The 279566-nt window shown below is 44.2% G+C and overlaps 8 protein-coding genes across 24 annotated transcripts in view; 4 read left to right on the forward strand and 4 right to left on the reverse strand.

Moving 5' to 3' along the window:
* Window positions 1–5939, reverse strand: part of LOC121840708 (CDGSH iron-sulfur domain-containing protein 1-like) — a 6625-nt gene extending 686 nt beyond the window's left edge. The window contains exons 1-3 of the mRNA XM_042305599.1: window positions 5722–5939; window positions 2271–2473; window positions 1–1320 (exon numbers count right to left, since the gene is read on the reverse strand). The exon at window positions 1–1320 is cut by the window's left edge and continues 686 nt beyond it. Of these exons, the coding sequence (XP_042161533.1) occupies window positions 1231–1320; window positions 2271–2473; window positions 5722–5752 (324 nt within the window). The 5' untranslated portion in view covers window positions 5753–5939 and the 3' untranslated portion in view covers window positions 1–1230. The remainder of the gene's footprint in view (window positions 1321–2270; window positions 2474–5721) is intronic.
* A 6159-nt stretch (window positions 5940–12098) lies between these two features.
* LOC112223348 (pantothenate kinase 1) lies at window positions 12099–36774 on the reverse strand. 8 transcript variants are annotated; one of them, XM_042305600.1, is made up of 8 exons: window positions 36048–36621; window positions 28806–29158; window positions 28177–28430; window positions 22241–22417; window positions 17350–17400; window positions 16172–16295; window positions 14033–14158; window positions 12099–13836 (listed from the first exon to the last, which is right to left on the reverse strand). In XM_042305600.1, the coding sequence occupies exons 1-8, from the start codon at window positions 36304–36306 to the stop codon at window positions 13777–13779; spliced, it is 1404 nt and encodes a 467-aa protein (XP_042161534.1). In that variant the 5' UTR covers window positions 36307–36621; the 3' UTR covers window positions 12099–13776. The 8 variants fall into 8 exon arrangements, 7 of the variants coding, with proteins under 7 accessions (XP_042161534.1, XP_024242107.1, XP_042161535.1 ...); XM_042305603.1 differs by lacking the exon at window positions 36048–36621 and adding an exon at window positions 34459–34681 and having other exon boundaries at window positions 12101–13836; XM_042305601.1 differs by lacking the exon at window positions 17350–17400 and having other exon boundaries at window positions 12100–13836; window positions 36048–36610.
* A 2773-nt stretch (window positions 36775–39547) lies between these two features.
* Window positions 39548–42998, reverse strand: zgc:65997 (uncharacterized protein LOC794398 homolog). Of its 2 annotated transcripts, XM_024386338.2 has the most exons (4): window positions 42771–42998; window positions 41843–42204; window positions 41249–41426; window positions 39548–39980 (listed from the first exon to the last, which is right to left on the reverse strand). In XM_024386338.2, exons 2-4 carry the CDS (start codon window positions 42164–42166, stop codon window positions 39694–39696), a joined length of 789 nt encoding a protein of 262 aa, XP_024242106.1. In that variant the 5' UTR covers window positions 42167–42204; window positions 42771–42998; the 3' UTR covers window positions 39548–39693. The 2 variants fall into 2 exon arrangements, with proteins under 2 accessions (XP_024242106.1, XP_024242105.1); XM_024386337.2 differs by having other exon boundaries at window positions 41843–42998.
* Window positions 42999–56155: 13157 nt separating this feature from the next.
* Window positions 56156–60065, forward strand: LOC112223216 (5-hydroxytryptamine receptor 7-like). The gene is made up of 2 exons (XM_042305250.1): window positions 56156–56469; window positions 58678–60065. The coding sequence occupies exons 1-2, from the start codon at window positions 56156–56158 to the stop codon at window positions 59483–59485; spliced, it is 1122 nt and encodes a 373-aa protein (XP_042161184.1). The 3' UTR covers window positions 59486–60065.
* A 46693-nt stretch (window positions 60066–106758) lies between these two features.
* On the reverse strand, window positions 106759–141999 carry LOC112238042 (kinesin-like protein KIF20B). Of its 8 annotated transcripts, none has more exons than XM_042305607.1 (33): window positions 141924–141999; window positions 141325–141514; window positions 139608–139715; window positions 139365–139503; window positions 138877–139061; window positions 138726–138768; window positions 137604–137813; window positions 137304–137415; window positions 137093–137164; window positions 136840–136986; window positions 136174–136588; window positions 135738–135877; window positions 135239–135362; window positions 134747–134948; window positions 133887–133948; window positions 133599–133718; window positions 133191–133344; window positions 131863–132532; window positions 131389–131527; window positions 130088–130210; window positions 129951–129999; window positions 126682–126807; window positions 124913–125043; window positions 124419–124574; window positions 123911–124087; window positions 120775–120927; window positions 120452–120559; window positions 118003–118200; window positions 113032–113085; window positions 111744–111818; window positions 111053–111170; window positions 109671–109810; window positions 106759–108528 (listed from the first exon to the last, which is right to left on the reverse strand). In XM_042305607.1, exons 2-33 carry the CDS (start codon window positions 141511–141513, stop codon window positions 108418–108420), a joined length of 4950 nt encoding a protein of 1649 aa, XP_042161541.1. In that variant the 5' UTR covers window position 141514; window positions 141924–141999; the 3' UTR covers window positions 106759–108417. The 8 variants fall into 8 exon arrangements, with proteins under 8 accessions (XP_042161541.1, XP_042161540.1, XP_024262410.2 ...); XM_042305606.1 differs by having other exon boundaries at window positions 111747–111818; window positions 113032–113088; XM_024406642.2 differs by having other exon boundaries at window positions 113032–113088.
* Window positions 142000–148639: 6640 nt separating this feature from the next.
* sft2d1 (SFT2 domain containing 1) lies at window positions 148640–189263 on the forward strand. Of its 2 annotated transcripts, XM_042305613.1 has the most exons (8): window positions 148640–148844; window positions 150591–150677; window positions 156991–157073; window positions 166008–166089; window positions 168340–168375; window positions 168695–168753; window positions 178564–178593; window positions 188234–189262. In XM_042305613.1, the coding sequence occupies exons 1-8, from the start codon at window positions 148779–148781 to the stop codon at window positions 188271–188273; spliced, it is 483 nt and encodes a 160-aa protein (XP_042161547.1). In that variant the 5' UTR covers window positions 148640–148778; the 3' UTR covers window positions 188274–189262. The 2 variants fall into 2 exon arrangements, with proteins under 2 accessions (XP_042161547.1, XP_042161548.1); XM_042305614.1 differs by lacking the exon at window positions 168340–168375 and having other exon boundaries at window positions 188234–189263.
* Window positions 189264–193544: 4281 nt separating this feature from the next.
* prr18 (proline rich 18) lies at window positions 193545–195114 on the forward strand. The gene has a single exon (XM_024406644.2). It carries the CDS (start codon window positions 193764–193766, stop codon window positions 194511–194513), a length of 750 nt encoding a protein of 249 aa, XP_024262412.1. The 5' UTR covers window positions 193545–193763; the 3' UTR covers window positions 194514–195114.
* A 2599-nt stretch (window positions 195115–197713) lies between these two features.
* On the forward strand, window positions 197714–243592 carry si:ch211-130h14.4. Its single transcript, XM_042305615.1, has 14 exons — window positions 197714–197733; window positions 198113–198220; window positions 212610–212747; window positions 213028–213183; window positions 227752–227832; window positions 229938–230088; window positions 231493–231611; window positions 234123–234362; window positions 235453–235524; window positions 237732–237835; window positions 241289–241358; window positions 242513–242694; window positions 242796–242868; window positions 243022–243592. The coding sequence occupies exons 2-14, from the start codon at window positions 198134–198136 to the stop codon at window positions 243076–243078; spliced, it is 1530 nt and encodes a 509-aa protein (XP_042161549.1). The 5' UTR covers window positions 197714–197733; window positions 198113–198133; the 3' UTR covers window positions 243079–243592.
* Window positions 243593–279566: the final 35974 nt, after the last annotated feature.

A 279566-nucleotide genomic window follows, 5' to 3' on the forward strand; every position in this document is an offset into this window, starting at 1 on the left:
CTTCAGTAGAACCAGACGTTTTTCCTGACCATGGAAAGACTCTGGGTCCTAGTCGTGGTTTTATGGACTATAACTGTGTAAAGTACCTAGTCATGGTTTTATGGACTATAACTGTGTAAAGTACCTAGTTATGGTTTTCAATAAAAAGGTCCAGAGATATCCCTGATCAGGTCCCGTGGTCAGGAAAAACTCCCCGAGTATCAACCATAGAGAATGATAGAGGACTCTGGTATCCCAAAAGCCTGTTTTAGCATGGGCAGCGCCATTGAGGACTTTCACCATTTTGAAGTAGTCGACTTCCTATGGGTTAAGGAAGGATCACATGATTCCATCCAAGTCATGAGGAAGAGTCAGCCAATGACTTATACTCAGGAGTAAACACTTCATCACTGCAGATGGCAGTACAATCACCAACCTGGGTTTAAACAACCCACTGCAGATGGTAGTACAATCACCAACCTGGGTTTAAACAACCCACTCCAGATGGCAGTACAATCACCAACCTGGGTTTAAACAACCCACTGCAGATGGGAGTACAATACAACCCACTGCAGATGGCAGTACAATCACCAACCTGGGTTTAAACAACCCACTGCAGATGGGGGAATACATCCTTTCAGTTTGTTTATCAACTCATAGAAGTAGTAGAAGAAGAGAATGAACTACTTCAAAATGGAGATGGCCTCAATGGCGCTGCCCGTGTGTTCACATACTCCATAATGGAACGGATACAACGTTGTGTTGTCTTTACATCTCTGTGGTATCAAAACAAACAACAAAACAACTGGGAAGGCAGACATTGATCAAACATACAAGCAAGTCTTTTGCATTCTGAAAATCACTTAAACGTACAGAGACCAAAGCTCAATTAAATAAATACAACCAGCCTTGCACTTTATTTTACAGTACTTCCACAGCCCCTGTTTCCTCGATAATCACACTGAAATTATCTACCATCATTCTAGATATTATTACAACTAATTTCAACAATATTTTATAACGGTTTGGTCCTGTGATAAGTGTTGCTTCGATCAATCAATAAATTACAACCAAAAAAAATGATTATTTGCTTATTAACACAGAGTGTTACCGTTCAATTTTGGAGTAAATACCAAGTGTACACGTGTCGAGTCAAACCTCTACCATCCTTTCTGTGGTGAAGAGCACTTGTTGGCGTCCGTATGTTAGCAGCGGCAGTCAAGGGAATCAAATGGATGGATGGATGATTGTTCAGGCCTCCTTTCTCTTCATGATGAGGGGACCGACGTTATCCCCCGTCTCCTCGTTATGTTTAGCATGAGCGCCATCGCAGTAGGGAAACTAGGGCCAGAAAAGTTGTTAGAATACAGTAAATACATCTTAAAATTCCAAGTAATAACATTGCCTTAATAGCCTCCAGTCTGTTTTAGTTGGCTGATTCCTCACAACCACATCTTTCCATGCCGTGTCTATGTATTTCTATGTGATTGAGACATGTCTCATGTATAGGAGCAAAGTCTCAATACTTCTCTCTGATTCATTTCCATCAAACGGAAATCATACAAAGAGTATCGGATCGACGGCGAGTATCAGATCGACGGCGAGTATCAGATCGACGGCGAGTATCAGAGTATCAGATCGACAGCGAGTATCAGAGTATCAGATCGACAGCGAGTATCAGATCGACAGTTAGTATCAGATCAACAGCGAGTATCAGATTGACAGCGAGTATCAGATTGACAGCGAGTATCAGATTGACAGCGAGTATCAGATTGACAGCGAGTATCAGATCGACAGCGAGTATCAGAGTATCAGATCAACAGCGAGTATCAGATTGACAGCGAGTATCAGATTGACAGTAAGTATCAGATTGACAGTGAGTATCAGATCGACAGCGAGTATCAGATCGACAGCGAGTATCAGATCGACAGCGAGTATCAGATCGACAGCGAGTATCAGATCGACAGCAGTATCAGATTGACAGAGTATCAGATTGACAGCGAGTATCAGATTGACAGCGCAGTATCAGATCGTCCCCGAGTATCAGAGTATCAGATCAACAGCATGTATCAGATTGACAGGAGTATCAGATTGACAGTAAGTATCAGATTGACAGTGAGTATCAGACCCCGACCCCAGAGAGTATCAGAGGAGGACAGCGCAGTATCAGATCGACAGCAGTATCAGATGCCAGCAAGTATCAGATCGAAAAACAGTATCAGACAGGCTGCTTTGCGTGATGTTTCAGATCGACAGCGAGTATCAGAGTATCAGATCGACAGCGAGCCTACCTTCTTGGACCTCCAACACCTGCAGTATACCGCCTTGTCCCCGAGATCTTCAATGTCAAAAGCATGCACCACTTTGGGGTCATCTTTCTGCAGGTCCAGGTTGACCTTGGGCTTGACCCCTGACCCCTTGGAGAGGTACTGGAAGAGGAGGATGCCCGCAGCTGTAGCTCCTGCAGTCACGCCGATGGCTGCCACCAATTCAGCTGTAAAACAAAAAACAGACACTTAAGACAGGCTGCTTTGCGTGATGTTTTGGTGTCTCTACCTTCGTGCCCTTTGTGCTGTTGTCTGTGACCAATAATGTTTGTACCCTGTTTTGTTCTGCTGCCATGTTGTGTTACTACCGTGTTGTTGTCATGTGTTGCTACCATGCTGTGTTGTCATGTGTTTCTACCATGCTGTGTTGTCATGTGTTGCTACCATGCTGTGTTGTCATGTGTTGCTACCATGCTGTGTTGTCATGTGTTGCTGCCATGCTGTGTTGTTGTCTTAGGTCTCTATTTTTGTAGTGTTGTGTTGTCTCTCTTGTCGTGATGTGTGTTTTGTCCTACATTTTTATTTTTGATCCCAGCCCCCGTCCCGCAGGAGGCCTTCTGGTTGGCCGTCATTGTAAATAATAACTTGTTCTTAACCGACTTGCCTAGTTAAATAAATGTTAAAAAAATAAAAAATACTTAAGACTATGATCCAGTATCTAGTTCAGGTAGGGCTCCAACCACACTTCAATAAGAACAATACATTCTAATGTATTGCATTGCCTCTAAAGAATCCATACCTTGCCGTTGTCACATTTTGTTGCTTTAACGTCGATACATTTAATGGAATGGAATGGTGGCTGCTTGCCGGAAGATACCCACCCTTCCGGTACACTTGTTTACACTGAAATGCATGGGAGGTCAGAACGCAATCATTAGGACCCGGTGGACCCGGTGGAGCCGGTGCAAGACAGGGTGTCGAAGAACACCTCAATGCAGGGATGGGACATGCCATTGTACTCCACGTTGTATCTTTATTCACACTGATACATTGATACATTTCCTGGAAAACTGCCCTTTTCATCCTCATGCTAGTTACCAGTTGCCACCGCAGCCATTTTGGAATGTCAGGGTCAGCCAATCAGCTCCTTTGTTCATCGTGCCATTCCATAATGGTTGCTGTGGCTACTGGTATTTATATGTTATTACCCATTTTTCTTCCCAATTTCGTGACATTTAATTGGTAGTTACAGTCTTGTCCGTAAGGGGGTTGCAGCAATGGGACTCGGGAGAGGCGAATGTCGAGAGACATACGTCCTCCGAAACACGACCCTGCCTAGCCGCACTGCTTTCTGACACACTGCTCGCTTAACTCGGAAGCCAGCTGCTAGAGCTCGATGGGACAAGGACCTCCCGGGCCGGTCAAACCCTCCCCTAACCCGGACAACGCTGGGCCAATTGTGCGCCGCCTCATGGGTCTCCCGGTCACGGCCGGCTGCGACACAGGCTGGGATCAAACCCGGGTCTGTAGTGACGCCTCAAGCACAGCGATGCAGTGTCTTAGACCGCTGCGCCACTCGGGGGGCAGGCTCCTGGTATTATTGACAGTAGTATTTCAATCTGAAGGAGGTATGGTTTGAAGTGACTGAAATGCACCTGAAAGGTATTGGGAAGTTCAGAAGATGATGTGGTAAGATCTTCTGTGTAGAAGATATATTTCCCCCCAGTCTGATTTATTGCCTGGTCTTGTCCACTCAGTTCTAATGGGTTGTCGGCATAGTAGAGTGTGTAGTATGTGTTCCTGAGAGTCTTACCTTTCAGTAAAGGGGTCATAATATTTTGTAGCATAAACCATTCAAGAGAGACACATTTGTTGGAAGAAAACCGCTCTGTTTATTACAACCGCATATATAAGCTACAGGATACCGGCATAAACCCGGTTCTATGAACCGTGCACACATTTTCTCTCGCGGCCGAATTTCAAATCAAGTCACGACCCCTAGCTTGGGAAACGCTGCCTTACAGAGAAATACTTTTCTCAGCCTCATATGAACCCTTTTTCTATAACGTTATGGAGCGAAATTAAGAAGGAATGTCGACGTGACCTGTAGCAACATTAAATGCTAAATGTTGCAGGAGAAAAAGATCATTCGCCACATCATTTTCCATCAATGGGTGTCGATTTAACTGTCATCCTTTTTGCGCATAACTATAAATACATCCGACAGGAGAGTTTTAGTGATGAGTTTGTGTCTCTCAGGACAGAGGATCTCGAGCTCAGGAAAAACTGAGGTCGCCTACAATAGTATTGGCAAGATGTTAACTAAACTGAAAAATGTATCAAATTGACAGACTAATTTATTCAACCTGAATAGCAAGGCGATTTCAAGGTAAGAAGTGCTTGTATTGCCTAATAGCCTATAAATTAATGCTGGAATAGGCTACTGATGATGGGGTCTTAATTTCAATCACTGAATGAATCAAATATGAAATCATATTAACTGAATAAACTTGTCAACAACAACCAGTGTTTGGCTTTTTACTTTAGCCTAACCTGACTGACTTGTTTCTGTCAATCTAATGCAACCATTCAAACAGCTGTTCGGCAAATTGCAATAGAGGCGAGCTGTGACCATGATCAAAATTGATCATTTCCTATTTAATTAACTAAACTTGGGCATTAATAATCGCATAATAACAGAAGGCTACAACAGCAATAAGCAATAAACTGAAGTTATAGGCTATTTATTCCATCCTTTGCCAGCTCCAGGTAGGATACACAAGTGCCAAAAATTGATTTGCAATGAATGACTCTGGTGATTTCGCCATTCCAAAATATTTATTTGACCAAATGCAGGCTATAGTAGCCTAGAATGGCATCGAAATGAATGTGATGGCCAGATGCAAATGTATCAATGCCCCTATTTTAATGTCCGTTTCATTGTGAACTTTTCCCCATAATAGAAGCACAAGACGGAGTTTCATAACTTCCACTTCAAATATCCAATCGCGCAGCTCTCGATAATTAACAACAGAGCAAAACCCTTAATAACTCGCTTGATACGGTTTCCCATAAAAACAAAGTCGAAATAAAATAATAATTGAGTTAAAACCACCTCTTCCGGGCGAGTTCACCTAAAGTCAATTTAATGAACAGTTTTCCCCGATCGTTTTGTTGCAGTTATTTCTTGACACGCATCATAATAATTTATTTGATGGGAAAAAGGGTTTTGTGAACTCTTTAGTAACTGCCTGGATGACAGGAGGCAACAAGTCAAGGTCGCAGTCTTACGAAATGACAGACATGCAAACTATTATGCCATCGTACTAAACTTTTACAGATTACATTAACCAATGTCATAAACTAGCTCATTTTTTCTCCGGAAAACAGTTTTCGTAGCTAAGTACGTAAAGTTAGCTAGCTATAGCTGTCAAACTAGCTTAAACTTGTTTGCTAGTTAGCATGGTATATTTACCTTTTGACAGGGAAACGTTGTTGGAACTCATGGTTTGTAAACTATACGATTGATCCAAGGTAGTTTTGTGGAGAAGGTGTAGCAAACTATCCGTATGGCTCAAATCCTGCGTAGTAACTGGCACATATTTTAGATTAATTAGAAAATGTGAACACGCAGCTAACCATATTAGCGTTATGGCAGCAGCATTAGTGTCCCAGCAGCAACATTAAGATTACCGGATTTCCGATTTTGCCTTCAAAATAAAAGTCTGTGGTAAAACGCTATGTGTATATGAGACGAAATCAATCATTTTTACAGCTTTGCATAGTGCATGTCACAAAATTATCACTACATCAGGGGAAGTCTAAGTTAAAGAAAATTGCTACTTTATAAAAAATAGATATTATAAGGTGGAGCACATTGAGAAATGGTGCTTAAAGTAAATTAGTGTAAAGAAAATATAGATATTCTACAAACCCTATTGATCTAGTGCTAGAGCAAGCACCTGGATAATCATCAAGACTCTTGGAAGAAGGTTCTATGGAAAGATGATTCAAAAGTATAACTTTTTGGACGACATGCGTCCCATTAATGGCAAAAACCAAACACTGCATTCCAGAGTAAGAACCTCATACCAACGGTGAAGCATGGTGGTGGTAGTGTGATGGGTTAGGGGATGCTTTGTGTCTCAGGACCTGGACAACTTGCCTTAATAGAAGGAACCATGAATTCTGCTCTGTATCAGAGTTCTACAGGAGAATGTCAGGCCATCCGTCAGGGAGCTGAAGCTGAAGTGCAGCTGGGTCATGCAGCAAGACAATGATCCAAAACACACAATTAAGTCTACATGAAAATGGCTAAAAAGCAACAAATGTGAAGGTTTGGAATGGCCTAGTCAAAATCCAGACCTAATCCCAATTAAGATGTTGTGGCAGAATTCGAAACGAGTAGTTAATTATATGTTTCCTACAATCACACACAAAATAATGTTATCGTATTCACAGGAGGCACGACACACCTATTTGTGTACACCGAGTCACAATCCATATTTTCAGTTTGCATTTGGTAAACTGGGACACCATTATTATAGTCCTAATTGTATTCCAATGGCAATTCAATACACTTTTGTGTGATTAGGAAACATCTGAGGATTTCAGAAGTGCATCATGTGTTGGGCTAGTATGTGTGTTGGGCTAGTATGTGTATTGGGCCAGTATGTGTATTGGGCCAGTATGTGTGTTGGGCCACCATGTGTTGGGCTAGTATGTGTGTTGGGCCACCATGTGTTGGGCTAGTATGTGTGTTGGGCCATCATGTGTTGGGCTAGTATGTGTGTTGGGCCCAGTATGTGTTGGGCTAGTATGTGTTGGGCTAGTATGTGTGTTGGGCCATCATGTGTTGGGCTAGTGTGTGTATTGGGCCAGTATGTGTGTTGGGCCATCATGTGTTGGGCTAGTGTGTGTGTTGGGCCAGTATGTGTTGGGCTAGTATGTGTGTTGGGCCATCATGTGTTGGGCTAGTGTGTGTATTGGGCCAGTATGTGTGTTGCCACCATGTGCCATCATGTGTTGGGCTAGTGTGTGTGTTGGGCCAGTATGTGTGTTGGGCCACCATGTGTGTGTATGTGTGTTGGGCTAGTATGTGTGTTGGGCCATCATGTGTTGGGCTAGTGTGTGTATTGGGCCAGTATGTGTGTTGGGCCATCATGTGTTGGGCTAGTGTGTGTGTTGGGCCAGTATGTGTTGGGCTAGTATGTGTGTTGGGCCACCATGTGGGCTAGTATGTGTGTTGGGCCATGTGTTCATGTGTTGGGCCAGTATGTGTGTTGGGCCAGTATGTATTGGGCCAGTATGTGTGTTGGGCCAGTATGTATTGGGCCAGTATGTGTGTTGGGCCACCATGTATGTGTGTTGGGCCATCATGTGTTGGGCCAGTATGTGTATTGGTCCAGTATGTGTGTTGGGCCAGTATGTATTGGGCCAGTATGTGTGTTGGGCCAGTATGTGTGTTGGGCCAGTATGTATTGGTCCAGTATGCGTGTTGGGCCATCATGTTTTGGGCTAGTATGTTGGATAGATGTCACTCAGAAGACAGAAATGCACTAGTAACTGTACTACAAGAACCAAGAGCCCTGCGTAAACTATTCAGAAATAAACCCACCAGGATTAAGCTGTCCCAGTTTGTGATGTCCGACTCTTTCTGAGTTCACTTGTACAAAACCGTGAAACTAGATTTCCCCAAAAATAAACATACTTCTCGAACACTACAAAACAAAAATGTGGAAATACTGAAGCAAGAAACTATATATTTTTTGATACTCTGAGAAATGTGATTATGCTTATAGGTTGCAAACAACACCTATTATCTCCACAAATGTTTTCCCATCTGAACAAACCCCCCTCTCCCTGTCAGCATCAGGAATCACAAAAAATGTGTGTTGGGCCATCATGTGTTGGGCCACAGCCATCAAGAATCACAAAATCATGTGTTGGGCCCCATGTGTCTGGGCCATCTGACAGCATCAGGAATCATCATGTGTTGGGCCATCATGTGTTGGGCCATCATGTGTTGGGCCCCATCCCTGACAGCCATCAGGAATCATCAAAAAAACTCTCCCTGACAGCATCAAGAATCACAAAACCCCCTCTCCCATGTGTTGATCATGTGTTGGGCCATCAAGAATCACAAACCCCCATGTCTGGGCCCTGTTGGGCCATCAAGAATCACGACCATGTGTTGGGCCATCATGTGTTGGGCCATCATGTGTTCCCCAGTATGTGTGTTGGGCCACCTCCCTGACAGCATCAGGAATCCAAAACCCCCTCTCCCTGACGGCATCAAGAATCACGACCCCTGGGCCCCCCCTCCCTGACAGCATCAGGAATCCAAAACCCCCCAGTATCCCTGACGGCATCAAGAATCATGTGTTGACCCCTCCCCCTCCCTGACAGCATCAAGAATCCAGTATGTGTGTTGGGCCCCCCTCTCCCTGACAGCATCATCATGAATCACAATGTGTGTTGGGCCCCATGTCTCCCTGACGGCATCAAGAATCACGGCCCCATCATGTGTTGGGCCAGTATGTGTGTTGGGCCACCCCCACCCTGACAGCATCAGGAATCCAAAACCCCAGTCTGTGTGTTGGGCCATCATGTGTTCAGTAGAATCACGGCCCCTGGGCCACCCCCTGGGCCACCATGTGTTGACAGCATCAGGAATCATGTGTTGGGCCAATGTGTGTTGGGCCCCCCAGTATGTCTCCATCATGTGACGGCATCAAGAATGTGTGTTGGGCCATCGGGCCCCACCCCCATCCTGGGCCCTATGTGTACAGAATCACAAAAAAAGAATCACAAAAAAAAACTCCCCCTGACAGCATCAATAATCACCAATTGACACATCTCTATAGCTGTACAATTTTATTCCTTTCAGAAACAAAATGTCAATTTCAGTATGCACACAGAATATTTTGTGTTCCTTTTCTTGTAATTTTTCTGAAGCAAGAGAGTTAAGCACTAAGCCTGCATTTACACAGGCAGCCAATTCTGATCATTTTCCACTAAATTGGTCTTTTGACCAATCAGATCAGCTCTTTTGCCAATAATTGGGCAAAAGATCAGAATTGGGCTGCCTGTATAAACGCAGCCTTAAACACCGTAAATAACCATCAGGTTAGACATTTCATTAGCAGAGATTGCTGGTGGATATATTTATAGGTCTCCGTGTACATTCAGATCGATGATAGAAGGTCCGGTCCATCCTCTAAAACCTTCCAGAATAAAAGTATTGATTTATGTCAAATTCAGCAGGACTCGAGCGGAAGAATCTCACTCAAGATAAAAACCGGATTCTCAGAGCAGATGTCGCATAATTCTTGACCATACAAAAACAGCTTTGAACAACCACTTACTCATTTTGGGTTATTGGCAGAGTTTGCAGCATTGCTAGGACATTATACCGAAGAGATCAACACCGAAGCTACTGCATAGCATGTTCTCTGTTATCAGAGATTTAGACTCCTGTTCATTAACACTGTAATGAGAGGGTAAGGGAAAACTAAGACTTCTGCTTTAATGCCAATCACTCAAATAGCGCTTTAGTATGGGCTTAAAGTGGGTACATGAAGTAATTGCTGTCCTTGTGCTGTGGCAAGCAATATCTCTGTACACAATACTGTACAAACAGAGGTCTTACGTAACACAGTTTTGATGGCTCAAATTCATGATACGCAAACACAGTGTGTAAACACTGAGGAAGAGGAGCTTCGTATTGAGCCAGACTTTACATACTAAAACTCTGACTTGAAGGGTCGTCACAATGCTTCAATGCTAGACTTGTAGGTGGTCTGTGACGAATACATGGATATAACATATGGACCACTGCAAAAGGAAAAATTACTTTAGATTTAAACTAGACTCAACAATTTCACTGGCCAGGAAATTAGAGCTTTGGAAGCAAAGAGAAACGTCATTTCCTAATACTGCCTTCTCACAGCACAGGGACTTCAGTTATTAACATCTTTCCAGGACATCGTTTAGAGCACGTGTCAAACTCATTCCACGGCGGGCCGAGCGTCTGCGGGGTTTTCCCCTCCTCCCTCGTACTTGATTGATGAATTAAGGTCACTAATTAGTAATGAATTCCCCTCACCTGGGTTGGCTAGGTCTTAGTTTAAAAAGGAAAAACCAGAAGACACTAGGCCCTCCGTGGAATGAGTTTGACACCCTTGGTTTAGAGACTTGAGGAGTTTCATCATTTCATCTTATCAGTAGTTGTGATACACACATGTAAAATTGGGAAATGCTTTTCAAATGTATTTTTTAAAGTTATTGGGGGTAATAAATAACGAAATGGTAATCCAAGGTTTAGCCATTGATCCAGACTAGTACCAGGGGCTAATTAATGTAAGGTCTAATCCAATCATAAGAACACACATGCAAAGTTTGGGAACAGGGCGTAGTTGGAATAACTCTCAGAGCAGACTGGCTATAGAACAACAAATACATACAAGCACAAAAATCAATTTTTAAAAAAAGAATCGTCAAAAAAAAAAAATTGGATTGTGATTTTTTTGGTGAAAAATAAAAATAAAAAAAGAGGTCAGAATACCCATGCTGATGAATGAAATGTACTGACCTGGCTGAACGCCATGTGGCAGCTGGCTGCAGTGGTGCTCTGATTTTACAATAGGCCTAACTGGAGCCTTCACAAACAGCCACACTGATGCGTAAGCACTTTATATGAAAACACCAACAACAACAAAAAATGAAGAAAATGTATGGCACACACATGTACACTGAACAAAGATATAAAACGCAAACACATTTTTACCATTTTACTGAGCTACAGTTCATAAGGAAAATCAGTCAATTGAAATAAAATCATTAGGCCCTAATCTATGGATTTCGCAATGACTGGGAATACAGATTTGAATCTGTTGGTCTTTAAAAGAAAAAAAAAGTAGGGGCATGGATCAGAAAACCTGGTGTGATCATCGAATGTTGTGGAAAGTTGTTGGATATTGCCGGGAACTGGAACACGATGTCATACACGTCGATCCAGGGCATCCCAAACATGATCAATGGGTGACATGTCTGGTGAGTATGCAGGCCATGGAAGAACTGGGACATTTTCAGCTTCCAGGAATTGTGTACAGATCCTTGCGACATTGGACAGTGCATTATGCTGAAACATGACGTGATGGCGGCGGATGAATGGCACGACAATGAGCTTCAGGATCTCGTCACTGTGTCTCTGTGCATTCAAATTTTCATTGATAAAAATGAAAATGTATTCGTTGTCTGTAGCTTATGCCTGCCCATACCATAACCCCACTGACACTATGGGGCACTCCGTTCACAACGTTGACATCAGCAAACTCATTGCCCACACTACGTCATACATGTGGTCTTGGGTTGAGAGGCCAAATTCTCTACAACGACGTAGGAGGCAGCTTATGGTAGAGAAATTAACATTCAATTATCTGGACACAGCTCTGGTGGACAGTCTTACAGTCAGCATACCAATTGCAAGCTCCCTCAAAACTTGAGACATCTGTGGCATTGTGTTGTGCGACAAAACTGCACATTTTAGAGAGGCGGTTTGTCCCCAGCACAAGGTGCACCTGTGTAATGATCATGGTGTTTGATCAGCTTCTTGATATGCCACATCTGTCAGGTGGATGGATTATCTTGGCAAAAGGAGAAATGCTCACTAACAGGGATGTAAACAAATTTGTTCACAAAATTTGAGAGATATAATCCTTTTGTGCGTACGGAAAATTTCTAGGATCTTTTATTTCAGCTCATGAAATAAATGAAATTAGCTCAACACTACTTATTATTATATATATATATTTTTTATTTAACCTTAATTTAACTAGGCAAGTCAGTTAAGGACAAATTCTTACATACAATGACGGCCTACACTGGCCAAACCCGGAAAACACTGGGCCAATTGTGATTCAGCCTGGATGTTGCGTTTATATATCTTTGTTCAGTTTATTTCCACTAAAAACAACACAAAGGCAACACATAGGGTTGAGTTGAGAAGGGGATGGCACAGAGTAGCCAGTAAGTGAACTGCTACCCGGTTTAACAACAGAGTGGCACCTGACAGGATGAAGCCACTAACCAACATGGAGCGAAAAGGAACGAAAGAACAGAACATTGTGTGATGTCATAATGCCAAAGGTTGAGACATTGGATGCAACAGTATTATTCTAACAAAGCAATTTAGAAGAAGTTGATGGATGAAATACATTGATATGTTTCTTTTGAATACTTGGCGCTCAGTTAATTTTTATTTAACCTTTATTTAACTTGGCAAGTCAGTTAAGAACAAATTCTTATTTACAATTGACGGTCTACGCCGGCCAAACCCGGACAACACTGTTAATCCTGCCGTTTGAAATACCTAGACCAACTCATAATACATGTCTTGTGGTGGTCCTTCAATCTTTTAGTTACAAGCACATTCACATTGAATAGTTTTCACTGATGACTAGAACAAGAAAATGAATAGCAGCTATGAGAATTACTTTGGGGGTCAAATGAGAGACTTCCCGTCCAAACTGCAGGTAATGGACCCTTTGCACTGGGTGAGGAACTCCCACAGACACAGGAAGACAAATCTCTTAAATCCCTATATAGACTAACTGCTGGCAGTAGTTATGTACCTTTCTTACAACTGCAATAGATACAAACACCAAAAAGTCCTTACTAGGCAATTCAAACACAAGGCAATTCTACAGACTGTCTGTAGAGTGGGTGTCATCATGGGCCAGGTATAGGCATGGGCCAGGTATAGGAGAGGATGAGGCACTTTCTTAGTGAGGAAAGGCAGACTCATAATTCATCTCTGTAGTGCAGCATCTTTGAAAAACCACCAACGTACCAAGATCATGGCACATCTTTCAAAAGTGACTGATCACAGAACTAGCAGATCACAGAACTCCATCACTAAAAAGAGAGTTTGAGGAGGTTGCTGAACCAATGTTTTTTTTATTTAAACATCCCCATCGCTGTTAACCATGCTCTGATAATAAAGCTATGATGATGGGTGTGCCACAGGTGAACGGAGAGTGGACCCTTGGTGTGACACACTGAATTAAAGGGCCAGTCCATAACGATGAAACAGCATCTTGGTCCCTTCATTTGATACGAATGAAACTACCCCCCCACCCTGACATTTTTTTTGTGTTTTTTTTTTACATTGCTGGACAGAACATAAGCAAATTTTCCTCTATACCTCAGACATAACTGGACTGTCAACAAGTCCAATCTCAGCAGGTTTTGGCTTTAGTGCACCCTAGAACTACTACACAAATAGGTATTTACACACAGTGCCAAAAACGAACACCGTTTCTGTGATCCTTAGCATTTACCTGCCACCCAGGGTTCATGACATGGGACATTACATTAGTTATATTAAAACCTCTATTTGAGGGGATTTTAAGGGGAGGGAGTGAAAGGATATTTACAGTTCAATTATTAAATGGCTGTTCCCAGTTTCTTGTGGTGGCTTCCGTGAAAACCTTTCAGCAGCTTCTGTACTGACGACATGGGCATGTCTTCATGGCTCCTCAGACGACTTTAACAGCTCCAGTAATGCCCCAACCGCTCCAAAATATCCCTACAGAAAACATACGTGGTAAATATAGTATTATTACTAATACTCAAAATACAGTACGAGTACTAATACAATGCTCATTAATGGAATAAAGGAAATTGATTATGGAATCTGGGCGCTATTGGAGTAGAGTTGACAACTTTGTTTACATCCAGTCTGACAGAATGTCTTAAGTCCAACTCAAATCAAACCGTTGTACCTCGTGTTCTAGGAACAGGGCCTTCAGTTGTCCCTTGGACCAGAAGTCCATGGCGTAGGCCAGCAGCTTAGTAGACACGGTGTTGATCCGTAAGAAATTCCCAACAAACACAACTCTCTCGATTTTCTGAAAGTGGAAAAGATCATGGTAGTAAAATAGTTCACGTATCCAATTAAAAATGTGTTTTCCACTAAGAAGCCCATTTATAAAAACCAATAATCCTGCAAAAACACAGATTAACAGTTCGGAATCATAACAACAGGAACGGCCAACATTTTAACATGTTTTCTTAGAGATGATTCAAGTTATTTTGACAAACTGATATTACAAAACACACAGAGAAGTACATACACATGGCAACATGGCAAGGAAAATACTCATTATGACCACAAGGTGGAGCTAAAAGACAGGAGTCTGTTGTATGTCATCGGCCCTGTACTCAAATGTGAATCAATTTACAAAAAAAAAAAACGCCAGAGCTGAGAAGTCAGTTGGACCTTGAAATGCTACATACATTATATCTACGGCTGTGTCCCTGTTGAACTAAGCTGCCATGTACTGATTGTCCTGTCTGTACTATCAATGACGCTAAAAACAAGTTCCTATCAACCATTGTTGTTTGGCAATGAAGTATTCTATTCTGTAGTTCATGCTTTGGGGAAAGGTCTATGGGGCCAGTTGGTGGCGTTTGCTGAAGATCTGTGCTCTTTGATAGCTCTGTACAATGCTGCTTGATCAACATGCCACAGGGCAACAGTGAAGAAGCTGAGGGCATACAGAAAACCACCCAAATGTGTGTGTATATATATATATATATATGTGTGTTTTAAGTTGCTCTGGGTTAAGAGCGTCTGCTAATTGACTAAACATGGAAATTCAAATAAAGCCCCTTAGACAACTACTTCTCGTGAAAACATACACTACATGACCAAAAGTATGTAGACACCTGCTCGTCCAACATCTCATTCCAGAATCATGGGCATTAATATGTTGTTGGTCCCCCCCCTCCCTTTGCTGCTATAACAGCCTCCACTCTTCTGGGAAGGCTTTCCACTAGATGTTGGAACATTGCTGCGGGGACTTGCTTCTATTCAGCCACAAGAACATTAGTGAGGTTGGGCAGTGATGTTGGGGCGATTAGGCCTGGCTCGCAGTCGCTGTTCCAATTCATCCCAAAGGTTTCTTGACAAACTATTTCTGTATGGACCTCGCTTTGTTCATGGGGGCACTGTCATGCTGAAACAGGAAAGGGCCTTCCACAAACTGTTGCCACAAAGTTGGAAACAGAATCATCTGGAATGTCATTGTATGATGTAGCGTTAAGATTTCCCTTCACTGGAACTAAGGGGCCCGAACCATGAAAAGCAGACCCAGACCATTATTCCTCCTCCACCAAACTTTACAGTCGGCCTATGCCTTAGGACAGGTAGCATTCTCCTTGCATCCGCCAAAGCCAGATTTGTTCGTCTGACTGCCAGATGAAGCATGATTCATCACTCCAGAGAACCTGTTTCCACTCCTCCAGAGACCAATGGTGGCGAGCTTTATACCACAGCAGCCAACGCTTGGTATTGCACATGGTGATCTTAGGCTTGTGTGCGGCTGCTCAGCCATGGAAACCCATTTTATGAAGCTCCCGACGAACAGTTATCGTACTGACGTTGCTTCCAGAGGCAGTTTGGAACTCGGTAGGGAGTGTTGCAACCGAGGACAGACGATTTTCACATGCTTCAGCACTCAGCGGTCCCGTTCTGTGAGCTTGTGTGGCCTACCACTTCAGGGCTGAGCCTTTGTTGCTCCTAGCCATTTCCACTTCATCAATAACATCACTTACAGTTGACTGGGGCAGCTCTAGCAGGGCAGAAATTTGACAAACTGACTTGTTGGAAAGGTGGCATCCTATGGCAGTGCCAGGTTGAAAGTCACTGAGCTCCTTAGTAAGGTCATTCTACTGATAAAGTTTGTCTATGGAGATTGCATGGCAGTGTGGCCAATTTTATACACCTGTCAACAACAGGTGTGGCTGAAATAGCCATATCCACTAATTTGAAGGGGTGTCCACATACTTTTGTATATTTAGTGTAAATGAATGTTAATATGTAATTATGCAAACTGTATGGAGAATGTGTGCGTGGTTACCTCGTTGACGGCACACATGCGTGCGATGGAGCCTATGTTATTGGTGATGGTAACCAGCATAGCCCGGGCCAGGTCCTCTTTGCTAATGGAGTCTCGTTTCTCTTTGCTCATCATGTGGCCAAAGCTGCATGTTAAAGATCCAGAACAGAAAAACAACAGAAGAATCAAAAAAGGAGACTCTTATTAAAACAAAAAAAATTAAAAAAGGGGTGCTTACATGAAAAATCAACAAATATTTATTTAATTTAAACAATACCAATTAGGGTTTCACAAGTGGAGGATTCCCAGAATCAAGAGGGAATAAGCAGCAAATCTAGAATCCTCTGACCAGGATTTCTGGAAAAGCATTTATTGGAAGTTCCAGGAATTTTGCAACCCTTACAAACAAATCAGATTGTTGTGTTAAAAATTGAAGGGAATTGAACAAAATGGACCATAAGGCCGAGAGGCGAGTGATAAAGATCACTTCTGGGACAAGGACACTGTTGTGTTACTGCACCTACAGGTAACTGCCTAAATAAAAGGAAACACCAATGTAAAGTGTCTTAATAGGGTGTTGGGCCACCATGAGCCAGAACTTCTTCCAAGCACCTTGGCATAGATTCTACAAGTGTCTGAAACTCTATTGGAGGGATGCAACACCATTCTTCCACCAGAAATGCCATAGTTTGGTGTTTTATTGACGGTGGAGGATGGTTGTCTCAGACGCCGCTCCAGAAGGGTTGAGATGTGGCGACCGAGACTGGCCGTGGCATATGGTTTACATCGTTTTTTTTCATGCTCAACAAACCATTCAGTGACCACTGTGGATTGTCATCCTATGAGGGCATGACCATGGTAGCCAAAAATAATGGGCAGCCCAGCATTTTTACACGTGACCCTAAGCATGATGGGATGTAAATTGTTTAACTCGGGAATCACACCTGTGTAGAAGCACCTGCTTTCCCCGATCCCTCATTTACTCAAGTGCGTCCATTATTTTGACAGTTACCTGTATGCGCCTTATATCTGTGTACCTGCTTTTACAGTTCATTAACTACCATAATAAACCCACTTAATACTGGGTAACCATTGGTAATTAATTACACAGAGTTTTGTCACATACTGAATTATTACCAAGAATTAAGAATTAATCCAGGATTAGTTGCAGAATTACTATTGCGTTTGAGTAGCAGCACCTTTCTTCCTCAGAGCTCTTCGGTGCTTCATTAGAAAATACCCCTGCATTTCTAAGAAACAAGAATTTAAATACCCAAATAAGTATATATATATATTTCTAAAAAAAAAAATCTCAGTATGACATATTTTCAGAATGAGCTCTTGAAAATTATATTACAAAGTGTGTTTCACGTGCCATCCTCTTACGAATAAAAGCCTACATAATTCCACATAAATATGAAGGCGTGGCCGGCCGGTTTATCATGGTAGATATACGGCCTAACGTTCATCATAATGATGATATAATGGTAAATCAGAGTTAGGGGTCAATTACACATAAATCCCATTTAAATTCAGAAAGTAAACCAAATTCCAATACCACATTGAAGAGAAGTGGAATTTCAGTGTATTACCGGAATTTAAAATGGAATTAACCCCAACATATATTATCATAGTAGATATAAATGGTATACACACACACACACTCAGGGGCTAGTACCGGGTCAGACCCCCTTTGCCTCCAGAAGAGACAATTCTTCAGGGAATAGAAACATTCCACAAATGGTATCAACGGACCTAACGTAACTGAATGACTTCATGCCTGCTTTGTGTGTGTGTATATGTGTGTATATATATATATATATACATACATACATACACACACACACACACACACAGTTCAAAAAGAATAAAGGGAACACTTAAACAACACAATGTAACTCCAAGTCAATCACACTTCTGTGAAATCAAACTGTCCACTTAGGAAGCAACACTGATTGACAATAAATGTCACATGCTGTTGTGCAAATGGAATAGACAACAGGTGGAAATTATAGGCAATTAGCAAGACACCCCCAATAAAGGAGTGGTTCTGGAGGTGGGGACCACAGACCACTTCTCAGTTCCTATGCTTCCTGGCTGATGTTTTGGTCACTTTTGAATGCTGGCGGTGCTTTCACTCTAGTGGTAGCATGAGACGGAGTCTACAACCCACACAAGTGGCTCAGGTAGAATGACCTCCAGCAGGCCACAAATGTGCATGTGTCTGCTCAAACAGTCAGAAACAGACTCCATGAGGGTGGTATGAGGGCCCGACATCCACAGGTGGGGGTTGTGCTTACAGCCCAACACCATGCAGGATGTTTGGCATTTGCCAGAGAACACCAAGATTGGCAAATTCGCCACTGGCGCCCTGTGCTCTTCACAGATGAAAGCAGGTTCACACTGAGCACATGTGACAGTCTGGAGACGCCGTGGAGAACGTTCTGCTGCCTGCAACATCCTCCAGCATGACCGGTTTGGCGGTGGGTCAGTCATGGTGTGGGGTGGCATTTCTTTGGGGGGCCGCACAGCCCTCCATGTGCTCGCCAGAGGTAGCCTGACTGCCATCAGGTACCGAGATGAGATCCTCAGACCCCTTGTGAGACCATATGCTGGTGCGGTTGGCCCTGGGTTCCTCCTAATGCAAGACAATGCTAGATCTCATGTGGCTGGAGTGTGTAAGCAGTTTCTGCAAGAGGAAGGCATTGATGCTATGGACTGGCCCGCCCATTCCCCAGACCTGAATCCAATTGAGCACATCTGAGACATCATGTCTCGCTCCATCCACCAACGCCACGTTGCACCACAGACTGTCCAGGAGTTGGCGGATGCTTTAGTCCAGGTCTGGGAGGAGATCCCTCAGGAGACCGTCCACCACCTCATCAGGAGCATGCCCTGGCGTTGTAGGGTCATACAGGCACATGGAGGCCACACACACTACTGAGCCTCATTTTGACTTGTTTTAAGGACATTACATCAAAGTTGGATCAGCCTGTAGTGTGGTTTTCCACTTTAATTTTGAGTGTGACTCCAAATCCAGACCTCCTTGGGTTGATAAATTTGATTTCCATTGATAATTTGTGTGATTTTGTTGTCAGCACATTCAACTACGTAAAGAAAAAACTATTTAAAAAGAATATTTCATTCATTCAGATCTAGGATGTGTTATTTTAGTGTTCCCTTTATTTGAGCAGTGTATAAATAAATAAATAAATATATATATATATATCACTCAGTGAGCAGTTTATTATATACACACCACCCCGTTCATGGAAATGGGTCACTCCTACAGACAGTGAGTCATGTGGCTTGCTATATAAAGCAGGCAGACAGGCATCGAGGCATTCAGTTACTGTTACACTGAATGTTAGAATGGGGAAAACGAGTGACCTAAGCAACTTTGAGCGTGGTATGATCGTCATGTGACGCTTTCAGTATCTCAGAAACGGACGGCATCCTGGGATTTTCACGCACGACGTGTCTAGGGTTTCCTGAGAATGATGCGACAAAAACAAAAAACATCCAATCAGCGGCGTCCTGTGAGCAAAAACAGCCCGTTGATGAGAAGAATGGCAAGAATCATGCAAGCTAACAGGCGGGCCACAAACAAACAGGAAAATAACGGCGCAGTACAACAGTGGTGTGGAAAAAAAAACGGCATTTTGGAACGCACAACTTGTCAGTCCTTGTCACAGATGGGCTATTGCAGCAGATGACCACACCGGCTTCCACTCCTATCAGCTAAAAAAAAAGAAGAAGAGGCTCCAGTGGGCATGTGATCACCAACACTGGACAATTGAGGAGAGGAAAAACAAGTCGCCTGGTCCACCGAATCCCGGTTCCTGTTGCGTCATGCTGATGACAGTCAGGATTTGGCGTAAGCAGCGTGAGTCCATGGACCCAGCAGCGCGAGTCCATGGTAGTGTTGGTGTAATGGTGTGGGGAATGTTTTCCTGGCACAAGTTAGGTCCCTTGATATCAATTGAGCAACGTTTGAACGACATAGAGTTTCTGAACATTGTTTCTGACCAGCTGTAGCCTTTCATGGCTACAGGAGGGTACAACCCGGTACTAGATGGGTGTACCTAAAACTGGCCACCAAGTGTATATTAAGTGGTAGATATAGCTCATCATTCACGGAGTGTAAAAAACATTAGTAACACCATCCTAATATGGAGTTGCACCTTTCCCTTTTGCCCTCAGAACAGCCTCAATTTGTCAGGGCATTGGACTCTATGTTCCAAAGGGATTCTGGCCATTGTGGACTCCAATGCTTCCCACAGTTGTGTCAAGTTGGCTGGATGTCCTTTGGGTGGTGGACCATTCTTGATACACAGGAAACTGATGAACATGAAAAACCCAGCAGCGTTACAGCTCTTGACACGGACCAGTGCGACTGGCACCTACTACCATACCACTACCATACCGCTACCATACATACCACCTACTACCATACCACTACCACTACCATACCGCTACCATACATACCACCTACTACCATACCACTACCATACATACCACTACCATACATACCACTACCATACATACCACCTACTACCATACCGCTACCATACATACCACCTACTACCATACATACCACTACCATACATACCACCTACTACCATACATACCACCTACTACCATACCACTACCACTACCATACCACCATACATACCACCACTACCATACATACCACTACCATACATACCACCTACTACCATACATACCACCTACTACCATACCATACCACTACCACCATACATACCACCTACTACCATACATACCACTACCATACATACCACCTACTACCATACATACCACCTACTACCATACCACTACCACTACCATACATACCACCTACTACCATACCACTACCACTACCATACCGCTACCATACATACCACCACTACCATACATACCACCTACTACCATACCATACCACTACCATACATACCACCTACTACCATACCACTACCATACATACCACCTACTACCATACATACCACCTACTACCATACATACCACTACCACTACCATACATACCACTACCACTACCATACATACCACTACCACTACCATACATACCACTACCACTACCATACATACCACTACCACTACCATACATACCACTACCACCATACATACCATACCACCATACATACCACCTACTACCATACCACTACCACTACCATACATACCACCTACTACCATACCACTACCATACATACCACCTACTACCATACATACCACCTACTACCACCATACCACTACCACTACCATACATACCACTACCACTACCATACATACCACTACCACTACACACATACCACTACCATACATACCACTACCACTACCATACATACCACCTACTACCATACATACCCACATACCACCTACTACCATACATACCACCGCTACCAAACCACTACCATACATACCACCTACTACCAAACCACTACCATACATACCACCTACTACCATACATACCACCTACTACCATACATACCACCACTACCATACATACCACCTATATGTTTTACATTACTACCATACATACCACCACTACCATACATACCACCGCTACCGTACCATACCACTACCATACATACCACCGCTACCATACCATACCACTACCATACATACCACCGGTACCATACCATACCACTACCATACATACCACCGCTACCATACCACTACCATACATACCACCGCTACCATACCATACCACTACCATACATACCACCGCTACCATACATACCACTACCATACATACCACCGCTACCATACATACCACTACCATACATACCACCTATATGTTTTACCTTGCCCATTAACCTCTGAATGGCACACATACATGTCTCAATGGGCTGAGAACGTAACAATCCTTCCTTAACCAGTCTCCTCCCCTTCATCTACACTGATGTAAAGTGGATTTAACAAGTACACATCAATAAGGGATCATAGCGTTCACCTGGATTCACCTAGTCTGTTATGGAAAGAGCAGGTGTTCTTAATGTTTTGCACACTCAGTGTATTATTATCATGGTATATCCAGTATAATGTCCCAGTACTGAGTGGTCCTTTGCTCACCTGGAGGCCACAGCAGATCCTTGGAGGCTGAAACGCTCATAGTCTCCTCCGTAGATATCCTTCACCAGCTTGTCCACATTGCTGCTGTCCCCTCTGCTAGCCATATCCAGCGCCTCTTCAAACGTCTCACACCCAGTCAGCAAGCAGCACAGGCCCAGGAACGTACCCCCACCAAGACTGAGAGGAGGACACAGAGGAAGGGATCAGGCCCAGGAACGTACCCCCACCAAGACTGAGAGGAGGACATAGAGAAGGGATCAGGCCCAGGAACGAACCCCCACCAAGACAGAGAAGGGATCAGGCCCAGGAACGTACCCCCACCAAGACTGAGAGGAGGACACAGAGGAAGGGATCAGGCCCAGGAAGGTACCCCCACCAAGACAGAGAGGAAGACAGAGAGGAGGAATCAGGCCCAGGAACTTACCCCCACCAAGACAGAGAGGAGGAATCAGGCCCGGGAACGTACCCCCACCAAGACAGAGAGGAGGAATCAGGCCCGGGAACGAACCCCCACCAAGACAGAGAGGAGGAATCAGGCCCAGGAACGAACCCCCACCAAGACAGAGAGGAGGAATCAGGCCCGGGAACGAACCCCCACCAAGACAGAGAGGAGGAATCAGGCCCAGGAACGAACCCCACCAAGACTGAGAGGAGGACACAGAAGGGATCAGGCCCAGGAATGTACCCCCACCAAGACAGAGAGGAGGAATCAGGCCCAGGAACGTACCCCCACCAAGACAGAGAGGAGGACACAGAGAATGGGATTGTTGAAACAGAGTTAAGGCGGAGAGATGCAGCTTCAAGGAAACTGAATGGACCATAGAGATCGTATTAAATGAAGTTTTCAGATTTCTTACTCTATGGAAAAGAGTCTCCAGCAAAAGCCTAAGGACCAGGAAGTATCTTATTTTTCCACTCAAGGTTGAAACCTAAGCTGAGACATGCACATTATACTTGAATGCATTGACATCAATGGGAAATGTGTGACATTTTGTAGTTACACCCAGGTCCCATAGGAACTGTAAGCTGACCCCAAGAACAGTCACAAGGCCACGGGGAACAGTCACAAGGCCACGGGGAACAGTCACAAGGCCACGGGGAACAGTCACAAGGCCCCGGGGAACAGTCACAAGGCCCCGGGAACAGTCACAAGGCCCCGGGAACAGTCACAAGGCCCCGGGAACAGTCACAAGGCCCCGGGAACAGTCACAAGGCCACGGGGAACAGTCACAAGGCCACGGGGAACAGTCACAAGGCCACGGGGAACAGTCACAAGGCCACGGGGAACGGTCACAAGGCCACAGGGAACGGTCACAAGGCCACCAGGAACGGTCACAAGGCCACCAGGAACGGTCACAATGACCTGGGTCGGCTCTCCTTGGTTACCCAAACACTTTTACCAATACAGCCAAGTTATCCTTCTTTGAAAGAGCTACAGTGCATTCAGAAAAGATTTTCCACATTTTGTTGTGTTACAGCCGGAATTTAAAATAGATTAAATTGAGAATGTGTCATCACTTGCCTACACACACACAATACCCCATAATGTCCAAGTGGAAGTCTTTACAAATGAAAAGCTGAAATGTCTTGAGTCAATAAGTGTCCAACCCCTAAGGTTACAGAAAGCCTTAATAAGTTCAGGAGTAAAAATCTACTTAACAAGTCACATAATAAGTTGCATGGACACTGTGTGCATGAATAGTGTTTAACATGATTTCTGAATGACTACCTCATCTCTGTACCCCACAATTATCTGTAAGGTCCCTCAGTCGAGCAGGGAATTTCAAACAGATTCAACCACAAAGACCAGGGAGGTTTTCCAATGTCTAGCAAAGAAAGGCACCTATTGGTAGATGGGTAAAACATCAAATCAAAAAAAAGACATTGAATATTCATTTGAGTATGGTGAAGTTATTCATTACACGTTGGATGGTGTATCAAGACTAGAGATGCAACGGTACACAGTATGTTGTCGAACTGTCGGTACGCCCCCTACGGTTCAATACGCATACGTGAACCACGGAATTTACGATATGCCTGTCATTTTCCTATAATTTCCTAAACTTGCTTATTGCGCTGCAGACTACACGCACGTTGTATATTCAGATCCACAGAACCAGACGCGCAGCTTGTGAACAGGCAACTTGCTTGGAGCCCCAGACCGTTAAGAGTCTCCTGAGTTCTGACAAACTTTACTCCACAGCAATGTCTCAAAATGTGGTAACCACAGTGACAGCAACCCCTTCCCCCTTAAAACAACCAATGGACGATTTGCAATGACATCTCACGAGGAAACCTCCCTAAAGGGGCCCCATGAATAAACTAAAAACAAATATTTTCTCAGCTCCAACGCGACAATGGCGAGCACTAGTGAGACAGAGAGAAGCGCATTTGAAGAGTCACCAGCGTCTTTCAAATCCACTGTGTGGGAACATTTTGGGTCTAAATAAGACGACGTAAGCAAACAAAGTACAGTCTGCAAGCGTTGCTTTGCCACTGTCGGCTACTCGAGTGGAAACACTTTTAACATATCATTTACGTGGCCAACACCCGGCCGTATCCCTTGCAGATGGAGCAAGGCGAGATCACTCGTTAGCGAAAACACAACAATCTCTCCCTGCTGCCGTCCAACAATTTACGACAAATTCAGAAAAACATAAAGAAATAATCGAAAGCAGTGGCAGTAAACATAGCAGATTTGCAGCCCTGTTCGGTGGTTACTGACTCAGGATTTCGTCACCTGATGAAAAAAAAAATTTGAACCGGGTTACAATGTCCCCTCCCGCACACATTTCAGCAGCAAAGTAATTCCCAAACTCTATGAAATATCATAGAGAGACATTGAAAAGGAATTGACACAGTCACCCTTTCTAGCTCTCTCCACTGATAGTTGGACCTCCAGGCTACCTCTGTGCGACGGTTGACTATGTTCTGGAAGCTACCTCTGTGCGACGGTTGACTATGTTCTGGAAGCTACCTCTGTGCGACGGTTGACTATGTTCTGGAAGCTACCTCTGTGCGACGGTTGACTATGTTCTGAAGCTACCTCTGTGCGACGGTTGACTATGTTCTGGAAGCTACCTCTGTGCGACGGTTGACTATGTTCTGGAAGCTACCTCTGTGCGACGGTTGACTATGTTCTGGAAGCTACCTCTGTGCGACGGTTGACTATGTTCTGGAAGCTACCTCTGTGCGACGGTTGACTATGTTCTGGAAGCTACCTCTGTGCGACGGTTGACTATGTTCTGGAAGCTACCTCTGTGCGACGGTTGACTATGTTCTGGAAGCTACCTCTGTGCGACGGTTGACTATGTTCTGGAAGCTACCTCTGTGCGACGGTTGACTATGTTCTGGAAGCTACCTCTGTGCGACGGTTGACTATGTTCTGGAAGCTACCTCTGTGCGACGGTTGACTATGTTCTGGAAGCTACCTCTGTGCGACGGTTGACTATGTTCTGGAAGCTACCTCTGTGCGACGGTTGACTATGTTCTGGAAGCTACCTCTGTGCGACGGTTGACTATGTTCTGGAAGCTACCTCTGTGCGACGGTTGACTATGTTCTGGAAGCTACCTCTGTGCGACGGTTGACTATGTTCTGGAAGCTACCTCTGTGCGACGGTTGACTATGTTCTGGAAGCTACCTCTGTGCGACGGTTGACTATGTTCTGGAAGCTACCTCTGTGCGACGGTTGACTATGTTCTGGGTCGGGAGATGAAGAGCGATGTGTTGCAAACTCGTCCCCTGTATGAGAGTCATACAAGCGCAAACTTTTCTTAAATATAAAGATACCGAAACCGTACTGTGGCCCACAAACCATGATACATACCGAACCGTGTGCCCACTGTACCGTTGCATCCCTAATCAATACACCCAGTCACTATAAAGATACAGGTATCCTTTCTAACTCAGTTAACGGAGAGGAAGGAAACCGCTCAGGGATTTCACCATGAGGCCAATGGTGCCTTAAAAAAAAGAAAGTTAGAGTTTAATGGCTGTAATAGGAGAAAACTGAGGATGGATCAACAACATTGTAGTTACTCCAGAATATTAACCTAAATGAAAGAGTGAAAAGGAAACCTGTACAGAAAACAAATATTTAAAAAAAGTGCATCCTGTTTGCAACAAGGCACTAAAGTAATACTGCAAGAAAATGTGTAAAAGCAACTAACTTTTTGTCCTGAATACAAAGTGTTATGTTTGGGGCAAAAGCATCATGTTATGGGTATGCTTATAATCGTTAAGGACTAGGGGAGTTTTTCAAGATAAAAAAAAAATGAACAGAATGGAGCTAAGCACAGGCTAAATCCTAGAGGAAAACCTGGTTCAGTCTGCTTTTCACCAGACACTGGAAGAAGAATTCACCTTTCAACAAGAAAATAACCTAAAACAGAGTTACAGTTTAGACTTCAATTACTTCGATCTATGGCAAGACCTGGAAATGGTTGTCTAACATTGATCAACAACCAATTTGAAAGAGCTTGAAGAATTTTGAAAAGACAAAAAATGGGCAATGTTGCACAACCCAGGTGTGCAAAGCTCTTAGAAACTTACCCAGAAAGACACACAGCTGAAATCACAGTCAAAAGGTGCTTCTACAAAGTATTGACTCAGGAGAGGGTAAAATAATTCATATTTAAATGAGATATTTCTGTATTTCATTGTTAAAACATGTTTTCACTTACTCATTATGGGGTATTGTGTGTAGATGGGTGAGATTTACAAACATATATTGAATTCATTTTGAATACAAAATGTCTGTAACAAAATGTGGAATAAGTCCAGGCGTCTGAATATTTTCATAAGGCATTTTAACTGAAAGCTAAAAATCCTTTGGAAAGACTTAAAGATTGCTGTTCACCATCGCTCACCACCGCTCCCCACCGCTCCCCACCGCTCCCCACCGTTCACCACCGCTCACCACCGCTCACCACCGCTCACCACCGCTCACCACCGCTCCCCACCGCTCCCCACCGCTCCCCACCGCTCACCACCGCTCCCCACCGCTCCCCACCGCATTTAACAGAAATTGTGCAAATCTGCAAAGACGAATGGGACAAAACCCCAAATCCAGATGTGCACAAAGCTGATGCAGACACAACCAAAACGACTCAAAGTATTGACTCAGAGGTGTTGAATAATCTGTATTTCATTTTCAATAAATTTGCCTAAAATGTATTTTTTTAAATAAATAAAAAAATACTAAAATAAAATAAAAATCGCAAAACTTGTTTTCACTGTTATTATGGGGTATTTGTGTGTAGATGGGTAAGGCTGTGACACAACAAAATGTGGAATAAGTCAAGGGGTATGAATACTTTCTGTAGGCACTGTAAATACCAGCATGAGCTCTGTTTCACCCCAGTGCTGTGTTCTATTTAGAGAGGTTCCAAGGTTGAACTGGTGTAAATATAGACGGTCCTTGTGCAACGAGCAGACAGACACTACCTACTGTCTAGGGAATACGGTGCACATACAGCACTTCCTATTCTGTCGTAGACGTTGTTCAACCTGCCTTGCTAATAACAATAAAGCGGACTAACTATTATTGATTGTGAGTCACAATGCAACTACAAAAAAAAATACAAAAAAAACAGCTTAAAGGGAATGACAAACAGCAGTTGTAAATGATTGCTTTTCCTCTGTAATCTCTGTTGACATGACAACGTAGGACGAGTCTCTCTTCTTATGAAGAAGACTACAGTTCCTTTCTGTGCAATGACACCCGCCAATGCTATGAAACTATTTATTTGGGTCATTCACCTGGGAAAACCCAGTTCACTGCTGATGAAAAAAAACTGATTTTGAATTGGCACTGGTGAACAGTACTGTCCTTATAATAGCCTAAACATTTCACATTTTAAACACTACCATAAAATGTTGACCTTCAAGGCTTTTAAAAATGTCAAATATAATCAGTTTTTGCTCTGTTCTTTACCTGGTACCGGTGACCCGTTTGTAGTCGTCTTTGGAGTACACAGCCAGGATGCTAACCCCAGATCCAATGTTGACAAGCAGCATAGGGAACGGGTCGGCCAGACTGCACGGTGTCTTCACGCTGTTCTGGGTGTCTGATGGGTTCTCAAAGTAGTAACACTGAGGGTGGCCATTGAAGCTCACGGAGTCCACATAGAGCAGGCCGTGAATCAGACAGTCAAGCTCATCCAGCTTCAACAGCTCTAAATCAGCCATCTGTAGAGGGGGTGGGAATATGGTAGGGAGAGTGACAGAAAGTGGCGTGAGGCAAATCATGCAGAGTAAAATCTCAGCATGTGCATAAAAGCAAACAGCAGTCAGGGTTAATGACTGGTTATATAACAATGCAGGTGTGGGGCCACAGAGAAGCACAGTGAAGTTTATGACAGCACACCATGTTTTCGCAACTCTGGTACAGTAAAAGCACAGGGCTCAAAAAAGTCCAGATCCCACTGTTTTAAAAAATGTAAAAAAACTAACGTATTGACGCTCTCCTTGACTACTTACCGGTCTCCGGGTCACGGAGGAGAGAGAGAACAGAGAATTCGAGGACGGTCTTTTGCCCAAAAGGAGATTCTCCCGATCACTCACCGTTCTGAAGTCATTCTCAAACTTGTAGGCCCCTCCGCCCGTGGCGCAGAGCGTGGTGTGAAGGCTGGAGAAGTTCTTGTCGCTGCCCATCTGGATGAAGCGATGCATGGCCTGCGTGGGGAAGCGGATGAAATGCAGGTTGCCCGTCCGGCCACACATGGTCAGGTTCTTCAGTTCCAGGTGAACGTCTCGGACACCCGTCTTCCCGTACGCCGTGTTGGAGGTCAAGTAGCGGCGGATGCTCTTCAGGTTTTCCACCTCTTCCTGTTCCTCCTCCGCCGTGATGTCCTTAGGCTCGAAGTAGACCAGCTTCACCAGAGTACCGCCGATGTCCATCCCGAACCAGGGGAAGGCTGTCAACGCAAAGCGTGAGATACATAATCAAATCGAAGGTGTTATTACCACGTTGTTTCCCCTGTCGTTTCAGCAAACTGAAGTGCTGTCAAGAGTCAAAGCACCAACCCAGTCCTCAGCCAGTAACCCGTCAGCTGACATTTAAATGCAGGCTAAAATACCACGCAATAATAGGACAACTGTTGTCATAGGAACACACTTGGGATTTCCCTTTCCAATGTCACTCTCACAAGGAAGCTGTGACCCTGCCTATTGCACAGGTCAGACGGCCATGTGACTGATATGAACTAGTTCTGCGTAAGAGAGAGAGAGAAGATTTCCTTGTTCCTGGTAAGTCCAGTCATGGTGGTGGAATGGGTCCAATATCGGTCTTCTAGGTTAGCCTTAGATCTATCATCAATATTATTAGCTTTACTGTGACAAAGGCCCTAGGGTATAGATAGGCCCAGGTTTGCGCCAATTGTCCATGTACTTAGTTGGAAAGCAAGACAGCGACAGTATTTTTGAAAAGTGTGCCTCTACATTGTGTCCCATCATCTGATTTGAGATATTTGAGTGGCTGGTGGTGCCATTTTAAGTCGTTTTTATTTGTACATCTGTTCGCTTACGCATGCAGGCCAGGCAGATAGGTGGAGTAAATGTTTTAATTTGATTTACTCCACCTGCAGCTTACCCAGCCACTGTAGGTTCCACAGCTACAGAGCTCAAGTTTCCATGGAAACCTGATTTCAAGATGAATATTTTCTATTTTGCCTGAAGTGGTGGTGTTTTTCTTTTGGGGGGATTACAGGGTCTAACATTCATTGAGATGCATCATAGAATGAGGCCTCTTTGCTGATCAGATCTCATATCTAGGTTTAGGAGAGTCACTGCCTGACAAGAAGCAAAGTCCACGTTGAGATTATGACTCCCAGAGTTTATTAGTGTGCAAGACTTCTATAAAGTGATTATATAACAATCTGCCAGAACTGGTTATACCATACCTGATAGGATTCCATGAAAACAGACTGGGAAGTGAACCCTCAACTGATAGTGACACCAAGGTCTACTGCTACAACCTTTCCTTAGCTTGAAGGACCTAACCCTAACAACTGACTGAATGAGACCAGGGCCTACCGTTCCAAGCTTTCCTTAGCTTGAAGGATTACTAGATGAGAGGCAAACCAGCCTTCCGAGTAGAGGAATCAATCTTTATGAGGGAGCAGGGCTAGGGGCATGTGGGGTAGTAGAATCATTCTTAGTCAGGGCTAGGGGCAGTTGGGGTAGTAGAATCATTATTTATGAGGGAGCAGGGCTAGGGGCAGGTGAGGTAGTAGAATCATTCTTTATGAGGGCTAGGGGCAGGTGGGGTAGTAGAATCATTCTTTAGGAGGGCTAGGGGCAGTAGAATCATTCTTTAGGAGGGAGCAGGGCTAGGGGCAGGTGGGGTAGTAGAATCATTCTTTAGGAGGGCTAGGGGCAGGTGGGGTAGTAGAATCATTCTTTAGGAGGGAGCAGGTCTAGGGGCAGGTGGGGTAGTAGAATCATTCTTTAGGAGGGAGCAGGGCTAGGGGCAGGTGGGGTAGTAGAATCATTCTTTAGGAGGGAGCAGGTCTAGGGGCAGGTGGGGTAGTAGAATCATTCTTTAGGAGGGAGCAGGGCTAGGGGCAGGTGAGGTAGTAGAATCATTCTTTAGGAGGGAGCAGGTCTAGGGGCAGGTGAGGTAGTAGAATCATTCTTTAGGAGGGAGCAGGGCTAGGGGCAGGTGGGGTAGTTGAATCATTATTTTTCAGGGAGCACATGAAAGTCACCCCACCAGTGAGACTCCTGCCCTGTCCAGCTGTAGGAGTTTTGTGTGAGTGTGAGTGACTGAGTGAGAATAGATTTGGAATTTGGTTTACTTTTTTAATTGACTGGAATTGAAATGGTATGGAGTTCAACCCTTGTGTAGTCTACCACACTCCAACCTTCCTCTTGATTTCCATTATAAACCAAGAGACCAGAACCCAACCTTCATTGGATCGTATTGTTGTGTTGATTGTATTGTTGTGTAGATTGTATATTGTTGTGTTGATTGCTAATGCCTTCTTGGACAGGTCTCAAAACAGTGCCTCTCAATGGGCTTTTCCTGGTGAATAAAAGGTTAAATTTAAAAAAAATGATAAGTAAAATTGACCTACACATAGCAGTGAAACCTGTGTCAGTGTCCACAAAACATGTTAATCATCTGTGAACTGCAACTCGTGGTAGAAAATGTACCTGACCGATGGTACCTGGTCTCTAATCTGGGATCTCTCTTTATGAGAGCCGTTCTGTGCAAACAAAGATAACCCCACTTTCAAAATAGGCTGTCGTCCCCCCCCCCTCACTTCCTTCACTGACTGTGTCAGATACACGCTCCTGGGTGAAGTTTCCCCTAGGTACAGATCTAGGATCAGCTTCCCCAAACCCAATCCTAACCTTACCTATTAGTGTGGAAAATGCTAAACTGATCCGTGTCAACTTCACACTACTCCCTGGATGCTCTATAGAAAGGCTTTATATTGGTTAGCCTACACTGTGGTTATAGCCAAACTTTTTTTCCCGATACGAGTAGAATTTTGAATTTTCTGCAGTGGCTGCCAAATAACCTGCTGTGGTGTTATGATTCATTGATACTAAAAAGTTACAGAATATTTTAGTAGCTTATTGTTCAATTCATTGCCAGCTGAGATGTAGGAAAATTGAAAGAGTGTTTTCTTTCACCAATTGATGCAATACTTCATGCAATATCCCTGGGTACATAACCTATAGCTAAAATAATCAAAGGTAAATGTTAGACGTGAGGTTATCCAAATCACAGCTCAGCAAGAATGTTGAGGGCATTGCCAAGCTGAATGTGCAATATTAATCTTGTGCAATAGGCTACACCACTTCGGATCAATCAGGGCTGATTTGAAATCTCTATAATTACACTGATATTGATCACACCATTCAGGTACATTTTGTGTTACGGATATATGCTCATCTATAGCCTCAGTTTGTATTTAAATTGCATTGCAACATCAGCATGTGAACAATTTCAGGGTCAGACCCATCAAATGGCACCAAAGATCACCATTGAGATTTGAAACACCAGATGAATTATTAACCAACATATAGGCTTCTGTTGTGAACATTAGGCTCTTTCCATCAGAATACTGATACCATAATACACTGGAAAAGACCCAAGACATTAACTGCTGGTGTGGATGGGAGCTTCCACTTGAAATCCACTTTTGAGGTACCACTAAAATAGTGGTTCCCAAACTGTGGTGCACGCCCATTAATAAACTCAGTCTGGTTTTCAATTTACACTTGAAAGTTGTAATGGTAGAATCCTCTTGCCAATCATTGCATACCTTAGAGTATGTATAACTTACCAAAAATCAACTAGCCAATGTCAGCTAATGTTTTTTAGACCATAGATTTTGTTGTAATGTTTGAACCACTCAAATATCACATAATACACATTAGACATGGCAAAATGTATAGAATTATAACAACATTAGCTTTAAAACTGCTAAATGTTCTCTGCACCTTATGACAAAATGTGTAGAATTGCAGAAAATAAGCTTGAAAACCTGCTAAATTTTTTATCCACCAACAAGACAGGTGGTAATATTTTGTGTCATGAACAGTGCTTGTGCCCATAGAAATAGACATGGGACGCAGGATGTTTTCTAATGCTAGAAGGCTTGGGAAGTTTGAGAACCCCTCCTCTAAAACAGAGGGGGGACGTGCAACCAACCTGGACTCAGGGGTAAACATAACATAGTAAATGTAAATCCGAGATACTCTAATTAGTATGATATGTATTAATATGCTACGAATTTGCAAAATGCATGATATGTTACAAATTCTAATTTGATGTTAGCTAGGAGGCTAACATTAGCTAGGCTAGGGGTTAAGGTTAGAGTTAGGCTAAAGTGTTAAGGTTTGGGGAAGGGTTAGCTAACATGCTAAGTATTTGCAAAGTAGCTCAAAAGTAGTTGCAAAGTTACTAATCAGCTAAAATCCTAAATTTTCCCATGATGAGACGCAAACATGCAACCTTTGGGTTGCTAGACGTTCGCGTTATACTCCTGACTAACCCAATTGTGTGCAACTGCAGCCCGCAATTCAGGGCGTTCCTGCATGTGGGTATCAAGCACCTGCAGGAATGCTCTCGTGCATCCCATTGGTTCCTTCAAGAACACCCCTCCACCCCTTCGAGCATCCCATTGGTTCCTGAATGAATGCCCCACCCCCCCGAGCACCCCATTGTCCCCCCCTTCCCAATACCACAGCAGACGGGAGGCAAGGGTGACAGTGTGCTAGCTAGCTTGATAGTTAGCGACACAGTGTGATAGCTAGCTTGATCATTAGCGACACTGTGTGCTAGCTAGCGACACAATGCTTTCCCTCACTTGATAGTTAGCGACACGGTGTACTAGCTAGCTTGATAGTTAGCGACACTATGTCACCCCCGCCCGCTGTGTACCAGTGTCCTCCTTTGAACTAGCTGGCTAAGCTAACACACTGTGTCATTCGCTCCCGCCTGCCAAACGCCTGCCATCACCGTTAAGAGAATTGCGGGAAAACATTACCCGACAGTCGGGTGTGAAGGACACGGTCTACCAGTGTAGGGCTAGCTACCGTTGTCACCCCCGCACATTCTACTGTGGATTTAATTGACAGCTGGCATTCAACATGATTGTGCATTAATGACCCCTACTTTACTGGAGCACCCACACCTCCCACCTGTCCTAACTTAAAAATGGATCAATTAAAGTATAATGAGGGGTTGCTGCAAATGCAGGAATGCCTCGAATTGGGCGCCGCAATTGCACCCTTCTCGACCAACCACCCTACTTTCATTTTTTCCTTAATTAACCTTTTGTCTTATGTAAAGGTAACATATCATACTCATTTGAGTATCCCGGATTTAAATGTACTATGTTACGTCTAGTCTATGAGACCAGGGTGGCGCGACAACTCGGGCACAGCAGACAATTCTCTCTCTCAGGTCTAACACAATTAGAGATGGAGCAGAGGAATGCCGACTAGCATGCTAAGCCAGTGGACCGCTGAACTTGCCCTAGGTCTTTTCTAGAAAGAAACTCAGCTCAACAACACCGAAGAAACTGTTTCACAATGTCACAGAGATTGTTGTTCAATAATGGCAGTTCAGAAGTGCCCTATTTGTGACAACAAGTGTAATCTACGCTGACAAATGAACACTTTACCCGATTCCCGTCAAATGTTCTAGTTTCGTGAGTCTGACATTCCACTGTCATGTAAACAATAGCAAACAACTTACCTGGCTTCTTCACATTTCTCAGCTTCATAGTGATACACTCAGGTGCATGCAAAAACACTTATTAATACCCGAAAGAAATACAAGCATGGAAAGTTAAGATCAGTGTTTACAATTATTTAAGATTCCCCAGTTAATACAGCAAAGACAACGCAACTTTTTTTTGCACTGTGACTTCGACTAAAAGTTCGAACTTCTTTAACAGCATCCTAGAAACCAGGGAAAGGGAATTTTGTACATTTGGGGGCGGTGTCCTGGCTCTTTAACCCAGCCTTGCCGAGACAGAGGGCGGCCGCTAATTGGCCGAAGTACGCCAAGCCTTCTTATCAGGAGCGATTTCAGCACAACTTCTGACTGAGAAGACACCAATCACGGTGCACCCATTGCAAAAACAAAAGGAGTCACATAGTTTCTAAAACAACGTAGCTGGAACTAACAATAGCTAATATCCAGGACATTATCCTTAAGATTATGAGAAAAAAGCTTAATAGAATGGTTTGCTGACAGACAAAAGCAGTCATGATAGGTCGCAGTCCCTTGAATCAGAATCGCCTTTATTCGCCAAGCACATGTACAATGAGTTACACAGAAGTGCCTACCCGGAATTTGACTTGGTTAATTTGCGCTGCTATAACAGTCCCTCTCCTCGCCCCTACCTGGGCTCGAACCAGCCACCCACGAAACATCGTTACCCATCGCTCCACAAAAGTCGCGGCCCTTGCAGAATAAGGGGAACAACTACCTCAAGGTCTCAGAGCGAGTGACCTCTAACTAGCTAGTCATTTCACATCGGTTACACTGCCAGCAATGTAGGCTATAGCTGATGATGGAAACCGTTTGATTCCATCAACCACCTAGCGATAGACAAAATATAGGCCTACAGGTATATACTGTACAATTCACCGTGGCTGCCTTGCAAACCCATATGATTATGCAAGATGTCACTATCTTCCATGCATAACTATGGCCAGCTGATTTATGCAACTTCTCTACATTTAACTACCTGCAGCGTGCATGTAACCGGGTGGGTATAATTTGTGGAACGTCCCATCAGGAATCTCTTCCAAAAACTGTATAAGTATCAAGGTTGCCAACAAGCAACGGATACAAGGTTGTAAAGTTCTTCATTCCACACGTTTATTCCGAAAAATGTCTATCTTCACTCTGGTGTCCTAACATTAAGAATAAGCTACGTGGTGAGTTGGTGCCTATTCGTCAGCTAGGTGAATTGATCAGGCTACTTTACATACATTGTTGGATGCTCCACCACTTACACCCACCCCATGTAACCTGGTGGTTTTCAAACATCTCCCCGGGATACCCAGGAGTTTCACAATGTTATAGCCCTGAACTAGCTCACCTATTTAAGTGCTTGCTTGAGTAGTTGACAAGTTGCATCAGGTGTGAATGTGATAGTAGTGGAAGAGTTCAAATAGATGGAATGGAATAGCTTGAGGGGAGGGTCACCGAGGAAAATGTTTGAAAACCCCTGATGTAGCCTAATGTAACATATTGTGTCATTTGATGAGTAAACCCATACATTACTAAATGCAAAATCTACACCTGCAAAACCCACTGACGGCGGAACTTACGTGGCCTGTTCCTCTTCAGTGATTCAACTCTTCTTCGTAACCTGCATCTTTTCGCAGGGGAGGACCCATTGGCTTCGACGTCATCGGTATGCAGATAACGGAAGTGTTCAACGTTGCTAGTACCGCCACTACAGTTTCCACTTGAATTGAATGTATTGCATCCACCGTTGCTAGCCTGAGAATGAAACCCTCTTTGCAGTCCATTGGCATAACACGATCCCGACCCTTTTTTGTCGATAATTGATTTGCCTTTATCCATTGTTGCAGCTAACTAGCTACATATGATATAAGATGGTACCAAGCTAAAGGAAACGAGCTGCTATCACTATAGCTGACATTAACTCATGCAATATAATGCAAACCCTGCGCGCACGCTCAATACAAACAAATGTGTTTCATATGAAATTGCTCTTAAATGGTAGAAAATATTTATCCGCTCTTGGTACCGATAACTTTTATTCTGTTGATTTAAAAAAGTGTGAAGACCTATCCGCTAAAACACGGTTTGGTCGAGGTCACTGTCGGTCACTATCGCACTTTTACAGTCCGCCGCCGGAGTCGAACTGCCAGGTTGTTGGCTAGTTACGTCACACACAATGGCTCCTTCGAACCCGTTTACCCTCTCCAGGGGACACAGGCAATGCGCTCCTCTTCTATAGAGAAAATACAACCAAGCATTTAGGTTTACATGCCTAAAAAGTAGAATAGTCGCCTAGGCAATGGATAATCTCATTATTGTTAGATTATTAAATGTGATTCCCTCTGGAGGCAACGTTCAGCCGTGGCTCTGCCATATTTATAGGTATGCATTAAGCAATGGTCATGCGTGCTGTTAGTAACCTAGACAGTAATGTTGACATGATTTATAACACACAAACACAGCCAAGCGGAGGGCATGACCGGCTGTGATGAACATTTTCCTATATGTGTCAAAACTGACTCAGATGGAGAAGCTGTTTACTTCTCGCTATGTCATGTCGTTTTTTCCCCCAAATCTTGCTTTTCACATGTGATTATGAAGCTTTGTTTACACCGGTGCATCTCTGTGGGTCAGAGGTAAATGGTGAGTTATTGATACTTTGTAACCTATATAGTGACGAAACTGTCAGAGTGTATCTTTGGGTGTGGCCATCATTACCTTCTGTTTTGATCTGGCACAAACTATCCTAGGACAAACTGATGGGATTGCTCCTCACATTTATTTTTTAAGTGGTTCTTATCTAGGCACACACTAACATTTGGTCTGGTGAGGTTGATATGATTTTCAGAATATCTATTTATAAGAAATTATATTATTTTACCGTAGGTCTACTGTGAACAGACAGTACAGTCAAATATTCCGAGTGGAAATGGTTGCGTAATAGCCTTGCAGACCAACCAGTTGTTCATATACTTGCGTCATGATTAGAACTAGGCTACTGAGGACAGGCTACTCAGGTTCACAAGTCCTAAAGCTCTCTATACCCTAGTTTCAGTAGTTTGTGAGACTGATTAATTACTGTGTAGTTAAAATCTGTATTTTAAAGTAGTGTTCATTTACTATTTCAATCAGTTGTTTGTTTATTTAGCAGACTATAAATGTTTTGTAGGCCTACTGCCTACAAATGAAGCTTTTAGCGACAATTGTGTAGACTACTAAAACAAAATAACCACACCAAACAAGGGCCAGGTTTTAATCCAATCACAGATTATGGGCATTGAGGTTTTTAAAGGCAATTTCCGATTGAGTCGACATATAGCCTTGGCTACTACAGCGTTTACTCTGAAATGTGGGAACATTGACTTCAAAACCCATAACAATTATTTGATGAAAAATTACTTTACTGCTATTAGCCCATACAAACACATTGAATAACAGATTCACTGTATGGAACAACAGATAGTCCCCCCTCAAAAAAATCAAAAGGAAGTTTGTTCTGGTGTCTGTCCAATATCTGAGAGATATAAGAAAGATCAGGATTTTTTATTTTTTTAAATAATTTTTATTACATGTATTTAACCCCTTATACAGTCTCCAAATATACTTCCGTTTATTATTACAACTGGTGGGGGGCGGGACTTTCAGAGAGTCTTGTGAGGCCTGTGGACATTCTAGAGTCTCACCTTTCCACAGAGGGGACAAATTAGTGTGTAGCCCAAACTGTTGGGACACTACAGACAGAGGTTGGCAGATTGGCGACTTCAGAAGAGTCTCCCGACACTTGTGGAGGTCGTAGATCAAAACGGAGAACATCATCGTGTTCTTGACAGTCTCGTCTTTCCATAGCAAGGTCATATTAATGTTAAACGATGGACCTTTTTCGTGAGAAGACCGATTTTCGGGATGCCTACTGGTCTGACAAACACTGCTCTAACTCTGTCTTTCACTGCAGATAGGGATCATCTCTAGCTTAAACTGACTGATTTTTTTATGGGGATTTTTTATTATGCTAATTTAATTTTCACGGGGGCGTGGACATCGAGTCCACTTTTTCTTTATTTTTCTAAGCTATAATGACCCTCGACCTATATGCACACCAGTGTGTGATAATCGGATTTCTCTGTCTGCACTATGTAACAAGTGCCTGAAAGGATATTATTTGTGTCTGCTGAAATCTAAAAGTTTGTTTTTACTCTAATCAAACGCTTTCACCCTAGGAGAGATTTTATCCTTGTCTTGTCCATGTCCGTAATCTTTGAGGGATTTACACTACCGTTCAAAAGTTTGGGGTCACTTACAAACGTACGTACTTCCAGCTACAATAATCATTTAGAACATTAACAAGGTCTACACTTTATTTCTGATCAATTTGATGTTATTGTAATGGACACAAAAAATGTGCTTTTCTGTTAAAAACAAAGACATTTCTTAGTGACCCCAAACTTTTGAACGGTAGTGTACATGTCCACCAGTATGTGCTGTTTCTGTCGTATTTGCATCACAATTGTCTTGTGAATGAGACTCGTTAAGCATGTAGCCTATGAGGATTGGAGTATCAAATAGGCTTTGGTGTGTAGAGTAGGCTTTCACCTGGTAAACTGAATTGTGACTGGGTGTTGGGAGAATCTGGAATATTAATACCATCTAGTGGCCAGAAGCATGAAGTGTAGTAGAGATACCTTAGAACAACTGACCTGCTCTTTTATATTTGGAACAAGTAGGATATGTTGTCTTTGATGTTTAATTTACCCTCAGAACCAGCAGCTCCTGAACAAACTCACAGAACTAAAGAAAGAAGCTATTCCAAAGTGTCACCTTTTCAATAAGATTTGACAGTTACTCTTTAACATTTCTCTTTTATTGCTTTCGTTGTTTCAAAAAAAAAAAGAGCCCCAAACTATTCATGCTCTATTTGAAGGAAGGTGTCTGTTTTAACTGTCACTCTTTTACCAACAATCTTACACAGATAATTCAATTTTAATATAAGTAAGACAAGAGCACTAAAGTATCTATTTTCTCATGCCAGCTTCTAGGACACAATATACCACCATCATTCATCGAAAGCCCCATACGCAGAAACTCATTATTTTGGGTACAGTTTATTATTTTGATTTTTACAATTAACCTTTATTTAACAGTTGGTACAGTCGGTCAGAATATAAGATAAACCTGTGTTGACTGAGGTTGGTAAGCTTTGTCGAGGAATATGTGTAGTGTTGTTATTTTTCACCAGGGCAGTTCTGAACCATTCCAGTTGTAGGCTTTCCCTGTTTTGTCAATATTCAGGCTATCTATAATGCTCATGAGGCAGTGCACGGAGTGGCCCGTGCTGAAGAGCTTGTCCTTGGGCACATTCTTGTGATAGGGACGAGACAAATCCGTATTCACTGTGCCGGGATGCATGGACACGCACACCACTCTGGGCCTGCTCCTCCCCAGTTCAATGGACAGGTTACGCGTGGCCATGTTGAGTGCTGCTTTGGACATCCTATAGCTGTACCACCCGCCAAGACCTAGATAGACAGACAGACTTAATTCTGAAATGGTTCAACTTACAAGTTGAATGGCCCATATGCAGGTCACATAATGCCCCTCGCTTTTAAATGTATAGACTGCTTGATGTGTGAATGTGTAACCACAAACTTAAGTTGATAAAACTGTCAAATTATATTAGCCTATATCAATGCACTCTATTTGAAATAGTCCAATTTGAAAGTCAAATAGACGCCCTTAGACACTTGATCATTCATAAGGATGATTCATAAGGAAAAGGAGGACCGAGCACGCCCCCATTCTCATCGACGGGGCTGTAGTGGAGCAGGTTGAGAGCTTCAAGTTCCAAGACAGCACACAAAGACAGTCATGAAGAGAGCAAGACAAAACCTATTCCCCCTCAGGAGACTGAAAAGATTTGGCATGGGGCCTCAGATCCTCAAAAGGTTTTACAGCTGACCATAGAGAGCATCCTGACGGGTTGCATAACTGCCTGGTATGGGAACTGCTCGGCCTCTGACCGCAAGGCACTACAGAGCGTAGTGCGTACGGCCCAGTAAATCACCGGGTCCAAGCTTCCTGCCATCCAGGACCTCTATACCAGGCGGTGTCAGAGGAAGGCCCTAAAAATGGTCAAAGACTCCAGCCACCCTAGACATAGACTGTTGTCTCTGCTACCGCACGGCAAGCAGTACCAGAGCGCCAAGTCTAGGTCCAAGAGGTTTCTAAACAGCTTTTACCCCCAAGCCATAAGACTCCTGAACAGCTAATCAAATGGCTACCCAGACTATTTGCATTGCCCCCCTCTACACTGCTGCTACTGTCTGTTTATTACCTATGCATAGTCACTTTAATAACTCTACCTACATGTACATAATTACCTGAACACCAGTGCCCCCCGCACATTGACACATTGCCTCGGTTCCGGTACCTCCTGTATATAGCCCCACTATTGTTATTTACTGCTGCTCTTTAATTAATTTGTTATTCTTATGTCTTACTTCTTTAGGGATTTTCTTTAAAAGTGCATTGTTGGTTAAGGGCTTGTAAGTAAGCATTTCACTGTAAGGTTGTTATTAATTGATCGAATTGTTAAAATATTAAACAAATCAAAAATCAAATGTAATTTGTCACAACAGGTAGACAGACCTGTTGTATTCGGGGGCATGTGACAAATAACATTTGATTTTCGATTTTGTATTTGTTTAATATTTTAACAATTCGATCAATTAAGATGATTCTATGATTGATGGGATTGACTTCCAAAAATGATACATATGATGCATACCATTATCACCAATGGATCCGACTTTTGCCGTGATGTTGACAATGATCCCGCTATGTTGTTTGGCTTTCTCTGGCGGCTGCTGGCCAAATGCACCACTACCCTTCTGCAATAGCGGAGCGAAGTACTTGGCCATCACCAATGGTCCCACAGTGTTTGTTGTCAACGTTGAGATTATTCCCTAAAAAACACAACAATGAATGAGTCTGACATTTGAAAAACCACTAGTTTTAGTATACAGTTTGAGGGATGGGGCTAGGGAAAATATGTATCACCTCTCAAATCCATAGACAGTATTCTCAATATAAGGACGGCCAGTCCATGACATCCACATGATAGTTATAACCATGTTGTGAAGAATGTTATTGTTTACAATCAATAAGTAAATATAGTACTGGTTCTGGGGGGCTATTAAAGTTTAAACATTTTCATCAAGAAAATAACTGTCATTGATTTCAAATTCTCACAAATGTATTTACCAATATAGCCCAGCTATTTACCAATCATAGATTTAGCTTTAACTGTTCAACAAGCCGATTGCCTTACTTTTCACTAGTTCCTCAATGATCGTCGTATGACTCGATTTAGCTAGCTTACCTGTGCAGAAACATCCTTCAGGCTGGTCTCACCTTTGCCAGAGGGATGAAGCATCGCTGAGGAGTTGATCATCAGGTCAACTTTGCCGAATACCTTTTTAACATGTTCAGCCGCGCGTTGGATGTCATCTTCTCTGTTTACGTCCAATTTCAGAACTGTCATTTTCCCCGGATGTTGCGCAACTAAGCTCATCAACTCTGCGGCATTGTCCGGATTTCTGCATGTCGCGATCAATGCTCCTGGGGCTTTGTTTATTAAGATATTTCTGCAAAATTCGAGTCCCAGACCCCTACTCGCACCCTGTACCAGTGCTACGGCAGCCATGACAAGACGTGAATGCGATGAAGCCACAGCAACGCCCTCTGTGGGTCGTAGAGAAATAAACTTACACAACCCAAAGTTATTTTGTTTTGTAACAAATACTCAGTCTAGCTAGACTGAGCGCCTTTCTGTTAGCGCTGTCATGTCAACTCTCTGTCATTCATTTGAATAGCAAACATATCACTGGTGAATTAATGAGATCTAGGCCCTGTGTGACCTTAACATTCTATACCCTTCTAATATCACGAAACCGTATTCCATATAGTCAATGTTAACACAACCATTCAATTAAAAATCCACCCAAAACCACTAAATCCCTTTAATTTACAGTGTTCAATAACAATAATATGTGAGAACAATATTTTTTTTTGTGAACAAATGTTTCATTTAGGAGTTAGAATAAAGGTTGGTATCAACATGGAAAATCATTGTGGAAATCTGTTACAGGTCAAGTCGACTACAACATCCACAATGCAATGGGCTGGCTGGCTAGCAGACGTAGCTACACACATTAATACCAACGACAATATCAGCATGTAACGTAGCTCGTTAGATTTAAACTGTCCTAAACAAACTGCACTATTCATTTAGACGTATACAATCTCACCATGTTCAACCTGCAGATTGAGGTTGACGTTCGCAACGGCAGATATACTTTTGAGGAGATAGAAAACGTTGTCTATTTTACGTCAATGGGCCGCACGGTGCATTCTGGGCGATCCTGGGACAACTCTCCTTGAAGGAGTGAACGGGAGTCTATTGGGCGCAAGCTCAAAAACCCCAACATAAGCACACGTTTCGTCAACAAGAAGTACAAATATAATTAACTTGCTAACTGTGGTATCGTATAGCTTAGAAATCGTGAGAAAACGTATTTGCGAGAAGAATAGGCACGTTTCTCGACATATACACTGACTTTGAGAAGGGATTGGGTGACGACTAGTTTAGCAACCGCGTGACGCAACATGACAACGTCAACCCAATTGGTCAACAGTCTGCTGGGTAGCGCGTTACAATTCCAAATATCCATTGGATTCTTATCTAATTTCTATAATATCTCTGGCATCTGCACCATGCAATGCGCACTGGACTAAAGAGGCAGCCAAATATCCTCCTTTCTGTGTTTGCGATGCGCGCAAATTAGTGGAAGAACAAGGTGAGGTTCTTATAGAACCCCAGCAAAAAAAGTCTCTATTTACATGTTGCTTATGAGTGCATTTAACACTACTTTTGGAATACAATTGGATTTTAAGGCGCGTATGAATGTCCTGTTTAATATAATGTTTCGTCATCATACACTTAAACGTAGATTTCCGCCAAAATGTAGATTTCCGCCTAAATCAAATGAAATGCTATTGGTCACATACACACATTTAGCAGATGTTCAAATCAAATCAAATCAAATCAAATTTTATTTGTCACATACACATGGTTAGCAGATGTTAATGCGAGTGTAGCGAAATGCTTGTGCTTCTAGTTCCGACAATGCAGTAATAACGAGCAAGTAATCTAACTAACAATTCCAAAAAAAAACTACTGTCATACACAGTGTAAGGGGATAAAGAATATGTACATAAGGATATATGAATGAGTGATGGTACAGAGCAGCATAGGCAAGATACAGTAGATGATATCGAGTACAGTATATACATATGAGATAAGTATGTAAACCAAGTGGCATAGTTAAAGTGGCTAGTGATACATGTATTACATAAGGATGCAGTCGATGATATAGAGTACAGTATCAACGTATGCATATGAGATGAACAATGTAGGGTAAGTAACATTATATAAGGTAGCATTGTTTAAAGTGGCTAGTGATATATTTACATCATTTCCCATCGATTCCCATGATTAAAGTGGCTGGAGTAGAGTCAGTGTCATTGACAGTGTTTAACAGTCTGATGGCCTTGAGATAGAAGCTGTTTTTCAGTCTCTCGGTCCCAGCTTTGATGCACCTGTACTTCGCCTTCTGGATGGCAGCGGGGTGAACAGGCAGTGGCTCGGGTGGTTGATGTCCTTGATGATCTTTATGGCCTTCCTGTAGCATCGGGTGGTGTAGGTGTCCTGGAGGGCAGGTAGTTTGCCCCCGGTGATGCGTTGTGCAGACCTCACTACCCTCTGGAGAGCCTTACGGTTGAGGGCGGTGCAGTTGCCATACCAGGCGGTGATACAGCCCGCCAGGATGCTCTCGATTGTGCATCTGTAGAAGTTTGTGAGTGCTTTTGGTGACAAGCCGAATTTCTTCAGCCTCCTGAGGTTGAAGAGGCGCTGCTGCGCCTTCCTCACAATGCTGTCTGTGTGAGTGGACCAATTCAGTTTGTCTGTGATGTGTATGCCGAGGAACTTAAAACTTGCTACCCTCTCCACTACTGTTCCATCGATGTGGATGGGGGTGTTCCCTCTGCTGTTTCCTGAAGTCCACAATCATCTCCTTAGTTTTGTTGACGTTGAGTGTGAGGTTATTTTCCTGACACCACACTCCGAGGGCCCTCACCTCCTCCCTGTAGGCCGTCTCGTCGTTGTTGGTAATCAAGCCTACCACTGTTGTGTCGTCCGCAAACTTGATGATTGAGTTGGAGGCGTGCATGGCCACGCAGTCGTGGGTGAACAGGGAGTACAGGAGAGGGCTCAGAACGCACCCTTGTGGGGCCCCAGTGTTGAGGATCAGCGGGGAGGAGATGTTGTTGCCTACCCTCACCACCTGGGGGCGGCCCGTCAGGAAGTCCAGTACCCAGTTGCACAGGGCGGGGTCGAGACCCAGGGTCTCGAGCTTGATGACGAGCTTGGAGGGTACTATGGTGTTGAATGCCGAGCTGTAGTCGATGAACAGCATTCTCACATAGGTATTCCTCTTGTCCAGATGGGTTAGGGCAGTGTGCAGTGTGGTTGAGATTGCATCGTCTGTGGACCTATTTGGGCGGTAAGCAAATTGGAGTGGGTCAAGGGTGTCAGGTAGGGTGGAGGTGATATGGTCCTTGACTAGTCTCTCAAAGCACTTCATGATGACGGATGTGAACTGGGCGGTAGTCGTTTCTCAGTTACCTTAGCTTTCTTGGGAACAGGAACAATGGTGGCCCTCTTGAAGCGTGTAGGAACAGCAGACTGGTATAGGGATTGATTGAATATGTCCGTAAACACACCGGCCAGCTGGTCTGCGCATGCTCTGAGGGCGCGGCTGGGGATGCCGTCTGGGCCTGCAGCCTTGCGAGGTTAACACGTTTAAATGTCTTACTCACTTCGGCTGCAGTGAAGGAGAGACCGCATGTTTCCGTTGCAGGCCGTGTCAGTGGCACTGTATTGTCCTCAAAGCGGGCAAAAAAGTTATTTAGTCTGCCTGGGAGCAAGACATCCTGGTCCGTGACTGGGCTGGGTTTCTTCCTGTAGTCCGTGATTGACTGTAGACCCTGCCACATACCTCTTGTGTCTGAGCCGTTGAATTGAGATTCTACTTTGTCTCTGTACTGGCGCTTAGCTTGTTTGATAGCCTTGCGGAGGGAATAGCTGCACTGTTTGTATTCAGTCATGTCACCAGACACCTTGCCCTGATTAAAAGCAGTGGTTCGTGCCTTCAGTTTCACACGAATGCTGCCATCAATCCACGGTTTCTGGTTAGGGAATGTTTTAATCGTTGCTATGGGAACGACATCTTCAACGCACGTTCTAATGAACTCGCTCACCGTATCAGCGTATTCGTCAATGTTGTTGTCACCTGTACGAAACATCTCCCAGTCCACGTGATGGAAGCAGTCTTGGAGTGTGGAGTCAGCTTGGTCGGACCAGCGTTGGACAGACCTCAGCGTGGGAGCTTCTTGTTTTAGTTTCTGTCTGTAGGCAGGGATCAACAAAATGGAGTCGTGGTCAGCTTTTCCGAAAGGGGGCGGGGCAGGGCCTTATATGCGTCGCGGAAGTTAGAGTAACAATGATCCAGGGTCTTTCCACCCCTGGTTGCGCAATCGATATGCTGATAAAATTTAGGGAGTCTTGTTTTCTTGTTTTTCGACTTATTGCGAGTGTATCGAAATGCTTGTGAAACTAGATCAAACAGTGCAGTAATATCTAACAATTAATAACAATACACACACATCTAAAAGTAAAACAATGTAATTAAGAAATATATAAATATTAGGATGAGCAATGTCGGAGTGGCATTGACTGACTAAAATACAGTAGAATATAATACAGTATGTAAATATTATTAAAGTGACTAGTGTTCCATTATTAATGTGACCAGTGATTCCATGTCTAATGTATATAGGGCAGCAGCCTCTAAGGTGCAGGGTTGAGTAACCAGGTGGAACTGGCTAGTGATGGCTATTTAACAGTCTGATGGCCTTGAGAAATAAGTTGTTTTTCAGTCTCTCGGTTCCAGCTTTGAAGCACCTGTACTGACCTCGCCTTCTGCATGATTAGACTGGTTAGACTGTAAACTCTCCTTCCAGACTCACATTAAGCATCTCCAATCCAAAATGAAATCTAGAATTGGCTTCCTATATTGCAACAAAGCATCCTTCACTCATGCTGTCAAACATACCCAAACATGCTGTCAAACTGACCATCCTACCGATCCTCGACTTCGGTGATGTCATCTATAAAATAGCCTCCAACACTCTACTCAACAAACTGGATGCAGTCTATCACAGTGCCATCCGTTTTGTCACCAAAGCCCCATACACTACCCACCATTGCGACCTGTACGCTCTCGTTGGTTGGCCCTCGCTTCATACTCGTCGCCAAACCCACTGGCTCCAGGTCATCTATAAGTCTTTGTTAGGTAAAGCCCCACTTAACTCAGCTCACTGGTCACCATAGCAGCACCCACTTGTAGCACGCGCTCCAGCAGGCAAAAATCTCTGAAGCTGGAGACGCATCTCCCTCACTAGCTTTAAGCACCAGCTGTCAGAGCAGCTCACAGATCACTGCACCTGTACATAGCCAGGCCAACTACTGTTGTGTTGTCGGCAAACTTGATGATTGAGTTGGAGGCGTGTGTGGCCACTCGGTCATGGGTGAACAGGGAGTACCGGAGGGGGCTGAGCACGCACCCTTGTGGGACCCCTGTGTTGAGGATTAGTGAAGTGGAGGTGATGGTTCCTACCTTCACCACCTGGGGGGGGGGGCGGCCCGTCAGGAATTCCAGGACCCAGTTTCACAGGGTGGGGTTCAGATCAAGGGCCCAAAGCTTAATGATGAGCTTGGAGGGTACTATGGTGTTGAAGGCTGAGCTATAGTCAATGAACAGCATTCTTACATAGGTATTCCTCTTGTCCAGATGGGATAGGGTAGTGTGCAGTTCATAGGCGATTGCATCGCAGACTGGGATAGGGAGAGATTTAATATGTTGGTAAACACTCCAGCCAGCTGGTCTGTGCATGCTCTGAGGACATGGCTAGGGGCAGCAGCGTAGCTGGACTAGTGTTGGACTAGCAACCAAAAGGTTACAAGTTCAAATCCCCGAGCTGACAACGTACAAATCTGTTGTTCTGCTGTCTGGGCTGGCAGCCTTGTGAGGGTTAATGGCTTACGTCAGCCACGGAAAACAAGAGCCCACAGTCCTTGGGAGAGCACCGCGTCAATGGCACTGTGTTGTCCTTAAAGTGGGCAAAGAAGGTGTTTCCCTTTGGAATTCATGATTGTCTGTAGACCCTGCCACATACCAGTCAAAAGTTTGGACACACCTATTCATTCCAGTTTGTTTTTAAAAAAAAATGATTTTCTACATTGTAGAATAATAGTGATGACATCAAAACTATGAAATAACACATATGGAATCATGTGGTAACCAAAAAAGTGTTAAACAAATCAAAATGTGTTTTATTTTTGAGATTATTCAACAGTTTTGCACACTCTTGGCATTCCCTCAACCAGCTCATGATGTAGTCACCTGGAATGCATTTCAATTAACAGGTGTGCCTTGTTAAAAGTTAATTTGTGAAATTGCTTTCATTCTTAATGCATTTGAGCTAATCAGTTGTGTTGTGACAAAGTAGGGGTGATATACAGAAGATAGCCCTGTTTGGTAAAAGACCAAGTCCATATTATGGCAAGAACAGCTCAAATAAGCAAAGAGAAATGACAGTCCATCATTACTTTAAGACATGAAGGTCAGTCAATACAGAACATTTCAAAAACTCTGAACGTTTTTTCAAGAGCAGTCACAACAACCATCAAACGCTATGATGAAACTGGCTCTCATGAAGACCGCCACAGGAAAGGAAGACCCAGAGTTACCTCTGCTGCAGTTCTTTAGAGTTAACTGCACCTCAGATTGCAGCCCAAATAACTGCTTCACAGAGTTCAAGTAACAAACACATCTCAACATCAACTGTTCAGAGGAGACTGCGTGAATCTGGCCTTCATGGTCAAATTGCTGCAAAGAAACCACTACTAAAGGACACCAATAATAAGAAGAGACTTGCTTGGGCCAAGAAACACGAGCAATGGACATTAAACGGGTTGGAAATCTGTCATTTTGGTTTGATGATTCCAAATTTGAGATTTTTGGTTCCAACTGCCGTGTCGTTGTGAGATGCATAGTAGGTGAATGGATGATCTCCGCATGTGTGGTTCCCACCGTGAAGCATGGAGGAGGAGTTGTGATGGTGTGGGGGTGCTTTGCTGGTGACACTGTCTTTGATTTATTTAGAATTCAAGGCACACTTAACCAGCATGGCTACCACAGCGATACACCATCCTATCTGGTTTGCGCTTAGTGGGACTTTCATTTGTTTTTCAACAGGACAATGACCCAACACATCTCCAGGCTGTGTAAGGACTATTTGACAAAGAAGGAGAATGATGGAGTGCTGCATCCGATGATATGGCCTCCACAATCATCCGACCTCAACCCAATTTGGATGGTTTGGGATGAGTTGGACTGCAGAGTCCAAGGAAAAGCAGCCAACAAGTGCACAGCATATGTGGGAACTCCTTCAAGACTGTTGGAAAAGCATTCCAGGTGAAGCCGGTTGAGATAATACCAAACTGTCATCAAGGCAAAGGGTGGCTACTATGAAGAATCTAAAATATAAAATATATTTTGATTTGTTAACACTTTTTTGGTTACTACATGACTCCATATGTGTTATTTCATAGTTCTGATGTATTCACTATTATTGTACAATGTAGAAGATAGTACAAATAAAGGAAACCCTTTGTTGGTGAGTACAAACTTTAGACTGGTACTGTACTGTATAATCTTAGCAACTGTTCAAGCAAGAATCAAAATATCATTCTAAGTGTCTGAGAACCCCAAAAAAGGAATTTTGTTAAGAAGTAATAAAAACTTAATCTAGATTATGTTGAATGGGCGCAGATGACGATGGCTTTCTTACTGCCGCCGAGAGTATAGGAAAAATGTGCTAGACCCTCCGTTAAATGACACATTTCTCAAGGTAGGAATATCGCAAAAAATATCAATGGCTCATTCAAGAGAAGACATTCTCCCGCGTTATGACATCTGCCAGTATTAGAATCTGACATGTATGATAGAAGTTTTAACGATTTAAAAGTAATATTCTTATTAACTTCCAATGTAGTGAGAGAGACTTTATCACAGTGCTACGTCATACCGGCCGGATCTCTGCCTGCTTGAACGCCAATAACTCAGATACACATGAAAACATGAAATGACCCAGGGAATCGATATAACATAACTCAGATACACATGAAAACATGAAATGACCCAGGGAATCGATATAACATAACTCAGATACACATGAAAACATGAAATGACCCAGGGAATCGATATAACATAACTCAGATACACATGAAAACATGAAATGACCCAGGGAATCGATATAACATAACTCAGATACACATGAAAACATGAAATGACCCAGGGAATCGATATAACATAACTCAGATACACATGAAAACATGAAATGACCCAGGGAATCGATATAACATAACTCAGATACACATGAAAACATGAAATGACCCAGGGAATCGATATAACATAACTCAGATACACATGAAAACAGGAAATGACCCAGGGAATCGATATAACATAACTCAGAGATGCACAGAAACAACATAACATTCCAAATTGGGTGAACTTTTCCTTTAAACTACGGTTCTTTGGCCTAATTAAAAGCGAATTATATTTTTTTAAATGTAAAACACGTTATAATGTTTTACAGTAAAATAACATTCAATGTATATCCTATTATTGTGTGGGGATTTTTTTCCCCCCGATTTAAAACTTCTGTGTCAACAGATTTGTTTGTGTAGCCCTACTGTTCAAACTGGTGAAACTTGATACCATAGCAAGGTTCTATGTAACACTGTGAGGGTCCTACGTAACAATGTTACAATTCATATAGCGTCACTTGGCTTCTTATTTGGGAAGATGCTCTGCTCTGCTGACCCAGCCAACACAGGAGTGATTATAGTGTATTAAAATCGAAGATGATGGTTGGTTTGAGTAGTTATTAGTGTCTTCAAAATTACCCTCAAGTTAAAGATTTTTAGAGTTGATCACAGCTTTGCCACGAGGACAAATACTGATATCCAATTAGACCACATGATGGCGCTATGTAATATACTGTCCTCAACCAAAACTGTTCTGCTGAATGGTCCATGGTCACTGCCTATATCTGGTGATAATCTCCTAAATCAGTGTTTCAAACATTCAACGTCCAGCTGTACCCCCTCTAGCACCAGGGTCAACCCCTCTAGCACCAGGGTCAGCTGTACCCCCTCTAGCACCAGGGTCAGCTGTACCCCCTCTAGCACCAGGGTCAGCTGTACCCCCTCTAGCACCAGGGTCAGCTGTACCCCCTCTAGCACCAGGGTCAGCTGTACCCCCTCTAGCACCAGGGTCAGCTGTACCCCTCTAGCACCAGGGTCAGCTGTACCCCTCTAGCACCAGGGTCAGCTGTACCCCTCTAGCACCAGGGTCAGCTGTACCCCCTCTAGCACCAGGGTCAGCTGTACCCCTCTAGCACCAGGGTCAGCTGTACCCCCTCTAGCACCAGGGTCAGCTGTACCCCCTCTAGCACCAGGGTCAGCTGTACCCCTCTAGCACCAGGGTCAGCTGTACCCCCTCTAGCACCAGGGTCAGCTGTACCCCCTCTAGCACCAGGGTCAGCTGTACCCCCTCTAGCACCAGGGTCAGCTGTACCCCTCTAGCACCAGGGTCAGCTGTACCCCCTCGAGCACCAGGGTCAGCTGTTTAGCACCAGGGTCAGCTGTACCCCCTCTAGCACCAGGGTCAGCTGTACCCCCTCTAGCACCAGGGTCAGCTGTACCCCCTCTAGCACCAGGGTCAGCTGTACCCCCTCTAGCACCAGGGTCAGCGCACTCTCAAATGTTGTTTTTTGCCATCATGTTAAGCCTGCCACACACACACACACACTATACGATACATTTATTAAACATAAGAATGAGTGTGAGTTTTAGTCACAACGCGGCTTGTGGGAAGTGACAAAGAGCTCTTATAGGACCAGGGCACAAATAATAATAACCTGTCATTTTGCTCTTTATTTAACCATCTTACATATAAAACCTTATTTGTTCATCTAAAATAGTGAATAACTCACCACAGGTTAATGAGAAGGGTGTGCTTGAAAGGATGCACATAACTCTGCAATGTTGGGTTGTATTGGAGAGAGTCTCAGTCTTAAATCATTTTCCACACACAGTCTGTGCCTGTATTTAGTTTTCATGCTAGTGAGGGCCGAGAATCCTCTCTCACATAGGTACGTGTTTGCAAAGGGCATCAGTGTCTTAACAGCACAATTTGCCAAGGCAGGATACTCTGAGCGCAGCCCAATCCAGAAATCTGGCAGTGGCTTCTGGTTAAATTCAATTTTCACAGAACCACTTGTTGCAATTTGATGAGGCTCTCTTGTTCAGATATCGGTAAGTGGACTGGAGGCAGGCCATGAAAGGAATAACGAATCCAGTTGTTTGTGTCATCCGTTTCGGGAAAGTACCTGCGTAATTGAGCACCCAATTACGCAGGCACCATATACCACCCACCACTGCAACCTGTATGCTCTAGTCGGCTGGCCCTCGCTACATATTCGTCGCCAGACCCACTGGCTCCAGGTCATCTACAAGTCCATGCTAGGTACAGCTCCGCCTTATCTCAGTTCACTGGTCACGATGGCAACACCCACCTGTAGCACGCGCTCCAGCAGGTGTATCTCACTGATCATCCCTAAAGCCAACACCTCATTTGGCCGCCTTTCGTTCCAGTTCTCTGCTGCCTGTGACTGGAACGAATTGCAAAAATCGCTGAAGTTGGAGACTTTTATCTCCCTCACCAACTTCAAACATCTGCTATCTGAGCAGCTAACCATTCGCTGCAGCTGTACATAGTCTATCGGTAAATAGCCCACCCAATTTACCTACCTCATCCCCATACTGTTTATATTTATTTAGGTAGAGATACACCAGTATCTCTACCTGTACATGACCATCTGATCATTTATCACTCCAATGTTAATCTGCTAAATTGTAATTATTCGCCTACCTCCTCATGCCTTTTGCACACAATGAATATAGACTCTCTTTTTCTACTGTGTTATTGACTTGTTAATTGTTTACTCCATGTGTAACTCTGTGTTGTCTGTTCACACTGCTATGCTTTATCTTGGCCAGGTCGCAGTTGCAAATGAGAACTTGTTCTCAACTAGCCTACCTGGTTAAATAAAGGTGAAATAAATAAATAAATACAAATAAAAACTCAGGTGCTTCGCTTTCAACATCGTCCGTAAGCTTGAGTTCATTTGCACACAACAAAAAAATCATACAATAATGGAAAGACCTGTGTGTTGTCCTTGTTAATACAGACAGTGAAGAGCTCCAACTTATTAATCATAGCCTCAATTTTGTCCCACACATGTAATATAGTTACGGAGAGTCCCTGTGTAACAGTACTCTTCTTGCGTTGTGTACAATCAATCATCGACACGAACTCCAACTTGTAGCACCAGTCATGGAGATTTATTCTGATAGGAACGGCACAACAGCACGTCATGCAATGCACGTCTCACCATCCAACTCTGCACTCACACACTGTACAAAATATACCAACCCCCCCACCAGACACAGTAAGTTGCTAGCTAGTATTAGCTGGAATTCTCCACAACAAAATGCACAACAAATATTCACCAAAAAACGCTGCATCTTATGTGTGATGTTCGAATAACATTTACAAACAATTTGATATAAATTGTACATTCAAATCATCACTTGGGAGTATAAAAATCACTTTTGACGTACAGTGCTTTGTAACCAACAATTTATCGCTGGTTTGGTGCTTGTTCACTGGGACGATTCTAACTGGAACATCCTCCCTCGTAAGCAAGCTACGCAAACCAGCCAATTAGATGCCATGTTGAGGAGGGGAAGGCAAGACAAAACTAAAACCAAACACCCATTGGCTTAACAATAAAGTGGCAAGGGGAATCACCAATATAACCCTGTTACACCTGTAATCCTAGATTCAAGTCATTCAGACGAGAAAAACATCACCCAGATAGGCCAGTTGTGTGAGAAACTTGTCATCATGCAAGTGTTGAGACAAATGAAAATTATGGTCAGTAAAGAAAACTTTAAACTCGTCTCTCAATTCAAAATAATGTGTCAATACTTTGCCCCTTGATAACCAGCGGACTTCTGTATGTTGTAAATGCGTTACATGGTTACACGAGAGTTCAGGGGCCTTGCTTTAAAAAAGTTAACCATTTTCACTGTAGTGTCCAAAACGTTTTTCAAACTGTCAAACCTGCTGCTCTTGTCAGCAGGAGCCTCTCAGTGGATGCTGCAGTGTACCCAAGTGGCGTCAGGAGCAACTGCTTGCACGTGCGTTAACCCTCCACTGTGTCTCCCTGTCATGGCTTCTCCGCCACCAGTACAGATACCAACATGAGCAGCAGCTACGTCTGACTACATACGGACCTTTAGTGGAATTCCCGCGAGAGAGTAACGGTTAATGTGATTGGATGTTAATTATTTGACTAGGTTACCTGCATTTGACATTGTGTCATTCTTTCGCTGAACACTAGATGGTTTAGTTGTATTGTTGGCAGTGAAACGAGGCTACTCAGGCGAGAGAGAAAAAAACTCACCCAAATGTATAGCCCTGTTGTAAATTATAAATGGAATGTTTGAAAATGCGAAGAAGGAATAAAAATTTTTTTTTTTTAAATGTATTATAATTATTATTTTTTAATGTGAATCACATTTTCATTTGGCGTACCCCCATTTGGTGTACCCCCGACGGCATTGCGCATATCCCTGTTTGGGAATACCTGCCCCAAAATGGATAGTTTTGCACTTCTCAAGGTGGAGAGGATAATTGAAAAGTGACTCCAAAAAGCCTCTTCGTATAATCTTGGGTATTGTAAGACATCGGCCGATTCGGCTTTAGTCTTATGAATAATACAGGACAGGTCAAATAAACACACTTCAGTACATCATAACCCATGACATACTTGGCTGTGACCAGGTGTCGATCAGATTACAGTACTATATTTGCACATTTTACACGAATATGATTTATTTTGCTGTTCCAGTACCCAACCTCGCAGCCTGGGAACAGCGGATTGACAGTATGATTTAAAACAACATGTTTTCCCATTCATGTCAACATTCTCTAATGTGGGAACTGTTACGGAGATAGGTATTCGACTAGCCGGACTGTTCCCCGGACTCCATGTGTAGGGATTTGTACAATGCACAAACAAGGCTATTGAACCTGACATTGGTGTCTGTCTTTATTCCTTTATCCAACATATCATACTGAAAAACATGAACCTCCAACCCTCTTTGTGGTACCATGTGAAAGTTGACATTTGAATGTATTCCCATTTGAGTACATTCATCAGTTAGAATATGACACCCACCCTGTATGTCTCAATTGATGTCGGGCACGACAGAAAAACATCAGATGGTGTAAAATAGGGTTTAAGCTACATTTGCGAATATGAAAAAAATAACTGAGTTTGCGCGTTTTTTAGATAGGCCTAATTGACGTTTTAAGGTAAAAAAAAAAAAAAAAAAAAGAATACAATAAGTAAATTTATATATATATTTTTAAAGGTGGAGTTTTCAAAATAAGAGTCAACTTTGAACACATTTATCTGTTGATTGTTTTGCCATAAAAAAAGTCACCACTTCTACAATGGGCACATGTGTATGGAAGGTTTGGTTCAAATGAAAAGGGGTGCTGTCAAAAAGTGATCCGAATTCAAATGGACGTGTACATACCATGGCCTCACGGGCTCCATCCTACTTCTGACACCAACGTAGCGATTATATGCGAACAGCGACAGTGTAACGCCGGGGGTCTCGATCCAGGGTCTCCCAGAACCCAGACCTGCTAACCACGACAGCTCCAATAAATTTCTACAGTAGGCTATATATGCATTTCTTGTGGCCATGTTGCAGCCTACACATTTATTAGGCCTACTTTGAAACTCTATTACAGCCAATAAAATTAGGTATTTGGATACAGTTCCCGGTGTCTCCATGCGTAATTGTCCGTGGCCGCATTGGATTGGTTGACTATTCAGACATATTTATTTAATGTCTTGAATAAATCATTGATAGATTTGAAATTGTTTTAAATATATTTGCTAGTACTCCAATATTCTGGGTGTTTCGGATGTCATTTGTTACCCAGATATAATTGCGCTGACATGCCCCCAGGAGCTGTTATTTCTAGGTGGCGTCCAGAGGTGCGAGATGTCCGCAGAAACATTTTCTATACATTTTTCCGCCGTGCGTTTTGAGTAATGTCCATAAAATAGAGAGTGTTTCTGAATTGGTTACTATGAATGTGCGCTCTGGGCGGACGACGCAGATTAGTCATTTACATCACACATGCCCACATGCACGTCTGTGGGTAGGCATTTTTCGGAGTTGCATGTTCATGGATAAAAACCAACCAGCATGGTCGTGGATACAAATGGAACTTTCAACCACAGCAACATGAGATTTTACGCGACAGAGAGAGCGGAAGAGCCTGGCGCAACTAACATGATTTCGGAGGCGCTCGTTCCACACTTGCTGAAGATTGTGCAAGAGGCGGCGGAGGCGGTGTCCCCCACTTCGCAGTCTTCAACTCTGCTGATGGAGAATGGCACCAGGTGCGGGGAACAAATTCTGAACTACGACAAGGTGGAGAAGGTATTTATTGGAGCGATCCTCACCACGCTCACGTTGTTTACTATCTGCGGGAACTTGCTGGTGGTGATCTCGGTGTGCTTCGTCAAAAAGTTACGGCAGCCGTCCAACTATCTGATCGTGTCTCTGGCGGTTGCCGACCTTTCAATCGCGCTGGCAGTTATGCCGTTTGTTAGTATAACGGATCTTATTGGGGGGCAATGGGTTTTTGGCCGAGTCTTCTGTAATGTTTTTATTGCCATGGACGTGATGTGTTGCACTGCATCTATAATGACGCTGTGCGTAATTAGCATAGACAGGTGAGTGCCCTTCCAACTCCTATTTCCCAGTGATTGACGAACTGAAATAGGTGCCGGCGTTGTGCCGAAAATCTCCCCCATGACAGAATCCCACCCCTTCTAATTTCCTTAATTTTGTTGCCTAGAGTCAAATCCTTTGTGGCACACATCCGAGTCAAATACTTTCTATAGAACAAACCTCACGTTTAGGCAACTGAAATTAATAATTAATGCATGTGTGTTATAATAAACATAGAGGAGGGAGTAAAATGTTGGCAAGCAATAAACATTTCGGGGGGAGGGGGGGGATTCTGGCAGGGGAAGATTTTCGGCACAACACCGGTACTCATTTTGATGCCAGTACTGTTTATATTTAGGTGCAGGAGCTCCGCAATACTTTTGAGATAATATTCTATAAGAGGAACAGGATCTCAAACAGTAGAACATTCGAAGTGCCGGTACTCAGCTCCAGCTCTGGTGAAGCACTGCTATTACCTACATAGAAGGACTGTATTGTATTGTTTGTGTCTCCCTGCTGCTCCCTCTACTCTGTCTCTCCTGCTCCCCCTACTCTGTCTCTCTGCTGCTCCCTCTACTCTGTCTCCCTGCTTCTGCTCCCTCTACTCTGTCTCTCCTGCTCCCTCTACTCTGTCTCTCTGCTGCTCCCTCTACTCTGTCTCCCTGCTTCTGTCTCTCTGCCCTCTACTCTGTCTCTCTGCTGCTCCCTCTACTCTGTCTCTCTGCTGCTCCCTCTACTCTGTCCCTCTGTCTCTCCTGCTCCCTCTACTCTGTCTCCCTGCTTCTGCTCCCTCTACTCTGTCCCTGCTGCTCCCTCTACTCTGTCTCCCTGCTTCTGCTCCCTCTACTCTGTCTCTCTTCTGCTCCCTCTACTCTGTCTCTCTTCTACTCCCTCTACTCTGTCTCTCTGCTGCTCCCTCTACTCTGTCTCCCTGCTTCTGCTCCTTCTACTCTGTCTCTCTTCTGCTCCCTCTACTCTGTCTCTCTGCTGCTCCCTCTACTCTGTCTCTCTGCTGCTCCCTCTACTCTGTCTCTCTGCTGCTCTCCTCTTCTCTCCCTCTCTCTGCTGCTCCCTCTACTCTGTCTCTCTGCTGCTCCCTCTACTCTGTCTCCCTGCTGCTCCCTCTACTCTGTCTCCCTGCTTCTGCTCCCTCTACTCTGTCTCTCTTCTGCTCCCTCTACTCTGTCTCTCTGCTGCTCCCTCTACTCTGTCTCTCTCTGTCTGTCCTGCTGCTCCCTCTCTCTCTGTCTCCCTGCTTCTGCTCCCTCTACTCTGTCTCTCTGCTGCTCCCTCTACTCTGTCTCTCTGCTGCTCCCTCTACTCTGTCTCCCTGCTGCTCCCTCTACTCTGTCTCTCTGCTGCTCCCCCTCTACTCTGTCTCTCTGCTGCTCCCTCTACTCTGTCTCCCTGCTGCTCCCTCTACTCTGTCTCTCTGCTGCTCCCTCTACTCTGTCTCTCTGCTGCTCCCTCTACTCTGTCTCTCTTCTGCTCCCTCTACTCTGTCTCTCTGCTGCTCCCTCTACTCTGTCTCTGTCTCTCTGCTGCTCCCTCTACTCTGTCTCTCTGCTGCTCCCTCTACTCTGTCTCTCTGCTGCTCCCTCTCTCTCTGTCTCTCTGCTGCTCCCTCTACTCTGTCTCTCTGCTGCTCCCTCTACTCTGTCTCTCTCCTGCTCCCTCTACTCTGTCTCTCTGCTGCTCCCTCTACTCTGTCTCTCTGCTGCTCCCTCTACTCTGTCTCTCCTGCTCCCTCTACTCTGTCTCTCTGCTGCTCCCTCTACTCTGTCTCCCTGCTTCTGCTCCTATCCTGTTGTAATAATAGTAACTCAAGCTCGTAAGGAGTTCAGAATTCCATTCTCAAAAGTATAGCCCAGCTGTAGTAGGCTACATTATAATGACATTGTTCTACAGTATCTTATTATAATCGCTATAGTTAATTTGGGGTGAATAACTCCCCAGTGTTTGTTTTCTGTTCATGTAATGTATTTACCCCCTCTACTCTAGTAGTATGTTGTGTATGTATAAACAGCTTATGTTTAGCAGCTAATTAATGATATGTATTTTTTGTTGTTTGTTCTGAGGTACCTGGGCATAACCAAGCCTCTGACCTACCCTATGAGGCAGAATGGCTGTTGCATGGCCAAGATGGTGCTGTCCGTGTGGCTCCTCTCTGCCTCCATCACCCTGCCCCCCCTTTTCGGCTGGGCCCAGAACGTAAATGACAACAAGGTGTGTCTGATCAGCCAGGACTTTGGTTACACCATCTACTCCACCTCAGTGGCGTTCTACATCCCCGTATCCGTCATGCTCATTATGTACTACCGCATCTACCGCGCCGCCAAGCTCAGCGCCGCCAAGCACACCATCACGGGCTTCCCGCGGGTCGGGGAGGAGGCGGCGCGGGGGGAAGAGGAGGAAGCCATGGAGGAACAGGAGGAGGAAGAGGACAGCGTGGACTGTGTGTCGGCCGCTCTGAGGCTCCACAGGGAGGTGGAGGAGTGCACGCGATTCTCCCGGCTCGTGAGGAGCAACCGGAGGAACATGTCCATCTTCAAGCGGGAGCAGAAGGCAGCAGGCACCCTGGGGATCGTGGTAGGAGCCTTCAGTGTCTGCTGGATGCCTTTCTTCTTACTGTCCACGGCCAGACCCTTCATCTGCAGGGCGGACTGCCCTAGCTGTGTGCCCTTGTGGGTGGAGAGGACCCTGTTGTGGCTGGGCTATGCCAACTCCCTCCTCAACCCTTTCATCTACGCCTTCTTCAACAGGGACCTGAGGACCACCTACAGCAACCTGCTGCGCTGTCGTTATCGCAACATCAACCGCAAGCTGTCCGCCGTCGGGATGCAACAGGCCCTCAAACTGGTTGAAAAGACTCACTCTGTTATCTAAATGTGACAATGGTGTTATTGTTGTGGTTTTGTGGCAGCAGCTATCTAAATGGTGTTATTGTTGTGGTATTGTGGGAGTTGCCATATAAATGGTGTTATTGTTGTGGTATTGTGGGAGCTGCCACACTGAGAAAGTCTTAGGTCAATGGCATCTGCTTGCCTGGTCCTCTACTCAAGATCTTGCATGTCCAGACAGTCTAAAACAAGGCTCTGTCACAACTTCCGCCGAAGTTGGCTCCCCTGCCTGTTCGGGCGGTGCTCGGCGGTCGTCGTCACCGTCCTACTAGCCGCCACCAATCCCTTTTTCGTTTTCTGTATGTTTTGTCTTATTAGTTGCACCTGTGTCTATTTGTGTGTGTGCTAGATGGGCTTCCTTATTTTAAGTGCGTATACCCGCCCTTGTTTTGTGCGGGATTATTTTTGTGTTATTTAGGTGTGTTCGTGTTCTGGACCTGGTACCCTGTGTTGTGGGTTGGTACCCTGTGTTGTGGGTTGGTCCCTGTGTTGTGGGTTGGTACCCTGTGTTGTGGGTTGGTACCCTGTGTTGTGGGTTGGTCCCTGTGTTGTGGGTTGGTCCCTGTGTTGTGGACCTGGTACCCTGTGTTGTGGGTTGGTCCCTGTGTTGTGGGTTGGTCCCTGTGTTGTGGGTTGGTCCCTGTGTTGTGGGTTGGTCCCTGTGTTGTGGGCTGGTCCCTGTGTTGTGGGTTGGTCCCTGTGTTGTGGGTTGGTCCCTGTGTTGTGGGTTGGTCCCTGTGTTGTGGGTTGGTCCCTGTGTTGTGGGTTGGTCCCTGTGTTCTGGGCTGGTCCCTGTGTTGTGGGTTGGTCCCTGTGTTGTGGGTTGGTCCCTGTGTTGTGGGTTGGTCCCTGTGTTCTGGACCTGGTACCCTGTGTTGTGGGTTGGTCCCTGTGTTGTGGGTTGGTCCCTGTGTTGTGGGTTGGTCCCTGTGTTGTGGGTTGGTCCCTGTGTTGTGGGTTGGTCCCTGTGTTGTGGGTTGGTACCCTGTGTTGTGGGTTGGTCCCTGTGTTGTGGGTTGGTCCCTGTGTTCTGGACCTGGTACCCTGTGTTGTGGGTTGGTCCCTGTGTTGTGGGTTGGTCCCTGTGTTGTGGGTTGGTCCCTGTGTTCTGGACCTGGTACCCTGTGTTGTGGGTTGGTCCCTGTGTTGTGGGTTGGTCCCTGTGTTGTGGGTTGGTCCCTGTGTTGTGGGTTGGTCCCCCTGTGTTGTGGGTTGGTCCCTGTGTTGTGGGTTGGTCCTTGTGTTGTGGGTTGGTCCTGTGTTGTGGGTTGGTCCCTGTGTTGTGGGTTGGTACCCTGTGTTGTGGGTTGGTACCTGTGTTGTGGGTTGGTCCCTGTGTTGTGGGCATTGCTTTTTGTGCCATATTAAAGTGCACCTCTTCCTGTGGAACTCTCTGCTCTCAGCGCCTGATTCTTCCTCACACACCTAGTCCCTCGTGACAGGCTCTCCAACACTGTTCCTGGAGAGAAACCCTCCTGTAGGTTTTAACTCCAACCCTGTTCCTGGAGAGACACCCTCCTGTAGGTTTTAACTCCAACCCTGTTCCTGGAGAGAAACCCTCCTGTAGTTTTCAACTCCAACCCTGTTCCTGGAGTCACCCTACTGTAGGTTTGAACTCCCACCCTGTTCCTGGAGAGCTACCCTCCTGTAGGTTTGAACTCCAACCCTGTTCCTGGAGAGAGACCCTCCTGTAGGTTTTAACTCCCACCCTGTTCCTGGAGAGCTACCCTCCTGTAGGTTTGAACTCCAACCCTGTTCCTGGAGAGAGACCCTCCTGTAGGTTTGAACTCCAACCCTATTCCTGGAGAGATACCCTCCTGTAGGTTTTAACTCTAACCCTGTTCCTGGAGGGTAACCCTCCTGTAGGTTTTCGCTCCAACCGTAATCTAGCCACCTGATTGTAATAACTAGCTGGTTAAAAAGTTGAATCAGGTTAGTTACAACTGCGGTTGGAGTTAAAAACCTACAGTTCTCCAGGATCTTTGTTGGAGAGCCCTGGTACGGTAATGGAGAGGTCTGATTATGAAACAAATATGAAACAATCTTTCCATCTGAATGTGAGTCCATGGTCACTGGCTTTGTGTCTTTTATGACTTTATGGTTTCTTCCCCTGGGCTTTTCCCAGTTGTGCTATTTGTGATGATGTCTCACGGCAATCAATTATGGTTAGCTGTTGCATGGAACAAAACATTTTCTGTACAGAATGTCACTGCAACAATGGTGTGGCTCTGTCAACAATCAACTATGGGGTGTTGCATTTTCCTTCTTTTTTTTCACCTTTATTTAACCAGGTAGGCTAGTTGAGAACACCTTTATTTAACCAGGTAGGCTAGTTGAGAACAAGTTCTCATTTACAACTGCGACCTGGCCAAGATAAAGCAAAGCAGTGCGTCACAAACAACAACACAGAGTCACACATGGAATAAACAAACATACAATCAATAATACAGTAGATTAGTATATATACAGCATGTGCAAATGAGGTAAGATAAGGGAGGTAAGGCAATAAATAGGCCATGGTGGTGAAATAATTACAATTTAGCAATTAAACACTGGGGTGGTAGATGTGCAGAAGATGAACGTGCAAGTAGAGATACTGGGGTGCAAAGGAGCAAAATAAATAAAATAAATAACAGTATGGGGATGAGGTAGTTGGATGGGCTACTTACAGATGGGCTATGTACAGGTGCAGTGACCTGTGAGCTGCTCTGACAGCTGGTGCTTAAAGCTAGTGAGGGAGATATGAGTCTCCAGCTTCAGTGATTTTTGCAGTTCGTTCCAGTCATTGGCAGCAGAAAACTGGAAGGAGAGGCGGCCAAAGGAGGAATTGGCTTTGGGGTGACCAGTGAAATATACCTGCTGGAGCGCGTGCTACAGGTGGGTGCTGCTATGGTGACCAGAGAGCTGAGACAAGGCGGGGCTTTACTTAGCAAAGACTTATAGATGACCTGGAGCCAGTGGGTTTGAATATGACGCGAGGGCCAGCCAACGAAAGCATACAGGTCGCAGTGGTGGGTAGTATATGAGGCATTGGTGACAAAACAGATGGCACTGTGATAGACTGCATCCAATTTTCTGAGTAGAGTGTTGGAGGCTATTTTGTAAATGATGTTAAGGATCGGTAGGATGGTCAGTTCTACAAGGGTATGTTTGGCAGCATGAGTAAAGGATGCTTTGTTGCGAAATAGGAAGCCGATTCTAGATTTAATTTTGGATTGGAGATCCTTAATGTGAGTCTGGAGTTTACAGTCTAACCAGACAGTTAGGTATTTGTAGTTGTCCACATATTCTAAGTCAGAACCATCCAGAGTAGTGATGCTGGACGGGCGGGCAGGTGCAGGCAGCGATCGGTTGAAGAGCATGCATTTAGTTTGACTTGCATTTAAGAGCAGATGGAGGCCACAGAAGGAGAGTTGTATGGCATTGAAGCTCATCTGGAGGTTTGTTAACACAGTGTCCAAAGCATTTAGTTTGACTTGCATTTAAGAGCAGATGGAGATGGAGGCCACGGAAGGAGAGTTGGATGGCAGAGAAGCTCGTCTGAAGGTTTGTTCTATGGTTATGCTTGCTGTGCTATGGTTGCCCAAACATGACCCCTCAGAACGATGAATGATGGTTAGGTGTTGCTTAAAAGGGCAATCAGCAGTTGCTACATCCATTTTTGTACTTAAATTACAGATATACAACATTGATTCTTGAAAAATATTATTTAGAAATCCACAATGGGCTTAGTTCAACTGTCACACACCATGAGAACCCAAAATATAATATGTTTTTGGTCCAATTTTTGTCAACAAAGTAAATGTAAACAAACCCTATTTAGTCCCAAAACACAGTTAAAACAAATGTTGATATAATGGATGGTCAGTCCTTGCATCCATAGCTCTGTCTACAAATTTGAGAGTGGTTACATTTCTCCAAACCCATTCCCTCAGCTGTTTATTAGAACGTGGCGGGGTGAGCTTTGTTGATGTTAAAACTGCAAATTTCCCCCTTCAAGAGTTGGAAATGAACATTTTCTGAATGTCACTGCAACAATTTGGTGGCTCGGTGTTTATGCATTTGACCTTCAGTTGTCTTTTTGTCTTTTTAATTAGTTAATTAATAACTCTAATTGTCGTTTTAATTACAGTTAATTAATAACTCTAATTGTCTTTTTAATTACAGTTAATTCATAACTCTAATTGTCTTTTTAATGACAGTTAATTAATAACTCTAATTGTCTTTTTAATTACAGTTAATTAATAACTCTAAATGCAAATGTTTCATTGTGATGTGTTGGTCATAACCAATGGACAAAACAACCTACACCTGATATGCTACTTACTGGGAGTATGTATGCCCATTCAAGTGTATAAAGACCTCTTTTCAATCTCTGTTGATGTACGTTTGTTGAATGGCAGCATATAAATGTGATTGACATGTCATTATGTACTTTAAAAATATATATATTAAAAGATTAAACAGACAGAATTTGCATGGTTTTGATAATAACGGTATAAAGATTCAAAGTGTAAATATAATCTGTTGACCATTAATAGTTTTTAGAGAACGGCGATAACATTGTTTAATTTACATAGCATTATGAATCTTTTTTTTTACATAATCATTTATTAAATATTTACAGTTGTCATAATTTGTGTTTTCGTGACTAAAGTGTCAGTATTCTCTCAGTCATATGTTACATGAAAAGTACAGGAAAGCGTAGGGGTGTAGGCAGTCATACGCACTTATTAACACCACTGAATCATATGTCACAAAGGCATCTTCATGATTATGAGTCGAAGTCAAGACAGCTGAAGGAGGAAAGGGGACTGACTTCCTGTTCCTGATCTAAATCCAACATTTAAATTCAACCAGTCACTCACTCGGCAAAAGTTGGAGGAAAAAAATACATAAGAAACACTATAGGCCATAGGTTATTGGTTATAATAGAAATCAACACATTATGGGAAACCAAGTTATCCTAGTTAGCTCTATATAAAAACTGACATTATAAATTGTCTGTCCTCAAAAGTTTATTGTAACTGTAGCAGTAGGGTCTTTCCTGTTTGTAGCGTTCCTTAAGTCTCTATCAGAATTAAATACATTTCATATCTATCTCCATCCTCCCTGACCAGTCCCCACTGCTCCCAACACACACGCGCACACACACACACACACACACACACACACGTGTTGAGTGTCCAGATGTCCAGTGTCTTTGTACTGCCCTGACAGGTCACGTGACCATCGGTAAAACATGTTCCTTTAAATGAATTACTGCGACGGAATGTGACACATCCAGTGTTGGATTATCAACCAGACAGATCTAAATGAGCTATTAGCACCAGAGATCCACAAGGCTCTGGGTTATGTACAACCTGGTCTCAGAGCATTTTCACATTATTCTGTACGTAAATCCGAGACACTATTTAGTATGATATGTTACGATTCGTATGTATTAATCTGTGGATGTCCATCACCCATTTCTTATTATATGTTACGAATTACAATTCCGCAACAAAGAGTCACTAGAGCACAATGAGACAGGGAATTTCCGTCTGGCCAAACCCTCCCCTAATCCGGATGACGCTGGGCCAATTGTGTGCTGCCTCCTACGTCTCCTGGTCACAGCCGGCTGTGACACAGGCTGGGATCGAACCCGAGGCTGTAGTGACACACTGCGATGCAGTGCCTTAGACCTCTGCACCACTCAGGAGGCCCAAGAATTTGCTAAGATTTCAAAATATTACAAATTTGCATAACATATGAAATGTTAGGAATTCTAGCCAGGTGGCTAACGTTAGCTAGCTCGCTAAGGTTAGCTAGGGTAGGGGTTAGGCTTAGGGTTAAGGTTGGTGTTAAGTTTAGGAATTAGGTTAAGGTTAGGGAAGGGTTAGCTAACATGCTAAATTGTTGCAAAGTAGCTAAAAAGTATTAAGATGTTGAAAAGTTTCTAATTAGCTAAAATGTCCAAGTAGCCGAAGAGATTCGAGACTCGCAATCTGTGTATATAGGTAACTAGGACATTCGCATTATATGCCCACTCCAACCAACCATCCTCCTTTCGTTTTTGTCTTAAACTTCTTGATGCACCCATCCCGTCAGCGGGATCATTTTCCTCAACATCCGCTAAATTGCAGAGCGCCAAATTCAAATTAAATTACTAAAAATATTAAATTTTCATGAAATCACAAGTGCAATATAGCAAAACACAGCTTAGCTTGTTGTTAATCCACCTGGCGTGTCAGATTTCAAAAATGCTTTTCGGCGAAAGCTATCCAAGCGTTTATGTAAGGACATCTCTCTCAGTAGACAAAACATTACAAACAGCTAGCAGCCAAGTAGATTGGTCACGAAAGTCAGAAAAGCAATTAAATGAATTGCTTACCTTTGATGATCTTCGGGTGTTTGCACTCACGAGACTCCCAGTTACACAATAAATGTTCCTTTTGTTCCATAAAGATTATTTTTATATCCAAAAAACGCGCCAACCAAATGGAGGTAATGTTCAGAAATCCACAGGCTCGAGTGGTCACGACATCGCAGACGAAAATTCCAAATAGTATCCTATAAAATTCGTAGAAACATGTCAAATGTTTTTAATCAATCCTCAGGTTGTTTTTACAATATATAATCGATACTATTTCAACCGGGACTGTAGCTTCTTCAATAGGAGAGAGAGAGAAAATGTCTGCTCCAAGCTGTTGCGCATGCAAAACGCTGCTGGCACCCAGCCATACAATAACGCGATGTGATCTTTCTCGCTCATTTTTTCAAAATAAAAGCCTGAAACTATGTCTAAAGACTGTTCACACCATGAGGAAGCCATAGGAAAAGGAATCTGGTTGATATCCCTTTAAATAGAGCAAAGGCAGGCAATGGAACAGAGAGCTTTCAGGAAAAACAGCACTTCCGGGTTGGATTTTCCTCAGGTTTTCGCCTGCAGTATCAGTTCTGTTATACACACAGACAATATTTTGACAGTTTTGGAAACTTTAGAGTGTTTTCTATCCTAATCTGACAATTATATGCATATTCTAGATTCTGGGCCTGAGAAATAGGCAGTTTCATTTGGGTAGGTTTTTCATCCAAACATCAAAATACTGCCCCCTACACTCAAGAGGTTATTAAGTACCCATCTGTCTTATTTAATCATACCTAACGTACCATATCATACTAAATGGATTGTCTCGGATTTACGTACAGAATAGTATGAAATGCTCTGAGACCAGGTTGCAAAGCTATGTCAGACTGCTGTAGGGCTATGGATGGCAGCAGAGAGATGATGACTGGAAATGACCAATCACAGGCTGCTGAGCCTAAACAGCCTTGCAAGCGTCATGGCCTATCAATACAATCTTCTTAATTAATCTTTAAAAGTCGTCTGACGCACCTGCGTCAATCTATTTAACATAATAAATCCCCATTAAAATCCCTTTGTTTAAGCTAGCGATATAGTTTTTTCTTTGTATGGGCTGTGTCTCAATACACCACATCCTCCTATGGCGGCTTTCCTCATCTGTGGTGGAAAGTGACATAGCTACAGAGATGTTTGTCAGACCAGGAGACATCCCGAATCTCGTTCTGTTCATAAAAACGTCTGTTTGGCCTACAAACCCACACGGAAAGATGAGACTCTATGGAAAGATGAGACTCTCACGAACACAATGGTGTTCTCCGTTTTGCTATTCAAAGGACTCGTCTGAAGGTAACCGGTATTTTAAAAATTATGAAGTATGGAAGTAGTTTTGTGCCCACAAAAATAAAGGGTTAAATATGTGTCTAAAAAAATATATGTATTTCCTGAGCTTTCTTATATCGCCAAAACCTTATTCCTTATGATTTACACTACATTACCAAATGTTTATGGACAACAGGTTGTTGAACATCTCATTCCAAAATCATGGGCAGTAATATGGAGTTGGTCCCCCCTTTGCTGCTATAACAGCCTCCACTCTTCTGGGAAGGCTTTCCTATAGACGTCAAGTTCTTCCACACCGATCTCAACAAACCATTTATGTATAGACCTTGCTTTGTGCACTGTCATACTGAAACAGGAAAGGGCCTTCTGTTGCCACAAAGTTGGAAGCACAGAATCATCTAGAATGTCATTGTATGATGTAGCATTGAGATTTCCCTTCATTGGAACTGAGGGGCCCGAACCATGAAAAACAGCTCCAGACCTTTATTCATCCTCCACCGAACTTTATAGTTGGCACAATGCATTCGGGCAGGTAGCATTCTCCTGGCATCCAACAAACCCAGATTCGTCCGTCGGACTGCCAGAGCATGTTTCCACTGCTCCAGAGTCCGATGGCAGTGAGTTTTACACCACTCCAGCCGATGCCTGGCAACGTCACTCTTTTGGGGCTTGCAGAGAGCTAAAGATGGCGGTCGTTCAGAGTGACAAGGGGCGTACTTGGGTCTTCAACCCACTGCACTCGCCTCATATGGGAGGCAGCTGGGAGAGAATGATCGGAGTCACGAGGCACATCCTGGATTTCATGTTGCTGAAGTTTGGGTCCATCCAAGCTTACTCACGAAGGCTTGACCACATCCCGAAGGCTTGACCACATTCGGAAGTCTCCCTAATCCCAGAACCACCCAGCCATCCTCCTTATCTCTCTCATCCCAAACTCACCCAGCTCTCCTTATCTCTCTCATCCCAGAACCACCCAGCCATCTCTGCCATTGTGAATGCTCGTCCAGTGGTTCCTGTGTCTACGGATCCAGACTCCCCCCCACATCTTGTCACCAGCAACACTCCTCACCCAAAGGTCGCTGCCGTTCCCCCTCCACTAGGGGAATTCAACGAAAAATACCTCTTGAGCCGTCAATGGAGGCATTTACGTAGCCTTGCCGACACCTTCTGGCACCGTTGGAAGAAATAATACCTTCCTTCCCTGTAGAGTTGTCGAAAGTGGCAAAATGAGAAGCTCAACCTTCAGCCAGGAGACATTGTGGTGCTGAAAGACAGCCAAATTTAAAAAAAAAACGACTGGCCCATGGGCATCGTCACAAAGACCTTTTCCGGCAGAGATGGAAAGGTGAGAAAGGTCGAAGTCAAGACAGCAAGAGAGGGGCCACGCAAGACCTTCCTGCGTCCAGGCTCAGAGACTATCTTACTCCTCTCTCCTGGGACTGATAAGTAACATTGCAGTTCTAACCTGCATAGTCTTAATGGTGGCATCCTTACAGATACCAGGTGGGGAGTGTTCTGGCTCCTGTAGTTGGGTTTGAGTTCTATTAGGCTGTCTTGTAATTCCATTACTGGCTACTTGGGGGCCACTGTCCTGTGTTGATGTGTGTTGTTCGTTTAATGTGCTAAATCCTGTAGAATAATAGTCACATTCCAAAATGATGAAATTCACACAGTGGAGCTTCAGACGTTATCAAACTCCATCCTTCTTGCTATAATTTTGTAGAAGTATTGTCTGTAAGTCAAAATTAATCGTAACATATTTGGCATTCAATTCATGATGATATTTTTGTACAGATTATAATTTTAATGAGATTTATGAATCTTCTTGATAACTTCTTGATATGGATATCTGATCTGTGCATTTGATCTTGTCATGTATTAGGGAATTATATACATCCGATTTAATGCATAATGCTGCATATTTCTGTGTTTATGAATGTGTATGCAAATACATGTGTTATTATTGAGAATTAAACCTAGTATTCAGCTAGCATACAATAAGTCATACTCATTGCTCTTTTCTGTCTATATTTCAGTTTTACTCATTTCAGTCACTAGTACTGTACCTACGAAGTGGTGGCAATAAATCGTTCTTCAATCACAACAGTAGCTGTACCGGGTTTCTCTATCTGCTGAGCTTAAAGAAGGGGACTCTTCTGCTAGGGCAGAATAAAATTAATACAACAGATTTCAAGATACAAAAGTAGGATCCTCCCTGCATAGAGGACCAGACTGGGGGATACTGACAGACGTGTTCAAATACATTTCATGTACACTGAGTCGACAAAACATTATGAACACCAGCTCTTTCCACGACAGACTGACCAGGTGAATCCAGGTGAAAGCTATGATCCCTTATTGATGTAACTTGTTAAATCCACTTCAATCAGTGTAGATGAAGGGGAGGAGACAGGTTAAAAAATATATTTTTAAGCTTTGAGACAATTGAGACGTGGATTGTGTATGTTTGCCAATCAGAGGGTGAATGGGCAATAAAAAATATTTTAGTGCCTTTGAACGGGGTATGGTAGTAGGTGCCAGGCTCACCGGTTTGTGTCAAGAACTACAAAGTTGCTGGGTTTTTCACCCTTAACAGTTTCCCGTGTGTATCAAGAATGATCCACCACCCAAGGGAAATCCAGCCAACTTGACACAACTGTGGGAAGCATTGGAGTCAAGATGGGCCAGCATCCCTGTAGAACGCTATCAACACATTGTAGAGTCCATGTCCCAATGGATTGAGGCTGTTCTGAGGGCAGAAGGGGGGAGCAACTCAATATTATAAAGATGTTCCTAATGTTTGGTATACTCCGTGTATACATACACACGTGTCAATGTCTTTCAAAGTATTTGAAATACCTTAAATAGTATTTGAACCCAGGTCTGTTGTTTTTTCAGATTTTGATTGATTTGATTTGACAGTCTAAAAAAATACATATACAAACAGAACATGCATTTAAAAACTTGACGGGGATACGACAATAAATAAGACAACAAGACAATAAGACATAGACAATCAATAAGACAACAAGACAATAAGACATAGACAATCAATAAGACAATAAACAAGACTAAGATAATAAATAAGATAATAAATAAGACAAAGACAAAGACAATACGACAATCAATAAGACAATCAATAAGACAATAAGACAATCAATAAGACAATAAGACAATCAATAAGACAATAAGACAATCAATAAGACAATAAGACAATCAATAAGACAATAAGACAATCAATAAGTCAATCAATAAGACAATTAATAAAACAATAAGACGACCAATAAGACAATCAATAAGTCAATCAATAAGACAATAAGACAATCAATAAGACAATCAATAAGATGATCAATAAGACAAGAAGACAATAAGACAATCAATAAGACAATCAATAAGACAATAAGACAATCAATAAGACAATCAATGAGACAATCAATACGACAATCAATAAGACAATCAATAAGACAATACGACAATCAGTAAGACAATCAATAAGACAATAAGACAATCAATAAGACAATTAATAAGACAATCAATAAGACAATAAGACACTAAGGCAATCAATAAGACAATCAATAAGACAATCAATACGACAATTAATAGGACAATCAATAAGACAACAAGACAATCGATAAGACAATTAATAAGACAATCAATAAGACAATAATACAATCGATAAGACAATCAATAAGACAATAAGACAACAAGACAATCGATAAGACAATTAATAAGACAATCAATAAGACAATAATACAATCGATAAGACAATCAATAAGACAATACTACAATAAATAAGACAATCAATAAGACAATAAGACCATCAATAAGACAATCAATAAGACAATAAGACAATCAATAAGACAAAAGTTATTTCCTCCCTTTCATTCCTCAGGTTGTCTGATGGGGAGAGTGTTGTGTAGGGAAGACCTGGGGCAGTCTTCTGTACATATACTAGGTGGAAACTCTCCAACACAAATCAAAAGGGATTATTCAGTCAAATGTAATTCAATCAGGCATCCATTCAGAGGTTATGGAACATTTTAATTGAAAAACCACAGTGGATGTCATTTTTTCTGGAAAAGTTATGAAATTGTTTTCCAATTTTCTAATGGTGCTATTAGCATACAGTAAACTGCTACAATAAATAATAAATAAACCATGAATCAAACTCCATGCGAAGAGGTGAGACATTGGATTCTGTGGAACTGGCTAACAATATCAGAATGTTTTATATCCAGACAGACATTAGTTTAGAGTAGGACCATGTAAAAATGAGTGAAGCAGCACTATGTCAAGCTGTGTGGCAAACTATTAACTTAATTAGCACCATGTTGATGACTAACACAGATTTGTTTTTTATTAATGTCAAGCTTGACAACCCTTCAACACTTCAAACCAAAATGTTTAGTTTCCTTGGTGTTTGGTCAGAACATCAGAACAATGAAACATATAAACAAATCAAAATATATTTTACATTTCAGATTCTTCAATGTAGCCACCCTTGCCTTGATAACAGCTTTGCACACTTTTTGCATTCTCTCAACCAGCTTCATGAGCTAGTCACCTGGAATGCATTTCAATTAACAGGTGTGCCTTGTTAAAAGTTCATTTGTGGAATTTCTTTCCTTCTTAATGCGTTTGAGCCAATCAGTTGTGTTGTGACAAGGTAGGGGTGGTATACAGAAGATAGCCCTGTTTGGTAAAAGACCAAGTGCATATTGTGGCAGGAACAGCTCAAATAAGCAAAGAGAAACGACAGTCCATCATTACTTTAAGACATGAAGGTCAGTCAATCCGGAAAAAGTTTCTTCAAGTGCAGTCGCAAAAACCATCAAGTGCTATGATGAAACTGGCTCTCATGAGAACCGCCACAGGAAAGGAAGACCCAGAGTTACCTCTGCTGCAGAGGATAATTTCAGTAGAGTTTCCAGCCTCAGATATCAGCAATTAACTTCACCTCAGATTGCAGCCCAAATAAAAGCTTCACAGAGTTCAAGTAACAGACACATCTCAATATCAACTGTCCAGAGGAGACTGCGTAAATCAGGCCTTCATGTTCGAATTGCTGCAAAGAAACCACTACTAAAGGACACCAATAAGAAGAAGAGGCTTGCTTGGGCCAAGAAACATGAGCAATGGACATTAGACCAGTGGAAATCTGTCCTTTGGTCTGATGAGTCCAAATTTGTTTTTGGTTCCAACTGCCGTGTCTTTGTGAGACACAAAGAAGGTGAATGGATTACCTCTACATGTGTGGTTCCCACCGTGAAGCATGGAGGAGAAGGTGTGATGGTGTTGGGGTGCTTTGCTGGTGACACTGTCAGTGATTTATTTAGAATTCAAGGCATACTTAACCAGCAATGCTACCACAGCATTCTGCAGCGATACGCCATCCCATCTGGTTTGTGCTTAGTTGGACTATCATTTGGTTTTCAACAGGACAATGACCCAACATGATTCCATATGTGTTATTTCAAAGTTTTGATGTCTTCACTATTATTCTACAATGTAGAAAATAGTAAAAAAATAAAGAAAAACCCTGGAATGAATAGGTGTGTCCAAACTTTTGACTGGTACTGTATATACAGTGCCTTGCGAAAGTATTCGGCCCCCTTGAACTTTGCGACCTTTTGCCACATTTCAGGCTTCAAACATAAAGATATAAAACTGTATTTTTTTGTGAAGAATCAACAACAAGTGGGACATAATCATGAAGTGGAACAACATTTATTGGATATTTCAAACTTTTTTAAGATTTCAAAAACTGAAACATTGGGCGTGCAAAATTATTCATTACCAGATTCAGCTGAGGTCTAGTACTTAAGGAATGATTTGTACCAAATCCAATGCTCTTAGTTTTAGAGATGTTCAGGACCAGTTTATTACTGGCCACCCATTCCAAAGCAGACTGCAACTCTTTGTTAAGGGTTTCAGTGACTTCATTAGCTGTGGTTGCTGATGCGTATATGGTTGAATCATCAGCATACATGAATACACATGCTTTGTTTAATGCCAGTGGCAGGTCATTGGTAAAATAGAAAAGAGTAGAGGGCCTAGAAAGCTGCCCTGCAGTACACCACACTTTACATGTTTGACATTAGAGAAGCTTCCATTAAAGAAAAGTTATTTGAGTTCTATTAGATAGATAGCTCTGAATCTACGACATGGCAGAGGTTGAAAAACCATAACACTTTAAAAAAAATTCAACAACAGGTTATGGTCAATAATATCAAAGGCAGCACTGAAATCTAACAGTACAGCTCCCACAATCTTCTTAGTATCAATTTCTTTCAACCAGTCATTTGTGTCAGTGCAGTACATGTTGAGCACCCTTCTCTATAAGCATGATGAAAATCTGTTGTTAATTTGTTTACAGAGAAATAGCATTGTGTTTGATCAAACACAATATTTTCCAATAGTTTGCTAAGAGCTGGCAGCAAGCTTATAGGTCTGCTGTTAGAACCAGTAAAGTTCGCTTTACCACTCTTGAGTAGCGGAATGACTTTGGCTTCCCTCCAGGCCTGAGCACAAAGACTTTCCTCCAGGCTCATATTAAAGATATGACAGATAGGAGTGGCTATAGAGTCAGCTACCATCCTCGGTAGCTTTCCATCAAAGTTGTCAATGCCAGGAGGTTTGTCATTATTGATCGTTGACAATAATTGTTCCACCTCTCCCACACTAACTTACAAAATTCAAACTTGCAATGCTTTTCTTTCATTATTTGTTTTTTTATGCATGAATACGATGGCTCACTGTTGTCGTGGGCATTTCCTGCATAAGTTTGCCCACTCTGCCAATGAAATAATCATGAAAATAATTGGCAATATCAAATGGTTTTGTGATGAATAAGCCATCTGATTCGATGAAAGATGGAGTTGAATTTGTCTTTCTGCCCATAATTTCATTTAAAGTACTGCTAAGTTTTTTTTCCATAATTCTTTATATAATTGATCTTGGCTTCATAATACAGTTTCTTCTTCTTTTTGTTGAGTTTAGTCTCATAATTTCTCAATCTGCAGTCAGTCAGTCAGATGTCCAGCCAGACTTATTAGCCACTTCTTTTGCCCCATCTCTTTCAACAATACAGTTTTTCAATTCCTTATCAATCCATGGAGCCTTAACAGTTCTAACAGTCATTTTTTAACAGGTGCATGTTTATCAATAATTGGAAGAAGCAATTTAATTAATTCATCAAGTGCCGCATCTGGATGCTCCTCATTAATCACATCAGACCAACAAATATTTTTAACATCATCCACATAAGAATATAAGTGTTGGTGTGTTTGCTAAGTGATGGTGGGTTTGCTAGGTGTTGGTGGGTTTGCTAAGTGATGGTGGGTGGGTTTGCTAAGTGTTGGTGGGTTTGCTAAGTGTTGGTGGGTTTGCTAAGTGATGGTGGGTTTGCTAAGTGATGGTGGGTTTGCTAGGTGTTGGTGGGTTTGCTAAGTGATGGTGGGTGGGTTTGCTAAGTGATGGTGGGTTTGCTAAGTGATGGTGGGTTTGCTAAGTGATGGTGGGTTTGCTAAGTGATGGTGGGTTTGCTAAGTGATGGTGGGTTTGCTAAGTGATGGTGGGTGGGTTTGCTAAGTGATGGTGGGTTTGCTAAGTGATGGTGGGTTTGCTAAGTGATGGTGGGTTTGCTAAGTGATGGTGGGTTTGCTAAGTGATGGTGGGTTTGCTAAGTGTTGGTGGATTTGGTAAGTGATGATCGGTTTGCTAAGTGATGGTGGGTTTGCTAAGTGATGGTGGATTTGGTAAGTGATGATCGGTTTGCTAAGTGTTGGTGGGTTTGCTAAGTGATGCACAATAATAGGCTATTTCTCCAATATGTCAGAAGGGGGATGTGACTGCAATTGCAAAATGGTCAAAGGTAATTTACAAAGAGCTTATTTATTTGACACAATTAAGTATTAAAATGATATTTTATCGATTCTTGTGCAGAATTACATTTCCAGTCTTCACAGCAGGATGAATGCTGTGGCTGTCTGGAAGTTAATGACTTTAAAAGCCAACACCTGAAAATCTCCTTTAACATTCATGGACCTGTTCTCTTCTCAGCCTTGTCAGCACTCAAAGACAAGGGCCCCCTTTCTATTCATTAGAGGATATATACTATTCTATTCATTAGATGAGCTATATTATTCTATTCATTAGACAAAATATATTATTCTGTTCATTAGATGAGATATCCTTGCCATTGTTGACCAAGGCTTGCTTTGAGGGTTGGTTTAAGAGGTTTTATTGCCTTTGCAAAAGAGAGCGGTTACAATAGTGTCATAAAAACCATCACACTTGAAAAGTGAACCAAATTTAATTGAATTTTGAATTTTTTTATTGAATATTACAGGGCATTTTGAGCCCACGTCTGTTGCCATGGTGCAGTCCAACCCCACCTCCCCCTTCATGTCTGCACCTTAAGCCCTTCCCCTTATATCAGGAATTCCATATGAGCTTTTTACGGTTTGCCCTTAAGAAAACACCATATAAGGGCATAAATAGCTTTTTTACTGGTCTGTATGGAATAGTTATCCCCATTCACGCTCTGTAGAGCATGGCAAAGGAAGAGGAGGGAAGAGGAGGCTCAGCAATAACAAAAAATCCCTTTGCACACTTAACCTCAACTGAGTGCCCGAAAAGTCCAGCACAGCTGGAACAACAAAAACAACTCATCAAGCTATTCGTTTTATATTTTGTACAAATTGTTAACTCTGACCACTGGTTGAATAAACATTGTTTCCACGTCACATTTCAATGAAATTACGTAGAAACAAAGTGGAATAGACGTTGAATTGACGTACAGTATGTGCCCAGTGGGTAGTGATTATTATGCCCAAGGTGCAAACCACCAGTGACGTCGACATGGCAACACGTATCCAGGGAGACATACTGTACGTGTAGAGTTGGAGAGGAGGTGTCATTCTTCCACTTAAACCTACATACCACATGTCATAAAATTAAAAGTAATTATTAACATTTTGTGTGATTCAACAAGAATAATTCTGATTATGTACACCAGAGAACCAGAGGAGGGGTTTGGACTCTCTGCCTGGTACAGCAGTAAATAACAATAGTGGGTCTATATACAGGGGATACCTCTTGGAGTTAGACTTGGAGCTCCGGTACCGCTTGCCGTGCGGTAGCAGAGAGAACAGTCTATGACTAGGGTGGCTGGAGTCTTTGACCATTTTTAGGGCCTTCCTCTGACACCGCCTGGTATAGAGGTCCTGGATGGCAGGAAGCTTGGCCCTGGTGATGTACTGGGCCATACGCACTACCTTCTGTAGTGCCTTGCGGTCAGAGGCCGAGCAGTTGCCGTACCAGGCAGTGTTGCAACCCGTCAGAATGCTCTCGATGGTGCAGCTGTAGAACCTTTTGAGGATCTGAGGACCCATGCCAAATCTTTTCAGTCTCCTGAGGGAAAATAGGTTTGTCGTGCCCTCTTCACGACTATCGTGGTGTGCTTGGACCATGTTAGTTTGTTGGTGATGTGGACGCCAAGGAATTTGAAGCTCTAAAACTGCTCCACTACAGCCCCGTCGATGAGAATGGGGGCGTGCTCGGTCCTCCTTTTCCTGTAGTCCACAATCATCTCCTTTGTCTTGATCAAATTGAGGGGGCGGGGGCGTATGCCTTATGATTAACGAGACGTGGTGTGATCACAACAACATACAGGAACTCAAGTCCTTATGTTCACCTGACTTAGAATTCCTCACAATCAAATGTCAACCGCATTATCTACCAAGAGAATTCTCTTCGAATCACAGCCGTATATATTCCCCCCCAAGCAGACACGACGATGGCCCTGAACGAACTTGATTTGACTCTTTGCAAACTGGAAACCACATATCCTGAGGCTGCATTCATTGTAGCTGGGGATTTTAACAAGGCTAATCTGAAAACAAGACACCCTAAATTGTATCAGCATATCAATTGCGCAACCAGGGGTAGAAAAACCTTGGATCATTGCTATTCTAACTTCCGCAACACATATAAGGCCCTCCCCTGCCCTCCTTTCGGAAAAGCTGACCACGACTCCATTTTGTTGGTCCCTGCCTACAGACAGAAACAAAAACAAGAAGCTCCCGCGCTGAGGTCTGTTCAACGCTGGTCCGACCAATCTGATTCCACGCTTCAAGACTGCTTCCATCACGTGGACTGGGATATGTTCCGCACTGCGTCCAACAACAACATTGACGAATATGCTGATTCGGTGAGCGAGTTCATTAGAAAGTGCATCGGCGATGTCGTTCCCATAGCAACGATTAAACATTCCCCAACCAGAAACCGTGGATTGATGGCAGCATTCGCGTGAAACTGAAAGCCAAACCACTGCTTTTAACCAGGGCAAGGTGACCGGAAACATGACCGAATACAAACAGTGTAGCTATTCCCTCCGCAAGGCAATCAAACAAGCTAAGCGTCAGTACAGAGACAAAGTAGAGTCACAATTCAACGGCTCAGACACAAGAGGTATATGGCAGGGTCTACAGTCAATCACGGATTACAAAAAGAAAACCAGCCCGGTCACGGACCAGGATGTCTTGCTCCCAGGCAGACTAAATAACTGTTTTGCCCGCTTTGAGGACAATACAGTGCCACTGACACGGCCCGCAACCAAAACCTGCAGACTCTCCTTCACTGCAGCCGAAGTGAGTAAAACATTTAAACGTGTTAACCCTCGCAAGGCTGCAGGACCAGACGACATCCCCAGCCGCGTCCTCAGAGCATGCGCAGACCAGCTGGCTGGTGTGTTTACGGACATATTCAATCAATCCTTATCCCAGTCTGCTGTTCCCACATGCTTCAAGATGGCCACCATTGTCCCTGTTCCCACGAAAGCTAAGGTAACTGAGCTAAATGACTACCGCCCCATAGCACTCACTTCTGTCATCATGAAGTGCTTTGAGAGACCAGTCAAGGACCATATCACCTCCACCCGACCTGACACCCTAGACCCACTCCAATTTGCTTACCGCCCAAATAGGTCCACAGATGACGCAATCTCAACCACACTGCACACTGCCCTAACCCATCTGGAAAAGAGGAATACCTATGTAAGAATGCTGTTCATCGATTACAGCTCAGCATTTAACACCATAGTACCCTCCAAACTCGTCGTCAAGCTCGAGACCCTGGGTCTCGACCCCACCCTGTGCAACTGGGTACTGGACTTCCTGACGGGCCGCCCCCAGGTGGTGAGGGTAGGTAACAACATCTACACCCCGCTGATCCTCAACACTGGGGCCCCACAAGGGTGCGTTCTGAGCCCTCTCCTGTACTTCCTGTTCACCCACGACTGCGTGGCCATGCACGCCTCCAACTCAATCATCAAGTTTGCGGACGACACTACAGTGGTAGGCTTGATAACCAACAACGACGAGACGGCCTACAGGGAGGAGGTGAGGGCCCTCGGAGTGTGGTGTCAGGAAAATAACCTCACACTCAACGTCAACAAAAGAAAGGAGATGATTGTGCACTTCAGGAAACAGCAGAGGGAACACCCCCCTATCCACATCGATGGGACAGTAGTGGAGAGGGTAGCAAGTTTTAAGTTCCTTGGCATACACATCACAGACAAACTGAATTGGTCCACCCACACAGACAGCATGGTGAAGAAGGCGCAGCAGTGCCTCTTCAACCTCAGGAGGCTGAAGAAATTCGGCTTGTCACCAAAAGCACTCACAAACTCCTACAGATGCACAATTGAGAGCATCCTGTCGGGCTGTATCACCGCCTGGTATGGCAACTGCTCCACCCACAACCGTAAGGCTCTCCAGAGGGTAGTGAGGTCTGCACAACGCATCACCGGGGGCAACTACCTGCCCTCCAGGACACCTACACCACCCGATGTCACAGGAAGGCCATAAAGATCATCAAGGACAACAACCACCCGAGCCACTGCCTGTTCACCCCGCTATCATCCAGAAGGCGAGGTCAGTACAGGTGCATCAAAGCAGAGACCGAGAGACTGAAAAACAGCTTCTATCTCTATCTCATCAGACTGTTAAACAGCCACCACTAATATTGAGTGGCTGCTGCCAACACACTGACTCAACTCCAGCCACTTTAATAATGGGAATTGATGGAAATTGATGTAAAATACATCACTAGCCACTTTAAACAATGCTACCTAATATAATGTTTACATACCCTACATTATTCATCTCATCTGTATATGTATATACTGTACTCTATATCATCTACTGCATCTTTATGTAATACATGTATCACTAGCCACTTTAAACTATGCCACTTGGTTTACATACTCATCTCATATGTATATACTGTACTCGATACCATCTACTGTATCTTGCCTATGCCGTTCTGTACCATCACTCATTCATATATCTTTATGTACATATTCTATATCCCTTTACACTTGTGTGTATAAGGTAGTTGTTGTGAAATTGTTAGGTTAGATTGCTCGTTGGTTATTACTGCATTGTCGGAACTAGAAGCACAAGCATTTCGCTACACTCGCATTAACATCTGCTAACCATGTGTATGTGACAAATAAATTTGATTTGGAGAGGTTGTTGTCTTTGCAGCACACGGTCAGGTCTCTGACCTCCTCCCTATAGGCTCATCATTGTCGGTGATCAGGCGTACCACTGTTGTGTCATTGGCAAACTTAATGATTGTGTTGGAGTCGTGCCTGGCTGTGCAGTGATGAGTGAACAGGAGGGGGCTGAGCACACACCCCTGAGGGGCCCCTGTGTTGAGGATCAGTGTGGTGGATGTGTTGTTACCTACCCTTAGCACCTGATCTACATTATAGAGAATAATACCATAATTAGCAACTTATCTGATATAGGCCTTCATTCAATTGAGCACTTTGTTCAAATTCCCCATTGTACAAATAACTCAAAGTTTTACTGAATCTCCTCCTCTGTTTCTGCCTAAAATGTGTTTCAGGAAAAGGGAATTAATCAAAGTGCCAGTCGCTCTATTGGTATTCAGCATTCAGGTGTGATGAATGTTGTTTGTAAGGTGATCTGCAGACTGCCTGGGGACACTGATAAGACACATTGTGATTTTCCTCCCTGTAAATAGTGTTATCCCAAATAAATCACACTCAGAAACCCAGAAGGCTGAGAGCATTGTGTCTGTGTATGGGGGACGTCTCTATCATTAATCAGATTCATCAGTGGCACTTTTTCATCATATATACATCACATATAATCATATAGTGGCACTTTTTTTGGTACGACAATTTGAATTATAATGTGGTTGTTCGTAATCTTGTCTTGTCTTTCAATCATTAGATGTTTTATTTATTTTAAAGATCGAGGACTGCTTTGGAAAGAAGTGTTTTAAGGAATACTTTCCAGTAATATCCTCTGGGAATACAATGTACATCCTACTGTATTTTTACCCAAATATATTCAATTGAAAATTACACACCATAAAACAGGTCTCAGTAGGCCTGAAAACCAGTATTGAGTTTAGTTGTCATGCAAACACAATTAGAGTCGTCAATCCATAAAACAGGTCTCAGTAGGCCTGAGAACCAGTATTGAGTTTAGTTGTCATGCAAACACAATTAGAGTCGTCAACCCATAAAACAGTTATTTAGAGGTAATGTGTTTTTGTTGATTTGCTGGCAGTTTTTAGTTAAATCCATCTTTAAAACAGTAACTGCATCGTTGTGGTGGTAGAACTAGAGCCCATTTGTGGCCATCTGGCAGACCAACGCATTCATCAGACCAACGCATGGTTCATCTACTGTCTCTCTCTCTCTCTCTGGTCTTTTCAGTGAAATTAGCCCGCAATTTGTAGCTACTGACACAATAGGCCTACAGCTACACTGCGGATCTACATTATCTAGTTACAAAAGGCGTTCACTGTTGACAACCTGCCATATGGATGTCTGTGTTGGTGTGTTACCATGGAAATGTGATGCAATCAGAGCAGGATGTTGCCTCTTCAGGATGAAGGTGCCATCCTCACTTTCCCCACACTAAAAAAACAATCCCTATTGGATTAATATCATATCTGTTTGACGGTCGTGCGAATGATCTCATGTTCCGAAAATGCACAGAAAAATCAAGCCTTTTAACGGTGGATTTAATCACCAGAGCGAGGAAAACAACAATACACTGGAAATAAAAAATAGAAACGCGACATGCAACAATTTCAAAAAGTTTACCGAGTTACAGTTCACATTAGGAAATCAATCCATTCAAATAAATAAATCAGGCCCAAATCTATGGATTTCACATGACTGGGAATACAGATATACATCTGTTGGTCACTGATACGTTAATAAAAAGGGTAGGGGCGTGAATCTGAAAACCAGTCAGTATCTGGTGTTGTGGCATTGTGTTGTGTGCCAAAACTGCAAATTTTAGAGCGGCCTGTGAAATGATCACGCTGTTTAATCAGCTTCTTAACATGCCACACCTGTCATGTGAATGGATTATCTTGGCAAGGCATAAATGCTCACTAAGAGGGATATAAACACATTTGTGAGAAATTTTAGAGAAATAAGCTTTTTGTTCATATTGAAAATGTCTAGGATCTTTTATTTCAGCTCATGAAACATGGGACCAACACTTTACATGTTGCGTTTATATTTTAGTTCCGCGTATATGCCATTTAGTAGATGCTTCTTTCTAAAGTGGCTTACAGTAACGCATACATACATTGTTTATGTTTGAGTGGTCCCGGGAATCAAACCCACTACTCTAGCATTGCAAGTACCATGCTCTACTAACTGAACTACACACAGCGAGGGTACCGATCCCAGGGATCTCATTGGTTCTTACGGAAACAGTATAGACACCTCCAGACTCTTGAATATTAAAAGGACCAGGGTAAAGATGGCTACCTATAGCTCTGAAACAAAGTGAAGGAGAAAAGGGAATCTGACATCGCTCTTTCCTGTTTAAAGAAAAGCTTCACCCAATTTGGAATGTTATGTTGTTTCTGTGCATCTCTGAGTGATGTTCTATCGATTCCCTGGGTCATTTCCTGTTTTCATGTGTATCTGAGTTATGTTATATCGATTCCCTGGGTCATTTCATGTTTTCATGTGTATCTGAGTTATGTTATATCGATTCCCTGGGTCATTTCATGTTTTCATGTGTATCTGAGTGATGTTCTATCGATTCCCTGGGTCATTTCATGTTTTCATGTGTATCTGAGTTATGTTATATCGATTCCCTGGGTCATTTCCTGTTTTCATGTGTATCTGAGTTATGTTATATCGATTCCCTGGGTTTTCATTTCTGAGTTATGTTTTCGATTCCCTGGGTCATGTTTTCATGTGTATCTGAGTTCATTTCATGGCGTTCAAGCAGGCAGAGATCCGGCCGGTATAGCACTGTGATAAAGCACTGTGATAAATCAAAACATACGAATACAATGTCACGAGGTTGTCTTCTCTTGAATGATCAAATCTATTCCTACAAGAAATACTAACATATAGCAAGCTAATTTTAATTATCTCAGATACGCAATGTCACGATTACAAAGCTATACGATACTACATATAGCAAGTTAATTATCTCAGATCTCAGGAAAGATTTGTAATTATGGACTTATTGTCGGCAAAAATTTGTGCTAATGTAGGGTTCTGAGCTAGAAGGAGAGCGCTCCTTGTCCCATGAGTCGCCCAGAATGCACCGCGCGGCCCATCGCCTTAGCAACGTTTCCCATCTCCTCAGAAGTTTATTTGCCGTTGTGAATGTCAGACTCCACTCTGTGAGGCACATCGATCTGCAGGTTGAACATGGTGAGATTATAGACTCCTACATTTATTAGTGCAGTTTGTTTAGGCAATTTTACAGCTTGTCTTTGGTATTATTGTGTGTAGCTACGTTTGCTAGCTAGCTACCTAGCTTAGGGAGCCAGCAAGCCCATAGAGAGAGCATTGCATTGTGGATTTTGTAGTCGACTAGTGGTGCAACAGGTTTCCACAATGATTTTTCATGTTGATATCAACCTTATTATAACTCCCAAATGAAACATTTGTTCACAAAAAATATTGTTCTCACATAGTGATATTTAACACTAAATTAAAGGAATGAGTGGTTTTGGGTGGATTTTTCCTTTAATGCACTTGAATGTCAATCTCCTGCTGCGAGTTTGGGACTCCAAATATTTTAACCCCTTTTTAACCCATTCTGATTCAACACACACAGGACAGCCTGCCATGCAAACATAACAGTAGATCCTATGGTCTTTAGAATGGATTTTTCCCCCCTCCTTTACTAGGTCCTCTTTTGAGCTCACAGCAGAAGCTGCATCTCCACTGTGAGTAAGTTAATGAAAAAAATCAAATCAAATTGTATTTGTCACATGCACATGGTTAGCAGATGTTAATGCGAGTGTAGCGAAATGCTTGTGCTTCTAGTTCCGACAATGCAGTAATAACCAACGAGTAATCTAACCTAACAATTCCAAAACTACTACCTTATACACATAAGTGTAAAGGGATAAAGAATATGTACATAAAGATATATGAATGAGTGATGGTACAGAGCGGCATAGGCAAGATACAGTAGATGGTATCGAGTACAGTATATACATATGAGATGAGTATGTAAACAAAGTGGCATAGTTTAAAGTGGCTAGTGATACATGTATTACATAAAGATGCAGTAGATGGTATATATTTATGAGATGAATAATGTAGGGTATGTAAACATTATATTAAGTAGCATTGTTTAAAGTGGCTAGTGATACATTTATTACATGTCTGAAGTGGCTTATCTTCCTTCTATCCTCACTTCTCTGTTTGGAATCATGCTAGTGTGACACAGACACTCTCACTCTGTCTTTGGAGAACAAGAAGCTGGAGCTGACATTCAGAAGGTACAATGGCACAGCTGTGTGGGAAGACTTTGACTTGGCTCTGAGTAGGCTACGGTGCATTCGGAAAATATTCAGACCCCTTGACTTTTTCCACATTTTGTTCATTACAGCCTTTATTCTAAAATTGATTAAATAGTCCCCCCCCCACCATCTACACACAATAACCCATAATGACAAAGCAAAAACAGGTTTAGACATTACAAATAAAAAACAGAAATCACATTTACATAAGTATTCAAACTATTTACTCAGTACCTTGTTGCAGCGATTACAGCCTCGAGTCTTCTTGGATATGACACTACAAGCTTGGTACACCTGTATTTGGGGAGTTTCTCCTATTCTTCTCTGCAGATCCTCTCAAGCTCTGTCAGGTTGGATGGGAAGTGTCGCTGCACAGCTATTTTCAGGTCTCTCCAGAGATGTATGATCGGGTTCAAGTCCAGGCTCTGGCTGGGCCACTCAAGGAGATTCAGAGACTTGTCCCGAAGCCACTGCTGCGTTGTCTTGGCTGTGTGCTTATTGTCGTTGTCCTGTTGGAAGGTGAAGTCCTGAGCGCTCTGGAGCAGGTTTTCATCAAGGATCTCTCTGTACTTTGCTCCGTTCATCTTTCCCTCGATCCTGACTAGTCTCCCAGTCCCTGCCATTGAAAAACATCCCCACAGCATGATGCTGCCACCACCATGCTTCACCATAGGGATGGTGCCAGGTTTTCTCCAGAAGTGACGCTTGGCATTCAGGCCAAAGAGTCTAATCTTGGTTTCATCAGATCAGAGAATCTTGTTTCTCATTGTCTGAGAGTCCTTTAGGTGCCTTTAGGCAAACTTCAAGTAGGCTGTTATGGGCCTTTTACTGAGGAGTGGCTTCCATTTGGCCACTCTACCATAAAGGCCTGATTGGTGGAGTGCTGCAGAGAGGGTTGTCCTTCTAGAATATTCTCCCATCTCCACAGAGGAACTTTGGAGCTCTGTCAGAGCGACCATCGGGTTCTTGTTCACCTCCCTGACCAAGGCCCTTCTCCCCCGATTGCTCAGTTTAGCCAGGCAGCCAGCTCTAGGAAGAGTCTTGGTGGTTCCAAACTTCTTCCATTTAAGAATGATGGAGGCCACTGTGTTCTTGGGGACCTTCAATGTTGCAGAAATGTTTTGGTACCCCATGTCTAATCAATTGAACTTACCACAGGTGGACTCCAAACAAGTTGTAGAAACATCCCATTGGAAACGTGATGCACCTGAGCTCTATTCTGAGCCTCATAGCAAAGGGTCTGAATAGATAGTGCTGTAGCCTTTCTATCTGTTATCTCTAGCTCTACAGTGCTGTAGCCTATCTGTTATCTCTAGCTCTACAGTGCTGTAGCCTATCTATCTGTTATCTCTAGTTCTACAGTGCTGTAGCCTATCTATCTGTTATCTCTAGCTCTACAGTGCTGTAGCCTATCTGTTATCTCTAGCTCTACAGTGCTGTAGCCTATCTGTTATCTCTAGCTCTACAGTGCTGTAGCCTATCTGTTATCTCTAGCTCTACAGTGCTGTAGCCTATCTGTTATCTCTAGCTCTACAGTGCTGTAGCCTATCTGTTATCTCTAGTTCTACAGTGCTGTAGCCTATCTGTTATCTCTAGCTCTACAGTGCTGTAGCCTATCTGTTATCTCTAGCTCTACAGTGCTGTAGCCTATCTGTATGTTATGTTAAGCTCTACAGTGCTGTAGCCTATCTGTTATCTCTAGTTCTACAGTGCTGTAGCCTATCTGTTATCTCTAGTTCTACAGTGCTGTAGCCTATCTGTTATCTCTAGCTCTACAGTGCTGTAGCCTATCTGTTATCTCTAGTTCTACAGTGCTGTATGTGCCGTTATGTGGTTAGTCATACAAAATATTTAGCTGTGACTCTTATGTGGATGATGTTAAACATATTTGTTGTTCTGATGTGATTAATAAGGAGAATCCAGAAGCTGGCTTCTTCCAATTATTGATAAACATGCACCTGTTAGAGCTCCATGGATTAATGAGGAATTGAAAAGCACATCTGACAGGCTGACTTACTGCAAATGAAGAAATTATGTGACTGAACTGTATTATGAAGCCAAGATCAATGATATAAAGAATGATGGGGGGGAAAAAACCTTTGGAGTACATTAACTGAAATTATGGGCAGAAAGACAAATTCAACTCCATCTTTCATTGAATCAGATGGCTTATTCATCACAAAACCATTTGATATTGCCAATTATTTTCATGAAAACTTGAGTGGGAAATGCCAACAACGAGCAGTGAGTCATCGTATTCATGCATAAAAAAAATCTATTAATGAAAGAAAAGCATCGCAAATTAGAATTTTGTAAAGTTAGTGTGGGAGAGGTGGAAAAATTATTGTTAACGATCAATAAAGACAAACCTCCTGGCATTGACAACTTAGATGGAAAGCTACTGAGGATGGTAGCTGACTCTATAGCCACTCCTATCTGTCATATCTTTAATATGAGCCTGGAGGAAAGTCTTTGTCCTCAGGCCTGGAGGGAAGCCAAAGTCATTCTGCTACCCAATAAGTGGTAACGCAGACTTTACTGGTTGTAACAGCAGACCTATAAGCTTTAAAAAAAATGTATTTTACATTTTTATACATTTTAAGGGTTGGATCAGCTTAATATTGCAGAAAGATTGTTGCTTCCATCAATGTAATTGTCTGCATCATTTCCTATCCCCCATATATTTTTTTGGGGGGGGGTAAATATATATATTCATATACATACACATATACATATATACATACACATACCTATATAGACATACATAATTTTTAAAGAATATACCTTTATTATTCCCCCCAAACCCTCCCACCCCTCCCACAATTAGAGTAAACTAATAAACAATAACACTCAGGCTTCTATCTTCAGTTTATACATCTTATACACATTTTACAGACACAATCTATTTTACAATCTTTATATTTTGTTTGTTTTTAGTCCTTCCTCTATTTCTGATGTCCATCCAGTTTGATTTCTATTTGTGACTGTGCTATTTCGCAAGATTTCTGAACCTATATACAGTGCCTTGCGAAAGTATTCGGCCCCCTAGAACTTTGCGACCTTTTGCCACATTTCAGGCTTCAAACATAAAGATATAAAACTGTATTTTTTTTGTGAAGAATCAACAACAAGTGGGACACAATCATGAAGTGGAACGACATTTATTGGATATTTCAAACTTTTTTAACAAATCAAAAACTGAAAAATTGGGCATGCAAAATTATTCAGCCCCTTTACTTTCAGTGCAGCAAACTCTCTCCAGAAGTTCAGTGAGGATCTCTGAATGATCCAATGTTGACCTAAATGACTAATGATGATAAATACAATCCATCTGTGTGTAATCAAGTCTCCGTATAAATGCACCTGCACTGTGATAGTCTCAGAGGTCCGTTAAAAGCGCAGAGAGCATCATGAAGAACAAGGAACACACCAGGCAGGTCCGAGATAATGTTGTGAAGAAGTTTAAAGCCGGATTTGGATACAAAAAGATTTCCCAAGCTTTAAACATCCCAAGGAGCACTGTGCAAGCGATAATATTGAAATGGAAGGAGTATCAGACCACTGCAAATCTACCAAGACCTGGCCGTCCCTCTAAACTTTCAGCTCATACAAGGAGAAGACTGATCAGAGATGCAGCCAAGAAGCCCATGATCACTCAAATCAAAATCAAACCTAATTTTATTTGTCACATACACATGGTTAGCAGATGTTAATGCGAGTGTAGCGAAATGCTTGTGCTTCTAGTTCCGACAATGCAGTAATAACCAACAAGTAATCTAACTAACAATTCCAAAACTACTGTCTTATACACAGTGTAAGGGGATAAAGAATATGTACATAAGGATATATGAATGAGTGATGGTACAGAGCAGTATAGGCAAGATACAGTAGATGGTATCGAGTACAGTATATACATATGAGATGAGTATGTAAACAAAGTGGCATAGTTAAAGTGGCTAGTGATACATGTATTACATAAGGATACAGTCGATGATATAGAGTACAGTATATACGTATGCATATGAGATGAATAATGTAGGGTAAGTAACATTATATAAGGTAGCATTGTTTAAAGTGGCTAGTGATATATTTACATCATTTCCCATCAATTCCCATTATTAAAGTGGCTGGAGTTGAGTCAGTGTCTGTGTTGGCAGCAGCCACTCAATGTTAGTGGTGGCTGTTTAACAGTCAGATGGCCTTGAGATAGAAGCTGTTTTTCAGTCTCTCGGTCCCAGCTTTGATGCACCTGTACTGACCTCGCCTTCTGGATGATAGCGGGGTGAACAGGCAGTGGCTCGGGTGGTTGATGTCCTTGATGATCTTTATGGCCTTCCTGTAACATCGGGTGGTATAGGTGTCCTGGAGGGCAGGTAGTTTGCCCCCGGTGATGCGTTGTGCAGACCTCACTACCCTCTGGAGAGCCTTACGGTTGAGGGCGGAGCAGTTGCCGTACCAGGCGGTGATACAGCCCGACAGGATGCTCTCGATTGTACATCTGTAGAAGTTTGTGAGTGCTTTTGGTGACAAGCTGAATTTCTTCAGCCTCCTGAGGTTGAAGAGGCGCTGCTGCGCCTTCTTCACGATGCTGTCTGTGTGAGTGGACCAATTCAGTTTGTCTGTGATGTGTATGCCGAGGAACTTAAAACTTGCTACCCTCTCCACTACTGTTCCATCGATGTGGATAGGGGGGTGTTCCCTCGGCTGTTTCCTGAAGTCCACAATCATCTCCTTAGTTTTGTTGACGTTGAGTGTGAGGTTATTTTCCTGACACCACACTCCGAGGGCCCTCACCTCCTCCCTGTAGGCCGTCTCGTCGTTGTTGGTAATCAAGCCTACCACTGTTGTGTCGTCCGCAAACTTGATGATTGAGTTGGAGGCGTGCGTGGCCACGCAGTCGTGGGTGAACAGGGAGTACAGGAGAGGGCTCAGAATGCACCCTTGTGGGGCCCCAGTGTTGAGGATCAGCGGGGAGGAGATGTTGTTGCCTACCCTCACCACCTGGGGGCGGCCCGTCAGGAAGTCCAGTACCCAGTTGCACAGGGCGGGGTCGAGACCCAGGGTCTCGAGCTTGATGACGAGCTTGGAGGGTACTATGGTGTTGAATGCCGAGCTGTAGTCAATGAACAGCATTCTCACATAGGTATTCCTCTTGTCCAGATGGTTTAGGGCAGTGTGCAGTGTGGTTGAGATTGCATCGTCTGTGGACCTATTTGGGCGGTAAGCAAATTGGAGTGGGTCTAGGGTGTCAGGTAGGGTGGAGGTGATATGGTCCTTGACTAATCTCTCAAAGCACTTCATGATGACGGAAGTGAGTGCTACGGGGCGGTAGTCGTTTAGCTCAGTTACCTTAGCTTTCTTGGGAACAGGAACAATGGTGGCCCTCTTGAAGCATGTGGGAACAGCAGACTGGTATAGGGATTGATTGAATATGTCCGTAAACACACCGGCCAGCTGGTCTGCGCATGCTTAGAGGGCGCGGCTGGGGATGCCGTCTGGGCCTGCAGCCTTGCGAGGGTTAACACGTTTAAATGTCTTACTCACCTCGGCTGCAGTGAAGGAGAGACCGCATGTTTTCGTTGCAGGCCGTGTCAGTGGCACTGTATTGTCCTCAAAGCGGGCAAAAAAGTTATTTAGTCTGCCTGGGAGCAAGACATCCTGGTCCGTGACTGGGCTGGATTTCTTCCTGTAGTCCGTGATTGACTGTAGACCCTGCCACATGCCTCTTGTGTTTGAGCCGTTGAATTGAGATTCTACTTTGTCTCTGTACTGACGCTTAGCTTGTTTGATAGCCTTGCGGAGGGAATAGCTGCATTGTTTGTATTCGGTCATGTTACCAGACACCTTGCCCTGATTAAAAGCAGTGGTTCGCGCTTTCAGTTTCACGCGAATGCTGCCATCAATCCACGGTTTCTGGTTAGGGAATGTTTTAATAGTTGCTATGGGAACGACATCTTCAACGCACGTTCTAATGAACTCGCACACCGAATCAGCGTATTCGTCAATATTGTTATCTGACGCAATACGAAACATATCCCAGTCCACGTGATGGAAGCAGTCTTGGAGTGTGGAGTCAGCTTGGTCGGACCAGCGTTGGACAGACCTCAGCGTGGGAGCCTCTTGTTTTAGTTTCTGTCTGTAGGCAGGGATCAACAAAATGGAGTCGTGGTCAGCTTTTCCGAAAGGGGGGCGGGGCAGGGCCTTATATGCGTCGCGGAAGTTAGAGTAACAATGATCCAAGGTCTTTCCACCCCTGGTTGCGCAATCGATATGCTGATAAAATTTAGGGAGTCTTGTTTTCAGATTAGCCTTGTTAAAATCCCCAGCTACAATGAATATGCAGCCTCCGGATAAATGGTTTCCAGTTTGCAAAGAGTTAAATAAAGTTTGTTCAGAGCCATCGATGTGTCTGCTTGGGGGGGGAAGTGGGGGGGGAAGTGTCCCCAGTGCGGGTGCATAGCCCGGTGCGGTATATTCCAGCTCCGCGTATCGGCCGGGCTAGATTGTGCGTCGAGCCAAATGCCATGGAGCCGGCTCTACGCATCTGGTCCCCAGTGCGTCTCCTTGGGCCGGCTTACATGGCACCAGCCTTGCGCATGGTGTCCCTGGTTCGCCTACATAGCCCATTGCAGGCTATTCCACCTCGCCGCACTGGTAGAGCGACCGGGAGTATTCAACCAGGTAAGGTTGGGCAGGCTCGGTGCTCAAGAGCTCCAGTGCGCCTGCACGGTCCGGTCTATCCAGTACCACCTCCACACCCCAGCCCTCCGGTAGCAGCTCCCCGCACCAGGCTTCCTGTGTGTGTCCTCGGTCCAGTACCACCAGTGCCAGCACCACGCATCAGGCCTACAGTGCGCCTCGCCTCTCCAGCGCTGCCAGAGTCTCCCGCCTATCTAGCGCTGTCAGAGCTTTCCTCATCTCCAGCGCAGCCGGAGTCTCCCGCCTGTTCAGCGCAGCTAGAGCCTTCCTCCTCTACAGTGCTGCTGGAGTCTCCTGCCTGTTCAGTGCAGCCAGAGCTGCCAGTCTGCATGAAGCAGCCAGAGCTGCCAGTCTGCATGGAGCAGCCAGAGCTGTCAGTCTGCATGGAGCAGCCAGAGCTGCCAGTCTGCATGGAGCAGCCAGAGCTGTCAGTCTGCATGGAGCAGCCAGAGCTGTCAGTCTGCATGGAGCAGCCAGTCTGCAAGGAGCTGCCAGTCTGCAAGGAGCTGCCAGTCTGCAAGGAGCTGCCAGTCTGCAAGGAGCTGCCAGTCTGCAAGGAGCTGCCAGTCTGCATGGAGCTGCCAGTCTGCACGGAGCCGCCAGAGCTGCCAGCCTATATGGAGCAGCCAGAACCGCCAGTCACGCGCGGAGCAGCCAGAGCCGCCAGTCAGCATGGAGCAGCCAGATCCGTCAGTCTGCCAGGATCCGCCAGTCAGCCAGACTCTTCCAGATCTGCCAGTCAGCCAGACTCTTCCAGATCTGCCAGTCAGCCAGACTCTTCCAGATCCGCCAGTCAGCCAGACTCTTCCAGATCCGCCAGTCAGCCAGACTCTTCCAGATCCGCCAGTCAGCCAGACTCTTCCAGATCCGCCAGTCAGCCAGACTCTTCCAGATCCGCCAGTCAGCCAGACTCTTCCAGATCCGCCAGTCAGCCAGACTCTTCCAGATCCGCCAGTCAACCAGACTCTTCCAGATCCGCCAGTCAACCAGACTCTTCCAGATCCGCCAGTCAGCCAGACTCTTCCAGATCCGCCAGTCAACCAGACTCTTCCAGATCCGCCAGTCAACCGGGATCTGCCAGAACTGCCAGTCGGCCGGGATCCGCCAGTCGGCCGGGATCCGCCAGTCGGCCAGGATCCGCCAGTCGGCCAGGATCTGCCGAAACCACCAGCCAGCCAGGATCTGGTAGATCCATCAACCTGCCTGAGCTTCCTCTCACTCCTGAGCTTCCTCTCACTCCTGAGCTTCCTCTCACTCCTGAGCTTCCTCTCACTCCTGAGCTTCCTCTCACTCCTGAGCTTCCCCTCAGTCCCGAGCTGCCCCTCAGTCCCGAGCTGCCCCTCAGTCCCGAGCTGCCCCTCAGTCCCGATCTGCTCCTCAGTCCAGTGGGGTTCTGGGTGAGGACTACTAGGCCATGGTCGGCGGCGAGGGTGGACTATCCAAGGACGCGAGGAGAGGGGACTAAGACATTGATTGAGTGGGGTCCACGTCCCGCGCCGGAGCCGCCACCATGGACAGACGCCCACCCGGACCCTCCCTATTGTTGAGGTGCATTCGGAAGTCCGCACCTTAGGGGGGGGGGGGTTCTGTCACGCCCTGGTCGAAGTATTTTGTGTTTATCTTCATTTATTTGGTCAGGCCAGGGTGTGGCATGGGTTTTTGTATGTGGTGTGTATGTATTGGGATTGTAGCTTAGTGGGGTGTTCTAGTTAAGTCTATGGCTGTCTGAAGTGGTTCTCAATCAGAGGCAGGTGTTTATCGTTGTCTCTGATTGGGAACCATATTTAGGCAGCCATATTCTTTGAGTGTGTCGTGGGTGATTGTCCTTAGTGTCCTTGTTCCTGTCTCTGTGTTAGTTTACACAAATATAGGCTGTTTCGGTTTTCGTTACGTTCATTACGTTCTTTGTTTTGTAGTGTTTATAATTGATTCGTGTTTTACGTTTGTTAATTAAACATGGATCGAAATCTACACGCTGCATTTTGGTCCGACTCTCCTTCACCACAAGAGAACCGTTACACACGCCCAATTTTTCAGTTTTTGATTTGTTAAAAAAGTTTGAAATATCCAATAAATGTTGTTTCACTTCATGATTGTGTCCCACTTGTTGTTGATTCTTCACAAAAAAATACAGTTTTATATATTTATGTTTGAAGCCTGAAATGTGGCAAAAGGTCGCAAAGTTCAAGGGGGCCGAATACTTTCGCAAGGCACTGTACATTTTCCAGATCCCGTATGTTTTACATGTTTTATCTTGTTATTAGTCCCACCCTTCAGCTCCATTCAACCCCTCCCATCTATCTCTTAACACCATCCAGTCCCACCCTTCAGCTCCATTCAACCCCTCCCATCTATCTCTTAACACCATCCAGTCCCACCCTTCAGCTCCCCTCAACCCCTCCCATCTATCCCTGAACACCATCCAGTCCCACCCTTCAGCTCCCCTCAACCCCTCCCATCTATCCCTGAACACCATCCAGTCCCACCCTTCAGCTCCATTCAACCCCTCCCATCTGTCTCTTAACACCATCCAGTATTGCTATGTGCAGTATGATTTCGAGGCAAATGTTGCAATTCTTCAGCCATTCCTGGAACTGTGACCAAAAATGAGCTACATATGGACAATACCACAATAAATTATCTAATGACCCTGCTTCCTCACAGCAAAATCTGCAGAGCTGGGAAGATTGTATCTAGGATTTTTGCATCACAACACTGAAGTGTAAGAGGTCTCCAATTTTTTAAATGGACTGGATCTTTATATATACCACTTGGGTCCTGTTTCAGTTATAATGATATGAGACCTTGTTGAGTGTCTGATAATCTACCATTTATATAGGAGTGGTTACAACATGCTAATAATGGTCCTCGGAGTATATCAAAAAAAGTTTGGTATACTTCCACTTGTATGCCATCCAGCCCTGGAGTTTGGTATACCTCCACTGGTATGCCATCCAGCCCTGGAGTTTGGTATACCTCCACTGGTATGCCATCCAGGCCTGGAGTTTGGTATACTTCCACTGGTATGCCATCTAGCCCTGGAGTTTGGTATACCTCCACTGGTATGCCATCTAGCCCTGGAGTTTGGTATACCACCACTGGTATGCCATCAGGCCCTGGAGTTTGGTATACTTCCACTGGTATGCCATCTAGCCCTGGAGTTTGGTATACCCCCATTGGTATGCCATCCAGCCCTGGAGTTTGGTATACTTCCACTGGTATGCCATCCAGCCCTGGAGTTTGGTATACCTCCACTGGTATGCCATCCAGCCCTGGAGTTTGGTATACCTCCACTGGTATGCCATCTAGCCCTGGAGTTTGGTATACCTCCACTGGTATGCCATCTAGCCCTGGAGTTTGGTATACTTCCACTGGTATGCCATCCAGGCCTGGAGTTTGGTATACTTCCACTGGTATGCCATCCAGGCCTGGAGTTTGGTATACCTCCACTGGTATGCCATCAAGCCCTGGAGTTTGGTATACCACCACTGGTATGCCATCAGGCCCTGGAGTTTGGTATACTTCCACTGGTACGCCATCCAGCCCTGGAGTTTGGTATACCTCCACTGGTATGCCATCAGGCCCTGGAGTTTGGTATACCTCCACTGGTATGCCATCAGGCCCTGGAGTTTGGTATACCTCCACTGGTATGCCATCCAGCCCTGGAGTTTGGTATACCTCCACTGGTATGCCATCAGGCCCTGGAGTTTGGTATACCTCCACTGGTATGCCATCAGGCCCTGGAGTTTGGTATACCTCCACTGGTATGCCATCAGGCCCTGGAGTTTGGTATACCTCCACTGGTATGCCATCCAGCCCTGGAGTTTGGTATACCTCCACTGGTATGCCATAAGGCCCTGGAGTTTTCCCAGCCCTGGAGTTTTCCCAGCCCTGGAGTTTGGTATACGTCCACTGGTATGCCATCAGGCCCTGGAGTTTGGTATACTTCCACTGGTACGCCATCCAGCCTTGGAGTTTGGTATACTTCCACTGGTATGCCATCCAGGCCTGGAGTTTGGTATACCTCCACTGGTATGCCATCAGTATGCCATCAGGCCCTGGAGTTTGGCATACCTCCACTGGTATGCCATCAGGCCCTGGAGTTTGGTATACCTCCACTGGTATGCCATCAGGCCCTGGAGTTTGGTATACCTCCACTGGTATGCCATCCAGCCCTGGAGTTTGGTATACCTCCACTGGTATGCCATCCAGCCCTGGAGTTTGGTATACCTCCACTGGTATGCCATCCAGGCCTGGAGTTTGGTATACCTCCACTGGTATGCCATCTAGCCCTGGAGTTTGGTATACCTCCACTGGTATGCCATCTAGCCCTGGAGTTTGGTATACTTCCACTGGTATGCCATCCAGCCCTGGAGTTTGGTATACTTCCACTGGTATGCCATCCAGGCCTGGAGTTTGGTATACCTCCACTGGTATGCCATCAAGCCCTGGAGTTTGGTATACCACCACTGGTATGCCATCAGGCCCTGGAGTTTGGTATACTTCCACTGGTACGCCATCCAGCCCTGGAGTTTGGTATACCTCCACTGGTATGCCATCAGGCCCTGGAGTTTGGTATACCTCCACTGGTATGCCATCAGGCCCTGGAGTTTGGTATACCTCCACTGGTATGCCATCAGGCCCTGGAGTTTGGTATACCTCCACTGGTATGCCATCCAGCCCTGGAGTTTGGTATACCTCCACTGGTATGCCATAAGGCCCTGGAGTTTTCCCAGCCCTGGAGTTTTCCCAGCCCTGGAGTTTGGTATACGTCCACTGGTATGCCATCAGGCCCTGGAGTTTGGTATACTTCCACTGGTACGCCATCCAGCCCTGGAGTTTGGTATACCTCCACTGGTATGCCATTAGGCCCTGGAGTTTGGTATACCTCCACTGGTATGCCATCAGGCCCTGGAGTTTGGTATACCTCCACTGGTATGCCATCTAGCCCTGGAGTTTGGTATACTTCCACTGGTATGCCATCCAGCCCTGGAGTTTGGTATACTTCCACTGGTATGCCATCAAGCCCTGGAGTTTGGTATACCTCCACTGGTATGCCATCAGGCCTTGGAGTTTGGTATACCTCCACTGGTATGCCATCCAGCCCTGGAGTTTGGTATACCTCCACTGGTATGCCATCAGGCCCTGGAGTTTGGTATACCTCAACTGGTATGCCATCAGGCCCTGGAGTTTGGTATACCTCAACTGGTATGACATCCAGCCCTGGAGTTTGGTATACCTCCACTGGTATGCCATCAGGCCCTGGAGTTTGGTATACCTCCACTGGTATGCCATCAGGCCCTGGAGTTTGGTATACCTCCACTGGTATGCCATCCAGCCCTGGAGTTTGGTATACCTCCACTGGTATGCCATAAGGCCCTGGAGTTTTCCCAGCCCTGGAGTTTGGTATACGTCCACTGGTATGCCATCAGGCCCTGGAATTTGGTATACTTCCACTGGTACGCCATCCAGCCTTGGAGTTTGGTATACTTCCACTGGTATGCCATCCAGGCCTGGAGTTTGGTATACCTCCACTGGTATGCCATCCAGCCCTGGAGTTTGTATACCTCCACTGGTATGCCATCAGGCACTGGAGTTTGGTATACCTCCACTGGTATGCCATCCAGCCCTGGAGTTTGGTATACCTCCACTGGTGCCATGCCAGTTTTCCCAGCCCTGGAGTTTTTGTTTTGTATACCTCCACTGGTATGCCATAAGGCCCTGGAGTTTTCCCAGCCCTGGAGTTTTCCCAGCCCTGGAGTTTTCCCGGCCCTGGAGTTTTCCCAGCCCTGGAGTTTTCCCAGCCCTAAAGGCTTTAATTGCATCACAAAGTTTCTCCTCTGTAATTTGGCCTTCACATCTGTACAGAAGGACTCATGTGAACTTTACATGATTATTATTATTATTATTAGGAAACAAATCCTTACAATTAGCTTCAGTTAGTGGAGATGGAGGAGACTGAAACGAAAACATATTATTTTAAAGTACTTTACTTCCTCTTTCAAAATGTTCTGTGAATCATGTATCAAATGATGGAGTCACAAGTTCTAATACATTTTACATTTACATTTTCTTTGGTAGCAATTCTATATTGAAGATTGAAAAATAATTTGGTACATTTTTTCCCCATATTCCATCCAGTTCGCTTTATTTTTCTAATCTATTACACTGGATCTTTCTGGAATAAGTTCCTTCATTTCTTTTAGTTTTTCCTCTAACTGATTCTGTGCCTCTATGGTACTGTTTTTATAGCCATCTAACTGTACTGTTAGTCCTTCAATTTCCTTTGTTAATATGGACTCTTTTGATCTAAATTGCTTTTGTTTTATAGATGAGTACTGAACTGCATTGCCTCTAAAGGCACATTTAAAAGTGTCCCATACAATAAGGATCTGCTGTACCTATGTTATGTCTGAAAAAGTCTGTTATAAATTCTTCTGTCCTAGTTATAAACAATTTATCATCTAGTAGGCTTTGATTAAATTTCCAATATCCTCGCCCACGTGGAAAGTCTGTAAGAGTAATATATATGCCAATTATGTGATGATCCGACTGCATTCTGTCCCCTATCAACACTTTAAAAAAAACTTTTGCTGCCAGAGAGAATGGAATAAGAAAGTAATCAAGACGACTAGCTTGATTAAACCTCCTCCATGTATATATCACTAGGTCAGGATATTAAACCTCCTCCATGTATATCTCACTAGGTCAGGGTATTAAACCTCCATGTATATCTCACTAGGTCAGGATATTAAACCTCCTCCATGTATATATCACTAGGTCAGGATATTAAACCTCCTCCATGTATATCTCACTAGGTCAGGATATTAAACCTCCTCCATGTATATCTCACTAGGTCAGGATATTAAACCTCCATGTATATCTCACTAGGTCAGGGATATTAAACCTCCTCCATGTATATCTCACTAGGTCAGGATATTAAACCTCCTCCATGTATATCTCACTAGGTCAGGGTATTAAACCTCCTCCATGTATATCTCACTAGGTCAGGATATTAAACCTCCATGTATATCTCACTAGGTCAGGATATTAAACCTCCTCCATGTATATCTCACTAGGTCATGTATATCTCACTAGGTATTAAACCTCCTCCATGTATATCTCACTAGGTCAGGGTATTAAACCTCCTCCATGTATATCTCACTAGGTCAGGGTATTAAACCTCCTCCATGTATATCTCACTAGGTCAGGATATTAAACCTCCTCCATGTATATCTCACTAGGTCAGGATATTAAACCTCATCCATGTATATCTCACTAGGTCAGGATATTAAACCTCCTCCATGTATATCTCACTAGGTCAGGATATTAAACCCCCTCCATGTATATCTCACTAGGTCAGGATATTAAACCTCATCCATGTATATCTCACTAGGTCAGGATATTAAACCTCCTCCATGTATATCTCACTAGATCAGGATATTAAACCTCCATGTATATCTCACTAGGTCAGGGTATTAAACCTCCATGTATATCTCACTAGGTCAGGATATTAAACCTCCATGTATATCTCACTAGGTCAGGATATTAAACCTCCATGTATATCTCACTAGGTCAGGATATTAAACCTCCTCCATGTATATCTCACTAGGTCAGGATATTAAACCTCCTCCATGTATATCTCACTAGGTCAGGTATTAAACCTCCATGTATATCTCACTAGGTCAGGTATTAAACCTCCTCCATGTATATCTCACTAGGTCAGGATATTAAACCTCCTCCATGTATATCTCACTAGGTCAGGATATTAAACCTCCTCCATGTATATCTCACTAGGTCAGGATATTAAACCTCCATGTATATCTCACTAGGTCAGGGTATTAAACCTCCTCCATGTATATCTCACTAGGTCAGGATATTAAACCTCCATGTATATCTCACTAGGTCAGGATATTAAACCTCCTCCATGTATATCTCACTAGGTCAGGATATTAAACCTCCTCCATGTATATCTCACTAGGTCAGGATATTAAACCTCCTCCATGTATATCTCACTAGGTCAGGATATTAAACCTCCTCCATGTATATCTCACTAGGTCAGGGTATTAAACCTCCATGTATATCTCACTAGGTCAGGATATTAAACCTCCTCCATGTATATCTCACTAGGTCAGGGTATTAAACCTCCTCCATGTATATCTCACTAGGTCAGGGTATTAAACCTCCATGTATATCTCACTAGGTCAGGATATTAAACCTCCTCCATGTATATCTCACTAGGTCAGGATATTAAACCTCCTCCATGTATATCTCACTAGGTCAGGATATTAAACCTCCTCCATGTATATCTCACTAGGTCAGGATATTAAACCTCCATGTATATCTCACTAGGTCAGGATATTAAACCCCCTCCATGTATATCTCACTAGGTCAGGATATTAAACCTCATCCATGTATATCTCACTAGGTCAGGATATTAAACCTCCTCCATGTATATCTCACTAGGTCAGGATATTAAACCAGGATATTAAACCTCCATGTATATCTCACTAGGTCAGGTATTAAACCTCCATGTATATCTCACTAGGTCAGGATATTAAACCTCCTCCATGTATATCTCACTAGGTCAGGATATTAAACCTCCATGTATATCTCACTAGGTCAGGATATTAAACCTCCTCCATGTATATCTCACTAGGTCAGGATATTAAACCTCCTCCATGTATATCTCACTAGGTCAGGATATTAAACCTCCTCCATGTATATCTCACTAGGTCAGGGGTATTAAACCTCCTCCATGTATATCTCACTAGGTCAGGGTATTAAACCTCCATGTATATCTCACTAGGTCAGGGTATTAAACCTCCTCCATGTATATCTCACTAGGTCAGGATATTAAACCTCCATGTATATCTCACTAGGTCAGGATATTAAACCTCCTCCATGTATATCTCACTAGGTCAGGGTATTAAACCTCCATGTATATCATGTATATCTCACTAGGTCAGGTATTAAACCTCCTCCATGTATATCTCACTAGGTCAGGGTATTAAACCTCCTCCATGTATATCTCACTAGGTCAGGATATTAAACCTCCATGTATATCTCACTAGGTCAGGATATTAAACCTCCATGTATATCTCACTAGGTCAAGGTATTTAAGTCTCCATATATCCACTAATTCCAATATATCCATGACATTCATGATTTCCTTAAGTGTCTGAGGGTGATAGTTTGTAGTGTGATTTCCTTTCCGCTCCATAGAGGTATTTAAGACCGTATTAAAATCTCCCACCATAATAATAGAGTCTAGTGTTGCTTGTAGAGTTGATATATTCTTATATATACTTTCTAAGAAGCTTGGATCATCATTATTCGGACCGTATAGGTTAATAAGCCACATCTGTTTATTGTCCAATAACATATTTAAAATAATCCATCTACCTTGATGATCTGTTTGGACAATTTGCACATTTGGATCAAAATTACTGTTAATTAAAACCATCACCCCTTTTGAATATCTTTGCCCATGGGAGAAATATATTTCGACCCCCCAAAACGTCCACAAAACTCCATCTTAAATTGTTGAATGAGTTTCCTGTAAACGATAGATATTATATTCCTTCTCTTTTTAGCCAGGTAAATACTGATCGTCTTTTCTTATCTGTTAAGCCATTACAATTGTAACTGGCTATACTTAATTCACCATAATGAGACAACTTTCAATTCTATTTATCAAAATATCTGTTTGTAAACGTACAATTAAAAAGTAACATGATGATGGAGTGTCTATATAGCTGTACCATGATATTTGCATTGCTACTAAGTAAACCTCCAATTGGTCCCCACTATTCCACCCGCTAAAACCCCTCATCATCCCGAGTTGGGTTGTCATCCCAATGCCCGACAGACCACCCCCGACCCCCCCTTATCCCATAGCCCTGAAAAGACTGGGAACCATCCTTCGAAAAGAGCACACAGTGCCATTTACAGAACAGAAGTAGATCAACCGCCAAATGCATTTCCATCGCCCTCACCTCGATTTGTATTATATATAGCATCAGCTGCCAGCTCTTAGCAAACTGTTGGAAATAATTGTGTTTGGCCAAATACAATGCTATTTCTCTGTAAACAAATTAACAACAGATTTTCAGCATGCTTATAGAGAAGGGCACTCAACACGTACTGCACTGACACAAATGACTGATGATTGGTTGAAAGAAATTGATAAGAAGAAGATTGTGGGAGCTGTACTGTTAGATTTCAGTGCTGCCTTTAATATTATTGACCATAACCTGTTGTTGAATTTTTTTTTAAGTGTTATGGCTTTTCAACCTCTGCCATGTTGTAGATTCACAACTATCTATCTAATAGAACTCAGAGGGTTTTCTTTGATGGAAGCTTCTCTAATGTCAAACATGTAAAGTGTGGTGTACCACAGGGTAGCTCTCTAGGCCATCTACTCTTTTCTATTTTTACCAATGACCTGCCACTTGGATTAAACAAGGCATGTGTCCATGTATACTAATGATTCAACAATATAAGCATCAGCAACCACTGCTAATGAAGTCACAGAAACCCTTAACAAAGAGTTGCAGTCTGTTTTGGAATGGGTGGCCAGTAATAAACTGGTCCTGAACATCTCTAAAACTAAGAGCATTGGATTTGGTACAAATCATTCCCTAAATTCTAGACCTCAGCTGAATCTGGATTAAATTGATTAAATATGGGGAGAGGTCTGGCAGTAATAAAGAGATAGAGATACCCTGCTTTTTTGACACTACATTCCAAAAAGCAAGTCCCGCAGGCTCCAGTTTTGTCTTATCTTGATTATTGGCCAGTCATATGGTCTAGTGCTGCAAGGAAAGACCTAGTTAAATCCCAGCTGGCCCAGAACAGAGCGGCAAGTTTTGCTCTTCATTGTTTAAAAAAAAAAACTTTATTTAACCAGGTAAAACCCATTGAGGTTAAAACAGTCTTTTGTGAGGGCGACCTGGCAAGAAGGCAAAACGGGGAAATAGCAGCGTGTCCATTTTTTTTAACCTTTATTTAACTAGGCAAGTCAGTTAAGAACAAATTCTTATTTTCAATGATGGCTTAGGAACCGTGGGTTAACTGCCTGTTCAGGGGCAGAACGACAGATCTGTACCTTGTCAGCTGGGGGGTTTGAACTTGCAACCTTCCGGTTACTAGTCCAATGCTCTAACCATTAGGCTACCCTGCCGCCCCATAAAACATAGAATACACACAAAAGACAACATGTCACAAAGTTAAAGATAAAATTGAAGATTCAAAACTGCAGTTGTCACAAACAGTGTTGTCGATCAGAGTCTTAAAAACAGGCGAGGACACCAACTCACCTAACGTTAATATCTTTTGAAACATGTTCCTGGATGAAGGGGCATTATGGGAAAATTATTTGTTTCTCCATCTCAGTTCTAGCCTTAAGAACAGACGAGGACAGCAGCGACTGTGAACGAAGACTGTATTGAGTGACTGATCTGGTCAGTAAAGAACAGAGATACAAAGGGAGTTGTCCCATCAATGCTTTGTACACAAAAGTGCCTTGAACATTATCCTTTCTGACTAACATTGAAAAGCAAGATTTGTGCCTAAAATAGAAACACAATTTCACTTATAAATGTGCTGTTTAAAAGTCATCTTTTCATCTTACCAAATCCCAAGATAATTAATAGGGTCACCTATAACTTTCTGGCATTTTATAGATAACCGATGGAGTCTTACAGATTTTCTTTCAAACCATACATTTTGTTTTCCTTGCATTTTAAGCACAAGTTTCTGCCATGTCGTAAATTAACAACAAATTTTCAGCATGCTTATAGAGAAGGGCACTCAACATGTACTGCACTGACACAAATGACTGATGATTGGTTGAAAGAAATTGATAATAAGAAGATTGTGGGAGCTGTACTGTTAGATTTCAGTGTAGCCTTTGATATTATTGACCATAACCTGTTGTTGGAAAAAAAAACGTATTTTTCCAAATCCCAAGATAGTTATAGGAGGTGACCCTATTAATTTTCTGGCATTTTATAGATAACCGATGGGAGTCACTTGCAGATGTTTTCTTTCAAACCATACATTTTGTTTTCCTTGCATTTTAAGTTTCAATTCGAAAGGCTGCCTTTGAATAACATCAAAAGCCAAATGTAAGTCTTGAAAAGCCTTCTCAATATTAGATATGCATAAATAAATGTGTCATCAGCATACAGATGGAGATTTGCAGAGTCAATAGTCTTCCCTATATCATTTACATAGTGTAAAAATTATCAGACCTAAAATTGAGCCCTGGGGAACTCCTTTTCTAAGCCTTGTAAACTCAGATTCCATACCCTCTTGAGCTACACACTGTGTTCTGTCAGAAAGGCAGTTTTGGAACCAATCCTATGCATCAACACTTAAACCAGTCTATACAACCGCAGGGCATGGTAAACCGTGTCAAAGGCCTTCGATAAGTCAATAAAAAGCAAAACAGTGAGTTATCTAGAATATGACCTATAACCTTACTTACTGCAGTAATTGTACTATGCTTGGCTCTAAAATCGAGATAAAACTGAGTTATTATAAAAGAAAGTCTTTCAACTGGTGAGTTCACCGGGTTTTCCAAAACTTTTGCCAGTGCAGACCGTTTAGATATGGGACGTCAGTTATCCAACTGGGACGGATCGCCACCCTTATGTAAAGGCATGACGTAGGCTGCTTTTCAGACTTTTGGAATGGTATTCCTCACCAATGAAAGGTTTAATATATGAGTGAGGGACAGCAATGATCTCTGTGCCAATTCTTAGAAAATAAGGGTTTAATTCATCTGGACCAGACACTTTCTTAATATCAATAGATTTGAGTGTCTTTAAAACTTCTGAAAGCTCAATCTCTGTAATAATGCAAGATGAACCATAATCAGAGGGCTGATATAAATACTATTCATGCCAGTCTCTCTTGGCTAAGAGTTGAGGAGAGACTGACTGCATCACTTCTTTTTATAAGAAACATGAATGTGTTAAATCCCAAATTGTTTGTATAGTCAACTGACACAGTTATCCCACCAGACATGCCATCAGGGGTCTTTTCACAGTCCCCAAAACCAGAACAAATTCAATAAAGTGTATAGTATTATATAGAGACATTATTGCATAGAACACCATTCCATTGCATACCACCCTGCATACCACCCTGCATACCACTGCTGGCTTGCTTCTGAAGCTAAGCAGGGTTGGTCCTGGTCAGTTCCTGGATGGTAGACCAGATGCTGCTGGAAGTGGTGTTGGAGAGCCAGTAGGAGGCATTCTTTCCTCTGGTCTAAAAAATATCCCAATGCCCCAAGGCAGTGATTGGGGACACTACCCTGTGTAGGGTGCTGTCTTTCGGATGGGACGTTAAACGTGTGTCCTGACTCTCTGAGGTCATTAAAGATCCCATGGCACTTATTGTAAGAGTAGGGGTGTTAACCCTGGTGTCCTGGCTAAATTCCCAATCTGGCCCTCAAACCATCCTGGTCACCAAATAATCCCCAGTTTACAATTGGCTCATTAATCCCCCTCCTCTCCCCTGTAACTATTCCCCAGGTCGTTGCTACCATTGAGAACGTGTTCTCAGTCAACTTTACCTGGTAAAATAACAGAAAAATAAAAAAATAAAATCTCATATTGCTCAAATAAACAGCAAACCTGGTTTCAAAAAAACAAATAAAGCAACACCTCTCCCCTATTTGACCTAGATAGTATGCTCGTATGTACTGGTATTGATATGTAGGCTACATGTGCCTTTTAAAAAAAAAACATGTATTTCAATTGATGTAGTTCTGTCTGAGCTGTTCTTGTTTATTAATGTTCTGTATTATTTCATGTTGTGTGTTGACCACAGGAAGATCAGCTGCAGCTTTTGCAACCGCTAAGGGGGATCCTAATAAAATACCAAATGTTTCCTGATGAGGCCTTTGGATGAAGGCCCCTTCTCCCTTCGCTCCTGGTTCCCGAAGCACTCTGAAAATCTTTTAGCTGGATTCGATGGTGCTGTAATATATAATTAGCTGACTATAAGGCCCATCTCTGGGTCTGAGCTGATATCAACTGCCAAACCCAGAACTCTTGCCAAATGATTATCTTCCTCATAGCGATCTCATCTCAAAACATGATTGTGCTATGAATGAGAATCAGGCTCATTATATCACTTCCACACATTTACAGCCTAGCAGAAAGAAAAAGCACAAGAACCCCCCCATGCTAGATGAACGGCCATAACTGTGACATCCGTCCCAGAACAAAACCGTTTCAATACTGCCAGCCCGGCAGCTGCCTTGTCTTGATGCGTCTCTTAATCATTTAGCGTATTCGGAATTCAAAATATTCTATGAATAAAAATGTTTAAAAAAGAAACATCCATTATGTACCAAAACAGTGATTGCTGAGCTGATTTCAGAGTACACAAACAGATGGTCACAATACGTGGAGTGGTTTGGATGCAATACAGTGGAGGAAAAAGTACCCAATTGTCATACTTGAGCAAAAGTACTTTCATAGAAAATGACTCAGGTAAAAAAATAAAAAAATCACCCAGGTAAAATTCTACTTCAATAAAAATTTTGTTTTTTAAATCACTTTTAAAGTATCAAAAGTAAATGCAATAGCTAAAATATACTTAAGTATGAAAAGTAAAAATAATTTCAAATTCCTTATATTAAGTAAACCAGACGGAAACATTTTTCTTTGCGGATAGCCAGGGGCAAAACTCAGTGCATGTGTTTAGTGAGTCCTCCAGATCAGAGGCAGTAGAGATGACCAGGGATGTTCTCTGTTTTAGTGAGTCCTCCAGATCAGAGGCAGTAGAGATGACCAGGGATGTTCTCTGTTTAGTGAGTCCTCCAGATCAGAGGCAGTAGAGATGACCAGGCATGTTCTCTGTTTTAGTGAGTCCTCCAGATCAGAGGCAGTAGATTCTCTGTTTTAGTGAGCCCACCAGATGTAGAGATCTCAGGGATGTTCTCTGTTTAGTGAGCCCACCAGATCAGAGGCAGTAGAGATGACCAGGGATGTTCTCTGTTTAGTGAGTCCACCAGATCAGAGGCAGTAGGGATGACCAGGGATGTTCTCTGTTTTAGTGAGTCCTCCAGATCAGAGGCAGTAGGGATGACCAGGGACGTTCTCTTGATAAGTGCGTGAATTTTCCTGTCCTGCTAAGCATTCAAAATGTAATAAGTACTTTTAGGTGTCAGGGAAAATGTATGGAGTAATAAGTACATTATTTCTTTAGGAATGTAGTGAAGTAAGTTGTCAAAAATATAAATTGTAAAGTGAAGATGCCCATAACTACTTAAGTAGTACTTTAAAGTATTTTTTTACGTAAGTACTTTACACCACTGGGTATATACTTAGTTACTGTAGCTAGCCTCAGTCACTGCAATAATTCAGCAAACTAGAAAGTTAGATTTTAGTAGGCAAGGGTTTGTATGCACAACACTTAAAACAATGGATGGCTCAACCAGGTTAGTGTTTTATTAAACCACCTGGGTATATGTTAGCAGTACAGTATTACAAAGGAATAGTAGTTTTATATATTCAACAGTCTTGGTATATGTTAGCAGTACAGTATTACAAAGGAATAGTAGTGTTTAACTATTAAAACAATCCTAGTGTTTTATTCAACCACCTGGGTATATGTTAGCAGTACAGTATTACAAAGGAATAGTAGTGTTATATATTCAACAGTCTTGGTATATGTTAGCAGTACAGTATTACAAAGGAATAGTAGTTTTATATATTCAACCGTCTTGGTATATGTTAGCAGTACAGTATTACAAAGGAGACTGGGAAAGACATTTAGATTAATTTAGTAAAAATAAAAGGTTTACCGAGTTAAACCAAAAGAGCAGTTTGTGATGGTGTTCCGTCTTATCCCAGATACTACGCTGATTAGCAGATCTGATTGAATAGGGCCCTATATCTACGTTGCACCATGCCTTATCAACACATGTACAACAAAATCGAACTTGGTAGTGGTTGTCCCTAGTGAGATATTCATTTTGCTCCACAAAAAGAAAGCGTTTTTTAAAATTTTTAACATGAACATTGTTGAGATGATCACAATAAAGTACTAAATCCCAAGATACTTATAGGAGTTGAACCTATCAATTTGCTGGAATTGTATAGTTAAAATCTGCACGTGACTCAATCTGTTAACTTTCAGGGAAGGAGAAAACCATGCATTTTTGTTTTCCTTGCATTAAGTTTCAATTGGAAAAGCTGCCTTTGAATAACATCAAAAGCCTGTAAGTCTGTACTGTAAAGTCCTGAAAAGCCTTCTGAATATTAGATACGCATAAATGAATTAATTGTGTCATCAGCATACAGATGTTTTTTTTTTTCACATGAACATCTGAGATGATCACAGTAAGGTACTATACTGTGTTTTTATAAGGTACCATACTGTGTTTTTATAAGGTACTATACTGTGTTTTTATAAGGTACTACACTGTGTTTTTATAAGGTACTACACTGTGCTTTTATAAGGTACTACACTGTGTTTTTATAAGGTACTACACTGTGTTTTTATAAGGTACTACACTGTGCTTTTATAAGGTACTATACTGTTTTTATAAGGTACTACACTGTGTTTTTATAAGGTACTACACTGTGCTTTTATAAGGTACTATACTGTGTTTTTATAAGGTACTATACTGTGTTTTTACAAGGTACTACACTGTGTTTTTATAAGGTACTACACTGTTTTTATAAGGTACTACACTGTGCTTTTATAAGGTACTACACTGTGCTTTTATAAAGTACTACACTGTGCTTTTATAAAGTACTACACTGTGCTTTTATAAAGTACTACACTGTGTTTTTATAAAGTACTATACTATGTTTTTATAAAGTACTATACTGTGTTTCTATAAAGTACTATACTGTGTTTTTATAAAGTACTATACTGTGTTTTTATAAAGTACTACACTGTGTTTTTATAAAGTACTATACTGTGTTTTTATAAAGTACTATACTGTGTTTTTATAAAGTTCTATACTGTGTTTTTATAAAGTACTATACTGTGTTTTAACAAGAACATAATTGAGATGATCACAGTAAAGTACAACACTGTGTTTTTATAAAGTACTATACTGTGTTTTTATAAAGTACTATACTGTGTTTTTATAAAGTTCTATACTGTGTTTTTATAAAGTACTATACTGTGTTTTAACAAGAACATAATTGAGATGATCACAGTAAAGTACTACACTGTGCTTTTATAAAGTACTACACTGTGCTTTTATAAAGTACTATACTGTGTTTTTATAAAGTACTATACTGTGTTTTTATAAAGTACTACACTGTGCTTTTATAAAGTACTACACTGTGTTTTAACAAGAACATAATTGAGATGATGACAGTAAAGTACTACACTGTGTTTTTATAAAGTACTATACTAAATCTTCAGATTACTGCATCACCACGATGATGTTCTGGACTGAGAACTTGATTATATTCTGTTAAATCATATTATACATAGCACAGAATGAAGAGAAATAATCATAATATGTGCAAAGTTAAATATGTAGAAATACAATAGAATGAAGTGATAAATGAGGACTATATGAAAGAAAACAGGAAGCGAAGAGGAAGTGACTTCAGAAAATACACGTCTTCTGGAAAGAAAAACGCCCTTAACAATAAAGTAAACTTCAAGATGTCCTTCATTTAAAAAAAAAAAAAATCTATTCATTCATTTCCCTGTACCATTAAAAGAGCAGCGTCTTTGACTTCAGTCTGGAGTTCTCTCTTGACGATGAGATGGTCACTCTCTTTCTCGTCTGGAACTCCACTGATGATCTGAGACAGAGGTTTACAACCAAAGTTAATCAACCAAGTACCTCTTACATGACACGCACCATATCAACCTCAAATGAATGGGAATCACTATCCGCAGGGCAGGGCCGAGCAGCGTAGGAACTGAGCCTATAGGTTTCCCTTCGTGCATACTTTTTAATTTGGGTACACATCTGTGATAAACAACATACATTGTTAGGGGGGGGGTATCAACAACCCTTCTGATGAGTAAATGTAAGAAAATGAAGAGCTTCTGTCCCAATAGCTCTGTTGTCCCGGGTCTGGAGCAGGCCTACAATCTTATATATTTCCTGTTTGTAGTAATCAGATGTAGGGCTGGGCCATATATCATACGGATGGATCCGCATACAAGTATGGGTTTTTACACTAGCATCTATAACGACTTCTTGATACAATATTACATAAATAAGTTCTACAAATTGGACTACTTCACTGTCAGTTTTGATGGAGTATAAACCAGTCAGAAGAGAGAAAGCCCATTAAAACCATGTAGAATTTATTTGTAGCCATCCTAGGGGGTCCTGCGCTACTCATCAGGGGTTGGAACCGATCGTTTCGTTCTGAACAGAACCATTCTTTTTCAAAATTCCGTTCCACTGTTCCAATCGGCAAAATAAAGTTCTGAACCGGTTCGAACCCCCCCAAAAAAGTACCGGTGTATATTGTTCCATTCTGTTCCTTTTTTTGAATGAACCAGTGAAAAATCGACAGTTGTTTACATTTAGTTAATTAAATGACTTCATAGAGCAGGCAAGCTAGTTGTTTACATGCATGACGGACAAACAAGTGTGGCCTATGGCGCAAGATACAACTATAGAAAAATGCCCGTAACCTAAAAGAACGTTAATAGCTGGTTGCCATGCTTTTAAAATAACAGTTCTGTTCCGGAACACTATGGATCACTTTCATTCCTGGTTCTGTTTCTCGAAAAATGTCATTTTCCGGTGTTCTGTTCCCTGAACCGGTTCCAACCCCTGCTACTCATAAAACATATTTAAAACTTGTATTATTCAGAAACATTAAATACAGCTATACCATCAACAATAAGACAAATATTGTGATATACTTTGGCCATATTGCCCAGGCCTAATCAGACGGACATGTAGCTGGCTGTGGGTTCTCACCGGGTGGGAGGAGAAGTCTATCGCTGAAGAGATCTCTGGTCTGTACAGCTTCCACTTGGACTTCATGGGTCTAAAGCTCATGGACAACCCCCCTTCCGTCTCTGGGGATTTCCCGCTCACCAATCCCATTATCTTTTTAGCTGCAGAGAGAAAGAGGGACATAAGGGCTTTTAAAAAAGCTGAGCAGCATAGGCCATTAAAAAGTTAAAGCCAGAGCAAACCATTACTGTAGGCCAGAAAAAAAATAGCCTGGGTGCCAGTCTGTTTCCGCACTCTTGTCTACTCCTTATGGAATTGCTATGCTTGACAAGGACAATGTAGTAGAGACCGGGCAGCATCCATGGACCAACTGTGGACTGAGAGACCGGGCAGCATCCATGGACTAACTGTGGACTGAGAGACCAGGCAGCATCCATGGACTAACTGTGGACTGAGAGACCAGACAGCATCCATGGACTAACTGTGGACTGAGAGACCAGACAGCATCCATGGACTAGTTCTGGACTGAGAGACCAGGCAGTATCCATGGACTAGTTCTGGACAGAGAGACCGGACATCATCCATGGACTAGCTGTGGACTGAGAGAGACCGGGCAGCATCCATGGACTAACTGTGGACTGAGAGACCAGGCAGCATCCATGGACTAGTTCTGGAGAGAGACCAGGCAGCATCCATGGACTAACTGCATCCATGGACTGAGAGACCGGGCAGCATCCATGGACTAACTGTGGACTGAGAGACCAGGCAGCATCCATGGACTAGTTCTGGACAGAGAGACCAGGCAGCATCCATGGACTAATTCTGAACAGAGAGACCAGGCAGCATCCATGGACTAGTTCTGGACAGAGAGAGACCGGGCAGCATCCATGGACTAGTTCTGGACAGAGAGAGACCGGGCAGCATCCATGGATTAGTTCTGGACAGAGAGAGACCGGGCAGCATCCATGGACTAGTTCTGGACAGAGAGAGACCAGGCAGCATCCATGGACTAGTTCTGGACAGAGACCGGGCAGCATCCATGGACTAGTTCTGGACAGAGAGACCGGGCAGCATCCATGGACTAGTTCTGGACAGAGAGAGACCGGGCAGCATCCATGGACTAGTTCTGGACAGAGAGAGACCGGGCAGCATCCATGGACTAGTTCTGGACAGAGGGATTGTGGCCGGTTATATTGAACATTAAGGTGTGTTTTGTTCCATTGCAGATGTTACTTTGACTCCAGTTTGGTTTCAGTTTCTGGCTCTTTGGTCATGATGATGATGATGATCATGTAGTCTGTGCTCTCTACTCTGCAGTGCTGTTCTGTGTGGGCTAGATGGTCATGCTGTCAGTGTAGAGTTGCACCAAGCCATTCCGTGCTGCTGTTAGTGTCAACTCTTACCTTTGCTACCGAAGACTCCGATCTTCTGCATCGTTCCTTCTTTCCTGCTATGCAAGCTGGACTGGGAGTCCTGGGGCCTTATGGATCCCGGGTCTTTACTGCCCCAGGCCGGTGATGGCTGTAGATGGAGGAGAAACCATGACATAAATAAATAAAAACTTAAGTCAGTTAAGAACTAATTCTTATTTACAATGACGGCCTACACCGGCCCAAACCCGGACGACGCTGGGCCAATTGAGCGCCGTCCTATGGGACTCCCAAATCACAGCCGGTTGTGATACAGCCTGGATTCGAACCAGGGTCTGTAGTGATGCCTCTAGCACTGAGATGCATTGCCTTTAGACCGCTGCACCACTCGGGAGACCCAAAGTAAACCAATAAGTAATATAAAGACTAAAGGTGAGATGATATACTTTATTATCCCCGAGGGGAAATCTGACAGAGCTTCCACATAAACACATTGACTGACACAACGTACACTGTCATCATAATGTACACCCCCTCCACACCCACACAAACTGGCATTAGTTCATGCCAGGCAAGGCTGTGACGAGGTGACACATCCACATGATGAGACCCTACAGGCCAGGCTCCAGTCCATTATCATCAGCCTCAGATTTAACGGATTTATTGACAGGGGGACAAAGTCATGTTTGTATCTGTTCAAACATAAAAGCTGTGTGTGTCTCACCACCTCTTGATGCACAGCCAGTTTAGGAGCCAGTCTGGTTCTGGGGTTTTTATGGTTCTCCTTGTGCACCTCATCCTGAGGAACACCAGCGCAGAGACGAGATTTAGGAGACCAGGGAGAGAGAAATGAGATTTAGGAGACCAGGGAGAGAGAAATGAGATTTAGGAGACCAGGGAGAGAGAAATGAGACCAGGGAGAGAGAAATGAGATCAGGGAGAGAGAAATGAGATCAGGGAGAGAGAAATGAGACCAGGAAGAGAAATTAAAACTCCATGGTGAGGATTTAGTTTTATGAATGTTACGACATTGAGAGATCAATTTACATTTTAAGAGTCCCATGCAATTTCAGGTTGAATAAATCAGTAGGTTTCCAAAATGATTGATGTGGATGAACAATGTATGTTTCCCAGCTCCAGTGTAGGCCATCCCTGACACATCTAGTTGGAACTGTTCAGCTCACAGCAAAAGAAGCCCTCATCTAAATGTGTACTCCAAAATAAAAGCATCTTCAATAACTTATTGGTAACATCTGTCCAACTCCGCCTTTTGCTTTTAAATAGGATGCTGTATGAATCATTAAGCATGTTTCAAACCTCTGGACTTTGTGTTTCTGTATTTTATATGTTATATTTAAGCAATAAGGCATGAGGGGGTGTGGTATATGGGCAATCTACCACGGCTAAGGGATTATTCTTACGCACGACGCAACGCGGAGTGCCTGGACACAGCCCTTAGCCGTGGTATATTGGCCATATACCACAATCCTCAGAGGTGCCTTATTGCTGTTATAAACCGGTTACCAATGTAATTAGAGCAGTAAAAATAAATGTTTTGTCATACCCGTGGTATATGGTCTGATATACTACGGTTGTCAGCCAATCAGCATCTAGGGCTGGAACCACCCAGTTTATAATCTTCAATAATCAATGGGTATATATTATTTATAGAAATGACCACTGAACAGCAGGAAATACCCAACGCTGAAACAACCCGTCATTTTAAATCACAACCATTCCATGTAGTCTCTCAGAGGACTTTCATAGCTATGCCATTACGCCAACCGAGCTATTACCGACCAAAGCATTAGAAAATTGAGAGGCGATGGCGATGGATGGGGCAACAGGCATGAAGAGGGGAGAGGTACCCGAGAGGGGAGAGGTACCCGAGACGGGAGAGGTACCCGAGACGGGAGAGGTACCCGAGACGGGAGAGGTACCCGAGACGGGAGAGGTACCCGAGACGGGAGAGGTACCCGAGACGGGAGAGGTACCCGAGAGGGGAGAGGTACCTGAGACGGGAGCTCATGCGTTGCTCTCCTTTTAGCTGGACTGCGCCATCCGCTCTTCTTAAAAAAAAATTTAAAAAGAAGAAAGAGGTTTGTTATAAAGTTAGCAAGAATATCCTGATTCTAATACACAGAGTGCAATATGTATCAACCATGTACCAGGTAACTAACCAACCACAAAGACGCCTATAAAATGTGACATTGATATTATATTGACACGTGAATTACATCAGGACTGAAAGGCTACGCGGGCGTGTCATAATGTGAAGATAAATACTTCAACAGCACATTTAAAAGTCGCTTCAACTTCTGGTGCTTCAAATGCATTTATCTTTAATGCTAAAACCATTGCCCTGTTTATGTGTTTGTTGTGAATCTTATATAAAGCAATTAACTGTCTAAAAGATTTAGAGGCAGTGTTTTTTTTTACGCCTGGATCTGCTGAAGGCAGAGAGAAAGCTGACAATACCCACCCTAATGAATTAAAATAACATTTATTACTAAATAGAAAACATTGTGAAAAATATTTTGAATTGAACTCGACTTTCCCTTGTCGTCATCTGTCAACATGTCTTTCTTCATGTCTCGTGTTCAACAAAATGCTTGTCATTTTATTCCAAAACAGTGGGGCAGTCAGAGAGACAGACCTCAGGGAAAGAGTTGTTTTTGTGACAGATACCAGAATGACTGAGTAACACTAAAGATAGGACTAGGAACATCAGAGCTCCCAAAGACTCCCCCGCGCTGTGTTGTGTGGGCTTTAGTTAGTTACCGTGTTGTTAACTAGGGACGGCAGGTAGCCTAGTGGTTAGAGTGTAGGGGCGGCAGGTAGCCTAGTGGTTAGAGTGTAGGGACGGCAGGTAGCCTAGTGGTTAGAGTGTAGGGGCGGCAGGTAGCCTAGTGGTTAGAGTGTAGGGACGGCAGGTAGCCTAGTGGTTAGAGTGTAGGGGCGGCAGGTAGCCTAGTGGTTAGAGTGTAGGGGCGGCAGGTAGCCTAGTGGTTAGAGTGTAGGGACGGCAGGGTAGCCTAGTGGTTAGAGTGTAGGGGCGGCAGGTAGCCTAGTGGTTAGAGTGTAGGGACGGCAGGTAGCCTAGTGGTTAGAGTGTAGGGGCGGCAGGTAGCCTAGTGGTTAGAGTGTAGGGCGGCAGGTAGCCTAGTGGTTAGAGTGTAGGGGCGGCAGGTAGCCTAGTGGTTAGAGTGTAGGGACGGCAGGTAGCCTAGTGGTTAGAGTGTAGGGGCGGCAGGTAGCCTAGTGGTTAGAGTGTAGGGACGGCAGGTAGCCTAGTGGTTAGAGTGTAGGGCGGCAGGTAGCCTAGTGGTTAGAGTGTAGGGGCGGCAGGTAGCCTAGTGGTTAGAGTGTAGGGGCGGCAGGTAGCCTAGTGGTTAGAGTGTAGGGGCGGCAGGTAGCCTAGTGGTTAGAGTGGCAGGTAGCCTAGTGGTTAGAGTGTAGGGGCGGCAGGTAGCCTAGTGGTTAGAGTGTAGGGGCGGCAGGTAGCCTAGTGGTTAGAGTGTAGGGGCGGCAGGTAGCCTAGTGGTTAGAGTGTAGGGCGGCAGGTAGCCTAGTGGTTAGAGTGTAGGGACGGCAGGTAGCCTAGTGGTTAGTGTGTAGGGGCGGCAGGTAGCCTAGTGGTTAGAGTGTAGGGACGGCAGGTAGCCTAGTGGTTAGAGTGTAGGGACGGCAGGTAGCCTAGTGGTTAGAGAGTAGGGACGGCAGGTAGGTAGCCTAGTGGTTAGAGTGTAGGGACGGCAGGTAGGTAGCCTAGTGGTTAGAGTATAGGGACGGCAGGTAGGTAGCCTAGTGGTTAGAGTGTAGGGGCGGCAGGTAGCCTAGTGGTTAGAGTGTAGGGACGGCAGGTAGCCTAGTGGTTAGAGTGTAGGGGCGGCAGGTAGCCTAGTGGTTAGAGTGTAGGGACGGCAGTTAGCCTAGTGGTTAGAGTGTAGGGGCGGCAGGTAGCCTAGTGGTTAGAGTGTAGGGACGGCAGGTAGCCTAGTGGTTAGAGTGTAGGGGCGGCAGGTAGCCTAGTGGTTAGAGTGTAGGGACGGCAGGTAGCCTAGTGGTTAGAGAGTAGGGACGGCAGGTAGGTAGCCTAGTGGTTAGAGTGTAGGGACGGCAGGTAGGTAGCCTAGTGGTTAGAGTGTAGGGACGGCAGGTAGGTAGCCTAGTGGTTAGAGTGTAGGGACGGCAGGTAGGTAGCCTAGTGGTTAGAGTGTAGGGAGGGCAGGTAGGTAGCCTAGTGGTTAGAGTGTAGGGAGGGCAGGTAGGTAGCCTAGTGGTTAGAGTGTAGGGAGGGCAGGTAGTCTAGTGTTTAGAGTGTAGGGACGGCAGGTAGCCTAGTGGTTAGAGTGTAGGGACGGCAGGTAGCCTAGTGGTTAGAGTGTAGGGACGGCAGGTAGCCTAGTGGTTAGAGTGTAGGGACGGCAGGTAGCCTAGTGGTTAGAGTGTAGGGACGGCAGGTAGCCTAGTGGTTAGAGTGTAGGGACGGCAGGTAGCCTAGTGGTTAGAGTGTAGGGGCGGCAGGTAGCCTAGTGGTTAGAGTGTAGGGGCGGCAGGTAGCCTAGTGGTTAGAGTGTAGGGACGGCAGGTACCCTAGTGGTTAGAGTGTAGGGACGGCAGGAAGCCTAGTGGTTAGAGTGTAGGGACGGCAGGTAGCCTAGTGGTTAGAGAGTAGGGACGGCAGGTAGGTAGCCTAGTGGTTAGAGTGTAGGGACGGCAGGTAGGTAGCCTAGTGGTTAGAGTGTAGGGACGGCAGGTAGGTAGCCTAGTGGTTAGAGTGTAGGGACGGCAGGTAGGTAGCCTAGTGGTGGTAGGGACGGCAGGTAGCCTAGTGGTTAGAGAGTAGGGACGGCAGGTAGGTAGCCTAGTGGTTAGAGTGTAGGGACGGCAGGTAGGTAGCCTAGTGGTTAGAGTGTAGGGACGGCAGGTAGGTAGCCTAGTGGTTAGAGTGTAGGGAGGGCAGGTAGCCAGGTAGGTAGCCTAGTGGTTAGAGTGTAGGGACGGCAGGTAGGTAGCCTAGTGGTTAGAGTGTAGGGACGGCAGGTAGCCTAGTGGTTAGAGAGTAGGGACGGCAGGTAGGTAGCCTAGTGGTTAGAGTGTAGGGACGGCAGGTAGGTAGCCTAGTGGTTAGAGTGTAGGGACGGCAGGTAGCCTAGTGGTTAGAGTGTAGGGAGGGCAGGTAGGTAGCCTAGTGGTTAGAGTGTAGGGAGGGCAGGTAGTCTAGTGGTTAGAGTGTAGGGACGGCAGGTAGCCTAGTGGTTAGAGTGTAGGGACGGCAGGTAGCCTAGTGGTTAGAGTGTAGGGCGGCAGGTAGCCTAGTGGTTAGAGTGTAGGGCGGCAGGTAGCCTAGTGGTTAGAGTGTAGGGGCGGCAGGTAGCCTAGTGGTTAGAGTGTAGGGGCGGCAGGTAGCCTAGTGGTTAGAGTGTAGGGACGGCAGGTAGCCTAGTGGTTAGAGTGTAGGGCGGCAGGTAGCCTAGTGGTTAGAGTGTAGGGGCGGCAGGTAGCCTAGTGGTTAGAGTGTAGGGGCGGCAGGTAGACTAGTGGTTAGAGTGTAGGGACGGCAGGTAGCCTAGTGGTTAGAGTGTGGGGACGGCAGGTAGCCTAGTGGTTAGAATTTGTTCTTAACTGACTTGCCTAATTTAATTAAATAAATGTTAAAAATAAATATTTTAAGTACAGGCCATGTTTAAAGGCAGTGGACCAAACCCCTCTCTCTCTACCTCACACACACACACACCTTTCCCAAGTCCTCGGGTGAATCTCAATAGTATTTCCTTGTTTCCTCATCTCAAAGCACATTGGACCAAAATAACTGAGGTTCTTCCCCGCAGAACTTCTTAGGGAGGAGAGGAAGATTCACTCCTCCCCTCTCTCCTCCCCCCTCTGGGACAGTCAGTAATGGAATTACTTTAGTCTCAAACTGCAGAGGTTTAACCCAATAAATACTCCTCCTATATGGACTTAATACTGCACCATAGCCTTTACTCACTCCTCCTGCGCTGCAGCGGAGACCACGCCTCCTCCTGCGCTGCAGCGGAGACCACGCCTCCTCCTGCGCTGCAGCGGAGACCACGCCTCCTCCTGCGCTGCAGCGGAGACCACGCCTCCTCCTGCGCTGCAGCGGAGACCACGCCTCCTCCTGCGCTGCAGCGGAGACCACGCCTCCTCCTGCGCTGCAGCGGAGACCACGCCTCCTCCTGCGCTGCAGCGGAGACCACGCCTCCTCCTGCGCTGCAGCGGAGACCACGCCTCCTCCTGCGCTGCAGCGGAGACCACGCCTCCTCCTACGCTGCAGCGGAGACCACGCCTCCTCCTGCGCTGCAGCGGAGACCACGCCTCCTCCTGCGCTGCAGCGGAGACCACGCCTCCTCCTACGCTGCAGCGGAGACCACGCCTCCTCCTACACTGCAGCAGAGACCACGCCTCCTCCTGCGCTGCAGCGGAGACCACACCTCCTCCTACGCTGCAGCAGAGACCACGCCTCCTCCTGCGCTGCAGCAGAGACCACGCCTTCACTACACTACATCGACTCATTATATTCACACAACAACCATGCGTGTGTTAGATCCCACCACATGTAATAGGAAACTCTATAATGTACTTCCATAAAAAGAAGCACAAGCCTTTCAGTTCAATGCATAATGTCAGATGGAGCAGTAAACTATTCATATGTTGAACAACTTGCTCTTCAGATGAACCTCATTAACACTTCATTATGGCTTATCTGAGGCGATTTAAACAGTTTTGCTTCTTGCATGGTTTCTTATGCCATTGCAATTAGTTAGGTGGGTGACTCCTGACTTTGGACATGGGATAACAAGAACTGTTGCAGTACTAAAATGTATTTAAGATGACTGACAGGAGAGAGACCACCACCTGAATGGTAAGATGGACAGGGTCTGCAGGGGCGGAAGGACCACACAGTTGTACCCTGGGCTGAACCTACAGTAAGTCCCTCACTGCAAGTGAACACGGTCTACCTTGTCGATCTCAGAGCTCTTTCTCTTGCGGGTGATTTTGACGTTGACCACAGCCCCTCCCTGGCGTTTCAGGGCCATCCTGTTGGGCTGCAGCGGACTGAAGGAGATCTCGAGCTCAGGCTTGGGGAAGCGGCTGGTCCTGCCTCCATCTGTGGAGATCTCTGAGGAGTCTAGCACCGATGGGTAGCCACCAGACCCCTACAGACAGACAGACAGGGGTACACAGGATGACAGTGAGGGTGAGTTAACCTACAGGAGTGACTAGTCAGTTGGGTTAACCTACTAGTCTGTTGGGTTAACCTACTAGTCTGTTGGGTTAACCTACTAGTCTGTTGGGTTAACCTACAGGAGTGCCTAGTCAGTTGGGCTAACCTACTAGTCCATTGGGTTAACCTACAGGAGTGCCTAGTCCATTGGGTTAACCTACAGGAGTGTCTAGTCAGTTGGGTTAACCTACTAGTCAGTTGGGTTAACCTACAGGAGTGTCTAGTCAGTTGGGTTAACCTACTAGTCAGTTGGGTTAACCTACTAGTCAGTTGGGCTAACCTACTAGTCAGTTGGGCTAACCTACAGGAGTGCCTAGTCCATTGGGTTAACCTACAGGAGTGTCTAGTCAGTTGGGTTAACCTACTAGTCCGTTGGGTTAACCTACAGGAGTGCCTAGTCAGTTGGGTTAACCTACTAGTCCATTGGGTTAACCTACAGGAGTGTCTAGTCAGTTGGGTTAACCTACAGGAGTGTCTAGTCAGTTGGGTTAACCTACAGGAGTGACTAGTCAGTTGGGTTAACCTACTAGTCCATTGGGTTAACCTACAGGAGTGTCTAGTCAGTTGGGTTAACCTACAGGAGTGACTAGTCAGTTGGGTTAACCTACAGGAGTGACTAGTCAGTTGGGTTAACCTACTAGTCCATTGGGTTAACCTACAGGAGTGACTAGTCAGTTGGGTTAACCTACTAGTCCATTGGGTTAACCTACAGGAGTGTCTAGTCAGTTGGGTTAACCTACAGGAGTGTCTAGTCAGTTGGGTTAACCTACAGGAGTGTGTGTGAAAATAGCTCTTAAATCACCTTGACTACCGTAGCTATGGAACTAGTGATGGGCATTCCGAGTCTTTTCAGTGAGCCGGATCATTTGGCTCCATTCACCTAAAAGACTCGTTCATTTGGCTCCATTCACCTAAAAGACTTGTTCATTTGGCTCCATTCACCTACAGGCTCCATTCACCTAAAAGTGTTCATTTGGCTCCATTCAAAAAGCTCGTTCATTTGGCTCCATTCACCTAAAAGGCTCACATTTGGCTCCTTGACTCGTTCACATTCACCTAAAAGAGTTCATTTGGCTCCATTCACCTAAAAGACTAGTTCATTTGGCTCCATTCACCTAAAAGACTCGTTCATTTGGCTCCATTCACCTAAAAGACTCGTTCATTTGGCTCCATTCACCTAAAAGACTCGTTCATTTGGCTCCATTCACCTAAAAGACTCGTTCATTTGGCTCCATTCACCTAAAAGACTTGTTCATTTGGCTCGGCTCTCAAACGGCTCTTTGTTCAGTAGTGCTTAAAATTGACCCAAAACTATGACAAAATTGTCCATCTCTAATTTAAAGCCTAAAACATTGCCTACCATGTCAGATTGTGTGAAATGCCAGTTCAAATACATCTTTAGCTGACAAAATAATGATATATATACATATAGATGACACACACACATACACACACACACACACACACACACACACACACACACACACACACACACACACACACACACACACACACACACACACACACACACACACACACACACACACACACACACACACACACACACACACACACACACACACATATATATTTTTTTTTACTCACTGCAAAAATGAGTGTGGACTAGAATGAGGCTCTCTCCCTACTATCTATTGTTTCTGCAGTAATTCATGTTTTTATAACAAAAAATCCTTACTCGGGAGTGTCTCCTGACGCACGAAGGGAACCATATTGGATTGATTCAATAGCTCACATGACTGTGGTTCCATTCATAAACTTCCATCAGAGCAAGACGGACGTGGCGCTGACTGACATAAGACATGCAGATGAGAACCTAGCCTTGGAAACCAGAACCCCTAGGCAACAGCAGTGACTCCCAACAAACCACGAGGCAGACATGCCAGAACGTCGCAACTCAAAACCAAGGTTTGCAGGCTAAACATTTTCAGTGGTTTTAGCGAAGGTAGTTGATGCGAACTAGCCACTTGTAAAATGCACTCATTAAAAAAAAAAAACCTCAGTGAACTCCATCTCGATAGCTACTATTTTGTCGGAGGGACGTGAGCAACAGGTGGATAAAGAAGTGACATACTTCCTCTATGCCAAACTGACGTTTTGTTACGTACAGATGTGTTAAACCGGAGAGATTGAAACATTGCAGGAGATGTCTAAAAGGAGATTACCTGACTGGTCCTCTTCGACATCTTTACGTCGAGTACTAGTTGACCGTTGTCATGGAGAGTCCTCTCACGGACTGTGGAAGGGCGCTCCTCTGCTTCAGTCTGTGAGAGCTATCATGAACAACATCCATTGTATTAACAAGACCAACATACTACAATATGGATAGGGGATTGAATACAATGTTATATTTTTTTATATTCATATTTTTGGATAATGTGTTGAGGAGAGCTTGCAAGTTTCCCTGTACTGTTTACACCCTGTATCCTGTGCACGAGACCAATAAACTTAAGATTTTATTCGTGATGAAGGAGGACTGCTCCCTCACCTGATTGGCTGTCTCTCTGTGTTTAGTAGGGACCGAGGCGTCGCTGCTGGCTTTGAATGCAGTTTTCAGTTGTTCCTTCAGGTTAAGAATCTCAGTGTCTCTGTCAGACAGAAGGCCCTGCAGCTCCACTACCTCCACCTGGCCATGGTCCCCCTGGGAGGGGGGGGAGGATACAACAGTAAGGAAACAGGGGACCAGTAATGCTATCTATCAACATGGTCCCTCTGGGAGGAGGGGGGGGAAGGATACAACAGTAAGGAAACAGGGGACCAATAATGCTATCTATCAACATGGTCCCTCTGGGAGGAGGGGGGAGGATACAACAGTAAGGAAACAGGGGACCAATAATGCTATCTATCAACATGGTCCCTCTGGGAGGAGGGGGGGGGATACAACAGTAAGGAAACAGGGGACCAATAATGCTATCTATCAACATGGTCCCTCTGGGGGGAATACAAAGTAAGGAAATAGCAGACCAATAATGCTATCTATCAACATGGTCCAAAGTTGTTTTTATCATGCTACTTTACCACAAGAGGTCACTGAAAGTGAACAGTGACCCTATGCAGAGTTTGTGTCCCTTTTTATTTCAAATTCAAAATTGATAATAATAATCTAAAAAATAATTCATTTGTAGAGCACATTTCAACGCGCATAAAATAAGTGCAACATTTTTCAATAAGGTTAAGTGCAAAAATACAAATCATTTAAAATTGAAATGACCAAGAACCCTGCACCCCAACCCTAACGATTCCAACCGTAACGCTGGCGTGTCTTCTAACCCCTTCTAAACATCATGAGTTCTGGATTAAAAACATTGGATTTGTGTCTGTCTTCTGCATCTGTGTGATTAACAGGGCTGAGCGGTGTTTGCGACAACAGCAGATCGCGCAAAGGGGTTCGGGTCTATTTTTTTATTACAAAAACGTCTGTAGAGTCCGAATGGTTAGATCTACAAACTATTGAACACTACAATGAGAAGCTGAAAGTCTCACGAACACACGTAATGTGTTTGGGCTCTTACGACGCTCACAAGCTACACATAGACGATCCATAAGAAATCCCCAGGACATAATGTCTATAATACTGTTATAACTTCACACAGTTTGCTGTCAAAGACTCCAAACTCCACACAGTTGTCACAGACTAGTTGGATATCAGTGGAGGCTGCTGAGGGGAGGACGGCTCATAATAATGTCTGGAATAGAGTGAATGGAATGGAACACATAGAAACCATGGAAACCATATGTTTGATACCATTCCACAGATTCCGCTCCAGCCATTACCACGAGCCCGTCCTCCCCAGTTAAGGTGCCACCAACTTCCTGTATTGGATATTCATTTCCCAGTGAGAAAACAACTTTTGTATTTATAGCATTCATATTAAATACTGTTGAAGTAATGTTGGCTACAGGTTCCTCTGCCTCACCTAAAGCCCATCCTGGTGGGAAGCTGCTATAGACCACCAAGTGCTAACAGTCAGTATCTGGATAACATGTGTGAAGTGCTTGATAATGTACAGTACCAGTCAAAGGTTTTAGAATACCTACTCATTCCAGGGTTTTTATTTAATTGGAGTATTTTCTACATTGTAGAACACATTTTGTTACTACATGATTCCATATGTGTTATTTTATAGTGTCGATGTCTTCACTATTATTCTACAATGTAGAATATAGTAATGACACACACACACACACACACACACACACACACACAAACACACAAACATATGCACTATACACATGAATATGGTGTTATAGATATGTGGTAGTAGACTGAGGGCACACACTTAATATATTGTGAAATCTGTTATGAATGTATTGTAATGTTTTTTGGCAGTCCTTATTTTTTAATTACATTTTTCAATTATGGGGCCACAGTGTCTCCTGACCGCTCCTGTCTCAGCCTCCAGTATTTATGCTGCAGTAGTTCATGTGTCGGGGGGCTAGGGTCAGTTTGTTATATCTGGAGTACTTCTCCTATCTTATCCGGTGTCCTGTGTGAATTTAAGTATGCCCTCTCTTGCTTTCTCTCAGAGGACCTGAGCCCTAGGACCATGCCTCAGGACTACCTGGCATGACTCCTTGCTGTCCCCAGTCCACCTGGCCGTGCTGCTGCTCCAGTTTCAACTGTTCTGCCTGCGGCTATGGAACCCTGACCTGTTCACCGGACGTGATACCTGTCCCAGACCTGCTGTTTTCAACTCTTTAGAGACAGCAGGAGCGGTAGGGATACTCTGAATGATCGGCTATGAAAAGCCAACTGACATTTACTCCTGAGGTGCTGACTTGCTGCACCCTCAACAACTACTGTGATGATTATTATTTCACCCTGGTGGTCATTTATGAACATTTGAACATCTTGGCCATGTTCTGTTATAATCTCCACCCGGCACAGCCAGAAGAGGACTGGCCACCCCTCAGAGCCTGGTTCCTCTCTACCCGGCACAGCCAGAAGAGGACTGGCCACCCCTCATAGCCTGGTTCCTCTCTACCCGGCACAGCCAGAAGAGGACTGGCCACCCCTCATAGCCTGGCCAGCACAGCCAGAAGAGGACTGGCCACCCCTCATAGCCTGGTTCCTCTCTACCCGGCACAGCCAGAAGAGGACTGGCCACCCCTCATAGCCTGGTTCCTCTCTACCCGGCACAGCCAGAAGAGGACTGGCCACCCCTCATAGCCTGGTTCCTCTCTACCCGGCACAGCCAGAAGAGGACTGGCCACCCCTCATAGCCTGGTTCCTCTCTACCCGGCACAGCCAGAAGAGGACTGGCCACCCCTCATAGCCTGGTTCCTCTCTAGGTTTCTTCCTAGGTTTTGGCCTTTCTAGGGAGTTTTTCCTAGCCACCGTGCTTCTACACCTGCATTGCTTGCTGTTTGGGGTTTTAGGCTGGGTTTCTGTACAGCACTTTGAGATATCAGCTGATGTACGAAGGGCTTTATAAATACATTTGATTTGATTTGATTTAAAAAAAAAACATGAATGGATAAATGACAGATAAATTAGATAAATGAAAAGCCCATTTCTGTTGGGGTTTTGGGACTGGGGGAGTTAACAGAGCTCATTTGTTCCAAAGGAAAATAGTCTGACAAGTCCCAACCGACTAAACAGTCCAACGTGTGTTTGAACTGACCTCTGCTGGCTGAGAGGAGGCGTGGCAGCGGAGACTGGCTATCTGTTCATCCTTGTCTGCGTTGCTAGAGAGGAGTTTGGTTAGCTGGACCTCCAGAGCTGTCACCAGGGAGTCCCTCTCTTTCCTCCACTTCAGTAGGTCCTGCTCCTTCTCACTGAGCTGGGCCACCAGACCTTCCTACAGGGTAACAGAGTGGTTTCTTAGGCTGCATTTACACAGGCAGCCCAATTCTGACCTTTCAAACCAATTATCTTTAACCAATTATAAAAGATCTGATCTGTGTAAATGCAGCCTTCGTAGGCTCTGTCTGTAGAGGGTATTGTAGCTTTTATTCCAAGGAAAACCTCTCCTAGGGGATCCCCAGACATTTCACAATGTTGTTGAACTAGCTCACCTGATTCACCTTGTAAAGGGCTTGACGATTAGTTGAATCAGGTTTGATAACTGTGGAATTAGTTAATATGTGGAACGGCTGGGGGTCCCCGGGGGGCGGGGGGGGTTGTTTTACCACTTGGGCTTGCTGCTTGGCGTGACGCTTGCGGCCGTCTGCAAACTTCCTCATCTCCTGGTTCCTCTTATCCTCGGCCTCCTTGGCCAGCCGGATCAGAACCGTCTTCTCTTCGAGCCACTTCCTCTTGTCAGCTTGGTGTTTCTCAGTACACAGCTAGAAACACACAGGATTACTTATACTTGGCGGTACACTTACACGTACTGACTAATCCAAGGTAAAAAAAAAAAAATTTAACGGAGAAAATACACACTATCAACAACTACATGTGTGACCCGTTTCAGGAAACTAGGCGTATGTCGCGACTTCATAGGAGAGGGAAGTTCATCTTTCAAAGCAGAATTACTTTTTCGTTGTTCCTCAAAAATACAGTGTATGCTATACCATTGTGGCTCTGAATCTCTACTTTTATCCAATGTAATTAAAATAAAAACACTTTTAAATTTTGCTACATAAGACCAAATCCAGGTGGTGAGTCACATAGAGATGTCCACCTTCAAGGTCACTTGAGCCTGAACTGCTTCCTGTATGGCTAGCTTGGCCTCGTCCGATTGGCTGTCTCTCAGGGCTCCAGTGTCTTTCCCACTGTCTTGGTAGCGTAACAGTCCTTTCAGTTTATCCACCTCTGTGGGGGGGGAACAAAAAAACAACAAGACCACTTGAGTACTATCACCATGTTCAGTTGTACTTACCATTCTATGTTTTGTATACACAGAGTATACAAACATTAGGAACACCTTCCTAATATTGAGTTGCACCCCTTCCTTTAGCTGTGAGAAAAGCCCCAATCCGTTCAAGACAATGTCAATCTCAGTGGAACCCAGCGCGGACAGTAATTCAGATCTGGGGTGAAATATTATTTAGAGTATTTCAAATACATTTACATGCATATATGCAGTGCATTGGAAAAGTATTCAGACCCCTTCCCCTTTTTGTTACATTACAGCCTTAATTCTAAAATGGATTAAATATAAAATGTTCCTCATCAATCTACAAACAATACCCCATCATGACAAACCGAAAAACGGTTTAGATTTTTTTGCAAATTCATTAAAAAAAACCCAGAAATGCCTTATTTACATAAGTATTCAGACCATTTGCAATGAGACTCGAAATTGAGCTCAGGTGCATCCTGTTTCCATTGATCGTCCTTGAGATGTTTCTACAACTGTGATTGGAGTCCACCTGTGGTAAATTAAATTGATTGGACATGATTTGGAAATGCACACACCTGTCTATATAAGGTCCCACAGTTGACAGTGCATGTCAGTGCAAAAAAACCAAGACACGAGGTTGAAGGAATTGTCCTTAGAGCTCCGAGACAGGATTGTGTCGAGGCACAGATCTGGGGAAAGGTAGCAAACAATTTCTGCAGCATTGAAGGTCCCCAAGAACACAGTGGTCACTCTGACAGAGCTCCAGAGTTCCTCTGTGGAGATGCCAGAAGGACAACCATCTCTGCAGCACTCCACCAATCAGGCCTTTATGGAAGAGTGGTCAGATGGAATTCACTCCTCAGTAAAAAGGCACATGACAGCCCACTTGGAGTTTGCCAAAAAGCACCTAAAGGACTCAGACCATGAGAAACAAGATTCTCTGGTCTGATGAAACCAAGATTTAACTCATTGATCTGAATGCCAAGCATTACGTCTGGCGGAAACCTGGCACCCTCCCTCCGGTGAAGCATGGTGGTGGCAGCATCATGCTGTGGGGATGTTTTTCAGCAGCAGACCCCATCATAGCACTGAGACTGCACTTGTGAAGGTGGTAAATTACCTTTTAATGGCGTCAAACCAAGGCTCTGCGTCTGCCCTCGTGCTCCTAGACCTTAGTGCTGCTTTTGATACCATCGATCACCACATTCTTTTGGAGAGATTGGAAACCCAAATTGGTCTACATAGACAAGTTCTGGCCTGGTTCTGACAAATCAACTGTAAATTTCAGTGTTCCTCAAGGTTCCGTTTTAGGATCTCTCACACAGCCCTAGGACCATGCCTCAGGACTACCTGGCCGGATGACTCCTGGTTGTCCCCAGTCCACCTGGTCGTGCTGCTGCTCCAGTTTCAATCGTTCTTCCTGCGGCTATGGAACCCTGACCTGTTCACAGGATGTGCTACCTTGTCCCAGACCTGCTGATTTGGACTCTCTAACGCACCTACTGTCTCTAACTCTGAATGATCTGCTATGAAAAGCCAACTAATAAATAAACTTAAAACACCAAATATACACCATCATGGAAAACTACATCTTGAAATAATCCCACCTTCAATGAGGGCGTCAATCTCATCCAGTTTGGCCTCTAACACCTGCTCCTGTTGGGTCTGGGTATCCTCCTGTTCAACCAGAGCCAGACGCATGTCCTCCATCATACGCTCCTTAGCCTGAAGGTCTGGGGAAGCACAATGAACCCCATGAATACAAGACAGAGATACATTTTATGTCTCCTGAGTGGCGCAGCGGTCTAAGGCACTGCATCTCAATGCAAGAGGCGTCACTACAGACACCCTGGTTCAAATTCAGGATGTATCACAACCGGCCGTGATTGGGAGTCCCATAGGGTGGCGCACAATTGGCTCAGCGTCGTCCGGGTTTGACCGGGGTAGGCAGTCATTGTAAATGAGAATTTATTCTTAGCTGACTTGCCTAGTTAAATAAAGGTTACATTTAAATTAAAAAGAGAGAAGAGCAGCCCAACTCCATGATTACAGGACAGAGAGAAGAGCAGCCCAACTCCATGATTACAGAACAGAGAGAAGAGCAGCCCAACTCCATGATTACAGGACAGAGAGAAGAGCAGCCCAACTCCATGATTACAGGACAGAGAGAAGAGCAGCCCAACTCCATGATTACAGGACAGAGAGAAGAGCAGCCCAACTCCATGATTAACTCCATGATTACAGGACAGAGAGAAGAGCAGCCCAACTCCATGATTACAGGACAGAGAGAAGAGCAGCCCAACTCCATGATTACAGGACAGAGAGAAGAGCAGCCCAACTCCATGATTACAGGACAGAGAGAAGAGCAGCCCAACTCCATGATTACAGGACAGAGAGAAGAGCAGCCCAACTCCATGATTACAGGACAGAGAGAAGAGCAGCCCAACTCCATGATTACAGGACAGAGAGAAGAGCAGCCCAACTCCATGATTACAGGACAGAGAGAAGAGCAGCCCAACTCCATGATTACAGGACAGAGAGAAGAGCAGCCCAACTCCATGATTACAGGACAGAGAGAAGAGCAGCCCAACTCCATGATTACAGGACAGAGAGAAGAGCATGATTACAGGACAGAGAGAAGAGCAGCCCAACTCCTCCATGATTACAGGACAGAGAGAAGAGCAGCCCAACTCCATGATTACAGGACAGAGAGAAGAGCAGCCCAACTCCATGATTACAGGACAGAGAGAAGAGCAGCCCAACTCCATGATTACAGGACAGAGAGAAGAGCAGCCCAACTCCATGATTACAGGACAGAGAGAAGAGCAGCCCAACTCCATGATTACAGGACAGAGAGAAGAGCAGCCCAACTCCATGATTACAGGACAGAGAGAAGAGCAGCCCAACTCCATGATTACAGGACAGAGAGAAGAGCAGCCCAACTCCATGATTACAGGACAGAGAGAAGAGCAGCCCAACTCCATGATTACAGGACAGAGAGAAGAGCAGCCCAACTCCATGATTACAGGACAGAGAGAAGAGCAGCCCAACTCCATGATTACAGGACAGAGAGAAGAGCAGCCCAACTCCATGATTACAGGACAGAGAGAAGAGCAGCCCAACTCCATGATTACAGGACAGAGAGAAGAGCAGCCCAACTCCATGATTACAGGACAGAGAGAAGAGCAGCCCAACTCCATGATTACAGGACAGAGAGAAGAGCAGCGGGTCTAACAGCATATGGTAATGTGCTACCTTGTTTAACTGTCAGCACTATGGTCGTGTCCCAATACCCTTATTTGTGTTCTAAACAGTAGCCATTTTGGATTTGTGAGAAAAAAAGAAGATTTTTATAGAATGATGTTTAGAAAATTCAGCTTTTCATCTTGTAGAATTCTCTGCATTCTATTAAAGGAGATCCTCATAAAACCTACGTGTGTCAACAGCTGATGATCAGATCAGGGGGGCTGTAGCAACACCAACGGCGGGAAACAACGCCTTAGATTACACATTCTCAGTGTGGGGGAGTCTAGTATTAGATTACACATTCTCAGTGTGGGGAGTCTAGTATTATATTACACATTCTCAGTGTGTGGGGGAGTCTAGTATTAGATTACACATTCTCAGTGTGGGGAGTCTAGTATTATATTACACATTCTCAGTGTGGGGAGTCTAGTATTAGATTACACATTCTCAGTATGGGGAGTCTAGTATTAGATTATATATTCTCAGTATGGGAGTCTAGTATTAGATTATACATTCTCAGTGTGGGGAGTCTAGTATTAGATTACACATTCTCAGTATGGGGAGTCTAGTATTAGATTACACATTCTCAGTGTGGGGGAGTCTAGTATTAGATTACACATTCTCAGTATGGGGAGTCTAGTATTAGATTACACATTCTCAGTATGGGGGAGTCTAGTATTAGATTATATATTCTCAGTATGGGGGAGTCTAGTATTAGATTATATATTCTCAGTATGGGGGAGTCTAGTATTAGATTATATATTCTCAGTATGGGGGAGTCTAGTATTAGATTATATATTCTCAGTATGGGGGAGTCTAGTATTAGATTACACATTCTCAGTATGGGGAGTCTAGTATTAGATTATATATACTCAGTATGGAGGAGTCTAGTATTAGATTATATATACTCAGTATGGAGGAGTCTAGTATTAGATTATATATTCTCAGTATGGGGAGTCTAGTATTAGATTATATATACTCAGTATGGAGGAGTCTAGTATTAGATTATATATTCTCAGTATGGGGAGTCTAGTATTAGATTATATATTCTCAGTATGGGGAGTCTAGTATTAGATTACACATTCTCAGTATGGGGAGTCTAGTATTAGATTACACATTCTCAGTATGGGGGAGTCTAGTATTAGATTATATTCTCAGTATGGGGAGTCTAGTATTAGATTACACATTCTCAGTATGGGGAGTCTAGTATTATATTACACATTCTCAGTATGGGGAGTCTAGTATTATATTACACATTCTCAGTATGGGGAGTCTAGTATTATATTATTCTCAGTATGGGGAGTCTAGTATTATATTACACATTCTCAGTATGGGGAAGTCTAGTATTAGATTATATATTCTCAGTATGGGGGAGTCTAGTATTAGATTACACATTCTCAGTATGGGGGAGTCTAGTATTAGATTACACATTCTCAGTATGGGGGAGTCTAGTATGTTGATATTTGTTGCTTACTGCATACATTTGAACTAAACAGTGTGTTCCAAAGAGTATGTAGGACAATAAATAAACAGTATGTCATTTTACTAAGTAGTAGGCAAGAACACAGCCTATGTATGGCACACAGAAATACAGAGCAGAACAGTATGGATCAACAGGCTTTATTTGTACCTTTACAGGCGTTCGGATTGAGTTTGAGGTTCTCGTCAGCAGACTGTTCCTGGAAAGAGAAAGATCAAACTCCGGTCAACAACAAGGACACATTTAAAGTAAAACAACCAAGAGTAACCGAGATTTAAACAACATACCGTTTTCAGTTGCTGTATGGTCCTGTCTTTATTAGCCAAGTCTGCCTGCTGGCGTTTCTTCACCTTCTCCGAGTCCTGCAGTTTAAGTTTGAGAGATTTCACCTCTTCTCGCATGGAGATGATCTTGGGTAGGAAAACAAAAAGGGGTTGATATGTTATTAATAGTGATTGAAACGTTATTATAGTGATTCATATATTATTATAGGGAGAGAAGTTAGTATAGTGGTTCATACATTATTAATAGTGATTCATACATAGTGGTTCATACATTATTAATAGTGATTCATACATTATAGTGGTTCATTCATTTTTAGAAAGTGATTCATACGTTATTAATAGTGATTCATACATTATTATAGTGATCCATATATTATTATAGGGAGAGATAAGTTAGTATAGTGGTTCATACATTATTAATAGTGATTCATACATTATGAATAGTGGTTCATTCGTTTCTAGAAAGTGATTCATACGTTATTAATAGTGATTCATACGTTATTAATAGTGATCCATACATTATTATAGTGATCCATACATTATAGTGATCCATACGTTATTAATAGTGATCCATACGTTATTATAGTGATCCATATATTATTATAGGGAGAGATAAGTTAGTATAGTGGTTCATACATTATTAATAGTGATTCATACATTATGAATAGTGGTTCATAGAAAGTGATTCGTTATTATAGTGATCCATATATTATATAGGGAGAGATGTTAATAGTGGTTCATACATTATTAATAGTGATTTACATTATGAATAGTGGTTTCTAGAAAGTGATTCGTTATTATAGTGATCCATACACGTTATTATAGTGATCCATACACGTTATTATAGTGATCCATACACGTTATAGTGATCCATACACGTTATTATAGGGAGAGATAAGTTATTATAGGGAGAGATAAGTTAGTATAGTGGTTCATACATTAGTGATTCATACGTTAGTGATTCATACATTATTAATAGTGATTCATACATTATGAATAGTGGTTCATTTTTTTTTTTAAAGTGATCCATACGTTATTATAGTGATCCATATACGTTATTATAGTGATCCATATACGTTATTATAGTGATCCATATACGTTATTATAGTGATCCATACGTTATTATAGTGATCCATACGTTATTATAGTGATCCATACGTTATTATAGTGATCCATACGTTATTATAGTGATCCATACCTTATAGTGATCCATACGTTTTGAATAGTGATGTTATTAGTGATTGTAATTATGGACCTACTATGATAGTATCGGTTGCATAAATAAAGATCAAAAAGGCTTTTACCTCCATTTGAACTTGCTGGATCTGTTTTTTAGAGTCGGACAGCTTCTCTTTGAGATCAGAAACGTCATCGTCTTTCCTCTCAAGGTCCAGGCTCAAACTCTTCACTTTGTCGGAGTCATGTTTAGCCGTCTCCTTCAATCTGTGGTCATGAACACGAGAGGTAAACTCAAACAGCAGCTACATTAGAGAGGTTTTACCAGTAAAGAGGAGCATGGGAAAGGAAGAAACATTTAGGCCAATCCCAAATCGTCCCCTGTGCACTACGCACTCGTGGAGATATGAGGACAAGCGTAATCAATCTTGTAATAGCTACACCTTGCTCCCTGATAGGCTAGGCAGATGTTTCACCATATTGCTTATACCAATCAAATCCTCTCCGATTGCCACACGTGCATAGGGCATAGGTTATGATTTGGGATTGGCACGTAGGCCTCCCCAGTAGCCAGAGTGAAAGGTACCAGCCAGCCCACTAACCTGGTGATGACCTGCGCTTTCCTCTCCAGCTCAGCGTTCTTCTGAGTGATGGCCTCTTCAGCCACAGCCAGCAACTCCCGCCTCCTCTCCACCTCCCTCTTACGAGCCTCCTGCACCGTAGCGGTCTCCTCATCCTCCCGCATTTCCTGTGCCTCCCTCAGGCTCCTCTGCAGGCCTGACACCTGCGCCTCCTTCTCAAACAGTGTCTTCTCCAATTCTGCCCCTCTCTCCATTTGGGACATGAGCTCATCGTTATACGACTGGGACACGGTTACGGCCGCCTCACTCTCCATTTGGTGGGTGCACTGCTTCTCCTCCAGTGCAGCCACCTTTCCCTTCAAGGTCACGACCTCAGCTACAGAGTTCTCGCTGTCGATGTGGGCCATGGCTTTAGCCTCCTCCATTTCTGCCCTGAGCTGCTCCAAGTTCAGTTCCTGTGGGGACAGTTTTTCTTTTAGCACCTTCAGCTGCTGTTTTGAGTTCTGCTGTTGGGTCAGTTTCTCTCCCAGACCCTTTTTCTGCAGGGGCCTTTTCTCACTCTCCTCTAGGGTCTTTGGGAATTCTCTTTTCTGTTCCATCAGCTTGTCTCGGAGAAGCCCACTGTCCTTTTGTACCTCCACCAGCTCCCTGCGCAATCTGTCCATCTCCTCCTCTCCTCTCCCCAGGAACCCTAACAAAGACAGGGACACTTGTTGAATTATCTTTGAAGGTGATGCAAAGCTTCTGAGGTACGGTGGGGATTTTATTTTATGCTGACTTGATGCTCAGTGTCAAACTAAATGTAGTGTGCTCCTTAAGCATTAGCCAGTGGAATGAGATTAGGACAGTTCGTTAAATATCAAAACAACCGGACACGTTGCAATTTTGGTCAGCAAACAATGTGAAGAAAAAAAAAAAAAAAACTCAGTCTTTTAATAACCATGTCAATATAGTGAGTGTTTGGTTAGTGAAGACCATTTCCCAGGATATGAATGGTGTCTCTCCACCAATGAGACAACAATAAGTCCTACCAATGCTATACAACGTTTGGAAAATATCTGAGCACAGCAACAACAAAAACTTTATTCATAATCAAAATCATATGGAATACAACCACTTAAAAAACATCAAGCCAGAAATGGGGAACACAAATATGGATACATAGGAAAAACATGATGAAAAGTGCTCCGGTGTCTGAGACTTTGGGCAGCATTAGTTCTTGAGCGCAGACAGTCGCCTCTTTAAGCGGATGTTTTTGCGACCTTCGGCTGTGTTCTCTCTACCCCCTGCTCTCACCCCAACAAACGGTGGGAGGGGCTTCCCGGCAGTGCTCGGAGCCCACCCTGTACCTTTCTTGCTGGGGGGCTGGTCCTCCAGGTTGGCCTGGAGGTCCACCAGCCGTTTGCGGCTCTCTGCGCGAGAGCTGGGCCTCTCCCCTCTGGAGCAAGAGCAGCTGCTCTTCAGTTGCAGGATCTCATTTTTGATGCCGTCAAATGTAGCCTTCTGTCAAAGAAAAACCCAACAAATGTTAGAGGTCAAGCATGGTCTACAAGCTGGAATAAAAATAAAAATAAATGTATTTATTTTTTTAAATCACATTCTGGATATGAGCATTTATAATGTGACATAAGGATGGGAAATAGGCACCAGTTCAGTATAAATGGGAGATGTAAAGGAGAAAGACTAAGTATGAAACAGGCTGATGTCCATTAGCTAGTCAGATCTAAGCGCCACTTTAAAAAAAAACATCTACATACATTCTTGATGGTGGCTTGGACCTGTTGGTCTACGGTGTTCTGAAGCGTGGTGATCATCTCATCCTTCTCGTGACACATCTCCAGGAAGTAGGAGAATTTCAGCTCCTGAGACTCAAGAGTCTAAAAAGAGAAAAACAAGACGAAAAAAAAAGAAAAAAAGTCTGTCAGAACTACTCTGTTAACCGTGAACTAAAACCTAGCGGAATTTGGTTTTATGTAGAACAGACAACCCAAAACAATAAGTCCCCATTGTTGGAAATGGAACCAAAAACAAAAATGACACAATACCTTTCTAGCCTCTTCAAGCTGTTCGTTCGATTGCCGCGCTTGTTTGCAACAGTGTTCTAGTTCTGAAATTGAACAGACGACACCGACTACTCAACCGAAGGGAAACATTGTGTGCGTTCCATCACAGCCACCGTTATGGGATTAGTCAAACCGATCCGGAGCAGTAGTTGATGGATCGTGAAGACAGGTGATTAACAGGTTATTGCTGAAAGAGATACAGCGTATGTGAAAGGGATAGGCCAGTGTTTCATAATCCTGTTCCCGGGGGAAACAAAAGGGGTGTCCCATTTTAGTTCTTGCCTTAGCATTACACACCACATTCAAATATTCAACTGCTCAAGCCTTTGCTTAGGGTGCGTTCTTAACCAAGTGGGAAAGTGGTTAATGATCTGAACTTGTTGAAAGCCGATTGGCTAAATGGCCAAAATGCTGCTTCAACCATCAACTAAAAGTACAACGATCATGTTAATAAACAAATTAGAGTTACAAAGCTAACTTAAATATATATATATATTTTTTTTTTTACAAATGTTTTGTTGTTCCATTTAACTGTCAAATGCTGTTACCAAGGTAATATTCTTAGTAGGTGATGTCAGAGGTCAGCATGTGTGAGAAGACAGAGCTCTGGGATGAATCATAGTTTCCCCACTAGGTGTCACCAGTTGGAGGGCCATTCAAGTGGATTTGATGTGATAAATACAACCGTCCCACTTGGCTATGAACACGGCTTTATTGTAAATAGGTGTAATGCTTTGGGCAAATTTTGAATGTGAACCCTTGTGGGTCCCGACGACCACGATGAAGAAAAGCTATAAAAAAAATACATTTTAAAACAAGACAACTGGTTGTCAGTTGGCTACCATTGGTTTTGACAGTGAGCTGCTCCTGGGCTTGGTTCAGCAGCGCCGAGAGATCATCCACTCTCTTTTCCAGATTGGAGATGGTTTCGCAACTGGGTTGGGTGACCACCAGACACGTCTTGGCCTCCAAAGCCGCCTTCTTTATGCCCGCCAGGTCACTGCACATGGAGTCAAACATCTTTCCCAATGGCGAGCTGTCCTCCTACAGCAGAGAAGACATAGGAGTCATTATGGAGATGCTATTATCCAGAGACACTTACAATTAGTGCATTCATCTTAAGATAGCTAGGTGAGACAAACATATCGCTCTCATAGTGAATACATTATTCCTCAATAAAGTAGCCATCCGCAAAGACAGCACTAGTAAGAATAGACGAGTTAGGTTCTCTTTTGTCACCGCAGTTTGAACACCAAGGTAAAGGACAAGAGACATGGCTACATCATGAAGGTTGACATTGTTAATGTCCAACACATCTAAGTAGGATGCATTACTGTGGCTCGCTCTACTCTGTCCAACTCCTCTTGACTGGTGTTAATGTTCACAAGATTTCTCAGGATCTCTAGACGCTTCTCTGCTCTCTCCTCGACATTCTTCTCCTCTTTGGCCAGACGCTCGCTGTAAGACACAGATAAATAAAGGTCAAAAAAATATATCTAACTAGGCAAGTCAGTTAAGAAATAAATTCTTATTTTCAATGACGGCCTAGGAACAGTGGGTTAACTGCCTTGTTCAGGGGCAGAACGACAGATTTGTACCTTGTCAGCGCGGTTACAAGTCCAACACTAACCACTAGGCTAACTGCCACCCCAAATATTATAGCTAGATCTTATTCAGTTGCGTATCAAAAGACATAAAAGCATTTACCTTTAAAAAGCTACTATGTAAAGTGTTGAGTACCTCAGTTTGTAGAAAAACACTCAAACCCCCCAAAAATGTTAAGCAACCAAAAACACAAAAGAAATGACTTAAACAAGGCACAGAAGGGCTCACTTGTAATCGGTCTGCATTTCAGAGAAGAACTCCGAGAACTCCTTGGTGACCTCGTCACGGATCCGGGATTCCAGAACCAGGTTTTCAGACCTCTCTTTCTGGAGCTGTTCCCAGAGCTCTGTCAACTGGAGGAGCTGGCTCTGAAGGGTTGACAGACATTTACCTCTTGTGGACAGACGTCATTGAGCATTACATGACACTTTAGTTCTAGGTTAACCGGAGATGAATTTGATATTAATTAGGGCCCCAGAGTTTTGACCATTTCACCCAATGAGCGAAACTCTGGTCCATTTACTATTAGCAGGGCTAAATCTTCCAAATGTCTCAATCAAATCAAAGCCTAGAATTTTTTTTTATAGCATTGATGAGCCAATTGGAATTTCTGTGTAAGACTCAAATAAAAATAGCCACAGAATTAGTTGGTGGAGAGACTTACCTCATAAGTGTCTTTATTGATGAGAACCTTTTCATCATCGTCCACTTCCTGCATGGTCTCCATCACGCTCTCCTCTTCAGTGTCGTCATGCTCCTGCACGTCCTCCAGACTGGTCTCCCAGCCAACCAGGGAGCTCCTTCTCTTCTGACCCAACAGGTACTTCCTGTCTGCGTTGTTGATGATCATGGACAGTTCCCGGGCCGACCTCTTGGTGGCGAGGTGGGGGACGGTCTTGGTGGTCAGCACCACCACCTTCTGAGCCACGGCGGAGAACTTGAGCACGTTGAGCGTCTCGTCGTACATGGAGGCACACTGGTTGATGTTGACTATCATGCAGGCTTTGCCACGGCCACAGAAGAAGCCCTGTAGGTAGTGGGTCAGCTTGCTCTCCCTGAAGGGGACGTGCTGTGGTAGCCTAGCAACAAGGGTTTGATAACATTTGTCAGTAATAAATAAAACATTTTAAAAAAAAAGTTATGATCTATACATCCAGTACATCAAAAAATGTGACTGGCAGAATAAGAATTCTGACTTATTTCCACTGTGGTCCTCATCAGGTCAGAACATTAACAATTCCAAGCTACAGATTTGTACCCCCCCACTTTGATAGTTATGGAATTATACATTTGACAAATATTTTTCTGAAAGCAGACATTCAAGGCTCACTTGGATTGCTGGCTTTGCCGTAACGTGTTGATGCACTTGCCCAGTGTCATCAGGGAAGTGTTGATGTTTCCAGCCTCTTTCAAACGCTCCCCTTTATTCTGAGTTTTAGCGCACCTCTCAGACCCAGCCAGGTCACACAAGGACAGCCTGAACATAAACAAACCCTGCCTTAATACACACAGGTACTGCATAGGGCTTCTAAGGATATATAGTTTTTGTCCAAATGAATAAAACAAATATCCATTTCACTTACTCGCTGATAGAGTTAACACGAGGAATCCTAGCATCTTCCATCCGCAGGATACGAACAGAAAATATGCTGTGGCTGAGCATAGGAACAGATTTCTATAAGAGCACAGCGGTCAAGCTACTGTGTGAACTTGGCTCATGCAAGTTCGTACCAGCCCCAAAAAAGAAACTCGAAATATTCAAAAAGGGAAATGATTGACGTGCTTAATAATCACCTCCGGCTCGAGAGGAGGTTGAGCTTTGTGCTGGCGAAGCTCTGGTTCTTCTTCCCTAGCTTCATTACCTTGTAGGCTTCCTCCGCGTTGCTCACTTGTACCCACTTCAGATCTGAAAAATCACACACAGGAACATTTGGTCATCTCCGGTTCAGTCGGTAGAGCGTGGTGCTTACAACGACAAGATTGTGGGTTCGATTCCTGGGACCACCCAGACGTCAAACACACGCCTGATTAAGTCACTGGATAAATATAAAAAAAGACTAAAAAGTAAAATGTGACACGATCTGCAGCCGTTACCTTTTACAAAGGAGTTGCCTTTGACATCCTGCGACAGCCGCAGCGTGGTTCTCTTCTGGGCTCCCATCGGAACGGGCTCCAGCAGGTCGTGAATGTTCTCCTTGTAGATTTCACAGAAGGACACCCAGACGGAGAACTTGGTGTGTGCTTCAACAACCAGACTGAAACGTTGTTCCGTCACAGTCCCCTCGATGTCACTTAGTGTGGACCCTGTCAGAGAAACAGGTGGTGGTGTTAACCTGTTACAAACCTCTGGTTGGATAGAAGTCTCTTGTAAAGGGCTAATGATACGCCAAAGTACCAGATAGATGGACATGTGGGATGTGACAATCATGTCTAAATGCAGGTCAGGACTATGCATCGTGGAACAAGAACATAAATAATTTGGTCTCATGTCAATTATTTATCTGTTATTTTACCAGGTAAGTTGACTGAGAACACATTCTCATTTACAGCAACGACCTGGGGAATAGTTACAGGAGGGGGATGAATGAACCAATTATAAACTGGGGATTATTAGGTGACCGTAATGGTTTGAGGGTCAGATTGGGAATTTAGCCAGGACACCAGGGGTTAACACCCCTACTCTTACGATAAGTGCCATGGGATCTTTTAATGACCGCAGAGAGTCAGGACACCCGTTTAACGTCCCGGCCGAAAGACGGCACCCTACACAGGGAGCATGGTGTTTACAACGCAGGGGTCTCTACGGCAACCTTTAAAAAAAAATGTTTTAAAGGAGCCAGTGTGCAACCAAGTTGATAAACATAGGAGTGCATAAAGAAATGTAGGATCACAATGAAAAATATTTGGAAGTAATAAAGTTAGAATCCTTCAGCACTAGTGCTAAATAAAAATACAGATTGCATAGCAAAAATATTTAGGCGCATGTTAGAGTAAAATTATCACAACGTAGAACCCTGCAATGCCAGGATAGTGGGTTCAATTCCCAGGACCGACCAACTTGCCAGGTCGCAGTTGTAAATGAGAACTTGTTCTCAACTAGCCTACCTGGTTAAATAAAAAAATATAAAAAAATGTAAAAATGTATGAACTCTTGACTAAGTCACTTTGGATAAAAAGCATCTGCTGAATGGCATATAAAATAATAAATTTCCTTGCCTTCCAGGGTTGTCTTGTTGGTGAAGCTTTTCTGGTTATCACTCTATGGGAGAAGAGCAATAAGGGACATCATTTAATATAAATTACTAGAACCAAAGAACCTGCTGAGTAATGCAATGGCTTTCATCAGGTCAATGAACCAACCCAGTACCTCCTTGAGGAGCCTGAAGAGATTTCTCTTGTTAGTGGCCTCTTCACTCTGCTGGTCTTTAGTGAGCCTGATGAACTCTCTGCATCGCTGTGGCTTGATAGTCATTTGGTCGTAAACACGCCCCTCAATGCTGTTGAAGATTAAATTCAAAGACCTGGGGAGGATCCCTCCATTGGCCTCTGGACCTAAAAAAAAAAACAGGTGTTGAGGATCTCTTCATTTCTCAATCTCTTTGTCTCAGTGGTTTGTTAGCAGGAGTTTACCATAAAGAGCATTATCAGCTCATACCGACCAACAGGTTTTTGATTGTGATAGAAACTTAGAAGCACCATCAGAGGATTTAAGTCTCAACATAGAATATCAGCAATGTGAAAATTTTAACAGTGAATCTGTGCTAACTCAGGTTGGACCTTTGGGTACAAGTTGGATATTACACCAACACATCAGTTTGCATCTGTCCAACTCTGCAAATAATCAAGAAATCAAACCTAGAAAAGTGAATGTCTTTCCAGCATTGGTCACTCCATACGTAAAAACGAGAGAATTTCCACCTTCCAGAACCTCCTTGACGAGGCCTCTCACTGTGCTGTCAAACATCTCCCTCTGAGTGGTTTCTGGCCCTAAGACCTGAGGACAAAAATGAAAAAGGTGGTTGGAAGAACCTTCATTTTTTATTTTTTTTTTCCTAGAAAAAGAGTCATGGGTGTCTCTAACAAACCCTGCTGACTGACCTGTGAGAATTGAAACCGTTGAGCCGATTTGTCACGGAGCCGTGCCGAGAGCGAAGCCCTTGGAGCCTTCAGGAGGACCGTGTCCGGGAGCTCGATGGAAACGCAGTCCTTGGATATGTACAGGGAAAAGACAGCAAGTCATAGTCAAAGCTCAACAGTTATTATGTTTCCAAGTCTCTTGTTAAAAATCAGGAAGTGTGTGTGCGCGGTGGTGAGGGTATCTATATTGAACAAAAATATAAAAACGCAACATGTAAAGTGTTGGTCACATGTTTCATGAGCTGAAATAAAAGACAGCAGACATTTTCCATACGCATAAAAAAAAACATTTGTTTATATCCCTGTTAGTGAGCATTGCCAAGATATGCCACACCTGTCAGGTGGCTGGATTATCAAGAAGCTGATTAAACCAGCATGATCATTACAGGTGCACCTTGTGCTGGGGACAATAAAAAGCCGCTAAAAATGTGCGGTTTTGTCACAACGCCACAGACGTCTCAAGTGGAGGAAGTGTGCATGATGACTGCGGGGAATGTCCACCAGAGTTGTTGCCAGAGAATTAGTTTATTTCTCTACCATAAGTCACCTCCAAATGTCATTTTAAGGGAATTTGGCAGTATGTCCAACCAGCCTCACAACTGCAGACCATGTTTAACCACGCCAACCCAGGACCGACACATCGGTCTTCCTCACCTGCGGGATCATCTGAGGGGGGTGCTGTAGAGTATTCCTGTCTGTAATAAAGCTCTCGCCTGGAAGAAGAATTTTCTGATTGGCTGGGCCTGCTCCCCAGTGTGTTTGTCTGCTCCCCAGTGTGTTTGTCTGCTCCCCAGTGTGTTTGTCTGCTCCCCAGTGTGTTTGTCTGCTCCCCAGTGTGTTTGTCTGCTCCCCAGTGTGTTTGTCTGCTCCCCAGTGTGTTTGTCTGCTCCCACCCATGGTGGCCACTTGCAGTCATATGAAATCCATAGAGTCGGGCTAATGAAGTCATTTCAAATTGACAGATTTCCTTATATAAAACTTTAACTAAGTAAAATCTTTGAAATTATTGCATGTTGCGTTTATATTTTTTGTTCAATATAGATGGTTCATGTGACAAACTGGGGTGTACTCATGACGCCGAAAAACATTTTGCAACAGATATATATTTCAAACACTCTTCAACATGAACATGCCCAGTTTGTCTCAGCTGTTGGGTTCTTAAACGGAAGTTGTAGTTCATTTTAATTGTATGGTTTCCACTAGGGCTGGGAATTGTCAGGGACCTGAAGATATATTATCATGACACTTGGTGCCAATAGGATATGTATTACAATTCACGTTTCAATGTGTATTTCGTTTTGCTGTTCCAAACATATTGCTCGCCATACGTCTACTGCAGAGGGACAAGAGAGCAATCAGGAAACACATTTGGATCCGTAATGGAAATTAGCGCTGAAAACAAATTGGCTCCCTATTTAAAAAGATGGAGAACAAGCTATGAAGGGAATTACTGGAGTTTTGGTGCTGGTACAGCCAAATAGCGCAAACATAATATTGCGACAGTAAAAACGAAACATGTAAAAATGTATATCCCGATATGTAACCATCGCCATTCCGAATAGCCTGCGAAGTGTTTGGCACGATCTATAAATGATCGATTATTCTGTGCGCTAAGGTTAATGAATACACCCCTGCCTGGATTTCAAGCTAAAGGGTTGTGTGTGTTGAGTTCAATTACCTGCGATTCGCCATTTTCACTCTCAGTTGTTGTGAATGGTCGAATGCGAAGGTACACCTGCAAGTGTTCATGCTCTTCCAGGCAGGAGTCTATGGAATTAAACTCAGAAAATAGGTTTTTCTTCAAGTCGTCGAAGTTAACTTCCCGCGCCACGCTTTCCAATTTGTTGTAAAAACACGATTCCATCATCCTGTGTCAGATAAAATGTTGTGGGAGAGAGAGACAGCCAACGTTTAGATGTTCAGCAAGCGCACCATCCACATGGAAATAAGCAGATCACAACACTAATGTTAATAAATCAGCACATTAAACAAGTGGCGTTGTAGTAGAAAATTTTTGGTATTAACTTAAACTCCTTGGTATGTGCACTGACAGCTCTGTGTTACAGCTAACATGAGCCAAAACAGAGAGAGGAAGAGACGAAGTCAATAATAATAATAATAATAATAATAATAACGTATTCTTTGGCTAAACCAACATTCAGACGATGGCAAACGCTAACAGAATAAAGACACATGCATAACGCTACCCTGTCTGAATGATAAAAATTATTTAAAAAAACATTAAATTGACATCAGGCTTTTGTATTTTCTACTTACGTGAGAGAACGGATTCCCTAAATATTGATCGCATCAAAAATCCTTCTTCAACACAAACTGTCCCGGTTTTATTTTTAAATTCGACCAATCGGGAGAGAGGGATTTATTTTAATATTTTTTTTTTACCGGAAGAGTTCATTGAGGCGAATAAAGTGTTGTTTTTTTCCCATAGGCTACAACTGTGACGTCATCCCTCAGTCTCTAGGCTGCCACCCACTGAAATGTCATCTCTCAGGAAAAGTGGGGGTGTCGAAAGGAACCATATAAGGAGAAATGGGGGGAATTTTCGAATAGAGTTTTAACACTAGACGCGCTGGAATTCCATAAGTACGAAACTCATCATAAAATAAAACGTCCCTGTTTCAGGACCTTGTCTTTCAAAGATAATTTGTCTTTCAAAGATCTTCATTGTAAAGGGTTTAAACACTGTTTCCCATGCTTGTTCAATGAACCATACACAATTAACGAACATGCACCTGTGGAACGGTCATTAAGACACTAACAGCTTAGGCAATTGAGGTCACAATTATGAAAACTTAGGACTCTTAAAGAGGCCTTTCTACTGACTCTGAAAAACACCAAAAGAAAGATGCCCAGGGTCCCTGATCATCTGCGTGAACGTGCCTTAGGCATGCTGCAAGGAGGCATGAGGACTGCAGATGTAGCCAGGGCAATAAATTGCAATGTATGTACTGTGAGACGCCTAAGACAGCGCTACAGGGAGACAGGACAGACAGCTGATCGTCCTCGCAGTGGCAGACCACGTGTAACAACACCTGCACAGGATCGGTACATCTGAACATCACACCTGCGGGACAGGTACAGGATGGCAACAACAACTGCCCGAATTACGCCAGGAACGCACAATCCCTCCATCAGTGCTCAGACTGTCTGCAATAGGCTGAGAGAGGCTGGACTGAGGGCTTATAGGCCTGTTGAAAGGCAGGTCCTCACCAGACATCACCGGCAACAACGTCGCCAGACAGGACTGACAAAAAGTGCTCTTCCCTGACGAGTCGCTGTTTTGTCTCACCAGGGGTGATGGTCGGATTCGCGTTTATCGTCAAAGGAATGAGCGTTACACCGAGGCCTGTACTCGGGAGCGGGATTGATTTGGAGGTGGAGGGTCCATCATGGTCTGGAGCGGTGTGTTACAGCATCATCAGACTGAGCTTGTTGTCATTGCAGGCAATCTCAACGCTGTGCGTTACAGGGAAGACATCCTCCTCCCTCATGTGGTACCCTTCCTGCAGGCTCATCCTGACATGACCCTCCAGCATGACAATGCCACCAGCCCTACTGCTCGTTCTATGCGTGATTTCCTGCAAGACAGGAATGTCAGTGTTCTGCCATGGCCAGCGAAGAGCCCGGATCTCAATCCCATTGAGCATGTCTGGGACCTGTTGGATCAGAGGGTGAGGGCTAGGGCCATTCCCCCCAGAAATGTTTGGGAACTTGCAGGTGCCTTGGTGGAAGAATGGGGTAACATTAAGAACTGGCAAATCTGGTGCAGTGCATGAGGAGGAGACGCACTGCAGTACTTAATGCAGCTGGTGGCCACACCAGATACTGACTGTTACTTTTGATTTTGACCCCCCTTTGTTCAGGAACACATTATTACATTTCTGTTAGTCACATGTCTGTGGAACTTGTTCAGTTTGTCTCAGTGGTTGAATCTTATGTTCATACAAATATTTACACATGTTAAGCTTGCTGAAAATAAACGCAGTTGACAGTGAGAGGACGTTTCTTTTTTTACAAATGCCATGACTTGAAATTTCAAGTATTATTATTTCAAATATTCAATAATAAGTAATACATTGTAAAAAATAACTTATAGAAAATCCATTAAGGTAGCTAATGTTAGCTAGCGTTAACATTGACTTTAAAAGACACAGGTCAGAGTGAATATACTTTTTTTTTTTGCATAACTGAAATTGATTATTGTCCAATCTGCAGACCATGACTAACGTCTGATAACCCAAACGGACGTCCTGAGTGGCACCTTTCGAAACCTCCACTTCTCCTTATATGGTTTGTTTCGAAAAGTCCACTTTTCCTGAAAGATGCACTGAGAGGTGACAGCAGTGAGACCCTGAGGGGTGACTACTCTGAGAGATGACATCGCAGCTCTCCTCTTGTTTTTTACGGTCTCTGGCCAAGTATGGATAGCTACAGCCAAAGTATGGTTGACCGGAGTATGGGCAAGTGTCTGTGACGAAAGAAGTGGGTGTATGGAAAGAGAATCCGCTAATTGGGAAGATTTGTTGCAACTCAAGACCGTTTTAGGTGGCTGATTGGACTGCACGATAAGTGATAAGCCAGTGACAAGTGCACCGGTGTTGTTTCGACGTGCCTAATGTGCTTCCTACTCCACAGCCGCAAATTTTTTCCCTCGCATGATTTTATTTCAAGTAGGATAGCAGCCTACACAAGAAATAACTCATAACCATATAGATGTCACCTTGATACAAACATCCATCCATCCATACATCCATCCATACATCCATCCATACATCCATCCATCCATACATCCATCCATCCATCCATACATCCATCCATCCATACATCCATCCATCCATCCATACATCCATCCATCCATACACCCATCCATACATCCATCCATACATCCATCCATCCATCCATACATCCATCCATCCATCCATACATCCATCCATCCATCCATCCATACATCCATCCATCCATATCCATACATCCATACATCCATCCATACATCCATACATCCATACAAACATCCATCCATCCATACATCCATCCATCCATCCATCCATCCATCCATCCATCCATACATCCATCCATACAAACATCCATCCATACAAACATCCATCCATCCATACATCCATCCATCCATACATCCATCCATCCATACATCCATCCATACATCCATCCATCCATCCATACAACATCCATCCATACATCCATCCATCCATCCATCCATACATCCATACATCCATACAAACATCCATACATCCATCCATCCCATCCATACAAACATCCATCCATCCATACATCCATACAAACATCCATCCATCCATACATCCATCCATCCATCCATCCATCCATCCATCCATCCATACATCCATCCATACATCCATCCATACAAACATCCATCAAACATCCCATCAAACATCCATCCATCCCATCCATCCATACATCCATCCATCCATACATCCATCCATCCATACATCCATCCATCCATCCATCCATCCATCCATCCATCCATCCATCCATCCATCCATCCAGTTGAAGTCAGAAGTTTAGGTTGGAGTCATTACAACTCGTTTTTCAGCCACTCCACCAATTTCTTGTTAACAAACTATAGTTTTGGCAAGTCAGTTAGGACATCTACTTTGTGCATGACACAAGTCATGTTTCCACAAGTAATGTTTCTCACACCAGAGAACCGAGTTCGTAACCGGGTCTTGACAGAAACAGAGCCCTTCTGTCAAGACCCGGTTACGAACTTGGGTCTCCGGTGTGAGAAAGTCACTTAGCAAACTGAGCCATTAATAGTCAGCGGAACCCAGAAGATGAGGTAGACACAGCTGTACTTGAGACGGTGTTTTAATAAAGTAAAAAGGAAAGATCTTCAGGCAAAAATATAAATCCAAGAGAAAAAGGTAATCCTCCAAGTCAAAAGGTAAATCTACAAGGTGGAAGGTACAGCAGGAAAAAGCCTCAAAAGATAATCAAAAATAAATAAACGAGAACAAAAACAGAGTTCCTCAAGAGAGTCCAACTGGAGCAACACATGTTCACAGCATCACTGGGGCTGGGTGCCAACATACAAACACAGAGCACAGAACTGAGGGAAACTAAGGGTTTAAATATATTCAAGGGAAACCAAAAGGGTCAAAAAGCACAATGGGGGCATCTAGTGGCCAAAACCGGAACAATCCTGGCCAAATCCTGACACACCATTTTTTATTTTATTTTACCAGGCAAGTCAGTTAAGAACAAATTCTTATTTTCAATGACGGCCTAGGAACAGTGGGTTAACTGCCTGTTCAGGGGCAGAACGACAGATTTGTACCTTGTCAGCTCGGGGGTTTGAACTTGCAACCTTCCGGCCAATAGTCCAACGCTCTAACCACTAGATATATCTACACTGTATTTCTGATTTACTGGCTTACTGGGGCTCTTTCATGCCGTCCCTGGAAGGGGTGCGTCACCTGAGTGGGTTGATTCACTGATGTGGTCATCCTGTCTGGGTTGGCGCCCCCCCTTGGGTTGTGCCATGGCAGAGATCTTTGTGGGCTATACTCAGCCTTGTCTCAGGATGGTAAGTTGGTGGTTGAAGATATCCCTCTAGTGGTGTGGGGGCTGTGCTTTGGCAAAGTGGGTGGGGTTATATCCTTCGTGTTTGGCCCTGTCCGGGGGTGTCCTCGGATGGGGCCACAGTGTCTCCTGACCCCTCCTGTCTCAGCCTCCAGTATTTATGCTGCAGTAGTTTATGTGTCGGGGGGCTAGGGTCAGTTTGTTATATCTGGAGTACTTCTCCTGTCCTATTCGGTGTCCTGTGTGAATTCTCTAATTCTCTCCTTCTCTCTTTCTTTCTCTCTCTCGGAGGACCTGAGCCCTAGGACCATGCCCCAGGACTACCTGACATGATGACTCCTTGCTGTCCCCAGTCCATCTGACCGTGCTGCTGCTCCAGTTTCAACTGTTCTGCCTTATTATTATACGACCATGCTGGTCATTTATGAACATTTGAACATCTTGGCCATGTTCTGTTATAATCTCCACCCGGCACAGCCAGAAGAGTACTGGCCACCCCTCATAGCCTGGTTCCTCTCTAGGTTTCTTCCTAGGTTCCTGCCTTTTCTAGGGAGTTATTCCTAGCCACTGTGCTTCTACATCTGCATTGCTTTCTGTTTGGGGTTTTAGGCTGGGTTTCTGTACAGCACTTTGAGATATCAGCTAATGTACAAAGGGCTATATAAATCAATTTGATTTGATTTGATGTTATTTTAATGGACAACAAATGTGCTTTTCTTCCAAAAACAAGGACATTTCTATGTGACCCCAAACTTTTGAACAGTAGTGTGTGTGCATGTATATATATATAAACAAATTATCTGTGGTAGGCTATGTGAATAACGTGGAATGCTACATGAATAAAGATATGCTTCCGTCTGTAATATTTGATTTAGATTTATAAGGACGGTTCAAGTTTACAGTTGAAGCTGCTTCACTCAACTCTGCTCCACAGCCCCCCTCCACGCTATACCACAATAAACATGAGTTTAATTTCCGTTTCCATTAAGTGCTTTTGAAATGAAATCTGTATCCCATCTCCACTGTAACAGCATAATGGACAGCGCCCGACACAGTAAAGCAATGCCTATTTGGTCATGAATATAGGCTACAAGATAGATAGGGTAATTCACCTATTACAAACAGCCTATATGAATGCAACTGAATTGAACTCATTTTTCTTTCCACAGTGCAGTGCATTACAAATGCTCCTTGCTTGATGTGTCCCTTAGCAAATCCTTTGGATCTATCGGTAGCATGCTCCCAGTTAGAATAGCTGCCTTGGGTGTTAGCGTTGGATCCAATACAGGACATGGGAAACCAAAATGCAGCATCTGCATTTTAACAGAGTATTCCCGGCCACTCTCTTCATATGAACCAGTTGATATTAAATGAACGTTTTTGGACAGAAAACTTGCGGCTAGAGTAGGATTCTAGGCTAACCTGGACTAGCTCTTAAAGGGTATGACACCTTGGTCTACTTCTCTGCTATTCATATCTGAAGAACATAAATATCTACTACCAATCAATAGGAAACAGAACAAACACGTAATTGTTGCCAGCAGCACAGTTACAGTCACAAATGCTCTAGATAACATGAAAAAAGCCTGACCAACTCTGCTAGGGTGAGTAAAATGGTCAGAGTGAGTTGTTCTGTCATTTGTGTCTGGAAGTAGCTAACAAGCTGGCCAACTTTAGCCAGTTAGCTTGGGTGCGGTTGTGAGGTCGGATCGCTCTGATCAACCCGACTCCTCCAGTTTGTGCTCTGAATGATCCTAGAGCGAAATGTAAAAAAACCCAAAAAAAAACAGACAATCTGACAAAGCTCTGAATTTACAAACACAGCCTAGTTTAGCTGACTTTCCACAGTGAAACCTTTCAGAATATTCACATTATAACAATGGGGAGCACATTCTAAGCATTCTAAACATTCTAATCATGAGTAAACAATGTGACTTTTGATACAAATCAGCTACCTGAACCACTTTTCTCAACAAGGTGTTGTAGATAAAGAAGGTAAAGGGTTAATTAACACCTTGGTCTAATTCTCTGATATTCAAATCTGAAATCAGAACACTACTTCAACAATGCCTCCTTGTCTTCTGTACTTTGTCATTACAGTTTGCATATACCGTGGTATTCTAGTAGGAGAGTGTATACAAGTTTAGTAGTCTGAGTGTAGTTATTTGTGATTAAATAATGTGCTCTAACTGCCCAACAATCTAAAGTAATAAGGTCGATAAGTGTAGTCTATCAAATAAATCAATTATTTTATTAAATGTAACTTGGATTAAATGTAACTAATTGGCTTAAGTAAAACATTTTAAACTTCTTCCACTAAAACAAAAATATTTGTAAAGAACCCCACCAATATTTTTCATGGAAGTGAACATCTAGTTGTAAACTCTATGTCGCGCTGTCTGGGTAGCATACGTAGTTTTACATAGATACGCCCATCTGTGAAGCCGGAGGAAGTTGGCTTACTAGACAATCTAGCATTGCATTTTAGTTTAGCTGTCTAGCTAGCTCATTTAGCTACAAACAAATAATAATCCACATAAATAGTTATTATCGACGATGGACAAGCTTCGTAGTATGATGGGGGGGCGAGAAGACAACGAGGAAACGGGTCTCACGGCGCAGGTAACACAGCAAGAACGACGTGCTTTATCAGTCAGTGCTATGATGAAACCTTAAGATGTCCCTACCTTAAACTTAACCCCGTGACCCTTACTTAAACCCTACCCTGTGTACATTGCAACTTTAATTTGGGATAGGGACGTCCCAAGGATCCCGGATAGCTTGCCAACGCAAAACCCTTGGCTTGACACATGACGCATCGAGTGGTTATAATATATATTTTCTTGTTTTGTTTTGAGTGATGGTGTATTTCCGTTAATCACATCAAAAGCATCATTTAAATGTTGTTCGTCACGAGTATTTCAGCTACCACTTTTGCACCTTATTGTCATTGATACACCTCACATAGGTGTCGACGGTGCTGAAATAGTTTGGTAGCTAGACCAGTGTGACGTGAACAGCATTTGACTCGGCGGTTTTTTGTCGTCAAAAATAAAAGTCCTCAATTGAAACGGATGAAAACGGATACCATTTGTGAAAACATGCCACAGTTGGACTAGATAATGTTAAACAAGGTTGGAATGTTAAATCAATTCAACAAAAGACCGTTACTTCATTTGGGGGGGAAAATGTGTGAAAGTCAGTTGAAATCAGACTGGGGATGTATTTGAATTGACAATTGCATTGGAGGCATACTTATATGACCCCCCCCTACCCATAATAAATACAGGTTAAATAAAATAAATATGCACTGGACTGCTTAACCAATGTGGAAAATCATCTCACTATTCAGTGCAATATGAATGTCTTGCAATAAGAGCTTAGACGCTAATATTTGTGTAAACTCTGCATCGTTGTGTTCTGTGGGTGTCACGGAGTAGGCTGAAACCCCATTTTCATAGGTTAGCCAGTACAGTGCATACGCTGCATTCAGAAAGTATTCATACCCCTTAACTTATTCCACATTTTGTTGTTGGAGCCTGAATTCAAAATGGATTAAATAAAAACAATTCTCACCCATATAAACACAATACTCTTCATCATGACAGAGTGAAAACATGTCTTTAAAACGTTTTTGGGGTCAAACTAACTAATACTTGTATTTTGTTAAGTTTATATAACAACATTCAAACCTTGTTTAGCGTTATCTATTCCAATTGTGGTATGATTCCACTATTTCTATCCGTTTGCGTCAGTTTCAATTGAGGACTTTTATTTTGAAGGCGAACCACCGATTCTACTGTTGTTGCTGACGCTGTTGTTCACGACACACACATGCTAGCTCGCTAGTACATTGATTATATATGTAATTGTATGGCTGTGATAGCTAACAATGTCTTATCATTTAATCCTGTGTATTTGTATGCAACACTGCTCTTTGTATGCCTTTCATAAGGACACCATGGTTTTGTCCCACAAGAAGTCCGCCTTTATCTAATGAATTCACGTGTGTTCATTTCCCTGACTAGCAATGTACACTTCAAAACAGTGCATTGGTTCAAAACAGTTCAGTGCTGCTCAGCTGATTTACAGTACAACCATGGCTTTCTTTTTCCTGTCTTGTGACAGCAGCACGAATCAATCTTTGCTTCTGATGTCATAGGAGCTCTAAAGATACGTTATATTAGTTGTCTTGTTTTTTTTTCTGTGTTCAAATAGGTCAAACGTTTATATTTTTCTCTCTCCTTTGCCACTGAACAGCATGGTAGAAGCATCAGTAGGAAGAGAGACCTTGGGTCCCTGGGTCTGTGCTTGCGTTGGGTCGTTGCCCGTCTGTCCTGTGACATCCTACCATTGTTCTCTCCTCAGGTCCTGGATGCCTCGACCCTCAGCTACAGCACCCGGCTGAAGTGGTTCGTCATATGCTTCGTTTCAGGGATCCTGTGCTCCATACTGGTGAGATTTCGCCCTATTTCAGCATTATAGTGAGTCTGAAATGACTCCCTTTTCTCTCACTACTTTTGACCCTGGCTGTACTCTACATATGGGATAGAACCAGGTCTCCCCTGTCCATATAATCTAATTCATTATAATCTAAAAGGTAAAAGTGATCTGAGATCAGTACTACTCTGAGACAGGCAATGGCCTCTATGCTATTAAGAAACTGTCTCAGCATGATGCCTTGTACTTCCTGTTTGGTCCTAGCCCCTGAAACAGACTGGCAGTCTTCATGAGCCTGTTTTGACAGGTCACTAAAGTTGACTCTACCTCTATCCTGCTGTTTTATCTCTATACTTGGGAGTTCCAATACACTCTATATGAGTGCTGCTAATCTAGGAACATGTTCCCACACTGTTCACGTACTTTAGTAGGGGGGGCGACTCCATATTAATGCCTATCGTTTTTGGAATGAGATGTTGGACGAGCAGGTGTCCACATACTTTAGGTCATGTAGTGTACAGGAAGGACTTATTATCTCTGTCTGTTTTCATATGCGTTTGCACATTCTGCCTTCCCTTCCAATGCCCACAGCTGTTTCCATCCACACTTTCTCATAGGAGTCATGTCCTCATCTACAGTGTACAGTGTATTCCCTTCTGCCATAGACCTGAATGAACGAGGCTCTGTCCACAGCATGATACTGGTGATGGCTGTACACTACAATAGACCATTGATGGCTCTAAACTACAATAGAACACAATATGATACCAGTGATGCCTGCTGACAGAACAGTTGTCCCCCCTGTTAGTGTGGTTATGGACTGGCCTGCTGACAGAACAGTTGTCCCCTCTGTTAGTGTGGTTATGGGCTGGCCTGCTGACAGAACAGTTGTCCCCTCTGTTAGTGTGGTTATGGACTGGCCTGCTGACAGAACAGTTGTCCCCTCTGTTAGTGTGGTTATGGACTGGCCTGCTGACAGAACAGTTGTCCCCTCTGTTAGTGTGGTTATGGACTGGCCTGCTGACAGAACAGTTGTCCCCTCTGTTAGTGTGGTTATGGACTGGCCTGCTGACAGAACAGTTGTCCCCTCTGTTAGTGTGGTTATGGGCTGGCCTGCCTACAGAACAGTTGTCCCCTCTGTTAGTGTGGTTATGGACTGGCCTGCCTACAGAACAGTTGTCCCCTCTGTTAGTGTGGTTATGGGCTGGCCTGCCTACAGAACAGTTGTCCCCTCTGTTAGTGTGGTTATGGGCTGGCCTGCTGACAGAACAGTTGTCCCCTCTGTTAGTGTGGTTATGGGCTGGCCTCCCCTGACAGAACAGTTGTCCCCTCTGTTAGTGTGGTTATGGGCTGGCCTGCTGACAGAACAGTTGTCCCCTCTGTTAGTGTGGTTATGGACTGGCCTGCTGACAGAACAGTTGTCCCCTCTGTTAGTGTGGTTATGGGCTGGCCTGCCTACAGAACAGTTGTCCCCTCTGTTAGTGTGGTTATGGACTGGCCTGCCTACAGAACAGTTGTCCCCTCTGTTGGTTATGGGCTGGCCTGCCTACAGTGTGGTTATGGGCTGGCTGGCCTGCTGACAGAACAGTTGTCCCCTCTGTTAGTGTGGTTATGGGCTGGCCTGCTGACAGAACAGTTGTCCCCTCTGTTAGTGTGGTTATGGGCTGGCCTGCTGACAGAACAGTTGTCCCCTCTGTTAGTGTGGTTATGGGCTGGCCTGCTGACAGAACAGTTGTCCCCTCTGTTAGTGTGGTTATGGGCTGGCCTGCTGACAGAACAGTTGTCCCCTCTGTTAGTGTGGTTATGGGCTGGCCTGCTGACAGAACAGTTGTCCCCTCTGTTAGTGTGGTTATGGGCTGGCCTGCTGACAGAACAGTTGTCCCCTCTGTTAGTGTGGTTATGGGCTGGCCTGCTGACAGAACAGTTGTCCCCTCTGTTAGTGTGGTTATGGGCTGGCCTGCTGACAGAACAGTTGTCCCCTCTGTTAGTGTGGTTATGGGCTGGCCTGCTGACAGAACAGTTGTCCCCTCTGTTAGTGTGGTTATGGGCTGGCCTGCTGACAGAACAGTTGTCCCCTCTGTTAGTGTGGTTATGGGCTGGCCTGCTGACAGAACAGTTGTCCCCTCTGTTAGTGTGGTTATGGGCTGGCCTGCTGACAGAACAGTTGTCCCCTCTGTTAGTGTGGTTATGGGCTGGCCTGCTGACAGAACAGTTGTCCCCTCTGTTAGTGTGGTTATGGGCTGGCCTGCTGACAGAACAGTTGTCCCCTCTGTTAGTGTGGTTATGGGCTGGCCTGCTGACAGAACAGTTATGTCCCCTCTGTTAGTGTGGTTATGGGCTGGCCTGGCCTGACAGAACAGTTGTCCCCTCTGTTAGTGTGGTTATGGGCTGGCCTGCTGACAGAACAGTTGTCCCCTCTGTTAGTGTGGTTATGGGCTGGCCTGCTGACAGAACAGTTGTCCCCTCTGTTAGTGTGGTTATGGGCTGGCCTGCTGACAGAACAGTTGTCCCCTCTGTTAGTGTGGTTATGGGCTGGCCTGCTGACAGAACAGTTGTCCCCTCTGTTAGTGTGGTTATGGGCTGGCCTGCTGACAGAACAGTTGTCCCCTCTGTTAGTGTGGTTATGGGCTGGCCTGCTGACAGAACAGTTGTCCCCTCTGTTAGTGTGGTTATGGGCTGGCCTGCTGACAGAACAGTTGTCCCCTCTGTTAGTGTGGTTATGGGCTGGCCTGCTGACAGAACAGTTGTCCCCTCTGTTAGTGTGGTTATGGGCTGGCCTGCTGACAGAACAGTTGTCCCCTCTGTTAGTGTGGTTATGGGCTGGCCTGCTGACAGAACAGTTGTCCCCTCTGTTAGTGTGGTTATGGGCTGGCCTGCTGACAGAACAGTTGTCCCCTCTGTTAGTGTGGTTATGGGCTGGCCTGCTGACAGAACAGTTGTCCCCTCTGTTAGTGTGGTTATGGGCTGGCCTGCTGACAGAACAGTTGTCCCCTCTGTTAGTGTGGTTATGGGCTGGCCTGCTGACAGAACAGTTGTCCCCTCTGTTAGTGTGGTTATGGGCTGGCCTGCTGACAGAACAGTTGTCCCCTCTGTTAGTGTGGTTATGGGCTGGCCTGCTGACAGAACAGTTGTCCCCTCTGTTAGTGTGGTTATGGGCTGGCCTGCTGACAGAACAGTTGTCCCCTCTGTTAGTGTGGTTATGGGCTGGCCTGCTGACAGAACAGTTGTCCCCTCTGTTAGTGTGGTTATGGGCTGGCCTGCTGACAGAACAGTTGTCCCCTCTGGTTATGGGCTGGCCTGTGACAGAACAGTTGTCCCCTCTGTTAGTGTGGTTATGGGCTGGCCTGCTGACAGAACAGTTGTCCCCTCTGTTAGTGTGGTTATGGGCTGGCCTGCTGACAGAACAGTTGTCCCCTCTGTTAGTGTGGTTATGGGCTGGCCTGCTGACAGAACAGTTGTCCCCTCTGTTAGTGTGGTTATGGGCTGGCCTGCTGACAGAACAGTTGTCCCCTCTGTTAGTGTGGTTATGGGCTTGTGACAGAACAGTTGTCCCCTCTGTTAGTGTGGTTATGGGCTGGCCTGCTGACAGAACAGTTGTCCCCTCTGTTAGTGTGGTTATGGGCTGGCCTGCTGACAGAACAGTTGTCCCCTCTGTTAGTGTGGTTATGGGCTGGCCTGCTGACAGAACAGTTGTCCCCTCTGTTAGTGTGGTTATGGGCTGGCCTGCTGACAGAACAGTTGTCCCCTCTGTTAGTGTGGTTATGGGCTGGCCTGCTGACAGAACAGTTGTCCCCTCTGTTAGTGTGGTTATGGGCTGGCCTGCTGACAGAACAGTTGTCCCCTCTGTTAGTGTGGTTATGGGCTGGCCTGCTGACAGAACAGTTGTCCCCTCTGTTAGTGTGGTTATGGGCTGGCCTGCTGACAGAACAGTTGTCCCCTCTGTTAGTGTGGTTATGGGCTGGCCTGCTGACAGAACAGTTGTCCCCTCTGTTAGTGTGGTTATGGGCTGGCCTGCCGACAGAACAGTTGTCCCCTCTGTTAGTGTGGTTATGGGCTGGCCTGCCGACAGAACAGTTGTCCCCTCTGTTAGTGTGGTTATGGGCTGGCCTGCCTACAGAACAGTTGTCCCCTCTGTTAGTGTGGTTATGGGCTGGCCTGCTGACAGAACAGTTGTCCCCTCTGTTAGTGTGGTTATGGGCTGGCCTGCTGACAGAACAGTTGTCCCCTCTGTTAGTGTGGTTATGGGCTGGCCTGCCGACAGAACAGTTGTCCCCTCTGTTAGTGTGGTTATGGGCTGGCCTGCCGACAGAACAGTTGTCCCCTCTGTTAGTGTGGTTATGGGCTGGCCTTCTGACAGAACAGTTGTCCCCTCTGTTAGTGTGGTTATGGGCTGGCCTGCCTACAGAACAGTTGTCCCCTCTGTTAGTGTGGTTATGGGCTGGCCTGCTGACAGAACAGTTGTCCCCTCTGTTAGTGTGGTTATGGGCTGGCCTGCCTACAGAACAGTTGTCCCCTCTGTTAGTGTGGTTATGGGCTGGCCTGCCTACAGAACAGTTGTCCCCTCTGTTAGTGTGGTTATGGGCTGGCCTGCTGACAGAACAGTTGTCCCCCCTGTTAGTGTGGTTATGGGCTGGCCTGCTGACAGAACAGTTGTCCTGATAACAGCTCTGCATACTGATTATTCACACCATGTTCTTAGTGCTGGTGAGAGCCATTCATAACGGAAGACCTCAAATCATGAGTCAACAGAATGTTATATTTTGGATAACACAATTTTTATATTTTATTTATTAAGGTTCATACATGCTTGTAACAGGTTATGAAGCCTGCAGGCTGTAAGTGAAGTTGTGTGGACATAAGACAGTATGATTTATAAAAAATAAAATATAAATCCTCATTCATCATCGATCCTCCTTAGGCCTAGTGGGGGAATGTGTTAAATCATTAATCCTGCATTTGTATTCTCCATGACCCTTTACATGCTTTCATAAGGAGCTGGATCACAGGAGGTAAGGTTGGTGTTGAACACAATGGTTTCTTCCACAAGGAGACACCCTTTATCTAATAGCCTATATCACTGCTCTCCAAACCCTGTTCCTGGAGAGATACCCCTCCTGTAGGGTTTCACTCCAACCCCGGTTGGGACTAAGCTGATTCATTTTAGGGGGCTAGATTAGGGTTGGAGTGAACCTACAACATGGTAGCTCTCCAGGAATAGTGTTGGAGTGAACCTACAACATGGTAGCTCTCCAGGAACAGGGTTGGAGTGAACCTACAACATGGTAGCTCTCCAGGAATAGTGTTGGAGTGAACTTACAACATGGTAGCTCTCCAGGAACAGGGTTGGAGTGAACCTACAACATGGTAGCTCTCCAGGAATAGTGTTGGAGTGAACTTACAACATGGTAGCTCTCCAGGAACAGGGTTGGAGTGAACCTACAACATGGTAGCTCTCCAGGAACAGGGTTGGAGTGAACCTACAACATGGTAGCTCTCCAGGAATAGTGTTGGAGTGAACTTACAACATGGTAGCTCTCCAGGAATAGTGTTGGAGTGAACCTACAACATGGTAGCTCTCCAGGAACAGGGTTGGAGTGAACTTACAACATGGTAGCTCTCCAGGAATAGTGTTGGAGTGAACTTACAACATGGTAGCTCTCCAGGAATAGTGTTGGAGTGAACTTACAACATGGTAGCTCTCCAGGAACAGGGTTGGAGTTAAAACCTACAGGAGGGTAGCTCTCCAGAGACAGGGTTGGAGTTAAAACCTACAGGAGGGTAGCTCTCCAGAGACAGGGTTGGAGTTAAAACCTACAGGAGGGTAGCTCTCCAGAGACAGGGTTGGAGTTAAAACCTACAGGAGGGTAGCTCTCCAGAGACAGTGTTGGAGTTAAAACCTACAGGAGGGTAGCTCTCCAGAGACAGTGTTGGCCTATATGATCAACAACAAAAAACGGAACCTAAATGAGTCAAAGGATCCGTTTTTTTGTGAACCAGGAAGTCAATGTGGAGATTGATATGGTGTTTTGCCACTAGGTGGCAATAGTGTCACATTATTGTAGTTGTAACATTTCAGGGAACCGTGCAATTTAAGTTGAAAATACAATACAAAAGCAATACAAAGATTAGCATTTTTAAACATTTGAACTACCTGATATTTACCAAATAGCCTAATTCCAGGTTACATTGATCTATCTTACCTCTCCTCTTGTCTTCCAGGAGTTTTATAGACAGTGATTGGTTCAGATCAGACTGGTATACAGACTGATGGTAGGATGATGCCTAGGTGGACATGGTTATGATTTCATGTTGTGTGTGTTTCAACCAGGGCACTGCACTGCTGTTCTTACCCAATGGCACCAAGTTGTTTGCTGTGTTCTACACACTAGGTAACCTTGCTGCACTCTCCAGGTGAGTTATTCATTCATTCATGATTTGCCAGAGCTAAAGACGAAGCTTTTTCCATTAAGCTTCACCTAATGAATAATGCATATACTTGTTACAATTACATTTCAATAGATGCCTAGAAAGGAAATGTTTTCAATTAAAATGTTTTGTGAGGAAATGTAACTGGAAGTTCCATCCTATCCATCTAACTTGACTTTAGGATGCCAGACTTGAACAATTATTCATCTGCCTGTCCCATCACCTATTTGGAATGCAGGCAGTAGCAGTCAGTCAGTCAGTAGGAGTCAGTCAGTAGGAGTCAGTCAGTCAGTAGCAGTCAGTAGGAGTCAGTCAGTCAGTAGGAGTCAGTCAGTCAGTAGGAGTCAGTCAGTCAGTAGGAGTCAGTCAGTCAGTAGCAGTCAGTCAGTCTGTCAGTAGTAGGCAGGCAGTCAGTCAGTAGCAGTCAGTCAGTCATTGGCAGTCAGTCAGTCAGTGGCAGTCAGTAGGAGTCAGGAGTCGCAGTCAGTAGCAGCAGTCAGTAGCAGTCAGTCAGTAGCAGTCAGTCAGTAGCAGCAGTCAGTAGCAGGCAGTCAGTCAGTCAGTCAGTAGCAGGCAGTCAGTCAGTCAGTAGCAGTCAGTCAGTAGCAGGCAGGCAGTCAGTAGCAGGCAGGCAGTCAGTAGCAGGCAGGCAGTCAGTGGCAGTCAGTCAGTCAGTGGCAGTCAGTCAGTCAGTGGCAGTCAGTCAGTAGCAGGCAGTCAGTCGAAGTCAGTAGCAGGCAGTCAGTAGCAGGCAGTCAGTAGCAGGCAGTCAGTCAGTAGCAGGCAGTCAGTCAGTAGCAGGTCAGTCAGTCAGTAGTCAGTGGCAGTCAGTGGCAGTCAGTCAGTCAGTGGCAGGCAGTCAGTCAGTCAGGTGACAGTCAGTCAGTCGGTGGCAGTCAGTAGCAGTCAGTCAGTCAGTAGTAGTCAGTCAGTTGAAGTCAGTCAGTGGCAGTCAGTTGAAGTCAGTGGCAGTCAGTCGAAGTCAGTGGCAGTCAGTCGAAGTCAGTGGCAGTCAGTCGAAGTCAGTGGCAGTCAGTCGAAGTCAGTGGCAGTCAGTTGAAGTCAGTGGCAGTCAGTTGAAGTCAGTGGCAGTCAGTTGAAGTCAGTGGCAGTCAGTTGAAGTCAGTGGCAGTCAGTTGAAGTCAGTGTCTGTCAGTCGAAGTCAGTGTCTGTCAGTCGAAGTCAGTGTCTGTCAGTGTCTGTCAGCCGAAGTCAGTGTCTGTCAGTGTCTGTCAGTCGAAGGCAGTCAGTCAGTCGAAGGCAGTCAGTCAAATCAGATTTATTTATATAGCCCTTTATATAGCTGTACAGAAACCCAGCCTAAAACCCCAGACAGCAAGCAATGCAGGTGTAGAGGCACGGTGGCTAGGAAAAACTCCCTAGAAAGACAGGGAACCTAGGAAGAAACTGACTGCTACTAGCAGTCAGTAGCAGTCAGTCAGTAGCAGTCAGTCAGTCAGTAGCTGCCCTAGTGTCCATTGAGTTTGTTGTCGAGGAGGTGTTCCAAGTCATGTAATTAGAATGAGATCTGGTTCCTGTTCTAGTGATTCTATTTCTATGGTTCAGGTGTCAGTAAGACCACTTGGTTGGTCTGCCCTACTATGCAGTAGTTGTTCTAGATGTTGAGACAGAACAGAAGCACGGCGGACGGGTTTCCCTATTGAGCTTCGTGTAATAGTCCTGTGTGGTTCAGTAGGTAAGAGCATGACACTAACAAACACCAAGGTTGTAGGTTCATTTTACCGCAGGGATCACAGACCAAACATGTGGCCCCATGCGCTCACTGTCCTGGACACAATGGGCAGCTTTCTAGGATTCATTGTGGTATCAGGTTTCTATAGTTCAGGACATGCTGTGCAGTAATGTGTTGGGTTGAATCGCTGATGGTGGAACAGGTCTGTTGGGTTTTAGTTCGTTATCTAAGAATTTGAGCTGTCAGATAAACACATGTGACTCTCCAAGATACAAGTCATACCAAAGACTCAACAAAAAAAATGGAACCCGATACCTCTCAGCTTGGCACTCAGCATTAAGGAGATGGATTGTGGGTAAGGGCCTGTGACAGAATAGCGTCCTGTCCAGTGGGTGTACTTGTACACAGTGGCGAACCATGACTATAGGACCTAGGTCTTCAGAGGGACCAGGACTCTACTAACCCGTTGTCTCAAACTAAATCGTCTACATAACATCACTTTTAATGCGTTCGAACAGTTCAAACAGGCCTGGCTGCTCTTCGGGCTGCCGTACACAGAGACAGAACCGGTATTGACACAACATGTAACACACAGCATAAAGTAATGCCACCAGCAAAACAAAAAACACACCGTGTTTACACAACCCATGACAGGCTAACACAACTGTCACAAATATCTACAACAACAGTGTCATATCAAAGGTGACAGGCTCATGGTGCTGACCAGACAGAGACCGTAATACCTGTGCACTCCATGGTACTGAACAGACAGAGACCGTAATACCTGTGCACTCCATGGTACTGAACAGACAGAGACCGTAATACCTGTGCACTCCATGGTGCTGAAGGAGAGAGCATTTTGGTCAAACACATAGAAGGGGCTGATGGACGGGGCTGATAGACAGGAGACAGAAGTCACACCCAGCATCAGTTCATGGTAAAGAATAAGCATCCCATTCACTTCAGTAGGCCCCATGAAATCAGTAGGCCCCATTCACTTCAGTAGGCCCCATTCACTTCAGTAGGCCCCATGGAATCAGTAGACCCCATGGAATCATACCGATACAAAAGCACAACCATTTCATGTACAAAATGAAATTAACAAACCAGCTATTACTTCCCATTGCAAATATATTTTTATCACATTCAATCAAATTAATTTATAAAGCCCTTCGGACATCAGCTGATGTCACAAAGTGCTGTACAGAAACCCAGCCTAAAACCCCAAACAGCAAGCAATGCAGGTGTAGAAGCACGGTGGCTAGGAAAAACTCCATAGAAAGGCCAGAACCTAGGAAGAAACCTAGAGAGGAACCAGGCTATGTGGGGTGGCCAGTCCTCTTCTGGCTGTGCCGGGTGGAGATTATAACAGAACATGGCCAAGATGTTCAAACGTTCATAAATGACCAGCATTTCACTGAAAGAATAAACGTTTTGTTTTCGAAATTATAGTTTCCGGATTCGACCATTTTAATGACCAAAGGCTCGTATTTCTGTGTGTTATTATGTTCTAATTAAGTCTATGATTTGATAGAGCAGTCTGACTGAGTAGCAGCAGGCTCGTAAGCATTCATTCAAACAGCACTTTCGTGCATTTGCCAGCAGCTATTGTTCTGTTTATGACTTCAAGCCTATCAACTCCCGAATTTAGGCTGGTGTAACCGATGTGAAATGGCTAGCTAGTTAGCGGGGTGCGCGCTAATAGCGTTTCAAATGTCACTCGCTCTGAGACCTGGAGTAGTTGTTCCCCTTGCTGCTTCGAGGGTGGCTGTTGTCGATGTGTTCCTGGTTGGAGCCCAGGTAGGAGCGAGGAGAGGGACGGAAGCTATACTGTTACACTGGCAATACTAAAGTACCTATAAGAACATTCAATAGTCAAAAGTTAATGAAATACAAATGGTATAGAGAGAAATAGTCCTATAATAACTACAACCTAAAACTTCTTACCTGGGAATATTGAAGACTCATGTTAAAAGGAACCACCAGCTTTCATATGTTCTCATGTTCTGAGCAAGGAACTGAAACGTTAGCTTTCTTACATGGCACATATTGCACTTTTACTTTCTTCTCCAACACTTTGTTTTTGCATTATTTAAACCAAATTGAACATGTTTCATTATTTATTTGAGGCTAAATTGATTTTATTGATGTATTATATTAAGTTCAAATAAGTGTTCATTCAGTATTGTTGTAATTGTCATTATTACAAATACATTTTTAAAAAATCATCCGATTTAATCGGTAACGGCTTTTTTGGTCCTCCAATAATCGGTATCGGCGTTGAAAAATCATAATCGGTCGACCTCTAGTTATTACAGTCACAGACAGGTGTCGTGTCGTCTCAACATCGTGTATGGCTGTCTTGACAGATTGACAGTGTCAATTTTGTGACTAACAGGAAACTCTCACGTCTCGTTGTTTCAGGTGTCATTTAAAAAAAAAATATATAATATATATATATATATATATATTAATTTATTACGCCAATGGCAACAGCTAGTCTTACCGGGGCTAGTCTTACTAGTCGGGGCTAGTCTTACCGGGGCTAGTCTTACCGGGCTAGTCTTACCGGGGCTAGTCTTACCGGGGCTAGTCTTACCGGGCTAGCTAGTCTTACCGGGGTCTAGTCTTACCGGGGCTAGTCTTACCGGGGCTAGTCTTACCGGGGCTAGTCTTACCGGGGTCCGACACAACAACAAAGGCATTCCAGACAAAAGACTTTACAATTTACATACATTTTAAAAACGTGTGTGTGTGTGTGCGTGCGTGTGCGTGCGTGCACCTATCAGTTCCACATACATGTCAGTACATACACACAACCAGTAGGTCACGTTGGGAAGAGGCGTTGTGCCGTGAGGTGTTGCTTTATTTGTTTTTTGAAACCAGGTTTGCTGTTTATTTGAGCAATATGAGATGGAACGGTGTTCTATGCAATAAGGGCTCTATATAATACTGTACGCTTTATTTAATCTTTTCTGGATTTGGGGACTATGAAAAGACCCCTGGTGGCATGTCTGGTGGGGTAACTGCGTGTCAGAGCTGTGTGTAAGTTGACTATACAAACTATTTGGAATTTCCAAAACATTTGTGTTTCTAAGAAAAACAACAAGTGACGCAGTCCGTCTCTCCTCAACTCTTCACCAAGAGAGACTGGCATGCAGAGTATTAATATCAGCCCTCCGATTACAATGAAGAGCAAGATGCTCTGTTCTGGGCCAGCTGCAGCTTAACTAGGTCTTGTGTGTGTTTACACAACCACAACGCTGTGTGACACAAACTGGGAGACAGTGTCTTGTGTGTGTGGTTACACAACCACAATGCTGTGTGACACAAACTGGGGGACAGTGTCTCGTGTGTTTACACAACACCAACACTGTGTGACACAAACTAGGGGACAGTGTCTCATGTGGTTACACAACACCAACGCTGTGTGACACAAACTAGGGGACAGTGTCTCGTGTGTGCTAACTCCTGGTTACTGTTCTGAACCACAAACAGTGGTGTCATGTTTACACTGGGCCTTTGTCCCAAATGGAATGTAGTGCACTAGATTTAACCAGGGCACATATGTAGGGAATAGGGTGCCATTTGCAGCACAGACAGGGCTTTTGTCTAGTATGTCCACACAGGAAGTGGAAGTGCTCAGACTGTCATTTTTCAATCAATGAGTATATTCGGCTATGCAGGTTAATAAGTGCCACATTGTATAATATGTAGGCTCACAAGCCCCTCAGCATATGATGGTTATGTAATGGTGACTTTAACGGTTACTACTACTCAAACTGGCGCTGTTGGAAAAGCTTGTCTGCCTGAGAACCCCCCACACACACACACACACACACACTCTGCACTTTGCCCAGATTAGCTAGTTCATGATGTACCTGTGGTTCTAGATCACTCATGTGTTCCCACAAAATTCTCACAAATGTTTCAATTGGACTTCATATTTATTAATTGAATGGTCCCCCCAATCATCAGGTTCCTTCCACATCCTTCCCCTCAGCTCCACATCCCCTCCTTCCCCTCAGCTCCACATCCTTCCCCTTAGCTCCACATCCTCCCCTTCCCCTCAGCTCCACATCCTCCCTTCCCCTCAGCTCCACATCCTCCCCTTCCCCTCAGCTCCACATCCTCTCCCTTCCCCTCAGCTCCACATCCTCTTCCCTTCCCCTCAGCTCCACATCCTCTTCCCTTCCCCTCAGCTCCACATCCTCTTCCCTTCCCCTCAGCTCCACATCCTCTCCCCTCAGCTCCACTTCCCCTCAGCTCCACATCCTCCCCTTCCCCTCAGCTCCACATCCTCCCCTTCCCCTCAGCTCCACATCCTCCCCTTCCCCTCAGCTCCACATCCAGCTCCCCCTTCCCCTCAGCTCCACATCCTCCCCTTCCCCTCAGCTCCACATCCTCCCCTTCCCCTCAGCTCCACATCCCCTCCTTCCCCTCAGCTCCACATCCCCTCCTTCCCCTCAGCTCCACATCCCCTCCTTCCCCTCAGCTCCACATCCCCTCCTTCCCCTCAGCTCCACATCCTCCCCTTCCCCTCAGCTCCACATCCTCCCCTTCCCTCCCTTCCTCCCCCTCAGCTCCACATCCTCCCCTTCCCCTCAGCTCCACATCCTCCCCCCCTCAGCTCCACATCCTCCCCTTCCCCTCAGCTCCACATCCTCCCCTTCCCCTCAGCTCCACATCCTCCCCTTCCCCTCAGCTCCACATCCTCCCCTTCCCCTCAGCTCCACATCCTTCCCCCTCAGCTCCACTCCCATCCTCCCCTTCCCCTCAGCTCCACATCCTCCCCTTCCCTTCTCAGCTCCACATCCTCCCCTTCCCCTCAGCTCCCCAGCTCCACATCCTCCTTCCCCTTCCTCAGCTCCACATCCTCCCCTTCCCCTCAGCTCCACATCCTCCCCTTCCCCTCAGCTCCACTCCACATCCCCACCTTCCCCTCAGCTCCATCCTCCTTCCCCATCCTCTCCTTCCCCTCAGCTCCATCCTCCCATCCTCTCCCTTCCCCCCCTCAGCTCCACTCCACATCCTCTCCTTCCTTCCCCTCAGCCCCAGCTCCACATCCTCCCCTTCCCCTCAGCTCCACATCCTCCCCTTCCCCTCAGCTCCACTCCACATCCTCTCCTTCCCCTCAGCTCCACATCCTCTCCTTCCCCTCAGCTCCACTCCACATCCTCTCCCCCTCCTTCACCCTGTGGCTGTCAGAGGCTTCCTGCCCACGTCACCAGTTACAGATAGACAGCGTTCTTCTGTCTCATCATCTGACCTGATCACCTCATGACCTGCCTCATGACCTGCCCCTTATCCCCCCTCAGCTTCACTGCATTCTCCTCTCCTCCCTCCTCTATCCTCAGCATCACTCCACTTCACCCCATGGCTGTCTGAGAGCCTGTTTGCGTCACCAGTCACAGATAGACGGATGTGATGCTCTGCAAACACACAGCCCACTCAGATGAGCACGCACCGGCACATACACACTGACACACAGCGCCATCAAGATGAAGATGACGCATTCAGTTGGCTAGATGGAGAGGTGGCAGGCAGGGTCGTAGGTCAGGTGGATGCATCTCTCCAGGGTCTTTGTGTGAAAGCAGGGTCGAAGGTCAGATGGATGCATCTCTCTAGGGTCTTTGGGGGCCAGCAGATGACATAGGTCAGATGGATGCCTCTCTCCAGGGTCTTTGTGTGAAAGCAGGGTCGTAGGGATGCATCTCTCCAGGGTCTTTGTGTGAAAGCAGGGTCGTAGGTCAGATGGATGCATCTCTCCAGGGTCTTTGTGTAAAAGCAGGGTCGTAGGTCAGGTGGATGCATCTCTCCAGGGTCTTTGTGTGAAAGTGGGGTCGTAGGTCAGGTGGATGCATCTCTCCAGGGTCTTTGTGTGAAAGCGGGGTCGTAGGTCAGATGGATGCATCTCTCCAGGGTCTTTGTGTGAAAGTGGGGTCAGATGGATGCATCTCTCTAGGTCTTTCAGGTGGATGCATCTCTCCAGGGTCTTTGTGTGAAAGCGGGGTTGTAGGTCAGATGGATGCATCTCTCTAGGGTCTTTGGGGACCAGCAGATGACATAGGTCAGATGGATGCCTCTCTCCAAGGTCTTTGTGTGTCTTTGTGTGAAAGCAGGGTCGTAGGTCAGGTGGATCCATCTCTCTAGAGCTGGGGGGGGAGCAGAAAAAAAAAGGTGGGAGGAAGTGATGATTTGATAAAGATGACAGATGGACTCAAAAAATAGATCCCATCAGAGCTGGAAATGAAAAGGGTGGGTGCTTAACAAATGATACTGATGACTGATCATGTAAGGGAGACGGGGTGGGGATTGTTGTACGTGGGTTTAAATGTGACTGTGTTCCATGTAATGTCCTTACAAGCTGTAGCCAATAATAGATGGTATATTATATAACCCGCCACAGAATATCTATTCACACCATTGAAATGACAATGTATTTGTTTTGCTTGTCAATTATGTAAATAGCAATTTTTTTCCCCCCTGTTTTTAAAATGGGGAATCTGTGATTGTTACATCTATTTAATGACTCAAATGAGTGATCTATAGCCGTTTTGATTCTTGAAGAGTATATTCTAAATTACTCATTGACTTAGTTCAAACGGCAGGGTAGCCTAGTGGTAAGAGCGTTGGACTACTAACTGAAAGGTTGCAAGTTCAAACCCCCGAGCTGACAAGGTACAAATCTGTCGTTCTGCCCCTGAACAGGCAGTTAACCCACTGTTCCTAGGCCAGTTAACCCACTGTTCCTAGGCCATCATTGAAAATAAGAATTTGTTCTTAACTGACTTGCCTAGTTAAATAAATAAAAAAAAATAAAAAACGGTCTTACTTACTCCATCACTACCCCAAATATAAGATTGTGTACTCCAATGTTTGTAAACAATGGGATTGTAAACAAACACTGTATAGTCTCAAAACAAGATTCAAACAATAATCTTGATGTCACGGATGGTTAGTCCTTGCAATAATTGCACCGTCTATACATTTGCGAGTGGTTAAATTTCTCCAGCCCCATCCCTTAGCTGTATACCGGGTTTGTTGTTTGAATCCCAGATTCCCCCTTTAGTAAAGGTCTCTATCATCATACATTTATTTTCCGTAAATAAAAAAAATGTTTGTTTCTCTGGGTTTGTGTGATCAATATGTTGTCTATTGAAATTTAAAATCTATTAGGCATTATTTCTATGTTGTAACCAGTGTGTTTTGCGTTCTGTCTGCAGCACCTGTTTCCTGATGGGACCCGTGAAGCAGCTGAAGAGAATGTTTGAACCGACCAGACTGATAGCCACCTGTGTTGTGTTGGTAACTACCTACTGCACATCCACGTATTCAACTGTTAAATAGCCTAGCGTCTGCTTATAGCCTAGCTTCTGCTCATAGCCTAGCTTCTGCTCATAGCCTAGCTTCTGTTTATAGCCTAGCTTCTGCTCATAGCCTAGCTTCTGCTCATAGCCTAGCTTCTGCTCATAGCCTAGCTTCTGCTCATAGCCTAGCTTCTGCTCATAGCCTAGCTTCTGCTCATAGCCTAGCTTCTGCTCATAGCCTAGCTTCTGCTCATAGCCTAGCTTCTGCTCATAGCCTAGCTTCTGCTCATAGCCTAGCTTCTGCTTCCACTGCTCCCGAGTGGCGCAGCGGTCTAAGGCACTGCATCTCAGTGCAAGAGGCGACACTACAGTCCCTGGTTCGAATCCTGGCTGAATCACATCCGGTTGTGATTGGGAGTCCCATAGGGCGGCGCACAATTGGCCCAGCATCGTCCGGGTAGGCCGTCATTGTAAAAATAAGAATTTGTTCTTTAACTGACTTGCCTAGTTTAAATAGAGGTTTAGTAACAAATAAAATTGACATGAGATTGACATTTTATAAAAGGATATACGCAGATGTCCTTGTCAACTAATGTTAAGTTAAACAACCGCATACAACGATCATAGGAAGTAATCCCACAGCAGCTTTTCTCACTCGGGCTGACTTTGCTGAGAGCTGCGTTATTGAAGACAGGTTTTATTTGTGATGATAAGTGATTTATCTCACCTAGCTACCTTGAGGACAGGGTTTATTTACTACGACTGTGATGGTAAGTGATTGTCTAGCTAGGTTAATGCTTAGGTTTAGTCTGTTTTTTCCTCTACACAGCTGCCCCTTAAGCCTAACATGCCGATATCAACAAACAGAGAAGCTGCATCCCCACTTTCAAAATAGGGAAACTAACTAACGTAAAGTAACGCAAACGTAACGCAACCCCCCACCTGCAATAAAGTTTTAAACTTTGAAAACACAGTGTCACAGTATGATGCGTTTTGGATGTATATCTCCTTTAAGACACTGGTTTAGTGTTCCATGATACTTCTGTTCTTAAGGGATTGTCTGCCACTGGCTTAGGACAGACGGGCACTGGCTTAGGACAGACGGGCACTGGCTTAGGACAGACGGGCACTGGCTTAGGACAGACGGGCACTAGCTTTTAGGACAGACGGGCACTAGCTTTTAGGACAGACGGGCACTAGCTTTTAGGACAGACGGGCACTAGCTTTTAGGACAGACGGGCACTAGCTTTTAGGACAGACGGACACTAGTTTTTCCTTGACTGAAAATGTCAAAACATTTTAAATGACAACTTAAAGCGTGACTGTAACTCCCGATGTGTCCTCCTGTTTTAGATTTGGTTGATTTAGGAAATGCTAGCAGACATGTCTGATTTCAAACGTGAGTTGGGTCCAGGGTGTTGTTCGATGTGGGTGTCTCGTGCGTGTTCGCAGGTGGGAAGAGTTAGCCAAATTATTTAGACAATTGGCTTCAGCCGGCTGGTGTACGACCATGGCAAAGGTAGTTTGACTTTGGATAGCCCATCTCCGGGGCTATAAATTACACCATTTTGAATGACACAATATTTTAATGTTCCACACCTTTTTAGTTTTGTAATTAAACACTTGTATATCAATTTCTAAATTGTATAGTTGGTTTGAGTTTGAAATTCGTTGTTGAAATTTGGAGATATTGTCATTTTAATATAATGTCCCATGTACATTGTGTAATTTACAAATGGTCCCGAACAAGCCCCATTGAGATATCCAAAGTTTACCCAAATTTACCACAGGTATTACGATCAGGTCGTGCGTAGTTGCACTCTGAATTGATGATTACTTGTGTGCGGCCAGCTGTGGACCTGTGGGCAGGATTGAAACAAACCTTCAATTACGTTCTGACGCAGACATGACTACAAGTCTCACAAAACTAATACCTGTGGTAACTGCACGCGACTTGATCGTAATACCTGTGGTAAATTTGGGTCAAAATTATCCTATTTACATTTCGTAGTCAATTTTGGGATGCCAAATAGGCTGTTTTCTAAAAAAAAAAAAAAAAAATTTCTCTCTAAGGTTGATCTGCAGTTAGGGCAAGTCAAAACACACAAAGCAGAGTGGTGATCTGATGTAAATCCCTCACAGTAGATTACACATGAATCAAATTATGCGTTAATCACAGTAGAATAGATAATGTTAATTTAACCAATATTCAGAAGGTTTACTTTTGATTTTATCTTTCTGCCTCCAGCTCTGTCTCGTTTTGACTCTTTGTGCAGTTTTCTGGGTAAGTATCTGAAAGCCTCTAAACAGTTCAGTAGCCTACATTGTGACCCTAACCCAGCGTTTCCCAAACTCAGTCCTGGGGACCCCAAGAGGTGCATGTTTTGTTTTTTGCCCTAACACTACATCGCTGATTCAAATAATCAAAGCTTGATGATGAGTTGATTATTTGAATCAGCTGTGTAGTGTTAGGGGCAAAACCCCAAACTTGTACCCTTTTGGGGTCCCCAGGACCGAGTTTGGGAAACGCTGCCGTGTGCACTATAACAAATCTACAACACAGCTGTTTGACAAAAGACATGAGATTGGTTCTGTCTTTGTAGTGGCAAAAGAAGGGACTGGCCATCATCTTCTGCATTCTACAGTTCTTAGCAATGACATGGTAAGTAACACTATCCTCTCCACTTTATTTTAAGAATGTGAAATGTCAGAATAATAGTAGAGAGAAGGATTTATTTCAGCTTTTATTTCTTTCATCACATTCCCAGTGGGTCATAAGTTTACATACACTGAATTAGTATTTGGTAGCATTGCCTTTAAATTGTTTTACTTGGGTCAAACGTTTCGGGTAGCCTTCCACAAGCTTCCCACAAAAAGTTGGGTGAATTTTGGCCCATTCGTCCTGACAGAGCTGGTGTAACTGAGTCAGGTTTGTAGGCCTCCTTGCTCGCACACGCTTTTTCAGTTCTGTCCACACATTTTCTATAGGTTTGAGGTCAGGGTTTTGTGATGACCACTCCAATACCTTGACTTTGTTGTCCTTAAAAGCATTTTGCCACAACTTTGGAAGTATACTTGGGGTCATTGTCCATTTGGAAGACCCATTTGCAACCAAGCTTTAACTTCCTGACTGATGTCTTGAGATGCTTCAATATATCCACAATTTTCCTATCTCATGATGCCATCTATTTTGTGTAGTGCACCAGTACCTCAGAATTTCCGGGGTCACACTCCTCTCATGACCTCAGAGCCCCCCAGAGGTCACCCCTCTCATGACCTCAGAGCCCCCAGAGGTCACCCCTCTCATGACCTCAGAGCCCCCAGAGGTCACCCCTCTCATGACCTCAGAGCCCCCAGAGGTCACCCTCTCATGAGCCCTCAGAGCCCCCAGAGGTCACCCCCCCTCTCATGACCTCAGAGCCCCCAGAGGTCACCCCTCTCATGACCTCAGAGCCCCCAGAGGTCACCCCTCTCATGACCTCAGAGCCCCCAGAGGTCACCCCTCTCATGACCTCAGAGCCCCCAGAGGTCACCCCTCTCATGACCTCAGAGCCCCCAGAGGTCCCCCCCCCCTCTCATGACCTCAGAGAGCCCCCAGAGGTCACCCCTCTCATGACCTCAGAGCCCCCAGAGGTCACCCCTCTCATGACCTCAGAGCCCCCAGAGGTCACCCCTCTCATGACCTCAGAGCCCCCCAGAGGTCACCCCTCTCATGACCTCAGAGCCCCCAGAGGTCACCCCTCTCATGACCTCAGAGCCCCCAGAGGTCACCCCTCATGACCTCAGAGCCCCCAGAGGTCACCCCTCTCATGACCTCAGAGCCCCCAGAGGTCACCCCTCTCATGACCTCAGAGCCCCCAGAGGTCACCCCTCTCATGACCTCAGAGCCCCCAGAGGTCACCCCTCTCATGACCTCAGAGCCCCCCAGAGGTCACCCCTCTCACGCTCACGTTTTGTTCCGGCACCTCCCGATTTACAAATTATGCTCTGGCAAGATCTGAAAACAGCCTTTGGTGGATGGAACACCTCAAACGTTAATGAATTAGAGCCGTTTGCTGCTGAAGAGTGGGCCAGGTTGTCAGTAGAAAGGTGCAGCAAGCTACAAGAAACATTTGTTGGCAGTTATTTTGACCAAAGGCTTTGCAGTTGCAGTTTGGAAAATCCAAAAAACGTGTGGAGACCAGAAGTGTTTGTCAAATTCAAAAAAAATTTTTTTGAACAAATTGGGAATTATTTATGGAAAGTGAAAGATGTCAATATATTTGGCCGCAAATGTATCACAATCAACCTTCCTCAAAAGAGACGCTATCTGCAACGTCAGTGCTGGTAAACTTTTCCTCCTTTGGTACATTTGCACGATGTCATAACACACCTACACAGTCTTCTATTGCTCACTTATCACCAGACTGCAGTTCATTTGATGGGGGGGCGGTTGAACTCTTCTGTGTCAACGAGAGCAGAGCTGACTTGGCGCCAGCTGATTGGCTCACTGGGCTCGTGCGTATGCTGAATCCAGTTCATGGGTAAACCCTTAGACGTGCACTGTGCACATACTGTTGTACCTGCCTTTACTTCACTGACTTGGTTTGTTGTTGCCGTATCGTGTACATGTTTAAAATGCCATTCAAATACAGTAGACAACAAATGGACAATAAAAAAAATCCTAACAGTATATATTGATGAAAGAAGACCAGCCTTCTGGCCTTACTGGGTGGATAGGAACATTAACCCCAGCTGTTTAGGAGGGGCATCACACCTTAGTGATAGGATCATTAACCCCAGCTGTTTAGGAGGGGTATCACACCTTAGTGATATGATCATTAACCCCAGCTGTTTAGGAGGGGTATCACACCTTAGTGATAGGAACATTAACCCCAGCTGTTTAGGAGGAGTATCACACCTTAGTGATAGGAACATTAACCCCAGCTGTTTAGGAGAGGTATCACACCTTAGTGATAGGATCATTAACCCCAGCTGTTTAGGAGGGGTATCACACCTTAGTGATAGGATCATTAACCCCAGCTGTTTAGGAGGGGTATCACACCTTAGTGATATGATCATTAACCCCAGCTGTTTAGGAGGGGTATCACACCTTAGTGATAGGATCATTAACCCCAGCAGTTTAGGAGAGGTATCACACCTTAGTGATAGGATCATTAACCCCAGCAGTTTAGGAGAGGTATCACACCTTAGTGATAGGATCATTAACCCCAGCTGTTTAGGAGAGGTATCACACCTTAGTGATAGGATCATTAACCCCAGCTGTTTAGGAGGAGTATCACACCTTAGTGATATGATCATTAACCCAGCTGTTTAGGAGGGGTATCACACCTTAGTGATAGGATCATTAACCCCAGCTGTTTAGGAGGGGTATCACACCTTAGTGATAGGATCATTAACCCCAGCTGTTTAGGAGAGGTATCACACCTTAGTGATAGGATCATTAACCCCAGCTGTTTAGGAGGAGATTCACACCTTAGTGATAGGATCATTAACCCCAGCTGTTTAGGAGGAGATTCACACCTTAGTGATAGGATCATTAACCCCAGCTGTTTAGGAGGAGATTCACACCTTAGTGATAGGATCATTAACCCCAGCTGTTTAGGAGGGGTATCACACCTTAGTGATAGGATCATTAACCCCAGCAGTTTAGGAGAGGTATCACACCTTAGTGATAGGATCATTAACCCCAGCAGTTTAGGAGAGGTATCACACCTTAGTGATAGGATCATTAACCCCAGCAGTTTAGGAGGGGTATCACACCTTAGTGATAGGATCATTAACCCCAGCTGTTTAGGAGGGGTATCACACCTTAGTGATAGGATCATTAACCCCAGCTGTTTAGGAGGGGCATCACACCTTAGTGATAGGATCATTAACCCCAGCTATTTAGGGGGCATCACACCTTAGTGATAGGATCATTAACCCCAGCTGTTTAGGAGAGGCATCACACCTTAGTGATAGGATCATTAACCCCAGCTGTTTAGGAGAGGCATCACACCTTAGTGATAGGATCATTAACCCCAGCTGTTTAGGAGAGGCATCACACCTTAGTGATAGGATCATTAACCCCAGCTGTTTAGGAGGAGATTCACACCTTAGTGATAGGAACATTAACCCCAGCTGTTTAGGAGGGGCATCACACCTTAGTGATAGGATCATTAACCCCAGCAGTTTAGGAGAGGCATCACACCTTAGTGATAGGATCATTAACCCCAGCTGTTTAGGAGAGGCATCACACCTGGTACAAAGGCTTGTCTAGTTCTGTTATTTCTGCCGGGGCGTTCCCTATACCTGCACCCAGAGGGGAGTAGTTCAGAGTCCAGGTCCTTGGGTCTTAAAGGATTTTGTGAGCCTGTGTTTGACTCAAAGTACCCTGCCTACCCTGGACACAACCTGACAGGCTGGATCTCTGACTGTTATCGTACTGTTGTACCTGCCTGTCCTGGATACAGCCTGACTGGCAGGATCTCTGACTGTTATCATACTGTTGTACCTGCCTGTCCTGGATACAACCTGACTGGCAGGATCACTTGCAGGTCAATGAAATGTACATGCTGGAAAGCAGGAAGCAAAATGCACTTGTTGACGTTTTTGCATGTAGATGTTGAAAGGTTTGTATAGAGGTGTGTATGTTTGCATATTGATTGTGTGTGTGGGTGTGTAACTAGCTGTCATTCCAACCTACTGAGATGTCACCTTCCTCTCTCTCACTGGTACCTGTCCTAGTCTGATAGATATCACCTTCCTCTCTCTCACTGTGGTACCTGTCCTAGTCTGATAGATATCAGCTTCCTCTCTCTCACTGTGGTACCTGTCCTAGTCTGATAGATGTCACATTCCTCTCTCTCCCACTGTGTGGTGCCTGCCTGTCCTAGTCTGATAGACATCACCTTGGCAACCACCAGGCGTACACACACGCACGTCTTGGCATAGTACATCACATACGCACTCCGACATGCACTCAGACCTGTCTGTGTGTGGGAGTGTATTTCCTGTAACAATCCCCCCTCGGTCCATTGACCGACACAGACGGTCTAAAACAGGCCTATTAGTCAGAATGGAACAGGAATTCCTGCTCACTTCTCAGATGCTCAAATGAGATGCCAAACGTACCAGAATATATTATCCAAATGGTTAATCATTGATCTGGATGTTCTCATGAGGAAGTTAGTTGGTTGTCTGATACTCTAATACCGGATTCTGTATTGATACCCTTTTCTATCATACCCCCTCAGTGAACAGCCCACGTTAACGAAACAGAAGTATTCAGACCCCTTCCTCTCATTTTGTTACATTACAGCCTTATTCTGAAATGGATTAAATCGATAAAAAATCCTCATCAATCTCTTCACACAATACCCCATAATGACATCACAATACCCCATAATGACATCACAATACCCCATAATGACATCACAATAACCCCATGTTGACAAAGTGAAAACAGGTTTTTAGAACATTTTGCAAATGTATACAGAATTTCAAACATAAATAGCTCATTTACATAATTATTCAGACCATTTGCTATGACACTCGAAATTGAGCTCAGGTGCATCCTGTTTCCACTCATAATCCTTGATGTTTCTACAACTTGATTGGAGTCCACCTGTGGTAAATTCAATTGATTGGACATGATTTGGAAAGGCGCACGCCTGTCTATATAAGGTTTTTGTCAGAGCAAAAACCAAGCCATGAGGTCAAAAGGAATTGTTCATAGAGTGCCGAGACAGGATTGTGCCGAGGCACAGATTTGGGGAAGGGTACCAAAAATGTCTGCAGCATTGAAGGTCCCCAAGAACACAGTGGCATCCATCATTCTTATATGGAAGAAGTTTGGAACCATCAAGACTCTTCCTAGAGCTGGTCATCTGGCCAATCTGAGCAATTGGGGGGAGAAGGACCTTGGTCAGGGAGGTGACCAAGAACCCGATGGCCTTAATTTCTAAAAACCTGGTTTTGCCTTTTCATTATGGGGTATTGTGATGTCATTATGGGCTATTGTGATGTCATTATGGGGTATTGTGTGTAGATTTATGGAACAAAACCAATTTAATCCGTTTTAGAATAAGATTAATGTAATAAAATGTGGGAAAAGTAAAGGGGTCTGAGTACTTTCCGAATGCACTGTAATATTACAACTAAACGTCCCTTTTTCAGGACCCTGTCTTTCTAAGATAATTAAATAAAAATCCAAATAACTTCACAGATCTTCATTGTAAAGGGTTTAAACACCGTTTCCCATGCTTGTTCAATGAACCATAAACAATTAATGAACATGCACCTGTGGAACGGTCATTAAGACAATAACAGCTTACAGACGGTAGGCAAATAAGGTCACAGTTATGAAAACTTAGGACACTAAAGAGGCCTTTCTACTGACTCTAAAAAAACACCAAAAGAAAGATGCCCAGAGTCTCTTATCATCTGCATGAACTTAGGCATGCTGCAAGGAGGCATGAGGACTGCAGATGTGGCCAGGGCAATAAATTGCAATGTCCGTACTGTGAGACTCCTAAGACAGCTCTAAAGGGAGACATGACGGACAGCTGATCATCCTCACAGTGACAGACCAAATGTAACAAGTCCTGCACAGGATCGGTACATCCGAACATCACACCTCATCACAGGTACAGGATGGCAACAACAACTGCCCGAGTTACACCAGGAATGCACAATCTCTCCATCAGTGCTCAGCCTGTCTGCAATAGGCTGAGAGAGGCTGGACTGAGGGGTTGTAGGCCTGTTGTAAGGCAGGTCCTCACCAGACATCATCAGCAACAACGTCGCCTACGGGCACAAACCCACCGTCGCTGGACCAGACAGGACTGGCAAAAAAAACTGGCACGTCTGGGACCTGTTGGATCGGAGGGTGAGGGCTTGGGCCATTCCCCCCAGAAATGTCTGGGAACTTGCAGGTGCCTTGGTGGAAAAGTGGGGTAACATCTCACAGCAAGAACTGGCAAATCTGGTGCAGTCCATGAGGAGGAGATGCACTGCAGTACTTAATGCAGCTGGTGGCCACAATAGATACTGACTGTTACTTTTGATTTTGACCTACTTGCGCAGAGTTTAGCGCAATGACCGGATGTCTAGTCTACAGGAGCATCTAGCATGCTCGCTACTCCTGTAGACGTCTAATTATTGCGCTAACGCCAGTTAGCAATGGCGCCAGAAACGACCTTTAACTTCTTTCAAACTGCGACATAGACAGAGACGTACAAATGGTATCCGTGAGTTCATCTGACTCTGGGTAAAGTAGAAAAAAACAGGGCTTAATTGCACAAATCTCAAACTATCTCTTTTAAGGACAGTAACGTGCTCTATTAAAATGGTGTAATTCCTCTGATAGTCTCAGTGCAGGCAGTGAATGTCATTATCCCTGTCTTGTATTTATCTTTGTGATAATATTGGGGGGGGATTCAAGACTTAAGCCACATTGAATGTTGGTTATTCTGTTATAAGACTGTGTGTTTTATTATTCATATAGCTGGGAGACAAACTGGTCTTTTCATGATGAGTTAGTCTATTGGGGAGGCAGGGTAGCCTAGTGGTTAGAGCGGCGGACTTGTAACCGGAAGGTTGCAAGTTCAAACCCCCGAGCTGACAAGGTACTAATCTGTCGTTCTGCCCCTGAACAAGGCAGTTAACCCACTGTTCCTAGGCCGTCATTGAAAATAAGAATTTGTTCTTAACTGACTTGCCTGGTTAAATAAAGGTAAACTATTGTTTCCATATTGACCCCACCTCTCTTCATTTTATGTAATGGGAAAGAGTCCATTTATATTGGGTCTGACGATTATATTCCTCTGGTCATACTTTCCAATGTGATCTGTAAACAATATCGATCACACCTCCAGGGAGATGGCCTGAGCGAGTCTCGTTCTTTTCAGACCGGGTGGTCTTATGGACAGATACTCCAATCTCCGCTGTGGAGCTTTGTAGCTCCTTCAGGGTTATCTTTGGTCTCTTTGTTGCCTCTGATTAACGCCCTCCTTGCCTGGTCCATGAGTTTTGGTTGGCAGCCCTCTCCTGGTAGGTTTGTTGCCTCTCTGATTAATGCCCTCCTTGCCTGGTCCATGAGTTTTGGTTGGCAGCCCTCTCCTGGTAGGTTTGTTGCCTCTCTGATTAATGCCCTCCTTGCCTGGTCCATGAGTTTTGGTGGGCGGCCCTCTCTTGGCAGGTTTGTTGCCTCTCTGATTAACGCCCTCCTTGCCTGGTCCGTGAGTTTTGGTGGGCGGCCCTCTCTTGGCAGGTTTGTTGCCTCTCTGATTAACGCCCTCCTTGCCTGGTCCGTGAGTTTTGGTGGGCGGCCCTCTCTTGGCAGGTTTGTTGCCTCTCTGATTAATGCCCTCCTTGCCTGGTCCGTGAGTTTTGGTTGGCAGCCCTCTCCTGGTAGGTTTGTTGCCTCTGATTAATGCCCTCCTTGCCTGGTCTGTGAGTTTTGGTTGGCAGCCCTCTCCTGGTAGGTTTGTGAGTTTTGGTGGGCAGCCCTCTCCTGGTAGGTTTGTTGTGGTGCCATATTCTTTCCATGTTTTAATAATGGATTTAATGGTGCTCTGTGGGATGTTCAAAGTCTCTGATATTTTTTTATAACCCAACCCTGATCTGTACTTCTCCACAACTTTGTCCCTGACCTGTTTGGAGAGCTCCTTGGTCTTCATGGTGAAACTTGCTTGGTGGTGCCCCTTGCTTAGTGGTGTTGCAGACTCTGGGGCCTTTCAGAACAGGTGTATATATACTGAGATCATGTGACACTTAGATTGCACACAGGTGGACTTTATTTAACTAATTATGTGACTTCTGAAGGTAATTGGGTGCACCAGATCTTATTTAGGGGCTTCATAGCAAAGGGGGTGAATAGATAAGCAAGCACCACTTTTCCGTTTAGAATTTATTTGAACAATATATTTTTTTCATTTCACTTCATCCAATTTGGACTGTTCTGTGTATGTCCATTACATGACATCCTATTAAAATATTTTTAAATTACAGGTTGTAATGCAACAAAATAGGACAAACATCAAGGGGGTGAATACTTTTGCAAGGCACTGTACCTGTATATTATAATATACTACCTGATTCTATACTATACTATAGAAGGCCAGCATCCCGGAGTCGTCTCTTCACTGCTGACGTTGAGACTGGTGTTTTGTGGGTACTATTTAATGAAGCTGCAAAAGGGGTTTCTAATGATCAATTAGCTTTTTAAAATGATAAACTTGGATTAGCTAACACAACGTGCCATTGGAACACAGCTGTGATGGTTGCTGATAATGGGCCTCTGTACGTCTATGTAGATATTTCATTTAAAAAATCAGCCGTTTCCAGCTACAATAGTCATTTATAACATTAACAATATCTACACTGTATATCTGATTTGATGTTATTTTAAAGGACAAAAATGTGCTTTTCTTTCAAAAACAAGGACATTTCTAAGTGACCCCAAACTTTTGAATGGTAGTGTACCTGTGTAGTATACCTGTGTATTATAATATATACCTGTGTAGTATACCTGTGTAGTATACCTGTGTATTATAATATATACCTGTGTATTATAATATATACCTGTGTATTATAATATATACCTGTGTATTATAATATATACCTGTGTATTATAATATATACCTGTGTATTATAATATATACCTGTGTATTATAATATATACCTGTGTATTATAATATATACCTGTGTATAATACCTGTGTATTATAATATATACCTGTGTATTATAATATATACCTGTGTATTATACCTGTGTATTATAATATATACCTGTGTAGTATACCTGTGTATTATAATATATACCTGTGTATTATAATATATACCTGTGTAGTATACCTGTGTATTATAATATATACCTGTGTAGTATACCTGTGTATTATAATATATACCTGTGTATTATAATATATAGCTGTGTAGTATACCTGTGTATTATAATATATACCTGTGTATTATAATATATACCTGTGTAGTATACCTGTGTAGTATAATATATACCTGTGTAGTATACCTGTGTAGTATAATATATACCTGTGTAGTATAATATATAGCTGTGTAGTATACCTGTGTAGTATAATATATACCTGTGTAGTATACCTGTGTATTATAATATATACCTGTGTAGTATACCTGTGTATTATAATATATACCTGTGTATTATAATATATACCTGTGTAGTATACCTGTGTAGTATAATATATAGCTGTGTAGTATACCTGTGTAGTATAATATATACCTGTGTAGTATAATATATAGCTGTGTAGTATACCTGTGTAGTATAATATATACCTGTGTAGTATACCTGTGTATTATAATATATACCTGTGTAGTATACCTGTGTATTATAATATATACCTGTGTATTATAATATATAGCTGTGTAGTATACCTGTGTAGTATAATATATACCTGTGTAGTATAATATATAGCTGTGTAGTAAACCTGTGTCATATCTTTTTTTCTCTCTTTCAGGTACAGCATCTCTTACATTCCATTTGCCAGGTAAGATGATTATGTTCCTATACCTTTAGTGGTCCCTGGTTAGAAGACTGTGTTCCTATACCTCTAGTGGTCCCTGGTTAGAAGACTGTGTTCCTATACCTCTAGTGGTCCCTGGTTAGAAGACTGTGTTCCTATACCTCTAGTGGTCCCTGGTTAGAAGACTGTGTTCCTATACCTCTAGTGGTCCCTGGTTAGAAGACTGTGTGTTCCTATACCTCTAGTGGTCCCTGGTTAGAAGACTGTGTTTAGAAGTGGTCCCTGTGTGTTCCTATACCTCTAGTGGTCCCTGGTTAGAAGACTGTGTTCCTATACCTCTAGTGGTCCCTGGTTAGAAGACTGTGTTCCTATACCTCTAGTGGTCCCTGGTTAGAAGACTGTGTGTTCCTATACCTTCAGTGGTCCCTGGTTAGAAGACTGTGTTCCTATACCTTTAGTGGTCCCTGGTTAGAAGACTGTGTGTTCCTATACCTTTAGTGGTCCCTGGTTAGAAGACTGTGTGTTCCTATACCTCTAGTGGTCCCTGGTTAGAAGACTGTGTGTTCCTATACCTTCAGTGGTCCCTGGTTAGAAGACTGTGTGTTCCTATACCTTCAGTGGTCCCTGGTTAGAAGACTGTGTGTTCCTATACCTTCAGTGGTCCCTGGTTAGAAGACTGTGTTCCCCTCATCTGGTGTGATGTGTGGAACCCAGTGGGTTGACCCTACCCGTCACCCTGTGCCCTGCAGGCTAGGTCTGGAGCACGGGGGAAAGCTGTTACTTATATTGTGTACTTTGGTATATAGCTAACAACAATGTGAGAACTATTTATTACAGTGTCGTTTCTAGTTTTACTACACAGAACAACTTGGCGTTCAGCGCTGCCAAGTTCCCCTGTTCACTGACTGGTTGTGTGACGCGAGGCTCTGTCATAACGTGATCCTGGGTGATCCAGTAGACACACACACTGACTGGTTGTGTGACGCGAGGCTCTGTCATAACGTGATCCTGGGTGATCCAGTACACACACACACACACACACACACACACACACACACACACACTGACTGGTTGTGTGACGCGAGGCTCTGTCATAACGTGATCCTGGGTGATCCAGTAGACACACACACACACACACACACACACTGACTGGTTGTGTGACGCGAGGCTCTGTCATAACGTGATCCTGGGTGATCCAGTAGACACACACACACACACACACACACTGACTGGTTGTGTGACGCGAGGCTCTGTCATAACGTGATCCTGGGTGATCCAGTAGACACACACACACACACACACACTGGGTGACACACACACACTGACTGGTTGTGTGACGCGAGGCTCTGTCATAACGTGATCCTGGGTGATCCAGTAGACACACACACACACACACTGACTGGTTGTGTGACATGAGGCTCTGTCATAACGTGATCCTGGGTGATCCAGTAGACACACACACACTGACTGACTGGTTGTGTGACGCGAGGCTCTGTCATAACGTGATCCTGGGTGATCCAGTAGACACACACACTGACTGGTTGTGTGACGCGAGGCTCTGTCATAACGTGATCCTGGGTGATCCAGTAGACACACACACACACACACACACACACACACTGACTGGTTGTGTGACGCGAGGCTCTGTCATAACGTGATCCTGGGTGATCCAGTAGACACACACACACACACTGACACACACACACACACACACACACACACTGACTGGTTGTGTGACGCGAGGCTCTGTCATAACGTGATCCTGGGTGATCCAGTAGACACACACACTGACTGGTTGTGTGACGCGAGGCTCTGTCATAACGTGATCCTGGGTGATCCAGTAGACATGTTGTTTAGTTGACACAAACCTTGTGGACCACGTGAAGGGATAATGACAATCCCAGACACACACACATACACACACACATACATACACACATACACACACACACACACACACACACCGATTTTTAAATTTAAGAGCAGCAGCCGTCCATCTACAAATGGTACAATGCTTTGCTGAGCTAAACACAAACACTCCCTGATCCCTGATAAAAACTGGTTTTATATTTACTTCTACACACCCTGCTGTTTGGTTCCACCATATGGTGCTAATCCCTTCCAGGGTGCATCCTAAAAGACTCCCTATTTCCCTACAGGGGGCCTATGGGAAAGTAATGCACTACGTAGGGAACATAGTGCCCTTTAGGACAAAGCCCTCAACCCACAGAGCTCATCACAGCTCTCCACTCTCCACGCAGATGGCAGCTTGTTGTTTCAGTCCCCCCAGCTCTACCAATGCTTTATATTAACAGTAAAATATAATTATCCTTTTTAGAAAATAGATTTTTTGAAAACATGTATGTTTGTTTTGACTAGCCTTCATAATATCGTCAGCGCTAAGCTCTGCCTGAACCCCCTGAGAGTTGACTTTAGTGGTGATTTCTGTCTTGGTAAAGGAGAGAATTAAACACAGACAAGTTGAGTCTCTTCCCCCTCCCTGGTGTCCACCCTTACACCTCCTTAGGAATAAAGGCACGGCTTGTTTAGCCTGAGCTAGAGGTTTCTCTCATTTATTTATTTATTTTAAACCATTTTTACCTTTATTTAACTAGGCAAGTCAGTTAAGAACAAATTCTTATTTTCAATGACGGCCTAGGAATGTTTTCATTTAGATTGGTGTTCTCTGTGGTTTTCATTTAGACTGGTGTTCTCTGTGGTTTTCATTTAGACTGGTGTTCTGTGGTTTTCATTTAGACTGGTGTTCTCTGTGGTTTTCATTTAGACTGGTGTTCTCTGTGGTTTTCATTTAGACTGGTGTTCTCTGTGGTTTTCATTTAGACTGGTGTTCTCTGTGGTTTTCATTTAGACTGGTGTTCTCTGTGGTTTTCATTTAGACTGGTGTTCTCTGTGGTTTTCATTTAGACTGGTGTTCTCTGTGGTTTTCATTTAGACTGGTGTTCTCTGTGGTTTTCATTTAGACTGGTGTTCTCTGTGGTTTTCATTTAGACTGGTGTTCTCTGTGGTTTTCATTTAGACTGGTGTTCTCTGTGGTTTTCATTTAGACTGGTGTTCTCTGTGGTTTTCATTTAGACTGGTGTTCTCTGTGGTTTTCATTTAGACTGGTGTTCTCTGTGGTTTTCATTTAGACTGGTGTTCTCTGTGGTTTTCATTTAGACTGGTGTTCTCTGTGGTTTTCATTTAGACTGGTGTTCTCTGTGGTTTTCATTTAGACTGGTGTTCTCTGTGGTTTTCATTTAGACTGGTGTTCTCTGTGGTTTTCATTTAGACTGGTGTTCTCTGTGGTTTTCATTTAGACTGGTGTTCTCTGTGGTTTTCATTTAGACTGGTGTTCTCTGTGGTTTTCATTTAGACTGGTGTTCTCTGTGGTTTTCATTTAGACTGGTGTTCTCTGTGGTTTTCATTTAGACTGGTGTTCTCTGTGGTTTTCATTTAGACTGGTGTTCTCTGTGGTTTTCATTTAGACTGGTGTTCTCTGTGGTTTTCATTTAGACTGGTGTTCTCTGTGGTTTTCATTTGTTACTACGCAGGCTGAGTAATATTTAGATTATGTTTTCATTTAGACTGGTGCTGTGTGTTCATTTGTTATTACGCAGGCTGAGTAATATTTAGATTATGTTTTCATTTAGACTGGTGCTGTGTGTTCATTTAGACTGGTGCTCTGTGGTTTTCATTTAGACTGGTGCTCTGTGGTTTTCATTTAGACTGGTGCTGTGTGGTTTTCATTTAGACTGGTGCTGTGTGTTCATTTGTTACTACGCAGGCTGAGTAATATTTAGATTATGGGATGTTTTAATGTATACCCTTATTTTATATCACCTTTATTTATTTTATATTACCTTTTTAACCAGGTGAGGCAGTTAAAAGTCATTTTTTTTGTTGCATTGACAGCTAGGGTTAACCCACATCCCAACTGGTGCCGTTTCCCTTTGAATAACATAATGCATGATTTATTTGAGTTACCATTCAAAATGGTTATTTACAGAAATTAACCCCTAATTCCACAGTACTTCCCCTAATTCCACAGTACTTCCCCTAATTCCACAGTAGTTCCACAGTACCTCCCCTAGTTCCACAGTACTTCCCCTAGTTCCACAGTACTTCCCCTAGTTCCACAGTACTTCCCCTAGTTCCACAGTACTTCCCCTAGTTCCACAGTACTTCCCCTAGTTCCACAGTACTTCCCCTAGTTCCACAGTACTTCCCTAGTTCCACAGTACTTCCCCTAGTTCCACAGTACTTCCCCTAGTTCCACAGTACTTCCCCTAGTTCCACAGTACTTCCCCTAGTTCCACAGTACTTCCCCTAGTTCCACAGTACTACCCCTAATTCCACAGTACTACCCCTAATTCCACAGTACTACCCCTAATTCCACAGTACTTCCCCTAGTTCCACAGTACTTCCCCTAGTTCCACAGTACTTCCCCTAGTTCCACAGTACTTCCCCTAGTTCCACAGTACTTCCCTAGTTCCACAGTACTTCCCCTAATTCCACAGGACTACCCCTAATTCCACAGTACTTCCCTAATTCCACAGTACTACCCCTAATTCCACAGTACTACCCCTAATTCCACAGTACTTCCCCTAATTCCACAGTACTACCCCTAATTCCACAGTACTACCCCTAATTCCACAGTACTTCCCCTAATTCCACAGTACTACCCCTAATTCCACAGTACTACCCCTAATTCCACAGTACTACCCCTAATTCCACAGTACTTCCCCTAGTTCCACAGTACTTCCCCTAGTTCCACAGTACTTCCCCTAGTTCCACAGGACTACCCCTAATTCCACAGGACTACCCCTAATTCCACAGTACTTCCCCTAATTCCACAGTACTACCCCTAATTCCACAGTACTACCCCTAATTCCACAGTACTACCCCTAATTCCACAGTACTACCCCTAATTCCACAGTACTACCCCTAATTCCACAGTACTACCCCTAATTCCACAGTACTTCCCCTAATTCCACAGTACTTCCCCTAGTTCCACAGTACTTCCCCTAATTCCACAGGACTACCCCTAATTCCACAGGACTTCCCCTAGTTCCACAGTACTTCCCCTAATTCCACAGTACTACCCCTAATTCCACAGTACTACCCCTAATTCCACAGTACTTCCCCTAATTCCACAGTACTACCCCTAATTCCACAGTACTACCCCTAGTTCCACAGTACTTCCCCTAGTTCCACAGTACTTCCCCTAGTTCCACAGTACTTCCCCTAGTTCCACAGTACTACCCCTAATTCCACAGTACTACCCCTAATTCCACAGTACTACCCCTAATTCCACAGTACTTCCCCTAATTCCACAGGACTACCCCTAATTGGTGTTGGTCTGTGTTGACCACATCATCACTCCCAACACTAATGTAGCCCAAGCTGATCCTTTAATGTGTTTTACTCTGTTGATACTATATATAGGTGTATATATATATATATCCCCTCTCGGGGGAGGCTCTCCCCTGTCCCTGGTTAAACCTGCTGCATCTGCTCTTTCTAATACTTCAGCTGGGGTTACTATGGGTTGTGTCCCAAACAGCTCCTTATTCCCTATTTAGTGCATTCCTTTTGACCAGGGCCCATAGGTTATCCTAGGGAATATTTAAGATGCAGTTTATCTGGGGTACCCTGGAGTAATCTGTTGCGCCGGTGTTTCATCATGTCAGTAAATTATCATTTATTTATGTGGTGTGTTTTTAGGAAGCCGGGTGCTAAAATAGCGGTGTGTTGCTTTCATTGTAGAGGAAAGATGGGAAGGAGGTGGAGTGTATAAGGTGTGTCTTTATGTGAAGGGGGGTGAGCTCACTGCAAATCAGAGAATCACAATGAGAGTCACCAGTCTTTTCCACCAACCATCTTGTGCCTCCTCGCTCGCTCTCTCTCTCTGTCTCTCTGTCTCTCTCTGCCTCTCTGCCTCTCTCTCTCTCTGCCTCTCTCTCTCTCTCTCTCTCTCTCTCTCTCTCTCTCTCTGCCTCTCTCTCTCTCTCTTGCTCTCTGTCTGTCTGTGTTATGATTAATCCCTCCCTCTCTCCTTTTAACCTTAGCTGGTTCAGCTTCACCTCTCCTCCAGTAGCTGTTGAGGGTGACAGGAAAGTGAAGTCTGCTTAGCAACACATGGATAGGGGATAGAGAGAGAGCAGTTGACACAGAGGAAGAAAGAATGAGGGGGGAAGTGGAAGAGAGAGATGGAGGAGGGGACCGTTTTCTGCTGTTGCCATGGCGATTCATGGTTGCGACGCTTCATCATTCCAATACCTGGAATGTTAAGGGGGGTGGGGGCGTCACTTTTCCGCCAAAACATAATTAAATATGCATGAGCCACGCCCAAAACAACAGAGGATTAATGTAATAGCGATACTGTAGTAGCAACATTCCAGATGAGATATATACGGGAATTGTTATCAGCAAGGTAAAAGGCCTGTGGTGGGTACGAAAACCATCTTTAAAACCCAAAATACTAGAATGAAGGAATAAATAAATGACTGAATTATAACTATTACTTTCATCATTATTTTGTTGTTTTTGTTCAGGCAAATTATTCAGATATAACCTACTGTATCAGGCAGCAGATATAACCTACTGTATCAGATATAACCTACTGTATCAGATATAACCTACTGTATCAGATATAACCTACTGTATCAGATATAACCTACTGTATCAGGCAGCAGATACAACCTACTGTATCAGGCAGCAGATATAACCTACTGTAACCGATATAACCTACTGTAACAGATAACATATATAACCTACTGTATCAGATAACAGACATAACCTACTGTATCAGATAACAGACATAACCTACTGTATCAGGCAGCAGATATAACTTACTGTATCAGATAACAGATATAACCTACTGTATCAGGCAACAGATATAACCTACTGTATCAGGCAGCAGATATAACCTACTGTATCAGGCAGCAGATATAACCTACTGTATCAGATAACAGACATAACCTACTGTATCAGATAACAGACATAACCTACTGTATCAGGCAGCAGATATAACTTACTGTATCAGATAACAGATATAACCTACTGTATCAGATAACAGACATAACCTACTGTATCAGATAACAGACATAACCTACTGTATCAGATATAACCTACTGTATCAGGCAGCAGATATAACCTACTGTATCAGACAACAGATATAACCTACTGTATCAGGCAGCAGATATAACCTACTGTATCAGATATAACCTACTGTATCAGGCAGCAGATATAACCTACTGTATCAGATATAACCTACTGTAACAGATAACAGATATAACCTACTGTAACAGATAACAGATATAACCTACTGTATCAGACATCTTAATACAGTAGGTTATATCTACGGTCTAATACAGTAGGTTATATCTACTGTCTAATACAGTAGGTTATATCTACTGTCTAATACAGTAGGTTATATCTGTTATCGGATACAGTAGGTTATAACAGAGAACCTACTGTATTAAAAGAGAACCTACTGTATCAGACAACAGATATAACCTACTGTATCAGGCAGCAGATATAACCTACTGTATCAGGCAGCAGATATAACCTACTGTATCAGGCAACAGATATAACCTACTGTATCAGGCAGCAGATATAACCTACTGTATCAGACAACAGATATAACCTACTGTATCAGATAACAGACATATATAACCTACTGTATCAGATATAACCTACTGTAACAGATAACAGATATAACCTACTGTAACAGATATAACCTACTGTAACAGATAACAGATATAACCTACTGTATCAGACAGATATAACCTACTGTTCAGATATAACAGTAACAGTTATAACCTACTGTATCAGACATCTTAATACAGTAGGTTATATCTACTGATCTAATACAGTAGGTTATATCTACTGTCTAATACAGTAGGTTATATCTACTGTCTAATACAGTAGGTTATATCTGTTATCGGATACAGTAGGTTATATCTGTATTATCTGTATACAGTAAGGTTATAGGCAGCAGATATAACCTACTGTATTAAAAAGAGAACCTACTGTATCAGGCAGCAGATATAACCTACTCAGACAACAGTATCAGGCAGCAGATAACCTACTGTATCAGGCAGCAGATATAACCTACTGTATCAGGCAGCAGATATAATACTGTATCAGGCAGCAGATATAACCTACTGTATCAGGCAGCAGATATAATCTACTGTATCAGGCAGCAGATATAACCTACTGTATCAGGCAGCAGATATAACCTACTGTATCAGATATAACCTACTGTAACAGATAACAGATATAACCTACTGATATAACCTACTGTATCAGATAACAGATATAACCTACTGTAACAGATATAACCTACTGTAACAGATAACAGATATAACCTACTGTATCAGACATCTTAATACAGTAGGTTATATAACCTACTGTATCAGATCATAAATACAGTAAGGTTATATAACCTACTGTATCAGATATAACCTACTGTAACAGATAACAGATATAACCTAGGTTATAACCTACTGTATCAGACATCTTAATCAGTAGGTTAATCTACAGTAGGTTATATCTAGGTTTATCTCAGATAACAGTCTAAATACAGTAGGTTATATCTGTTATCTGATACAGTAGGTTATAACAGAGAACCTACTGTATTAAAAGAGAACCTACTGTATCAGACAACAGATATAACCTACTGTATCAGGCAGCAGATATAACCTACTGTATCAGGCAGCAGATATAACCTACTGTATCAGGCAGCAGATATAACCTACTGTATCAGGCAACAGATATAACCTACTGTATCAGGCAACAGATATAACCTACTGTATCAGGCAGCAGATATAACCTACTGTATCAGGCAACAGATATAACCTACTGTATCAGGCAGCAGATATAACCTACTGTATCAGACAACAGATATAACCTACTGTATCAGGCAGCAGCTATAACCTACTGTATCAGGCAGCAGATATAACCTACTGTAACAGATAGCAGATACAACCTACTGTATCAGGCAGCAGATATAACCTACTGTAACAGATAGCAGATATAACCTACTGTATCAGGCAGCAGATATAACCTACTGTATCAGGCAACAGATATAACCTACTGTATCAGGCAACAGATATAACCTACTGTATCAGGCAGCAGATATAACCTACTGTATCAGGCAGCAGATATAACCTACTGTATCAGACAACAGATATAACCTACTGTATCAGGCAGCAGCTATAACCTACTGTATCAGGCAGCAGATATAACCTACTGTATCAGATAACAGATAGAACCTACTGTATCAGACAACAGATATAACCTACTGTATCAGGCAGCAGATATAACCTACTGTATCAGACAGCAGATATAACCTACTGTATCAGACAACAGATATAACCTACTGTAACAGATAACAGATATAACCTACTGTATCAGGCAGCAGATATAACCTACTGTAACAGATAGCAGATACAACCTACTGTATCAGATAACAGCGAGAACCTACTATGTTGTATTGATCATAAAGATTGATATTGGATTGATCGTGAAATATTTGTTGTCATGTATCACCTATTCTCCCCTTCTGTTCCCCTTCTGTTCCCCTTCTGTTCCCCTTCTGTTCCCCTTCTGTTCCCCTTCTGTTCCCCTTCTGTTCCCCTGTCTTCTCCTTTTTCTCCAGAGATGCAGTGATAAAGGTTTTCAACAGCTGTCTGAGTTAGAGAACGGACAGTGCTCTCCCGGGTCTGGGTTCAAATACTATGAAATCACAAGACCGGTCCCAAATATGCAAAGACAACGGAGAGATATTTTGTATTTGTATTTTTCATTTTCATTGCTGTTTTGATACTGTGAATCATTAATATTTCCAATAGTTGTATAATCATGTTAGCAGTTATCTGAAACTAATGCTTATTCATATTATGGTTATCAGGGTTGGGGTCAATTCCATTTCAATTCAGTTAATTCAGGAAGTAGACTGAAATTCGGAATTGGAATTGGTTTACTTCCTGAATTGACCCTGATAGATGCTTATTTAACCTTTTGTTCGTTACTCTCAGATTGGATCTGTTGTTTTAAAGTGTGTTTATGCTTCTGTTGAGAGAGGTGAATGCTTGAAATTCAAATATTTAATAATTTTTTAAATATATATCATCCAAAAAGACAGGATTGGGGTCAAGTGGAATTGAAGGCAGTCAATTCAGGAAGTGACTTTGAAAATGAAAACATTTTCCAACTCTCAAAATAAATAGCTTTTACTTTTCAGTTTATTGAGAAGTCATTAAAATATGCCTTTTTTTTTTTTTTCAATTCTTGAATTGGAAGTTAAGTTTACTTCCTGAATTGACTGCCTTCAATTCGAATTGCCCCCAATCCTGCAAGTAGACCTATTTTATATCTTGTTTCGTCCAGAGCAGGGAAAGACCTATAGACATTTTACAACATGATGCTTGTAAAACTGAAAATACAACTCAACGCCTTACCTTTTTCTACTTTGTATTTTGTCTCATGACAATACGATTTGATGATATTTTAACATTAAGTTTTCCGTCTTCAGAAGAATGGAATATGACTGTCTATTTTTTTTTTGATGAATAAAATGAAAATGTTTTCATTTTGAAACTGCTCTCCAACTTAGTTCGGCCTTAAAGGACAATTCCACCCACAAACTATCTTTTGGTATTTGTTTCATTAGTCCATTGTTGTCATATAGTCCTAAAAATGTTTTGCTTTTCAGCAATCAAGTTTTCAAGATATGTAAAACGCAGCATCGTGTGATGCAAAATGCATCATACGGGGGATGATTTCTGTATTTTTAAAGTTACATATCTTGAAAACTTGATTGCTGACGAGCAAAACATTTTAGGACTAATGAAACAAATACCAAAAGATAGTTTTGGGGTGGAGTTTTCCTTTAAATGTTGGTGTCACGCTTATATGTTTTTAGAGTGTGCGTGTGTGTTCTTCATTTCCTAAAATGCAGAGGACACGTGTGTGTGTGTGTGTGTGTGTGTGCGCGCGCAACCATGCGTATGTGAGTGATTCCTTGAAACACATTGTATCTCCTCGCCCCATGTGTCCAAGTCAGTGACATGTAAGTAATGTGGCTGATTAGACTCAAATTGTGTTATGTTACTAAATTCTTAATGGATAACTACAGTATCCCGGCGTGCCCTGCCTGGGGCGACAGACAGATAGACGATCACATCACACCACATTAAACGCACATCCCTCTCTTGGCTTTTCTCAGCCAAGGACAACAAAGGGAAAGGAGCTACTGTACCACTGGCTTGTGTTCATTAGTGCAAAATGTTTCACAATGCTTTGCAACTGGGGAGGAAAAAAAATACATTTCTTATTGGACAAATCCCTCTCCATTTCAGTATGTTTTCTTCCGTTTGATGCCTACTGAACAGTGCAGTGCAGTGCACTGAGTGACATACATCATCAGTGAGTGACATGTGCAGTGAGTGACATACATCATCTCCTCTCTTACTCCTTCAGCTCAAAGCCCAATTGCCTGTAAATGAGCTCTCTTTGTTTCTCTAGTTAAGATGCAGTTGAGACCTTCTGACTCATTCACTTCCGTCCTTCTGTTCTGTGTAATCTTAACCTAATTACCTACTACCCTACCGCATAGCTTTTTATATTCGCCTGGTCCCATATCTAGCCGTTTGTGCTGTCTTCACAATGTCTATGATCATTGTCACAATAAATATATATATGGCAAGGATGGGAAGAAAAAAACGATTTGTGACCAATGCTATTGTCATGTGGGCATTGTGTGGTTAATTCTAAATCTAAACAACTTCGGAATAAGATGGAGCCCTCTGGATGGGATTCTGAAAGGAGGATGTGGTTGCTACGACAACCACGGGAACTAGGAATTACCCCTCTGCTCCTCCTCTCCGTATTCCCAACGGGAGCATCCAGGGTCACATGGTCCATTATGGTAATGAGGGATTTCAGACAGTAGTGTCACAGGACACCCTGGTCGGTCTGCCTCCACGCCTCTCCTGTCAGAGGTAATATGGTTCAAAGGGGAGGAGGGGACTTTTTCCTGGATTAGACCCGTGGCCCAATACAATGAGTGGCCTTAACCCTCAACAAAGAGAGAAAGCTCTGGGTGAGGAGAGATGCTTCATTTGCTCTTTAAGAAAAACAACAACAAACCTTTAAGATGTGTCATAAATATTTTGTGTTATTTCATGTGGTACTCATAGACATATCCTGTTCGCTTCTTACATAGCTCTACGCGACCTAACATAAGGTTTTTAAACATCCCTCTCGAGGCGCTTTCTTTATACACTTGGAACAAATGTCTGCTTGGGGTTCTATATAAGGAACCGTAAAGGTTCATAGATGACATCTATCTGAGCATAGAACCTTTTATATGTTGAACCATATTTTATCATCGGGAGTACGTGATCGATGCCTATGGTGTTCACCCAGCACATACCCAGTCTTATGGAATACTATAACAACGTTTCATTAGTAGTGTGATCATGGATCGGGCTTTTAATATAAAAATACATCTCCTTTCAGTAGCACTATAGCTCCAGGATACATCCCAAATCGCACCCTATTCCCTATATGGTGCACTACTTTTGACCAGAACCCGATGGGATACTCTACGGGCCATGGTGTAAAGTAGATCGGGAATAGGGTGCTATTCGGGACTCATTTACAGGGACTTTGCTTGGCAGGGGGGTTCAGCTAAGCTTTTAGGCTCACTGTGACTATCAGAGTCATCTGGGAGAGGGAGGAAACCTACATCTCTATTCATGTCCTGTCTTTGGTTGGAGGACCAATGTTTGTGTTGTTGTTGTGAATGTGAGTCTGTTTTTTTCCATTCAATTATGATGATTTTGAGAACAAAACAACAACAAAAAGCCCTTGAACCAAACCCCTTGATCTGGTGAGATATCCCGCTGGTTTCTACCATTTCCTTTCTTTGGGATAGAGGAAGGACAGTTGTTTGTTTCGTTTAGCTTCTTTGAGAGTGAACGTGCATGAAGAAGTTGACTAGGAGGACAAGAAAGAAAAATCTCAACTCAATACAGTAATCAGGTTTGTCACCCCACCCACCCCAGCCAGACTGTCTTTCCACGGTGAAACTTATGCGATCATCAGCTTTTTTAAATCTGCTGTATGTGGTTAGTGACATTTAAATAAATAAAGAACATTTCTGTGCTAAATTATTATTATTTGTATAGTATTTATTCGTTTTTTTTTATTTAACTAGGCAAATCATTACTCGTTGTCTTGTATTGTGATCATGACTTGTTCTGAATGTGTGTTCTGAATCTCTACTGCTGGTCTCGCTCAAAGTCGGTTCTGGTCACATATTATTAGAAATAGCCAAACAATGTACCTTTTTATAATTGAGAAATGATTCACACAAAATGGAAAATAAAACGGTGTGTAGGACTGGCTATTACAGATCAATATATGTGAGAAGCCAACGGCATACAATTTAAAGGGCCAATCAGCTGTTGAAACAACAACAATCCTAATCCCCGCGCCACTGTTTTGAGTAAAAAGCTGAGGGATGGAGAAATGTAACCAGTCTCAAATTCATAGACAGAGCAATGGATGCAAGGTCTGACAACCCATTATATCAAAATTATAGTTTTAATCATGTTTTGTTTAAGTTTGGGTTCTGCTGGGGTATGACAGTTAAACTATGCTCGTGAGCATATAACTAATAAGTTATATTAGTCAAGAATCAATGGTTACATACCAAAAATGGTCCCTATAAAATCAAACGTTATTTGTCACGTGCCGAATACAACTTTACCGTGAAATGCTTACTTACAAGCCCTTAACCAACAATGCAGTTTTAAGAAAAATACGAGTTAAGAAAATATTTACTAACTAAACAAAACAAAAAAATATGTTTTAAGTAACACAATAAAATAACAATATCGAGGCCAAATACAGGGGTTACCGGTACCGAGACAGTGTTTATTTTAATGTTATTTTATTTCACCTTTATTTAACCAGGTAGGCTAGTTGAGAACAAGTTCTCATTTACAACTGCGACCTGGCCAAGATAAAGCCAAGTAGTGCGACACAAACAAAAACACCAGAGTTACACGTGGAATAAACAAACATACAGTCAATAACACAATAGAGGTAAGATAAGGGAGGTAAGGCAATAAATAGGCCATAGTGGCGAAATAATTACAATATAGCAATTAAACACTGGAATGGTAGATGTGCAGAAGATGAATGTGCAAGTAGAGATACTGGGGTGCAAAGGAGTGTGGGGGGGTACAGGTTAGTTGAGGTCATTGAGGTAATATGTCCAGGGGTTTAACTAAGACCCTGACAGAACGTATTGCAGCACACCCTTCGAGAGAATAGCTTTGAGCCTCTGAAAACAATATTATACCTCTGAATTAAATGGAATTTTGCTCACTATTTATTCAAAATTGATGTCTAAACTATTGATGTCGAAACAGTCAATACACTTCATCCCTAATTCGTTAATATATATCCCTAGACGATTGACAATCAGGTTTCGACAGAGAAAAGGCAGATGGATCTATACCAGACATACTAGGTAAATGGACATTTGTCACTGGTAAATTATAAATAGCTATAACAATATTGTGTGTCTGTTCTTTATTTCTTTAATCAAATGTATTTGGTTTTTAATTTTAATTTCAGTGGATGAACTGAATGGAAAAATTGTGAACATTTTACTGAAATGTAAATGGGAATTGACGTCAGCCCTGTAACATCAGTCCCCTGAATAGTAAGACTGTCATGTTATTGGTCAGTTTTTAAAAGTTGTTTTTTTAAACATTCAACAAGGATACTGTTACATTTAAAGTACTACGTGGAATGAATGACATCACTATCCTAAAGGCCACCGCAGAAGCCACGCTTGTTTTTATACCGTTGTTGCCTTTGTTTAGTCGCGTGCCTTCCGCTCCTCCGCTCTTTCCGTGGACACGCCTCCCACGGACGAGCCTTATAAATACCAGACAATCCGCATCTTCACACCAGTTGAATTACAAAACGGATTATAGCGCTGTTGCTCATTACGGCATTCAAGATACCTCATTTTTACTTGATCGGACAATGCAATTTGAATACAGTATATTTATTTACAGTATTCGAGTTCAAACGTATTATTCTGTTTAATAGAAGACGTTGCTTTTGTGGTCGGATCACTTTTAAATCCCTTTTAAATCCCAATAATGCCTTTTCCGCCGATAAATCTCCATCAACGAATCTCTTCTCCCGGGAGAGACCTCTTCAGGAAAAAGAAACAGACGGAGGAAAAAGACTCGGAGAAGGAAAAGATCTCGAAGTCTTGGACTACGGCCAATCTGAGGAATTTGGGGCGAAAACCCCAACAACAGAAAACTAAACTCCCGATTCAGGAGACAGAGGGTTTAAAGAGCTCGTGGCTAACTTTACCCAAACAATCTCAAGACTCGTGCGAGAGCGTTCCGCTTTACAGTTCTGTGGAATCCACCACGCACCGGGACAGGGGTAAGCAGTCCTCGCGGAGTTCCATAGGAAAGGACGAGGCAGGAGAAGAAAGGAAGATTCAATTCTCTCTGAGCCTCACACCGGAGGCCATTCTCGTTATTCAGAAGCGCAGCTTAGAAAAACAGATGCTAGCCAAACAGCAGAAGGGTTGTGTGTCCGTAGACTTTCGGCACAGGCGAGTCTTTCCATCCAAACGGACTCAAGGTGGTTCCAAAAGCTCGACCATTCCCGTCGCCAATCTGGAACACGCAGAGGACATTACAGCCATAGTCAAAATATCTTTACTAAATGATCAGTATAAATACGATGACGTGGAATACGAAGAAGAAGATGGCGATGTGGATGAGACGGTGGTGAGGAAATGCAAAGAATGGCTGAAAGGAGTGGAAAGTGCTGCTGCTTTTGGGAAAGTGGACAAACTATCTACCCTTCCTCACCTAAAAAGCTGCTGACGAATGCTTCTCATATTATAAGACTTTAATATGATGTGACAAGGCAAGCTAGGAACATTGCACATTGTAGCCCACACAAAATATGGATTCTTAGTAGCCTATCCACTGACACTGCTCACCATTACGCACGGCGAACACTGTTTCCACACACATGGGAATGTTTTTTTTTTACTAGTCTAATAATTCTAATGATGTCTGAATTGAATAGCCTTTCATGTTGACACTGTCAAAATCCTGTGTTCTCTTCTTTTGCACGTCTTTATGTTTTTATTGAGGCGCCTTTATCCGTTGGTTGGCATGAGCCGCCTGCGATCCAAGGACCCTCTACCTTTGTGTCCAAGAACAATAGCTGGCATCGACAGGGTTACTTTGTGCGTGTTGTTGTTGTTGTTGTTGGGTGCACCTCTCAGAAGATGCACCTGTTTGTTTTTTTTGCACTGTCTGTAAAATGAAAGAAAAACTGTTGTGGAGGTGGATCTGATTTGTAGGCCTACCTTATTTATTATGAGGGGGGGGGGGGATGTTTGTATCAGCTCAAATGTTTCGTTCTACCCTGACATTTTTATGTCATTTGTATGAAGTAAAAAATGTTTTCAATCTACATGCACTGATTATTTGACTCATTTCATTAGTGTAGACATTACCCTGGCAGTTTAGTGATCAATAAACCCAATGCAAATCAAATTAGGCAAATTCAGTTTCTAGTCCGCTATGTATCCAAATGGTAGACATATCCTCCTGTATCCAGTCCTTGAATGAAGGTCTGTAGCTATGATGACAACTGTAACCAATGGCGATTGGTTCTACCCGATCAACAAGTCGAAAGTCAAGAATGACTCGATGGCTCAGACGTCATTGAAAGCTTAGGTTTCACAAGGTTTCTTGTATATGCTACCTTTGAGTCATTTTGGGGCGCTAACTAGATAAGCTTCTTATTAGAATGTGTGTTAATCGGGGTTGTCAGAGAGCTCTCGTGCACAGCACCCGCTGACAAATGCAGAAGCATTAGCCTACTAAGGAGTCGGACTAGTGGCCTAGGCTAGTGCACACATTAATGCTATTAGGTCTTTAAGCCGTTGATTTAATCAATATGTCTAGGCCTAGTGGTTTATCGTGTCAATCAACTCAGTTTCCAGCTGAACAAAATGTATTTTAATGTTTTCGTATCGGATACATCACCCCGTTGTTGTTATAAAGCCAAAGCCAATGCATCGACATCCTGTGGCCTTATACGGTTGTTATAGAACTGATCGGGTGCACTGCTCAGAGAGGATTGGTGCACGCCTGCTGTTAGAGAGAGAGAGAGAAGGGACACTCTAAACAGCCCAGTGAATATGGCCTATTGAATAGGGCCTGTTCGTATCATGGCAACCACTCTATATACACAGGTCTTAAACAGACCAGTTAACCCCGGTCATTGCTGTTACGACACTTGTGTAATGTCATGCTGATACAGGATTATATCATCGGCTAAGGCATTTCTTGACGTGAATAGCTTAATTGTCTGATTCGTTCAATTCCCGAGAAGAAAGTTATGTTGCCCCCCACATTGTTAGGCTACAATATCTGCCGATTGAATACATTTGTTGGGACATGAGGGAACTATAGGCAGATAGTTAGTGTCCATCCTACCTGGAGGTAGCTTAGGCTGTAATAGATATTATGATACAAAGGCACATCACTAGATAGACAAGGACAAATACTAGTCTCAACTCGGATGCAAGTCTGTGGAGACTAGACCAAATACTAGTCTCAACTAGGATACAAGTCTGTGGAGACTAGACCAAATACTAGTCTCAATTCGGATGCAAGTCTGTGGAGACTAGGCCAAATACTAGTCTCAACTCAGATACAAGAGTGTGGAGACTAGACCAAATACTAGTCTCAACTCAGATGCAAGTCTGTGGAGACTAGGCCAAATACTAGTCTCAACTCTGATACAAGTCTGTGGAGACTAGACCAAATACTAGTCTCAACTCAGATACAAGTCTGTGGAGACTAGACCAAATACTAGTCTCAACTCTGATACAAGTCTGTGGAGACTAGACCAAATACTAGTCTCAACTCTGATGCAAGTCTGTAGAGACTAGGCCAAATACTAGTCTCAACTGGGATACAAGTCTGTGGAGACTAGACCAAATACTAGTCTCAACTCAGATACAAGTCTGTGGAGACTAGACCAAATACTAGTCTCAACTCTGATGCAAGTCTGTAGAGACTAGGCCAAATACTAGTCTCAACTCGGATGCAAGTCTGTGGAGACTAGACCAAATACTAGTCTCAACTGGGATACAAGTCTGTGGAGACTAGGCCAAATACTAGTCTCAACTCAGATACAAGTCTGTGGAGACTAGACCAAATACTAGTCTCAACTCAGATACAAGTCTGTGGAGACTAGGCCAAATACTAGTCTCAACTCAGATACAAGTCTGTGGAGACTAGACCAAATACTAGTCTCAACTCAGATACAAGTCTGTGGAGACTAGACCAAATACTAGTCTCAACTCGGATACAAGTCTGTGGAGACTAGACCAAATACTAGTCTCAACTCGGATACAAGTATGTGGAGACTAGACCAAATACTAGTCTCAACTCGGATACAAGTCTGTGGAGACTAGACCAAATACTAGTCTCAACTCAGATACAAGTCTGTGGAGACTAGACCAAATACTAGTCTCAACTCGGATACAAGTCTGTGGAGACTAGACCAAATACTAGTCTCAACTCGGATACAAGTATGTGGAGACTAGACCAAATACTAGTCTCAACTCGGATACAAGTCTGTGGAGACTAGACCAAATACTAGTCTCAACTCACATACAAGTCTGTGGAGACTAGACCAAATACTAGTCTCAACTCGGATACAAGTCTGTGGAGACTAGACCAAATACTAGTCTCAACTCAGATACAAGTCTGTGGAGACTAGACCAAATACTAGTCTCAACTGGGATACAAGTCTGTGGAGACTAGACCTATTATTTTACAAAAAAATAGATGTGTACAGAAAGTACTTTCTTTCATCAACACTGCAGCTTATAGTCTAGAACCTTTACAGCCAGTCAGACTTGGAATTGACTGAAAGGTTAAAAAAAAAAAAAAAAAGTTGTGGTTCACATTGTTCTGTGTAACTTGGCAACCATTGAGTTTTACTGAGGGAGGAGTGTAAAAACCCCTAGTCTAGGGACTCATAACATTCTGACTGGCTGTTCGAGGTAGAGGGGTAAGTGAGAGCTGTGAGCTGCAGGGTTGGCCTCCATTCCAGTTAAATTCCTGTCAATTCAGAAAGTTAACCAAATTCAATTTCCAAATCTTCCTCATTGAAGAGAATTGGAATTTCAGTTTACTTCCTGAATTTACTGGAATTGAACCCAACCCTGGTGAGCTGAATTTGTTTTTAAAAGTTTGTAGGTTTAAGTGTTAGCTAACTTAAAAAGATTATCGTGTAATATCCTTTGTGAAATTATTTAAATTGTTGATATTGTGCAAGCCGCTAACAGGTCGGCTGTAGTACCATGTAGACATAGTGTGTACCTACATTGTAATTACACTAGCGTAATTATAAATTATAAATTATATTGTTATCCCGTCTCAATGTGAAGGTTGACTGTGATTGGATCACGATGAAGTCAAAGTGTAAAGACATCCACCAATCAAGCAACCTTCCCTGCATCTTGGAAACATACCTGCCATCTAGTGGTGGCAAAATGGTAAAACACGTATTATTATTATTGTCTTTTTAGTGCCTTGGGTGTTAGAAATGCACTTTATGAATGAAATTATCATTATTATTACTTATCAACCAACCAAACTATCAACCAATCAGGGGCTGTCTCATATGCCTTGTTTTCTTGCTAACAGAGTTCACTAAAAACATTTGTTTTCTGACTAAAGAACTTCACAAAAACATTTGTTTCGGTCAGAAGAGGCAATAAGCTTCACATATTCATCAGGATAATGAAAGCCCAGAATGGAAATTATGCCTAAAATAAATGCTGAAGAGAAGTTGTGGGTAAAATACAAAACAGGTTGAAAGATCAAATCTCTGAGCTTTATTTATTTAACTAGGCAAGTACCAGTGTAGATAGGAACCAATAGATAACCTCCACTGAGTACAGTTTCTTTATTTGTTTAACTAGGCAAGTCAGTTAAGGACAAATTCTTATTTTCAATGACGGCCTAGGAACAGTGGGTTAACTGGTCTAGGAACAGTGGGTTAACTGCCTTGTTCAAGGGCAGAATGACAGATTTTTACCTTGTCAGCTCGGGGATTTGATCTTGCAACCTTTCGGTTACTAGTCCAACGCTCTAACCACTAGGCTACCTGCCGTCCCTACACTCTAACCACCACTTACTAGTACACCTAACCACTAGGCTACCTGCAGCCCCTACACTCTAACCACTAGGCTACCTGCCCCTACACTCTAACCACCAGGCTACCCCTACACTCTAACCACTAGGCTACCTGCCGCCCCTACACTCTAACCACTAGGCTACCTGCAGCCCCTACACTCTAACCACTAGGCTACCTGCAGCCCCTACACTCTAACCACTAGGCTACCTGCCGTCCCTACACTCTAACCACTAGGCTACCTGCCGCCCCTACACTCTAACCACTAGGCTACCTGCCGCCCCTACACTCTAACCACTAGGCTACCTGTCCCTACACTCTAACCACTAGGCACCGCCCCTACACTCTAACCACTAGGCTACCTGCAGCCCCTACACTCTAACCACCAGGCTACCTGCAGCCCCTACACTCTAACCACAGGCTACCTGCCGCCCCTACACTCTAACCACTAGGCTACCTGCCGTCCCCACCCTCTAACCCCTACACTCTAACCACTAGGCTACCTGCCGTCCCTACACTCTAACCACTAGGCTACCTGCCGTCCCTACACTCTAACCACTAGGCTACCTGCCGTCCCTACACTCTAACCACTAGGCTACCTGCCGTCCCTACACTCTAACCACTAGGCTACCTGCCGTCCCTACACTCTAACCACTAGACTACCTGCCGTCCCTACACTCTAACCACTAGGCTACCTGCCGCCCCTACACTCTAACCACTAGGCTACCTGCCGTCCCTACACTCTAACCACTAGCCTGCCACTCCTACACTCTAACCACTAGGCTACCTGCCGCCCCTACAATCTAACCACTAGGCTACCTGCCGTCCCTACAATCTAACCACTAGGCTACCTGCCGTCCCTGCACTCTAACCACTAGGCTACCTGCCGTCCCTACACTCTACACTCCAGTCCAGTGGTTGTGAAACAAATGGCACCCTATTCCCTACGTAGTGCACTTCTTTTGACCAGGTCGCATAGGGTATTGGTAATGACCTATATAGGGAATAGGGCCCATAGGGTATTGGTAATGAACCATATAGGGAATAGGGCCCATAGGGTATTGGTAATGAACCATATAGGGAATAGGGCCCATAGGATATTGGTAATGAACTATATAGGGAATAGGGCCCATAGGGTATTGGTAATTAACTATATAGGGAATAGGGCCCATAGGGTATTGGTAATGAACTATATAGGGAATAGGGCCCATAGGGTATTGGTAATGAACTATATTAGGGTATTGGTAATGAACTATATAGGGAATAGGGCCCATAGGGTATTGGTAATGAACTATATAGGGAATAGGGCCCATAGGGTATTGGTAATGAACTATATAGGGAATAGGGCCCATAGGGTATTGGTAATGAACTATATAGGGAATAGGGCCCATAGGATATTGGTAATGAACCATATAGGGAATAGGGCCCATAGGGTATTGGTAATGAACTATATAGGGAATAGGGTCCATAGGGTATTGGTAATTAACTATATAGGGAATAGGGCCCATAGGGTATTGGTAATGAACTATATAGGGGGAATATTGGTAATAAACTATATAGGCCCATATATTGGTAATGAACTATATAGGGAATAGGGCCCATAGTATATTGGTAATGAACTATATAGGGAATAGGGCCCATAGGGTATTGGTAATGAACTATATAGGGAATAGGGCCCATAGGATATTGGTAATGAACTATATAGGGAATAGGGCCCATAGGGTATTGGTAATGAACTATATAGGGAATAGGGCCCATAGGATATTGGTAATGAACTATATAGGGAATAGGGCCCATAGGGTATTGGTAATGAACTATATAGGGAATAGGGCCCATAGGATATTGGTAATGAACTATATAGGGAATAGGGCCCATAGGATATTGGTAATGAACTATATAGGGAATAGGGCCCATAGGGTATTGGTAATGAACTATATAGGGAATAGGGCCCATAGGATATTGGTAATGAACTATATAGGGAATAGGGCCCATAGGATATTGGTAATGAACTATATAGGGAATAGGGTCCATAGGGTATTGGTAATGAACTATATAGGGAATAGGGCCCATAGGATATTGGTAATGAACTATATAGGGAATAGGGCCCATAGGGTATTGGTAATGAACTATATATATTTTTGTATTTTATTTAACCTTTATTTAACTAGGCAAGTCAGTTAAGAACAAATTCTTATTTACAATGACGGCCTACACCAGCAAAACCCGGACGATGCTGAGACAATTGTGTGCCGCCCTACGAGACTCCCAATCACGGCCGGTTGTGATACAGTCTGGATTCGAACCAGGGTCTGTAGTGACACCTCTAGCACTGAGAAGCAGTGCCTTAGACCGCTGAACCAGGGTCTGTAGTGACACCTCTAGCACTGAGAAGCAGTGCCTTAGACCGCTGAACCAGGGTCTGTAGTGACACCTCTACCACTCAGAAGCAGTGCCTTAGACCGCTGAACCAGGGTCTGTAGTGACACCTCTACCACTGAGAAGCAGTGCCTTAGACCGCTGAACCAGGGTCTGTAGTGACACCTCTAGCACTGAGAAGCAGTGCCTTAGACCGCTGAACCAGGGTCCCAGTGACACCTCTACCACTCAGAAGCAGTGCCTTAGACCGCTGAACCAGGGTCTGTAGTGACACCTCTAGCACTGAGAAGCAGTGCCTTAGACCGCTGAACCAGGGTCTGTAGTGACACCTCTAGCACTGAGAAGCATGGTGTTTGCCTTGACCGTTGAACCAGGGTCTGTAGTGACACCTCTAGCACTGAGAAGCAGTGCCACTGCTGTGATGAACCAGGGTCTGTAGTGACACCTCTAGCACTGAGAAGCAGTGCCTATCAAACTTTGAACCAGGGTCTGTAGTGACACCTCTAGCACTGAGAAGCAGTGCCTTAGACCGCTGAACCAGGGTCTGTAGTGACACCTCTAGCACTGAGAAGCAGTGCCTTAGACCGCTGAACCAGGGTCTGTAGTGACACCTCTACCACTCAGAAGCAGTGCCTTAGACCGCTGAACCACCCAGGAACCCATATATAGGGAATATGGTGCCATTTATAATGACCAGGGTTGTGTTAATGTAACTCCTTTGTGACATCTCCATCATGGTGTTGTTTGCCCCGCCCCGCCCCTCCCCTCCCCAATCTCTTTTACTCTTTTACTCTGCCAAGCATATATATATATATCCTCTCTCTCTCTCTAAATATGGGTTGTATTTACAATGGTGTTTGTTCTTGACCGGTTGCCCCTTTCTTGTGGTAACAGGTCACACATCTTGCTGCTGTGATGTCACACTGTGGTATTTCACCCAGTAGATATGGGAGTCTATCAAACTTTGATCTGTGTAATCTGAGGGAAATATGTAGTTTCCACCTCATTTTGTGGGCAGTGAGCACATAGGCAGACCTGGCTCTCAAGAGAAGACAGGCTTTCTCAATAGCAAGGCTATGCTCACTGAGTCTGTACATAGTCAAAGCTTTCCTTAATTTTGGGTCAGTCACAGTGGTCAGGTATTCCGACACTGTGTACTCTCTGTTTAGGGCCAAATAGCATTCTAGTTTTCTCCGATTTTTTTGTGTCAAATAATTATCTTTTTGTTTTCTCATGATTTGGTTGAGGTCTAATTGTGTTGCTGTCCTGGGGCTCTGTGGGGTCTGTTTGTGTTTGTGAACAGAGCCCCAGGACCAGCTTGCTTAGGGGACTCTTCTCCAGGTTCAGCTCTCTGTAGGTGATCTCTCTCTTTCTCTATTCACACACTCTCTGTCCTGTTCTGGGGGTAAAGTAGAGAGCGTGCTGTGCTGCTGTGTGAACCAGCCGTCATCAAACTTAGAGCTTTACAGAATCCTTGTGTTCCAAGTGGTTTGGTTGTATCCCAAATTGCACCCATCCCAAATTGCACCCCAAATTGCACCCATCCCAAATTGCACTACTTTTGACTGGGACCCGTAGGGAGTAGAGTTTAATTTGGGATGCAAACTGTGTGTTCCTGTTCTGTTCCTAAACAAGGCAAATTGTTGCTAGGGACAGACGGTTGTCTTGGTAACCTCTGGAAACACTCTCTCTTAGTCTCCCCTTCTGCTCTTTCTCATCTTTTTCATTCTGTGACCCCCCCCCCATCCTCTCTGTGACCCCCCCTCCCCCATCCTCTCTGTGACCCCCCCCCCGACCCTCTCTGTGACCCCCTCCCCCATCCTCTCTGTGACCCACTCCCTCCCCCCATCCTCTCTGTGACCCCTCCCTCTGTGATCCCCCCCCCCATCTGTGACCCCTCCCTCCCCCTCTCTGTGACCCACTCCCTCCCCCATCCTCTCTGTGACCCCCCCCCCATCCTCTCCCCCCATCCTCTCTGTGACCCCCTCCCCCCTCCCCCATCCTCTCTTCAGTAAAGTTTACTTCTCCCCATCCTCTCTGTGACACTCCCCCCCATCCCCCCCCCCATCCTCTCTGTGACCCCCTCCCCCTCCCCCATCCTCTCTGTGACCTCCCTCCCCCATCCTCCCCACCCCTCCCCATCCCTCCCCCATCCTCTCTGTGACTCCCCCCCCATCCTCTCTGTGACCCCCCCCCTCCCCATCCTCTCTTCAGTAAAGTTTACTTCACCCTCTCTCTGTGACACTCCCCCCCATCCTCCCCCCCCCCATCCTCTCTGTGACCCGACCCCCCCTCCCCATCCTCTCTGTGACACCCCCCCATCCTCTCTTCAGTAAAGTTTACTTCACCCTCTCTCTGCTGCTCACCTGTATTCATGTGTCCCCTGTGTACCCTGCTGTCCACCTGTACTCATGTCTGTGACCCTGCTCCTCACCTGTATCCATGTGACCCCCCCCTCCTCACCTGTATCCATGTGTGACCCCCTCCTCACCTGTATTCATGTGTACCCTGCTCCTCACCTGTATTCATGTGTACCCTGCTCCTCACCTGTATTCATCCCCCACCCTGCTCCTCACCTGTATTCATGTGTACCCTGCTCCTCACCTGTATTCATGTGTACCCTGCTCCTCACCTGTACTCATGTGTACCCTGCTCCTCACCTGTATTCATGTGACCCTGCTCCTCACCTGTATTCATCTGTGACCCTGCTCCTCACCTGTATCCATGTGTACCCTGTGTACCCCTCCTCACCTGTATTCATGTGTACCCTGCTCCTCACCTCTGTATTCATGTGTACCCTGCTCCTCACCTGTATTCATGTGACCCTGCTCCTCACCTGTATTCATGTGTACCCTGCTCCTCACCTGTATTCATGTGTACCCTGCTCCTCACCTGTATTCATGTGTTCCCTGCTGTCCACCTGTATTCATGTGTACCCTGCTCCTCACCTGTATTCATGTGTACCCTGCTGCTCACCTGTATTCATGTGTACCCTGCTCTTCACCTGTATTCATGTGTACCCTGCTCCTCACCTGTATTCATGTGACCCTGCTCCTCACCTGTATTCAGTGTGTCACCCTCCCTGCTCCTCACCTGTATTCATGTGTACCCTGCTCCTCACCTGTATTCATGTGTACCCTGCTCCTCACCTGTATTCATGTGTACCCTGCTCCTCACCTGTATTCATGTGTACCCTGCTCCTCACCTGTATTCATGTGTACCCTGCTCCTCACCTGTATTCATGTGTACCCTGCTCCTCACCTGTATTCATGTGTACCCTGCTCCTCACCTGTATTCATGTGTACCCTGCTCCTCACCTGTATTCATGTGTACCCTGCTCCTCACCTGTATTCATGTGTACCCTGCTCCTCACCGTATTCATGTGTACCCTGCTCCTCACCTGTATTCATGTGTACCCTGCTCCTCACCTGTATTCATGTGTACCCTGCTGTCCACCTGTATTCATGTGTACCCTGCTCCTCACCTGTATTCATGTGTACCCTGCTGCTCACCTGTATTCATGTGTACCCTGCTCCTCACCTGTATTCATGTGTACCCTGCTCCTCACCTGTATTCATGTGTACCCTGCTCCTCACCTGTATTCATGTGTACCCTGCTCCTCACCTGTATTCATGTGTACCCTGCTGCTCACCTGTATTCATGTGTACCCTGCTCCTCACCTGTATTCATGTGTACCCTGCTCTTCACCTGTATTCATGTGTACCCTGCTCCTCACCTGTACTCATGTGTACCCTGCTCCTCACCTGTATTCATGTGTACCCTGCTCCTCACCTGTATCCATGTGTACCCTGCTCCTCACCTGTATTCATGTGTACCCTGCTCTTCACCTGTATTCATGTGTACCCTGCTCCTCACCTGTATTCATGTGTACCCTGCTCTTCACCTGTATTCATGTGTACCCTGCTCTTCACCTGTATTCATGTGTACCCTGTGTACCCTGCTCCTCACCTGTATTCATGTGTACCCTACTCCTCACCTGTATCCATGTGTACCCTGCTCCTCACCTGTATCCATGTGTACCCTGCTGTCCACCTGTATTCATGTGTTCCCTGCTGCTCACCTGTATTCATGTGTTCCCTGCTGCTCACCTGTATTCATGTGTTCCCTGCTCCTCACCTGTATCCATGTGTTCCCTGCTCCTCACCTGTACTCATGTGTACCCTGCTCCTCACCTGTATTCATGTGTACCCTGTGTACCCTGCTGCTCACCTGTATTCATGTGTACCCTGTGTACCCTGCTGCTCACCTGTATTCATGTGTACCCTGTGTACCCTGCTCCTCACCTGTATTCATGTGTACCCTGCTCCTCACCTGTATCCATGTGTACCCTGCTGCTCACCTGTATTCATGTGTACCCTGTGTACCCTGCTGTCCACCTGTATTCATGTGTACCCTGCTGCTCACCTGTATTCATGTGTACCCTGTGTACCCTGCTGTCCACCTGTATTCATGTGTACCCTGCTCCTCACCTGTATTCATGTGTTCCCTGCTCCTCACCTGTATTCATGTGTACCCTGCTCCTCACCTGTATCCATGTGTACCCTGCTCCTCACCTGTATTCATGTGTACCCTGCTCCTCACCTGTATCCATGTGTACCCTGCTGTCCACCTGTATTCATGTGTTCCCTGCTCCTCACCTGTATCCATGTGTACCCTGCTGTCCACCTGTATCCATGTGTACCCTGCTCCTCACCTGTATCCATGTGTACCCTGCTGTCCACCTGTATCCATGTGTACCCTGCTGTCCACCTGTATTCATGTGTACCCTGCTCCTCACCTGTATTCATGTGTACCCTGCTCCTCACCTGTATTCATGTGTTCCCTGCTGTCCACCTGTATTCATGTGTACCCTGCTCCTCACCTGTATCCATGTGTTCCCTGCTCCTCACCTGTATTCATGTGTACCCTGCTCCTCACCTGTATCCATGTGTACCCTGCTGTCCACCTGTATTCATGTGTTCCCTGCTCCTCACCTGTATCCATGTGTACCCTGCTGTCCACCTGTATCCATGTGTACCCTGCTCCTCACCTGTATCCATGTGTACCCTGCTGTCCACCTGTATCCATGTGTACCCTGCTCCTCACCTGTATTCATGTGTACCCTGCTCCTCACCTGTATTCATGTGTACCCTGCTCCTCACCTGTATTCATGTGTACCCTGCTCCTCACCTGTATTCATGTGTTCCCTGCTGTCCACCTGTATTCATGTGTACCCTGCTGTCCACCTGTATCCATGTGTACCCTGCTGTCCACCTGTATTCATGTGTTCCCTGCTCCTCACCTGTATCCATGTGTACCCTGCTCCTCACCTGTATTCATGTGTTCCCTGCTCCTCACCTGTATTCATGTGTACCCTGCTCCTCACCTGTATTCATGTGTACCCTGCTCCTCACCTGTATTCATGTGTACCCTGCTCCTCACCTGTATTCATGTGTACCCTGCTCCTCACCTGTATTCATGTGTTCCCTGCTCCTCACCTGTATCCATGTGTTCCCTGCTCCTCACCTGTATCCATGTGTACCCTGCTCCTCACCTGTATTCATGTGTACCCTGCTGTCCACCTGTATTCATGTGTACCCTGCTCCTCAACTGTATTCATGTGTTCCCTGCTCCTCACCTGTATCCATGTGTACCCTGCTCCTCACCTGTATTCATGTGTACCCTGCTCCTCACCTGTATTCATGTGTACCCTGCTCCTCACCTGTATCCATGTGTACCCTGCTGTCCACCTGTATTCATGTGTTCCCTGCTCCTCACCTGTATCCATGTGTACCCTGCTGTCCACCTGTATCCATGTGTATCCTGCTCCTCACCTGTATCCATGTGTACCCTGCTGTCCACCTGTATCCATGTGTACCCTGCTGTCCACCTGTATTCATGTGTACCCTGCTCCTCACCTGTATTCATGTGTACCCTGCTCCTCACCTGTATTCATGTGTTCCCTGCTGTCCACCTGTATTCATGTGTACCCTGCTCCTCACCTGTATCCATGTGTTCCCTGCTCCTCACCTGTATCCATGTGTACCCTGCTGTCCACCTGTATTCATGTGTACCCTGCTCCTCACCTGTATTCATGTGTACCCTGCTGTTCACCTGTATTCATGTGTACCCTGCTGTCCACCTGTATTCATGTGTACCCTGCTCCTCACCTGTATTCATGTGTACCCTGCTCCTCACCTGTATTCATGTGTACCCTGCTCCTCACCTGTATTCATGTGTACCCTGCTCCTCACCTGTATTCATGTGTTCCCTGCTCCTCACCTGTATCCATGTGTTCCCTGCTCCTCACCTGTATCCATGTGTATCCTGCTCCTCACCTGTATTCATGTGTACCCTGCTGTCCACCTGTATTCATGTGTACCCTGCTCCTCAACTGTATTCATGTGTTCCCTGCTCCTCACCTGTATCCATGTGTACCCTGCTCCTCACCTGTATTCATGTGTACCCTGCTCCTCACCTGTATTCATGTGTACCCTGCTCCTCACCTGTATTCATGTGTACCCTGCTCCTCACCTGTATTCATGTGTTCCCTGCTCCTCACCTGTATCCATGTGTACCCTGCTCCTCACCTGTATCCATGTGTATCCTGCTCCTCACCTGTATTCATGTGTACCCTGCTGTCCACCTGTATTCATGTGTACCCTGCTCCTCAACTGTATTCATGTGTTCCCTGCTCCTCACCTGTATCCATGTGTACCCTGCTCCTCACCTGTATTCATGTGTACCCTGCTGTCCACCTGTATTCATGTGTACCCTGCTCCTCACCTGTATCCATGTGTTCCCTGCTCCTCACCTGTATCCATGTGTATCCTGCTCCTCACCTGTATTCATGTGTACCCTGCTGTCCACCTGTATTCATGTGTACCCTGCTCCTCACCTGTATTCATGTGTTCCCTGCTCCTCACCTGTATCCATGTGTACCCTGCTCCTCACCTGTATTCATGTGTACCCTGCTGTCCACCTGTATTCATGTGTCTCTCTCCTGCTCTCTCACCTGTATCTCATGTGTCTCTCTCTCTCTCTATCATCTGTCTCTCACCTGTATCCATGTCTCTCTCTCTCTCTCACCTGTATCTCATGTCTCCCTGCTGTCTCACCTGTATTCATGTCTCTCCCTCTCTCTCTCACCTCTATTCATGTCTCTCTCCTGCTCTCTCTCACCTGTATCTCATGTACTCTGTCATCTTCTCTTCACTCTTCAGAATATTCCATCATCTGGTTCTGTTCATCCATCTCTTTTTGTTCTTTGAAGATAAGGAGTAGTCACAGAGATTTGACTACCCCCTCACCTGCACGCACGCGCACACACACACACACACACACACACACAATGTAAGGTGGTTGGAATCTGAGTGGGTGGTGTTCCTCACCTGACCCTATTGTCTATGTCTGATTCATAGTGACAAGCCATGCAGATGGATGATGCCTTCGCCTGCAGTGTCCCCATCATTCACCACCACCATACACACACACACACACACACACACACACACACACACACACACACCACACACACACACACACACACACACACACACAGAGATACAGATAAATCCTGTCTTTTTCCACCTGGCCTTTTGTGAGGGGAGACCCGGCCACTCCTCAACAGGCTGGGCCCCTCAACAGGCTGGGCCCACCTAAACTCCCTCAACAGGCTGGGCCCATGTTCCCTCCCTCACCAGGCTGGGCCCATAAACTCCCTCAACAGGCTGGGCCCATAAACTCCCTCAACAGGCTGGGCCCATAAACTCCCTCAACAGGCTGGGCCCATAAACTCCCTCAACAGGCTGGGCTCATAAACTCCCTCAACAGGCTGGGCCCTAAACTCCCTCAACAGGCTGGGCCCATGCTCCCTCAACAGGCTTGGCCCATAAACTCCCTCAACAGGCTTGGCCCATAAACTCCCTCAACAGGCTGGGCCCATAAACTCCCTCAACAGGCTGGGCCCATAAACTCCCTCAACAGGCTGGGCCCATACACTCCCTCAACAGGCTGGGCCCATAAACTCCCTCAACAGGCTGGGCCCATAAACTCCCTCAACAGGCTGGGCCCCTGCTCCCTCAACAGGCTGGGCCCATAAACTCCCTCAACAGGCTGGGCCCTCAACTCCCTCAACAGGCTGGGCCCATAAACTCCCTCAACAGGCTGGGCCCATAAACTCCCTCAACAGGCTGGGCCCATAAACTCCCTCAACAGGCTGGGCCCATAAACTCCCTCAACAGGCTGGGCCCATAAACTCCCTCAACAGGCTGGGCCCATAAACTCCCTCAACAGGCTGGGCCCATAAACTCCCTCAACAGGCTGGGCCCATAAACTCCCTCAACAGGCTGGGCCATAAACTCCCTCAACAGGCTGGGCCCATAAACTCCCTCAACAGGCTGGGCCCATAAACTCCCTCAACAGGCTGCTCCACAGGCTTGTGCTCCCTCAACAGGCTGGGCCCATAAACTCCCTCAACAGGCTGGGCCCATAAACTCCCTCAACAGGCTGGGCCCATACACTCCCTCAACAGGCTGGGCCCATAAACTCCCTCAACAGGCTGGGCCCATAAACTCCCTCAACAGGCTGGGCCCATGCTCCCTCAACAGGCTGGGCCCATAAACTCCCTCAACAGGCTGGGCCCATAAACTCCCTCAACAGGCTGGGCCCATAAACTCCCTCAACAGGCTGGGCCCATAAACTCCCTCAACAGGCTGGGCCCATAAACTCCCTCAACAGGCTGGGCCCATAAACTCCCTCAACAGGCTGGGCCCATAAACTCCCTCAACAGGCTGGGCCCATAAACTCCCTCAACAGGCTGGGCCCATAAACTCCCTCAACAGGCTGGGCCCATAAACTCCCTCAACAGGCTTGGCCCATAAACTCCCTCAACAGGCTTGGCCCATACAGTAATGTAGGGTATTCAGTGGTGGCCAGGGAGCAAACAGGCTCTTTCCCAGGGAAGAAACAGATGAGAACAGGACTGAGGATGAACAACACTCCCTGATGAGAAAGCAATAGTCTTCTGTACCCTCCCTCCTTCCAATATGTTGAACTGAACCTCATGTATCACTCGTACACTGTGTCACATGTTGTTGTTGTTGTGGAGGAGTAATCAGTAGACAAGTCCAATTTTGGGGCGGCAGGTAGTCTAGTGGTTAGAGCATTGTGCCAGTAACCGAAGGTTTCGAATCCCTGAGCTGACAAGATAAACATCTGTTGTTCTACCCCTGAACAAGGCAGTTAACCCTCTGTTCTGAGACCGTCATTGTAAATAAGAATTTGTTCTTAAATGACTTGCCGATTTAAATATTAGTTAAAAATATCAAATGTAAAACGGAGGACACCATCATGTTCATGAGAATCTCCCTTTTCCATAGTGGGGTCATATTAGTTTGTATCCCAAAGAATTCCCCTTAATCTCTCTCAGATAGCGAAGTATTCCCCTTAATCTCTCTCAGATGGCGAAGCATTCCCCTTAATCTCTCTCAGATGGTGAAGCATTCCCCTTAATCTCTCTCAGATGGCGAAGCATTCCCCTTAATCTCTCTCAGATGGTGAAGCATTCCCCTTAATCTCTCTCAGATGGCGAAGCATTCCCCTTAATCTCTCTCAGATGGTGAAGCATTCCCCTTAATCTCTCTCAGATGGTGAACCATTCCCCTTAATATTTCTCAGATGGCGAAGCATTCTCCTTAATCTTTCTCAGATGCCGAAGCATTCCCCTTAATCTCTCTCAGATGGCGAAGCATTCCCCTTAATCTCTCTCAGATGGCGAAGCATTCCCCTTAATCTCTCTCAGATGGTGAACCATTCCCCTTAAACTTTCTCAGATGGCGAAGCATTCCCCTTAATCTCTCTCAGTTGGCGAAGCATTCCCCTTAATCTCTCTCAGTTGGCGAAGCATTCCCCTTAATCTCTCTCAGATGGTGAAGCATTCCCCTTAATCTCTCTCAATTGGCGAAGCATTCCCCTTAATCTCTCTCAGATGGTGAAGCATGTGACAAATAACATGATCTGATAAATTACATAAGATATGACTGTGTTCCACATAGCATGATATTCCTACTGTGCTGCAGCACACACACACGCACACACACACACACACACACACACACACACACACACACACACACACACACACACACACACACACACACACACACACACACACACACACACACACACACACACACACACACACACACACACACGTCACGCAAGCACACACACGTCACGCAAGCACACACACGTCACGCAAGCACACACACACACACTCAGACGCGCACACACACACACACACACACACACACACACACACGCGTCACGCAAGCACGCACACACACACACAGATGCATGCACACACACACACACACACGCACACGCAGTGTGTGTGTGTGTGTGTGTGTGTGTGTGTGTGTGTGTGTGTGTGTGTGTGTGCGTGCGTGCGTGCTTGCGTGACGTGTGTGTGTGTGTGTGTGTGTGCGTGCGTGCGTGCGTGCGTCTGTGTGTGTGTGTGCGTGCGTGCGCAGTACAGTGGTGGGCAATCTGGCAAATCCTCCGAGGTTGGGTAAGGAGGGATAATTTGTTTTGACAGGAAATTGCCGGAAGAAGAACACAATGTCTGAAGGTTATTATGTGGGAGCTACACTGGAACACAGAACTGATGACTAAGTACGTCCAGCATCATTGGGACTATAGAGATTCCATAAACACACCATAGTTCTATTTCCTTCTGTGGTTGCTACAGATAGACCCCTGATTTCCATTCAGCTGTACGTTTGTAATGTGTATGTGCTGTCTGTCTACGTCTGTCTGCCATAGAAAGAACATCCTAAAGGATATTAACAAAGTCATCAACATGCGTTTGGACTTGTTGTTAGGCAGAAAATATGTCCAGAATCTTTCAGACAGACGGTCGCCCTCAGTCTCCCTGTTTCCATCCAAACCTCTGTGTGTTTTGACTTGAGACAGACGGTCGCCCTCAGTCTCCCTGTTTCCATCCAAACCTCTGTGTGTTTTGACTTGAGACAGACAGTCCCCCTCAGTCTCCCTGTTTCCATCCAAACCTCTGTGTGTTTTGACTTGAGACAGACAGTCTCCCTGTTTCCATCCAAACCTCTGTGTGTTTTGACTTGAGACAGACAGTCCCCCTCAGTCTCCCTGTTTCCATCCAAACCTCTGTGTGTTTTGACTTGAGACAGACAGTCTCCCTGTTTCCATCCAAACTCTGTGTGTTTTGACTTGAGACAGACAGTCCCCCTCAGTCTCCCTATTTCCATTCAACCTCTGTGTGTTTTGACTTGAGACAGACAGTCCCCCTCAGTCTCCCTGTTTCCATCCAAACCTCTGTGTGTTTTGACTTGAGACAGGCAGAGAATGAAGACAGGCCTCAGCGTCGGAGGAAGAAGTTGACCCAGAGCAGAGAGACTGGGCCTGGGGGTCAGAATCACCCTGGGAGTGCTGCTAGTGACCCAGACAGCGTCAGTCGCCAGGCTCTGCTAGATCAGGTCGGTGGCACGACAAGAATTACAGCCTTAGTGGATACCATTCATATATACCACGTAGATAAATCAATACATACGTTTGTATACATTTAAATACATTTGTCTCTAGGATACCAATACGATGAATGATGTACGAATATGTTACTGGAAAGTAAATGTAACCAAAACCCATGAGGTTGTCTTTCTGTCTCTGTCTCACAAAGTTTAATTTTCACTATTCATCTACACAGTAGTATTGTAGGTGTTGATTCTGATATGATTATGTTGTTGTCTCGGACATCAGCGCCATCTAGAGGCGTACAGAAACATGCACGGTCTCAGAGACATCCTGTACCATCGATACTCTGCCATGCTCAGAGATAAGATACACACACAGAGACAGGAGATACAACGACGTGCTGCGGCAGCTGGAGCAGTCACCGAGGATAAACACACACCGGTAAAACACCTTCAAATCTTATTCATGTAGGATGAGGCTCGCAAATGACATAACCTTCCCAAAATTACATGGTTTTACAGAAATCCTGGTTGGAAGATTCCCAGGATCAGGATGGAATAAATAAGAAATCCCGAAGCCTCCAACCAGGATTTCTGGAGAATTTTGACAAATGTACAACTCTATGTATGACCCAGTGGACTGACAACATACCCTATGTATGACCCAGTGGACTGACAACATACCCTATGTATGACCCAGTGGACTGACAACATACCCTATGTATGACCCAGTGGACTGACAACATACCCTATGTATGACCCAGTGGACTGACAACATACCCTATGTATGACCCAGTGGACTGATAACATACCCTATGTATGACCCAGTGGACTGACAACATACCCTATGTATGACCCAGTGGACTGATAACATACCCTATGTATGACCCAGTGGACTGATAACATACCCTATGTATGACCCAGTGGACTGACAACATACCCTATGTATGACCCAGTGGACTGACAACATACCCTATGTATGACCCAGTGGACTGGTAACATACCCTATGTATGACCCAGTGGACTGATAACATACCCTATGTATGACCCAGTGGACTGATAACATACCCTATGTATGACCCAGTGGACTGGTAACATTCCCCTAATGACCCAGTGGACTGGTAACAGAAACCCTATGTATGACCCAGTGGACTGACAACATACCCTATGTATGACCCAGTGGACTGATAACATACCCTATGTATGACCCAGTGGACTGACAACATACCCTATGTATGACCCAGTGGACTGGTAACATACCCTATGTATGACCCAGTGGACTGGTAACATACCCTATGTATGACCCAGTGGACTGGTAACATACCCTATGTATGACCCAGTGGACTGACAACATACCCTATGTATGACCCAGTGGACTGATAACATACCCTATGTATGACCCAGTGGACTGACAACATACCCTATGTATGACCCAGTGGACTGGTAACATACCCTATGAAACACTAATAAAACTACGTTATAAACATGGTAATTCTGTTTCTTGCTTTCAATACTTTCATTCAGTTTTTCACACTGAGATGTAGATAAGAGAAGATATGTAATACCAGTCGGTTGCCAACAGGGGTCAGTGTCAGGCTACTAACTAGTCTACCAGGGCTCTCCCACCCAGTCCCTGGAGCACTACCATCCCAGGGCTCCCCGTCCCCGTCCCTGGAGCACTACCATCCCAGGGCCCCCCAGTCCCTGGAGCACTACCATCCCAGGGCTCCCCCCCAGTCCCTGGAGCACTACCATCCCAGGGCTCCCCCCCCCAGTCCCTGGAGCACTACCATCCCAGTGATCTCCACCGGCTTTTTCAATGGTGGCACCAGCACATGATTTGGTGATTTGGTTTCACAAATGTATTTTAAATATAATTTTATTAATAACGATCTGGACTGTGTTCCATAATGTGGCTGCATTCCATGCAGAACCAGGCCAATAATGACTAGTCATATTGTAAATGAGCATGTTTAACAGTGATTTGGATAGATTTACTGTAACAGGTCTGATGTGCAGTAAGTTACCCTTTAATTCAGGTGCGCACCAGCCAGACTGTTGTGTTTGGTTATCAGTGTTTCTAGGTGTATCTCTAGCACACTTTTTTCAAAACAAATGGCCACTGGATTGATGCAAATAATCATGATTGTGCCAGGTTGGCATAGAATACTTTGTTGTTACCAACCCTAGAATTTGGTGATTTCAGGGGCAAGGCCATTTGGCCTTCAAGAGGTGCCCAATCTGTCTGTCAGGATACCAAGGCCATCTGTCAGGGTACTAAGGCCATCTGTCAGGGTACTAAGGCCATCTGTCAGGGTACTAAGGCCATCTGTCAGAGTGCTAAGGCCATCTGTCAGGGCACCAAAGCCATCTGTCAGGGTACTAAGGCCATCTGTCAGGGTACTAAGGCCATCTGTCAGGGTACTAAGGCCATCTGTCAGGGTACTAAGGCCATCTGTCAGGGTACTAAGGCCATCTGTCAGAGTACTAAGGCCATCTGTCAGGGCACCAAAGCCATCTGTCAGGGTACTAAGGCCAACTGTCAGGGTACTAAGGCCATCTGTCAGGGCACCAAGGCCATCTGTCAGGGTACTAAGGCCATCTGTCAGGGTACCAAGGATATCTGTCAGGGTAATAAGGCCATCTGTACCAAGGCCATCTGTCAGGGCACCAAGGCCATCTGTACTAAGGCCATCTGTACCAAGGCCATCTGTCAGGGCACCAAGGCCATCTGTACTAAGGCCATCTTACCAAGGCCATCTGTCAGGGCACCAAGGCCATCTGTACTAAGGCCATCTGTACTAAGGCCATCTGTCAGGGCACCAAGGCCATCTGTACTAAGGCCATCTGTACCAAGGCCATCTGTCAGGGCACCAAGGCCATCTGTACTAAGGCCATCTGTACCAAGGCCATCTGTCAGGGCACCAAGGCCACCTGTACTAAGGCCATCTGTACCAAGGCCATCTGTCAGGGCACCAAGGCCATCTGCACCAAGGCCATCTGTACTAAGGCCATCTGTCAGGGCACCAAGGCCATCTGTACTAAGGCCATCTGTACCAAGGCCATCTCTCAGGGCACCAAGGCCATCTGTACTAAGGCCATCTGTACCAAGGCCATCTGTCAGGGCACCAAGGCCACCTGTCAGGGTAATAAGGACATCTGTCAGTGTACCAAGGATATCTGTCAGGATACTAAGGCCATCTGTCAGGGTACTAAGGCCATCTGTCAGGGCACCAAGGCCATCTGTACTAAGGCCATCTGTACCAAGGCCATCTGTCAGGGCACCAAGGCCATCTGTACTAAGGCCATCTGTACTAAGGCCATCTGTCAGGGCACCAAGGCCATCTGTACTAAGGCCATCTGTCAGGGCACCAAGGCCATCTGTACTAAGGCCATCTGTCAGGGCACCAAGGCCATCTGTACTAAGGCCATCTGTCAGGGCACCAAGGCCATCTGTACCAAGGCCATCTGTCAGGGCACCAAGGCCATCTGTACTAAGGCCATCTGTACCAAGGCCATCTCTCAGGGCACCAAGGCCATCTGTACTAAGGCCATCTGTACTAAGGCCATCTGTCAGGGCACCAAGACCATCTGCACCAAGGCCATCTGTACTAAGGCCATCTGTCAGGGCACCAAGGCCATCTGTACCAAGGCCATCTGTCAGGGCACCAAGGCCATCTGTACTAAGGCCATCTGTACCAAGGCCATCTCTCAGGGCACCAAGGCCATCTGTACTAAGGCCATCTGTCAGTGTACGAAGGCCATCTGTCAGGGTACCAAGGCCATCTGTCAGGGTACCAAGGCCATCTGTCAGGGTACCAAGGCCATCTGTCAGGGTACCAAGGCCATCTGTCAGGGTACCGAGGCCATCTGTCAATGTAATAAGGCCATTTGTCAGGGTAATAAGGCCATCTGTCAGGGTACTAAGGCCATCTGTCAGGGTAATAAGGCCATCTCTCAGGGCACCAAGGCCATCTGTACTAAGGCCATCTGTACCAAGGCCATCTGTCAGGGCACCAAGGCCATCTGTACTAAGGCCATCTGTACTAAGGCCATCTGTCAGGGCACCAAGGCCATCTGTACTAAGGCCATCTGTACCAAGGCCATCTGTACCAAGGCCATCTGTCAGGGCACCAAGGCCATCTGTACTAAGGCCATCTGTACTAAGGCCATCTGTCAGGGCACCAAGGCCATCTGTACTAATGCCATCTGTACCAAGGCCATCTGTCAGGGCACCAAGACCATCTGTACTAAGGCCATCTGCACCAAGGCCATCTGTCAGGGCACCAAGGCCATCTGTACTAAGGCCATCTGTACCAAGGCCATCTGTCAGGGCACCAAGGCCATCTGCACCAAGGCCATCTGTACTAAGGCCATCTGTACTAAGGCCATCTGTCAGGGCACCAAGGCCATCTGTACTAAGGCCATCTGTCAGGGCACCAAGGCCATCTGTACCAAGGCCATCTGTCAGGGCACCAAGGCCATCTGTACTAAGGCCACCTGTACCAAGGCCATCTGTCAGGGCACCAAGGCCACCTGTCAGGGTAATAAGGACATCTGTCAATGTACCAAGGATATCTGTCAGGGTACTAAGGCCATCTTTCAGGGTATTAAGGCCATCTGTCAGGGCACCAAGGCCATCTGTACTAAGGCCATCTGTACCAAGGCCATCTGTCAGGGCACCAAGGCCATCTGTACTAAGGCCATCTGTACTAAGGCCATCTGTCAGGGCACCAAGGCCATCTGTACTAAGGCCATCTGTCAGGGCACCAAGGCCATCTGTACTACGGCCATCTGTCAGGGCACCAAGGCCATCTGTACTAAGGCCATCTGTCAGGGCACCAAGGCCATCTGTACTAAGGCCATCTGTACCAAGGCCATCTTTCAGGGCACCAAGGCCATCTGTACTAAGGCCATCTGTACTAAGGCCATCTGTCAGGGCACCAAGGCCATCTGTACTAAGGCCATCTGTCAGGGCACCAAGGCCATCTGTACTACGGCCATCTGTCAGGGCACCAAGGCCATCTGTACTAAGGCCATCTGTCAGGGCACCAAGGCCATCTGTACTAAGGCCATCTGTACCAAGGCCATCTGTCAGGGCACCAAGGCCATCTGCACCAAGGCCATCTGTCAGGCCATCACCAAGGCCATATGTACTAAGGCCATCTGTACCAAGGCCATCTCTCAGGGCACCAAGGCCATCTGTACTAAGGCCATCTGTCAGGGTACGAAGGACATCTGTCAGGGTACCAAGGCCATCTGTCAGGGTACCAAGGCCATCTGTCAGGGTACCAAGGCCATCTGTCAGGGTACCGAGGCCATCTGTCAGGGTACTAAGGCCATCTGTCAGGGTAATTTCGCCATCTGTCAGGGCACCAAAGCCATCTGTCAGGGTACTAAGGCCATCTGTCAGCGTACTAAGGCCATCTGTCAGGGTAATACGGCCATCTGTTAGAGTACTAAGGCCATCTGTCAGGGTAATAAGGCCATCTGTCAGGGCACCAAAGCCATCTGTCAGGGTAATAAGGCCATCTGTCAGGGCACCAAAGCCATCTGTCAGGGTAATAAGGCCATCTGTCAGGGTACTAAGGACATCTGTCAGGGTAATAAGGCCATCTGTCAGGGTACTAAGGACATCTGTCAGGGTACTAAGGCCATCTGTCAGGGTACTAAGGCCATCTGTCAGGGTACTAAGGCCATCTGTCAGGGTATCTACGCTCATTGGCTACAGCCTCTCATGTCTACACCAATACTGACCTAAGGGAGGCGCCAGAAAATGTAGGCAAATTGTAATGGGACTTTTAATTACATAAGCCTATATACACTGAGTGAACAAAACATTAAGAACACCTTCCTAATATTGAGTTGCAAACCCCTTATTGCCCTCAGAACAGCCTCAATTACGTCGGGACATGGACTCTACAAGGGTGGTGAAAGGTGTTCAACAGGGATGCTGGCCCATGTTGACTCCAATGCTTCCCACAGTTGTGTCAAGTTTGCTGGGTGACCATTCTTGATACACAAGGAAAAATGTTGAGCATGACAAACCCAGCAGCCTTGCAGTTTTTGACACAAAACGATGCGTCTGGCACCTACTACCACACTTTGTTCAAAGACACTTCAATATTTTGTCTTGTCCATTCACCCTCTGAATGGGACACATACACAATCCCTGTCTCAACTGTCTCAAGACTTAAAAATCCTTCTTTAACCACCTGTCTCCTCCCCTTCATCTACACTGATTGAAGTGGATTTAACAGGTGACATCAATAAGGGATCATATCTTTCACCTGGATTCACCTGGTCAGTCTATGTCATGGAAAGAGCAGGTGTTCCTAATGTTTATACACTCAGTGTAGACCAAAAGCCAGTCATGTTCGACAAATATAATGTAGGGTAGGTCGTCATTGTAAATAAGAATTTGTTCTTAACTGACTTGACAAGGTAAATAAAGGTTAAAATTAAATATATATATAAAAAAAATGTTTTTAAAATAGGGTCATTGACATCTAAAAACCTGATTCTGTGGATTCGAGGTTCAGTCAGATTCCCTGTTTCAAATGAGTCTATAAGCCAAAATCCGACCATATCCGACTATGTTGAGGGGATTACTTTTTCATCACTTCCTCATATGCCATTGAAACCAGCATTTCTCTCATGTTTTAGTGTGTTTCAACTTTCTTTCTTTGTCCAGTAGCCAAAGCCACAATAGTCACATTAGCATCTTATGCTAGTTGTTGAATCTTTTGATCTTATTTCTTTCTAAATTTCTAAAGGATATTTTCATCTCACATGAAAACGCTCTTTTCATCTCTGTCACATGATACCGTTTGCAGGTGTAGTGAGCTTTTGAGAAAGATATTTTCAGCTAATTGCATTTTGGAACATTCGCGGGTATAGCCTACTGCCATGTGTGCATTGCTGCGCTTATAATATGAATAAATAATAGTTTATCAACATTTTAGGCCATCTGTACCAAGGCCATCTGTCAGGGCACCAAGGCCATCTGTACTAAGGCCATCTGTACCAAGGCCATCTCTCAGGGCACCAAGGCCATCTGTACTAAGGCCATCTGTACTAAGGCCATCTGTCAGGGCACCAAGACCATCTGCACCAAGGCCATCTGTACTAAGGCCATCTGTCAGGGCACCAAGGCCATCTGTACCAAGGCCATCTGTCAGGGCACCAAGGCCATCTGTACTAAGGCCATCTCTCAGGGCACCAAGGCCATCTGTACTAAGGCCATCTGTCAGTGTACGAAGGCCATCTGTCAGGGTACCAAGGCCATCTGTCAGGGTACCAAGGCCATCTGTCAGGGTACCAAGGCCATCTGTCAGGGTACCAAGGCCATCTGTCAGGGTACCAAGGCCATCTGTCAGGGTACCGAGGCCATCTGTCAATGTAATAAGGCCATTTGTCAGGGTAATAAGGCCATCTGTCAGGGTACTAAGGCCATCTGTCAGGGTAATAAGGCCATCTCTCAGGGCACCAAGGCCATCTGTACTAAGGCCATCTGTACCAAGGCCATCTGTCAGGGCACCAAGGCCATCTGTACTAAGGCCATCTGTACTAAGGCCATCTGTCAGGGCACCAAGGCCATCTGTACTAAGGCCATCTGTACCAAGGCCATCTGTACCAAGGCCATCTGTCAGGGCACCAAGGCCATCTGTACTAAGGCCATCTGTACTAAGGCCATCTGTCAGGGCACCAAGGCCATCTGTACTAATGCCATCTGTACCAAGGCCATCTGTCAGGGCACCAAGACCATCTGTACTAAGGCCATCTGCACCAAGGCCATCTGTCAGGGCACCAAGGCCATCTGTACTAAGGCCATCTGTACCAAGGCCATCTGTCAGGGCACCAAGGCCATCTGCACCAAGGCCATCTGTACTAAGGCCATCTGTACTAAGGCCATCTGTCAGGGCACCAAGGCCATCTGTACTAAGGCCATCTGTCAGGGCACCAAGGCCATCTGTACCAAGGCCATCTGTCAGGGCACCAAGGCCATCTGTACTAAGGCCACCTGTACCAAGGCCATCTGTCAGGGCACCAAGGCCACCTGTCAGGGTAATAAGGACATCTGTCAATGTACCAAGGATATCTGTCAGGGTACTAAGGCCATCTTTCAGGGTATTAAGGCCATCTGTCAGGGCACCAAGGCCATCTGTACTAAGGCCATCTGTACCAAGGCCATCTGTCAGGGCACCAAGGCCATCTGTACTAAGGCCATCTGTACTAAGGCCATCTGTCAGGGCACCAAGGCCATCTGTACTAAGGCCATCTGTCAGGGCACCAAGGCCATCTGTACTACGGCCATCTGTCAGGGCACCAAGGCCATCTGTACTAAGGCCATCTGTCAGGGCACCAAGGCCATCTGTACTAAGGCCATCTGTACCAAGGCCATCTGTCAGGGCACCAAGGCCATCTGTACTAAGGCCATCTGTACTAAGGCCATCTGTCAGGGCACCAAGGCCATCTGTACTAAGGCCATCTGTCAGGGCACCAAGGCCATCTGTACTACGGCCATCTGTCAGGGCACCAAGGCCATCTGTACTAAGGCCATCTGTCAGGGCACCAAGGCCATCTGTACTAAGGCCATCTGTACCAAGGCCATCTGTCAGGGCACCAAGGCCATCTGTACTAAGGCCATCTGTACCAAGGCCATCTGTCAGGGCACCAAGGCCATCTGCACCAAGGCCATCTGTCAGGGCACCAAGGCCATATGTACTAAGGCCATCTGTACCAAGGCCATCTCTCAGGGCACCAAGGCCATCTGTACTAAGGCCATCTGTCAGGGTACGAAGGACATCTGTCAGGGTACCAAGGCCATCTGTCAGGGTACCGAGGCCATCTGTCAGGGTACCAAGGCCATCTGTCAGGGTACCAAGGCCATCTGTCAGGGTACCAAGGCCATCTGTCAGGGTACCAAGGCCATCTGTCAGGGTACCGAGGCCATCTGTCAGGGTACTAAGGCCATCTGTCAGGGTAATTTCGCCATCTGTCAGGGCACCAAAGCCATCTGTCAGGGTACTAAGGCCATCTGTCAGGGTACTAAGGCCATCTGTCAGGGTAATACGGCCATCTGTTAGAGTACTAAGGCCATCTGTCAGGGTAATAAGGCCATCTGTCAGGGCACCAAAGCCATCTGTCAGGGTAATAAGGCCATCTGTCAGGGCACCAAAGCCATCTGTCAGGGTAATAAGGCCATCTGTCAGGGTACTAAGGACATCTGTCAGGGTAATAAGGCCATCTGTCAGGGTACTAAGGACATCTGTCAGGGTACTAAGGCCATCTGTCAGGGTACTAAGGCCATCTGTCAGGGTACTAAGGCCATCTGTCAGGGTATCTACGCTCATTGGCTACAGCCTCTCATGTCTACACCAATACTGACCTAAGGGAGGCGCCAGAAAATGTAGGCAAATTGTAATGGGACTTTTAATTACATAAGCCTATATACACTGAGTGAACAAAACATTAAGAACACCTTCCTAATATTGAGTTGCAAACCCCTTATTGCCCTCAGAACAGCCTCAATTACGTCGGGACATGGACTCTACAAGGGTGGTGAAAGGTGTTCAACAGGGATGCTGGCCCATGTTGACTCCAATGCTTCCCACAGTTGTGTCAAGTTTGCTGGGTGACCATTCTTGATACACAAGGAAAAATGTTGAGCATGACAAACCCAGCAGCCTTGCAGTTTTTGACACAAAACGATGCGTCTGGCACCTACTACCACACTTTGTTCAAAGACACTTCAATATTTTGTCTTGTCCATTCACCCTCTGAATGGGACACATACACAATCCCTGTCTCAACTGTCTCAAGACTTAAAAATCCTTCTTTAACCACCTGTCTCCTCCCCTTCATCTACACTGATTGAAGTGGATTTAACAGGTGACATCAATAAGGGATTATATATTTCACCTGGATTCACCTGGTCCGTCTATGTCATGGAAAGAGCAGGTGTTCCTAATGTTTTATACACTCAGTGTAGACCAAAAGCCAGTCATGTTCGACAAATATAATGTAGGGTAGGTCGTCATTGTAAATAAGAATTTGTTCTTAACTGACTTGACAAGGTAAATAAAGGTTAAAATTAAATATATATATAAAAAAAATGTTTTTAAAATAGGGTCATTGACATCTAAAAACCTGATTCTGTGGATTCGAGGTTCATTCAGATTCCCTGTTTCAAATGAGTCTATAGCCAAAATCCGACCATATCCGACTATGTTGAGGGAATTACTTTTTCATCACTTCCTCATATGCCATTGAAACCAGCATTTCTCTCATGTTTTAGTGTGTTTCAACTTTCTTTCTTTGTCCAGTAGCCAAAGCCACAATAGTCACATTAGCATCTTATGCTAGTTGTTGAATCTTTTGATCTTATTTCTTTCTAAATTTCTAAAGGATATTTTCATCTCACATGAAAACGCTCTTTTCATCTCTGTCACATGATACCGTTTGCAGGTGTAGTGAGCTTTTGAGAAAGATATTTTCAGCTAATTGCATTTTGGAACATTCGCGGGTATAGCCTACTGCCATGTGTGCATTGCTGCGCTTATAATATGAATAAATAATAGTTTATCAACATTTTAAGTTAAACATTCTGATCTGTTGCATCAGATTCATTGTTTTTTCAAGTTTTTTGATTTGATTGTATGAATTTTGGGATCTATCATCCCACAACTGTTCCAGAGTCTGTTTGGAATATTTATTTATCGGAGAGAACAACAATCTGACCAGTAGAATAGGTAAACGTATCCACTATGAGGGGATAGTAGATTGACACAGTCTAGTGATTTTGCTGTTTGTTACTGGTCTTGTTGGCTGAGGGAAAGTAAACGTAGACTAACATATTCAAAGTGTGCCTCGGAATTCAAAGTGTGCCTCGGAATTCAAAGTGTGCCTCGGAATTCAAAGTGTGCCTCGGAATTCAAAATGTGCCTCGGAATTCAAAGTGTGCCTCGGAATTCAAAAGTGTGCCTCGGAATTCAAAAGTGTGCCTCGGAATTCAAAAGTGTGCCTCGGAATTCAAAAGTGTGCCTCGGAATTCCACAAGGGAAGCACGCTGTTGATTCCCCTATGTGTCTGTCTTCATTACTTGTTGACCTACTTCGGAGCTGCAAGGCCTGTGAGAAGGACCCGATTACGTGACGGGTATTGGCTAATAATAATTTAGATTTCCGAGAGAGCCATGTGAGTGAGAGGTGCTTCGAAGAACGACGATTTTGCAGCCGCGAGAAGGTTCCATGTTTCATGAGCTCACAGACATTTTCCATATGCACAAAAAAAGCTTATTTCTCTCCAATTTTGTGCACAAATTTGTTTACATCACTGTTGGTGAACATTTCTCCTTTGCCAAGATAATCCATCCACCTGACAAGTGTGGCATATCAAGAAGCTGATTAAACAGCATGATTATTACACAGTTGCACCTTGTGCTGGGGACAATAAAAGGCCACCTTTTGCCACACAACACAATGCAATAGACAGCTCAAGTTTTGAGTCAGTATGCGATTGGAATGCTGATTGCAGGAATGTCCACCAGAGCTGTTGCCAGAGAACTGTATGTTAATTTATCTACCATAAGCCATCTCCAACATTGTATAGACAATTTGGATTTGCACAACCTGAGAATTTCTGCATAAACTGTCAGAAACCGTATCAGGGAAGCTCATCTGGGTGCTCGTCGTCCTCAACGGGGTCTTGACTTGACTGCAGTTCGGCGTCGTAACTGACTTATGTGGGCAAATGCTCACCTTCGATGGCCACTGGCACACTGTAGAAGTGTGTTCTTCACGGATCAATCCCAGTTTCAACTGTACCGGTCAGATGGTAGACAGAGTGTATGGCATCGTGTGGGCGAGCGGTTTGCTGATGTCAACGTTGTGAACAGAGTGCCCCATGGTGGCGGTGAGGTTATGGTACGGGCAGGCATAAGCTACGGACAACGAACACAATTGCATTTTATCGATGGCAATTTGAATACACAGAGATACTGTGATGAGATCCTGAGGCCCTTTGTGGTGCCATTCATCTGTCTTCATCACCTCATGTTTCAGCATGATAATGCACGGTCCCATGTCGCAAGGATCTGTACACAATTCCTGGAAACTGGAATGTCCCAGTTCTTCCATGGCCTCCATACTCACCAGACATGTCACCCATTGAGCATGTTTGGGATGCTCTGGATCGGCATGTACGGCAGCGTGTTCCAGTTCCTGCCAATATCCAACAACTTACCACAGCCATTGAAGAGAATTGGGACAACATTCCACAGGCCACAATCAACAGCCTGATCAACTCTATGTGAAGGAGAAGTGTCTTTCTGCATGAGGCAGATGGTCACACCAGATACTGACCGTTTCTTTTATCCACACCCCTACCTACACACCACCCCTACTTACACCTATCTGGGACTAACACATTCATATCTGTATTCCCGGTCATGTGAAATCCATAGATTAGGGCCAAATTCATCTATTTCAATTGACTAATTTCCTTATATGAACTGTAAATCTTTGAAATTGTTGCATGTCGCGTTTATATTTTTGTTCAGTGCATATTCTGTCCAATCCACAAAGCATGGATTTGGGGGGCTATGGCAACACAAGGGGGCAGCCAGGAAATTCAAGGCCTGGTAGTTACCTTTCAATCTACCCAAAGACCCTTAGGCTATCATTATCATTACTACAGAAAGTGGTAGCCATATCCAGTGGCTTGCGAAAGTATTCACCCCCCTTAGCATTTTTCCTATTTTGTTGCCTTACAACCTGGAGTTAAAATGTATTTTGGGGGGGTTGTATCATTTGATTTAAACAACATGCCTACCACTTTGAAGAAAAACTGAAAAAACAGAATTTGAGCGTGCATAACTATTCACCCCCCAAAGTCAATACTTTGTAGAGCCACCTTTTGCAGCCATTACAGCTGCAAGTCTCTTGGGGAATGTCTCTATAAGCTTGGCACATCTAGCCACTGGGATTTTTGCCCATTATTCAAGGTAAAACTGCTCCAGCTCCTTCAAGTTGGATGGGTTCCTGCTGGTGTACAGCAATCTTTAAGTCATACCACAGATTCTCAATTGGATTGAAGTCTGGGCTTTGACAAGGCCATTCCAAGACATTTAAATGTTTCTCCTTAAACCACTCAATTGTTGCTTTAGCAGTATGCTTAGGGTCATTGTCCTGCTGGAAGGTGAACCTCCGTCCCAGTCTCAAATCTCTGAAAGACTAAAACTGGTTTCCCTCAAGAATTTCCCTGTATTTAGTGCCATCCATCATTCCTTCAATTTTGACCAGTTTCCCAGTCCCTGCCGATGAAAAACATCCCCACAGCATGATGCTGCCACCACCATGCTTCACTGTGGGATGGTAATCTGGGGGTGATGAGAGGTGTTGGGTTTGCGCCAGACATAGCATTTTCCTTGATGGCCAAAAAGCTCAAATTTAGTCTGACCAGAGCACTTTCTTTCATATGTTTAGGGAGTCTCCCACATACCTTTTGGCAAACACCAAACATGTTTGCTTATTCTTTTCTTTAAGCAAGAGCTTTTTTCTGGCCACTCTTCCGTAAAGCCCAGCTCTGTGGAGTGACCGGCTTAAAGTGGTCCTATGGACAGATACTCAATCTCCGCTGTGGAGCTTTGCAGCTGGCTTCATTTAACTAATTATGTGACTTCTGGAGGTAATTGGTTGCACCATATCTTATTAAGGGGCTTCATAGCAAAGGAGGTGAATACATATGCAAAGGAGGTGAATACATATGCAAAAGAGGTAAATACATATGCAAAGGAGGTGAATACATATGCAAAGGAGGTGAATACATATGCAAAGGGAGTGAATACATATGCAAAGGAGGTAAATACATATGCAAAGGAGGTGAATACATATGCAAAGGAGGTGAATACATATGCAAAGGAGGTGAATACATATGCAAAGGGAGTGAATACATATGCAAAGGGTTGAATGCATATGCAAAGGGGGTGAATACATATGCAAAGGAGGTAAATACATATGCAAAGGGAGTGAATACTAATGCAAAGGGGTGAATACATATGCAAAGGAGGTGAATACATATGCAAAGGAGGTGAATACATATGCAAAGGAGGTGAATACATATGCAAAGGAGGTGAATACATATGCAAAGGAGGTGAATACATATGCAAAGGAGGTGAATAAATATGCAAATGAGGTGAATACATATGGAAAGGAGGTGACTACATATGCAAAGGAGGTGAATAAATATGCAAAGGAGGTGAATACATATGCAAAGGAGGTGACTACATATGCAAAGTAGGTGAATAAATATGCAAAGGAGGTGAATAAATATGCACGCACCACGTTTCTGTTTTTTTATTTATTATAATTTTTTCAAAACAAGTAATTTTTTTCATTTCACTTCACCAGTTTAGACTATTTTGTGTCTGTCCGTTACATGAGATCCAAATAGAAAATCTATTTAAATTACAGGTTGTAATGCAACAAAATAGGAAAAACGCCAAGGGGGATGAATACTTTTGCAAGGCACTGTACTGTTGGCCTTATGCGCATCAATCACACACATAGATTTCCCTTCAGACTTCAGAAAGGTGGTTTATTTTTGGTCAATAGCACATTACTGTTTGAATAAATCATGATAATAAAAAAAGAAATTATGAACCAAAATCTAACGTGACCAGTTAAAAAGAAATTCACTGGCACCCTTGACAATAAAAAATATGGGATGCGCTGCCAAGTCAAACGGTCGCAAATGCAACTCTTTTGGTTGCGGTATCGAACCCTGCATCCTGTAGGTTAACTCCAACCCTGTTCCTGGAGAGTCACCCTCCTGTAGGTTTTAACTCTGAAGTTTAATATTTCCAGTTACGAAAAATGTATGAACTCCTATAAAAATGTCCATTAATGATAAACCACATAATAATTCACATTTCCTTTTGCTGCAGGATCATTTTCTTTCTCAAGAAAACTGGTTCAAATTAAGGTCCTACATCTGTATATTTTCTCAGAAACTGAGGAAGCTGGCCTGTTCTACTCTCTCCCATGACAACACATACCTGAGGTCTCTTCCTCAAACCAGCTACTACCTGGTAAGACTCACACATACAGTATGATGCCTGTGATGATCATTAGTTATTAAATAATAAGACTAGTTAAAAAAAAAGTTAAATAATGTAATGTTTATAAGATATTGATGCTCTTTGGCAGTTTATATAGCTAGCATAGAGTACTAGCTGAATTGCTTAGCGTAGCCCTCCAACCCAATGCCATCACATTGTCCCAATTCTCTACCTCTACCTCTATCACTTCTGTATCTCTTCTCTATCTTTATCTCTAGCTATCTATTCTATATCTCCATCTCTATCGCTTCTCTATCTCTATCTCTATCTTTTCTCTATTTCTATCTCTTCTCAATCTCTATCTCTTCTATATCTCTCTCTTCTATATCTCTATCTCTTCTATATCTCTATCTCTTCTATATCTCTATCTCTTCTATATCTCTACCTCTATCTCTTCTATATCACTATCTCTTCTCTATCTCTATCTATCTATCTCTATCTTTTCTCTATTTCTATCTCTTCTCAATCTCTATCTCTTCTATATCTCTACCTCTATCTCTTCTATATCACCATCTCTTCTCTATCTACATATTATATATCTCTTCTCTATCTCTCTCTTCTCTATCTATGTCTTCTCTATCTTTTCTCTGTTTCTATCATTTCTCTATCTCTAATCAATGTCTATCTCTTCTCTGTCTCTACCTCTATATTTATCTATTCTATATCACTCTCTTCTCTATCTCCTTGCTATCTACATATCTTCTCTATCTCATCTCTATCTCTTCGCTATCTACCTATTCTATATCTCTTCTCCATCTCAAATCAAATCAAATCAAATCTCTATCTATATCTCTATCTCTATCTTTATCTATAGCTCTTCTCTATCTCTATCGCTATCTTTATCTCTGTATTGATTTATATCTCTATCTCTTCTCTATCCCTATCTCCATCTCATCTCTACCTCTATCGCTTTTCTATCTCTTCTCTGTCTCATCTCTACCTCTATCTCTATCTCTATATCTTCTCTATCTCTCCTATTTCTCTATCTTTTCTCTGTTTCTATCATTTCTCTATCTCTAATCAATGTCTATCTCTTCTCTGTCTCTACCTCTATATTTATCTATTCTATATCACTCTCTTCTCTATCTCCTTGCTATCTACATATCTTCTCTCTCATCTCTATCTCTTCGCTATCTACCTATTCTATATCTCTTCTCCATCTCAAATCAAATCAAATCAAATCTCTATCTATATCTCTATCTTTATCTATAGCTCTTCTCTATCTCTATCGCTATCTTTATCTCTGTATTGATTTATATCTCTATCTCTTCTCTATCCCTATCTCCATCTCATCTCTACCTCTATCGCTTTTCTATCTCTTCTCTGTCTCATCTCTACCTCTATCTCTATCTCTATATCTTCTCTATCTCTCCTATTTCTCCTCTCTATCGCTATCACTTATCTATATATATATATCTATATATATATATATATATATCTATATATATATATATATATATATATATATATATATATATATATATATATATATATATATATATATATATATATATATCTTTATCTCTATCTCTTCTCAATCAATTCAATTCAAATCAAGGGTCTTTATTGACATGGGAAACATATGTTAACATTGCCAAAGCAAGTGGAGTAGATAATGTACAAAAGTGAAATAAACAATAAAAGGTACAGTAAACATTACACTCACAGAAGTTCCAAAGAATAAAAACATTACAAATGTCATATTATGTATATATACAGTGTTGTAACAATGTGCAAATGGTTAATGTACATTATGTCTGTCTTCTCTATCTCTATCGCTACCTCTATCTATATCTCTTCTCTATCACTTCCCTATCTCTTCTCTTTATCTATCTCTCTTCTCTATCTCTACCTCTTTATCTTTATCTTCTCTATCTCTCTTTTTCTATATTTTCTCTTCTTTATCTATCTATCTATCTATCTATCTATCTATCTATCTATCTATCTATATCTATCTATCTATCTATCTATCTATCTATCTATCTATCTATCTATCTATCTATCTCTCTCTCTCTTTCTATCTATCTCTCTCTTTTCTATCTCTGTCTCTTCTATATCTCTATCTCCACTCTGAGATCTTGGGCCTTCAGAACCAGTTGTCTCGGCATGGTTGTCTGAAGACCCTCCAGGACCAAGAGGACTTCTGTTTTATGGTTAACCACCACCACCACCACAACCGTGGTCCAGTCCAGCTGCAGAGGACACAACAGGAGATCAGGAAGAGGAGTTGAGTTCTCATCTTGTTATCTTCGTTGTCAACATGGTAACGGGAAAGTGGTTTGTTTCTCGAAAAGCTTGGGCAATGGATGAAAGATTATCTTGTGTGCTATTAGTCAAAAGTAGTGTATGATATAGGGAATAGGTTGCCATAGGGCTCTGGTCAAAAGTAGTACACTATATAGGGCAGTGGTTCCCAAACTTTTTATTGTCCCGTACCCCTTCAAACATTCAACCTCCACCTGTGTACCCCCTCTAGCACCAGGGTCAGCTGTACCCCCTCTAGCACCAGGGTCAGCTGTACCCCCTCTAGCACCAGGGTCAGCTGTACCCCCTCTAGCACCAGGGTCAGCTGTACCCCCTCTGGCACCAGGGTCAGCTGTACCCCCTCTAGCACCAGGGTCAGCTGTACCCCCTCTGGCACCAGGGTCAGCACACTCTCAAATGTTGTTTTTTGCCATCATGTTAAGCCTGCCACACACACACACACACTATACGATACATTTATTAAACATAAGAATGAGTGTGAGTTTGTCACAACGCGGCTTGTGGGAAGTGACATAGAGCTCTTAAAGGACCAGGGCACAAATAATAATAACCAGTCATTTTGCTCTTTATTTTACCATCTTACATATTAAACCTTATTTGTTCATCTAAAATAGTGAATAACTCACCACAGGTTAATGAGAAGGGTGTGCTTGAAAGGATGCACATAACTCTGCAATGTTGGGTTGTATTGGAGAGAGACTCAGTCTTAAATCATTTCCCACACACAGTCTGTGCCTGTATTTAGTTTTCATGCTAGTGAGGGCCGAGAATCCTCTCTCACATAGGTACGTGGTTGCAATGGGCATCAGTGTTTTAACAGCGCGGTTTAACAAGGCAGGATACTCTGAGCGCAGCCCTATCCAGAAATGACGCTCACTTGTTCAGATATCGGTAAGTGGACTGGAGGCAGGGTATGAAAGGGATAACGAATCCAGTTGTTTGAGTCATCCGTTTCGGGAAAGTACCTGCGTAATTGCTCACCCAGGTCACTCAGGTGCTTCTCTTTTGTCCGTAAGCTTGAGTTCATTTGCACACAAAAAAAATCATACAATGATGGAAAGACCTGTGTGTTGTCCTTAATACAGACAGTGAAGAGCTCCAACTTATTAATCATAGCCTCCATTTGAGTGTGGGCCTTACTAAATGGACTGTTTGAAAATGTGAAGAAACATTATTATAAAAAAAAAGAAAAGTGAATCACATTTTTATTTGGTGTACCCCCGACGGCATTGTGCGTACCCCAGTTTGGGAACACCTGATATAGGGAATAAGGTGCCATAGGGTTCTGGTTTAAAGTAGTGCACTATATAGGGAATAGGGTGACATTTGAGACTGCGATCTTGATGTGCTATATGGTCTTGACAGTGATTGGCAGCCGCTCCGCACCGGATGTGATGTCAGCGGGATGGGGTTGGAGCCAGCAGGAGATGTCAGGACAGACCTCTAGAATTCACGTCACCACGGAGACGAGACACCTGGACCGGGTGAGTCATCGCTGCTCAATTAAGTCGACCTGAATGTCCCCAAACTCAATTCTGTTTTCAATTCAGGATGTCCTCATGAAGACAAGGCTGGGCAGGAGATGTGAGGCGTACAGAGAATTTAAACATCCTATTTACAGGGCCAATGGTAACTACTTCTCAACTTCTAAAGATATAATCAACCGTGGACGAATGATGGTAAACCTAGCTTCGCGTTGAAATAATGGTGTCCTTTGGGCTATTCAGAAGTCAATGTAGTCTTCATAATACCCAACCTCACTCTGAATTTACTGTCACATCCAGTGTTTTTTAAGAAGAGTTCCTTTCAACTGTTCAATGTTATTTAGTCTACGCCAATTAGTTTGGAAGCTGATCAACATTTAAACATGTAGATGTGATAGCTTAGCTGAAATGAACACAGCCCCTTTACAAAGCTGAGCAGGGTACATAGAGGTAGGAATCTGGATGGTAAACTCATTGTCACTGAAGTGCATTACCCCTCATATACAAGTAGGTGTCACTGTTAAGGCATGGACTGTGGCTTAACATTTTGTTTCAATATAGCTCTTATACCTTTTTCAATATCAGATTTGAACTAGTATTTGAACCCAGGCCTGTAGAGCTCTGGTGTAGCCTACCCAGCACATCAGGATGCTGGGCCCACCCAGGACATCAGGATGCTGGGCCCACCCAGGACATCAGGATGCTGGGCCCACCCAGGACATCAGGATGCTGGGCCCACCCAGGACATCAGGATGCTGGGCCCACCCAGGACATCAGGATGCTGGGCCCACCCAGGACATCAGGATGCTGGGCCCACCCAGGACACCAGGATGCTGGGCCCACCCAGGACACCAGGATGCTGGGCCCACCCAGGACACCAGGATGCTGGGCCCACCCAGGAAATCAGGATGCTGGGCCCACCCAGGACATCAGGATGCTGGGCCCACCCAGGACATCAGGATGCTGGGCCCACCCAGGACATCAGGATGCTGGGCCCACCCAGGACATCAGGATGCTGGGCCCACCCAGGACATCAGGATGCTGGGCCCACCCAGGACATCAGGATGCTGGGCCCCCCCACACACACACACACACACGGGCACAGAGCCTTCTTTGCCAGGACGGCATTCCCCACATCCCCAAGAAATACCCACCTCCCTTCCCCTCCCCGTCTCTCAAAAATAAAGCAATGAGAGCCGAAGTGCCTTGCTCGTTTACTTTTAATATAAAACCATCTGTTTAGTAATTTATGTGTATGATTTATTATTCTATTTAAGTTTCCCCCGTTTTTTATGGACCTCTAGTTGTGATCTCATCACAGTGTTGAATTTCACAGCTGTCTGTGTATGATCCGTATGGAGTATTAGATATGTCAGTACTGTAGATAACATACAGAGGTATTTTGACCTCACTAAATGGAAAACGTAAATAAGGCAAAGACTCCTTCTCAGCAGAGAGAATCTTAGTCAATGTCAGGATTTACGGTTATGAGGTATGTGCTATGTGTCGACTCACTGGAAATGAACTTTTGATGTTAAGTCATAAACGTCTCATTTACTTGAGTACCTGACTCGTGCGGTACTTTTTATGCGGTACTCGTGAGTACCTGACTCATTTACTTGAGGACCTGACTCGTGCGGTACTTTTTATGCGGTACTCGTGAGTACCTGACTCGTGCGGTACTTTTTATGCGGTCCGCGTGAGTACCTGACTCATTTACTTGAGTACCTGACTCGTGCACAAATGTGATTTGGTGATGTGGTTCTGGAATTCTCTGATTCAGAGGGGTTTGGTTTAAATGCGGAAGACACATTTCAGTTGAAGGCATTCAGTTGTACAACTGACTAGGTATCCCCCCTTTCTGATCACTTCTATCCTCTCTCTGTTCTCTCTCTCATTCTCCAAACCCTACCCTGCTCCTCTCTCCTCTGTGAGTAAACCCTACCCTGCTCCTCTCTCCTCTGTGAGTAAAACCCACCCTGCTCCTCTCTCCTCTGTGAGTAAACCCCACCCTGCTCCTCTCTTCTCTAGCTCCTCTGTGGTGCCAGTTATCAACCACCAGACAAAGTGTGTCTTCACCCCAGAGATCAGTGTTATCGGGTGTGAGTGTCGTCGCCACGAGGGTACCCTTGAGAAGTAGCACATCATTAGGAATATATTAACAATGCGACACGTACTGTGCGGCTCACACACACGTTGAATAGAGATGTGATGGCCAGGGAGGATGAGGGGTATCAGTACGGTGATGTGTTACCCGACCGAGAGGCCTGCCAACTGGGCAGCACAGGGAGGAGGTTGGGCCCCCCTGGAGAGGACCTTACCAGTTAGGGTGTGAGGTTCTGGTCATACTAATCTTGAAACCCAAAACCAAGTGTTGTGTGCCCTAGCTAGCTTGAATCAAATCGAGTAGCTAGTTTGCGCCATTTCATTCTGTGGGGGTGGGGAGTGTTCAAACCTGAGCTAACTGACTGTGAGGCCTATCTCAGTGTGTAATATGATGTTTCCTCACAGATTGTCCATTCAGAGACAGGGAGAGGGCTTATGCCGGGAGAGAGACTTCCAGAAAGAGGGGCTGGGGAGAGACTTCCAGAAAGAGGAGCTGGAGAGAGACTTCCAGAAAGAGGGGCTGGAGAGAGACTTCCAGAGAGAGGGGCTGGAGAGAGACTTCCAGAAAGAGGGGCTGGGAAGAACTCTGCAGCCTTCCTCCTCTCACAGCAGGAACAGGACTACACTGAGCAAATGTTTCCCAAGGTACGTGTCAAACCACACACACTTAATGGGGCACTGAGAGGCAAACACACATGCAGGAGGGATAGTGTCATCCCAATCAGGATCATGGCCCAAACAACCAGGATGGGGCATATAGTGTGAGGGATAGTGCTGCCGCAGGCTTACAGGTGGTATGTGTGTGAGAGGACAGGAACGTGAGGGATGGGTTTGAGAGGACAGGAACGTGAGGGATGGGTGTGAGCGGACAGGAACGTGAGGGATGGGGTGTGAGAGGACAGGAACGTGAGGGATGGGGTGTGAGAGGACAGGAACGTGAGGGATGGGGTGTGAGAGGACAGGAACGTGAGGGATGGGGTGTGAGAGGACAGGACAGTGAGGGATGGGGTGGGAGAGGACAGGACAGTGAGGGATGGGGTGGGAGAGGACAGGACAGTGAGGGATGGGGTGGCTGAGGACAGGAACGTGAGGGATGGGTGTGAGAGGACAGGACAGTGAGGGATGGGTGTGAGAGGACAGGAACGTGAGGGATGGGGTGGGAGAGGACAGGACAGTGAGGGATGGGTGTGAGAGGAGGAGAGGAAAGTGAGGGATGGGTGTGAGAGGAGGAGAGGAAAGTGAGGGATGGCGTATGAGAAGAGAGGAAAGTGAGGGATGGCGTATGAGAAGAGAGGACAGTGAGGGATGGGTGTGAGAGGACAGTGAGGGATGGGTGTGAGAGGACAGGACAGTGAGGGATGGGTGTGAGAGGACAGGACAGTGAGGGATGGGTGTGAGAGGACAGGACAGTGAGGGATGGGTGTGAGAGGACAGGACAGTGAGGGATGGGTGTGAGAGGACAGGACAGTGAGGGATGGGTGTGTGAGGACAGGACAGTGAGGGATGGGTGTGTGAGGACAGGACAGTGAGGGATGGGTGTAAGAGGAGGAGAGGAAAGTGAGAGCCACATGGGACACAGGGGACTGTGGGAAGTGTCCTCTGCCCTCATGACAACTCTGGCACTCGGTGACACTCTGGTTTCCTCTTCTCAAACCACAGGAGACTTATTTGATTAAATCAATATAAATGAATAAAACGGTTCATGTTTTGACTTGAATGTCATGTATACTTACAGATGAAGGTTCCCAAGTTTGCAACCCTTCAGCCTAGTTTTCTGAAGAACTTGAAGACGGTGATGCCAACAGTGGTATGTTAACCCTAACCCCGTGGTATGTTAACCCTAACCCCGTGGTATGTTAACCCTAACCCCGTGGTATGTTAACCCTAACCCCGTGGTATGTTAACCCTAACCCCGTGGTATGTTAACCCTAACCCCGTGGTATGTTAACCCTAACCCCGTGGTATGTTAACCCTAACCCCGTGGTATGTTAACCCTAACCCCGTGGTATGTTAACCCTAACTCTGTGGTATGTTAACCCTAACTCTGTGGTATGTTAACCCTAACCCTGTGGTATGTTAACCCTAACCCTGTGGTATGTTAACCCTAACCCTGTGGTATGTTAACCCTAACTCTGTGGTATGTTAACCCTAACCCTGTGGTATGTTAGCTGTTCCATAACTGTTTGTGTCCAGTGAGATGTCATGCATCATATACACTGAGTTTACAAAACATTAAGAACACCGTCCTAATAATGACTTGAACCCCCCCCTCCCCCCTCCCATATAACATCAATAAGGGATCATATCTTTCACCTGGATTCACCTGGTCAGTCTATGTCATGGAAAGAGCAGGTGTTCTTAATGTTTTGTACACTCAGTGTTTATTGTATCATATGCAGTACCAGTCAAAAGGTTGGACACACCTACTCATTCCAGGGTTTTTCTTTATTTTTGCTATTTTCTACGTTGTAGAATAGTAGTGACGACTATCAAAACAATTAAATAACGCATATGAAAAAAAGTGTTAAACAAATAAAAATATATTTTATTTTTGAGATTCTTCAAAGTAGCCACCCTTTGCCTTGATGACAGCTTTGCACACGCTTGGCATTCTCTCAACCAGTTTCACGAGGTAGTCACCTGGAATGCATTTCAATTAACAGGTGTTCCTTGTTAAAAGTGAATTTGTTGAATTTCTTTCCATCTTAATGCATTTGAGACAATCAGTTGTGACAAGGTAGGTGTGGTATACAGAAGACAGCCCTATTTGGTAAAAGACCAAGTCCATATTATGGCAAGAACAGCTCAAATAAGCAAAGAGAAACAACAGTCCATCACTACTTTTAGACATGAAGGTCAGTCAATACGGAAAATGTCAAGTACTTTGAAAGCTTCTTCAACTGCAGTTGAAAAAACCATCAAGCGCTATGATAAAACTGGCTCTCACGAGGACCACCACAGGAAAGGAAGACCCAGAGTTACCTCTGCTGCAGAGGATAAGTTCATTAGAGCTGGCAGCCTCAGAAATTGCAGCCCTAATAAATGCTTCACAGAGTTCAAGTAACAGACACATCAACTATTCAAACACATCAACATCAACTATTCAGAGGAGACTGCGTGAATCAGGCCTTCATGGTCGAATTGCCTGCAAGTAAACCACTACTAAAGAACACCAATAAGAAGAGACTTGCTTGGGCCAAGACATTAGACTGGTGGAAATCTGTCCTTTGATCTGATGAGTCCAAATTTGAGACGCATAGTAGGTGAACGGATGATCTCCACATGTGTGGTTCCCACCATGAAGCATGGAGGTGAAGGTGTGATGGTGTGGGGGTGCTTTATTGGTGACACTGTCAGTGATTTATTAAAAATTCAAGGCACACTTAACCAGCATGGCTACCACAGCATTCTGCGGCGATAAACCATTCCATCTGGTATGCGCTTAGTGGGACTATCATTTGTTTTTCAACAAGACAATGACCCAACACACCTCAAGGTTGTGTAAGGGCTATTTGAACAAGAAGGAGAGTGATTGAGTGCTGCATCAGATGACCTGGCCTCCACAATGACTCGATCTCAATTCAATTGAGATGATTTGGGATGAGTTGGATCACAGAGTGAAGGAAAAGCAGCCAACAAGTGCTCAGCATATGTGGGAACTCCTTCAAGACTGTTGGAAAAGCATTCCAGGTGAAGCAGGTTGAGAGAATGCCAAGAGTGTGCAAAGCTGTCATCAAGGCAAAGGGTGGCTACTTTGAAGAATCTAAAATATATTTTGATTTGTTTAGCACATTTTTGGTTACTACATGATTTCATGTGTAATGTCATAGTTTTGATGTCTTCACTATTATTCTGAAATGTAGAAAATAGTAAAAAATAAAGAAAAACCCTTGAATGAGTAGGTGTGTCCAAACTTTTGACTGGTACTGTATATTTCAATATACCTGTATATGTTCATGTGTTGTACATGTATCATATATATTTAATTGTATCATATATCCTTATTGAGAGCAGGGAGTTGAGGAGATACCCGAGAAGAGTAAGAGAGCAGAGATGACTGTGAGGATGCTGAGACACATGCACAGCCAGTCCCTTACCAACATGGCTGTCTCTCAGAGGTTAGTATGGCCTAGTTGGCTAACACGCCCTATCGCTCACCAACACGGTGGTCTCTCATTTGTTGGTTTGACCAAGCTGACACACCCTGTCCCTTACCAACATGGCTGTCTCTCAGAGGTTAGTATGGCCTAGTTGGCTAACACGCCCTATCGCTCACCAACACGGTGGTCTCTCATTTGTTGGTTTGACCAAGCTGACACACCCTGTCCCTTACCAACATGGCTGTCTCTGAGGTTAGTATGGCCTAGTTGGCTAACACGCCCTATCGCTCACCAACACGGTGGTCTCTCATTTGTTGGTTTGACCAAGCTGACACACCCTGTCCCTTACCAACATGGCTGTCTCTCAGAGGTTAGTATGGCCTAGTTGGCTAACACGCCCTATCGCTCACCAACACGGTGGTCTCTCATTTGTTGGTTTGACCAAGCTAACACACCCTGTCCCTTACCAACATGGCTGTCTCTCAGAGGTTGATACGACCTAGCTAACAAATCATGTCCCTTATCAACATGGCTTTCTTTCAGAGGTTGGTATGACCTAGCTAACAAACCCTGTCCCTTATCAGCATAGCTGTCTCTCCGAAGTGTGTATGGCCTAGCTAGCTAACACTCTGTCCCTTATCAACATTGATGTCTCTCAGAGGTTAGGATGACCTAGCTAGCTAACATATCCTGTACCTTACCAACATGGCTGTCTCTCAGAGGTTGGTACAGCCTAGCTGGCCTTGTCCCTTACTGAAATGGCTGTCTCTTAAAAGTTTGATTGGCGTAGCTGGCTAACACTAAGTCCCTTACCAACATGGCTGTCTCTGAGGTTGGTATGGCCTAGCTAGCTAACACAGTCTGTTCCTTACCGATATGCCTGTCTCTTAGAGGTTAATATGACCTAGATAACAAACACTGTCCCTTACCAACATGGCAGTCTCTCAGTGGTTGGTATGACGTAGCTAACAAACCCTGTCCCTTACCAACATGGCAGTCTCTCAGTGGTTGGTATGACCTAGCTAACAAACCCTGTCCCTTACCAACATGGCAGTCTCTCAGTGGTTGGTATGACGTAGCTAACAAACCCTGTCCCTTACCAACATGGCAGTCTCTCAGTGGTTGGTATGACGTAGCTAACAAACCCTGTCCCTTACCAACATGGCAGTCTCTCAGTGGTTGGTATGACGTAGCTAACAAACCCTGTCCCTTACCAACATGGCAGTTTCTCAGTGGTTGGTATGACGTAGCTAACAAACCATGTCCCTTACCAACATGGCAGTTTCTCAGTGGTTGGTATGACGTAGCTAACAAACCATGTCCCTTACCAACATGGCAGTCTCTCAGTGGTTGGTATGACGTAGCTAACAAACCATGTCCCTTACCAACATGGCAGTCTCTCAGTGGTTGGTATGACGTAGCTAACAAACCATGTCCCTTACCAACATGGCTCTCTCTCGGAGGTTGGTATGACCTAGCTAACAAACCCTGTCCCTTACCAACATGGCTCTCTCTCGGAGGTTGGTATGACCTAGCTAACAAACCCTGTCCCTTACCAACATGGCAGTCTCTCAGTGGTTGGTATGACGTAGCTAACAAACCCTGTCCCTTACCAACATGGCAGTTTCTCAGTGGTTGGTATGACGTAGCTAACAAACCATGTCCCTTACCAACATGGCAGTTTCTCAGTGGTTGGTATGACGTAGCTAACAAACCATGTCCCTTACCAACATGGCAGTCTCTCAGTGGTTGGTATGACGTAGCTAACAAACCATGTCCCTTACCAACATGGCAGTCTCTCAGTGGTTGGTATGACATAGCTAACAAACCATGTCCCTTACCAACATGGCTCTCTCTCGGAGGTTGGTATGACGTAGCTAACAAACCCTGTCCCTTACCAACATGGCAGTGTCTCAGTGGTTGGTATGACCTAGCTAACAAACCCTGTCCCTTACCAACATGGCAGTCTCTCAGTGGTTGGTATGACGTAGCTAACAAACCCTGTCCCTTACCAACATGGCAGTTTCTCAGTGGTTGGTATGACGTAGCTAACAAACCATGTCCCTTACCAACATGGCAGTTTCTCAGTGGTTGGTATGACGTAGCTAACAAACCATGTCCCTTACCAACATGGCAGTCTCTCAGTGGTTGGTATGACGTAGCTAACAAACCATGTCCCTTACCAACATGGCAGTCTCTCAGTGGTTGGTATGACGTAGCTAACAAACCATGTCCCTTACCAACATGGCTCTCTCTCGGAGGTTGGTATGACGTAGCTAACAAACCCTGTCCCTTACCAACATGGCAGTGTCTCAGTGGTTGGTATGACCTAGCTAACAAACCCTGTCCCTTACCAACATGGCAGTCTCTCAGTGGTTGGTATGACGTAGCTAACAAACCCTGTCCCTTACCAACATGGCAGCAGTAACAAACCATGTCCCTTACCAACATGGCAGTCTCTCAGTGGTTGGTATGACGTAGCTAACAAACCATGTCCCTTACCAACATGGCAGTAACAAACCCTGTCTCAGTGGTTGGTATGACCTAGCTAACAAACCCTGTCCCTTACCAACATGGCAGTCTCTCAGTGGTTGGTATGACCTAGCTAACAAACCCTGTCCCTTACCAACATGGCAGTCTCTCAGTGGTTGGTATGACGTAGCTAACAAACCATGTCCCTTACCAACATGGCAGTTTCTCAGTGGTTGGTATGACGTAGCTAACAAACCATGGCCCTTACCAACATGGCAGTCTCTCAGTGGTTGGTATGACGTAGCTAACAAACCATGTCCCTTACCAACATGGCAGTCTCTCAGTGGTTGGTATGACGTAGCTAACAAACCATGTCCCTTACCAACATGGCAGTCTCTCAGTGGTTGGTATGACGTAGCTAACAAGCCATGTCCCTTACCAACATGGCAGTCTCTCAGAGGTTGGTATGACCTAGCTAACAAGCCATGTCCCTTACCAACATGGCAGTCTCTCAGAGGTTGGTATGACCTAGCTAACAAGCCATGTCCCTTACCAACATGGCAGTCTCTCAGAGGTTGGTATGTTGTTGTTTTTCTTCTTCTTCTGGTTCTTCTTCTTTCTCCTCCTCCACATTTTCCAGGGCCCCCCCCCACACATTCTGAAATTGCATTTTTGACCCCCAACCCCCAGTTTTATAATTGGAATGTGAAACAAACAAGGCAATGGTGTGCTTTAGGGCCATGTGGATGCCTCTGAGCAGTCAGGTAGGCTGTTAGTAGTGTTATAATATATATGTCCACTTCTAAAACCAAAGTTGCCCCCCCCCTGACATTTTCAATTATATAACATGTGAAAGTATAGCTTACAAAACAAAGCAATACTGACTTTTTAATGAGGTCTAAAAATCTTGAACTGAAACAGAAAATAAGGTATCTCAGTTTAAACTGAGTCTAGTTTGTTTGTCTCTGCTTGGGGTTAACTCTGACTGGGCTGGAGCAGACTGCTACTGGACAGAGACAGACACTCACTGTGCTGCTGCTGGGAACAGAAGACGAGTTTCCAAGATCTGGTGAGTTGCTAGATTGGATCCCCCGAGCTGACAAGGTACAAATCCGTCGTTCTGCCCCCTGAACAGGCAGTTAACCCACTGTTCCTAGGCCGTCATTGTAAATAAGAATTTGTTCTTAACTGACTTGCCTAGTTAAATAAAGGTAAAATAGGAAACAGGAAGCAAAATTCCAGAGCGGAGTTTTCCAAAATAGAGCAGGTTCCTAATTTCATCTGCCTTGGCTGATCTGCTCTTACATGCACGACCACCGCGTGTTGATTGCCAATTAGTGGAATGGGAACAGGTGTGTTGATTGCCAATTAGTGGAATGGGAACAGGTGTGTTGATTGCCAATTAGTGGAGTGGGACCAGGTGTGTTGATTGCCAATTAGTGGAGTGGGAACAGGTGTGTTGATTGCCAATTAGTGGAGTGGGAACAGGTGTGTTGATTGCCAATTAGTGGAATGGGAACAGGTGTGTTGATTGCCAATTAGTGGAATGGGAACAGGTGTGTTGATTGCCAATTAGTGGAGTGGGAACAGGTGTGGTGATTGACAATTAGTGGAGTGGGAACAGGTGTGTTGATTGACAATTAGTGGAGTGGGAACAGGTGTGTTGATTGACAATAGACAATAAGATTACAAGTCCTACCTACGACAACCACTGCATTTAAAAGCAAAGAGACAGTTTCTTTATTTGAGAGTTTGTTTCTTGCTTAAACAGAGAGAATTAAAAAAAAAAAAGGTTTCTATTCATTAAAAAAAATATAACATTTTTTGTTTTGTTTGCTTGTATAATGTACATATCAAATACATTGTGTGTTGCCTCAGACCCCAGTCCAAGATATGGTAACACAATCCCTCTCCACAACGCATCCAAGAGCCCTCCTCCACTATGGAGAACAGAATATCACACATTCACGTTATATCTGCTATTTCCAAGTTGTGTTCCTGAATCGTAAGCTGCCATAGCAACTGCTATTTGGGGAAACAGTTGTAGTATTACTTCATAGTCATTTGATTTGAGCATTTCTGCGAATGAACAGCATTTTTATACTTTGTATCATATTACATGTATTAATGAACCAAATAAAAAGATAATAGACTTCACCATTGACTTCAACAATTAACCTTCGAAATGTTTAATTGAATTTTCTCCTTGGCATCCTACCATAGACGCAGTATGTATTCCCGAGTGTTCACTCTAACGAAGAGAAGAAGAAGAGGTGTGCTGGGAACCTCCCTCCTCTCCCTCCTCCTCCGTCCTACCAGGAATGGACCAGGATCGAACCAGATGATTCAGAGGTCCCTAGCCTGGCCCTGGAAGGGCTTGGGCTGAGGACCATACCCTCTGCTGGGTAGGTAGTTTAGGCTACCTCCACTAATCTATCACAGGTCCCAGGTTTGCTGGTGCTGTCTTTCCATCTCATATGGTTATTGTCATGTTGTTCTTCTTCAGAAACACAGAAATATGTAGCAAGACTCCTGAGCCTTTATCCATAGAAGATGTGTGTCAACGCAACCCTTTGGGGGTAAGAGATTTCTCTTGACAGGCTATAGGGTTACTGCAGTTTGGAGAATGTATCAGAGTTTAACACATCAGTAACCTTAACCCTTAAAGCCTGCAGGTTATAATGCATCATAAAACATGTTTAACCAATGCATGTTCTATTTCTCTTGTTTAGGTGGTAAATTGTGGATGTAAGCTTTGGAGGAATTATGACGAGGAGACAGCCTATTGAGTATCTTCGTTTGATGTGAAGGCCACTAGGCTACACCAATCACCAATACCATGAATAAGATAAAAAGATTATGAGATTATGTATTATTTTGATACCAGTTCACTTAGAGACCAGTTCACTTAGAGACCAGTTCACTTAGAGACCAGTTCACTTAGAGACCAGTTCACTTAGAGACCAGTTCACTTAGAGACCAGTTCACTCTGGATTCCTATTGTGTTTGTCTTCGACTATATCAACAACAAAACGATATAGATGGTAAAATTACAAATGTTTTTACAAATAAAATGTATTATTAGCAGTATGTGTTTTACTTATAGAATGTATCATCAACAATATGAGTAAAGAACTAAAGGCAAATAACGAATAGAAAAGCAATTCTTTAACTACCAATAATTTTTTAAGAGAAATATAACCTGTGTATTTAGAACGACACTTTCTACTCACTCGATTGATTCTGATTGTGAATGATTTAAGCTAATAATAAAACTTGCTAAGAAGTTGTTTTTTTGACGGACCTGTTGCTATGGTTATTGTTTAATCGTTAAGGCCTGGACTGCATTTCCTGTGTTTTGTCACCTACCTGACTACATCCCAGGACTCGAAAATAACATCTTTAATAATAGGGCTCACCTTTAATCATGGCCTTCATGGGAAATGGTTTGTAAATTATTTCAGTCAGGACTATTATTGACGAGGAAAAGCAGAAAAATGTTTTAAATAATGTGGTAAAATATAAACTGCTTTATTGGAGGAAAACGTCCAAGTATGTATTTTGCAGAGAAAGTTTAAAAAACCCCAAATATAATTAAAATATCTTCTGTCTATCTGATTAGAGCTTGAGCATCAGAAATAAATGTATTTATGCATTAGACTATAGGTCTGAGTCCTACCCATCAGAACATACAGTCTTCAGTATAGAGCTTAGTAAAAATATAAAGAAAATCGGAAAGAAATTACCTTAAAGTTAAAATCTCGGTTTCTTTCTGCAGGTGTGTATTTGATATTGTCACGGTTGATTTCCGCCTCTTCGTCTGAAGAGGAGGTGTAGCAGGGATCGGACCAATACGCAGCGTAGTTCGTGCTCAACATGTTTTAATGAAAGACGAAAACGTGAACACTACACAAATACAAAAACAACAAACGTGGCAAAACCGAAACAGTCCTATCTTGTGCAGAGAACACAAAGACAGGAAACAATCACCCACCAAGTACCCACAGAATACGGCTGCCTAAATATGGTTCCCAATCAGAGACAACGATAGACAGCTGCCTCTAATTGAGAACCAATCTAGGTTCATCCATTGAGACAGAGTGTATTTTGCAAGTGAAGCCTGCCCAAGAAGGCAGCTGCAATACAACATTACAAAATGTAATCATCAACAGTCCATCATATTGGGTCAAGACTCAATTGTTATTGTCAAATTTGGGTTCCCCAGTCAAAACCAGTTGAGAACCACTGCCCTAAAGAACCATCACCCTTCCCAAAGAACATTTGAGAACCTCTCATTTTTTTTGGTATGTTTGGCTACTGTAGCTGTCATTGTTTCTCTGAGTAAACAATGTTTCAGGATTCAGGGGCAGTGCAGCATAATTATGCAAACAATTATTGATTTCAAACGATCTGTTGACAGGTCCATTAGAATAAACCATTGTTTTTGTATTGCAGAAACGGTCAGACACAGCAAATGTCACTGCAAAATAAAGCACTCTGCCAAACACCTTTAAAGACAGTTGCTCAAGTTCGCCGTTGCTATTTCCTTTAGATAGTGTCTTGGCTTAATTTCAATACTTCCAAAATATACAGCAAATAAGGGCGTTATTGTCACCAAAAATAACCTCCTTCTATATTATATATCTGTATTTCTGAATAATTATAAAGCATAATAATAGAGCTTTTATTTTTGTATATATTTGTTTAAAAGGCAGAGGTTTCCCCTGTAGTAATAATCCATTAGGATCCTTATTGAGAGAAAAAAAAAGACAAATCTGTCAGAGTGCGAGCATTGACGCAAGCAGCTCTCTGACGTCAGTAGACTATCTGCAGTGAAAGAGAGAAGGGGGGTTTATGGGGCAGCGGAGCGCGCGAAGCGTGTCAGCCTTCAGGAAATACAGTAGACGGGCGTCACTGCCATAAATGAGACTGTATAGAGATGCAGCTGCAAACTGCCGAGGTGAGGGAGGGAGGAGGGAGGGAGGGAGGGAGGGGGAGGGAGGGAGGGAGGGAGGGAGGGAGGGAGGGAGGGAGGGAGGGAGGGAGGGAGGGGGAGAGAGAGAGAGAGGGAGGGAGGGAGGGAGGGAGGGAGGGAGGGAGGGAGGGAGGGAGGGAGAGAGAGAGGGAGGGAGGGAGAGAGAGAGAGAGAGGGAGGGAGGGAGGGAGGGAGAGAGGGAGGGAGAGAGGGAGGCAGGGAGGCAGGGAGGGAGGGAGGGAGGGAGGGAGGGAGGGAGGGAGGGAGGGAGAGAGAGAGAGAGAGAGAGAGGGAGGGAGGGAGGGAGGGAGGGAGGAGAGAGGGAGGGAGGGAGGGAGGGAGGGAGGGAGGGAGGGAGGGAGGGAGGGAGAGAGAGGGAGGGGGAGGGAGGGAGAGAGAGAGGGAGGGAGGGAGGGAGGGAGGGAGGGAGGGAGGGAGGGAGGGAGGGAGGGAGGGAGAGAGAGGGAGGGAGGGAGGGAGAGAGAGAGAGAGAGGGAGGGAGGGAGGGAGGGAGAGAGGGAGGGAGGGAGTTGGTGGAAAGTGTAAAGCTTCCTAGAGCTGCAAACCTCTTTGTAAAGACACATAAAACAAAGGCTGTGTTTACACAGGCAGCCCAATTCTGATATTGTTTTTCACTAACTGGTATTTTGACCAAACAGATCAGCTCATACAAAATGGATAATGGACATCCTCAAATGAATAGATTCCATACCCAAAGTAACATAGCATACCTTATTTGAGTGTCCTGGATTTTCATTTACTATATTACGTCTTTCTCTGAGTCCAGGTTGCTCACAGATGTTCCTGTCATCTGCCACCCATTGCCTCTCATGAGCAGAAACAGTGATGTGAGAGCTTACCAATTTTAAAGGTTGGGTAACTGAGCGTAGGGTCTGCCTCACCCGACAGGCTCCAGTGCTTAGTGTTTTGGTGTCAACACAGAAGAGTGGAGAGGAGGGAGTGAAAACTCAGTTGACTTTACAGTGTTGTTTCGCTGTTCTCCAGATCTCCTCAATGTATGGAGTCCCTACTATGATTAGGTCTAGATGTCATCCGTGCGCCAACGACGCTGAGAATTGGATTCTATTAGCCTAATTCGCAAAGAACTCAGCTGACCATGCAAAGGATTTAGGCCTGTCTGAAAATGAAAACAACCACCAGCACTAACTCGCCATTTGACAAATGTGCTTTCGTGGAATTGGAAATACAGTGCCTTCAATGATCTACACACAATACCCCATAATGACAAGGAGAAAACAGGTTTGTACAAAATACAAAACAGAAATACCTTATTTACATAAGTATTCTGACCATTTGCTATGAGACTCTAAATTGAGCTCAGGTGCATCATGTTTTCATTGATCGTCCTTGAGATGTTTCGACAACTGTGATTGGAGTCCACCTGTGGTAAATTAAATTGATTGGACATGATTTGGAAATGCACACACCTGTCTATATAAGGTCCCGCAGTTGACAGTTCATGTCAGAGTAAAAACCAAGCCATCAGGTCGAAGGAATTTTCCGTAGAGCTCCGAGACAGGATTGTGTTGAGGCACAGATCTGGGGAAGAGTACCAAAACATTTCTGCAGCATTGAAGGTCCCCAAGAACACAGTGGCCCCGATCATTCTTAAATGGAAGAAGTTTGGAACCACCAAGACTCTTCCTAGAGCTGCCACCCTGGCCATACTGAGCAATCGGGGGAGAAGGGCCTTGGTCAGGGAGGGGACCAAGAACCCAATGGTCACTCTGACAGAGCTCCAGAGTTCCTCTGTGGAGATGGGAGAATCTTCCAGAAGGACAACCATCTCTGCAGCCACTCCAGACCTTTATGGTAGAGTGAACAGACGGAATCCACTCCTCAGTAAAAGGCACATGACAGCCCGCTTGGAGTTTGCCAAAAGTCACCTAAAGACTCTCAGACCATGAGAAACAAGATTCTCTGGTCTGATGAAACCAAGATTAAACTCTTTGGCCTGAATGCCAAGCGTCACGTCTGTCGGAAACCTGGCACCATCCCTACAGTGAAGCATGGTGGTGGCAGCATCACGCTGTGGGGAAGTTTTTAGTCAGGTTCGAGGCAAAGATGAACAGAGCAAAGTACAGAGAGATCCTTGATGAAAACCCTTCTAGAGCGCTCAGGACCTCAGACTGGGGTGAAGGTTCACCTTCCAACAGGACAACGACCCTAAGCACACAGCTAAGACAACGAAGGAGTGGCTTTGGGACAAGTCTCTGAATGTCCTTGAGTGGCCCAGCCAGAGCCCGAACTTGAACCTGATATAACATCTCTGGAGAGACCTGGAAATAGCTGTGCAGAAACGCTCCCCATCCAACCTGACAGAGCTTGAGAGGATCTGCAGAGAAGAATGGGAGAAACTCTCCAAATTCAGGTGTGCGAAGCTCATAGCGTCAAACCCAAGAAGACTCAATGCTGTAATCGCTGCCAAAGGTGCTTCAACAAAGTACTGAGTAAAGGGTCTGAATACTTATGTAAATGTAATATTTCAGTTTTATTGGTTTTATAAATTAGTAAAAAATTCTTAACTGTTTTTTCTTTGTCATTATGGGGTATTGTGTGTAGATTAATGGGGGGGCGATTTAATTACATTTTTGAATAAGGCTATAACGTAACAAAATCTGGAAATGGTCAAGGGGTCTGACTACTTTCCGAAGGCACCGTACATGATGGCACGGATCAGTAGCCTCTCGTGCGTAATTTCCAAACGAACAAGGCTCAGTCCTATAATCCTGGACACACGTGATCAGCAAATTGCCTCCGTATCAATATTTGTAACTTGTCAGGAGGTCTCTCTCTCTATCCCTAGAAAACACATATTGTCCGATCACAGCCAGCATCGGTATTAGCTTACATTTGGACAATCTCTCCATTCTTCTTTGTATCTCCAGTGTCCGGGGCATCCATCCACACACGCACCTGCCAACTTTCTCTACTCGCAATGGTTTGGAGACACGCGCCGGATGGGAGGACACAGCACGAAAAGAGAGATCTATTTGAACGGAAATGAAGACTGTTCTGATTGTTCGTAATTCTAAACTCGCCATTCCCTGTCTGTTGCATGCCCAGTCAGTAGATAGTGTATCCACTGTCTCTCTATCAACCCCCCACCCCACGGCTGTCACGAAGGAGGAGGCGTCGTTTTAAAACAAGGGAGCAGTAAATGTCGAAAAAACGCAAAAATTCTGATGACGAGGAGGAAATCGAAGACGTCAAAAAAGACTTCCCACGTGCGGGTTGTAACAGTGATCAAGGTATGTGAGCGTTGTCTTGTTCAGTGGTACGTGATGGTCGTGATAGTTTGATATAATGGTGTGTGAGGGGCATATATTTGACTGGTGCACCAGGACCTACGTTTGTGACACATCTAGGTTAATTTGTGTCAGCAGAGTAGCTGGCAGGCTACCTGGTTTGCCACAAAAACGAATAGATAATTTAGTCTCAGTACCAGTCTCTTTATGGAGTACAGGAGTGGATTAGCTAAAGAGACTGGTACCCAGGGCATAGATCATTCGCAAGGAATGCACATTGCAATGCTAAAGAACACAACGTTATTTTCTATAGTAATGCTGCCTATGCCAATGTGGGCATCCCTCGCTCTCAGTTAAATTCAAAGGGCTTTATTGGCATGGGAAACATGTTAACATTGCCAAAGCAAGTGGAATATATAATAAACAAAAGTGAAATAAACAATCAGAAATGAACAGTAAACATTAGACTCACAAATATTGTTAAAGAATAGAGATATTTCAAATGTTATATTATGGGCTATGTACAGTGTTGTAACAATGTGCAAATAGTATGAAAGGAAAAATAAATTAACAGGTAAATAAATATAGTTTGTATTTACAATGTTGTTTGTGCTTCACTCGTTGCTCTTCTTGTGGCAACAAGTCTCTCTCTCTCTCTGTCTCTGTCTCTCTCTCTCTCTGTCTCTGCCTCTCTGTCTCTCTCTCTGTCTCTCTGTCTCTCTCTCTCTCTCTCTCTCTCTCTCTCTCTCTCTGTCTCTGTCTCTCTGTCTCTCTCTCTGTCTCTCTCTCTCTGTCTCTCTGTCTCTGTCTCCCTCTCTCTGTCTCTGTCTCCTGTCTCTCTCTCTCTCTGTCTCCCTCTCTCTCTCTCTCTCTCTGTCTCTCTCTCTCTCTCTCTCTCTCTCTCTGTCTCTCTCTGTCTCTCTCTGTCTCTCTCTCTGTCTCTCTCTGTCTCTCTCTGTCTCTCTCTCTGCCCCCTTTCTCTTGAATGAAACGTTCCCATCTGCCCTCTAGGCTGGCCTCTAGGCTGGCCTCTACCCATCTGGCCTCTACCCATCTGCCCTCTAGGCTGCCCTCTAGGCTGGCCTCTACCCATCTGCCCTCTAGGCTGGCCTCTACCCATCTGCCCTCTAGGCTGGCCTCTAGGCTGGCCTCTACCCATCTGCCCTCTAGGCTGGCCTCTACCTATCTGCCCTGTAAGCTGGCCTCTAGGCTGGCCTCTAGGCTGGCCTCTACCCATCTGCCCTCTAGGCTGGCCTCTACCCATCTGCCCTCTAGGCTGGCCTCTAGGCTGGCCTCTACCCATCTGCCCTCTAGGCTGGCCTCTACCTATCTGCCCTGTAAGCTGGCCTCTAGGCTGGCCTCTACCCATCTGGCCTCTAGGCTGCCCTCTACCTATCTGCCCTCTAGGCTGCCCTCTACATCTGCCCCCTCTGGCTAGGCCCTCTACCCATCTGCCCTCTAGGCTGGCCTCTACCCATCTGCCCTCTAGGCTGGCCTCTAGGCTGTCCTCTACCCATCTGCCCTCTAGGCTGCCCTCTAGGCTGGCCTCCATCCCATCTGCCCTCTAGGCTGGCCTCTAGGCTGTCCTCTACCCATCTGCCCTCTAGGCTGCCCTCCAGGCTGCCCTCTAGGCTGGCCCTCTACCCATCTGCCCTCTAGGCTGGCCTCTACCTATCTGCCCTCTAGGCTGCCTTCTAGGCTGGCCTCTACCCATCTGCCCTCTAGGCTGCCCTCTAGGCTGGCCTCTACCCATCTGCCCTCTAGGCTGGTCTCTACCCATCTGCCCTCTAGGCTGCCCTCTACCCATCTGCCCTCTAGGCTGGCCTCTACCCATCTGGCCTCTAGGCTGGCCTCTACCCATCTGGCCTCTAGGCTGGCCTCTACCCATCTGCCCTCTAGGCTGCCCTCTAGGCTGGCCTCTACCCATCTGTCCTCTAGGCTGGTCTCTACCCATCTGCCCTCTAGGCTGGCCTCTACCCATCTGGCCTCTAGGCTGGCCTCTACCCATCTGGCCTCTAGGCTGCCCTACCCATCTACCCATCTGCCCTCTAGGCTGGCCTCTACCCATCTGGCCTCTAGGCTGGCCTCTACCATCTGCCCTCTAGGCTGCCCTCTAGGCTGGCCTCTAGGCTGGCCTCTACCCATCTGCCCTCTAGGCTGGCCTCTACCCATCTGCCCTCTAGGCTGCCCATCTGGGCTGGCCTCTACCCATCTGCCCTCTAGGCTGGCCTCTACCCATCTGGCCTCTAGGCTGGCCTCTAGGCTGTCCTCTACCCATCTGCCCTCTAGGCTGGCCTCTACCATCTGGCCTCTAGGCTGGCCTCCACCCATCTGCCCTCTGGGCTGCCCTCTACCCATCAGGCCTCTATCCATCTGCCCTCTAGGCTGCCTCTAGGCTGGCCTCTACCCATCTGGCCTCTAGGCTGGCCTCTACCCATTTGCCCTCTAGGCTGGCCTCTACCCATCTGCCCTCTAGGCTGGCCTCTACCATCTGGCCTCTAGGCTGGCCTCCACCCATCTGCCCTCTGGGCTGCCCTCTACCCATCAGGCCTCTACCCATCTGCCCTCCCAGGCTGCCCTCTAGGCTGGCCTCTACCCATCTGCCCTCTAGGCTGGCCTCTACCCATCTGGCCTCTAGGCTGGCCTCTAGGCTGGCCTCTACCCATCTGCCCCTAGGCTGGCCTCTACCCATCTGGCCTCTAGGCTGGCCTCCACCCATCTGCCCTCTGGGCTGTCAGGCCTCTACCTATCTGCCCTCTAGGCTGCCCTCTAGGCTGGCCTCTAGGCTGGCCTCTACCCATCTGCCCTCTAGGCTGGCCTCTACCCATCTGCTCTCTAGGCTGGCCTCTACCCATCTGCCCTCTAGGCTGGCCTCTAGGCTGGCCTCTACCCATCTGCCCTCTAGGCTGCCCTCTAGGCTGGCCTCTACCCATCTGGCCCTCTAGGCTGGCCTCTACCCATCTGCCCTCTAGGCTGGCCTCTAGGCTGGCCTCTACCCATCTGCCCTCTAGGCTGGCCTCTACCCATCTGCCCTCTAGGCTGGCCTCTAGGCTGGCCTCTAGGCTGGCCTCTACCCATCTGCCCTCTAGGCTGGCCTCTACCCATCTGCTCTCTAGGCTGGTCTCTACCCATCTGCCCTCTAGGCTGGCCTCTAGGCTGGCCTCTACCTATCTGCCCTCTAGGCTGCTCTCTTGGCTGCCCTCTACCCATCTGCCCTCTAGGCTGGCCTCTACCCATCTGCCCTCTAGGCTGGCCTCTAGGCTGGCCTCTACCCATCTGCCCTCTATGCTGGCCTCTACCCATCTGCCCTCTAGGCTGGCCTCTAGGCTGTCCTCTACCCATCTGGCCTCTAGGCTGGCCTCTAGGCTGGCCTCCACCCATCTGCCCTCTAGGCTGGCCTCTACCCATCTGCCCTCTAGGCTGACCTCTAGGCTGGCCTCTACCCATCTGCCCTCTAGGCTGACCTCTAGGCTGGGAACCCATCTGCCCTCTAGGCTGCCCTCTAGGCTGGCCTCTACCCATCTGCCCTCTAGGCTGCCCTCTAGGTTGGTCTCTAGGCTGGCCTCTACCCATCTGGCCTCTAGGCTGGCCTCTACCCATCTGCCCTCTAGGCTGCCCTTAGCCATCTGCCCTCTAAGCTGGCCTCTAGGCTGGCCTCTACCCATCTGCCCTCTACCCATCTGCCCTCTAGGCTGCCCTCTAGGCTGGCCTCTACCCATCTGCCCTCTAGGCTGGCCTCCACCCATCTGCCCTCTAGGCTGGCCTCTACCTATCTGGCCTCTAGGCTGCCCTCTAGGCTGCCCTCTACCCATCTGCCCTCTAGGCTGGCCTCTAGGCTGGCACTAACCCATCTGCCCTCTAGGCTGGTCTCTACCCATCTGCCCTCTAGGCTGCACTCTACCCATCTGCCCTCTAGGCTGGCCTCTACCCATCTGCCCTCTAGGCTGGCCTCTACCCATCTGCCCTCTAGGCTGGCCTCTACCCATCTGCCCTCTAGGCTGGCCTCTACCTATCTGCCCTCTAGGCTGCCCTCTAGGCTGCCCTCTACCCATCTGCCCTCTAGGCTGGCCACTAGGCTGGCCTCTACCCATCTGCCCTGTAGGCTGGCCTCTACCCATCTGCCCTCTAGGCTGTCCTCTACCCATCTGCCCTCTAGGCTGGCCTCTAGGCTGGCCTCTACCCATCTGCCCTCAGGCTGGCCTCTACCCATCTGCCCTCTAGGCTGCACTCTACCCATCTGCCCTCTAGGCTGGCCTCTACCCATCTGCCCTCTAGGCTGGCCTCTACCCATCTGCCCTCTAGGCTGGCCTCTACCCATCTGCCCTCTAGGCTGGCCTCTACCCATCTGCCCTCTAGGCTGGCCTCTACCCATCTGCCCTCTAGGCCGGCCTCTAGGCTGGCCTCCACCCATCTGGCCTCTAGGCTGTCCTCTACCCATCTGCCCTCTAGGCTGGCCTCTACCCATCTGCCCTCTAGGCTGGCCTCTACCTATCTGCCCTCTAGGCTGGCCTCTAGGCTGGCCTCTACCCATCTGCCCTCTAGGCTGGCCTCTACCCATCTGCTCTCTAGGCTGGTCTCTACCCATCTGCCCTCTAGGCTGGCCTCTAGGCTGGCCTCTACCTATCTGCCCTCTAGGCTGCTCTCTTGGCTGCCCTCTACCCATCTGCCCTCTAGGCTGGCCTCACCCATCTGCCCTCTAGGCTGGCCTCTAGGCTGGCCTCTACCCATCTGCCCTCTATGCTGGCCTCTACCCATCTGCCCTCTAGGCTGGCCTCTAGGCTGTCCTCTACCCAGCTGGCCTCTAGGCTGGCCTCTAGGCTGGCCTCTACCCATCTGCCCTCTAGGCTGGCCTCTACCCATCTGCCCTCTAGGCTGACCTCTAGGCTGGCCTCTACCCATCTGCCCTCTAGGCTGACCTCTAGGCTGGCCTCTACCCATTTGCCCTCTAGGCTGCCCTCTAGGCTGCCCTCCAGGTTGGTCTCTAGGCTGGCCTCTACCCATCTGGCCTCTAGGCTGGCCTCTACCCATCTGCCCTCTAGGCTGCCCTCTAGGCTGCCCTTAGCCATCTGCCCTCTAGGCTGGCCTCTAGGCTGGCCTCTACCCATCTGCCCTCTACCCATCTGCCCTCTAGGCTGCCCTCTAGGCTGGCCTCTACCCATCTGCCCTCTAGGCTGGCCTCCACCCATCTGCCCTCTAGGCTGGCCTCTACCTATCTGGCCTCTAGGCTGCCCTCTAGGCTGCCCTCTACCCATCTGCCCTCTAGGCTGGCCTTTAGGCTGGCACTTACCCATCTGCCCTCTAGGCTGGTCTCTACCCATCTGCCCTCTAGGCTGCACTCTACCCATCTGCCCTCTAGGCTGACCTCTAGGCTGGCCTCTACCCATTTGCCCTCTAGGCTGCCCTCTAGGCTGCCCTCCAGGTTGGTCTCTAGGCTGGCCTCTACCCATCTGGCCTCTAGGCTGGCCTCTACCCATCTGCCCTCTAGGCTGCCCTTAGCCATCTGCCCTCTAGGCTGGCCTCTAGGCTGGCCTCTACCCATCTGCCCTCTACCCATCTGCCCTCTAGGCTGCCCTCTAGGCTGGCCTCTACCCATCTGCCCTCTAGGCTGGCCTCCACCCATCTGCCCTCTAGGCTGGCCTCTACCTATCTGGCCTCTAGGCTGCCCTCTAGGCTGCCCTCTAGGCTGCCCTCTACCCATCTGCCCTCTAGGCTGTCCTCTACCCATCTGCCCTCTAGGCTGGCCTCTACCTATCTGCCCTCTAGGCTGCCCTCTAGGCTGCCCTCTACCCATCTGCCCTCTAGGCTGGCCACTAGGCTGGCCTCTACCCATCTGCCCTCTAGGCTGGCCTCTACCCATCTGCCCTCTAGGCTGGCCTCTACCCATCTGCCCTCTAGGCTGGCCTCTACCCATCTGGCCTCTAGGCTGGCCTCTACCCATCTGGCCTCTGGGCTGCCCTCTACCCATCTGGCCTCTAGGCTGGCCTCTAGACTGGCCTTTACCCATCTGCCCTGTAGGCTGGCCTCTAGGCTGGCCTCTACCCATCTGCCCTCTAGGCTGCCCTCTAGGCTGGCCTCTACCCATCTGACCTCTAGGCTTGCCTCTACCTATCTGCCCTCTAGGCTGCCCTCTAGGTTGGCCTCTAGGCTGGCCTCTACCCATCTGACCTCTAGGCTGGCCTCTACCCATCTGCCCTCTAGGCTGCCCTCTAGGCTGCCCTTAGCCATCTGCCCTCTAGGCTGGCCTCTAGGCTGGCCTCTACCCATCTGCCCTCCACCCATCTGCCCTCTAGGCTGCCCTCTAGGCTGGCCTCTACCCATCTGCCCTCTAGGCTGGCCTCTACCATCTGGCCTCTAGGCTGGCCTCTACCCATCTGCCCTCTGGGCTGCCCTCTACCCATCTGGCCTCTACCCATCTGCCCTCTAGGCTGCCCTCTAGGCTGGCCTCTAGCCATCTGGCCTCTAGGCTGGCCTCTACCCATCTGCCCTCTAGGCTGGCCTCTACCCATCTGACCTCTAGGCTGTCCTCTACCCATCTGGCCTCTAGGCTGGCCTCCACCCATCTGCCCTCTGGGCTGCCCTCTACCCATCTGGCCTCTAGGCTGGCCTCTAGGCTGGCCTCTACCCATCTGCCCAGTAGGCTGGCCTCTAGGCTGGCCTCTTACCATATGCCCTCTAGGCTGCCCTCTAGGCTGGCCTCTACCCATCTGCCCTCTAGGCTGGCCTCTACCTATCTGCCCTCTAGGCTGGCCTCTAGGCTGGCCTCTACCCATCTGGCCTCTAGGCTGGCCTCTACCATCTGCCCTCTAGGCTGCCCTCTAGGCTGCCCTTACCCATCTGCCCTCTAGGCTGGCCTCTAGGCTGGCCTCTACCCATTTGCCCTCTAGGCTGGCCTCTACCCATCTGGCCTCTAGGCTGGCCTCTACCATCTGGCCTCTAGGCTGGCCTCCACCCATCTGCCCTCTGGGCTGCCCTCTACCCATCAGGCCTCTACCCATCTGCCCTCTAGGCTGCCCTCTAGGCTGGCCTCAACCCATCTGGCCTCTAGGCTGGTCTCTACCCATCTGCCCTCTAGGCTGCCCTCTAGGCTGGCCTCTACCCATCTGCCCTCTAGGCTGGCCTCTACCCATCTGGCCTCTAGGCTGGCCTCTAGGCTGTCCTCTACCCATCTGCCCTCTAGGCTGGCCTCTACCATCTGGCCTCTAGGCTGGCCTCCACCCATCTGCCCTCTGGGCTGCCCTCTACCCATCAGGCCTCTACCCATCTGCCCTCTAGGCTGGCCTCTACCCATCTGGCCTCTAGGCTGGCCTCTACCCATCTGCCCTCTAGGCTGCCCTCTAGGCTGGCCTCTACCCATCTGGCCTCTAGGCTGGCCTCTACCCATCTGCCCTCTAGGCTGGCCTCTACCCATCTGGCCTCTAGGCTGGCCTCTACCCATCTGGGCTCTAGGCTGGCCTCTACCCATCTGGCCTCTAGGCTGCCCTCTAGGCTGCCCTCTAGGCTGCCCTCTACCCATCTGCCCTCTAGGCTGGCCTCTAGGCTGGCCTTTACCCATCTGCCCATCTGCCCTCTAGGCTGGCCTCTACCCATCTGCCCTCTAGGCTGCCCTCTAGGCTGCCCTCTACCCATCTGCCCTCTAGGCTGGCCTCTAGGCTGGCCTCTAGGCTGGCCTCTACAGCTCCTGTGGATTTGTTTACACTTCACCATGGCAGACCGTAGCAAAACATTTTGCAATAGAAAAGGAAAACAAGTAGTCTCACCCTGTCCTTTTTCTTCCGTTTGTTGCCAAATGAATAGGGTGTTTGGCTATGGGTCCGGGCCCAAAACAGTTTCCCTTTTTGGAGAACGGAGGATAGGAAGGGGAACCGAGGGGAACCAGGTTCTTCCTTCCCCCACACAGCAGAGGCATCTGGGAACACTCTCTGGCCCAATCCTAAACCATCCCCTAAACCCTATGCCTTATGCATGAACTTGTAGAGATCTGAGAGGATTTTATTGGTATAAGCAATATGGTTAACCGTTCCCCTAGCCTATCAGAGGGCAAGGTGGAGCTATTACCAAATTGCTTACACCTATCGAATCATCTTACACAAGTGCATAGGGTGCAGGGTTTAGGGCGTAGGGGTCCATTTGGGATTGGGCCTTAGTCTTCAGCTCTAGCCCCTCCCACCATCATAATAAACCATCAACTACAAACTAGCCACTCCCACCATAAAAAACATCTACTACCAACTAGCCCCTCCCACCATCATAATAAACCATCTACTACAAACTAGCCCCTCCCACCATAACAAACCCCATCTACTACCAACTAGCCCCTCCCACCATAATGAATCTAATACCAATGCAATGTCATCACTGTTCAGACAGACCCAGGTCCACAGGCCTCACAGAATATAATATATGGAGTGATTATAGAATATGTCTGCCGGAACCCTGTAATAAGCGAGTTAAAGCCATGTAATAGCAAGAAATTACACTTAAATTATAATTCTGATATTACAGTGTTGTGACTGCATTGTTAAAAATGTCAAACCATATATCAAACTATATCGTCAGTTAGTAAACTCAAACTATATTGTCAGTTAGTAAACTCAAACTATATCGTCAGTTAGTAAACTCAAACTATATTGTCAGTTAGTAAACTCAAACTATATCGTCAGTTAGTAAACTCAAACTATATTGTCAGTTAGTAAACTCAAACTATATTGTCAGTTAGTAAAACTCAAACTATATTGTCAGTTAGTAAACTCAAACTATATTGGCAGTTAGTAAAACTCAAACTATATTGTCAGTTAGTAAACTCAAACTATATCGTCAGTTAGTAAACTCAAACTATATTGTCAGTTAGTAAACTCAAACTATATTGTCAGTTTGTAATGATCGTCGTAGGTGGAAGAAGGAGAGGACCAAGGTGCAGCGTGGTACATGTTCATGATCTTTTAATTACACTGAACACTAGAACAAAAATAACAAAAACGGAACAAACAAAATAGTCCTGTCTGGTACAGAGACAGAAAACATCTACCTACAACTCAAGGGCGAAACCAGGCTGCCTAAGTATGGTTCTCAATCAGAGACAACGATTGACAGCGGCCTCTGATTGGGAACCGTAGCAGGCCAAACATAGAAATACAAACATAGAATGCCCACCCCAACTCACGCCCTGACCAACCTAAACCCTCGCCGCCGGCCCCGGACAGGCGGTAGGCTCTGGCAACGCCGGACAGGCGGGAGCCTCTGGCAGCGCCGGACAGGCTGGAGGCTCTGGCAGCTCCGGACAGGAGGGAGGCTCTGGCAGCTCCGGACAGGAGGGAGACTCTGGCAGCTCTGGACAGGAGGGAGACTCTGGCAGCGCCGGATAGGCGGGAGGCTCTGGCAGCGCCGGACAGGCGGGAGGCTCTGGCAGCGCCGGACAGGCGGGAGGCTCCGGCAGCGCCGGACAGGCGGGAGGCTCCGGCAGCGCCGGACAGGCGGGAGGCTCCGGCAGCGCCGGACAGGAGGGAGACTCTGGAGGGAGGAGACGGAGAGACAGCCTGGTCCTTGGAGGAGGCACAGGATAGACCGGGCTGTGGAGGCTCACTGGAGGTCTCGAACTAAGGAGCCTGCACAACCCGTCCTGGCTGGATGGTGATTTTAGCCCGGCACGTACGGGGCGCAGATACAGGACGCACTGGGCTGTGCAGACACACGGGAGACACAGTGCGCAGCGCCGACGCAGGATATCCTGGCCCGAGGAAACGCACTGGCTGTCTGGAGAGCAGGGCTGGCACCATCCGTCCTGGCTGGATCCTCACCCTAGTACTGGGGACACCGTGCGCTCCACCGCATAACACAGTGCCTGACCAGTACGATGCCCGCCATGGTAAGCATGTCTTGGAGAGCTGTAGCGCCGAGCTGGCACAGGACGTGCAGGGCTAGGGAGGCGCACAGGAGGCCTGGTGCGTGGGGCTGGCACAGTCTTCACCAGACTATGGTTCTCAATCAGAGACAACGATAGACAGCTGCCTCTGATTGAGAACCACACCCGGCCAAAACAACAAAGAAAAACAAAACATAGAAAATGAACATAGAATGCCCACCCTAGTCACACCCTGGCCTAACCTAAATAGAGAATAAAAACCTCTCTATGGCCAGGGCGTGACACAATGTCAGTCAATCCCTGTCAGAAGTGGATGGAAATGACACCTGCTCTGTAGTAATGCCAAGAACGATTACTTTTAAAGCAGATTATAAAATGGGTCACACAGCATTCCCCAAACATACAGTATGCACTTTTAAATAAGGACATAGGAACACTGGAGGGAAAGTGTGTGTGTGTGTGTGTGTGTGTGTGTGCGCGTGTGTGCCTGCGTCCGTACTACAGTATGATAGTTGACATGGCATGTATCCTAAACACGTACCGTATCCAATACCAATACGGTATGAACAGTTCCCATATGACACACAACAAGATACAGAAGAGATATTGCAAATGGCTACTGTCGCTGTAGTTTCTTGTGATGGTGGTTGTCATCATCGCCTCTCAGTATTCTCTGGCTTGTAAATGCGCCCTTTGTTGTCCTCTCTCCGAAATCCATGGCCATGGCAAGAGGTAGAGGGAGCAGAGGAGAGGAAAGGAGAGGGCAGGAGAGATGAGGAGATCAGAGGAAAATAAGAGTTGAGGAGAGAGGAGAGGAAAGGAGAGGAGAGGGCAGGAGAGATGAGGAGAGGTAGAGGGAGCAGAGGAGAGGAGATCAGGAAATTAAGGGTTGAGGAGAGAGGAGAGGAAATGAGAGGAGAGGGCAGGAGAGATGAGGAGATCAGAGGAAAATAAGAGTTGAGAGGAGAGGAAAGGAGAGGAGAGGGCAGGAGAGATGAGGAGAGGTAGAGGGAGCAGAGGAGAGGAGATCAGGAAATTAAGGGTTGAGGAGAGAGGAGAGGAAATGAGAGGAGAGGGCAGGAGAGATGAGACGAGATCAGAGGAAAAGAAGGGTTGAGGAGAGAGGAGAGGAAAGGAGAGGAGAGGGCAGGAGAGATGAGGAGAGGTAGAGGGAGCAGAGGAGAGGAGATCAGAGGAAAATAAGGGTTGAGGAGAGAGGAGAGGAAAGGAGAGGGCAGGAGAGATGAGGAGAGGTAGAGGGAGCAGAGGAGAGGAGATCAGAGGAAAAGAAGGGTTGAGTAGAGAGAGGAGGAGAGGACAGAGTAGGAGAAGAGATAAGAAAAGGGGATGGGGAAGTGGCAAGAAGTGAGGAAAGTGGGGAGGAGGAAGAGGAGAGAAGAGAGAAGAGAGGAGGGGGAGGAGGAATGGGAGAGGAGAGAGGATGAGGAATGGGAGAGAAGAGAGGAGGGGGGAGGAGGAATGGGAGAGAAGAGAGGAGACAGAGGGGGGAGGAGGAATGGGAGAGGAGAGAGGAGGAAGAGGAGAGAGGATAGGAGAGAAGAGAAGAGAAGAGGGGAGAAGCAAGAGGAGCGAAGAGAGGAAGGGAGAAGGAAGAGGAGAGCAGAGATGTATAGAGATGGAGGGCCCTCTCATAACAGTAGACAGCATTACTAGATACTACTCATGGACCTCTCATCTCAATTGTTTTATTCGTTAATGCAATCGTCCTATTATATCTAACAGGTTAAGACAATGTAATGTGTGATGCTGAGAATCCTTCATAGATACGTCATAGTAAATCTGACATACATCCAGTTAGTCTCTAGTGTCAACAGCTGTTTGCAATGTAAAGTAATGATGAAAATGCTTACTGTAAAGTAATGATTAAAATAATTAATGTAAAGTAATGATGAAAATGCTTACTGTAAAGTAATGATGAAAATGCTTACTGTAAAGTAATGATGAAAATGCTTACTGTAAAGTAATGATGAAAATGCTTACTGTAAAGTAATTATCAAAATGCTTAATGTAAAGTAATTATCAAAATGCTTACTGTAAAGTAATGATCCTAATAAAATAAAATAACATCAAAATCTAAAGGCTCCCTAAAATGAAAATGTAAAAAATTACAGTCAGTAGCTGTAGCAGTCAGTCATTAGTCCACCTGATGTATTTTAGAGCACCTTTACAAACACTAATATACGTTAATCCCATTCACAACACAACACATGCCAGATTATTAACTATTTATATAATCCCATTCACAACACATACCAGATTATTAACTATTTATATAATCATATTCACAACACATACCAGATTATTAACTATTTATATAATCCTATTCACAACACATACCAGATTATTAACTATTTATATAATCCTATTCACAACACATACCAGATTATTAACTATTTATATAATCCTATTCACAACACATACCAGATTATTAACTATTTATATAGTCCTATTCACAACACAACACATACCAGATTATTAACTATTTATATAATCCTATTCACAACACATACCAGATTATTAACTATTTATATAATCCTATTCACAACACATACCAGATTATTAACTATTTATATAATCCTATTCACAACACAACACATACCAGATTATTAACTATTTATATAATCCTATTCACAACACAACACATACCAGATTATTAACTATTTATATAATCCCATTCACAACACCACACATACCAGATTATTAACTATTTATATAATCCCATTCACAACACAACACATGCCAGATTATTAACTATTTATATAATCCTATTCACAACACATACCAGATTATTAACTATTTATATAATCCTATTCACAACACATACCAGATTATTAACTATTTATATAGTCCTATTCACAACACAACACATACCAGATTATTAACTATTTATATAATCCTATTCACAACACATACCAGATTATTAACTATTTATATAATCCTATTCACAACACATACCAGATTATTAACTATTTATATAATCCTATTCACAACACAACACATACCAGATTATTAACTATTTATATAATCCTATTCACAACACAACACATACCAGATTATTAACTATTTATATAATCCCATTCACAACACCACACATACCAGATTATTAACTATTTATATAATCCCATTCACAACACAACACATGCCAGATTATTAACTATTTATATAATCCTATTCACAACACAACACATGCCAGATTATTAACTATTTATATAATCCTATTCACAACACAACACATGCCAGATTATTAACTATTTATATAATTCCATTCACAACACAACACATACCAGATTATTAACTATTTATATAATCCTATTCACAACACATACCAGATTATTAACTATTTATATAGTCCTATTCACAACACAACACATACCAGATTATTAACTATTTATATAATCCTATTCACAACACATACCAGATGATTAACTATTTATATAATCCTATTCACAACACATACCAGATTATTAACTATTTATATAATCCTATTCACAACACAACACATACCAGATTATTAACTATTTATATAATCCTATTCACAACACATACCAGATTATTAACTATTTATATAATCCCATTCACAACACAACACATACCAGATTATTAACTATTTATATAATCCCATTCACAACACAACACATGCCAGATTATTAACTATTTATATAATCCTATTCACAACACAACACATGCCAGATTATTAACTATTTATATAATCCTATTCACAACACAACACATGCCAGATTATTAACTATTTATATAATCCCATTCACAACACAACACATACCAGATTATTAACTATTTATATAATCCTATTCACAACACAACACATGCAAGATTATTAACTATTTATATAATCCTATTCACAACACAACACATGCCAGATTATTAACTATTTATATAATCCTATTCACAACACAACACATGCCAGATTATTAAGTATTTATATAATCCTATTCACAACACATACCAGATTATTAACTATTTATATAATCCTATTCACAAAACATACCAGATTATTAACTATTTATATAATCCTATTCACAACACAACACATACCAGATTATTAACTATTTATATAATCCCATTCACAACACCACACATACCAGATTATTAACTATTTATATAATCCCATTCACAACACAACACATGCCAGATTATTAACTATTTATATAATCCTATTCACAACACAACACATGCCAGATTATTAACTATTTATATAATCCTATTCACAACACAACACATGCCAGATTATTAACTATTTATATAATCCCATTCACAACACAACACATACCAGATTATTAACTATTTATATAATCCTATTCACAACACAACACATGCCAGATTATTAACTATTTATATAATCCTATTCACAACACAACACATGCCAGATTATTAACTATTTATATAATCCTATTCACAACACAACACATGCCAGATTATTAACTATTTATATAATCCTATTCACAACACATACCAGATTATTAACTATTTATATAATCCTATTCACAACACATACCAGATTATTAACTATTTATATAATCCTATTCACAACACAACACATACCAGATTATTAACTATTTATATAATCCTATTCACAACACATGCCAGATTATTAACTATTTATATAATCCCATTCACAACACATGCCAGATTATTAACTATTTATATAATCCTATTCACAACACAACACATGCCAGATTATTAACTATTTATATAATCCTATTCAAAACACAACACATGCCAGATTATTAACTATTTATATAATCCTATTCACAACACATACCAGATTATTAACTATTTATATAATCCTATTCACAACACATACCAGATTATTAACTATATATATAATCCTATTCACAACACAACACATACCAGATTATTAACTATTTATATAATCCTATTCAGAACACAACACATACCAGATTATTAACTATTTATATAATCCTATTCACAACACATGCCAGATTATTAACTATTTATATAATCCCATTCACAACACATGACAGATTATTAACTATTTATATAATCCTATTCACAACACAACACATGCCAGATTATTAAATATTTATATAATCCTATTCAAAACACAACACATGCCAGATTATTAACTATTTATATAATCCCATTCACAACACATTCCAGATTATTAACTATTTATATAATCCTATTCACAACACAACACATACCAGATTATTAACTATTTATATAATCCTATTCACAACACATTCCAGATTATTAACTATTTATATAATCCTATTCACAACACAACACATACCAGATTATTAACTATTTATATAATCCTATTCACAACACAACACATACCAGATTATTAACTATTTATATAATCCTATTCACAACACAACACATACCAGATTATTAACTATTTATATAATCCTATTCACAACACAACACATACTAGATTATTAACTATTTATATAATCCCATTCACAACACAACACATACCAGATTATTAACTATTTATATAATCCCATTCACAACACAACACATGCCAGATTATTAACTATTTATATAATCCTATTCACAACACAACACATGCCAGATTATTAACTATTTATATAATCCCATTCACAACACAACACATGCCAGATTATTAACTATTTATATAATCCTATTCACAACACAACACATGCCAGATTATTAACTATTTATATAATCCCATTCACAACACAACACATACCAGATTATTAACTATTTATATAATCCTATTCACAACACAACACATGCCAGATTATTAACTATTTATATAATCCTATTCACAACACAACACATGCCAGATTATTAACTATTTATATAATCCTATTCACAACACAACACATGCCAGATTATTAACTATTTATATAATCCTATTCACAACACATACCAGATTATTAACTATTTATATATTCCTATTCACAACACATACCAGATTATTAACTATTTATATAATCCTATTCACAACACAACACATACCAGATTATTAACTATTTATATAATCCTATTCACAACACAACACATGCCAGATTATTAACTATTTATATAATCCTATTCACAACACAACACATGCCAGATTATTAACTATTTATATAATCCTATTCAAAACACAACACATGCCAGATTATTAACTGTTTATATAATCCCATTCACAACACATTCCAGATTATTAACTATTTATATAATCCTATTCACAACACAACACATGCCAGATTATTAACTATTTATATAATCCTATTCAAAACACAACACATGCCAGATTATTAACTGTTTATATAATCCCATACACAACACATTCCAGATGATTAACTATTTATATAATCCTATTCACAACACAACACATGCCAGATTATTAACTATTTATATAATCCTATTCAAAACACAACACATGCCAGATTATTAACTGTTTATATAATCCCATTCACAACACATTCCAGATGATTAACTATTTATATAATCCTATTCAAAAAACACACACACACACACACACACACACACACACACACACACACACACACACACACACACACACACACACACACACTCACAGTGCAGCACTGGTTGTCTGAATTTAAATTCATCCCTGAAATATTATCATGTTTTCTACAACAGCACCACCTAGTGATCTAGTTCTGAACAGCCATGGAAAAGGTTTGAGAGTTTAGCCTACATTTACCGTCTTTCCTCGATTCCTTGCGTCCTCTCTCCTTGCTTCCTTCTCAAAGCATATTGAACTTAAAGATCCAATGTCCCTTACCTCAGACTTTTTCCTCCAATGCATTTTGAGAAGCAGGTGAGGACGCAAGGAATCGAGGAAAGAGGAATTGAGAAGGAGCCCCTCAGACTCTCTTGAGAACACTAGATGGAGCCACAGTGTCAGGAAAGAGTGCCATTTGGGACTAATGCTCGTCAGAGTTGATGGGTTTGGTAACAGGAAGAAGAACTCTGTAGAGTTGATGGGTTTCATAACAGGAAGAAGAATTCTGTAGAGTTGATGGGTTTCATAACAGGAAGAAGAATTCTGTAGAGTTGATGGGTTTCATAACAGGAAGAAGAATTCTGTAGAGTTGATGGGTTTCATAACAGGAAGAAGAATTCTGTAGAGTTGATGGGTTTCATAACAGGAAGAAGAATTCTGTAGAGTTGATGGGTTTCATAACAGGAAGAAGAATTCTGTAGAGTTGATGGGTTTCATAACAGGAAGAAGAACTCTGTAGAGTTGATGGGTTTCATAACAGGAAGAAGAATTCTGTAGAGTTGATGGGTTTCATAACAGGAAGAAGAATTCTGTAGAGTTGATGGGTTTCATAACAGGAAGAAGAATTCTGTAGAGTTTGATAACAGGAAGTTGATGGGTTTCATAACAGGAAGAAGAATTCTGTAGAGTTGATGGGTTTCATAACAGGAAGAAGAATTATTCTGTAGAGTTGATGGGTTTCATAACAGGAAGAAGAATTCTGTAGAGTTGATGGGTTTCATAACAGGAAGAAGAATTCTGTAGAGTTGATGGGTTTCATAACAGGAAGAAGAATTCTGTAGAGTTGATGGGTTTCATAACAGGAAGAAGAATTCTGTAGAGTTGATGGGTTTCATAACAGGAAGAAGAATTCTGTAGAGTTGATGGGTTTCATAACAGGAAGAAGAATTCTGTAGAGTTGATGGGTTTCATAACAGGAAGAAGAATTCTGTAGAGTTGATGGGTTGAATTGAGTTGATGGGTTTCATAACAGGAAGAAGAATTCTGTAGAGTTGATGGGTTTCATAACAGGAAGAAGAATTCTGTAGAGTTGATGGGTTTCATAACAGGAAGAAGAATTCTGTAGAGTTGATGGGTTTCATAACAGGAAGAAGAACATAACAGGAAGAAGAATTCTGTAGAGTTGATGGGTTTCATAACAGGAAGAAGAATTCTGTAGAGTTGATGGGTTTCATAACAGGAAGAAGAATTCTGTAGAGTTGATGGGTTTCATAACAGGAAGAAGAATTCTGTAGAGTTGATGGGTTTCATAACAGGAAGAAGAATTCTGTAGAGTTGATGGGTTTCATAACAGGAAGAAGAATTCTGTAGAGTTGATGGGTTTCATAACAGGAAGAAGAATTCTGTAGAGTTGATGGGATAACAGGAAGAAGAACTCTGTAGAGTTGATGGGTTTCATAACAGGAAGAAGAACTCTGTAGAGTTGATGGGTTTCATAACAGGAAGAAGAACTCTGTAGAGTTGATGGGTTTCATAACAGGAAGAAGAACTCTGTAGAGTTGATGGGTTTCATAACAGGAAGAAGAACTCTGTAGAGTTGATGGGTTTCATAACAGGAAGAAGAACTCTGTAGAGTTGATGGGTTTCATAACAGGAAGAAGAACTCTGTAGAGTTGATGGGTTTCATAACAGGAAGAAGAACTCTGTAGAGTTGATGGGTTTGGTAACAGGAAGTAGATGAAAGAAAGAGCATGATGCAATGGATTTGCAGAAATGATGACCGTGTGTGTGTGTGTGTGTGTGTGTGTGTGTGTGTGTAAACAGGCAGATATTTACATCTGGTGGAAAAGCAGAGCTGTCTTGGACTATCCTGTTTTTCTAGAAAAGTTTGTGGTCATACGCACATCCTTAATGTCGGTGCTCATAAAGACTAGTAAAGAACAGGAACACGGTTTATTGACAACCTTTTGATCCGAAACGGATCTTCGTCCGGTCAAACAGACTGAGAGCTCACATCCCAAAATAAACACATTTCACATGGCCATTAAGCACATGGCACCTGGAAACAATTCACTTCAATTCACAATCAATGCACAAATATCATACCCCCAAGACATGCTAACCTCTCACCATTACAATAACAGGGTAGGTTAGCATTTTATATCATTCCCCCAAGACATGCTAACCTCTCACCATTACAATAACAGGGGAGGTTAGCATTTTATATCATACCCCCAAGACATGCTAACCTCTCACCATTACAATAACAGGGGAGGTTAGCATTTTATATCATACCCCCAAGACATGCTAACCTCTCACCATTACAATAACAGGGGAGGTTAGCATTTTATATCACACCCCCAAGACATGCTAACCTCTCACCATTACAATAACAGGGGAGGTTAGCATTTTATATCATACCCCAAGACATGCTAACCTCTCACCATTACAATAACAGGGGAGGTTAGCATTTTATATCATACCCCAAGACATGCTAACCTCTCACCATTACAATAACAGGGAGGTTAGCATTTTATATCATACCCCCAAGACATGCTAACCTCTCACCATTACAATAACAGGGAGGTTAGCATTTTATATCATACCCCCAAGACATGCTAACCTCTCACCATTACAATAACAGGGGAGGTTAGCATTTTATATCACACCCCCAAGACATGCTAACCTCTCACCATTACAATAACAGGGGAGGTTAGCATTTTATATCATACCCCCAAGACATGCTAACCTCTCACCATTACAATAACAGGGAGGTTAGCATTTTATATCATTCCCCAAGACATGCTAACCTCTCACCATTACAATAACAGGGAGGTTAGCATTTTATATCATACCCCCAAGACATGCTAACCTCTCACCATTACAATAACAGGGGAGGTTAGCATTTTATATCATACCCCCAAGACATGCTAACCTCTCACCATTACAATAACAGGGGAGGTTAGCATTTTATATCATACCCCCAAGACATTCTAATCTCTCACCATTACAATAACAGGGGAGGTTAGCATTTTATATCATACCCCCAAGACATGCTAACCTCTCACCATTACAATAACAGGGGAGGTTAGCATTTTATATCATACCCCCAAGACATGCTAACCTCTCACCATTACAATAACAGGGGAGGTTAGCATTTTATAACACAGCCCCAAGACATGCTAACCTCTCACCATTACAATAACAGGGGAGGTTAGCATTTTATATCACACCCCCAAGACATGCTAACCTCTCACCATTACAATAACAGGGGAGGTTAGCATTTTATATCATACCCCCAAGACATGCTAACCTCTCACCATTACAATAACAGGGGAGGTTAGCATTTTATATCACAGCCCCAAGACATGCTAACCTCTCACCATTACAATAACAGGGGATGTTAGCATTTCTGGGGGTATGATATTTATGCCTCTGTAACTTTCCCACTCATATTTATTCACGATTCATTCAGGATTATCCCTAATCATGGACATGAATGTAGAAGAGTTTAGAAACATATTCCATTCTTATTTTTAATAAAAGTGACTCCAAAATTACACAATACATTATTTATTACCATTCATTTTTTTTGTGGATAAAATTTTTTGTATTTGTATTTATTAGGAATCGCCATGAGTTGTTGCCAAGGCAACAGCTACTCTTCCTGGGGTCCGCGCACACCGAGGCACTCACATCACACATAAAAGAAAATATAAAAACAGCACATCACGTAACATTATTACATCACTTTGTATCTACAAACCAACATGCATATTGGGCACAAAATAATCTGTAACACCAACCAAAACGAACAGCAAATGCGTCCAACATATTTATATTTATAAATATTTGTAGAGTCACAAGCTTGATGTAATCATTGCGTGTTGTGAATATGGGATCAAATACTATACTTTTGACTACTACTAATACACATACAGTATCAGTGAATTTGTCCTGATACTTTTGGTCCCCTAAAATGGGAGAACTGTGTACAAGGAGTGCTGTAATTTCAAAACAGTTAATCCGATAGGGATGAAAATACCCTCAAATGAAAGCTGACAGTCTGTACTTTAACCTCATAGTCATTGTATCATTTCAAATCCAAAGTGCTGGAGTGCAGAGCCAAAACAACAACAAATGTGTGACTGTCGCAATACTTTTGAAGCTCACTGTATATACAGTACATACAGTATGTACAAAATTACCAGAGACCTGGATGGCAAGACAAATCAACGTAGCTGTCCTGTTCTTTTCTCTATAGTATTGACTGGCCACACACATGCACACACACACACACACACACACACCTCAGACAGGCCACAGATAAAAAAACTAATTCTGTATACTCGTTCTTTCCCTTCCTACTAATTCATTCTCCACCTCCCTCCCGCTGCCTCGCTCCGGCCCTCTGCTTAGGAGAGGACCTCTGTCGACAGAGATCAGAGCACCTCTCTTTCCCTCCCTTGTTCTCTCTCCCTCTTGTTGTTTCATGGAATAAGGGTGGTCATTCAGGCTTTTAGCCTAGAGAGAGAGAGAGAGATCAAGTGCAACTAATTGGTCTTTTGACCAATCAGATCAGATCTTTTGCCACTAATTGTGCAAAAGATCAGAATTGGGCTGCCTGTGTAAATGCAGCCAAGGTGAAAGCACAGTCGAGAGAAAATGAATACAGATTCCAGGGGAGAGGAGGGAATAGGGGGTGGCAGAGAAAAGAGAGGGAAAATAATAATGGCCGGACAAGTGACTGAGATTACTGCCCTGGTTGCAGGGGGGACATAATTACATGACGGGCAGGCTGTCAGGATGAGGAGAGGGGGCGGTATTTAGTGATGCACCAATGAGAGATTGGTCGGTTTTTTAAAATGTATTTTCGGGTACATATTCCCATTCTAAATCAACTAATATGGTAGATTAATGATGTTAAATATTTTTTTACCATTATGTTAACATTGTGCCACCAGTAAGAGTAGTAACATCAATGATGGTAACGCCAATGATGTAACACCAATGATGTTACACCAATGATGGTAACAACAATGATGGTAACAACAATGATAGTAACAACAATGATGTTACACCAATGATGGTAACAACAATGATGGTAACAACAATAATGGTAACAACAATGATAGTAACAACAATGATGTTACACCAATGATGGTAACATCAATGATGGTAACGCCAATGATGTAACACCAATGATGTTACACCAATGATGGTAACAACAATGATGGTAACAACAATGATAGTAACAACAATGATGTTACACCAATGATGGTAACAACAATGATGGTAACAACAATAATGGTAACAACAATGATAGTAACACCAATGATGGTAACAACAATGATGGTAACAACAATGATAGTAACAACAATGATGGTAACACCAATGATGGTAACACCAATGATAGTAACAACAATGATGGTAACAACAATGATGGTAACACCAATGATGGTAACACCAATGATGGTAACACCAATGATGGTAACACCAATGATAGTAACAACAATGATGGTAACACCAATGATAGTAACAACAATGATGGTAACATCAATGATGGTAACACCAATGATGGTAACACCAATGATGGTAACAACAATGATGGTAACAACAATGATGGTAACACCAATGATGGTAACATCAATGATGGTAACACCAATGATGGTAACACCAATGATGGTAACAACAATGATGGTAACAACAATGATGGTAACACCAATGATAGTAACAACAATGATGGTAACGCCAATGAGAGATTTGAGGTAATTCAGGATTTTCTTAAATAGAGGCCACAGATGCTCATATCAAAGGACATTCACCCTTTAAAAATAATTTTCTCAAGTGATGTGATTAATCGTTTTGCTCACAATGTAATTGACACCACTCTACACACACACACACTCATTTAAATTGAGTGTGTGTGTGTGTGTCTGTCTGAGTCTGGTGTGTGCATATGCGTGTGTGTGTGTATGCGTGGTTGCATGCCTGCGTCCGTGTGTGTGTGTGTGTGTGACGGGACTAGCTTGCAGTATTACAGTCGGTATGTCTGAGTTAATGTGTTAATTAACAGGTCTGTCATGTACAAACACTAACTAATGAGGAATAGGGCTTCGTAACAGTGAACACAATGAACATTGTGCTCAGAGACTTGTCTAGTTAACACCCAGAACTGAACGTCCTGCCCTGTGGCACTGGCTGGGCTGGAGGCAGCCCTGGGTTTAAACACTATTCGGAAAACAAATGTAAAAAACTTGATCTGTTCTTGATTGAGCTTGCCTGGTGCAAAGGAACCAGTAGGATAGTCACAAAAGAGCAAACCACTCCCACTTGGAAATCCAGGCAGACTAGAGCAAAACGCAAAGATTTCAAATAGTGTTTGGACCCAGTTCTGCTGCTCGCCCTGGTGTTGGCCTGCAGGGCCTTTAAATCACTTAGATACAGCCATGGCAGGGCAATCAGCACATACAGGGCTGGGTGGTGTCGTACAGGACTGAGTGGTGTCGTACAGGACTGAGTGGTGTTGTACAGGACTGAGTGGTGTCGTACAGGACTGAGTGGTGTCGTACAGGACTGAGTGGTGTCATAGAGGACTGAGTGGTGTCATAGAGGACTGAGTGGTGTCATACAGGACTGAGTGGTGTCATAGAGGGCTGAGTGGTGTCATACAGGACTGAGTGGTGTCATAGAGGGCTGAGTGGTGTCGTACAGGACTGAGTGGTGTCATACAGGACTGAGTGGTGTCATACGGGGCTGAGTGGTGTCGTACAGGACTGAGTGGTGTCATACAGGACTGAGTGGTGTCATACAGGACTGAGTGGTGTCGTACAGGGCTGAGTGGTGTCATACAGGGCTGAGTGGTGTCGTACAGGACTGAGTGGTGTCATACAGGACTGAGTGGTGTCATACAGGACTGAGTGGTGTCGTACAGGGCTGAGTGGTGTCGTACAGGGCTGAGTGGTGTCATACAGGGCTGAGTGGTGTCGTACAGGACTGAGTGGTGTCATACAGGACTGAGTGGTGTCATACAGGGCTGAGTGGTGTCATACAGAACTGAGTGATGTCATACAGGACTGAGTGGTGTCATACAGGACTGAGTGGTGTCATACAGGACTGAGTGGTGTCATACAGGACTGAGTGGTGTACAGGACTGAGTGGTGTCATACAGGACTGAGTGGTGTCATACAGGACTGAGTGGTGTCATACAGAACTGAGTGATGTCATACAGGACTGAGTGGTGTCATACAGGACTGAGTGGTGTGATACAGGACTGAGTGGTGTCATACAGGACTGAGTGGTGTCATACAGGACTGAGTGGTGTCGTACAGGGCTGAGTGATGTCATACAGGACTGAGTGATGTTGTACAGAAGACAGTAGAGAAAACCCATGGAGGTGCTGGAGAGGGACGGACTCTCTCGCTCTCTCTCTCTGCGTGTGTGTGTGTGTGTGTGTCATGTTATAAGTTATATGACTGCTGCTGCTGTTCTGTTCACTGTTGTTACAATGTCATAGTAACCATCCAGATCACCACCGAACACGCTGAATTTATTATTTCACCTTTATTTAACAAGGTAGGCCGATTGAGAACAAGTTCTCATTTACAACTGCGACCTGGCCAAGATAAAGCAAAGCAGTGAGACACATTCAACAACACAGAGTTACACATGGAATAAACAAACGTACAGTCAATAACACAATAGAAAAGTCTATATACAGTGTGTACAAATGAGGTAAGATTAGGGAGGTAAGGAAATAAATAGGCTGTAGTGGTGAAGTAATTACAATTTAGCAATTAAACACTGGAGTGATAGATGTGCAGAAGATGAATGAGCAAGTAGAAATACTGGGGTGAAAAGGAGAGAAGAAAAAAACCAATATGGGGATGAGGTAGTTGGATGGGCTATTTTCAGATGTGCTATGTACAGGTGCAGTGATCTGTGAGCTGCTCTGACAGCTGATGCTTAGTGTATGTAGATACACTCTTTATATAGAGGGGAAGTAAAGACAATCCTCATATAGAAGGAGAGACAATCCTCATATAGTGGAAAGGTAGGACACCATTCTGCAAGATAAGGAATTTGTCATGGATTCCACCCCCCCCCCCTCGGTACTGATGCTCATTCTGTTCACCGGTTCTGGAGGTCTACCCCCCCCGGCTTTCTTGGCGTCACTGAACTGGATTCATTATCATCATCCCCGGACTGTCTTGTCTGATTACGCACACCTGGTTACCATTTCCCCTGATTAGTATGTTATATACAGTTGAAGTCAGAAGTTTACATACACCTTAGCCAAATATATTTAAACTCAGTTTTTCACAATTCCTGACATCTAATCCTCGTAAGAAATGCCCTGACTTAGGTCAGTTAGGATCACCACTTTATTTTAAGAATGTGAAATGTCAGAATAATATTAGAGAGAATGATTTATTTCAGCTTTTATTTCTTTCATCACATTCCCAGTGGGTCAGAAGTTTAAATACACTCAATTAGTATTTGGTAGCATTGCCTTTAAATTGTTTAAGTTGGGTCAAATGTTTCAGGTAGCCTTTCACAAGTTTCCCACAATAGGTTGGGTGAATTTTGGCCCATTCCTAATAACAGAGCTGGTGTAACCGAGTCAGGTTTGTAGGCCTCCTTGCTCGCACACGCTTTTTCAGTTCTGCCCACAAATTTTCTATAGGATTGAGGTCAGGGCTTTGTGATGGCCACTCCAATACCTTGACTTTGTTGTCCTTAAGCCATTTGCCACAACTTAGGAAGTATGCTTGGGGTCATTTGCGACCAAGCTTTAACTTCCTGACTGATGTCTTGAGATGTTGCTTCAATATATCCACATAATTTTCCTCCCTCATGCAGCCATCTACTTTGTGAAGTGCACCAGTCCCTCCTGCAGCAAAGCACCCCCACAACATGATGCTGCCACCCCCGTGCTTCACAGTTGGGATGGTGTTCTTCGGCTTGCAAGCCTCCCCCTTTTTCCTCCAAACATAACGATGGTCATTATGGCCAAACAGTTCTATTTTTGTTTCATCAGACCAGAGGACATTTCTCCAAAAAGTACGATCTTTGTCCCCATGTGCAGTTGCAAACCTTAGTCTGGCTTTTTTGTGGTGGTTTTGGAGCAGTAGCTTCTTCCTTGCTGAGTGGCCTTCCACATTATGTTGATATAGGACTCGTTTTACTGTGGATATAGATACTTTTGTACATGTTTTCTCCAGTATCTTCACAAGGTCCTTTGCTGTTGTTCTGGGATTGACTTGCACTTTTTGCACCAAAGTACGTTCATCTCTAGGAGACAGAACGCGTCTGACGGCTGCGTGGTCCCATGGTGTTTATACTTGTATACTATTGTTTGTACAGATGAACGTGGTACCTTCAGGCATTTGGAAATTTCTCCCAACGATGAACCAGACTTGTGAAGGTCTACAATTTATTTTCTGAGGTCTTGGCTGATTTCTTTTAATTTTCCCATGATGTCAAGCAAAGAGGAATTGAGTTTGAAGGTAGGCCTTGAAATACATTCACAGGTACACCTCCAATTGACTCAAATTATGTCAATTAGCCTATCAGAAGCTTCTAAAGCCATGACATCATTTTCTGGAATTTTCCAAGCTGTTTAAAGGCACAGTCAACTTAGTGTATGTAAACTTCTGACCCACTGGAATTGTAATACAGTGAAATAATTTGTCTGTAAACAATTGTTGGGAAAATAACTTGTGTCGTCCAAAGAGTAGATGTCCTAACCGACTTGCCAAAACTATAGTTTGTTAACAAGAATTTTGTGGAGTTGGTTTAAATGACTCCAACCTAACTGTATGTAAACTTCTGACTTCAACTGTAGTAGCACAAGCAGTTCTTAGAACAGTGTCAGTCATAAATAACATTATTTATTATTTTTTATGACTGATAATGCTGATGTCCAAGTAGAGATTAAAGGGAGAGAACAAGCGATATGTATAATTTATTAATTGCATGACGTACTCAGTAACTCTTTACAGGCTAATAAATTTTATTAGTAAGGAATTTGGTATATTGTTTGAATGGAGCAAAGGCCACCAGAGAATATCTACAGTATAATCAGTGACTGGACATGATCTGTCAGGGACTTACAACAAGACCACACCTACAACAAGACCACACCTACAACAAGACTACACCTACAACAAGACCACACCTACAACAAGACCACACCTACAACAAGACCACACCTACAATGTAAACTTCTGACTTCAACTGTATACTCCTATTCACAACACAACACATGCTCTCTGTCTTTGTCGGTTATTGTTCCCATGTACGTTGGTGGTGTGAGTACCTATGCATTGGTGCAGCTGTTATGCTGCGTGCTATATACAGTGGGGCAAAAAGTATTTAGTCAGCCACCAATTGTGCAAGTTCTCCCACTTAAAAACATGAGAGAGGCCTGTAATTTTCATCATAGGTACACTTCAACTAAGACAGACATAATGGGGGGAAAAAATCCAGAAAATCACATTGTAGGATTTTTAATGAATTTATTTGCAAATTATGGTGGAAAATAAGTATTTGGTCAATAACAAAAGTTTATCTCAATACTTTGTTATATACCCTTTGTTGGCAATGACAGTGGTCAAACGTTTTATGTAAGTCTTCACAAGGTTTTCACACACTGTTGCTGGTATTTTAATTTTTAAAAATAATTTTAAAAAATACAAGAAATCTTGAAATATCTGAACAAATCCAATTAACAACACAAATAGCACTGTATCAGTAATCCACATGCAATCTATACGTATATACACCGGATTAATTTACACCAGATATACTAAGAATGATATGTACAGCAGTAGATATATTAGATGACTATACATATTGTAGATATACAGAGCCTTCAGAAAGTATTCATACCCCTTGACTTATTCCACATTTATTGTTACAGCCTGAATGCAAAATTGATTTAAAAAAATGTTTTATTAAAAAAAAAAAATTCTCACCCATCTAGAAACAATACCCCATTATGACAAAGTGAAAACATGTTTTTAGAATTGTTTTAAAAATCTATTGAAAATTAAATGCAGAAATATCTAATTCACATAAGTATTCATATCCCAGAGTCAATACGTGTTAGAATCACCTTTAGCAGTGATTACAACTGTGAGACTTTCTGGGTAAGTCTCTTAAGAGCTTTGCACACCCGGATTGTACAATATTTGCACATTATTCTTTTTAAAATTCTTCAAACTCTATCAAGTTGGTTGTTGATCATTGCTAAACAGCCATTTTCTAGTCTTGCCATAGATTTTCAAGCCGATTTAGGTCAACTGTAACTAGGTTACTAGGGAACATTCCATGTTGTCTTGATATGCAACTCCAGTGTAGATTTGGCCTTGTGTTTTAGCTTATTGTCCTGCTGAAAGGTGATTTTTTTTTCTCCCTGTGTCTGTTGGAAAGCAGAATGAACCAGGTTTTCCGCTAGGATTTTGCCTGTGCTTAGCTCCATTCCGTCTTTTTTTTAATCCTAAAAAAAACTCCTTAGTCCTTGACGATGACAAGTGTCGTGTCTTTGGCTATGCCGGATTAAGTGATATGACATGCTATTCTATAAAATAATTTCTCCATAATTAATATTACCTGATTGAGCTAATCATGTAAATGTAATTAACTAGAGTCGGGCACCAAAAAATAATATTTATAGAGCTGTTATCTTCCGAATAAACTCTTAAAGACCTAGTAATATTTTACATCAATAGCAGTCAATATTAATTGTCACCTTAATTCAGTCTCACCTGAAAGTTGTAAATTCTTGGTTATATGCACGAACCCTGGCTAACAAGTTGAATCAGCAATACAAAATTGGGTTTAATTATTTATTTACTAAATACCTAACTAATCACACAGAATTACACACACATAATTAAATCATAACTTGATTACTTATTACGTCATAAAGGAAAACGTCCCTAGTGGGCGGAACAGATATGACAGCTTGTTACACAAAAGAAAAGGGGCTGTGTTTAGTGAAGGAGCGGGAAGACTGAGGAACAAAGGGAAAAAGCTGTGCTATCGTAAATACAGTATCTTATGCATTCTAAATTACAGCCCATTTGGAAAAGGAAAATGCAATAAATATTTACTCTGAGCTGCACTTCGGTAGGTTGGTGGTAGATGGAAGGCCGTGTTGCCCAATTGAGTCCTTTGAAGAATGTCTCTGGTTGTCAATTGGATACGTTGTAGTAACGTCGTTGGGTGATAGACGGGATACTCTGTCTGTTCCTTCCTAACCTGCGTTTGCAGTTGCTGTTGCTAACTCAACGGCTAGGAGGTATCACTTCTGTAGTGAATAAGAGTTCAAAGTTCATACCATTCGCAACCAAAGCTCACGCTGGTGTTGGCTTCATTCTGTAGTTATTATCTGAACCATTCTGACATAGGACCGTCGTCCTACATCCCCGGAACAGGAAGTTATATTGTCGTCAAGGGTTTATATAGGAAGTGAGAGGAGGGCGTGTTTGAAAAGTTTTATAGCCCATGTCCCTTCACAGAGGCGGGCCACTGATTGAGCAGCCCTATCTTATGAAAATCCAAATCTCTCACTTTAGAAGCTAAAATCACATTTCATCCCATCACAAATAATTTCATATTCAAACATTTAAATTGAACAACAATTCCATGTGAATCCGATAACTCTGATGTGTAGACTTTCCACTGTAGAGTTTATGTCATCTTATCATTGATGAGAATGTCTCAGATGATAACCGAACTGACATCATATTCATTAAGTACCACCGCATATGTTCAATTGGTCGGATTACCAGAATATAGTTAATTTCCCCCCACATTCTGATGTTCCCCGAATCTCTATGTTACCCAAGGGTTTTGCAAATGTAACCTCAGTAGGGTAGAGAGAGGAAAAAGGGGGGAAGAGGTATTAATGACTGTCATAAACCAACGTGACACAAAGTATCAATTGAATCTATTTTAAATTCAGGCTGTAACACAACTAAATGTGGACGAAGTCAAGGGGTGTGAATAATTTCTGAAGGCACTGTACAGCTATGCTATTTTTGCCTATTTAGAGATTTAGAGCTTGTGATTGTTGCAAACAAAGAGAGACTGTGTGTGTGTGTGTGTGTGTGTGTGTGTGTGTGTGCCTGCCTGCCTGCCTGTCTGTGTGTGTGTACTGTATATGCCTACGTGTGTATAAACACACATATCGAATGTCTTGTCTTTGTCAGCGGCTTTCACAAGATTGCACAGTGAACCGTTTTGTGTCAGTGACGTCAGTAAAACCCAGTGTGGTACTTGCGTGTGTGTGTGAGTGTGTGAGTGTGTGTGTGTGTGTGAGAGAGAGTGAGAGACGAGAGTGAGAGTACTTCCTTTGGTCTTGTTGTAGGTGTGCTCTTGTTGTAGGTGTGGTCTAGTTGTAGGTGTGCTCTTATAGGTGTGCTCTTGTTGTAGGTGTGGTCTTGTAGGTGTGCTCTTGTTGTAGGTGTGGTCTAGTTGTAGGTGTGCTCTTAAAGGTGTGTTCTTGTTGTAGGTGTGGTCTTGTTGTAGGTGTGCTCTTGTAGGTGTGCTCTTATTGTAGGTGTGCTCTTATAGGTGTGGTCTTGTTGTAGGTGTGGTCTTATAGGTGTGCTCTTGTTGTAGGTGTGCTCTTGTTGTAGGTGTGGTCTTATAGGTGTGCTCTTGTTGTAGGTGTGGTCTTGTTGTAGGTGTGCTCTTGTTGTAGGTGTGGTCTAGTTGTAGGTGTGCTCTTATAGGTGTGCTCTTATAGGTGTGCTCTTGTCGTAGGTGTGGTCTTGTTGTAGGTGTGCTCTTGTAGGTGTGCTCTTGTTGTAGGTGTGCTCTTATAGGTGTGGTCTTGTTGTAGGTGTGGTCTTATAGGTGTGCTCTTGTTGTAGGTGTGGTCTTGTAGGTGTGCTCTTGTTGTAGGTGTGGTCTTGTTGTAGGTGTGCTCTTATAGGTGTGCTCTTGTTGTAGGTGTGCTCTTATTGTAGGTGTGGTCTAGTTGTAGGTGTGTTCTTATAGGTGTGCTCTTGTTGTAGGTGTGGTCTTGTTGTAGGTGTGCTCTTGTAGGTGTGCTCTTGTTGTAGGTGTGCTCTTATAGGTGTGCTCTTATAGGTGTGGTCTTGTTGTAGGTGTGGTCTTATAGGTGTGGTCTTGTTGTAGGTGTGGTCTTGTAGGTGTGCTCTTGTTGTAGGTGTGGTCTTGTTGTAGGTGTGCTCTTATAGGTGTGCTCTTGTTGTAGGTGTGGTCTTGTTGTAGGTGTGCTCTTGTTGTAGGTGTGGTCTTGTAGGTGTGCTCTTGTTGTAGGTGTGGTGTTGTTGTAGGTGTGCTCTTATAGGTGTGCTCTTGTTGTAGGTGTGGTCTTGTTGTAGGTGTGCTCTTGTTGTAGGTGTGGTCTTGTTGTAGGTGTGCTCTTGTTGTAGGTGTGGTCTTGTAGGTGTGCTCTTGTTGTAGGTGTGCTCTTGTTGTAGGTGTGG

The sequence above is a fragment of the Oncorhynchus tshawytscha genome, linkage group LG24 (genome assembly GCF_018296145.1).
Source record: "Oncorhynchus tshawytscha isolate Ot180627B linkage group LG24, Otsh_v2.0, whole genome shotgun sequence".
Classification (NCBI taxonomy): Eukaryota; Metazoa; Chordata; class Actinopteri; order Salmoniformes; family Salmonidae; genus Oncorhynchus; species Oncorhynchus tshawytscha.

Excerpts from the sequence above, each read along its gene's own strand:
- LOC112223348 (XM_042305600.1), bottom strand. The coding sequence starts at position 36,306 with ATGGATAAAGGCAAATCAATTATCGACAAAAAAGGGTCGGGATCGTGT. Across the intron at positions 28,431-28,805 it reads TTGAGAATGACTTCAGAACG|ATGGCTGATTTAGAGCTGTT; the intron begins GTGAGTGATCGG and ends CCCCCTCTACAG. Across the intron at positions 22,418-28,176 it reads AAACGGGTCACCGGTACCAG|TCTTGGTGGGGGTACGTTCC; the intron begins GTAAAGAACAGA and ends TCCTCCTCTCAG.
- zgc:65997 (XM_024386338.2), bottom strand. The coding sequence starts at position 42,166 with ATGGCTGCCGTAGCACTGGTACAGGGTGCGAGTAGGGGTCTGGGACTC. Across the intron at positions 41,427-41,842 it reads TGAAGGATGTTTCTGCACAG|GGAATAATCTCAACGTTGAC; the intron begins GTAAGCTAGCTA and ends TGTGTTTTTTAG. Across the intron at positions 39,981-41,248 it reads CGGATCCATTGGTGATAATG|GTCTTGGCGGGTGGTACAGC; the intron begins GTATGCATCATA and ends CTGTCTATCTAG.
- LOC112223216 (XM_042305250.1), top strand. The coding sequence starts at position 56,156 with ATGATTTCGGAGGCGCTCGTTCCACACTTGCTGAAGATTGTGCAAGAG. Across the intron at positions 56,470-58,677 it reads ATCGCGCTGGCAGTTATGCC|GTACCTGGGCATAACCAAGC; the intron begins GTTTGTTAGTAT and ends GTTTGTTCTGAG.
- LOC112238042 (XM_024406642.2), bottom strand. The coding sequence starts at position 141,513 with ATGATGGAATCGTGTTTTTACAACAAATTGGAAAGCGTGGCGCGGGAA. Across the intron at positions 135,878-136,173 it reads TCAATAAAGACACTTATGAG|AGCCAGCTCCTCCAGTTGAC; the intron begins GTAAGTCTCTCC and ends TCAACCCTTCAG. Across the intron at positions 131,528-131,862 it reads AAAGCGCAGGTCATCACCAG|ATTGAAGGAGACGGCTAAAC; the intron begins GTTAGTGGGCTG and ends TCATGACCACAG.
- sft2d1 (XM_042305613.1), top strand. The coding sequence starts at position 148,779 with ATGGACAAGCTTCGTAGTATGATGGGGGGGCGAGAAGACAACGAGGAA. Across the intron at positions 150,678-156,990 it reads GGATCCTGTGCTCCATACTG|GGCACTGCACTGCTGTTCTT; the intron begins GTGAGATTTCGC and ends TGTTTCAACCAG. Across the intron at positions 166,090-168,339 it reads TAGCCACCTGTGTTGTGTTG|CTCTGTCTCGTTTTGACTCT; the intron begins GTAACTACCTAC and ends TTCTGCCTCCAG.
- prr18 (XM_024406644.2), top strand. The coding sequence starts at position 193,764 with ATGCCTTTTCCGCCGATAAATCTCCATCAACGAATCTCTTCTCCCGGG.
- si:ch211-130h14.4 (XM_042305615.1), top strand. The coding sequence starts at position 198,134 with ATGAAGTCAAAGTGTAAAGACATCCACCAATCAAGCAACCTTCCCTGC. Across the intron at positions 230,089-231,492 it reads ACAGGAGATCAGGAAGAGGA|TGATTGGCAGCCGCTCCGCA; the intron begins GTTGAGTTCTCA and ends TGGTCTTGACAG. Across the intron at positions 235,525-237,731 it reads AGACGGTGATGCCAACAGTG|GGAGTTGAGGAGATACCCGA; the intron begins GTATGTTAACCC and ends TATTGAGAGCAG.